The sequence below is a fragment of the Drosophila nasuta genome, chromosome 2R, assembly GCF_023558535.2.
Source record: "Drosophila nasuta strain 15112-1781.00 chromosome 2R, ASM2355853v1, whole genome shotgun sequence".
Classification (NCBI taxonomy): domain Eukaryota; kingdom Metazoa; phylum Arthropoda; class Insecta; order Diptera; family Drosophilidae; genus Drosophila; species Drosophila nasuta.
The window spans coordinates 30,176,320-30,452,947 of record NC_083456.1 but is presented as its reverse complement, the minus strand read 5'-3'; the positions used below and the strand labels follow the sequence as shown (position 1 = coordinate 30,452,947).

Below are 276,628 nucleotides of genomic sequence, written 5' to 3'. Positions count from 1 at the left end.
AACTGCGCCCCTTGCCTCGCCCCCCACCCACACCACAAGCCAGATAATTCTAGGACCCACTTGCTCCCTTCCTCCCCTTCCTCCCTCCTTACGCACACACGCATAGACACATAACATACACATGCATACACAAATAAATCGGATTGCCGTTGCGTTGTTTTTTTTTTCATACTGTGTCTACTGGGAGTATTTAATGCGAGTCCTTATCACTGGCATGAGTGGCGAATCCTTCCAGTTAGTGGACATCAGTTGTAGATGCTTTTAAATTCAATTTAAAAGATGCGAAAGATGTGAACAGTTTGCTACACTCATAACTACTTTCTACACTAGTGCTGTGCAATCGTCGTTCAATTTACTGAATAACTCCATTCGTTTAATTGTGATCAGTGAACTAGATCGTGAAGCTCGTTCGCTTATTTTCGCTTATTCCTAGAACTAATCGAACAGCAAAAGTAAACAACTGAACCACATATATCGAACAAAAAATAGAAATTAACACTGAACCAATAAAAAGGTCATGAAGAGTTTCATGGTGAACCTTGAAAGTGATCTATTTAATTCTTTCACAAATGGTGAACACATTCAATTCGTTCACTTAGCTGAATATGATTATATTTTTGTTCATTCGTTCGTTCGTTCTTGAACAATTTAACATTATACCTCGCTGTCTCGAATAAGCAGTATTCAATGAACAGTTCGGTACCAATTATTTTAAAATATGAAATATAATATGTAACTTGATTTCACAAATGGTGAACTTTATCAATTTGTTCACTATAATAAGACTCTTTTCATTCATTAGTTTTTTCGTTCGTGAACTTCTCAACACTATTCTACACCAGTCGCCAAACATAAGTTGTATTCAATGGACACTTGAGTACCAATTATTTTGAAATGCGAAATATGAAAGTCGCTTTAAATAAAGTACATTCATATTTATTGCTTGCTGAAATCAAGTCTATCTTATTTGCTTCTTCATATCGCAGCTCTTTCAAACTAGAGTATATTTCTATGTAACATAGTGCAAGAGACATATGATATGCTTCTCTAGTCTATGTTGCCACAGCTGTTACTTCCATTCACTGTAGCGCATTGATAAATTCGTGCCCGCTGCATTGTTTTCCCTGCTGGGGGAAAAAAACAAGGAGAAATAATATTTTTCTGTTAGCGCCGAGAGCGGGCCAAAACAACGTTGGCAGACCCCCAAAAAGCTGGATGTGTGTGTGTGTGTCGCTGCTGATGCTGCCGCACAATTCCTTTGTAATTAGATAACGCAACAAAGCAGCAACATGGCAACCACAGCATTTCCGCCTGCCTGCCTCCTGTTCGCCATCCTGCAGCCATCCTGCCTAGCTGCCTAGCTGCCTGCCCTCCAGGCTGTTACCCGGCTCGTCTCGGTCGAGTCGCTTGACCAGAGCGAGACAAGCGCATTCAGCTGCACCCAAATAGGCTCACACAATCCCTCCCAGCCTTCCCTTCTCCTCCCCTCGCTTCCCACTCTCCATCGTTCCTCGTTGCACACGACGTGCGTTGCATTTCCCGTGCTGTTTTCGTTTTACGTAAAATGTTGAGGGCATTTTCTGATTATTTTGCAAAATCGCAACATTTGCCGTTACCATTGGCAGCATAATTAGCCACCTCTCAGCCCCCTCCTACGCCCACCAACTAAGCCCGATCTAACTGCTATTTGTAAGCAAAATTTCTTGTTATTGCGTACAATTTCGCACCGCAAAACGCTTCAATGCGCTTTCAGCCAGCGTAGTCAGTATCTGCCATAATAACAAAAGGAGCTTGTTAGTTGCAAATAGTGTTCCCAACCTGGGCTAGAAGTTTACCAACGACTTTGTTATTTTTGTGGAGTCTATTCTATAGGGACAGCAATAAAATGTGATCAAAATAAATTTTAATACAACTTTTGTGGCATAAAATAGTATTAAACACAGAATAGTATTAACACAAAATTTAAAAAGATATACTTAATGTTCAAATTTAATAACAAATTAAAATGTAGTTATAAGTTTTATTTCAAATGATTATTGACAATAATTAATGCTAGAAGTTTACCAACGACTTTGTTATTTTTGTAGAGTCTATTCTATTGGGATAGCAATAAAATGTGATCAAAATAAATTTTAATACAACATTTGTGGCATAAAATAGTATTAAATAAATTGAAATTCTGAATAAACTTTTCCTGTTCTAACACAGAATATAAAAAGATATACTTAATTTCAAATTTAATAACAAATTAAAATGTAATTATAAGTTTCAATACAATTCATTATTGGCCATAATTAATGCTTGATAACAATGGTAAATAGTAATAAAATATTCCCAGAAATTGAATTTAGCTTATATTAGTTAGAATTAATTGGTTTATTAGTATTCAAACCCGAATTAAGTTTGCTATTAATCTATTATTTGCAATATTTAAAATAATTAATCCTACGAGGGACAAATCTTTATAAAATATAAATTGTTAATCTTTTTAAACTATAAAGATTAGTTGTATTAAACTATAATCTAATATCTTTAATAATAATATATTATTGCTGTACGGAAATAAAAAGATTTTCTATAAAGAGGAATTCAAATGCAATAAAACGTAATTATTATTATTATTTTTATCCAATTAAGTTCGTTTAGTAGAAAATTTACCAGACTTTAAGCGACATGAAAATCTCATATTAAAAACGCTTAAATTTTATATTAATCCATTAAAAATTTTCAAAAATATGCAGCAATCGAGTTTAGCTAAAATCAAATTACATTTTGCATAACTAGTAAACAATATTTAAATGACTAGTCAAGTAATATTAGCTACAAAATGAGGTGATCAAATTAGTTCAAGGACATTAAGTTAAGCCCTTCAGCTAGAAGTTTAAACTGATCAAAAGGTTGCCTTACAAAGAAAGTTTTATTATTCGGCAGTAAATAGGTTGACTGTCTCTTGAGTCACACCAATATTTAGTGCCCAACACATCTGCAGAATGCGCTTTGCAATGTTGCAAATGCGACCAGATAAAATATGTTTGCAGGAGTAGAGGAAGAAGAGAGAGCGAAAAGCTTCCTCAGTAGAAGGTATCTTCTGGGTCTTGGCTTTCAGATTCGGCGAAACCCGAGCTGACCATGATTAGTTGATTAGATGTTGGCGTCTGTGAGATACGGGAAGACACGTATGCGGGCACGCAAATATATCACGCTCGAGTTTGTTGTGCAGTCGACTGGGAGAGCAGCTGAAGCTTTGGTGCATTGCTAGCTACACCTGGCCATAATTAGCTGCTCATCGAGACAGAGAAGAGAATGGAAGAGTGGAGCGAACGAGGGAGAGCGACAAACAAATGACCCACAAGATGAAGATTTACTGTGCTCTCATGCAACTAAACTTAATATTTCACGTGCATTTAACCTCCGGGTTTAAATGTCGTAATTTTCTCATTGGCATCCCAAGCCAAGGCAAACCAAACCAAACGAAGCCAAGTCGAGCTCCTTCCTGAGGCATTGCACGAATGTTTTACTGTCTCAAACTTTGTCTCAATTACGTGCGTGCCAGGGAAGCAGACAGGACTCCACTTTGGCCACGACTAAATATTAAGACTACGAATGCGAGTCAACTGAGTACGAGTATGAGTATGAGAGTCAGTATGAGTACACAACTATGAGTATGAGTATTCTGTTGAAGTTGCTGCCACCCCCTTCTTCTTTCGCCTCCTCTCTGTCCTTCACATTGATGTCGCTCTTCCCGTTCCCGTTTCCCGTTTGTCATTGGTAACTTTTTAATTAAAAGTTTCATCCGAGTAATGGGATATTTGCACTACGAAATGCGATGTCGACCAAGACGATACCAAGCATGATACTTGCGCAATATTTGTGGGTGTCTCTGCCTCGGTTGCTTGTGCCACTTTTGCCTCTATTGGTTGCAAGTATCTAATTGCCAAAAGGATTTGCCTTACAGAATGTTCCGATGACCTTCCCCCCTCCCACTCTCGCTCCCGCTTTACCTCATTTTTTATTGGCCGCCGAAAAACTTTGCCCAGCCATTGCCAAACTATGCCCCACTTCCTGTTCTCCTTCTCCTCCGCTCCTCGGCTCCTCCGCTCCTTACAACGTGAGCCAAGTTAATGAGCGGCTAACGTCACGTGCGCAATTAATGTGAAGGCGTTTTAATTAAGGGGTTGCTAAAGATCGACTGCTAAATGTGCTACAACAACGACAACAGCAACAAAAAAATGGGCACAAGCAAATAATTTAATCGCACCGCTTTGATTTTTAAACGCGAACTTCCAATTGTTGCGTAGGCTTGACCTACATTCTGAAACTGTGTTTAGTTTAAGATTTATGAGCGCGTATATGAAAATAAAGTAAAAAATATAAATCATTTATTTAACTTAAAGTTAGTTAGACCAAAGGCGAAACATTCACGTGTTTCTAAGCTATAAAGTTGAACCAGTTTGTGAACCGCTTTAAAAAACTTTAAAGCAAACACAAATAAAGCAGCTCGCAATTTATATAAACACTTCGAGCCACCATGTCATAAAATTCAATGCGGCACTTCTAAACTGTTCAATGAAACGCGAGACTGAACCGTTCATTAAACCGGTTCAATGCTTTTAAATCTAAGCCAAATATGCATACGTGTAGCTCGAATGAAACACAAACTATATGAAAATAAAGTTAGAGTGCTAAATACGATACTATAAATGCAAAATTTCAACACTATACTTGACTAAAATGCTAAACCATTTGGTGAACCGGTTCAGAAGCTTTAGAACAAAACAACAAACCAAATTATTATGTCATATATACCATATTAATGCCACACTGCTAAATTGTTTAATAAACCGCTTATTAAACTGGTTCACTGCTATGAAATCGAGGCCAAATATGCATATGTGCAACTGGAAGCAAGTGAATCAAAATAAAGTTAAAATACTAAATACGCTTACCTTAATACAATATTTCAACACAATAGTGAACCTTGCACATGAACCGCTTGTTGAACCGGTTCAGAAGCTTTAGACGAAAAGAATTATAGAAGTTATTATGTGATAAATTTGAAATCAACTCTTTGCTTAACCCCAATCTGAACCACTTATTAAACCGGTTCGATGCTCTAAAATTGAGGCTAAATATGCATATGAGTAACTCAAATGAAACAAGATTAATTTAAACTCTAAAATCGTTAGCCTAAATACAAAATTTCAGCATAAAACTCAGCCTTGCTGTTGAACCACTTTTTTAACCGGTTCATAATAAGCTTTAGACCAAAAGAATTAAACACGTTATTATGTCATCAATTTCAATACTCATATTCTCAACTGTTTGCTTAAACGCAAAACCCAATCGCTTATTAAAGTGGTTCGATGCTCTAGAATCGAAGCCAAATATGCAGAACTATGCTTAAACAGAGAAGAGCAAGCATTTTGGCACCACAACACAATTACGAAGAGGCCATATATCGTCGGCATGCGCCTAATAGCCTCCAAGGACAGCAAACAGAAGCAACGAACCGGCGAACCAGAGAATACAGAATAGAGAAGCTGACGAGAGCAGGAAGATGTATTTACGAATGGATCAGTCCATAAAGTGGAAGATTTAACCACTGCGCCTCCTCTTGCTGTGACTATTTTTGGGGTGTTTCGGGGGTTTCGGAGTTTGAGGGTGTTGCCTAATCGCTGGCGGATGTCCGTTCAGAAAATTTGCTTTCATTGTTTTCAGTTTGTGCGAGAAGCGAATCGCTTTTGCTTTTGCCTTTTTGGCATTTCAGAGTCCCTTTCCTTTTCTCTTTATTTTTTTTTTTTTTTTTGTTGATTTCATTTTTTGGGTTTGATTGTTTGTGTGAATGTGTGTGTGAGTGTGTGTTTTTGTCGTGCTGCATTCTTGTCGAGTTTGTTGTCAGCATTCCCTTTCAATTTCCTCATCCACTCGAACTAGCATCCTTCCGCTGACTTGTCGTCAGGACCAATCGAACAATGTCTGCCGTTGGTCAATCGTCAGTGGGTAGTCGACGGTCGACAGTGAATCCAAATGACAAGGACTGCCAGTCCGTTTGTCAATCAATTGTGAATTGTTTATTGAATGTTGTCGTTAGGCTGCACACAACACTACCACCAAGAATCATATTTGTTGTAGCTCTCTAGTTCTCTCGCTGCTCTCATTGTTGTTCTTGTTGTTGGTGCTCCCACAGAGGCTAGCATTTGGTTTTGTTTCAACATTGGACAGTAGACAGTAGTCCACTAGGCCAGTCGCCAGTCGCCAGTCGTTTGTTTACACTGGCAATGGCAACGCTTTGCTTTTTTTCTCGGGCGTTTTAATGGAAAACTGTGCACTGATCGATTTGTTGATGCTTGTAGCAACGCTTTTGTCCCGTGTTCCTTTTTGCTATACCCTAGGCCAGCCAGCCATAGACTAGCCCAAGGATACAGCAGCGCAGTTTGTCAGTAGGCCACTGGCAGTCGAATTTTTAATAGAGAAAATACATTTATCATTGACAACATACACACACACATACACAACATTGATTGAGCCTACAATTGGGCACTTATTCAAACAAATTGAACTATTCGATCAAGCACTCATTGAGTCGAGTGTTCTCAGTGTTATTTAAATAGTCATGCATTTGTTTTCATTTAATTTGAACAAGAGCATTAATAAGTCGCCTTGTTTAACCTCGAAACTTTGCCAATTCATTGAATGCCTTTGCAGCATCACTAATACGCAGTGTGGTCGGTCGCCTTAAATAGATACTCCCAGTGCGCTCATAATCTTGCCCAAATGGCTTTTGTTCGAGTGAAATAGTGTTGACTTTCTACACACACAAACACACACACACACTAGCACACTCGCACACTCATGCAAAATGCGAGGCAGCCTTAACAAATGCACGAAATGGCTTTTAAACGAGCGCGACGCCGTGCAGTCTGCCAGACGAAAAACACTGCTTCCCCGCTCCTCTCTCCTCTCTCTCTCTGCTCTCCTTTAGAGCTGACGTTGGCATGTGATGATTTGTTCGCACATAATGAAACTCATCAGCAGCTAGCGGTTCAGTCTGGTCAAGGGGTTGCCAAGAGCAGCAGCAGCAACAACGGGATCAATGGAATTCGCGATGCGGCGCGTTGAATTGGCTTGGCATAAACTCAACTCAAAAAAGAACAAGTAAGAAAGCTACAGTCGAGTGTACTCGACTGTGAGATACCCGCTACCCATTTTGAATAAAAGAAATATATTTTACGGTATTATTATTAAAATATACCAAATATACTAAAAATATACCAAATTGTATATTTGGTATATCGATATAGTACCGCATTCAAAATATACCATAGACGGCACAATATAACAGATTGTCAGCCAAAGCAACTAAGACCTCTAGTAAGTATGCGTTTTTGCCCATACAAAACTATTTATTTAATAACTTCGACAATTTTTATCTGATCCGACCAAATTTTCAGGAATCATAACTACTATAGTTACTATTGAAAATACCAAAATTCGAAACTCTAGCTTGAAAATTACGCTTGTTATTCGATTTTTATTGATTTGCGGGGGCGTAAGTGGGCGTGGCAAAAATTTTAAACAAACTTGACCTGCGTGCAAGCATAACAAATGCTGTCGAAAAAAATTATAGCTCTATCTCTTATAGTCTCTGAGATCCAGTGTTTCATACGGACGGACGGACAGACACACAGACAGACATGGCTAGATCGTCTCGGCTTTTGACGCTGATCAAGAATATATATACTTGATCGGGTAGGAGATGCCTCCTTCTACCTGTTACATACATTTCCTGCCGGCACAAAGTTATAATACCCTTCTACCCTATGGGTAGCGGGTATAATGAAAAGGAGAAAGAAAAGGACATCCAAATACGTATGCGACAGGCGAACGCGCTTCTGCAGTAGTAAAAGCATTTTCCAGTTTTTCATTTTTCATGGCTCAGTGGCCAGGCTCTTAGTGAGGAGATATACTTAATTTGAAGTGGAGCTGGGGCCATCAAGAAACTGCTTTTAAAATCAATTTGGCGTTTATTTTTCTTGGGGCTTTAGCGCTCTTTCACTTTTTCTCTCTCTCTCTCTGTCTGTCTGTTTGTGGCCTGCTTTTCATTTAATGTGCGCCTTGGACCTTGGTCACTATTTATGCACATATTTTGCTGCGTTCTTATGTCAGCCAGCACTTGCGCACAACAACAACAACAAATGCCGCATAATCAGTTAAAATATTTAAAATGATTATTTAAATGCTAGTAACATAGGTAACTGAATTTAAAGCTGGAGTGCAAACAATTTGAGCAAATTCATTAATGGTACTCAGTAGTAGTTCTTCTTCTTTTTTGTCCTTCCCCCTCTCACATCTCTCTGCTAGTTATGTAGTTGCGCCACAAATACCGCAACAGTTGTGGCTGCCGCGCACTGCAAAATGAGGGCAATGCATTTATCCCGAGGGGCGGCACAAAAAGCAACCACAGCAGCAGCAACAGCAACAGCAGAGCCAACAGCCACCGCCACAGCGAGCTGCCATGACGCTTGGTTTTGATGTGACGCTGATATTTAAAAGTGGAGTTTGAGCATCAAAGTTGCTTCTACGTTGCTGCGTTGTCGGCCTGTCCTCATCAACATCATCATATACACACTTCTCATACCCTGTACTAGGCCATAAAACATCGCTCGGAGGCTCATCGACTTTGCGGAAATCCCTTTCGCTTTTAGCTCCACTTCAATTGCAGCTGAGTAGCTGGCATAAAATGTAAGCCGAGGCTGGACTGCAGGGCATTCAGTAGCTGAGCAGAGTCCAACCAACAAAGCGCAGCACAACTTGTTTTCTATGTGTACTTGTGGTAATTGCGTAGCATTTTAAGCATGCTGGCAACACTCACTGCAGCTGCTGTGGGTGCTGTTGCTGTTGCTGCTGTTACTTGACACATGTCAGTCAGTCACTCAGTCACTTACTCCGTGTGGGTTGGCTTTGGCTTTGGCTTTGGAGCGTGGCCAAGCGTAAGGCTCTGGGCTCCGACTGGCATAAAGTCTGCTCTGCTCTGCTCTGTGTGTGCTACATAAAATGCACTTGCTGCTGTTGCTGCTGACAACAGCAATAACACAACACTTAATGCAAGCACTGATGTGTGTGTGTGTGTGAGTGTGAGTTTATGGAGTGGTCATTGCTGGCAGTTGGCAGTTGAAGGCGCATTACATGCGCATTTCTTTTGCATTTTAGTTGCTGGCATTAAATATTACACATACGCACTGTTGATGAGCTGCCCAAAAATCCCACACCCACAGATTTATGGCAAAAACAAATGACCTAACCTCTCTCTGTCTCTCTCTTCCTCTCCATGTCAATCGCGTTGATGTTGGTGATGTTGCAAGTTGTTGAGCTGACTGGCAAAACGGAAATTGCATTTCGCTTAGTTTCGAGCCGAGTTCAACTGCAGCTGCAATTAAAGTCGCAACGAAGTGGAGCGTTGGTTTAACGCTGCCTGTCATTAAACTTTTTTTTTCCTCTTTTTTCCTGCTTTGCCCATTGCATTAGAAAGTGGAGCTCGGCAGCAGGGCGAGAGAATTCACACACTTTAAAGTTGTATGCGCTGGATGCGAATTAAAGTTTGATCGATATGTGTGTTTGCTCTGTGTGTTCCGTTCGCTCTGGGCTGCGGTTGGTGCTGGCAATTTGCTGCAAGTGGTGCATGCCCAGACCAGCCAGGTCTCTGGCATTAGACGCCATACGCCAGCTGCCGACAGCCGACTGCGGGTCAGAATCATCATAGCGCGGAGTTGAGCTTTTGATTTCCCAGCCATTAATTGATTCGTTTGCTTTGTGGCTGCATTTTTGCTACTCTCAACTCTGTACTCTTGTCTACTCTGCGATGTCCGTATCTGATGCGGCCGCATTGGCCAGCAGTGATGAGGAGGCAATGCCTGTTAGCAGCCATCCGAGCGCACATCGCGACTACAGTGATTCGCGGTTGGAGCGCGTGGCCAACTACACAACGACCACGATGCGCCTCAAACCCGACAAATGGTCCAAAATGATGGCCAACGATGAGTTCCGGGTGAGTCTCTACACACACTCTCTTCCCTCCCCCCACACACACACTCTCTAACATTAGTACACTCATTATTTCTGCAGCACATTGTGCTGGACTGGCTTCATGGACGGAGTCGAGTGTTGGTCATGACTCTCAGCTCGGGCAGCGAGCTGGTGCCACGCAGCTGTGTGAGCGACTTGTATTGCAACTATATGTTGCAAGGCAACAACTCGGCTGCCTCCCGCGCCTCGACGGCTGTCCACGACTCCGGTGCCTCGCCCATTACGGCAACAGCTGCTGTGGTGGCGGCGGCAACATCGACGGGCGGCGCTTTGCTGGTGCCAATGCCTCCAGCCTCCTCGAGCTTTACCACTCTGGATGGGGTCCCGCGTGGCAAGTGTGCGTACTTCATACGCCACAATTTGGCCGTGCCACTGACGGCCGACAACTTTCAGAGCTCGGTGCTGTATGGCGACTTCCCGGTGCACAGTAAAATCGAAACAATGTCGCTGCTCTTCGACGAGGTGCTGCAGCCGCTGTTGGAACAGGCCCAGGGCAATTGGCCAACGCCTGTGCGCAAGGATCTGGCGAGTCGCGTCAAGGAAGTGCGCAACACCCTCACTGAGGTTAGTACTCTTATCTCGCAGCACATTAATCCAATCGACTGCACTGCAGAGTGAGAAAGAGATAGAGAGAGAGCAGCATCGCTTAATTGGGCAAAGTTTTCATGTGTCTATAAGCGCTATTTATACTTTATTGTTATCCCCGCAGATTAAGGGCAAGACCAACAATCGCACAATTTTATCGTTATTAGTTTCGCCAACAATCGTCGAAGCAGTCGCCGCTCAAGTCGACCAGGGGTAAGTCCAAACTCAGACATAACTTTCCTTCATTGTCTCTACATTCCTCCACCGCACTTTCCCTTTCCCATTCCCTTAAACATCCTCCATTAAGTCCATTGTCTCAAGGGCTCTTGCCGTGTCAACGCCGCCAGCGTTGTGTTCGCTTTTGTTTATGTACGGAAATTGTTAGCAAGTTCTTCAAGTTGAACTTAAATTTATTATGTATTTTTCATAACAATTACAAAATATTTGCAGCCCATTCAAATATCTTTCTATCTGTATGGCAAATATTCGATTGCTATTCGACATTTACCATTTAGGTTTAATTAAATGGCAATGAAGACTCTGAACTCTCGACTAATTGGCAAAGCTAAATGCCGCATCAATAACACATCGAAAAGAATTGCATAGAAATAAGCTTAAAATGGCATTGCATCACACAGTTTTGTGGCAACTGCTGCTGCTGCTGTTGCTGTTGCAACTTCAATAAAAATGGCAGAAAATAGAAAAGCAGCAAATGCCCATAATGGAAATAAGTCATTAAATCAAATAAATTGGGGTCAATTTTCTACCCAATATTTTAGACAGCAAGCGCAGAGCAGCAGCTGAAGCTAGGGAAAGTATGTTGTCATTTAGAATTGATTGACTAGAAGATACTCTTTAAATATGCTTCTTAAAACAAAGTTATTAAAGTCTATGAAAATTAACATTAAATTTCAGTATTCGATTTAGTAAATGAACAAACCTCAGATAATATTTGCAATTAAATATAAAAGAATTATTCCGAGTGAAAAGAAAATACTTAGCAAATACTATAAATTTTTTTAGTATACTAAATCTAGTATTAAATACTAAATTTATTTCACAGAAAAGAGAGTATTGGCTGCTATGGCCTTACTCCAAATTTAGCATATATATTAAATACAATTTTATTAGAAAATATTCTCTCTGATTAAGTTTATCAATGCCACCTTTAGTCTATGTTACAAACCCTTGCTTATAGGGTATGAAAAGAAAAAGAAACAGAGTGATAGAAAGAGCGCACTTGTGCAGAAAGGGAGAGAGAGAGAGGGAGAGGGAGAGCGAGAGGGCAAGTGTAGGGTAAGCCAAGTGCAAATGTTTCAAGAATTAGGTCAATAAATGCACATTTTTTGCACTTATTTCAAAAACAAAATTAAAAAATGAATAAAAAAAAGTTGCATTCACTTGCGCAGAAGTTGCGTTAAATGGAATTGAAAGGATTGCAACAAAAAAGAAAGAGAGAGAGAATGAATGAGAAGACGAAGAAAATTTTTAATTATTATTGAATGATGATAGGAATCTAAGGGCAGCATTGGATCCCAAGTTTCGCAATCTGCTCGAGGAGATGTTCATCAATTGGACAACCCAAATGCATGACATTGTCATGGAACATTCCGAATCGGTTGGCCTGAGTGGCAGCTCAGCTGCAGCTGCCACAGTTGCAAGTGGAGCAACAGCAACTGCAACCATGTCGAATACGAAGCATTTGAGTCAAGTGACTCTGCCGCCGCAGGAGATTGCCTTCTGGACGAATCGCAAACTCAATCTGCAGAACATCTACGAGCAGCTGCGGGAGCCAATGCACAAGACACTCGCTCACATTCTGGAGCGGATTGAGTCCGTCTACTATGAGCCATATGCCAAGGCCTTTCGCCAGCTGCTCACCGCATGGCTGGAGGCAAAGGATGTCTCGCTGTGGCTGCAACCGTTGCTGCGTCAAACGGCCGCCTTCAATTCGGTGCAGTTCAGCAACAGCCAGGAGCTGATTGCTCCCATGGTGCATGTGCTGCACTTGATCTGGAGCAATGCGCGCTTCTATCGCAGCAGTCAACGGATGAGCGTGCTGCTGCGTTGCATCTGCAACATGCTCGTGCATCGTGCCGCCGAGGACTTGGAATTCCCGCTGCTCTTTCAGGGCGATGCGGACGAAGGACTGCAACGGATCAATAAAACCGGCGAGGTGCTGGAGTTTTTTAGGTAAGCCCGGGAAAAAAAACCGACTTGCTACTTCCTGACTTTGACTACTTCTTGGCTGGGCTTAGACAGCGCACACTCGACTACAAGGAACGCTATGGCAGCAGCCAAGTTCTGTTGCCCGCTCTGCCCGTTGCCTCCACTTCGGCAGCTGCCTCGCCGCCGCCAATCGATGAACAGCCGCAGCTGTGGCGCTTCTCAAACGAACAGGTGTTTGGCCAAACACTCGACGGCTTCCTGCTGCAGCTCTCCGAACTGCGTCACGTCTTCGAGGCAGCCGTGCAGTTCCAGCAACTGGAGAAGCTCGAAATTGGGGGACTGCGTGGCAAGCTGCTAACCGAACGCATCAGACAGGTAATTCTATGAATAAATTGGTTGCTGAAATACTCTTTAGTTTTAAGTAGCACAAAATGATAAGCAACTGTTAAGTTAGCATACAAAAGAAGTCATTTTATAGCACTTTAATAGTTCGTTCAAGCAAAACGTGTTTGTTGACCTGTCTGACACTAAGTCAATAATATTTATATAAACTTACAACAAGTAAGGAAGCTATAGTCGAGTGTGTTCGACAGTGAGATACCCGATACCCATTTTTATATTTTGAAAATATACCAACTTGATACACCAAAAATACCATATTTTCAAATTATACTAAATTAATATACCAAAAATACCGTCTTTAAAAAATATATCGAGTTGATATACCAAAAATATCATATTTTATCATCATACCAAACTGAATATCAAAAATACTGAAATATACCGAAGGGTTCATTTAGTATATCGATATTCAAACTATATGCAAGCTATATTAAAAATATACCATATAGTACAAAATATACTAAATTTTCAGTCTTAAGACTTTATTTTTTCCATAAAAAGAATTTATTTAATAATCGCAATCGTTTATCGGATCGTAGCCAAATTCTCGGGAATCGTAAATATTGTATTTTTATAATCTTCATATGTACCAAAATATGTGACTCTTGCTTCTAAATAACACTTGTTGGTCTCTTATGATAAAACATTTTAGGTTACTCAAGAAGTAACTTGCAGTGGTAGATCTATTTATTTATTCCTAAATAATTCGAATATTTTGTATATTAGATATTTTAGAACGCATATTTAGTCACCTTCCTCCCCCAGATCTTCAACGAGTTCAAGCTGCTGTTCGAGCAGTGGACCGACGTGGACATTGATCTCACGGCACCAGCGGCGCACAAATGGAAATGCTTTAAGCGGGAGCAAGCCATCTTCTTCGGTCGCATGCAGCTGCTGGAACAAAAGCTGGCCACCGTTCTGCTGCAAGCCTTTGAGCAGTGCCACAGCTGGATGCAGCTGCTTAAGCTGACGCAGATGTTTGGCTGCCTGCTGCAGCGCAGTGTGGTGCAACTGGAGCTGGTGCGTCTTCTTCCCCACATGCTGGGCATCTACGATGCGGAGTTGCAGCAGCTCGAAAGCAGCGTGGCAGATGTTTTACTAAACTATCAGCTACTCGGACTCACTGCGCTTCCCTTGGCCTGGAACTTTCCTCCTGTGGCGGGTGCCATGATGTGGCTGGAGCAGCATTTGCATCGCTGCGATGAGTTGGGCGCAAAGGAACTCACCGAACTCATACAGACACTGTAAGCAGTCTCTATGCTCTATGAGTTTGCTCAAGCACTCTTCCCTTTGTTTTCTTAGTTTGGGGCAGAAATCGGAGCTGATTGCGTTGCCCGTGCAATGGGATGCTTTGTGCAGTCGCCGCAACATTTTGACCACCAAATTGTGCAATCTACAGCTGAAAATCTGGCACAACTGGCAACAGGACATCGAACGGCTGATAGCACAAGGCTTGGCAGAGCCAGTGTTGATCCAACCAGATGCAGCTGCTCAGGAATTGCAACCCAATTTCGCCCAGGCCTTGTTCACTCTCCTCAAGGAGACAAAGTATCTGCTGGCTTTGCAGGCAGCTGGCAGTCTGTCGTCGCAGCTCTTTCAAATGCCCGACGCTCTGCTCTCGCTGTATCTGCAACGCGATGTGTATTGGCAGCGTCGCATTCGTCTCATCAAGATTGATGAGTTCTACAACGGCATCAGAGCGGGGCAGTGCGCTGAGGCGGAGCTGCAGCTAATAGCTGGCGAGCTGGCCACGATTGATGCCCAAGTAGCCAAGGCTTGTGTACAGCTCAGCTGGTCTAGCTATGGTAAGCAAAGAAGGCAGATTTTTCATTTCATGCACTTAGATAAAAGATGTTGTATAATTAAAAATAATAATTTATATAAAAACAAAAAAAAAAACAAGTAGAAGCTACACTCGAGATAGCCACTACCCACTTTCAGTACCATAAAATACTGAAAAATATACTTAAGGCTATATTTGGTATATTGACAATATGGTATATTATGCAATCTGTGGTATATTTTAAATTTTGGTATTATATCAGTATAGAAAATACAGTCTTTGGTATATATTGATATTCAAAATATACCATAATTACAAAATATACCAAATATAGTCTTTGGTATATTTTTAATTTTGCTCTAAATCAGTATAGAAAATACAGTCTTTAGTATATATTGATATTGTACCACATTCAAATTATATTATAATTACAAATTATACCACATATTGTGTTTGGTATATTGCTATAGTACCACATTTAAAATATACCATAACTACAAAACATTCCAGAAAATATACTAAACACAGCCTTAGGTATATTGACATGGTAATACATTTAAAATATACCGGATCTACAAACTATGCCAGAAAATATACCAAATATAGCCTTTAGTATATTGATATAATACCAAAAAAATGTTCACTACTAAAGCAATATTTTAAATCAAGACCGAAATGTTTTAAGTTAGATTTTTTTTTGTTACAGCAAAACTAATATATTGTATATACTGAATTTATGTGCATCACTTTTAGTATTTTATATTACTATATAAATTTCTGTGTCAAGATTGAAAAGACTTCCTATAAAAACTTTTCTTGATTAAGTACAAATTCTTGTCTTAAAAAACTAAGTTTTTCTTACGGTGTAATACAACTAACATACTTTCTCTCTCCCGTTCCCCCTCTTCCTCTATCCTTCTCCCTCTGTTTTCACCACGCTTAGATGAGCCTCTTATTGAGAGCATCTACGAGAAGGCACGCGGTCTGTTTGGGCGCCTGCAGCAGTCGCACAGCAATCTGGATGCCATATTGGCCAGCATGCATCGCTGGAGCCGAGAGCCGCTGCATCAGCGCAGTCTCTACGGCCGCAATCTGCTCGATTTGCGGCATCAGCAGGACCGTGTTCGACTCCGACTGCTGCAATGCGATGAGACGCGAATGCTGTTAAATCGCCTGCTGATTGCCAACTTTTGTTTATTCTTCAACTATGAGACGCAGCAGTTTCAGCTCTATTCCCGTGACCTCAGCGTCCAGGAGGTGAGTTCACTTCTTACTCTTATTGTTATTATTATTATTATGATTGTTGTTGACCAGTGTCTTATTGTGTTGAACATTCACTTGAAAAGTTTGTGCGCGAATTTCCGGATGAGCAGCGGCGGCAGTATAACAAATATTTGGCCAACGTTGATGAGTTGATTTACCGTGAAGTGCGACTGGCAATGAGGATCAGGTTCAGGCCTTAAACATTAGTCAAAAGCACAGTGCACTTTGCCTTCCGCCACCCGCCATCCGCCACCCACTTTGCAACACCAACCACTACCATCATCATCACATAGCAAACAGCAATAACAAGTTCATTACATTTTGGCACGCTGGCAGCGCCTTTCATGTCTCATCAAAACTAATCAAGTAAATGAACACGAATTTATAACTCACCCGCAACCACAAGGCTGACAGACAGACACCATCTACACCTACAATATTATACTATATAGTGTACTATATATATATGCAGTAAAAGCAGCAACCGCAGTAAAGACAGCAATAGCAACAACAACAGCAACAGCAACAACTCGTTGCTGCAGGCAGCGCATTCATGCGTCAATTGCATGTTTCACTTAACGGCACTTCGTGATTGCATGCAGAGTCGTCAGCAGCAGCAGCAGCAGCAACGACAGCAGCAAAGCAACAGCAAAGCAGCAGCAAACGAAATAAGCGCACAAAACAAACTCAGGCACTAAATTTAATTTTCACATTACTCATACGCCGTGTAATTCAGTTTAGAGTATTTGCACAAGGAAATGACAGGCACAACAACAACAACAACAGCAAATGCGACTGCGACTTCAACTACAACTGCGACAGGAACTTCAGGCAAGGTCTTGTTGCTGCTACAACAAATCACGACGCCACAAGCGACAGCGACAATAATACCACCAACAACAACGACAACAGCAACAACAGCAGCGATGGGAACAACAAACGATGCACCGCTATTCGAAGTGAAATTGGAGCTGACGGAAACGGAAATACGTTTTTCGCCTGCCTTTGATGCAAGTGTTGAAAATAATTTTCAACAAATTGTCGAGCAGCTGTTGCTGGATATAAAACAGACATGCGACTGCATGCCAAGAATTGTGTCTGACAATGCGCACTCCGACGACGAAGAAGAAGAAAAAGAAGAGGATGAACAGGAGCAGGAGAAGTTAACGGATGAACAGGGGGATGAGCAGCAGTTCAAGTTGAGCACCATTCAAGCAGCAACCATGGCCAAGACAGAGTCAAAGACAGAGGCAGCAGCTTGTGCCAGTTCCATGCAAGGTGAGCTCGCTGCATTCCTCCTTAACAGACACCTCACAATCTCTCCCTCTTCTTCCTCCTCTGCCTCTTCTTTCTACTCCCTCTTCAGTTGATGAGTTGGAAATGTTACGCGCCGCAATATGCGACGCTTTGGCGCACACGGTGCAGGCGGCGTTGAATTATGCTGCCAAATTCCACGCCTATGAGTTCCTTTGGACCCAGCAGAGTCGTGACGTTCTTGCCAGCTGCATGCAAACGGCCCGCGAACAGACGACCCACATCAGCGGCAGTGGCTATGCCATCATGGAGACCTTCAAAAAGGAGGTAATACACAACACACACAATATGTTAGCAGCAGCTTGTGCTGATGTTCGCCCACGCACACAGACACTCAGACAGACAGACAGAGAGACAGACATTTAGACAGCCAGAAGTGACCGAGTGGCTCGCCGGGTCACTCAATTGGCAACCACACAATTTACGTTGTGTAGCCCCTGAGACCAATAACGCTTGATAAATGTCGACCATTTAGGGTCAAATGTGTGGCCGAATCGGCCAAAAAGAAAGAGAGCGTCGACCAGCATTGAGCCAAAATCTGGCTGCTTAACCACATGGCGTCTCTGACTTATGCCAAGAACTTACTCACAACCAGCTAAGGCTAAGGCTAAGGCAAAGGCAAATTCGCTGGCGTATGCGTAATATTTTCTTTAAACAATTATCAAGCGCCCCGAAAAGTATGCAATAAATAACACAAAGACACAGAACTAGATACGACAACAAATCATGGTCAGGAAATAAAATGAGAGAAAGCTTAACCAAAAACGTCGAGAATTTCCACACAACGACACTTGAATGTTCTGTCCACAATGGAAAATTTGCAATTTGAGTGCAAGACTAAATTTGATATTTAACTGAATGAATTGAAGCCATTTATGAGTTGACTGCAGCCCAAATCTGAAAGCTGAAAGCATATTAATTGCATTCAACAGAGAAACAGACAGACAGACAGTTGGACAGACGGACAGAGATTGATTACCAGCATACAAAGTGCTCAAAGTGCCCATCAGTTTGCAGTCAATTTTTGTTGTCAGTGCATATGCAAAATTAAATTTGCAATCGAAATGATTTTGGGCATTCTAGCTCATGCATATTTAATATGTTTAATTTTGTGGTCCAAGCTTATTAAAGTGTAAATGCAAAAATGCTTGAAATCAAATTAAATATGTTTAGCAGCTGGCATGTGTGTGTGTTATGCTCCTTTGGGCAACAAAAAAAAGGGCAAAGGCCAAATCACTGGACGGCACTTTATTTATGAGCGGCCATTGAGAGACGCCTCTGGCGCAGCTGGTGCGCTTAATAAACGCCTTGCATAGCAGTAAATGCTCAACCACACACACACAAACACACTCGTAAATTAGCAAATAAATTTGTGCAAAAGTCCAAAGGCAAATGAAGTTGTCAACGGCAAACGTATTTCTCTCTCTCTCTCAGATTGAACGCTACAATGAACTGCACGATGCCATCGACCAGTGCGAGAGTCGACACTGCATCCATGGCTGGCTGGCTTTGGATCTGAGACCCCTCAAGCATGGCCTGCTTAATCTGGTGTGCAAATGGTCGCACCTCTACAAGCAATGGCTCTTACGTTATGTGCAACAGACGCTTAAGGTGAGCCAGGCTAAAATGCCACGCAACAAAATGCAACAAAAAAAAAAGTAACAAACTTCAACCTCTCTTTTTTTTTTTTGCCTGGCAGGAGCTGAACACATTCATAGCGAATAGCCAAGAGACGCTGCAGCTGTTTATCGCACGCCAAAACTTTGAGGCGTTGCTGCGCGTGCTCGCTGTCATGTCGGAGATCCGACAGCGCGAACCGTATGCGGACAATGTCTTCAAGCCGCTGAAGGACATTATGGCACTGCTGAAGACCTACAATGTGGAATTTGAGGCGCAGCTGCTGCGCAACATTGAGCAACTGCCGCTGCACTGGCAACAGCTCAAGTTGCAGGCGCTGGCCAAGCAGGAGGCACTTCAGGACACGCGTTACTATCAACAGCAGCGCGTTACTGCGCTCATTGGCCTGCACACGTGCCACGTGCAACACTATGCCAAGCAGTTCCAGCAAATGTCAGTGAGTACCCCCAAAAAAAAAAACACGCATACCACGTGGTGACTTAACTTTAAGGGGGGTATAACCATTTAGTGGGAAGCTTGTATGTACAAGTAAATATAGGAAATATCCATGACTAACATTAAGAATAAGCATCTATATTTTCGCCTATGATTCGCCTATCCGTCTGTCTGTCCATCCGTTTGTATCTACGCGTTTATCTCAAAGACTAAGCCAGCTAGAGCTGTAATACTTGGTGATTTTACTTCTTCAAGTTGTACATAACTTTCAATTCTTCGAGAATTTGTAAAGCTTCCCTGCGCATTCTAAAATCTTTTAAGAATTCAATACAAAGTAAACTACATACAGCCGTGAACATGAAAATAGCAGTGCGCCAAAACTTAATAAGAAACTTAATACTCCATTTTATTAATTAATTGCTTGCATATTGTTTTTGTAAAATAGAACATAGAGATAAGAATCAAATAAAAACACCGTTAGATTTATTCTGTTCTTCTGTTTCCTTCGTATTCTTTTTCATGGCCAGCACAGTCGCCAGATTTAAATCCGATTGGTATCTTATGACTGTTGTCACAAAGTTCTGTTTATAATAGTATTTTTCATTTCTAAACACTTAGGTCGTAGGCAAAGTTGTATGTTGCCTATGAATTCATAAAATGTATTATATATTCTAGAATATTGCATATATTCAGCAACTATACAAACACTTTATTTTAATTTAGATATATTGAAAGCGATTGCAGTGTATAAAAAGAAGACTTATTGATATTAGACAGTTGTAATAGATTGATAGATAGATTGATATTCATTAATATTCTTGACTATTATTATACATTATTCTATTATTTTATCATAAGAAACTTGTTGAGATGTCATTATAAACAAAAGTATATTTGAAGTTGACATTTAATGCTGATTAGTATCTGTTCGAACTCTCGGGCAAAAATTAAGCCTAATTCTAAGCCTAGGAATTTATTTTCAAAAATATAATTTACTTAATAATAACTATAATAAGTAACTAACATAAAATTGTATTATTATTATGCTGTACAATTGAATTTACCGCGTATTCCCTCGGTCTGTCACACTCAACATCAGCATTCTTACCCATTTTTTTGTACCCATTTCTCTACCCCGGCAGTTCTTTCGTGTGCCGTGTCCACAGGTTTACGATATCTGCGACGAGGTGTACGTGCGACTCCATCGCTTTGGCAGCCAGCAGCGCCGCTATGCCCGCTGGGCCCGTCTGCTCGACATTCCCGAGCCCGACACGGCCAAACTGCTGCACTGCCGGACGGAGCTTAGACGTGTTAAGGTGAGTGTGTGTGTGCGAGTGTGTGTGCGTTCATATGTTGAAGCATATGACAGCTTTTGCAGCTGCTTCTCTTACTGCTTCTTCTGCTTTTGCTTTCACATTTCACAACAGCAACTGTGGGACTTTGTGCGCGTCATCGAATCGTGCATTGTCGACTGGCATACGACACCTTGGCTGCGCATCGATACCGATGACATGGAGCACGAGTGCAAGAAGTTCACGCGGGATTTGCGCACGCTAGACAAATGCATCAGGGACTGGGCTCCCTATGTTTACATTGTGGCCGTGCTGCGTGAGCTGGTTGCCTCGCTGCGCGCTGTTACCGAGCTTCAGAATCCGGCAATTACCGAACGACATTGGCTGGAGCTCATGCAGCTGTCAAAGGTAAGCAACACCAACAGCAAAACACGACGAATTGCAGCAAATGATGTGTGCCATACCACAGAGTGGAAAGTGGAAAGAGAGAGGGGGAAGAGGGAAGGATGTGGTATAACAAACAGCCCGCATCCGTATCCACAACATGGCCATCAAACATGGCCATTCCATATCATTGAGCTCGACAGCAGCGTTTAGTAGAATCGCCATTGCCATCGACATCCACATCGACATCAACATCAGCAGGCATCGACATCGACATTGCCCTCAGTCTGTGCACTGATATTGATTGCTTTGTGTGCCTCGCAATCTCGCATGTTTGGCAATCGCATTAACAGCTTCTGCTTACAGTTTGCTGTTGCCCTTTAATCACCTCTTGATAAAGGTATAATAGACTCTTGTGTTTGTACGTGACGCACAACAAGCGACAACAGCGATATGTTATCTATTTTTGTACTCCTCGACCATCTATCTGTCTGCAACAGTTAACTACACTTTCATCTGCATTTTTGGCAGATATTTTATTTAGTTCTTACGTCTTGAATTCGTATATATTCTCTTAATATATCCCTTGATATTTTCAATTGCATTATTGTCAGATATTTTATTGGCACCTTAGACTGTTTAGTAATAAGATTGAATTCGCTTTGGACATTCTCTTGATATACAATATCAATATAGTATACCTTAAACTCTCATTATATTTGGACGATATTTAAAAATTATCTTCAATTTTATCACTTTCTCTTATTATCATTTTATGTATTTACTTCTTATCACAAGCAATATTCTTATATGTAACTTAATGTCCGTCTTTTGACTATCGATTCTGATTGTTTATTTGACATCCCTTTTTTATATACATTTATTGAATTTAACTCTGTAAATTTCAGCAGCACTTACAAATTCCGGTTCTTTAAATCATTAACTAAGGACAAATTTAATGCCTTTAAATACATTTTTATTTAGTTTCAATTACTTCCTGAAGTTGTCAAGCCAAAAGCGTAAACTTTCTTTATTGGCTGCTGCTGACCATGATCTTCCCTGAGTCACTAAGTCATAAATGATATACTTATTAATGCTGCGCTGATTCTATTAAAACTATGTGCAAGTTTCACTAACTGTGGCGGCTATTAACAATTCTCTTTTGGCCAACTTCTGTTGCGCTGCTTTGCTCTCTGCTTTACTTACAGCTAATTGGACAGTATCAAGTGGAAGAACTTGTAAGTTTAAATCACATCACAAAATAGTTGAGAAGCGACCCACAAACTATTGAGAAGACGATGCTTTTAATATGTGCAATAGGAAAGTAGACGGGGGGAAATTCGTTTGCTAAGGCTGCAACATGAATGCATGAATGTGAGAGAAGCCTTAGCAAAGCATTCAAGTAGTTAATTCGATAATTGGGAAGCTGGAGTTGAAATTCTAATTAGTTTTTACACACAGCTAATAATAATCAAAGACAAATGAACTTCAGACTGACTGCATTTGAATTTCATTTTCGAAATATGACATTAATTAGTGAAATTTAATAACGAAACAAACAAAGCAAAAGCAATAGACGTAGACGTAGACAGACAGTTAGACAGGCAATTTTGCATGTCAATTAATTCCATCACAATGGACTTCTCAGCTTTCGTACAAATGCAACACATCCACAACGCTCGCTCAGCTGCTCAAACTGCAGCTGCAGCAACATGAGGAGGACATCAAGAATACTGTGGATCGTGCCATCAAGGAGGCGACTGTGACTAAGGTGCTGGATGACATCAAAGCCACTTGGGCGCATCTCGAATTCGAATTGGAACCCCATCAAAGTCGTCCCACAGTTCGTCTGCTTAAAGTATCCGAAGAGCTGATTGAGACGCTCGACGACAATCAAATGCAACTGCAAAACATCTCCACGTCCAAGCACATCGAGTATCTGCTCGATAAGCTGAGTCACTGGCAGCGTGTGCTCAGCGGCATTGATACCCTGATTGTCAATTGGTTCGAGGTGCAACGCAAGTGGATCTATCTCGAGTGCATCTTCATTGGCTCCACAGACATCAGATCTCAACTGCCACAAGATGCAGCCAATTTCGAGCGCATCGACGAGGATTTCACACAGCTACTCGAGCGAGTTACCCAAGTGAAAGTTGTGATGCAAGTGGTGCTGCAGCACGAGGATGTGCTCAGCCAGCTGCTCGAACTCCAGCAACGTCTGGCAGTCTGTGAGAAGGCTTTAAATGATTATTTGGAAACCAAACGTTTAGCTTTTCCTCGCTTCTACTTTATCTCCGCTGCTGATCTGCTTGATATACTCTCCAATGGCAACAATCCTCAAGTGATTGATCGCCATCTCATCAAGCTATTCGATTCGATACTTAGATTGCAATATGAAACAAATACCACACACGCTGTGGGCATGCACTCCAAGGAGAACGATGAGTACGTTGCCTTTGTGGCCAACTTGGAGCGTGAGCAGCTCGCCTACATCGACTGCAGTGGAAGAGTGGAGCTCTGGCTGCGAGCTGTCATCCAACAGATGCGCAGCACTCTCCACGAACTCTTTCGACGTGCTCTGCGCGCCTTTGGCGAAAAGTCACGAGATCTCTGGCTCTACGATTGGCCAGCTCAGGTGGCGCTCTGCTGCAGTCAAATACACTGGACAACGGATGTGAATCGCACATTTGCTTGCATGGAAGAAGGCTACGAAGGTGCCATGAAGGAGCTGCACAAGCGTCAAATCACTCAACTGAATGCCTTGATCAATCTACTGCTCGGTGAACTCTCGCCTGGTGATCGACAGAAGATTATGACCATCTGTACGATCGATGTGCATTCACGTGATGTCATCGGCAAGATAATCGCCTCGAAAGTGGACAACTCATTGGCGTTTCAGTGGCAGAGTCAGCTGCGTCATCGCTGGGATGATGAACAGTCTGGCAGCGGCTCCAGTGGCTGCGGCACAATCTTGTCCACAACCAGCGGAGGCGAAGGTGGCGAGGAAGATTGCTTTGCTAACATTTGTGATGCTGAGTTTCGCTATGCCTACGAGTATTTGGGGAATACATCCAGGCTAGTCATCACACCACTCACGGATCGCTGCTACATCACGCTAACACAGGTGAGTTTGGAAATGAATAAAATGTAATGTTTTACTCCTTTGTAATAATACTTAAAGATGATTTAAATTTTAAGAAGTTAATGCTTGACTTTATTTGTATTTAGTTATTTTTGTAGTGTATATTTTAAGTAATCGATCAAATTTTTTGCTAATTTATAGTTTCTACCATTATTTGCATATTCTGAAAATCTCATTTCAAGTTCAAGTTCAAAGAGGCAGACAAAACAGGTTTGCTTAATAGGGCTACAATATTATACACTAGCGCCATCTAACGAGCACTCATGGCAACAACTATTTATTCATTACTCAGATGTGCAATAAGTATTGCGTATGCGTAATACGTCATACGCACATCGTATAAAAGAAATATAAACGATTGCAAAAAGGTCTTCCACGAGAAAAATATTAAGTATACGTAATACTCACGTAAATAAGAAATATAACGTATACGCATAGTTTCACCATATAAACGATTGTAGAAAAGTCAAACAGAAGAAAAAGATTAAGTATTCGTAATATACACGTAAATAGGAAATATTACGTATACGCATAGTTTTATCCGTCAAGCGCCTTTAATGAGAACGGATGGAAAAAATCTCTCTTTTTGACTTTGTTAGCTACCCATAATCACAGTAAAAAGCTCTTTGCGTGAACATCCCCGAACAACAACGATGTTTGAACTGATTTTATTTTCATATTTGATGATGGTTTGATTCAGATTTCCATGTTTAATCCCCCAGAACTTATAGATACTTATGCACCACAGAATCAAACAAAAAGTGTGCAAATATTGTGATAAGTTAAATAAATATGAAAAAAATCATCCGAGGGTTGGGAATTACAGGTATATTACGTGGCAATTAGCGGGAAGCTGGTCGAACTTTAATTTGCCCCTCGCTCGTTGCATTTGTTGTTGATTTTATGGCAATTTGGCTTGTACTTAAATTAAACAACTCGTTAGTGTAAAATAAATGGCGTTTGCAATTTGCATACTCACTGCATCTCTCTGCGCACACACAGTCGCTGCATCTGGTGATGGGCGGAGCACCTGCCGGACCGGCGGGAACAGGCAAGACGGAGACAACGAAGGACCTGGGCCGGGCGCTGGGCGTAATGGTTTATGTCTTCAACTGCTCGGAGCAAATGGACTACAAATCTTGCGGCAACATTTACAAAGGGCTGGCCCAGACCGGCGCATGGGGCTGCTTTGACGAGTTCAATCGCATCTGTGTGGAAGTGCTGTCCGTGGTTGCCGTTCAGGTGAAGACCATACAGGAGGCGATAAAGGTGTGTGACCACCAGCGACGACGACGACTACGACGTCGCTTGCAAATTGATTTCACCTTCTTTCCATTTCTTCTTTCTGCTCATGCTGCTGCACATTGATTACTTTTCTGTGGCCTCATGCACCTGTCCTGCTGCTACTGGCGATGCTGCTGTTCACCGTTTGCTGTTTACAGATGCATAAAACCCAATTTATCTTTATGGGCGAGCGCATCTCGCTGGAGCCGTCGGTTGGCATTTTTATCACCATGAATCCGGGCTACGCCGGCCGCACCGAGCTGCCGGAAAACCTGAAAACATTGTTTCGCCCATGCGCCATGATTGTGCCGGACTTTGCTTTGATTTGTGAGATTATGTTAATGGCCGAGGGCTTCCAGGATGCTCGTCTGCTGGCACGCAAATTTATCACACTCTACACGTTGTGCAAGGAGCTCCTGTCCAAGCAGGATCACTACGACTGGGGCCTGCGTGCCATCAAATCCGTCCTCGTTGTCGCCGGCACGCTGAAGCGCGACGACCACAGTCGCCCCGAGGATCAGGTGTTAATGCGCGCTCTGCGTGACTTTAACATACCCAAGATTGTGACCGAAGATGTGCCCATATTTATGGGCCTCATTGGCGACCTCTTTCCCGCCCTCGATGTGCCGCGCAAGCGTGTCTTTGAGTTCGAGAAAACCATTCGTCGTGCCGTCAACGAAATCAAACTCCAACCCGAGGAGGGTTTCCTCATGAAAGTGGTGCAACTTCAAGAGCTGCTCGATGTCCGACACTCGGTGTTTATTGTAGGCGATGCGGGCACTGGGAAGACCAAGATCTGGCAGACGCTGAGGGAAACGTATCGCATACAGAAACTGAAGCCAGTGTGTCATGTGCTCAACCCGAAAGCCTTGTCCAACGACGAGCTCTTTGGCATCGTTAATCCCACCACACGCGAGTGGAAAGATGGTCTATTCTCCTCTATTATGCGGGAGCAGGCAAATATGCCACCTGGGAATCCCAAGTGGATTGTGTTGGACGGTGATATTGATCCCATGTGGATAGAGAGTCTCAACACACTGATGGACGACAACAAGATCTTGACGCTGGCCAGTAATGAGCGCATCTCGTTGAAGCGCGAGATGCGTCTGCTCTTCGAGGTGGGACATCTCAAAGCGGCGACGCCAGCAACAGTCTCCAGAGCGGGCATCTTGTACATTAATCCACAGGATCTGGGCTGGTCACCGTGAGTATAAAACAAACTGCCTTTATACCAAATAAATGTTCTTCCTTTGAATTTTGACCCCATAAATTGTCATTTAATTAAAATTCTCGTTTTCATTTCGAACTCGTTTCTAATTCGACTTTATTTTAAGGCAATTAAATATATTCAATATTCTATGTATTTTTCTCTTAGTTGTTTTTCTTTGTTTACTTTAGTCATCAAGCAAACACAACAATTTACAACTGCTTTAATAACCCTTGTACATCTATTTGTTTATTTATATTTACAAAACATTTTGTTTATGCATTTATTGCTGTGGTTTAGCTTATAAATTTATTTTAATTTATTTAAACTATTTGCCAAATAAATACAACAAATTTGAATAGCAATAATCAACAGAAGGGTTGTCTTTAGAGCAAATAAACAAACTATCTATGGAAATAGCACACATCGCAAACAATTTAAAAGCGCAATAAATTCGATAATTTGTGATAGTCTCTTTTATGTATTGAATAAGAAATGTTTACTATATGTAACAGGTAGAAGGAGGCATCTCCGACCCTATAAAGTATATATATTCTTGATCAGCATCAACAGCCGAGACGATCTAGCCATGTCCGTCTGTCCGTTTGTGTGTCTGTCCGTCTGTCCGTCCGTCCGTATGAAATACTGGATCTCAGAGACTACAAGAGATAGAGCTATAATTTTTTTTCGACAGCATTTGTTATGTTTGCATTCAGATCAAGTTTGTTTCAAATTTTTGCCACGCCCACTTCCGCCCCCACAAATCAATAATAACAAGAATAATATTAAAGCGAGGCGTACGAATTTTTGTATATACAATAATAACAATGGTATTTGTGATTCCTGAAAATCTGGTTATGATCAGATAAAAATTGTCGAAGTTATTAAAGAAATACTTTTGTATGAGCAAAAACGACTACTTACTAGGGATCTTAGTTGCTTTGGCTGACAATCTGGTATATTGAGCCGTCTATGGTATATTTTATTCAAAATGGGTAGCAGGTATCTCACAGTCGAGCACACTCGACTGTAACTTTCTTACTTGTTTAAATTGCACTTCTCTGCTCCTTTACTGCCTATATCTTGGCCTGTCCTTTCATAGCTATGTCTCCTCTTGGTTGGAATCCCGAGTGAACATGATCGAGCGTGGCATATTGACCACGCTATTCGAAAAGTATTTTCCCAGCCTGATGCAACGTCAGCGAGACTTTCGACGCATCACACCCATCACGGACATGGCCATGATACAAATGACCTGTCACCTGCTCGAGTGTCTGCTGGACACCGATCAAAGCACGGACGATGGCACTGGGACACGTGGGGCAGCAGCTGCATCACAACATGGGGCAAGTTCGCATAGCTTGCATCATGTGGATTTGTCGCACGAATCGGCCGAGCTGGCATTGGAGACCATCTTTGTGTATGTGACACTTTGGAGCTTTGGGTCGGCATTGCATCAGGATGCAATCATCGATTGGCATCGCGAGCTGCACAAATGGTGGACGGGGGAGTTCAAGGACGTCAAGTTGCCCAGCCAGGGCACCGTATTTGACTATCAACTTAATGTGCAAACACTAAAGTTCCAGCGCTGGTCCGAGCTGGCAGCCCAAGAGCAGCTGGACTGTCAAATCGATGCTGAGCTGCCATTGCAGGTGCGTGCTTGACCCAGTTCGAAGGAATGGGAATGAACCAAATGGGGAGGGGGTTGTTGGGGGAAGTTGTGTATGAACTAATCATGTGAACAAAGCCTTTGGTTACACAGAACGTGCTCATTTCAACTGCAGAGACCACACGGCTGGCCTACTTCCTCAAGCTGCTTATCGACCGCAATCTTGCCTGCATGCTGGTGGGCAGCTCTGGCTGTGGCAAGGGTGCCATCTTCCGTGAGCTCTTCAACAAATATGCCAGCGCACAGGAGCTCCTTGAAATTGCAGTGACAGCTGTCAGCAGCAACAGTCAGCAACAGCAACAGCAACACCAACAGCAGCAACAGCAACAACTGCAGCAGACAAACGCTGACAACGTGAGCGTTGTGCGTCGGAAGTCATCGTCGTCGACACCATTGCTGACCACGGTGCAGGCGACACACTTTAACTTCTACACCACATCCGAGATATTCCAGAAGATGCTCGACCGCCCGCTGGAGAAGAAGTCGGGACGTTGTTACGCACCCAGCGGACCCAAGCGACGTCTCATCTACTTTGTCAACGACCTGAACATGCCCGAGGTGGATGCCTATGGCACCGTGCAACCGCACACGATTATGCGACAGTTCATGGACTACAGGCAGTGGTAAGTTGTCACTTCACACACCTTTCTTCCTCTTCTACTCACCTCCCCTTCAGGTACGATCGTCAGCGTTTGCAATTAAAGGACATTCGCCATTGTCAGTTCGCCGCCTGCATGAATCCCACGGCTGGTTCCTTCACCATCGATCCGCGGTTGCAGCGACACTTTTGCGTCTTCTCTGTGGCGCCACCTGCCGAAGAGACTCTGCACTACATCTACAGCAGCATTCTGAACAATCATCTGGATCAACCTGCTCAAGGATTCAGCAAGGAAATACGCTCCATTGGCAATCTGCTGGTTCAAGTTGGCATCGCCTTGCATCGACGTGTGGAATACGCTTTTCTGCCCACCGCCATCAAGTTTCACTACATCTTCAATCTGCGCGATCTCACCAATATCTATCAGGGTGTCATGAACAGCGTGGGTGCTCCGGTGGCTGCAGGCGGAGGTGGGGGCAGCTACGGGGGAACTGTTTGCAGCAAACCCGCCGAGTTGATGCGACTTTATGTGCACGAAGCTTACCGAGTTTATCACGATCGTCTGGTCGATCAATATGACATTAAATCATTCAAGTCTTCTATTAGGGATATTTTCAAGAAGGATTTTGAGGACTTTGATGAAGACTTTGTGTTTGCAGAGCCCTTGATCTATAGTCATTTTGCGCAATCGTTGGTGGATCAAAAGTATATGCCCCTCAAGAGCTGGGATTCGTTGTATCAACTGCTGCTTGAAGCGCAGTCAAGCTACAATGACGTAGTGGGCTATATGAATCTGGTGTTGTTTGAGGACGCCATGATACACATTTGTCGGTGGGTGAAGATGACTTCTAATGAATATAGTTTGGTTGAATCTTTTACTTTCCCTTTGCAGCATCAATCGCATTCTGGAGAGTCCTCGTGGCAATGCTTTGCTCATAGGAGTTGGCGGCTCTGGCAAGCAGACCTTGGCACGCCTGGCTGCCTTTATTTCCTCCTTGAGCGTCTCGCAAATCCAAATCAAACGTGGCTTTGGTCTGCTCGATATGCGCGACGAAATTGCCGCACTCTACATGAAAGTGGGACTCAAGAATGTCGCCTCAGTGTTTCTCATTTCCGATGCTCAGCTGCCCGACGAATCCATTCTGATGCTCATCAATGATTTGCTAGCTTCAGGTGAAATACCTGAGCTCTTCAACGATGATCAGCTAGACACCATTATCAACGGCATTCGAAACGAAGTGAAGCAAAGCGGCACTCTAGATACCAAGGAAAACTGTTGGCGTTACTTCGTGGAAAAAGTGCGACGTCTACTCAAAGTTGTGCTCTGTTTCTCGCCTGTGGGACAAACGCTGCGCATAAGAGCACGAAAGTTTCCAGCGATCATCAGTCGCACGGCCATCGACTGGTTCCATGAGTGGCCCAAAAGTGCATTGGAATCGGTGTCGCAAAAATTTCTGAACGAAATCAGCGACATACTGGAGGTAGGGCACTTTATTTATTATGCCCGGCATGCACAATTTACAACTTTAAACTGTCACAATGGGCACTATAAGTGTCACCAAACACACACACATACAGTTGATAGACAAAACTGAAACGTGTTCGTATTCGTTCATTCACAGGCGCCGCTCATACCGCCCATCGGCTGCTTTATGGCCTACGTCCATGGCACCGTGAATCAGATATCGAAAATTTATCTACAGAATGAAAAACGCTACAACTACACGACACCAAAAACATTTCTCGAATACATTTTCCTCTACCGCAAACTGTTGGTCGACAAAAACGGCGAGTTCGCACAGCGCATCTCCCGCTTGCAGAGCGGCATGGCAAAGTTGGCAGAATGCGCCAGCCAGGTGGACACCCTAAAGGTGAGTAAATGATAAAGACAAGCCTATTGTATACTCTGCTCAGAAAAAGAGTCACTTGACTGTGTCGCTTAACAACTAAGGATTGCAGCACAAACACTTTTATAAAGTCAGCATGCCCGCTGCATCTATGTGCAATGTGTGTGTGACAGATAGAAGTACACACACACAGACAGACACCTTTACACTCTCTTTTTTTATATAGACGCTGCGCTATTCGAACCGACGCGCCTGGCATTCAATTAGTGCGCTTAATTGAATTGTTGTTACAGCAAATCTGCTGCCCATTTGCCCAGTCAAAGCTGAATGACACGACGACGCCAAGGGAGAGAGAGAGAGAGAGTGAAGAGTGGAATGTCTCTCGCACTCTTTGCATTGCAAGTGCTGTTTCCGGTTACGACGCGTATACGCAACGCGGAGCAAGCAAAGCGCAAGCAATCGCATTTATTTTGTAGCATACTTTTGTGCGCTAAACAAAAAGTTCTCTTTCTCTCTCGAACAAAGCGAACGCATGCCAAATGTTATTTAAACTAATTGAATTTAATTGAATTCGTTTGTATTATAAAAAAAACGAGCCATAGACAGCGAGGCAGCGACGTCGATTTCATTTGCCAGGACACTCAATATAATAAGGCATCGAAGTGTACTCACGTGTGTTGTGTGCGCCCGCAATTTGTTGAGGAAAAAGTTGCAGCATGTCAATATTGTGGCATCGTGCCAGAGCTTTAATTATTTTCGTACCGAACTCACCCAAAAAGTTTTTAAAGTTCTTGCGAAATTCAGTTTCAGTTTCAATTCCAGCTTGAAGTTGAAGTTTGTGTTTGATGAAAGTTTTTTTTTGTTTCGTTGTTTTTTGTGTTTTCACTCGTTCTTTGTACAGCATCAACTGGCCATCCAGGAGGTACAACTGGCTGCCAAAAATGCGGCCGCCGACAAGCTGATTGGAATTGTTAGCGCCGAGAGTGAAAAGGTGAAACGCGAACGCTTTACAGCCTCCGAGGAGGAGAAACGTGTGCGCATCATAGAGGAGGATGTTTCGATTAAAACCAAACTCTGTGAACAGGATTTGCGACAGGCGGAGCCGGCACTCGTTGCCGCCCAGGCAGCACTCAACACACTCAACAAAAACAATCTCACGGAACTAAAGTCCTTTGGCTCGCCACCAAAGGCTGTGATTAATGTCTGTGCCGCTGTGATGGTATTACTCGCTACGAATGGCAAAATACCACGGGATCGCAGCTGGAAGACTGCCAAATTGATGATGGTGCGTGTGGATCAGTTTCTCAACGATCTGGTCAACTATAACAAGGACAACATACATCCAAACATAATCGAAACGTTGCAGGAATATCTCAAGGTAAGCTTAAACGAATATGATTAAAGATAACTTATCGAAGAGACATTTCAAAATAAATAAATATTTAAATTAAACCTCAAGCTATATATTTTATTTATTTAACAATATTGACAACAATATTTTAAGATACAATTAAGTTTGTTTAATGTTTATTCATTTCTCTTCTAGGATCCCGAGTTCAATCCAGATAAGGTCGTGCAAAAATCCGTGGCAGCAGCTGGCCTCTGCGCCTGGGTCATCAATTTGCATCGTTATCACCAGGTCTTCTTGATAGTTGGCCCTAAACAGCAGGCGCTACAGGACTCGCAGCAGGAGCTGTTCGAAGCGCGAGAGCGTCTGCAATATCTCAAGACGAAAATCAACCATCTGCAGGACAAACTGGCCGAAATACAGGCGGAGTTCGAGCATGCCGTGGCCGAAAAGCAAAAGTGCCAACGCGAGGCGGACAAGACGTCCTTTACCATCGATCTGGCGCATCGCCTGGTCAATGGGCTGGCCAACGAGAATGTACGCTGGCGCGAGTCAGTGCAGAGGTAACTGTGAGTCGATTCGAGTGAGTGTGGAGTGTGGAGTGTAGTCCCATTTATGTGCCATCAATTATTAAATTTAATTTACATTTTGTGTGTGCCCGCAATCGCTTTAATTGCTTTTCTCGCTCTTTTCCCGCTGTTGCTGCTCTCTCAGCCCGCAGTTGAACGAACTGTGACGACGATGGCGATGGTGACTGCGATTTTGCACACTTGCGGGCCACCGCAGCAACAAAAGGCCGTAAATTTTATTTACTTGCTCTCATTTGGTGCGCCCAGCAAGTGACTCCCCTATCTCAACAGTCACCACCGCCAACGCCACCTCATCGCTGCTGCTGTTGCCAATTGTACAAATTGCGCACTGTCGCAGCCAATGAACTGGCCGCCATTTATTGTGACAACAGTAAATAAGCTGCATCGCAGGCAACTTCGTATGAGCTTTGCACTTGCAACACTCGAGAGTTCGAGTAAATTCGATTAAACTTCGCCTGCAGCCATTAAATAGATCCAAATTATTTCCACAGCTGACTGAAGCTTTAATTGGATTTGAGTATGCTGAGTAGTCCGAGCCAGAGGTGTTAGCTTGACCTAAATTACAATTGTGATCTTCAATGCCGTGCAATGCATTGCAACAGACTTTGCTCTAAAGCTTAAATCATTACCAAGTGCAAGTTGATTTTAATCTCTTAAATCAAAGTGGAGAGTCAGTAACAAGAAATTGTTATCCCCTAAGCTGATTTCAATAAAACTTTACGCATTCCACTTTGTGTGCAACTTTAGTATACCCTTTGAAATCAGTTGAGTTTTTATCACCTCCGAAAAGTATGCAACATAATTTATATTTTGCGCTGCTCTTTGTTGCTGTGGACTTTAAAGTTTTTCATAGCATACTTTCAGGCTGTGACGTTAAACGTGCTAAATTGAATTGAGCTTTGAAATTTATGTGACAATGTCATCTGCTCATAATCGACACACATTTATGTATTCGAATGCGTTTACCCAAATCTAATCAAATGCAAATAGAAATAGAACATAAATGTCAATAGCACCTTTCGACCATGGCCGTTGGCCTATGGCCTATGTATGTATGCATGTGGCTTGGGCTTTCCACAGAATTTACAATGGAAATTCAATTGAGTGCGCGTGCAAGGTGAAAGAGTATTGCACTAAAACAGGATAAGCTAGAATGTGAATATGTATGCATGTATGCACCGTATTCAGGTTGCAATTCTTTGGCATCAAAATAACTGCAAAATTCACACATATAGAAAATGTACTCGTATTCAATCGGCCGCACACAATTGGCTGCAATCGCCAGAAGGCAAATGCCAGTTGCTCGTTATGTGTGCATGTGTGTGTGCTGCACCGTATTGAATTATAAAAACTGTCGAAAGGATCTCAGAGACAGCATAGCTTACTTGAGCTGGCTTCGTCCCCAAAGCAGAGTGGATACGTCAAGCAAACTACTCGGAAAGTAATATGCTTACAATGCACTGGTAAAGGAGCAACATGAAGCTCAGTCAAATACGAGGACTTTGCTGTGGCCCAATGTCAAAATTGAAAAACGTTACTCCTACGAGAGCATTTTCAAATATTTATGAAAATATAATTTGCACTCGACAAGCGTATAGTAGAGAGTGAGACAGAGAGAGAAAGAGAGAAGGAGTGATATGGAACAACAATAGAGCAGCTGTAAAAACTGGTAGAAAATATTGTATGGTTGCAGCTCTGTTGTGTTTACATGTGCGTTTGCATTTACGTATGTGTGTGTGTGTGTGTCTGTGCGTGAACCGTTATGACTTGCATATAAATTTCTATTTGACTATGGCTTTATATGTACACACACATACACACACAGAAACACAACCGAATTGGAGCTTGTGTTGTTTTATGGTTTATTATTTTTTTTGGCATTGCGAAGCTGCTTTTGATATATATTTTGTGTGTGTGTGTTTGAATGGGAATGCTCTTGTGTCACTTGACAGGTATTTTACCAACATTTAACTGCATATTTCTTAAAAAACAATTATTTTATACAATACCATACACTGAGACATTTATGGCATGTATTTGCTTAGTTTTATGTTATTCAATTACAAGCATTTAAATTTGTTTAGGCATTAAACATAAATCATTTAAGCCATTCTAAAGGTTAGACTTGTTCTTCTTCTTTTTCCCGTCATCCATCTATCCTCGCCCCTTGTCACGTAGCTTAACTGCAGCTCAATTACGAGCCGCCCTCTTCGTGTCCATCTCAGATATTTCAATAATAGTTGCTGGCATCCAGCAATTTCTAATAATTTATACACCCACTTGTTCAACTAAGTACACGGCTCAATTGCAAAGACAACGGAGATGCCCAAGCTCAAGCAGCAAGATGTTGCTGTTGCTCTTGCTTTTGCTTTTGTTGTTGTCGATAAACTTTCCGGCAAGTTGAAGCAGCAGCTACAGCTGCCGAGGGAGCCTCAAAGAGTTGCCTTGTGCTTTGTCCAATAAATAGTTTTCTTAGCTTTAACAGCTTTGAGCTCTTGTAACTTTTTTGTGTGTGTCGCGGTTTAAATTGACAAAAAATCTGCAGCATACTTTTAGGATGTCTCTAAAAGGATTTCAATGTGCGCTTTAAAGTATGCAATCAATTTTGTTTAAATCAAATGATACTTAACAGGTTGAGCTGCCCTCGTTGTGTATTCTTGTCAGCTTTATTATTTTTTCAATTTCCCGTCTATTCAAATGCAATGGCTGCACGTCGTCAGGCAACCTTCAGTTTCCTGCAGCACTTGTAATTTATACAAGCAAATTTACTAGCGTTAAGCATGGCTAGGGGATTAATACTCGCCCCCTTCCAGCTGGGATCTCGATTTAACCTGCTTCTCTCTTGGTGTTGTCTGCAGTTTACAGGCAAAGATTGGCACTCTGCCCGGTGATATACTGTTAATTTCCTCGTTCCTGTCGTACGTGGGCTGTTTCACGCGTCGCTACCGCGAGGAGCTGCAGCACAAGATGTGGCTGCCGAGTTTTCGCAGAATGGATGTGAGTACACGTCATACGCTTGACCTTAACTTGACACCCTCTTTTACTACTCACTCTCCATTTCACACCTATCCATTCCATTCCACTCCACTCCAATCTACTCTGTCAGCCCCACATACCGCACACGGAGGGCGTCGACCCATTGACGCTGCTGTCGGATGACGCGCAAATTGCCACTTGGAACAATGAGGGTCTGCCCATGGATGGCATGTCCACGGAGAATGCGACAATATTGCAGCACTCAACACGCTGGCCTCTGATGATAGATCCGCAGCTGTAAGTGGACGCAAGGGATGAGGTATGAATATACAGTACTCTCTCTCATTTAACATTTATCTCTTGTGCAGTCAAGGGATTAAGTGGATCAAGAGTCGCTTCGGCGCCTCGTTGGTGGTGCTGCGACTCACTCAACGCGGCTTTCTCGAGGCACTGGAAAAGTCCATTTCGCGCGGCGACACCGTGCTAATTGAACAAATCGAGGAGACGATGGACACGGTGTTGGAGCCGCTACTCAGTCGGGCCCTGATCAAAAAGGGACGCTATCTCCGCATTGGCGAAAAGGAAATGGAGTTCAATGCGAATTTCCGTCTCATATTGCACACGAAACTGGCCAATCCGCATTACAAGCCGGAAATGCAGGCGCAGACAACGCTCATTAACTTTACCGTCACACCGGATGGCCTCGAGGAGCAGCTGCTAGCGGAAGTGGTCAAAATCGAACGTCCGGATCTGGAGCAGATGAAAACCGAAGTCACGCTGCAGCAAAATATGTTTAAAATCTCACTCAAAGCTTTAGAGGATGAACTGCTGGCCAGATTGGCCTCTGCTGGCGAGAACGTGCTCGATGATCATGCTCTCGTCTTGAATCTGGAGAACACCAAACGCACCGTGGACGACATTGAATCCAAGGTGCGAGAGGCGCATCTGACAACGCTGCAAATTGATGAGACTCGCAATATTTATCGTGCGGCTGCCAAACGCGCTGCCATTCTCTACTTTGTGCTCACGGATTTGAACCGCATTAATCCGATTTACAAATTCTCGCTGAAGTCCTTTATGCATGTCTTTCGCCAGGCTATTGCCGTGGCTCCCGACTGCAAGAACTTCGAGAAGCGTGTGCTGCATCTCGTGGACTCCATCACCCTGCAAACCTATCGCTATACTCTTCGTGGTCTTTTCGAGGCGGACAAACTAACCTTCACTTCACACCTAACGCTGCGCATCATGATTGCTGCCGAGCAAGTGGCCAAGGATGAAACGGACTTCCTGCTTCGCTATCCACATGATCCCAACACTCTTTCCCCACTTGACTTTGTGGGTCGCAGTGCCTGGGGCGGCATCAAATCCTTGGCACTCGTTGAACACTTCTACGGCATCGACAAGGATATGGAAAACTACACGAAACGTTGGCGCAAATTCATGTCCAGCGACACGCCAGAACGCGAACAGTTCCCTGGCGAGTGGAAGCATCGCACTCCGCTCCAGAAGCTGTGCATTGTGCGTGCTCTGCGTCCAGATCGCATGACCTATGCCATGGCTCAGTTTGTTGAGCAAACTATGGGCAAAGCCTATGCCGAGGTACAAACACCTCCATTTGTGGCCATCTTCAAGGAGCTAAATGCCGCCACGCCTGCTTTCTTTATACTCTCCCCAGGCGTGGATCCTATTCGCGATGTGGAGCGTTATGGCCAACAGCAAGGTTTCCATGCGGACGTTGGTACGCTGGTCAACATCTCGTTGGGGCAGGGGCAGGAATTGCTCGCGGAGCAAGCCATCGAGCAGGCTCTAATCTCGGGTGAACAGTGGGTCATATTGCAAAACATTCACCTGGTGGTCAACTGGTTGCCCACGCTAGAGAAGCTCATCGAACGCATTGTGCTGCAGTCGGAGACGCAAGGTGATTCGAATTTCCGACTGTTCATCAGCGCAGAACCCGCTCCCGATCCCCAGTACCATGTAATTCCACAGGGAATACTGGAATCCTCTCTAAAAGTAGTCAATGAACCACCGGCAGGCATGGCTGCCAATCTGCACAAAGCCTGGGATAATTTCTCGCAGGAAACGCTAGAGACATGCACTCAGGAGGCCGAATTCAAGTCCATACTCTTTGCCCTCTGCTACTTCCATGCGGTGGCGGGCGAACGTCGCAAGTTCGGACCACAAGGCTGGAATAAAGTTTATCCTTTTAATGTGGGGGATTTGACCATCTCAGCGAATGTGCTGCACAACTATCTGGAGGGCAGCAATCGCATACCCTGGGAGGATTTGCGATATCTCTTTGGTGAGATTATGTACGGCGGCCACATCACCGACGACTGGGATCGTCGTCTCTGTCAAACATTCCTGGAGGAGCTGCTGCAACAGGATCTCATCGATGGCGACTTTGAACTGTGTCCCGGCTTCCCAGCGCCACCTAATCTAGAATTTGAAGGCTATCACAGCTACATCACCGAAATGCTGCCCGAGGAATCACCGCTACTCTATGGTCTCCATCCCAATGCGGAGATTGGTTTCCTCACCAGCGCCTCGGAGCAATTGCTGCGCACCATTTTCGAGCTGCAACCTCGAGAGTCAGAGCTGAGCACACATTGCGGTGCACCACGCGAGGAGCTGGTCAAGATCATGATTGACGACTTTCTAGACAAGCTGCAAGATGAGTTCAACCTACAGGCGCTTTTGAATCGCGTGGAGCGCAAGACGCCTTTTGTGGTCGTTGCTCTACAGGAATGCGAACGCATGAATGCGTTGATACGCGAGATTAAACGATCCCTAAGAGAACTCATGCTCGGATTAAAGGGAGAACTTACGATCACACAGGAAATGGAACGCTTGGACTACGCCATCTTCTATGATCACGTGCCCGCTGCTTGGGCACAGCTCGCTTATCCCAGCATGCTGGGACTTCAGGGCTGGTTTGCTGATCTGCTGCATCGCATCAAGGAGCTCGCGGGTTGGCTGAATGACTTTAAGCTGCCCTGCGCCATCTGGCTGGGGGGTTTATTCAATCCCCAGAGCTTCCTAACGGCCATTATGCAGGAGAGCGCCAGGAAACATGATTTACCTTTAGATCGCATGCTCATCAGCTGTGATGTGACCAAGAAGCAAAAGGATGATGTCACGTGAGTGAAAGACTTTAACCTTTGTGTGTGGCTTTAATAAGCATTTACTTGCAGTCTGCCACCGTTAGAGGGCGCCTTTGTGCACGAACTGTATTTGGATGGCGCCAGCTGGGATTGTCAGCTCAATTCCATTGTGGCGTTGCATCCCAAGGAGCTGCTCTGCGCCATGCCCGTCATCTACATCAAGTCCATTGTGCAGGAGAAACAGGAGCTGCAGCGTGTCTACGAGTGTCCGCTCTACAAGACCAGGTGAATGAACCAAGTCTCTCTCTCTCTCTCTCTCTCTCTTGAACTGACAGTTAATGCCTCCTAATCTGTAATCACCTTTGGCATTGCAGGTCGCGTGGCAACACCTACGTCTGGACACTGAACCTCAAGACGCGTGACCGTCCAGCCAAATGGATATTAGCCGGAGTTGCCCTTTTGTTGCAGCCATAGAGCGACCCCAAGTGAAAGGCATCCTCCCACACGAAAGCCCTTTCTCCATTGTTGGCGTCAGCTTCAGCTATTAAAGTGTTGTGACGCGTTTCCTTGCGGTTCTTTTTATTTATAGCCGTTGAATGGACAGCAATCATCAAAAGCGCATCACGTGAACTTTTGGCTGATTAAAGCGCTAATTACACAGCTCAGCACAAAAGCGCTTAGAACGAAACCACGCAGCTAATAATCGCACAAAAATAGACTCTGCTTGGCACCAAAATAATGCTCAAGGTAAAAGCAATAAACTTTTATATTATACGAATATAAATCAAATACCATACATAGAACTTAGAAAGCACAAAATGATTAAGCTATAAACAAAATACTATTTACAAGAAAAAAATATATAAATTATTTGAAATTGGAACTCTTTCAAAAATTTAATAAAAGGAAATTACTACACATATAAAATTTAAGAATACTACTCAAACAACATGAAATTTTACAAAAGTAATGCTTTATTCTTCAATTTTGTTGAGCAGTGTAATATTTTCAGTGCTACAAACTCTTCTGGTTACTCAATAAAATAAACTTTCCTGAATACGAAATTAATGCATAAAGCTTTAAGCAAGTTTGTGTGGTTAATAAATAATCTGAATGAAATTTAAAAGCAGTCTAATATCGCAAAGTCTTCTACGAATGAGTAAAACTTTTCGTTTGGCAAGAAAAACAAACTAAATCGCAAAATATGCAGAATGATTTTACACATTTGCTTTTGCACCACAATTACCCCCAACATTAAGACTTCTAAGAGCCAAAGGCGAAATATGCAGACAGTCTTTATTCGGTAATTATTATATTGCTGGCAAATAAAATGTAAACTGTCACAAGCGGCATTATCTTGTGATTGCTATCAACATCGACATAGACATCGGCAGATACCCTGCCCTTTACTTTGTTGAAAAATGTCTCACACTGTAATATTTATAGATAAACAATTGGCAGCACGAGCTTATAGTTCGCCTGCGAACGCTAATCAATTATCGCCAATGTGAATAATACGTATACGCCTCGTGAGTTCCAGTTAAGCGCTGTGGGGCCGAGACTTTAACCAGCCGCTGCCCACGTGTGCATTAATGACCGTACATAATTACCATACGTTATACGAGTATTATGCCCCAAACTGACGCAATCTAACAATAAACTCAAATACTTTTGCCGTTTCTTCGCATTTGCCGATCACGTGTATCCGCCCGCCTCTAATCAATGAAAGTTCAGAAACCCAAAAGCGACGTCGACTACCCCGACATAGTCTGCGTCTGCGTCTTGGACTGCGATAAGAGACAAGTTTTTTTTTTGTGTTCTTTCCATTCGTGAGAAGGTGACACACGTCGCGGGGAAAATTACCGGCAAAAGGCAGGCAAAATCGGCATGCAATAAAAAAAAAGGGGGGCTCGCCAGAGACGGTTAAAATGGGAGCACACATCGTGAGCGTGATCTCTGGCTGTGATTAGACCCCCACAATTAATCTGACGTGCTAAGCCCTAATGGGTGGCATCTGTGTGCTGTCTAATTACGCAATTTGCAAAGCTGCCAGCGTCACGAGAGTAGACAAAAATCACACGCCATCGCAAATAACCTTTGTGCCTGCTATTTGCCCCCTTTTCAAAAGGCATCCGACGACTCTGTATCCAAAGCTCAGGTGGTGTTGCTAAGCGGTAAGCAGTTGTACCCTACGATCGGATATGGTTCGATATAGGGTATTCTGTATGATATGAACTCGAAGCAAAGGGTTGCGCACATAGCGAACCAAGTATTGCGACATTTATGTACTTTGTTTATTTGCTTTCATTTATTTGTATTTGCGCGATCATTGAGATTGTGAGTACTGTCGTCACTATAAATTAATGTGCCGCGTGCCAAGCACTTTACTATACACTGAGAAAGTGCATTTCTAGGGGTATATGCCCCTAAATTTTCCACCAGACCGTTTGAAGGCAAATAAACAAATACCCTAAGTTTAATCTAAGAATTTTAATTCCTTCTATCAATAGATGATAAAAGCGTCATGAACAATCTTTGGACTGTTGGAATTCAAATAATCAACAAATTCATTAATTTAAAAATCAAGAATATTAATAATAAATAAATAAATAAATTATAAAATGGAAAAGAAATAATAATTACCTGCATTTATTTTGTAAATTCGATAAATAATAATAAAATAATTACCTGCATTATTTTTGTAAATTTAAAAAAAAATAAATAACCTGTTATTCTTATTTACTATTCTTTCCACTCTCAGAGTTGACTATAATAAATACTATATTTATATTTTAAAAGTATAGATAGGGTATTCCTTAGTCAGTCACTTACATTCCCAAACCTATTTCACCACTTCCCGCACTCTGTTAAATATTATTTACTCTAACAGTTGCTATGTATGTTTTTGTAGGGTATTTCCGAGTCAATAACTCGCTTTTTAAATGCTGTTTCACCACTTGTCGCACTCATTACTTCAAAGTGTGATTCAAATTTATCATAGTAGCTATTTTTAGCCAGTTAGCGGGGTATCCACTTGCTCTTTCGCCACAACTCGCGACTATTAAGTCAGATGGAGTAATAAGTGATTGGTAATGATTACAAGGCAATAATCGAGTTACAGGGTATTTGGCAGTCAGTTGAGCACGCTTTTGCCAAATGTTTGGCCTCATTATGCCAATATGCAAAAGACGTTCGCTTGGCGTATTCCCCGAACACGGAGAAAACACGTGACACAGTCCAAGTGAACGGATGACCAATGCGTTCGCCTCAAGATCAAGGCAGCAAATCTTTTTTTTTTTGCTTTTTTTTTAGCAAATTCAGCACAAAAATTTTTATAGATAAAAATTTCAGTCGTCGCGTCAATGTTTGCCGTCGTAAGTCAGACTAGCCAGATAGCCAGACATTACTAATACGAACCGGACCCCGCGTTCGCCCCTCGTTCGCTTCGTCCCGCAGCAGCAAAAAGTTCGCAGCGTCGTCGTCGTCGTCGTCGACTTTGTCGGCGTCGCTTCGCTTCATGCGAAATGTATTTAAACGGGAAATGATTCGGTATGACAAATCAGAAGCACAATAATTGTGAAACGGCAAACATCGACATTAGAAATTCTTCTACTGTTCGTTGCCAACGGAAATCTTTTGAAGGAACTCATCAAATCTAAAGCAAGAGGTAAGCACAATAGAACAGATTAAGAATACACATACATAGCGTTGAACTGTCTCGTAAATTAGCTGTTGCCTGCAGCTGAACTATTTATATACTTTAGAAATTTCTCAAATATTTACAATTTCCTCTTTGACACTTTTGCAGTTGAAATCTCAAAACAATGGCCACCGCACATCTGCCCATCCAGAAGTCGAAATTCTACGACCATAATGGCGAACCCGGCTGCCAGGGACTGGAGGAAGTGAATCGCATGTTCCGCAACTTCTGGGATCCCACCGCCTATTGGGTGTGTGAAAAGCAAGGAACACGTGCTCGCCTCCAACGTTGTCCGCAATCGCAGCTGTATTCCGAGGAGCTGGGTCGCTGCATTCACTATTCGGACTGGAGCTGGACGGATCCCAAGGAGCCGCCAAGTCGCCCCAAGTGCTAAGGCAAGGGGGGGGAAACTTATTCTCAGTCTGAACCAAACACATACACTCACTATTTATATGTATACTTAATGCTTAATACCTTAATATCATAAGTCGTATTGTTTTTAGAAAACATTTTTACTTTTAAGTGCCAATGCAAAAAAAGAAATGAAAAGAAAAGAATAAGAAAAAAGATATCGTGAATCGAGTACAACAAAATCCAATTGTTTTTTCTTCGTTTTGCAAAAATAGTTGTTATATTAATTGCTTAACAATGTTCGTTTATGTGAGTTGGGGTTGACATTGTTTAAAATGTGTACGAAAAATGCAATTAGTACTAAACATAGTAGCTGGAATGTTTCATTTATAGTGAAAGAGCATTTTTTTGGAATTAATGTTTAAATGACAATTTCAATTTCGATTGGCAATGACAAAGGCAGAACACAATAATTATATGCAAATTGTGCGACATATAAGAAGCTGCCACTGCTGCCACAGTGAATAAGTTAACAGTTAGGTGAGTGTTGGCTAGTTACAATTTAGCTAATTGGTATAGCAAATAACTAAACAATTAACCGAGTCGAGTCTTCAAGCAAAAACATTGCTAAATTAAATGTAAAAGGGAAATTTCTAGCCAAAACTATAACTAAGAACATCTTTTTAACTGATGTTGCTTGTGAATGTTGTTGTTGTTGATGTTGTTGGTGTGTTGATGTTATGTTGCTTAAAGCTCAACGTGTGCTCCTTGCTTGTTGATCACCTTCAGCTTCTCCTTCTGTGGTGGCTGCGTGTCCACGGGAATCTCTTCCTCAACTGGCGCTGGCTTCTTTGGCACTGTGCGCTTGGTTGTTGTTGTCTCAGGCTTCGGTGTGGTTGTTGTTGTTGTCGTTGGCTTAGCTGTTGTTGGCGCCTTGGTTGTTGCTGGCTTTGCCGTTGTGGTTGTTGTTGTCGTGGTTGTTGTTGGCTTCTTGGTTGTCGTGGTTGTTGTTGTCGTTGTAGGCGCCTTTGTTGTCGCTGGCTTTGCCGTAGTTGTTGTGGTCGTAGTTGTTGTCGTGGTTGTTGTTGGCTTCTTGGTAGTAGTGGTTGTTGTTGTTGCCTTTGGCTTGGCTGTGGTTGTTGTTGGCGCTGCTCCCACCGAAGCCTCCAATCCTTCACCCTCCACACGCACATTGCGCACCTTGATTGTTGGCTGCTTGGATGCCTTTGGCGACTTGACGCGTGCCAAATAATGATTGAATGGCGAACCCAAGTACAAATGATCCTGGAACTCGAGCACATGCGAAACTCCCGACACGCTCTTGTCGAAGCCATGCAGCGATCCCACAATGTTGCCATTCCAGTCCACACGGACCACAGTTGTGCGCTTGGGTGAGAGCAGCATGATGCTCTCGCCATGGCCGATGAAGTGCACAAAGCGTTTGGAGAACTTGTTGGGATACACCTGATCCAGGTAGCGGAAAGGCAGCTCGAACAGCGTCAGCATGCGGGCCAGAAACAGACGCACGCTTGGGAAACGTGAGAAGAGCGAGTACGATGATGGATGCTCACTATCAACGGCCACCACCAAAGGCACCCAAAGACCCTCAGCATCAGGCGTCAAATTGTCGGGCATACCGGGGAGACCATCGACAAAGACTTCGCTTTGTCCCGCCTTGGGTCCCTTGAGGTGGTATTTGGTCAGACGTTGGGCGCCAGTTTCGGACACAACAATAAAGTCTTCATTGGGACTGAGGGCCACACCGTTGGCAAAGAACAATTCATCCAGCAGCACTTCGCTCACATTCTTGGCGCGATTGTATTTGAATAGACTGAGAAAACAAAAGAGAGAAAGTCATTAGAAAGAAGTGATTGGAAAACCGGTTTCTCGCAATTAGAAATGAACTCACCGGCCCGATGGATTAGCAAACGAGGTAAAGACCAAATCTTGGATCAAAAAGTCCGACGAGGAGTCCGACCAATAGACGTCACCTTGTTTGCTCACTGTCACCGAATTGAAGATCTTTGCTGGGCGTGAAATATCCTTGCCAGGCAGCTCCTGTGACGGGGAGACCAACAGAGTCTTCTTGTTGGTTGTCAAGTCCACTTGCCACAAGCCATAGTAACCATCGGCGACAATCAGATTGTTGCCCAAGGTATCGAATGCCAAACCCAGAGGACGGCCGCAACGTGACTCCTCAAAGTTCTCAGCTGCAAGAGAAGTTTGGGTTTAAGAAATGTATTTAATTTAAGATAACCTATAAACATAAAGACTTGTTCTCCTGACTAATAATTACTTTTGCACTTAAATATAATACAAAGGTACAAATAAATTTGAACAATACAAGTAAAGCCTTTGGGATTAATGTTAAAAATAAAAACTTTTGAGTAATGCATTCTGTTCTGTGTGGTTTTAATATCTAATACGCATAGTTTAGTTTATAATAACTTTGTGACCTACATTGTAATAGAGCGTGGATTATTCTAGCATACACATGACTAAGAGTAATAAAAAATTTTCAGAAAACTTTCGTTAAGATCGTATAATAAACTTGGATGTTAAAAAGTTAAATGCAGTTGCCCTCAAGACATCTTAACAGATGTTTTTAAGCTACAAAATCTCGCTAAAACTCAGTTAGAATCTATTAACTTTAAATTGTATGTATGCTTAAACTCTCTCTATAAAAATATTTGTTTTTTTTTATATTATATATTAGGTATTTAATTTTATATCTAAGTTAGTAAAGTTCTGTTTGACAAAACAAAAACCCAAATTTCTTGAATATTCTATGCTCTACAAAATGGGTAACAAGTGTCTCAAAGTCGAAAACTCTCAACTAAAGCTTCACAACTTGTTTTATATAAAAACAAAAGTAATCACTATATTAGGGATCCAACAATAGCGAAAGACTTACCACAAGGCTGGCCGAACTTGGCAACATGCGTGACATGGTTGGCAGTGATCTTGATGATCTCACCGCCGTGGAGACCCGTGTAGATCTCGTTGTTGCGCGCAATCAGATGCTCAGGGCCGTAGATGCGACCCTCAAGTAGACGCTCAGCTCCTTCCAGGTGAAAGTTGGACTCCAGGGCTCCTTTCAGTTCTTTGGGCGGGGTCACACTGCAGCGTTAGATAGCATTTAGCATTATCTAGTATTATTTCATTGTACTTAACGCCTACTTACATGAAGTCTTTGTAGGGGAAAGTTGTACGCGGTGGCAAACCCGGCAACAAGATTATAATCAAGAAGAAAATCATGAAATTCATGATTCTCACGCGCAGCGCGTATAGCAGACCCATCTTTGCTGTTTCCCTTGTTGCTCGACGAGTTAATATATAAAGAAGTTACAGCAAGCGAGCCCGGAGAAAACAAGAACTAAAAGAAAAAGCGACACGACGGCAAAGTTCAATACGACGAAAACGTAAAAGTCATCGTGCCGGTGCAGCAACAAAGCAGGGCTGCAAACCAAACAAATATCTAATCCGTGCCTTTGGATAGACTATTGATATGAGCTGTGACTCAGTTGCTTCACCGTGACTTTGGGGCGCGTCTGTTTGAACAAGTTTATCAAATGCAACTATTTGCATTTATCTAACTTAAATATAACAATATTAGCATTCAGAAAACTTACCTTTGCAGCAAGTATTTCACTCTCCCTATCTGTAACAAATGTAGCCAATTAAAATAGCAAATGATGTTATCGTTGCGATAACAAAGATAATTTATCTAGTCGTAAATCACTTTATTTGCAGTCACTTTCAAGGTCACCGTGAAGACGCTTTTGCCGCTGCTACCAAGTGGCAACGCTATTTAGAAGTGTTATCGGCTTGCCGCCATAATTAATAAAGGTATTGTGAATTCGTGACAATAACGTATTTAAATGCAAATTACTTTAAAAAAAAAAAGGTAAGTATACCCTTTTATTGAATTTAGTTATAATCGTCAATTTTGTTACGTTATTATTGTAAGCAACAGCTGGTCGTGCGTTGTGCAGCCCTGGCTAATTTGGTATATTCTGCATGACAGCGCTGCGGCCACACTGTTTATTGTAATTCCTTGTTTTTGTGTGGACAACGCAACGACGCAGTTGAGCATGAACGACAATTTAACTGCAAAGGAGGAAGCCTACAACATGGAGCAAGATCAGGAACTTGGTGGTGGCAAACACTACTCGCGCTGCAGCAGTGCTGGCAGCACACACACGCCCAACTCCTCGGCCCACAACTCGGGTAAGTTCAGGTGTTGTTGTTGGCTGTTTGTTTGTTTTGCTAGGAAGCATGAAGCAAAAGCAGCTGATAATTACGTTGGCATTGAGTTACGCGCTATCAGCGCATGGTGTTTTATTACATTACCCTGTCACTATATCTGTCTATCTCTCTCGCGCAGATGACGACGATGATAGCGGCGATGCACGACACTCGTCGGCAGCGAACTCGAACTCAACGCTTAGCTATAAGGAACGACGACGCTCGGCGCACACGCAGGCGGAGCAGAAGCGACGTGATGCCATCAAGAAGGGCTATGACAGCTTGCAAGAGCTGGTGCCACGTTGCCAGCCCAGCGATTCGTCGGGTTACAAGCTAAGCAAAGCGCTGATCTTGCAGAAATCCATTGAATACATTGGCTATCTGAATCAGCAGAAATTGAAGCAAGAAGATGAGAGTGCTGCACTGCAAAAAGAGGTGACAGCGTTGCGAATCATACAGAATGGCTACGAAACGATGCTGCAACATCAGCAGGCAAATCCAGGACCTGAGGAAGCGCGTCTCACAGACGAGGCTAAATTTCAAGTGGTAAGCAAAGCGTTGAATATCACACTTTAAAGGCATTCTAAGTCCCTTCTCTTGCTTTGCAGTTCCAGGCCATACTCGATGAAATGTTTGACACATTCCAGCACATACCCATGGATAGCTTCAAGCAGCTAACCAGCGGCGTCATTCCCTGGCTGGAGGAGCATTGCAAGCCGCACATTCTGCGCAACATTCTCGGTCGCACGCTGCAGCAAATGGCACAGGAAACGCAAGAGAAACAACAGCAGCAACAGGCCATGGATCAGGAAACTGCCGAAGGCGGCTTTAGTTGAAGATAGAAGTAAAATACGTTTGTTAGTTGTCATTTTGGTAAATTGCTTTCATTGCTAGATTTACTGCGTACAAAATAGTAAATGCGTCGTTTAGTTGTTGTAAAATAATTAGCCTATTGACTTTTCCTGCTGCTCCTCGAGCAGCTGTTGCACCATTGTTGCCTGCTCTGTGGCCTCTAAAAGTCGCAACAACTGCAGCAGCACATTTAGTGTATACGCCTTAAAATGCTTCACATGCTCCGATCTCACTTGCAACGCTTCTAGCAGCCGCAGCTGAAAGTGCTTCAATTGCGCCGCTGTCCACACATGACGTGCCTCATGTTGCAGCTTTAACACACCTGCGTGCAGCGTGTACAGCAATCCCTCATAGAAATTGTCATCCTTCAAGCGTGACGCCAGCTTTGCGCTCTTCAGCAAAGCTCTCGGCAGATCACAGCGAAACTCGTGGGCACGAACAAAGCAACTGGCTGCAAGGAGACGCACTTGCTCACAGTTGTGCCGCAACAGACGCCAGCTGAGGCGTCGAAAACGCAGCAGCAATTGCGTCGATTGCTGCTCTTGGCCCGTGGTGCACAGATGCTCCACTTTGCTGAGGAAGCCGAGGAACAGAATTATCGAGGAGGTGGTGATCTGTGCGCTATCGCAGCATTGCAGCATGTGCTCACACGCCTTGGGCAGCAGACAGGCCAATTCCTCATAGTTCAATTCACTCGGCTCCCAGGCGAGTTTCGTCTCAAACTCGGTGGCCTGCCGTTGACCCACAAGCTTGCCCAGACTGGCGCCAAACAACTGCAGCGCCGCATTGGAAATTGTCCACTCTGCGTTGTCAATGTGCGCCATGGCCACCATCATGATCTCGTTGTAATATTTGCACATGGCAGGACGCAGTTCGGTGTCTCGCACCAGCACACAGAGATAATGCAGGGCGAGCGCCTCCCAGCGATCATGATTGATTGCGGCATCTGGTAAACTGGCGGGCAACTCTTGAAGACGTTGCAGAATGCGTTGCACGGCACGATGCAGCAGCTGACGACGCGTGTTGTCGTTCTTGAGCACATGCAGAAACATGATGGAGAAGCCGGCACCACGTCGCGTGGTGCTCACCTGGCGACAATCCGAGAGCAGCTCGCGTTCCAGGCAATTGTACAAGAGTTCGAGTCCTTCTTGCTCGCTGGCTAAACTGCGCGTCAACTTGCCAATGCTCAAGCCTGCAGCTTCGATGGCTCCCTTATGACGACAGCGCGTCAACACCGCCACATTGATGTCCAAGCAGCGCTGCAGTGCAGCATAATCAGGCTCCTCAGTGGCGAGCAGCAAATTGCAGCCCACACTTGTAGCCAAGTCGCAAATTGCCTGCAAAAAAAATATATATATTGTTAGTTTTGCTATTTTCAAGTTGAAATCAAAAATAATGTAAAAAGTTGCTTTTGGTTTGTGTCTTCGTTAAGTACTGGTTGAAAAACAAGCTATGGGTTGTATCTTAACTAAACAATTAATCAATTTAAATAAAAAAAAGTAATAACTAATCAATAACTATAAAAGAATCAATACAAATTACAGAATTATGAAATTTATGATGATAATAAGGCTTGAAATAATGTAAAAAAAGATACTTTAGGTTTGTGTCTTCGTTAAGCATTGGTTGAAATACAAGCTATGGTTTGTGTCTTAAATTAACGAAGTGAGTTTCATTCTCTGATCAAATTAACTAAATAAACTAAGAACTAATCAAAAATAATTGAAGAAACATAATAAACCATATATTAAGGATAATCGACTTACCTTTAGTGTAAGCCAGAAACTCATGAGCAAATACTTGCGACAGGCTGCCGCTTCCTCCGCTCCTGCCTCGTAGACGCTTTCGCTGACCAGCAGCTCCAAGCTCTCCTCCATGTCCTGAAAGCTGGCAGCTGTAGCAGTTGTAGCAGCTGCTGCCTCCTCTCGCCGTGTATTCGCCACATTGAGAAAGTCGAGCACAATATTTAGAATGCGTTCGAGCAGCGGCAACAGCTCAGTTGTTGCCAGCGTAGCCTCCAGATGGCGACTGCCACCACTCACCAGTTCATCGAGTATGCAAATGTGCCCAAAGAGATGTCCGCCAGCTGCTTTGGCTGTATGCAGCGGATCCTTTTGGAAACTCTCAAGTTTACTGCGCAATTGCTGCAACGAAGCAGCATAAAGATCTCTAGCTGGCTGTTGCTCCTTGAAGCTGCGCACCGCGAGCTGCGCATACTGCGAGACTAGAGAACATTCATCCACATCCGAGCTGGAGCAGAGGGTTTCACAACGATCCAAGCATTTCGAGCTATCCACAAGTTGCAGCTGCAGTAGCAGCGATACCGTCAACTCCAAGGCATCATCGAAACCCTGCGGATCGTTGAGGGAATCAAAGAGTAGCTGGGCCATTTTTTGCGGCTCGAAAACGCTCTGATCCAAAAGGAAAGCTCCGAGCTGTTGATTCTGCTGCGTGCTGCACATTTTGGCATTCTTTGTGACTTGTTCGCTATACAGCGACTTAAGTAAAATCTCCATCAGCTTAAGCGCAAAGATCTTCGGCTGATAGACGTCGCTCCGCATGTCCAGCTCAATCAGTTGCTGTAGCTGGCAAAAGAAGCGTTTAATATCCTGAGCAAGTGCGAGAACTCCATCGGACTTTAACGCTTTGTTAAAATGTTTGGCAGTGTGATTTATGATGTTGGGCATCTTGCCCAGCATTGTGTTGCGAAACTCGGAGCTCTCCACGCCGCGATGTCGTTCCATGAAGTTGTAGAAGAACTCCAGGCAATCTTCCACAGCAAAATTGCTTAGGTTATCCACCAGAAACTTGAAGATCAAGAGCTGTGCATCCGTCTCAAAGCAACTGCAATTGGTCAAGAGTTCAGTGCTGATTTTAAAGAAATGCAGCTTGGACGCCAAATTGATTTCCTTGGCAAACATGCTAAATATCAAGATGAGACGATGCTGGTCGCTAGCGGAGCGCGCCACCTCCGAGCTGACCAGAAATTCCACAATCTCTGGTTTCGCCTGCAGTAGCTGAAAGAGCGCCTCGTGCTGCTGAATCCGCAGAAACCACTGGGAATGAAAGTTTTGGATTTCCGCCACGCTGCCATTGACTAACAGATCCACGGCCAAAGCAAGCAGCTCCGGCGACTGCTGGTTGCTCAGACTCTTCACTGGATATTGGCTGGCTGCCCGCAAACCTTTATAGCTTAGACTCAGACGCAATCCCGCGAAGAACTCCTGTTCGCTGTGTCCACTTGCTCCCAGCAGCTCAGGCAGTGGATGGGAATTGAGTATGCCACTCAGCAAATAGTATTTATTGCGATTTGTCCAGGGCCAGAATTCCACGATGAGATGAAAATAGAAGAATGCCCGTTCACGCTGCTTGCAGCAATGGTTGTAGAGGGTCAACGTCTCCTCCCGTGATCCCGTTTGGCTCTGACGCTGAAGACATTGATAGAAATGCTCCAGTTGCAGAGAATGCAATTGCAGCTTGGGGAACTTCTTCACTAGCAGATTGAGGGCCTTCAATTGTGGTACCAAACAGCTGCTGTTCTGCTGCAGTGCCTCAATTATGGCAGCAATGCACTTGGCTTCAATTAATTCCTGATCGAGACATGTCCAGTGTTCTGTCAGCAGCACTGATTGCAGCTGAAAAAAAGCTGAAGGATGTTCGCCGGTCAACAACTCTGGCAAATCCTTAAAATGTTCATCCTCCAATTCATATTTGTGCACAACGTGATAATAAACACGAAAGGCGACGTTGAGCGCCGCCTGATTGATGCTTGCCGTGTCCGATTTGTGCGATTCTGTTTCGATTTGTGCGGCCAACTTGTCTGCCACCTCTTTGGGCGTGGCGTCACCCAGTGACTAAAAAGGAGTCGGAAGGAGTGAAAAAGGACATTAAACACACATACATACACACGTGTAGTCGGCGTTTTTCGTAATTAAGCTTACTTGCAGATAGGAGAGGCAGTCACTGTGATTCTTTGTCTGTTTCTTGCCGAGAGACTTTGAGGTAGCCATTTGGTAATATTTGGCACGGCTAAAACCGTATTCAAGCGTAAAAAACCTAGTAAATAAATTAATAACAAATTACATCGCTACCAATGTAACCGCAAGTGCAAATTTCAAATATACCAATTGGCTGACAACAAATATACGAAAACATACCATTTCCGCGAAGTGAAGCGTTTGCACAACTATCGATAGACATATAACGGATGCGGTGTTTTGAATGGCCATTTGATTCATTCGAGTAATAAGTGAACAAAGTAAAGAACTTTTTAACTAATTCTTTACAACACTTACTTAAAGCTGAAAAAAACAGCTATTAAAGTTAAGTACAGATGCAACCAAGATACATTTCTTTGTCTCAAATAGATATGCCGAAAAATATACCATTTCCGCAGAACACAGCGCTTGCGAATATATCGATAGGAGCGTAACGGTTGCTGTTTTTTGAAATAGTATGTAATTTGATTAATTTATAAATATAAATGTTAAAATAATTTGTGGTTTTTTAAAAAACTTTCTATAATTCATCTTATTTTTAATTGTTAATAGCAGTTATTAAAAATCAAAGCAATTACAATACAAAACACACAGGGCTGCACAACTGTCTAACAGCTGTTGCGTGTTTATTCAACCAGGGCAGCAATGATATTCCACACCAGCAACAAAAAAGACGAGAGAAAAAACAGTTCAAGATGGCGAACGATGCGAGCAAGCTACTGCTATCTTCACACCAAGAAAAAACCAGTCATTATACGTAAATAAAACACATAAAATAGTTCATTTCATATATATTTCACTAAAGCATATTCTCTGTTTGTCCAGATACCTGAAAGAATTTCGCGTGGAACAATGCCAATCGTTTCTGCAGCACAAATGCAATCAGCATCGTCCATTCGTTTGCTTCAATTGGCATTTTCAAAATCAGCGTCGTCGGCGGCCCGTGCGTAAACGTGATGGAACATTTAATTATAGTGCTGATAATTATTGCACCAAATATGATGAGACCACAGGCATTTGTCCCGAAGGCGATGAGTGAGTAGATATGCATATATAGTTCAAAATTTCAATTTCATTTTTGTGGGGGGGGAACAAGAAATTGCGTCGTCTGGCCTCAGTGTGAACAAAAAGAAGAAGAAGCAGTGCGAGAAGTTAACGACGACGCCAACGACGTAGTATTTTTGTCGTTTCCTCTTTGCGCTTTTATTTCTTTGCAATGTGTGTGTATCTCTCTTTTGCTTCGTGTGTTTACAAACAAAAACTTTGGTGCGGGTCAAAGGGAGGGGCAACAACAACAACGAAACGTTCGTTGTCTAGCTGAAAAGTGAAATTCAATTGCGTCTGTACACAAAGTGCGCGTCTGTGTGAGAGTGTTTATGTGAGTGGGGTGTGTGTAGGCGCACCCTTCGACTGCGAGGTCAACGTCGACGTCGTCGCCCGCCCACTGAACACGCTAATGCAAAAAGTGAAAGTGATTTTAGCGATTGAGCTGCTCGGCAATTCTAATCAGAATGTGCTTGTCTATGATGTGTTTTACTTAGTGGTGGTTGTTGCTCACATACAGGCACTCATACACACGCACGCAGGCATACACACACAAATGCGCAGCAGTAACTGCTACAAGTGTGTGCGTCATTGTTTTTATTGCGTTTCGCTTTTGCGCGTTTTCCTTCGGTTTATTTTGGTTTTCCCCCCGGCATCATCATAGTAATATCGTTTCAAATGTACAGTTATTGAGCAGAGCTTTTCCCACTTAAAGCTTCCCGCAAAGCGGGAAGAAGAAGCGAACCCAAAACAAAAATAATACGCAATTCCCGTTTTTCAGCAATAGCGAAACGCGAAATACCGACAACACTTTTGACCCAGACTTGAATGTTTTGTATACACACACACACACACATACATATGTAGATAAACATGCATGTATGGTGTGTTTGCGCCCCGCTTTTATTACTACTTATTTTTTGGGTTTGAGTGAACGGCTGCTTGGGCTATTTTTAGACACGCGCTGCCGTCTCCATCTCCTTCCTTGTCTGCGTCACTTGAAAAATGTATCACTGACTTCCTCCCTTCCACACAGATGCCCTTTTCTACACCGCACAGCCGGCGACACTGAGCGTCGCTATCATTTACGCTACTACAAAACGTGCATGTGCGTACACGATACGGACAGTCGTGGCTACTGCGTTAAAAATGGTTTACATTGCGCCTTTGCACATGGCATGCAGGATCAACGTCCGCCGGTCTATGACATTAAAGAGCTGGAAACACTGCAGAATTCGGACATAACGCTGGACGGCACCAATGCACAAAATGCTCTGGACAAGGAGCGCAATCTGATGAACGAGGATCCCAAGTGGCAGGATACCAACTATGTGCTGGCCAACTACAAAACGGAGCCGTGCAAGCGTCCTCCACGTCTCTGTCGGCAGGGATACGCTTGTCCACAGTATCACAACAGCAAGGATAAGCGTCGCTCGCCACGAAAGTACAAATACAGGTGAGTAATGAGTGTAGAGTGAAATATAAATAGAAGTGAATTAATATTGAATGCCTTTTACAGGTCCACACCATGCCCCAATGTGAAGCATGGCGAGGAGTGGGGTGAGCCGGGTAACTGTGAGTCCAGCGACAATTGCCAATATTGTCACACACGCACCGAGCAACAGTTCCATCCGGAAATCTACAAGTCCACCAAATGCAACGATGTCCAACAGGCTGGCTACTGTCCACGCAGCGTCTTCTGCGCCTTTGCCCATGTCGAACGTAAGTTTTCAATGTCACAACTTTTCAAATTTGCTCAACTGTCTATAAAAAAGTGTAAACATCAAGACAGCTAAGCAATTTTAATTGTTTATTTTAATTTAAATGGGCTTTAAGCGCTATTTTCCACAACCATAGCTGGGGTGGGAGATCAGTTGAATGAATTTATATGTATATAGTGTAGGCATTGTTAATTATTGTATGTGGATGTGTGATTTGTTTAACTGTGTTTTCGTTTGTCTTTTACTCACATCCCATACATACAACACCTGTTCTTGGTACTCTGAAATAATTGAACAATATGCGAATGCAATTAATAAACCGCAACCGCTTTTGCGCTGCTTTGTCCCCCAAATTTACCTCGCAAAAGCTTATGTGGTCAGCGATCAGAAGAAGCGTGATCACGAAATTGCTTTAAGCGAACTCATTTCCAATGGCTTGTCCGATTTGAAGGTGCAGGATGAGGTCGCTAATGGCAAGCTGCCACCAGGACTGCTGCAGCTGAGCAATAATGTACGTATTATCCCATTAGCTGATTGTGTGTGTGTGTGTTTATGTCCAGATATCAATGCTAACAATCGCTAACAATCACTCACCTCCTAAAAAACCTAAATCAAACAATCAAACACCACCACAAATCCCATCCGAACCGATCACAAGCTAATCCAGCTAACAGCATCTCAATCAAACAATCAATCAAGCAAGTCATGGCGTACTTAGTTCTGCTCTCTCATGTTCTATTCCTCGTTTCTCTTTTGTTTAATCTCTTTCTCGTAGTTATTAAATGATATTGATGGTAATAATACCAACAAAATGTTGGTTGATGCTTTGGAAAATACAACAAATTCCAGCAAAATCCTTAATATCTCATTACCAATGGACAGCATTCGTGAGTAGAGAATACAAATACAATTCTGATTTCAATTGATGTTCATTTTTGATTTTTCATTGTTTTTCAACGATGGTTGTGGACAAATTGACAGCGCTAAAAAAGCAATAACTAATTGTATCTATACACTTAACTATATCAATATAAATAATGCGATTTCTCCCTCTATCTCTCTTGCTTCGTCTGGCAGCATGTACTTTGGATGATCCACGCGAGAACTCACTGTCGGCAAGTCTGGTCAACAATAGTTTATTAACACGTTCCTCGGCGCCAATTAACATTCCTAATACGACACTAAGTAACTCTATAAACGGTGAGTCATTGTCCAAAGTTGACACTTCCGTGAGATGCTAATTTGTTGTTTCAATCTTTTTTTTTTTTTTTTTAGACTTTAACTCTGGTGGATTTGCCGTCAACATTCCCAGCAGCTCGCTCACCTATAGTCCAACAAATCATGCCAATCTTTTCAGTGTTTATGGCGGCTCCAATAAACTGAGCAATTCTCTGTCGGCAGCCACACAGAACGACAGCAATAGCATCTTCTTTCCATCGCGCATCATCTCGCCAGCCTTTGGCGATGGCTTATCAATTAGTCCATCAGTTAGAATATCCGAATTGAACACCATACGTGATGACATTAACAGCAGCTCAGTGGGCAACAGTCTGTTCGAGAACACTCTTAATACGGCCAAGAATGCTTTCAGTCTACAATCGCTACAGTCGCAGAATAACAGCGATCTCGGTCGCATGAACAACGACTTGCTCACAAAGACAGCACAGGTTCAAAAGTTATCGGCTCGCCTCGAGGAGCTAATGTGCAAGCTTAAAATTGCCGAGCTACATCGCGACAAGGCCAAGCAGGAGGCCGTAGAGTGGAAAGAGCGCCACGATTTAGTGCAGATTCAACTTAATTTGCCCGGCGAGTTGCGTGATTTATCTATTCAGAAACTAAAGCAATTGCAGGTAAGTCAATAACATGTATTCATTCAATTTCATTTGTTTACCACTGTTAATTTGCTTTCAGTCGAAGCTGCGCACCGATTTAGAGGAAGTGGACAAAGTATTATATTTGGAGAATGCCAAGAAGTGCATGAAATGCGAGGAGAACAATCGCACAGTTACTCTCGAGCCCTGCAATCACCTATCCATTTGCAATACTTGCGCTGGCTCCGTCACCGAGTGTCCCTACTGTCAGGTACCGGTTATTACAACCCATACATAGGACATGCTTCAATTGCAACAGGATTATCGTTGGGTCATCGGACCCGATTGATTTGGCGCGAGAGAAAAGAAAACAAACCTACACACTTTAATCGTAAGCCAAATGTTGATCGACTAGCAAATATGTCAGGCTGGGCATATCGCGCAGAGCTTACATATATATTTGAATAATATGTATGTGGATAATTCATTCATACTAATATAATTTATATTTATCTATATGCAAATTAATTATCTTGGATATTAGCAATTACTAGGCACAAAATATGTAATTCATTACTTAGCAAGCTGATATGCATTTCTTGAATATTACACCACAGACACATTTTTATTTTGTTTTCGGATACCACAAGAATTATTAACATATTTAATTTTGTGTTAGTCTTAAAATTGTATTCTTTTTTTATTTTACTTTTACATTTTTTTTAAACTATGCTCTCATGACATTTTATTATGTACAAATCGAATTTCACAATGGATTTTCTGTTAAATGTTTCTGTCACTTGCAGTCACTATTCACTAGTATTAATATAAACAATTACCAATTTTTATAACATTATAAACAGATACAGAAGAATATTGTATAATTTTTCTAGCCACTTTTAGTAATTGACTATAAACAATTTTAAAACTACAAACAATACGACTAACAACCACCAGTGATTTTTATATGCCGATATTCAAACTGCAGATACTGATTCATACTGAGATATGTATTAATATGTTTTTTTTTCTTAGATATTTTCAAATGCTAATTAAATGAAATTGAATTGAATTGAATTAAGAGAGATCTCGGAGCAAAGTACGAATTTTATTGACTTTGTCGATGGATCGATCCTTTGAATGACTTAAAAAAATCAAAGCTACATACTTTTTTTGGCCGCACAAAATAATCATAATTCTAAGGACTATAATAAATAGCTATTATACCTATATATTATTTTTTTCATTAAATTCTGCATTCAGCAAACATTTGTAATACAAAACAAACAAACTATACAAATTGGAAAATGTTTCAATCATTTGGTGTATTTTACTTTTATACTCTACTAGTTTATTATGTGATTTTGTTAGTGCTCTAAGTACAATTCATGCTACAAACATATTTTTAAACCTAAATATATATACATTATCTTTTTTTTTTGTATAAAATGAAAAGCTTCCAATTTAAAGCCGGTCATAAAGTAGTTAAACAATGTGAAGTCAAGAGAAATACAAAACGGTATATGAATGGCCAATAAATGCGGTACAAGAATATATATATTTATATATATATACAACAAATGAAAGCGTGTGATGAATAAGTTTAAACAATAATCGTAACACAAGACAGCGAATACAAATAGAAAACAGTCGATGTTAAATGTTAAACGAAGCTAAAGTAAAAACCGTCTTCAACATTTTTTTGCGCAAATTAAAACAAACAAAAAAAAGATAAATAGGAACGGCAAACGTATGGTAGCTTATGAAGAAAACGAAAGTTGAGCATATATATTTAATATAATGAACTCTAAACGTATTAATAGTTATTAAACTAATGGCGGAAACAAGTTGGATCACTTAGGGCATGAAAGTAAACTATTTAAGCAAGAATTTCAGAAGCAGAAACTTAGGCATTTATTGAACATAATTAACAAATTAATAAAAGTGAATAATAAATTGATCAATATATAGGTATACACATACAAAATAAATCTATTTATATACATACATATATATTATTGAAAAACATATGAGAATATATTTTATAGCTAACTAGCTAAGCAGCGCAAAGGCTTTTGTGTGTATGTAGTAGCCAAAAAAAACAAATTAATAAAGAAAAAAATATTCAAAATAATAAATGAAATAAACTAAACAATAATTAAATGTGCATGTTAATGTGTGTTAAAATTAAATGCTTTAATATTATAGCGCTACCGTAAAATGCAACAACAAATTATAAAACTATGAATAATGAAAAATTTAAAGCAATTTGCAATTGATAATGAAAATTCTAAAAAAAAAAACAAACACGCGATTACAAATTGGTTTTATAATGGAGCTGTTGAGTGTCGACTAAAATCTAATGCTTATACTAATAGCTCTCACTCTATCTTTCAAAGTAAAACTAAGCGAAAAACTATAGTATAACCCTATAAACTCTGAATATTTGGGCACAAAGTATATACAAACATATAGCAATAAAAATAAAACACAATCTAAATCTTATCTAGAAGCACAAAAACAATGAAAAAGAAAAACAAAACACTTTCCAAGCAAGAAGAAAAGAATCATTTATTGACAATTCAAATGAACAAAATGAAATACAACTGATAAATCATGAAAACTGACAAACTGAAGACATATATACACACACACAATTGTATGGGAAATGTATGTATTTTGTATACGCTACTGTAAGAGTGATCTTTATGTGATTTTGAAACTACTTGAATATGTGATCCAGAAATATATGAAAAAAAAAAAAAAAAAAGAATCAACAACAAAAATCGAAGAATGAACAAAAATATGAAAATATACATTTATGAAAGCTCTCGCCAGCAGCAACAAGAACAAAAAGAACAACAACAACAACAAAAGCTAACAAATTGCTACCAACTAAACTAAAAAAAAACTTGATGTACAACCACAATGCATATATATAATATACATATAAAAGCTCCAGCTCCATTTAGAAACAACAACTACAAACATACACACATCAACACATACACAAAATGACAAAACAAAAGAAGAGGAAGAAAACTAAATGTCTAAAATATGAAATTTAATCGTAGTTAGCTTTAGAGTTCTATGAAAAAGAAAGAAAGTCGGTCAGGATTCAGAAATAAATGGCAATTACGTAGAATTAGTACAATAAATGAAATGTTTGCTACTAGTTGTTTCAAAACTTAGTTAATACTTTTAACAAATTTATATGTAATATTACATTAATAACAATTAATCATCATAATCAATTATGATACTGTAACTAAACGGTTTAAACTCAGATCAGAACCGAGAAAACACTACACCAAACCAAAACGTTGAACACCGATAAGGAATTTTTATGTGGAAATCCTGTTAACAGATTTAAAGTTAGAGCAGCATATTAAAATTAACAAATAACAACAAATACTTAGAGTGCAAAATGTAGCAGAACAAAAAAAAGCCCACAATACAAAAAAACAGAAACAATACAAACAAAGCAACAAATGGAAACAAGCAAATGATTTTTATAATGTGTCAACTAAACTCTAGAAAAAACAAAATATAAACATTTACTAGCAATTTTTACACAATATGCTGAACTATGAACAAGTTCTTTTACATAGGCTATCATTTATATAAGAAATTTATAGAATACTCTATCTATGAAATCTATCTTCTGCATCAATCAAACAAATCAAATCAATTCCAAAACAAATTTCAAGCCAAGACACGATTGTTATGGTTTGTGTCTTGGCTAATCACTTACCGTGTGTTATTCGCTCTCGTCAATCTTAACTCGTATCTCAATTGGCAACAACTTGAAATGTCCGTTATCAAAAAAAAATGTGGGAATGTGTTTTGTTTTTGGCATTAAATATAGAAATACGATTGCAATTGTTTGCGTTAGAAATTATCAAAAGTGCAGTGAACCTTCATTTCCGATCGAAATCGAAATCAAAAGCGAAAACACAAAAACAGTAAAAAAATACTAGAATTGGATGTGAGTTTTGTAGTTTAGAGTGCCACGCCCCGTCTGGCACATGTTGTAGTTAAGCAGAGTTATTAACTAAATAATATATAAAATAAATTGGTGTGACATTATATATTTATATTTTAACAATAAACAAACAAACAATAGACAAGAATAAATGCATTTCAAAGAAAGTCAACTGGTTATGCAACTGGATTAACAAAGAAAGAAAGAAAAGAATATTCATATTATGAGCAATAGCGATTCTTTTGTGTGTGTAGAGTTAACTATTTGCAAATGTGTAACAAATAACAAATTGAATTGTTCAACAAGACAACAAAACAAACAAATGATATAGACAACAAATGATGATGATGAGTACTACTTATTTATATACATACATAACATAAAAACATGTATGTATGCTATGCAATTAACAAATTGATAAATACAATATACATACAACATATATAGATATATATACATAGATATATAGATATACTTATTAATAAATAAAAATGTGTTTAAAGGCAAAGGTTGCATTTCTTTCTGTCTTCCTTCCTTCCACTGTACAGTGAAACAGCATCGACGACGAGCAGACAAAAGCCAAAGCCAAGGCGCTTGTGGTTCCCATGCGTGATTTCAATCTGCACCAGCAACAACAACAACAACAGCAACAAGAGTAACAGCAACCATAGAGTGAAAAGGGCAATATAAAAAGGCTAAGGCAAAAGGCAACAACGGCAGAAAACTCGTAAGAATTTTAAAATGCACGATAATCGTTCAGTGATAGCTAAGCAAGCCGACAATGCCCCTGAACTGCTTGCTGCTGTCTTCTCCCTCTCCCTCTCTGTCTCTCTCGCTCTGCTGTTGCCGCCAACGCGCTGCTAACTGACAACGGTGCCTGGCTGCCACTTTAACCTGAGCCCTCCTCAGCTTCAGCCTCAGCCACGGTCTCAGAAAGGTCCAGGGAGCCAGTTTGGAAACAAGGTACGATGCGGCTGCCGATGCTGTGACTCTGGCTGTTGCTGTTGTTGTGACTCTGGCTGCTGCGATATCGCCGCGTTCGCGCGTTAAACACAAGCGCAACAATTTTTATTCTGTCAGCGAACGCGTGCCTGTATTTGTGTGGTCCCGGCCTCAAACTGGACTGTGCTCCTTCTCCTTTGCCATCTCCTTCTCCTTGCCCATCTCCATCCTTTGCCTGTCGCTTGCCTGCTGTTTTGCTGCTGCTGCCTGATGATCTTGCGTGGAGATCTCACGCGCATGCGCCCTGTTTGGTGCCCTTCTCTTCGGGGCATATTAGCTGGCAAATGCAATTTGCTTCCTCTGAGAGTATAAATAGTTTTTATGAGCGCAAAAGTGTTGCCATTTTTCATGTTGCGCTAAACGGGCCAAAGTCTTGACCAACTCTATTTATAGACCGGACAAGAGCCACACACACACACACACACACAAAACCCACAAAGCAGAGCAAGAGCATCAGCTTTGGCTTTAGCTTTGGCATCAGGGCTTTCATGTTCATGTTCTTCGGTTGTGTTTCGCACGCTGCACGCTACACGCATTTCCACTCGAAACTTGTTTCGCTCACAGTATCCTCGCCTCCTGCTTCCTCCTCTTTCTCCACCTCCACCAGCCCCGCCGTGATTTGTAACACGATACGTTTTGCCGCCGTCTTGTTGCAAAAGGGTGTGCGAGTATGTATTTTTGCGGGATACAAGACGAACTCTTCTCTGGCCATCTCTTCTAATGCATTTTTCTGCTCTTTTGCATCGCTGACTGTCGGACTCTCGGACTATGGCAGCAACAGCTCATTAGGCATTTTTAATTTGACAATGCGCGCAATTTATGTGGGAATTTCATGGCGCGCATTTTGAGTCATCGAAACGAAAGACTTAGGCAACGAACTTGCTCGAGCCGTGGCGTGCTAACTTTGTCTTAACGTTGCCTGCCTGCCTGCTGTGGCAAGGCGAAATCAATTTTCAATTTGCTCCACGTTGCAGCAGTCACAGCTCCAGGCTCTGCCAGAAGCATCCACAGCAGCCGTAGCAGCAGCAGATCAAAGCGAAAGGCAACAACGAAAGAAACCCAAAAAAAAAACACGAGACGAGAGAGAGAAAAAAATCTATTTAACTGGCACAGGCGTTGACGTTGACGTTGACTTTGGGCTTTGGCTTTGCCATCAACTTAACGAAGTGTTGCCGCCCTGCCCCGCCCCGCCTCGTAGCACAACTCGCAGCTCGCATTCCGTTTGCGGTTTTTGCGGCCAACGCTTCGTTGTGCCACGAGCGGCACATAACTAAAACAACAAAAGCGACACAGAGCATTTTTGTGAAATTGAAAACTTTAGAAAAATGGCAATTTTCTAAGTTCAACTCGAGGTATTGGGAGAGGGGAAGGGAAGTGGGAAAGAGGTGAGGTTGCCGGTCATCAACTTTCCATAATCGGCGCGCAGACAACAAACAACTTGAGAGAGAGAGCAAGAGAGAGAAAGAACTGATCGACCGCCCGCCTGCTGGGCAGACAACAACAAGAACAAGCGCCACTTTGCTGTCAATTCAAAATGATAATGCAAACAAATATTAACCCACTCCAAGTGGACGCATGTGGCTGCCGTCTCATGGCACTTTCTGACAGCCCAAGCGACACTCGACGTCGACGTTCGACGACGTTCGACGATGTCGATGTCCGTCTTGCGACGTCTCCAACTCCAAACTCCCAACATCGCATCGATTCGGTGTTGTGACTGTGGGAATGTGCCACAGACTCCACACACAAGCCAAGAAAGAGACAGAGCGAGAGAAAGAGAGAGAAAGAGCGGCTTAAATGCTGTTCCAGGCCATAATGACTTTTAATTTTTATGGCACTGGCTGCCGAGGATGCCGATGCCGATGCCGTTGTCGTTGTCGATGTCGTTGTCGTTGTGGTCGATGCTGCAACGCGGCGGCGCGAAGCTTAAGTCGCATATAATTCAAGTCCATCAACGCATGCGCTTCACTTGGCCACCGCTCTCGGTTCGCTCTCGGCACGCCATGATACACATTTAAATACTGTGCATGTTTGCCCATCGCCTCGCCATCGACATCGACATCGTCGCCGTCACCACTTGAGTGAGCGCGCATCCCATATGGAGGAGAGCTGTAGATGAATCTCAAGATGCAGAAAGATGCTTAAGAGCCCAACAAAGGCTCAGCGTTGTTTAATATTTTAAGTAAGTGCTGCTGCTGACGACCAACAGACCGTTCAGTCAGCTTCGCTTTACCTGTTGGTCCCCTTTCCCCTTTCCCTTCCTTCCTCACCACACTTCCTCCACCTGCTGTTAATATTTCAGCAAAAATATTTGTTTAACAATTGCGAAAATTAATACAGGAATCTCCACGAAACTTGCTAAAATCGCCAGCTATTAAATTTCTAGAAATTCCCATTTAAAATAGTTGTAAAATATCCATAAATATTAGTATGGAGAATTCCCCAAGATATTCCCAAAATATGCATAAAAATAGTTGTAAGAATTCCCCAATTATTTCGTCAGTGATAACTGCACACAAAATTATAATTAGCATTCATTAATCAAGCTTAAGCTTGTCAACTCGTGTCTGTGACGTTAACAGCGTATTAAATCCATTCCACATCTTAAAGAGCTGTCGCCTTTCGACTCTATTTCAATGTCTTATGTCATAGTCGCAATTTCTTTTCTTTTTTTTATCACTTGGCCGTTTCATTTTTAAGTAATTGAACGATATTTGATTTGCTCTTCGAGAACTACAATGACAAGGCATTAGCAAATGATTTAATGCTCGAAATAGCTCAAATACAATAATCATCAAAAGTGATTCACCGCATAATAAGTACCACATATGTGCTTTATCAATTCACATAATTGCGGATAGTAGCCGAAATTTATTTGATCAAATTTATCAGCGCTTTTTGCCAATTAATGTTACTCATTCACTTGACTGCGAGATAAACTAGTTTCAAGTTTTCTGTATTGTTCTAGAAGACTAAAGTCAAATAAACAGATTAGTAAATTTATTGTTTAGCACTATTTTCGGACACTATCAACATATGTTTATACCCGATATCCATAGGGTAGAAGGGTATTACTGGTAGAAGGAGACATTTGTGACCCCATAAAGTATATAGCCATGTCTGTCTGTCTGTCCGTCCATATGAACACTTAGATCTCAGAGAATATAAAAGATAGAGATGTAATTTTTCGGACAGTATTTGCTATGTTTTCACGTAGATCTAGTTTGTTTATAATTTTTGCCACGCCTACTTCTGCAAATCAATAAAAATCTAGTAACAAGCGTGATTTTAGGTAATATCTATAACCTTTATGACTTTGGTTGCGATCAGACAAATAAATAATTGAAGTTATTTAAGAAATACTTATACGGGGTCTTAGTTGCTTTGACTCACCATGGTATATTTTTAATGTAAGTTCAATATACCAAAAATATCATTTAGTATATTTTTGTAGGCATAGTATTTTGGTATCTTTTGGTTCGAATGAAGTTTTATATCAATATGACAAATATAGAATTTAGTATATTTTTTGTATTTTTGTGGTATAGTATTCTGGTAAATTTTAAAGTTAATACCGCATTGTTCTGGTTTGAATGAAGTACTAAATCAATATGGCACATATAGCCTTTGGTATATTTTTAGTATTTTTGTAGTATAGAAATTTGGTAAATTTAAAAGTTAATACCACACTGTTCTGCTTTGAATGAAGTACTAAATCAATATGGCAAATATAGCTTTTGGTATATTTTTAGTATTTTTGTAGTATAGAAATTTGGTAAATTTTAAAATGAATGTTTTGCTTTTATACACAATGGGTAACGGGTATCTCACAGTCGAGCACATTCAAATATATTTTCCTTACTTCTTCATTAACAATTTTAATACAAAAATGATTAGAATACATATTTAAAACTAATGTCACTCACTGATATAATATTCAACTTCTTTCAGCCTTTTTTTAGAAGACTTAAGAAAATGCACAGTTCATTAAATGATTATTTAGCATAATTTTGCGACTCAATAAAAATTTTACTACTATATTGACTAGAATAAATTTTTCATAAACCAAACTCAAAGCAAATATTTCTCATTAACAATTTTACTACAATAGTGATTAGAATAAAAATGTCTTAAACAAAAATCAAAGCTTCTATATTATGACTAGTTATTAAATTTTATTATAGTTAAAGTTGTATACTAAATTAGACAGGCTTAACTTTTATAGTCGGTAGAATCTTTTGACCATATTTCTTACAAAGTGTTCCGTAAATAGAATTTCATGCTAAACAATAGTAGACAAATTTCTTACATTATAAAAGAGATAAGTGTGTTTTGTACTATCAGCAAAAACTTTCCCAACGTGGGAGTCATTTTATAAATGGCTTCAGTTGGTTGACAACCAAGTCAATCTAATCACAGTGCTGTCTAAACGTATACGTCACTTTTGGTTATTGATACGCCTAGACTTGTGGTATGTGCATTCTCACGCAGAGATAATGTTAAGACGGTGATTTTTTGTTTACACTATATATAATTTGATGACATTGGTGCAATCAAAGCAACAAGGCACTTGAGATTACTATTTACGAAATGCGATTGTAAATTAATGAATCAGTGATCAAAAAGGAGGTAACTGCAGGTCGAATTTTTGAAGGCTGGGCGTTTGCAAAGAGCTGCAAATATTTGTGGTAAGTCATGCGACAACTGTTTGCCAAATACACGCCACATGAGGCCGCAATGTGTGTCTCTCTGTGCTCTATCGATTCCCCTCAGAAAGCAGTAAGTAATGCTTACTCACTGCTCAGCTTCCTTTTGGGTTGATCTTGGTTTCCTTTTTGGCTGCCGTTTAAACCGCATCGATCGCTGCCAGCTGATAGCACAATGGACTCGGTGCAACAATGATAACTATGCCGCTTACGACTTTTTGACTCTTTGTCTCTGTCTCTGTCTCTCCCTCTCTCTCTCTTTTTCTGTGTCTTGTGCCGGCCAGGATCAAAAGGCGCACAGTTGACAAATGTTTATACACGCACCACACAGACTGAGAACTGTGTCTCCGTCTCCTTCTCTGCGTCTGCGACCCTTTTCCTAAATGTTTATGTGTGTGTGCGTTTGTGTTTGCATTACATGCCCACTGCTGCTGCCCCTGACAGCCCCTTTGGACCATCGACCATTGGCCATTCACAGTGGCTGCTGTTGCATTGTTCTCGCCTTGTTGTGGTAGCGAATTCCTTGGAAAGCTGCGGTCGCATCCATTTGCCTAATTTCTAGGCACAATTCCCCAATGGCTGACGTTCACTTTCCGATTTCAGATTTCAGATTTATGTGAATTAAACAGTCTCTCACACTCCTGTTTCTCCTCTCTCTCCCTGTCCCTGGTAGCCGTAAATGTCAACATCCATTAGAGACCTTAAACCGTTATTGGCATTTGTCGCACGCTATGACGCCGCGCGCTGCGGCTTTTGATGGCCCTGCCTCAGTTCTCAGCTCTCAGCTCGACTCTCAACTCAACTCTCAGAGACAGACGGCAACAGTCACAACAATCCCAGGCAGCCACAGCACCAACAACAGCAACAGCAGTCACAGTCGCAGCATGATCGAGTGGATGCTTCTCGGAACTGGTACGAAATCTGTGTATTTGTTATTGCTGCCTTGTTGAACCTGTGCTCAGCTCCGCTGTGTGTGCATTTCATATATTTCTTTTTTTACCCTATCATATATGATATCTGTCTGTGTCTATACGTCTTTTATATCGACGCACGTGCGATCGAATCGATCGGTTAGCACAATAAATATTATTTAGTATTAGTCGTTTATTTCGCATATACACGATTACTAATTATTATTATATAGTATGGCCAATAGCGACGACCTTCACGGCATTTTGGGCGACAAAACCGGTACGCGTTATAGCCATTAGCTGTGAATTATGTGACAGCAGATGAACGCTTTAGCATCAGTTTGAGCTTCAGTTTCAGATTCAATTTCAACTTTCGGTTACGCTGCCAAACGTCAACTCACAACACACAAAGTTTGTGCAGTCAAAACAAAAGACTTTGGCAACAAACTTGCGCCCGCTGTCAAACAGCACAAAAACACAACAACAACAACACAAAGCTATAACCTAATGACGGCAAATCGAATAAACGTCAACCTAAAAGTTGTAACAATTCATAATTAGTAACAACGACAAATCAATGCCCTCATCATACTTACTTCAAATGCTTTTATATATTTGTTGAGTTGTAAAGGAAAAGCTATTAAAAATATATAAATAGAATATTTTCTCAATCCATTATTTGTATAGTTAAAATCACTCATCATCATACTTAGAGTTATAATTTACATGCTTTACTACAATTTGTATTATTTTTAAATGTTAGGTAAACAAAATAATAATAATCATAAAATGTAAATCATATATTTTGTATCATTCTATTTTTATTTTAGTTATTCAAAATTTCTAAATCTAGTGTTAATTTTATTTATATATAATCTTTCGAAATATATCTAAATATAACATTTTCTCAATCTATAATGTGGATAATTAAAATCTGTGCTCTCTTCGTACTTAACTAAGTTTAGAACGGGGAGTAAAAATTCGAAAGCCTTTATTTATTTGTTGAATACAAAATCGTTAAAAATATATATCATTAGAACGTTTTCGCAATCTATTATTGGTATAGTTAAAATGCCCTCATCATACTTAAAGCTATATTTGGAAACGGGGGTAAACTTTTAAAGACCATAAATTGCCATAAATTGTTGTAATCTTAAGTGGCAGCTATAACAATAATTATAAGATTAGACTAGCTTTTATATTTTCAATGTGGTAATTAAATGTTGTATGCCTTTTTAAATAGAATATTTGTGAATTTCAGAACTGTTTTATTGATTTATTTTATTACGTCGAATATTATTTAGTTTCTTTATACTTTCCTAATAACTTACAAGCATTCGTAAGATTTAAAAATATTTTATTAAAATATATATTTCATAGAAAGATAATTAGTTGTTTTTAATTATACCAAAGCATATAAAATATACATTTTGGAAAAATTTGATATATTATAAGAAAAGATTTTAATGCATAGATAATTTGCAGTTTAACATATTTGTAATAAATAGCGTTATACTAAAATATTTTAAAATATTTTACAATACATTTTAAAAATGTAACTATTATTATGCTTTGTTCATTTTATTTATATATTTTACCTTTTAAATAAATAAGTATAATATAAAATTTTTCTTTGATTGACATATTTATTAACTGCTTTATATAATTTATTACATTTTTCTATTTTCTATTTGTATTTAACATTGAATATAAGATTTACTTAAGCCAGTAATAATATTGTATATTTAATCAAATTATTAAAATGTAAGAAATATTTAAATTAGCTTAGATATAAATGAATAATCTAAATTACATGAAAGCTGTAGTCTTTAATATTAAATGTGTTATATGTTTTATTTAAATTGGTTAAAAAAAAAACAATAAATAATCAGAATTACATTAAATATGTAATACTTTCAATGGGGAAATGAAAATGGAGGCGTAAAAGTTAATAAAAAAATACTTTATTAACTAGCCAGCCAGCAGAAAATGTTGAAGCAGTAAAACGAAAAATAAAATAAAAGTAAAATCTATAGCGAGGGCTGGGAAAACCCGTGTGAGTTGTGTTGAGGTGGGAGATGGGAATGTGGCAAATCTATATTTCATTTGGGAGCAAGTCTTGGCTCATAATCATGATGCCCCGACCCGGCCTGGCACATTGAATGGCCAACGAGAGAAATACAAGTTTCATATCGAATTTTTATGATCGAAAACAACAACAACAACAAAACTAAAGAGAGAAAAAAAAGAAAAGAACAAATCAAAAAACGTAGTCAGGCCGGGCCAGAGTAAGGCAGTGAGTAAGCCAATGAATGCCATGGCGTTGGTGGGAATGGGCATGGGAATGCTTATGGGAAGCTGTGCTGAGAAGTAGACGGAGGAGCTAGAGGGGGTAGAGGTGGAGGTGGAGGTAGAGCGAGGCAGCCAGCAGCCATGTTAACAACTTCCATTAAAAGAAATTAAAAGCAGACAACGCCGTTGGATGCGAACGCAGAGCATCAGCTTCAGTCTCAGCCTCAGTCTTAGCCTCAGTTTCAACTTCAACTCGAGTCTTGGGCAGAAAATGGCGTTCCATTGGCGTCTTTAGCTCAGCTCTTGGTCTGGCGCTGTTCCAACCTTTTTTTTTGAGTTAGTGTGTCTTCTTTCTTTTTCCTTTTCCAATCGCAACAATGCAGCGATGTTTTGGCCTAAGCATTTCCGGTTTTCTATTGGAATTTAGAAGCAGCAGCCGAAGAAGTATCTTGAGCTGCAGTCGAAGCTTGGATGTTTGCCGCCAAAGAGTGTATTACACACCAAACATTAAAAGTCAATTTCAGTTTATAACTTACATTAAAACGGCTGCCCATTAATATTAACATAAATCTATGCTCAAATCTAATTATAAACTAATCTCAAGCTTTTTATCTCTCTCGCTTCACTCGTAAAGAGAACCGACTAAAAAACGAAGGCAGCAGCAAAACATTTTTGCTTTTTGTTTTCTGTATTCTGTATTTTCGGGTAACTTGGTAAAATGAACGATCGCAAAAACGCGATCAACATTATTAACTGGAAGAGTCGAGAGACCGAGAGTTGAAGTTGAAGTCGGAGTCGGAGTTCGGGGCTGCCATTTATTCATGCTCATTAAGTTTTTGGCATCGTTCGTTCGCCTTGTCTCCCCGATGGATGATGGTTCACGGCGTGTTCATTCACAAATGAGCGCCTTAAGCAGCTCCGCCCCACACACACACACACACACACACACAGACACAGACACAGGCAATTTATGTGGCAGGCACATACATAGATACAACAGCAGCAGCCAGAGATACAAAGATACATAGCGAGAGAGAGCGCAACTCGCTCCAACTTTGAGGCTGCTTCTGCTTGCTGCTGGCTCAGCTTCTTTAGCTGCCTCTGCTTCTCTCGCTCTTGCTCTCCACTCTTTCTCTCTCTCTCCCTCTCTCTCTGTCTGTCGTTGCTCGGCTTCTTCATCTTAAATTTCGGTTCCGTGTATCTTGTTGATGGCGTTTTGCTTTTGCCTTATATCTTTGCCGCCGACTATTGAATATATATTTCTTTTTTTTTTCTCTTCTCTTCTCTTCTCTTGTTGTAGTCTTCTTTGTATTTGGTTTTTTATTCCTCATTGTGAAATTATGCTATGCTTTGCATTTGCATTATGCGCGCCTGCCACAGTCTCAACTGAGCTGAGCTGAGCTGATTAGAAACCGTTACAATGTAGCTGTAACTGCTGACTTTGCTCTTGCCACATATTGTTGCAGGTGCACTTTGAGACTCTAACTAAAACTAAAGCCAAAGCTTTTAGCGCCAAACACTCTAGACTCATTCTAGTTGAATTTGTTTTTGCAGTTAAAATCGCCCGCTGATCGCATAGTCTCAAGCGCTCTGTCAATTGATTGAGCAAACAACGCAAGCGTGTTCGCGCTTACTAAATATACTCATAAGTGCCAATGTCAACACAACACTGAGAGAATGTGAGTGTGTGGGGGTGAAGTGACTTTGTCTCTTTGAGTCAGTCGAGCGTTGAGCGAGACAATTCTGGTGCCACATTTGTGACCTTTTGTTTGCCAATTTGTTAACAGTATCAAAAGTTGCAAATCTTTTGAGTGCAACTGATCCGCAAACGACATTTCTATATTCTTTTTATACCCGCTAGACATAGTATAGAAGAGTATTATAGCTTTGCGCTGCCAGGAAATGTATGTAACAGGCAGAAAGAGTTATCTTCTGGGATCGAAGATCGAAGATCGAAGAAGTTTATATGTATGTCTGTACGATCGATATAGCCATGTCTGCCTGTTCGTCTGTCCGTATAAACACCTAGAACTGAGAGCCTAGAAGAGATAGAGATATTATTGCTTTTTGATAGCACTTATTACTTTTGCAGTGTAAAATTTGCACACCCATCAAGTATCCTGAATTTGGATGCGATCCGATGTTTGTACAAGTAATTTAAGATGTACTTTTGTATGGCAAAAAAACGCCTACAGAAAGAGGGTCTTAGCTATTGATAATGGCTGATAGTCTGGAATTCCATGTATAGTATTCCACGGTATATTTTGAATGAAGTAGTTTGTCAATATACCAAATATAACAATCGGTACATTTTTGAACTCCTAGATATATTTTAATGTAGTAGTATATTAATATACCGAATATATACTTTGATATATTTTAGTACCCTATGGTATATTTTGAATGTTGTAATATATAAATATACCAAATACTACATTCGGTATATTTTAGTATTTTTGTGGTATATTAATTTGGTATACTTTAATAATAATACCGCACTGTTTCGCTCCTTGGTATATTTTGAATGAAGTAGTATATTAATATACCGAATATATACTTTGATATATTTTAGTACTCTATGGTATATTTTGAATGTTGTACTATATAAATATACCAAATACTATATTCGGTATATTTTAGTATCTTTGTGGTATATTAATTTGGTATACTTTAATAATTATACCGCACTGTTTCGCTCCTTGATATATTTTAATGTAGTAGTATATTAATATACCAAATATAGACATCGGTATATTTTAGTACCCAATGGTATATTTTGAATGTAGTACTATATAAATATACCAAATACTACAGTCGGTATATTTTAGTATTTTTGTGGTATATTAATTTGGTATACTTTAAGAATAATACCGCTCTTGTTTCGCTCTTGTTCCAAATGTGCAGCGGGTATCTCACAGTCGAGCACACTCAAATTCTTCTTAGCCTTTTCTTCTTCTTACTTGTTTTCTTGCGACTTTCTTTTTTTTTGCAGTATTTACTCTTGTGTGCTATCTGGCGATTACTTTTATCGTGTCCAACACACTTTGTTTATGTTATGCTTGATATCAGCTCTGTCGCCAAACGGAACTTCACACTTTTGCGCACTTTCATTCCAGCTAATACTACATATAGTATGTTTATAATGAGGCAGCATTTAGTGGCGTGGAAATTATATTAATCGCCATATCAAACATCCTGCGGCTCAGCGTATCTAATCTGAGCGATATTCTACTACTTCCTGCAGTCGAGTTGCACAATAGCTGAATCAACGTTTGATTTACGACTTGCAAAACAGGCGAATTATTTTATGGCGGGGGAAATAAATAAAGTTCAAGTTCGTTTCATTGTGTTTTCCCCATCCCCCTTGCCACACTCGAAAGATCGATTAATTTATTTGCTCAAATTATAGCAAAGGAATTTACTGTAATAAATCGAACGAACAAAAATAGAAAAATCATCTAATTGAAGCATACTTGACTCATAGTATAAAGTATAAAGCACTTCTTTGAGCAATCAAACTCATTGAGGGGAGAAGATTATTTACATAGCTAGCATAGCTTAGAGTTCCAAGAAAATATCTGGGAAAACAATTTTTGACCCCTTAATGTACTTAAATGTTTGGCAAGTATCAACAACAACATTTTTTCAATCCGTCTGTCTGTCTGACCGCGTGTATCAATGACTAGATCTTAAAGGCAAGAAGAGTTAGAACTGTCAAATTTGGCAGTAATATTCTTATAATGACTAAGCAGCTGATGAATAGATTTTAATTACTACCACGCCCCTTACGCCCTCTTAAATTGCTAAGTAGTGAAATTACTTTGGACTGTGAATATTGTGATCTCTGAAAAAGTATTATTGGCTTTTTAATATTACTTTTTGCATCGAATTTGATTGCTATTAGCTATAATATTAATTTTACAAATTATTTTATATCTAATATTGAACAAAAAATAAATTGGTTGCCAGGTAACTTTAAGTCGTGCACACTCCAGTGTTTACTCAGAGACTAGAGCTGTATTTTGGCTAAGATTGAACTGCTTTGAACTAGGCTTAAAGAGGTTTCCTCTAGTAAATGGCGCTACGAGACGACTACGAGATCATGCCACCTTTTGTTGCCGCTGCCGCTGCCGCCAACGGAAGTTGCTGTTCGTTTGAATGAAGCCAAAAGCGGGAAGCGGGCAGCAAGAAAGAAAATGGTGTAATGACAAAGTGAGCAGCTTTTTGTATAGTATACACAATATACACCACAAGTACTAAGTGTGTGTGTGTGTGTGTGTGTGTGTGTGTGTGTTATACAAGAAGAAGAAGAAGCAGCGGCGGCGGCGCAAAACTGAAGCGCACAATACACAAAAAACCGGAACATTATTAATTTACAAGCAATAAACCGAAGCCAAAAATGAAGAAAGGCAAAAGGTGAACAATGCGCAAAAAAAAAAGAAGAAGGAAAACAACGTGAAGCAGGGGCGGTGGCAGAGGCGGTGGCGGTGGCAGCAAAACAGCAGCAGCAGCAGCAGACGGAGGCAACGGAGGCAGCAGGCGGCAGTTAACAAGCCGCAAGAGTCGATTTCGAGTCAATAGTGCAAGTGTTAAGAGAAATTGCAGCACACGCACACAAGCAATACACACACACAGCAACACACACACACACACACAGTTGCAAGAGCGCAGCCAATTGGCAACACAGACACACAGCCATGGCTATAATGAACCGTCTTCCAACATCTGTTGCCTTTGCCCAGCATAAAGTACGAAGAAATACATAAGAACGCTCTCTCCTTCTCTCGCTGCTGCGCTGTGACTGAGTGTACTCAGAGTGTACACTAGTTGTCTCGCTCACACGCACAGCGTAGCAAGGCAGAGCATAAAAATGAACGCTGAACGCAGCGATCAACGAAGCAGATCCAATGAGCGAACAACGAAATGAACGCACCAGATATGCTCAAGTGAATGTGTGTGCGCAGCGACTGCGCAACGACGGCGACGACAGCGACGGCGACTGCGACTGCGCTGCCACTGCGATGTGTGTTCGTAGGGTTTGCTCTGCAAAAGCACCCTCGGCCGAGTCGAGTCGGTCGGTCGGGCGTTCGCTTCGTGCGCTCGGAAATGTCATTTGTCAATCACAGTGCGAGCGCAACGGTTGTCGTTGATTGTTGTGCTGCTGTTCCTAAAAGAAGTAGTAGAAATTGAAGAAACGCAAACGCAAACGCCGAAAACTGCATTTCGAATTGAGAATAAGAAATTGCAAACAACAACAAGCGTGTGAAACGGTGATAAATTAGTGATTTTGTTTTAGAAACTACAGTTTTTTAAATGCCAGCAACAGCGACGATTGCTGTGAGCTAAACGAATAAAAGAATACGAATAAAAGTGCAGTGCAAACGAAACCAAAAGAAAAAAAGCAACAAACTAAATTATGGATAACCAGCAAGTGAATGTGGCTGCGCTTTGGTCCTGCGCCAGCGTCACCTGCTTATCGCTGGATGCCAAGCGCCACAGCAACAACCACAACAGCAGCAGCAGCAACAGCAACCACAACAACAGTAGCAGCAACAACATCAGCAGCAACACAGCAACAGCAACAGAGTCCAACGAATCCTGCCGAAAGCTGCGCCACATTGCGCATACGCCGCGTGGCAGCTGCTTTATGGCATTGCTGCTGCTGCTGCTGCTCGCCCTCAACTTTCGCCATGCGCACAGCTGCGGCCCAGGCCGAGGACTTGGCCGTCGTCGCGAACGCAATCTTTATCCGCTGGTCCTTAAGCAAACGGTGCCCAATCTCTCAGAGTATCAGAGCGGCGCCTCGGGTCCGCTAGAGGGCGCCATCGAGCGGGATTCGCCAAAGTTCAAGGATCTGGTGCCCAACTACAATAGGGATATACTCTTCAAAGACGAGGAGGGCACCGGCGCCGATCGCGTTATGTCCAAGGTAAGTGTTTATATATTTTTTATGCCAAATCATTTTACTGCCAAAAAATAAAGAACGAACTTATTTTTGTACATATGTTGAGTGTTTGGTCAAGGGGTCTGACTTAGCTATCTGAGTGTGTGTAACGTGTGCCGCGATTAGTGGCCATTGATAAAGTGCTACGTGTGGCTTTTTTTGTGCTTGTTGCACCACTTTACTTATTTCGATTTCGATTTCGATTTTATGATCAATCATTATCACTACTGCTATTATTATGTGCTAATTATGTGCGGCTTATCGGCGATTGCAATTGCCCCGAGTGCAAAACAGGAAGCTTGCAACAAAGATGGCTCAACATATTGATGTTGATGTTGGGGAAGGCGATCAACAACCTTTCGATCGATTTGTGGCAGACAAAGTAACTAAATACTTGAAGTAAACTTGTGTGTTTACAACTTACTTTGGTCATGGTCTATATCTGTGTGTGTGTGTGTGTGTTTGTGGCACGCGAGCATTTTGTAGCTTATCGCATTTCATGGCTGATAAGAAGCGGCGCAATATATGTATCTATATCTTATAATATATGTACTTGTATTTGCAAACATGACACAAATATGTGTGTTAAGCCAGTGCCAATTTATCTTATCAACACGAAGAGTGTGAACAAGAGGGTGGCAGAGAGGGGGGCTAAACAAGTGGCTAATTAAGACGACAGCAGCTCTAATTAACAACAACTAGAAACTAGAAGCTCGCTTGCTATTCAAATCAAAATTCTCGCAAGCTGTTTTGACGGATTTAAAGTGGGCAGCTGATAAAGTAAACGTTACTTCTTTTTTTTTTCGGTCTGACTTGCACTTATTATTATTGAACGTATGTTTGTTTGTTGGGCCAATTAGCGAGTGCGTTGTTTATGACCAGAGACTGGCCACACGGCCAATAATTCAATGATTAACAACAGATTATGGCTCTCAAACGGTGTCGATTATTTATTGTTACAATTCTAAGAACAGCACTCGCCACTTTAATTGTTATTTTTAGATGCACAATTAACACAGCTGAATTGCTAGATAATTTATAATATCATATAGAGAGAGAGAGAATCATATTTCAAGTCTGTTCAGTTAGTTGCAACTGTTTTTTTTCAACTACTGCGACACGCGCCTCAAGGGGCACAGACCTTGAATTTGTTGCACACGGAATTTCAATAACTATTTGTAGTCAAGGACAACGAAGCTTCAAGGTTAAAATCAGTTGAAGGACATGCTGCACATTAAAAACCCGAAGCGCGTTCTTCTTGTTATTGTTTGTCACTGCAATATTTACAACTGTTTAGCTGTTTTGCTTGCTACCGTTATTGTCCTCGCTCTTGCCTCAACTGTGTGGCATTGACTCGTTGCAACAGCAACAGCAGCGCATCGAAATGTATTTTTATGTCGAGCTGCTGTGCGTGAATTTTGCAGTTGGCAATTCACAATTCGTTGTGGGCTATTAAAGCGCCAAAAAGGCAAATTTCTCTAGCCTTTGGCTGTTGTAAACAAATTAATGAATATTGGCGTAAAGTGCTAAAAATAAAACAGAGACAGCTCGTAAAATTCTATAGCTTATGACAGTCATTGTTTGCAATTGCATTCATTGTACTTTTTACTTCTCTCTTTGCTCACCTGCAACCCGCAGAATGCAAGCTAATTGTAATTACATTTTGCTGCCTACAAAGATTAGACAAAGTTGCGCACAGACAACAGAAGAAATAATAATAAAAAAAAGAAGGAGGTTGAAGTCGGAGTTGGAGTCGGAGTTCGATACTCGTAACCGCAGACAAAAGAATGCGTCAAAAAGCCGCAGCATAAGTTCTAAAATTTCATAAATTGTAGCCAACAATGGGGCAAAGCCAAATGGTAATCTGATCTGATTATTGACATGCATGCAGCCAAAGCCACAAACTGAGTCTGATGCTGAGAATGTTCCACACACACACAGAAAGACAACTCTGTAGAGCCTGCATCTCAAATCAAAGATAACCCACTGAATGCTGAAGGCATTCTAATAGAACACATACAATCAATTATGACTCAAAAATTGATCCTATTATGACACAGACAATGATGTCAGAGTTTCGTTTCGATACGTTTTCGGTTTCAGTTTCGTTTTAGTTTTCATTTTTCAACTCAAATCAAATCACGTCAAATGCTGCGATAAGCAAAAAACCAAAAGATTTTTTTTTTGGCACAACTTCGTGGGAATATTTTGGGGCCACACAAAGTAATCAAACATATCAAACAAACATCAGTCAACGGGGTAAAGTGGACAAATCGGGTCGCTTAGACCCAAGATTTTTATAGTTTGTTTGTTTGTCTCTTTTTGCGCTTTTATATAGTATTATTATTAATCAATTTGATACTTTTACGAGCGCACTCAAGCGCAAACCTCAAGGATTTGTGGACCCTCAAAACTCGCAGCTTTATTTGCATAAAAGTTTTATGAACTGCACGCTTGGGGATCGCGATCTTTGTCGATCTCTCTCTCTCTCTATCTCTCTTTCTCTCTCTCTTTCTCTGTATGGATTGGGATCGTTTCGCGTTTTTTCGCTACTATCACATTACGCGGAGAACAGACAGATATACAGAAGACTGAAGACTGAGAAGATTGACTCACATTTCACATGCTGCGATTCTCGGTCAGAATTCCTGCAAGTCATCTTTTGGGGTAGGACAAGGATCGAAAGGGGGTAGGGGAGAGGTAGAGAGGGGCAGATCACTATGTAGGTAACATCTCACATCAGTGCCAATGTGCGGCTCATAACTCATCATCAAAGTTAATCACACATCAGGGATTATGGCGCTTATCATTTAAAGCTGCCTCGCCAAATGACTCTTCGGGAGTTCGAGTGTGCGAGTGTGTGTGTGTGTGTGTGTGTGTTGGAGGCGCACATTAAGTGTGCAAAAGAGACAGCAATGCTTAGATTTAATTTACGATTTCTGCAAATTAATAGCATTTAATTAATAACAATAAAATGACGCCTTTTTATGGACATTTATTTGACAACAGATTTATGAGTGTGTGTGGAGGTTGAGAAATGTAAAGATAGATGAACACGTGATTGACTGACTGAGTGAGGGCTGCAACGAAAACGTTATTAACAATAGGTAAAGCTTCAAGCAGTAAATAATTACGAGAAATGCTAATAAAATACAAGCATAATTAATAATAAAAAGCCATAAGCTGCAGCCCGTGACAAACGCGACAAATGGATCGCAGCCTGGAGACATGCCATAAGCATGCCTCTTTTGTGTGTGTGTGTGTGTGGAGACACGACACGAGATGCAATCTTAAGCAGACAGCAACAGCAACAAGAAACGCAGGCAACAGAAGCGCTGGCATTAATCCAATAAGCCAAAAGGCAAAGCAAAGAATAAAAAGGTTCAGAGAGACAGACAGACATCGAGGCGGTATTTTAATGAGTATCAATTTATATTGAAACAATAACAAAAGCCAAAAGCAGCAAAGAGCATATTGCGTATACGTAACGTAAACATTTGCGCAGCGTTTGCAATAAATAATTGACTCTGGTAGCAAGTCGCATTCGCATTCGCATTCACAGTCGATTCACATTCTGATTGAGTTTGTCATGCGCTTAATTAAAAGAAAAATGAATAAGCAAAGAGAGCAAGATCGCTGCACACACAGCATAAACAAATCAAAAGGCGCAAGCGTATAAACAAGCGTAGAAATTCCTTCTTTTTTCTCATTCGTTTTCTAATGGAAAAATACACAAATGCAGAGTCAGAGTCAGAGCTGTGAATAGATTTGCAACACAAATAAACAATGGCTTTTAGCATTGAAAAAACATAAATGTCGTCATTGAGTCTGGCAATGATCTTGATCATTGCGATCGCGATCGCCTGTGATCGCCTGCGATCACTTGAATCAATCAGAGTAGCTTCTTCATCTTGCCCCCTTCATTTCGCCAATTAAAAACTACGTGAGGAAATGTGTGCCTCTCAAGATGCGGAGACCACCCAAAGAGCAAAGAGCAGGCGTCGAAGGGCGCTGATTGATTTGACAAAGGGGAACAAACCAAAAACCGAGCTAAGTTGCCCCTAAGTGGCACAGCTAAGGCGCACGCTCAAGTGCCTCGCTCACTCGCTGACACATATAGTGCAACAAAAGAGGGAGACACAAGAGAGTGAGAGAGAGATAGAGACTTGGTGGGTGTCATTGTCTCTCTTGCCTTTTTCTATATCCTGTCTGTAGCTGGGGTGCTTCCTCATTTGTAAGTTTTCGCTTCCTCTGGATATTGAATATCTGCTTACACCACGACGCACGTGTTTCGCCAAAAAAAAAAAACAACAGAAAAAGAGTTAAATCAGAAAAGGGGTGACTGTGATTTTTCGTAAGGAATAAAGGTAACTTGATGCCCTCTTGAATTATGTCGTTAAATTGTGTCGTTTCCTAATCGTTTTGCCATTGTAATCCGAAACTGTTGTTCGCTGTTCAGCACAAAACAAACACCGCAGTACATCACAGCACATCACATCACATCACATTATATAGTACTATATTGTAGTAATCGCACTCTCTGAGGGACCCTAATGATGATGATACCAAATGTGGTTGGCGCTTCGCTTCGCTTTTGCTTTTGCAATCTCCACGCCTAAATGGCGCACATTAAGCGCCTCTGCTAAATTGGCAGCTGTGCAGCTCTTGAAAGGCCATTTAAATCAATAATGAAAACTGCAACTGGCCACGGTTTGGGCAATTAAAAGCGCATCAGTGAGGCCTACAGAAAACACACAGGCACTGATCAAAAACATAGTTCTAAAACTAGGATTTTGGAATAAGAATTTGAATCTGAAAAGAGAGTTGAGGAGAAATTCTTGAAGTAAGAAAACGCAGCTTGATTTTGGGAAGGCAAAAATCTTAATGTAAGAAAACTTAACTTGATTTCGAGAGGGGAAAATCCCGATCTCAGAAAGTGTAAATTTATTTTGAACACATTTCATAGAAGACAAAGTTCTTAGTAATAAAAGAAATAAAAAACAAACAAATTTGCACTGATTAAAACATTGTTCTAAAATAAAGATTTTGATGTAAGAATTTGAATCTCCATCGAGTAGGACAAAATCTCGAAGTAAAAAAACGCAGCTTGATTTTGGGAAGGCGAAAATTTTGAATTAAGAAAACGTAACTTGATTTTGAGACAGTGAATATTTCGAAGTCAGAAAATGAAACTGGATTTTGAGAAGTTGAATATTATGAAGGCAGAAAATACATCTTTATTTCGAATATATTTGACGGAAGACAAAGTTCTTATTAATAAGAGAAACAAAAGTTTACAAAATATGCATTCATAAAAAACATTTTTCTATGATTAAGATTCTGGTCTCAGAATTTCAACATGAAAATATTGATGTAAGAAAACGTAACTTGATTTTGAGACGCCAAAAATTGTTAAGACAAAAAATTTATTAATATTTCAAATACATTTTATGGAAAACAAACTTCTTATTAATAAGAGAAACAAATCATGAAAACCACAAATTCCATTGCATGGATCAAGAATATGAAATTATTATATTATATTTTTTTTAACTGAATATGAAAATTATGCAACATAAGACAACATATAAGACGCATTCAATTAATCCGTTTTTAAGTATTCAGTGAACACTCTACTTACTAAATACTTTTCATCATATCAGGCAGCAGTTGAACTCAATATCACATTAAAGAATGGTGTGAAAATAACTAGATAAAAAAAAACTTATAGAACTTTCTATTCAATCAAGAAATTTGTTACCAAAATGTTGTATTTATGTTCTAATTTTAAGAACTTGTCATTTTGTAGACTAATGTTCTTAATTACAATATATATTTATTTATTGACCTACTCTTTCAAATCTAGTATTAAATACTAAATTTAATTTATAGAAAAGAGAGAGAGAGAGTTCTATAAATTTAATTTCATTTTAAAAACACAATTTCTATGTTGATTCTCCTTCATATTAGAAACTGTTCAATATTTTTGTTCAGTGCATAAGGCTAACTTAGTTACCTTAAAAGTAAAAATGCGCTACCCTAAAAAACAAAAGAAAAACAAATGAAAAAAAAGCAAAATGCAAAGTGTAAACAACGAAATTTTGAGGCTTGGGGCGTGGCTGCTTGTTGTAGTTTTTTTTTTCTGTGTGTTTTTCAGTGTTTTTTGTAGCTGGCAAAGTTCACACCTTGTTTAATGTCTAATTAATGCAGCAGCTTTTCATGGGATTTGGCCAACAAGCGAACAGGCAACAAGCAATGCAATGCAATGGATAATATTTACACTGTCTAACGGCCATGCCACTTACAATACAAACACATTATTTAGCCATCTTTTTGGGCCGCCGCCGCCGTCGACGCCGCCGTCGACGCCGCAGTCGATGTCGATGCTGATGTCGATGCAAGTCGAAGAAGATGTTTACTTTACGCACCCGTCGGCATTTTCCAATGCCCACTTGGCACTTGGTACAACGTACTCGATGGAGCCTCTTGTTTAGTGCCTCGACGATCGAGGCGATCTCAGCGATCAGCTCAATGCATTAGCATGTTGGGTAAACATTGTTGTTTAAGACAAAACGAAGCTGCCACCTCAGTCTCTCTCTCTTGCTCTTGCTCTCTCTCTGTCTCTATCTTTATCTTAACGTTACGCTTTTGTGCTCATTAGCAGCAGAGTCGAATGTGGCACGTTGTTTAAGCCTTTTAATAAAGCAAATCTTGCCACTTATGCAAATAGCATTGAACTCTTCCTGGAATGCGCTTTTTGATGGCTTGACTTTGCTTTGCTTTGCAGCTGAAGCAATTCGCCACACACACAAACTGTGCTGTGACAAATTAAAAAGCGATTTGCTTGCCAAACAAATGCCAAACAAACAGCAACAGCAACCACAGCATCAACAACCGCAACAACAATGCGGCGCACCCAAAATCAAAACAAAAGTCCCAAAAATCTTGCTCTCTGTGGAGGCAAAATGCTGATGTTTTGTGGCTTGTTAAAAAGGATCTGGCAAATTGATTTTACGCCAGAGCTAGAGCACAACACAACACAGGATGTTGCATGTATGTGTGTGTGTATTAGTGTGTGTGTGTGTGTTGCCTGCTGTTTCGAGCCGAATTTTGAATTTTTGAGTGCGAGTCGAAAGTCGAAAAATCGCAGCGGTCGATTGCGTTGATAATTGATTTTGTGGCTGGCGATTGCGCTACACACACACACACACATACACTACACTACACACACACACACACACACTCTCGCACACTCAACAATGACAACATTTTTGGCTTGTTGTTTTTATTTGAATTTCAATATTTGCGCAGAATCCTTTCTTCTCTCTTTTCTCTTCTCTTCTTTTTTCTTGCTCTGTTGTTGTTTTTTTGTGTGCAAGCGTTAAAAGCGAGCTCAAACGCTCAAACGCCGCCAACTAAATAAAAATAATGCCTAAATATATGTATGTATGTGACTATATCATATATATGGAAATACTGAATCAGCATCCACCGCATTGGCAAACACAGACGAGACAAGTGCAGAGCCCGAAACAAAAAAAGGGCCCAAAAAAGAAAAAAGGTCAGACAAAGGTCTAATCTTTAATATTTACACACAAGTGTATGTGTGTGTGTGTGTGCATATATCCCACATATATATCTCTGTCTCTTAGTGAGGGTCAAAATCGCTGTTGTGGGTCAGTGTTTGAACTGTGCACTGGGCAAATAACTGAACTAAGCCTTTGGCTGTTGCCTTGGCAAACATCGAACATCGAAAGAAACACAAAAAATGCTGAGACTCATGATGCTCACATATTTGTTGAGGTTGTTGCAACAGGTTCAAAGGATGAGCGCGACACAGACCAAGTTCGTTGCTTCAGTCTTTCGTTTAAGCACACACACCAAAAAAAAAAAACAGAGAAACACAGAGAAATAAACGCAAGTGAGGAAAATGAACGCGCTGCCCTTTTGGGCAGCCCTCGAAATGAATGCCTAAATACCACGCCTCTCCAACGCACACACACACACATACACAGCTGTTCTCTCTCTCTCTCTCTTTCGGTCACTTGCGCTCTTTCGCTCTCGTTGCTGCTGCTTCGGTGTTCATTGTGCGTGTGTTTAAATATGGCGTTTTTATTTTTGGTATTTTTGGGCAGCCACAACAATAAAAGCAAGCAAGAAAAGCTATAATCGAGTGTGATCGACTGTGAGATACCTGTTCTAAAATAAAATAAGGTATTATCATTTAAATATAACAAATTAATATAACGACAAAACACTGGAATATACTGGAAAGTATATTAGGTGTATGTACAATATACCATAAATATACTGAAATAACGAAAATCATAGTTGGTATGTTGATATATATACAGATGACATGCTGTAAATATACCGAACTGTATAATTGGTATATTTAAATATACCGAAAATATACTGAAATATACTAACATGTGTATTTAGTATATGAATGAATAGTTAGTATATTTATAGATGACAAGCAAATACTGAAATATGCCGAACTGTATAATTAGTATATTTAAATATACCAAACTGTATATTTGTACGAATATTAGTATATTTCAGTATATTTTCGGTATATTTAAATATACCAAAACTGTATAATTGATATGCGTATTTAGTATATAATGAATATTTAGTGTATTTATAGATGCCAAACAAATACTTAAATATACCGAACTGTATATGCAATATGCGTATATGGTATATTAAAATAAGACCAACAAATAGTATATGTATATTTGGTATATTGATGGCTAACAAAAAAAAATACTGAAATATACCGAAGTGTATATTTGGTATATTGATATAAAAAATCATAGAAATAACCAGATATGGATATTCGGTATTTTAATATTGGCCGAGCAAAGACTGTAATATACCTAAATGTATATTTTGGTATATTAATAGCTACCGAACAAATACCGAAATATATCGAAGTTTGGTATATTGATATATATCAAAAATCACAGAAATATTCAGATATGGATATTTGGTATATTTATATTGACCAAGCAAAGACTGTAATATACCTAAATGTATATTTTGATACTGATATATACCGAAATGTATATATTGTATATTGATATATCGAGAAAAAAATACTGAAATATATCGAAATATGTATTTGGCATATTGGTATAAAAAATGCTGTCAATAAAAATTAATAGTTATGTCGTTTATAGTCTCTGAGATTTAGCTGTTCATATGGACAAAGCTATCTTCTCTTACTTTATGGTGTCATAGAATGTTTCCTCAATATTCATTTCTCATAAACACAAATTCATTACACCCTTCTTTCTTATGAGTAGCGGGTATAAAAGTAACCACAACAATAAAACTTAAGCAGTTGCCTTATTAACCGCACACAATAATAATAAATATTTAATTGATTTCCTTTTTGTCTTTTGCAGCGCTGCAAAGAGAAACTCAACATGCTCGCTTACTCGGTGATGAACGAATGGCCAGGAGTGCGTCTGCTGGTCACCGAGAGCTGGGACGAGGATCATCAGCATGGCCTGGAGTCGCTGCACTACGAAGGACGCGCTGTGACGATTGCGACATCGGATCGCGATCAATCCAAATATGGAATACTGGCGCGTCTCGCTGTCGAGGCTGGCTTCGATTGGGTCTCCTATGTGAGTCGACGTCACATCTACTGCTCTGTGAAATCAGGTAAGCAAAAGCTATATATATACTATATATATATATACTTAGTGCTCAGGCCAGTTAGCCAGAAGTGACACTAACAAGCGTAATTTCACATGTTGAGCCAACTTACAACGGGGCCGCTTAAAGCTGACAGGCGTTGGCAAATTTTGCACTCCACTCAAATTAGCCAAGCTGCAGTCCGAGTTGAGTGTGTGTGAGTGTGAGTGTGTGTGTGGCAACAGAGGAAAAAAAAGAAAGAAAAGAAACAAAATAAAATGGGAAGCAGCAACATTGTTCAAACCGGACTCAAAGTCGATGTCGAAGTCGAAGTTGGAGTCGAAGTCGAGGTCCGAGTCCCAAGCGCATGTTGTTGTCGTTGTTGTTCTTGTTGTTGTTGCTGTTGTTGTTTTGACATGTTTAGGTTTGCGCCTGTCAAATTAAACGAATTGATGATACGACACCCAAAGCGTTTCTCAGGCTTCGACTTCGACTTCGACTCCGACTGCAAGATGAATTAAATGCCGAGGCTCAAAAACCTGAGCGCGGGCCTAATTGAAAAAACTGAAACGGGCAACAAGTTAGCAGACTGCAGTGAGTGTGTGCGAGTGTGTGTGTGTGTGTGTACTAGGTGTATGTGTGTGTGTTGCTGCCATTATGGCAGCAGGCAACCAGTTTTCCCCGAAACATAACGAAACTGCTCGAAGTGACTGCGGTGAAAATGCAGCCAAAGTTAGCCAACCAAAAAGGCCAAAACAATTAAGTTTTCGCGCATGAGAGAGAGACAGCTAGTAAAGGAGTGAAAGAGAGAGAGAGCAGATGAACTGGCATTTTTTTTGCAAGTGATTTACGTTGACATTTTCTCGACTTGCCTACAAATTTCCCACACAAACAACAAGCGAACCACACACGAGGCGAGGCTGCTTTTTATTTTCTTCTTCTGTCTGAACACAATCACAATATTTTGACTCACGGCTCGAGATCAAAGACAACGACAACAGCATAAAGAGTGTGTCCTTGCAGCAGTTGATGTTGCTCCTTGTCGGGATCTCATTGATTCTAATTGCAGATGAAAGCAAAAGCCGCCGCCGCCAAGAAGGCAACTCGAAACCCAAATGAAAAAGGTCCTGCCAAAAGGTCAGCCAACAACAACAACAACAAGTGGCAGCAACAGTTGCATATGCCACTCGCTGTGTCCGTTAAGAGAGTGTGAGTGAACAAGTCTGTCTGTGTGTGTGGTCCAGTGTCAAATGGCAGGCAACAACAACAACAACAACAACACACACATGTGTGCAGCTATTAATAAATAACCAGGCGATTGATTGGCTGATAGGCCGACGATCATAAACCACACGCTTATGACAGTTTTGGCACAGCGTTTTCAGCGTCCACTCAACTCCGACTCCAACTCTCGACTCTCGACTCCCGACTCCGACTCCACGTCGAGTTCGTTGCCTAAGTCTTTTGTTTTGCTCTCGGCCTAAACAGCAGCAACGAAGAGTAATGGCTGTAAACCTTTTTTGTCGACACTAATTTTTTTTCACTCTTTTTTTTTTTTGTTGTTGTTGTTGCTGTCGTTGTCGTTGTTGTTGTCAATGTTGTTGTTGTTGTCAATGTTGTTGTTGTTGTTGTTGCTGTGTCGCGCGCGCGCATTAAAGTTGTTGTTGTTGCTGTGCATGTTCCATGTTAATGCTGTCCCAAGCGATCAGTCACCACACACAGGCCTAGTCATAGTCGCTGCCTCTCTCTCTCTCTCCTTCTCTCCCTCTCTCTCCCTCTCTCTCTTGCTCTCTTGCTGCGCTTGGCTGTCCTCTGTTTTGTAATAATTTATCAGTTTAGTCTTCCACAACAAAGATAAAATAACGATAATTTTAACCACTTTAATGGTTTATTAATTTATGACCCTTCAAGTTCTTCACTTTCCACTCACCGCCGACAGCGTTGCCCCTGCCCCTTCCCCTCCCCCTCTTCTCACGCACACACTCGCACACACATTTATTTTTATTTTGTATCTCGTTTGGTTTTCTCATCTCGTTGCTCGTTTTCTTCGTTCGTTTTTTTTTCACACCAAAATTTTTGTGCTGCTTGCTGGCTTCTACTTTTAGCCTTGTTACTACTTCCTCTTCAGCTGCTGTCTGAGTTTCTTCTTCTACTGCTTCTTCTTCTTCGCTTTGTTGGCCTGTTTGTCTATGGTTACCGTTTGTGGCGGCTGCTCCCGTCTGAGCATCGCTGAGCATCGATTATGGCCCGCTTTATAGACCGCTCTCTCGCTCGCGTCTTGTCTTCCATTTAATCCGCTTTTTATTGTTTCTACACGCACTTCTCTCTGTCTCCCTCTCTCTCTGTCTCTTTCACTTGCTTGTGTATCAATGGAAATTGTTAGGTGCATTTTCATTGGAATTCTTTCAGTTGTTGTTGTTGGTTGCCGCAACCGCAACAATGCCACTTTTATGGCCACTCATTATAATAAAGCGCACGGTTAGTGGTCGCCTCCCGCTCCCACTTCTCACTCGCTCTCTCACTCTCCTTCTCTCTCTTTCTCACTTTATTATCTGCTGCTTCGAACTCTGGAATTTTTAATTTGAATTTTACAAGCTCAAACAGCGGCGGCGCTTCGGGGTGTGAAATATCTGGCAGCCATAGAAAGTTCTGGCCAAGTTAGTAACACACAAAATGGCCTATTCCCCTTGGTGGCCCTTTTTCCCTCCCCCCACCCCTTCTCCCTTCTCCGCGCTGTAACCTTATAGCTATTAATGTTGATTAATGTTGTTGTTGGTGGGTTGCAACATGTTTTGTAATTGCATTTCGAACACAGATCCTTTTTTTTTTCTCTCTTTTTGTTAGCTACCTGTTCCTTTGGCACTTTGTTGGCTAAGCTGCTTTTGCTTTTGCTTTTGCTTCAGCGTTTGGCTCGAGCTGCCAGCGAGTTGTTGTTGTTGCCGCAGTTAATCTGGGCTGCCAAAAACAAGATCAGCAAACAAGGATCGCCTTCGTCGCCTTTTGTTTTCTTCGTTTGTGTGTTATTGATATGCCTTGGATATCGCATGAAGATCTTCTTTCCTCCTCAGCCTCCTCAGCATCCCTCCTCAGCATTGCTTCCTCCATTGTTTTGGTTCTGTGAAAACCTTTTTGACTTGTTGCGGTTGCCGGTTGCTGTTGCAACCTTTTTGCTGGGCTGCGGCATTATTAACGCCAAATTAGATTAGACGCACTAATGCCATTACCTGGCCGCATTAACTCCTCTCGCTGCCTCCTTTCAACTACAATCGAACTAATTCCCTTTTCCCTCCTTTACAGATTCCTCGCCTGCCATTTCACATGTGCACGGCTGCTTCACGCCGGAGAGCAGCGCACAGCTGGAGAGCGGCAAGCAGAAGCTGCTCTCTGAGTTGGCCATCGGTGATCGTGTGCTGAGCATGAACTCCAATGGTCGACCCGTCTACAGCGAAGTCATACTCTTCATGGATCGCAATCTGGAGCAGATGGAAACCTTCGTTCAACTTCACACCGATGGCGGAGCCGTGCTCACCGTGACTCCGGCTCACTTGATCACCGTCTGGCAGCCAGAGGAGCAAAAGTTGAGCTACATCTTTGCGGATCGCGTCGAGGAGCAGAGCTTTGTGATGGTGCTCGAGTCGAGCAGCGGCGAGTTGCGTCCACAGCGAGTGCATCGCGTGAGCAGCGTAAGGCGAAAAGGAGTTGTGGCACCTTTGACCCGAGAGGGAACAATTGTGGTCAACTCGGTGGCTGCTTCTTGCTATGCAGTGATCAGCAGTCAATCCTTGGCGCATTGGGGTCTGGCTCCCATGCGTTTCCTCCACACTCTCCAGAGTTGGATGCCACAAAAGAATCAACTGCGTTCCACGCCCAAGTCAACGACGTCAACAGCGACGTCGACGTCGACAGCGCAGCAGCAGAATGGTTTGCATTGGTATGCGAGTGCTCTATACAAGGTGAAGGATTATGTGCTGCCTCAAAGCTGGCGTCACGAATAAACTTCGAGAGAGAGATGCGCTTAATTTGTAATATATATTTTTGTGTAGTAGATATGTATGATATATAATAATAACTTAACTTAATCGCATCATTATTGTATTTCAATGTTAATTATGATTAATGCTGATCAATACTATTTATCAACTTATCAATCAAACACACACGATTTAATAACGACACAACAACAACAAAAACAAACATATTTAGCTTTAAGTAGGCAATCCATTGGCAACGTCGTCGACTGTTGTCGTATTTAACAAATTTTTCTAATGCATATTTATTGAAAACAACAAATCTGTCTGAGCGTGTGTGTGTGTTTGTTCACATGTATTTCTTTGTGTATATATAGGAAGCATTATAGTGACTGAATATCTTATTGTAATTGTGTATATAATACTTGATATAGTTAACTGCGTATTTATACTTGTAATATTTAATGAATTATAACAAAATTGTTTCATAAATTACGAGCGTCTTTTTATTTGTCTTTGCATACCCTCTTTATATTCTGATTGAAGGGTATTTGGTAGGTCGCGCTGCTACTCTAATTGGATTTGCACATTCAGTTTGACAACTGTTCGCTAGGTGGCGCGAGGTGAACTGCACTGCAGCCCTGCCAACATTGTGTAGCATTTTCGAAGTCGAAGTCGCGCTAGATGGCGCCAGCTAACGTCTGCAAGCGTTTTCGAAATCAACTCCTGCTTATAGCGCTAGAGGGCGCCAGCTAAGATTTTCGAACTCAACTGCTGCGTATAGCGCTAGATGACGCCAGCCAAAACGCTGTTCGATAGTTGGCGCCAGTCAAATTGAATGCAAATTTTAGTATCTTGGTATTTTCTCTGTGTAGCGTATTTTAGACCATTCAGGGAGTGGTCGCACTGTCTGACGCGTCCTTTCATCATATTGCATGTCTGCGGGCAATTTTTTGTTTAATTATTTGTTTTAGTGTAGTGAATTGTCTTTTTTTTTGTGTGGTAATGTTGAGTGTGTGTCGTCTATGTCTGGCCAAAGATGCCAACTTTGTGGTGTTCAATCGACAAGTAGCACTTCGAATAATGTCTTGCACGGGACTTGACGTCGAGGTCAACGACGGCCTCCCGCAGCTGATATGTCAGGACTGTCGACTGCGTCTCGAGGAGTTCCATTACTTTCGCAAGCGTTGTCATGCAGCCGATCGCAGGCTGCGTTGTGCGAAGCGCGTCGAATGCCGTGGCAACGCCATGGTAACAAGTGAGCTGCTCGTCGGCGACGAGGAGGATGCCATTCACTTGCAGGATGTGTCTCTTTGTACGGCCACCGCGTGCTCCGAGAGCAATGCGCACTGGCGTCAGGAGGCAGCCAAAATGATACGCACTGAAATCGATACGTATAAGAAGGAGCTACTGGGCATGTGCAAGCAGCAAGTGCGCGAGGAGATCGAGCAACAGGTACGAACTGAAGTTGGGGAGCTGATTCTGACGCAGGCGCGCAAGGAATGCCGCCTTAATGTGCTGGACTCGCTCTTCTATGAGATTGAAAGTTTCTTTGTTCGCAAACGCAACGCGGTTGTGTGTGAGCAGGCTTATGGCTCCGAAGGATTCATCTCGGACTCTGAGAACGCGGATCTAGAGAGCATTGCCACTACGTTGTGTGAGGAGAATCCCCTCGAACCTGGGCATGGATGTGTCGACAGTGGACTTGTTATCTGGTAATTAGACTACTACTTAACTTATTAAAGTATTTGATTAAACAATGCTCTTTTTAGATGGCGAGAATGCTGCCCAAGCTGCTACCCCACGCAACGTTGGACTGATCAAGAGGGAGCCGAAGACACCACAGAGGCCAATTGAACCTGTTGCTATGGTGGAAATCAACATGCAAAACCTTCAAGCGAACATGCTGCAAGACCAAGATCCGCAAAGCTCTACTACTGTGGCCAAAAAAAGAGCTGTGGCTTCTAAGCCATCAAAGTCCAAGTTGTCATTTAAATCTCCCGCTACGACGCCAATTAACAAAATCAAACACAAATGCCGCAGACATGTTATAAGGTCTCCGAGTGGTCGCTTTGCAAAATTGGCTAAGGACGATGGCGAATGTTATCGTAGTCGCCTGCGCAGCCCTGCGCGTCTTAATGAAACTACCTAATTGGAATATACATATGTACTTGCATTTAATTATAAGGCATTTTTTTTATAAATAAATAAATTGATTAGCGCCACTTGTGCATTATTTAAAAATATGTGTGTGCTTTACAACCCTGCTACAGACTTGTGTGATGGAGATGTGTGTTGTGCTATAACGATAACGATAACTCACCCTATCGCAAGTGTGGCTATCGACAGTGCTGTACCTGACGTCTGGCAAAGATTCTATTGCTTTGATGTCTTTAATGTCTATGAATAAAACGGAAATTACATAAAAATATTACAAATATTTATTGAAATAGCCATAATATTAGCCAGTTGAGTTTAAATACTTGCGAATTTATGGCACAGCAATTATTTTTAGTATAAATTTATTTGCGTTTTCCGGTCACACTGACACGCAACTCTAATCATTATTTTGTAGAGCTTGTTTTTGGCGTCTGTTGTTGTTTTGTTTCGTTTAGAAAGCAATTTTGCCCAGCAATTGCGAAAGTGATCATGTCGAGCACCACAAAGGAAACATATCCGGATGTCGAAGCGTGGTGTCGGCTCTGCCTCAGTGAACACCGCGATGCGTACACAATCTTTGCCGACGACGATTCGCAGTTGTCGGTGCCGATGCGTTTGATGGCCTGCGTCTCGCTGGAGGCGAAGTCAACCGACGGACTACCGAAGAAGATTTGCGGCGAATGTCGTTACCAGTTGGAGAAATCATTTCTGTTCCGGCAGCGCAGCCAAGCAGCCGACAAGAAGCTGCGCAAACACATTCGTTTGGTGAGCATGGGAAAAAAGAGTCGCGTCTTCAGCAAGTCAGCGGATCAGGAGTCAGACGAGGATGAACTGGAGTTCGAGGAGTCAATTGAGTTCATTGACAAGCTAGAGAATGTGTACGAGAAGCATTCGCAGAAATGGCGCGAAAAGTTCAAAGCGGATCAGGAGAAAGAGTTCTTAACGCGAGTTGATTTGATGCGCGAAGAGCTGCGCGTTGATATACGCAAAGAGTTGATGGACGAGGTGCGCCAAGAAGTGCGACAGCAGCTTCATGAGGAGGTGCAGGAGGAGAGTCGCAAGGAGCAGTTAGCTAAACTGTTGGGTGAGCTCGAAGTATTTCTGGACGAGAAGAAAGCCGGTCTCTGGGAATCTATTGAGGATGAGCCCACGGAAAACAAGCCCACCAACAAATCACCGATTGATGCATCTGTTACGACACCTACAAAACTCACACAAACGGCAGCAGTTGAAACGAGATCAACACGCAAGCGAGTTCGCGCGTCGCCAATCCAGCAGCAGACTAAGCAACGACGTACTAAGTTATCGGAAGCCGAGACGGAGTACGTGCTGGAGAGTACCGCTAAAGTGGAGCCACTTTCCACAGATGACGCCGATCAGGAAGAGGACGCTTCGACGCCCGCTGTTGCGGAGAGTTTCACCGATGTAAAGATTGCTGGAGCCTCTGATGACGTGGTGACCACACAGAACGGCGAGATCTACATCATCAATGCGGGCAAAGCGAACTCCACACCCACCTCATCCATTGAGTATCATCAGCAGGACAAGAATATTACATCCTACAACAGTAAGTGATTGAAATGAAGCATTCCACTTCACTTCTTTTAATCTCTCTTCGATTTCAGTTCGTGACAATGGTGAAATACAGTTTACAGACACCAAATCCGAGGACATGAGCGATGTGGTCGTGTTCAATCTGAACTCGGAAGCCGGGGATGATCAGCAGCTCTACGATTTTAACGATGTCATCATATTGGTAAGCAGAATAATTTGCTTATCTCTTACTGCTCTAATCAACTCGGTTTTCTCTTTTCGCAGTCCGATGGAAAAGCCAACAACGAGCTGTTGCCAGCAGCAAAGAGCCAGAAGAACGACTACGTGGTCAAGCAATCGCCACGCAATGCTCAGCCAACAATTGGACGTGCCAGCGATACGCTGAAATCATTTCAATGCCAACTCTGTCCCATTGCCTTTGGCACAGCCAAATCGCTGTCACGTCACATCAGCACACACATCAAGACGATGAAGAATGGCGTTGGCGGCGCCCTCAAATGTCCTGTCTGCGAGCTGCAATTGTCCTGCGCCAGTTCGCTCAAGCGTCACATGATTATTCACACCGGACTGAAGCCTTACAAATGCGACGAATGTTCGTTGGCGTTCTCGCAGCGAGAAGTACTCAAGCGGCACATGGACACGCACACAGGAGAGAAGCGTCATCAGTGTCCGCATTGCAATGCGTGCTTTGCTCAGAAAACCAATCTGCAGCAGCATATCAATCGCATGCACACAGAGGGCGAGCGTCAGCATAAATGTCATTTGTGTCATCGCAGCTTTAATCACGTCTCTGGACTCAGTCGCCATCTGGTCACGCATGCGGGAGTCACGTTTGCCTGCAAGGAGTGTGGACGCAAGTTTAACGATCGCAGCGCAGTGCAGCGACATGTGCAGAATGTGCACAAGCTCAAGGATCAGGACGATGTGGAGGGCAATGAGAACGAAGTGGACTTTGAGTAATAATCAACGCCTTTTTTACAATTTTAAACATTTGACAACTTTATTCGAAAATATGTTTAAAGTGCTTAACAACGTTTTTATCTTTTGGCACTAAACATTGAAACGGGAAACGGAATTAGGCGCGAGCGAGCAACTTAATTGCTAACAAAAATACAAATTTGCAAACAGTTAATATTGTAGTTATTATAAGAGATAGGTAGCTATAGTTACATATACATATGTTGTAGTTTTATATATTAAGTCATATACAAATATTATACGTATCGTACAATCTTTTAATATCGTTTATTACAAATACACAAAAAACACAACGCATTGTACATTTTTCGCTTTGATTTGTGGCGTGTACATACTTTAATACATATACTACTATAATGTGTATACTTAAACATCTTTCTTTAAACAATAAACATTCATATAAATTACGGATTACGAGCCACACACGCGCACTTCTTGCACACTAAACTGTAGAACCTAAACCTAAACTAAATGTCAACAAAACATTAAATCAATACAAAACTCAAATGCAAATGCTAATTTGTTAATATCAAATGAGATTGCCACCAACTCTGGGCCAGCGAATGTAGCTTTAAATGCCAGCACACATATTTGTATATAGAAATGTATTGTTTAACTAAACATTGGAATATCTTTTATAACGCGTTTGTTGTCCAGCACTTTGCGGCGAGGCCTCCGCCTCAAGTCGCTGCTAGTCGGAGTTTGTCAGCGAGCTGCGCTGCGATTCCAGCGTATTGGAATCGTTGCGTTGACGCAGCATGCGCGGCTGGCTGGCTGCAAAGTTCGAGAAGTCCTTCATCACATCCTTGTAGGTCTCATCCTCGCCATTGTACTCGTCGTTGAGACCAATTTCATCGTTCAGACGCGTGAGTCGCAAACTAAAATGAGGGATAAATAACTAAGCATCTCTTCAAATTAAAAAGTATTCTAACTTACAGCGTCACAATGTCTGCATTCTTTTGCTCCACGGCAATGTCGAGCGCCTTCTTGCCATCACTGGAGGCCAGATCGTAGGCTGCCTTGTGCTTTAGCAGCAAATAAACCTGCGCAATGTGTCCTTTCGCTGTGGATATGTGCAGTGCACTGTAGCCCAACTCATCGACGGCATCAATCGCAGCGCCATTCAACAGCAGATACTCGCAAGCCATCACCGAGCCAGAGATGACAGCCTGATGCAGGAACGAACGCTGACGATCCTGCGCATTCTTCCAATGCTTCTCGGCGCCCAGCGCAAATGCCATGCACATCACCGGCAGATTGTGCACCACGGCGGCGTGGTAGAGCAACATATTCGCATCGAGCTGAGTGAAGGGAACTTCTTCGGGCTGCTCGGCATCCGATTCACCTTCAGTGCTCTCTTGATCACTGCCCAAAATGCCTGGCGTCTCGTAGCTGTCCAGCGCCAGATCTTCGCCAATGACGAGCAAATCATCACGCGATATGCTCAGCGACATTGAGGGAATATTGATCGACTCGTCGTCGTCGTCATCGTCCAGCTCGTCGCCCGTCTTGGCCGTGTTATAAATGCTCGGATCATCGCTTAGGGTTTTGGGCAGCGGTCGCAACTGTCGTCGTCGCCTTCGTAGCTTCTTCACCGTCCACTTGCGAGTCCCACCAAGTGAGAGTGTGGCTCGCTTGCCGGTAAGCAGGCCGCCAACTCCTGAAGCCACACTACTACTGCCTTCGACGGCATCGTCGGCCAAGACACCGCCGCTGTCTATGCTCAACACTTCGGCAGTTTCGCTGGCCAACAGCTCTTGGGGTTTGGGCATGCCGCAGACAAACCGACGCTCCACATACTTGGCCTTAATCCACGCTTCGCGCACACCAATCTCACACTGCTCGGTTGGCTTTCTCAGCTCACAATCGTCAGCGATGCGTGCCTCATAGATGCGATTAACCACCTCGTTGCCAAGCTCCATCATCACCTTGACATTCTCCGTCTCCCAGGCATCCAACGTCAGCGATCGCACCTTGCTGTAGTGGACGCCCAGACTGCGATGCACACCCGAGCACTCGATACACAGCGTGATACCCAGATTGATGGAAGCCCAGCGTGGATCGGAGCCACGACAGTCGCAGCATTGCGCATTTCCTGGTATTTTTAGAAACTCCTCCCAATGACTAAATGACGGAGGAATGAATGAGTCATTAATGGGTTTTGCTTATCAATTGGTTAATCGACACTTACATGCGTCGCTTGGCGGGCAGCGCATTTGGGGCATTTGTGGACTGCGGTCGCGAGTGATGATGCGTGGAATCATGTTGAATAGCAGCGCCAATGCTGTGCTGCAACGCCGATATCCAGAGAGAGAGCATATCCGCCGAGTCCGCTTGCAGAATGTGGGATCTGTTGACGCAATATAGTTTTGACGTTATTGTGGTTTACTTTGATTAAACAAGACTTTACTCACTTGGTGGGCGAGATGACTTCGAAGCAGAAGCGACGATCGCCTTCGTTCACTGGCCGAACGGTGCAGATGCGTAGATCCTCCTCCATAACGGAAAACGAATCCTCGTTGCTGCGTTTTCTGCAATTCGAATCCAAATCACTTCAGCGTACAGCATCAACCAACCAACACACAATTCACACAACACAACACATTACAAACAGAAATAACAAAATGGCAAAATGGATGTCGAGAGATTTAACCGGCAAATCGGAATATGGGAGAACGGAGAACGGAAAAATCAAATCAAATCAAATCAGAAATGAGCTAAGGTAACGAAACAGTAATGATTATATGGCATTCTTTAGCCGCTAACGCACCTGTAGACCAACTGATTATCGCTGAGGTAGAACCAACGTCTACACCACGTCTTGAAGCCTTTCGATTTCTTTTTGAACAGATAACCCTCGACATTATGCGAGGCGCTGTTCGTATTCGAATCGCAATAACGCATCACGCTCATGTGTCGATTCTGCATGGCCTTCTCCAGCTGATGATAATCGCCGCGCAGCGCATTCAAATCCTCGCTAATGTTCTTGAAGAACTCGTCAAAGTCGTTGCACAAATCGAAGCCCTGATGATAATATGTCACGCACGCCTGATAATAGTCCAGCAGCTGCAACAGAAGAGTGTTGAAAGAGATCATCAGTATTGGGGGAGGTGACGAAGACACGTGTTGAAATACATATAATTTATTAACATTTATTTGCTGCCCCACATCACGAACCTGCCACAAGCACACAACAGCAACGACTGACGACGGTCGACGGTCGAAGACTGCTGACTGAGTCAACTTCGATCAAAAGGGGCGCAAGATGCGAATGAAAAAGTACATTAAATACTTATGCATACACACACTACACACTCCACACTCGACACACTCGATTCGCATATCTTTGAAGTGTATATCGCATGCAGAGATGACGTCACGAACAGCAACAATAATTATTCAATTGTTGATTTGTATTTATTTACGTTTACGTTCAAGACAACGACATTTCATTCACACATCGAACGAAAGCAAGATAAGCAATCTAATGGAAATCAAGCCCTACTTATAGTCCCCAAATAGCAATAAAGATATGACATATAAATAAACAAAAGTCTAATGCTATCAAACTTTGCCTAGTGAAGTGAAGCATTTTTGATTCCTATTTATCTAAGAATCTACTTCATTTCACTTTTAATGCTGTCAATAAGTTTTGTTCTCTGTATTATGCTATCTATATTTTCTTTGCTTTTGCGAACTAATCAGATTTATCATACTTTCGCATCAATTTGCTTAATTTATACTCTGTAATTTTCATCTTCACCAGGTGACATGCTCTTATTTTCTTGCTAGAAGCTTACAATTCTCATTATTATCATTAAGCTATCAAATTTCAACATTTCACATTCAGTTTTAATCTAAAATTAGTATCGTTTTAAACTGCAATCTGTCTTTTATATAAGCTGTAATTAGAGATTGTTTAATCTCTTACTTCGTAAGCACGCTTGTCTCAACTTATAGATAATGAATCATTCAAAACTCTGTTATCTAATCTTAGAGAAACCTTTCGCTTTCATGCATCAACTGCCTCAACATGGAATCAAACTCACTGTGGACAGTATGGAAGGTCCTTTGCGAGCCTGCACCAGCGTTATATAGTTGACATAGTCGAGAGCGGTGTGTTGAAAGCAAGACTTCGAGGCAGACAAAATATTCGCAGCTTCTTGAACCTCCTGTGGTCGATTTTTGCTGGCCTGTCATTTGAGAATATTATTATATTTTGTATTGTATAATATTTATTTACTACTCACCTGCGCGTTCTTGATGAGCGCATTGTCGTAGCCCTCGGAGACCTTGAGAAAGTGTCCTTTGTAGTCCTTGACCTGATTGATATCGTCTTTGACAAACTCATTGAGATTCTTAAGCACCGTTCGACTCGCCTGATCCAACAGTGTTGTATGGAATTTGTTCATTTCCTGTTTCCAAAAATAAAAACCAATTAAGTCGTATCAAGGTAATAATAGATTCATTCTATAAGCCCATTTTACCTGGAAGCAGTGAATCAGTTTACCTAGCGCATTGTGCGCATTTTTGTTGTCCAGGAAATGCTGCTGCAGATCCCATAAGGACATGGCAAAGGCGCTGTAGTAAATAAAATACAAAAATAAACATGCATAATTTAAGATAAGCGAGGAATGCGCAATTTACCTCTGATTCTTGACATATTCTTTGCCCGAGTCGACGGCAACGTTGCACAGCTTGATGATTTTCTCTAGACGATGCTCCAAGTGCTCGATGTCCGTCTCCTCCTTGGATACGAATTGTCTGTGGATGGCAAAATCGTCAACGTTAGCAGAATTGTATTGTTTAATAAGTGTAAACAAAGTAATGCCAAGAAAGGGCGACGACGTTGCTGTCGTTGTCGATTAACTGAGCGAGAAGATGCGTCTCTGTGTGTGTGTGTGTTTTTGTGTTTAATGAAGGAGAAGCAAAGGAGGCAGAAGGAGGGATGGAGCATCTTCAGGGCTGCGTCGTAGTTTGTGCTTGCTTGTGCTCTTGTTTATATGTTGACGCTTGTCATTTATGCCACTTTATTAAAGTGCTGTTTGCACTTGCAATTAAAGGCGAACTTCAAACTGACGATGGGATGGGATGATTCTACTATTTTAGTTTTTTTTCTCACTTTGCAGTTAACCTGTTGCTTGTTTTTTGATGTTGTTGCTGCTGCTGGTTGTGAAAGCCATCAAATTAGTTGGGTAATTAAAATATTTCACCAACAGCGAGAAAGCTCTGTTTGGAAGAGTCGAGATCGCCTTTAGTTTTTTTTTGTTTTTTTGGGTGAAATCATATCAAGCAGCTGTGGCAACTGTAAAATTGGCATTGCTCGCCATCGATTGCCGCAGCAATTAGCAAAAAAAAGAAACATGTAACTAATGTTATTTCTTGTTACATTTGTAGCATGATAAATTCCAAAACTCTGACGACGCTCTCAACTCAAGTCAAGTGCAAAGTTTGTTCGATGATGATTAAGCGTCGCTAGCAGCTAAATTTGAGCTCGGGTTGTGGGTGTTAGGAGGAGGTAGGGTGTAAGAGAAGAGGGCACGATATTGCGGAGCCAGTCACGCTATAAATGCTGTGTAGACTCCCCCTCTCAATAATCGCTACGCTATCAAATGCAAATGCCAAATGCGGAAATAGAATGCGCATTATCATTGGCGAGAGAAGGAGAGGGAGAGAGGGCAATAGAGGGAGATATACGCACCTGAATCTTGGCGAATCCTTTAGGCATTCCTCAAAATCAATTGTGGCGCGCATTGTGGCAACACACACATTCACATACAAGCACTAACTAACGCACACGTACACACACACGAAAAGGCTTAATCACTCAGTATTTGCACTGTTGGCGAAGCAAAAATTTTGGCTGCTGATTTTTCAGCTGTTGCTTCTTCTCTGCACCAAAAAATTGATTGGGTTTCCAGAGAGCGAGCGATTAATGTGCGGCGAGGCCCTAAATGTGGGCGACTGCTTTGCAGTCATCAGCAGACTGCAGCCTGAATTACTAAATTAATTAACAAGACAGACGTATTACAACAGATAATTAACAACAATAACAAGAAAAAGAAAAACACAACACTGACACAAAGCGACGCGCACACAAAACACACAACAAAAATAATCGTCGTCGTCTCACTTTCTATTCGCGCTTAATAACGCACTAAATTTGCCTAACAAGCAATATACCGCTAGTCTTACGTTGTGCAACACTGCATTGCGGCTCTGGCACATTATGCAGTACTGGCGCACTGCCTTTGGTTCTTCTGCTTCTTTCGCCGTGGTGCCCGTTTTTATTTTGTGTAATATAAAATTGTTTGTATAAAAACACAGTTATTATCAATGCACAAACGTTCTATGTGCAATGTGAATGTGTCACATCAATCTTACTATGCTAAAACTATGAAAGTAAAGCGCTGAAACGCGTCGCCCAATAAGTCGTCGCCGCAGTCGTCGTCCATTTGTTTACCCTTTGTCTTGTCTTGTGTTCTTCTTGTTCTACGTGCGATTTTTTTTGCGTGTCTTCCGTGTTCAACCTGCATACAAAATATCTCGGCGCTGTGACGTCATAAAATACAACAAACATCACGCCCCGCGCACCAGAATAGGAAACGTTGACCCAAGCGACCGAGTGACTGCGAAATTGGAATGTGGAAGTGCCACAAGTGCGGCAAACCCGTTTACTTTGGTAATTTTTAACACCCACACACACATTCTCACATACAAACACTCACGCGCCCATTTAAATGTGCATGGCGCATTTGTTTAAATAACACTAAATTCCAAATAACACATATTTTGATCTTGTGTGTCTAACACAGCGGAACGTAAACAGTCTCTGGGCTACGACTGGCATCCGGAATGTTTGCGTTGCGAGGAGTGCGGCAAGCGTCTCAATCCCGGCCAGCATGCAGAGGTAATCATCATCATTAGCATATGATATAGTACAGTGAAAACTCGCGTGGAAGGTCAAATGGGAACAATAGGTGATATTACAATATTGCTATATTGTGTCATCAAGTATTATAGAAAGTGTTCCCCCAAGAGCTGTCCCCTGAGGGAGTTTACTACCTGAACAATAGTATCAATTAAGAAGGTTCTAAATTGCTGTGTAAACGTTGTTGGAAATCTGCTTTAGATACGTGACTTCGATAAGGACTGGTTGAAATGCATGCCATAGTTTGTCTTGACTTCATCACACACATTAATTGCCTGATCATATAATGTTGTCGAAGTTTAGTACGAATTGCAGCCTCCAGGGATTTACCATTTACATCACATATAGAAAAAAAGTTCAGGGATGAATCATCTAATAGAGTTGTCCAGCTCAGCGAGATTTCACTGTATTCCATTTAAGATACAATTAATTAACCATTTGCATATTGCATTTCCATTCTGCAGCATAAAGGAGTGCCTTATTGTCATGTGCCCTGCTATGGTGCGCTGTTTGGTCCCCAGCTTTTTGGTCACGGCACGCGTGTTGAGTCACACAAGAGCTATGGCGTTAAAGGCACCCAGAAACCCGTTGCCGCTCAAGTTAATGGACCCGCCTTGCCGCGCGATCACTTGGAGTCCAAGCTAAAGGTGCAGTTGCAATCATATGAATCAGCAGTTTATTAATTAAAACTCCTTTACAGGTCTATAATCAGTTTTACGACAATAAAAGTCTCGAGATACGCAGCAGGGAAGTGAACAATCGCTTGGTGCTCGAAGGACCGCTGCGTGTCTTCTGGGGCGTCCAGGGCGTCATACATCTGAAGGAGGACGACGATCAGCGCACGTTCATAGTGCGCAAACGTAATTCGTGTCGCACCTCCAAGGCAGCGGATGTAAGTTTAAGAATTAATCTTGGTTAGACACTCTTAAAAACCTTCTTCGCTTTGTAGGAAAGCTGCTCGGATAAGGAGAATGAGGCCAGCGACTCGGTGGCACCGCCTACAACAACGGCTAGCGAGGTGGATCCACTCTCCACGGACATTTCACTCTCAGAGAGCATGACCTTTGACTCGTGCAGTTTAAATGAGATTTCCGAGCTGCCGACAACGCCTGAAGATGCCTCCGCCAACACAACAGGCAGTGGACAGTTGCCCAATGGTCAGTCATCGAATGCGGACAATGACGAGGAGGATACTACCACAACGGATTCGTCGAGCACGTTGATTGGCAGCGGCACCGAAGCGGTTACGGCCAGCACAAGTTGTGTGTCCAGCACGTTGCCTTCGAAGCTGGGCAATCTGGAGAAGCTGGACTGGGATGACATTGATGATCTGCTGCAGGTGGAGCGACGTCACACCGAAAAGGATAAAAACTATGAAACAATGCCGGTAAAGTTGCCCTCATCGTCGTCGCAATCTTCCAGCGAGAGTTCGCCCAGCAAAACCTGTACCGAAAGCAGTTCTTCCTCCACGGCCACGCAGAATAATCAAATTAATTCGGCCTCATCGCCAACAACAACGACGACCACAACAAGCAGCTCGGATAACTTTATGACGGCCACCGACTCCTTGACTGCCAATACAAACACGCAAAACACCAGCACAGTGACCACTACAAACACCACATTGGATGAGTACAAGACATCCGATGATGCGACGCTGAAACCGATGGATTTCGAGGACTTTAAACGCAGCGTGCATCAGGATTATGTAAATGGTGCGAATTCATTTCAAGAGCCCAATGAAGATACGCTGAAACGCAATCAACCCATTGATCCATCGCGCATACACGATTCCCTCAAGCTCTACGGCGAGAATTCAGTGATGAGCAAGAGCTTTAACTGCGAGCATGCTCTGCGCTCCATAGATCCCGCCTTGATCAATGATACGATGCATTTGCGAAGCAGCATCGACTCGCCGCGTTCCTCGCAGCGTCAGTATGCGCTGCAGAAGAGCGGTTCAGCCTTTGCTTCCACTGCTCCTAGCAGGGAGCAGCATAAGCCATTTGAACAGGGCCGCCAGCTGTTCGAGAAGGGCATTAATCGCTCGAAGTCGGGACCCAGTTGCTTTGTGTACTCGGACAGCGATGATGATGACGATGCGACGCTGCGTCCACATCGTTTGGCCACCGTGCGACGCAGCGATGTGCCTCAACGTTATATACAAATCCAAATGAATTGCTATCCCAAAGAAGAGACGAGCCGCGGTGACACCTCATCGGTAAGCCATTGAAACTGTTTAAGACTTCCTGTAGTTGTGTTTTGTTGCTTATCATTTGAACGACTTCTTTGAACTTTGTAAACTTATCTAAGTCCATTTTGCTATTGCGTTACTTGTTACGCGTAGCTAGATAATGAGCTTTGTTTTATCAGACAACATTAGTGTTATCTGTATGTCTCCAACTAATTCCCTTTTTGATTTGCGTTTTAGGTGTTGAGTGGCGCTGTGGCTGGTGACGAATTGACGCAGACCGAGGAGCTTTACACGGCCACCGAGGGCAGAGGAGCAGCTGGCGATGGCGTCGATGCTGCTGGCAACGAAGCGGGATTGCATGTGAATGAGGATGGCGTTGTGCTGCGTCGACCACCGCGCACTGGAGCTGCGGCAATTAAACGACGCAGTGGCAATCGACGGTAAATTAAAACTGCATTCTAAACTTGTCAATTTGATAATGAATTTTAATGCATGCAGATCTCGCACGAAGCTGAAGCGTCGCTGTTCTATCAATGGACATTTCTATAATCGAGAAACTTCCTTTTTCACGCCGCCTTACGGCTCGCAGATGTCCGTCTGGGTTACGTCGCTGGTGACCACACAGGAGGTCATTAATCTGGTGCTGGAGAAGTACAAGGTGGATAGCGCAGCGGAGAACTTTTCGTTGTTCATAGTGCGCGACAATGGAGAGCAGAAGCGTCTGAAGGATAATGAATATCCGTTGATAACGCGCATCACGTTGGGACCTCACGAGGATGTGGCGCGTTTATTTTTGGTGGATGCACGCAAAACTGATGAAATCAGGTAACTAAATGATATTTACTTTTGAATAATAATGTTTTAACTACTTTTGTCTCTGCTTAGTAATGAAGTTGCTCAATTTTTGAATCTGTCGCTGCCTGAGTGCCGCGCCATACTCGCTGGTTATGACCAGGAATTGGCGCGTGAAGTAGTTAAAATTAAGGAGAGGTAAGTTTAAACTTAATGACTATTTACAGTCACTAACTTTGCGTTTTATTTGCAGATATTCGGAGCTACGTCGTCGCATTGTGACGCGCATGGAATCTCTAAAGGTGCATCTATAAATGCCAAAACGGAATCTCCCCACAAAAATACTTTTTTATACACTTATAGCCATAATGTTAAAGGCGGCCAAGCAAAAATAGTATTCCTTTATTTTTGATTTACGTATTTGTATTTACTAATTTCATTTAATTATCATCATACTCATCATGATTATTAAAGTAGCATTTAGGCCAAATCTAACAAAATAATTTAGCCCTCGCCCAGTGAAACGAACAAAGCAACTGTTAGCTGCAAATTCTTCTCATTTCTGATTTCCAATTTCCATGTAACACTAACCAAACTCATTTATACAAGGCATTTCCATTTTAGAAAGCGTTTAAGACTTGTAACTAACCAAAAATAATTATTAATCTGCACAACACAAACACAAAAACACACAAATTGCAATACGTTTACATGGATTTGTGTTGAGAATCAATCATAAGCAATGTATACAACAAAATATGTTTATTTAACTCTTTAAGTCAAGCCAATCAACAACAACAACTGCAACACAATTGAATGATTGATGGACGAATTGATGTCACACACAGATGCAATTTTTTGTATACCGCAAACAATAACTAAATGTAACATAAGATGGACTTGTTGATTGAAAATCATTTGAATATCAAATAAAATGTAAAGATTTAACAAAAAATGAAAATAAGAACATTTCTTACGCTCCAGTTGATGTCAGTTATCAGCTGCTTGATGGACGCACAAGTTAAGCCATAATCTCCAAAGGGGACGACTATCAAAGCAGAAGTCAATGATGCCATTAAAAATAGAGGAGCAGCCGCAGCAATAGCAATAGAAGCTGAGCAGCAGCTGAGCATCGCACATGCGGCCTATGTCACTGTGTTTTCAAGTGTGTGTGCTGGGGCTATTAATTTAAAACTGACAGCGTCTTTTGGGGCCAACGTGGCTGGGACTCGATGCTCGATGCTCGAGACTTGACTCGCCGACGACTGCTTTTGGAGGCTGGCTTTGGCAGCGAGGCGCTGACGCGTTAAATGGTTTCGGGGTTTCCCGGCCAGCGCGGCGTCATCGATGCGAGCCAACTGTGCCAAGCGGCAAATACATAAAAATCAAGAGCCAACAACAACAACAACTATTCGGAGGTCCATTTGGGATGTGAGCGCGTATTAGGCTGGTAACTGTAAGCTGTTAGCTGTTAGCTGGTAGCAGGTTCACGACCCGCTGCCAAATTGCCGTGGCGCAGTCAATTATTGCCTAAGAGAGCATCCTTGGGGCCAGGCGACAACGACAGCGAGAGCTTGAGAGAGATTGCGATATAATCGAAAAAAGAATATCGATTTTGATGCTCTTTACGTTTCGCTGAGGGGTTGGCGTCTGGAAGCGCTGGAGCGCAGTTGTTGCTGCTTCTGCTGCTTGTCCCAGTCGCCAGCGAGGCAAACGAGGGTTGCTCATTGCGCATACGCAGAGTGTTACACTGCAAAGAAATTTCAAAGCAAAGAACTTAATTTGTAATTTTATAATTAGTAGTTATAGTAGAAAATACATTTTATTATGCATTTAAAAGTAATTTATATTTGATGTATTTAATTATTTGTCAACTTTTTTGCTGCACAGCTTGACAACCCTGCGCCTTGCTCTCTTCGATGTCCTGCGTGCGCTCTCTTATGTCAATTCATGCGCTTGGCGCAAAATTCCAATGCCGTTTTTGCGGCCGAGCCACATGCAAATCGTTTTGGGCCAAGCTCGCTCTCAGTTTACGTTTTGGTCGCGTCGCCTTCAGTTCGTCCACGTTCCGTGTGTGTTCCCGCTGCTGCAGTGCATCGCATTAAAGCGCCACAGCGATTGAAAAGCTCCCCAGCAAACTAAAACTGTGACTGTGACTGTCGAGTGTTCAGTGTTCAGTGTTGAGTGCGTGCTTTAGTGTGTGTTCCCAGTTCAATACTTCTAACTCAAACTCCGTCTCACATTCGATACGAGCGACAATTCAAAGCAATTAGCATTGCGAGGCGATTCAGTTAGTAAAACAAAAGCCTTGCGGAAATCGTGAACAATTTGCGACGCCTTTAAGCCGCTTCTCCGTTCTCAGTAAATTCGTGTGCGCCTTTTTGTTGTTGTTGTTCGCCATGAAGCGTTCGCGTTTGCCGCTTATTGCCAGCGTTTGTCTGGCGCTGGTGTTGATGTCATCCTGCCTGCTCACAGGCGCTGAGGCCAAGAAGAAGAAATACGTTGGCGAAACTGGCGGTGATTTTGAGTTTATCGATGAGGTAAGTCCCAAATGGCTCTGTCTCTATGTCTCTATGTCTCTTGTCCCTGACTTTCTTCAATTCCAATTCGCAAGTCGCAAGTCTGTCTGCCTGTCTGTCACTTACTTAATACAGACTAAGCTGACTCCCGCGTATCCTATGCGACTTTTCTTTTTGCTTTTTTCGACTGTGGCACACATAACGCATTTGCGCTTTTAGCCAAGTTTTTCTTTCTATTTCTTTGTTTGCTTTATTTCTGTGTCTTCTCTGCTGTCACGCATTCACCTTTGGCAACGCTACTGAGGTTTCACACCAAAACAGAAACAACAAGCAACGACTACGACAAGTTGATGTTGTGCGTAGCCAATACGCTCTTGGCCCAAACGTTTGTCTTGCCAATTACTCACGCAAATCGGATTTGTAGTACGAGTAGTTGTTGCACTTTGTAGTTGTGTAGTTGTGTATTTGCTGTATTTGTTGTTCGTTCGCCAGTAAGCCAGGACAGGTGGGAGTCTTAGCCAAGGCTCACGCAATACAAAGCCAAGATGGAGTGATAGAGAGCACAGATAACCAGAGTGAGACACACTAAGAGAGAGAGAGAGAGAGAGAGAGAGAGCAGGAAAAGCAACTAAAAATCAATAGCTAAAGCATTTGGCAGCCTCGTTGACGTCGTTGGCAGCGCTGCGCGTAAGCGTAAACTATGAAGTAAGCACTAAGCAGCTTTGAATTTGTCTACCAACCACCCACCCGCGCCCCTCCTCTTCTCTTCTCTTCGGTCCGCCCCTGCCATCGATAACTGTTAGTCACAGACGCAGCGTCGTCGTCGTCATTGCTGTTTGCATTGTTTTTGCAGCCATTTGCTTTAGCTCTTCGCCGACATTTTCTAGCAACGTTTCCACTGCTGTTTCCCGCTCCTTGTTGTTGTTCTAGTTGTTGTTGTTCTTGGTTTGTTTGGCATTTCGTTTTTATTTCTTTTCGTTTCCTCTTTGCCACCTCTTTGCGCTTTCAACTTGTTTTATGCGTGGCCATAGCCTGCCTCCTTCTCAATCTCTGATTCCCTTACTCTTTCGCTCTCTCTTTCTCTCTTACTTGTGTGTGCTAATAGGCCTACACACACACACACACACACACACACACGCGTTGCCAACTCTCGAGTGGAGCCTTGAAGTGAATATATTGCAAAGCGCTAAAGTTTTTGGCCAAAAATGAAAGAACGCAAAATATACTCGTATGTGTGTGAGTTTTTGCGAGTTGGCGAATGTACAATCGCTGAATTTTAAGCAGCCTATGCGTGTCTGTGTGTATGAGTGTGAGTGTGTGGGGGTGTGCGTGTGTGGCACACACAAACAACAAAGCCAATTTACAGATTCAGCTTTAATGTTTTATATTCTGCACATAAACACATTAAAATTTAAGTCGCAGGCCTCTAGGATCTCTCTCTTTCTCTATCCCTGAGAGAAGCCTTAGAAGCGCCCCCAAGTTGTAGTTATCCTATTATTAATGCCTTGCCATCGAGGATTTCACTTTAATTGGTTTAAGTAGCGCAACGATTCCTAGAAAAAATGCCAAAGTTCAGTGCTATGAAAACTTTTACTTCGAAATTTGAACTGAATACTTGGCATATTTTTTTTAAAGTATTATATAACACACTTTAGTCGGTCTATCTACAGCAACTCATTATGCATAATTACTCGATGCTTTGTTATATAAAATTGCCTTTATTTGCTGCTCTCCGTCGCTCTTTGTAGGCCATAAACAACCTTTTCCACTTCACTTGCCACAGCCAGATTTTCAAGTCGAGTGCTGCAGCTGCATAAATTTAATGTTTGCTACGTTTTTTCAGGGTTTTTTTTTTTAATTTTTTCTTTTATAGCTAATCGTATCTTTGGCTACGACATTTTTCCAATGAATTTGATTGTTTATTTTCAAACTTTGCGTTTTCCAAAGTATTTAGAAATGGCATAAATTATGTGAAAAGTTTTTGTAACCAAAATTGTTTCAACTTCTTGGGCTTGGGCATTGAATTTAATTGAAAAGTTCGCTATTGTTCCCATATTATTGCTCTGGCAGGAGCAAGTGTCTTTTGTGGCAAGTGTCAAAGATGTTGAACACACACACACACACACACACACACACACACACACACACAGTGGGCAAATGGAAGCTTAAAGTATTTGGATTTGGATTGCTCGCAGTTAGGGGCAAAATAATTGACAGCTTAGTGACGCCGATAAAAGGAGAGATGAAGAAGGCCGGAACTCAAGTGGCCCATTTCTTGACATAGTTAATTGACCATCAATATTTTTCGTATTTTGTTGTTGTTGTTTCCCGGGGAGAGTTGCGCAGAAATCGACTCAATTTATTGCTGGCTTCGTTTGGTTTCGATTCGTTTTGCGATTCATTTTTCGGGGCAGGCCGAAAATGAATAATAGAAATTCATATTTGTGGGTGTATCCAACGGTGATTTGCTTCCTGACAACGGAAATATGTAATCTCGCTGCCTTACAAATAACCATCAACTGTTGCCGTTAATAAAGCACAAGCTGCAGCTACTCGTACGTATACGTAATATAACATACAATATGTACAATTTGGCCTTAGCTAAGCATATTCGGCATTAACTATTTGAGTTACGAGTTAAGATTTCCCTTTCGCATTCAACATTTCTAGCTCATTTTGCACGCCTTGCATTTATTATACATGGCTCTCAATCTCGTTTTCGGTCTCGTTTTCGGTCTCGTCTGTAATATATATTTATGTGTATTGAAATGATAACAAATTAGCTTCTGTCGTTGGGTATTTGCCTGATTTGCTCAATACTCGGAATACTCAACTGATATATATGCTTATTTATTGCTGTTCCTGTTCCTGCTCCTTCTCTCTGCTTCTCTTCAATTCTGTCCATAATCAGACGGGCAAACAAGATGCCAAACGCCAGAGTAGCAATCGCATTCATTCATTCGCATTGCTCTCTCTCTCTCTCTCTCTCTTTCTGGCAGTTTCTCCATCGATTACCAACAAACGAGTCGCTGTTTGTCAGCAAAAAATAAATCTTTGCATTGTGCACTTCACATGCGCCAAGCTCAAAGCATAGAAGACACTTTAAGCTAAAAGTTGAGCGACTGAAAGATGCTCTGTAAAAGGCAAGCATTAACTTCAACTAGATGCAGATACCCAGCATTTTCTATCACTTATTTACAGGGCATTAGGAGACTGACAAGCAGATTGTTCAGACCAATAGTTGTGAGCATTTCTTTGGCTTCAAATCAGTGCGTAAAATATGCAAAACTTTCTATAAATATTCGAGTGTATTTGTGCGGGCAATAAACTTGATATGCATAATTTTTGGATGAGCATCACTTAAACTAGACAACGACGTCTGAAATGTGCTTGCAAATTACGGAGAGAAAGCTGACCACGCATGGCCACCTGAAAAATTGTGTGTGGCCCAGTTTTATGAGCATATATAAAAAACATATTCTCTATAACTTTTGCAATAAACTTTTATGCTGTCAAACTGTTGCATAAATTGCCAACAGGAGGCTGACTGACAGACCTTCAAGTTTGGGTTCCTCCACAAAAAAAAGGGTTTGCCGAAAAGTTAAGCAGTTGACCTGGCTTGTGGCCCGTTAACACCTAACTACGTTTATGTCTGGTGCTTGATTAAAGAGCGACAAGCGAGCAAGACTCAAGTTTTGTGGCAGATTCATTTGCATGCCACTTGCCAAGTTCCCATTTCCCATTTCTCATCTCACTCTCCCTCTATCTCGCCACATGTCAATCTCCAAGTTGATTTGCATATTGCGAATTGGGAATGCGCATGTGAAGTTCCCCCGGAAAACAATAGGGGGGAAGAAGCAAACAAACTAGATATGCAGTCGAAAATTTTGCAATTTCTCTAGAGCCTCTAGAGCAGTGTGCTCTATGTTGTATGCTGTTGCCACTCTCTGATGGAAATATGACTCAAGAAGACACAACAATTTCTTTTCCTGGCACAACAAGAAAACTTATAAAGCCGTCGCAAAGTTTGCTTACTGTTTATACACTTTGCCACGCCCACGTGCCCAGTTGTGCATTTTTATGTTGCATACTTTATGGCCACGGGTCACGGTTCCTTCCTCGTTGCCTTGCCTTATTGTTTCACTCTCTGTTCCCCGCCATCACTCTTCCCGCCAGCAGGAAGCGTTCTGCGACCTTCTCCTGCTCTCTCTTTCCATCTCACATCTCGCTCGCTATATTGCGTTCTCGTTCGTTTAATTTCTTGGTTGCTGGAGTCAAAAGTTGCACGTACACAGTTACATTAGCAAATTGCCCGCTGCTTACTCGCTCTGCAATTGTGTGTGCAAGTGTATGAGTGTGCGACTTTTGTGTGTCGAGATGTTGTGTGCGCATATTATGGCTGGCAAATTGCTCGACTCCTTTTGCCAAAAATGCGGGGCAAACTGTTTATGAAACAGCCAAGAAAATGCACAACAAGGTAACGAGCGAACAAGAAATGCGACTTTTATTGTGACAGGTCGAATGTGAAATACTCTAAAACGTAGCACAAAATGCAGATTGGAGGATGTGAAAGAAGATTAACAATAAATAAACTTAAATTATGGTAGTATGTGAGGAAGATATAGAGGTAGATATATCTGAGAAGCGAACCGAAAATAGTATAAAAGATACTTGAAGCAATACAAAAATGGATTAATATATAATAAGAAAGCTGTTCAGTTTATTTTGAATTATGAATATGGATAGAAAGATATATGTAGATAGATCTAGAGCAAACAAGCAAACAAATTAGTCATATGTAGAGCGTGACCGCTTAAACGAGATGAAGTCACAGATATTACGTATACGTAATAACCTAATTTAGTTAAAAGAAAAGACGCAGCATCAGTTGAGTATATTTTATACATACATATATTACAATGTGCAGCTTATTATGTCACTATAAAGTTCAATTCAAACAATGAGCAAAATAGCTAGCAATAAATTTAAATGACTTAAATCTGCAAATGAGGGAGAAATCAGTTTGCGTTGCATCTCTAAATTGAGATGCAGATACAGCAAAATATGCATAAACAGAGGTTCCATTGTTGGCAAGAACAGCACTGAAATGCAAATATAATTATAGGGAGAGTTTCGTATACGTAATATGCTGAGATGGAGAAACAACTTGGATGTAGCATTGATATAAATAATTAAAGATATGTCTGTATGTAACTGACCTCAGCTAGATTACAATTACAGACGAACAGATAAATATATATTTGTAATCAAAAGATATCTAGACATTTCAATTTGCCAAAGTAAATTCAGTTGCGAACACAATTTCACCGAAGGTCATTGGACTTCGTCGAGACTGCAAAGCGGAAGACCAACTTCTGAAAGTTGCTACATATTTAATGAGAAAATTAAAATACCTTTTGGCAGGGCTTAAAAAGCGAGCAGCGAGACAAGATTGCGGCTCGTTTGCCTCTGGCATTAACAGTTTAACTGCGATTCATGTCATGAGGCGAAAAGTGATTTTGTTTTTTTTTTTCAGAGAGGGGGCTATTGCATGCATTGATGAAATGTGCCACATAAACATGTATGGACATGCGTACACACAAGATGTCTGTGCAATATACTCGTATATTTCTGGGTTTCTGGGTTTCTGGGGTTCATCTGGTCCACTTTGCTGCTGTCAGTTTCATGTCACGCTTTATAAATTCAGCAGAGCTCAATAAGATAAATTAGTTTGCAACGCCAACGCAACTTCGATGTTGGCATCAAAAGCAAAACTAAAACATTTCGTTCGTTTCCCATTTTTATTTGGTTTCTATCCAGGGAGCTAGCACACATCTTAAAACGAGAGCAGAAGAGACGGGAGGGGGTGATAGATACATATGTTTGTTTGGCCACTGAGTGCAAAACTTGGGCAAAACTCATTTTTCACTTTCATATTGTTGTGTGTGGCAGCAACATCAGCAGGAGCCAAGCAACATCCTTTCCTCCCCTCAAGCTGCTGTGTATAGTTGGCTTCATATGTGTGCCACTTAACTGATTATGTAAGACGAGCGTTGTTGTGTGTGTGTGTTCAGCAGTTGTGTTTACTGTCGGGCAAATATTAAATTTCCTTAGCTTGGATGCTTGGCTGTCAAGCTGTCCTTTAGCTACAGCTGTGCAAAGTTTTAATTAATAACTGCGATCGAGTTGAGCCAAAGTGCAACTAATGGGCTTTTAAAGCGTTATCCATCCACAGACAGACAGACAGACAGCCGGACATCATTCTCTTTCCTATCCTATCCCCAAAATCGAAGACAATTCTCTGTCGCCTGGGCCGTCAATTAATTATTCAAGAGACTCGAACGCAAACATCTCTGGCTACAGCATTAGACCTTATGGCAGTTAAGCACATGTCAAACGTGCTCTAGACTCCTAGCTCTCTCTGCTCTCTTCTCTCTTCTTAGAGTCCGTTGGGCTGTCGTTATTTATGGGCCGCACTGAGACCATTTGTTGACAGCAATTTGGCTAAGGCTTTCGGCTTTGATTCAAAGACAGCAATGACAAGCGTAAAAAGCGTTACAGATTATGCATATTAATTGCTTCTGCTTCTGCTGCTGCGACATTTTTCGGCGACTCGCAAAACTCCAAAAGTACATAAATACACATATCGTTCTGCTGTCTGCTCTCTCGGCTGTCAGGGCGTATGCGTAATATGGCTTAGCATTTTCCTGCGTCGTTGTGTGTTTTCGCCGCGGGCTTGCATTGACGTGGCTTACATCAATTTCCACAACGAAATCTTATACGCACACACATCCAGATATTACGTATACGCAGTGTGTGTTTTTGAAATATGCAAACTTATTACGCATCGAGTGATTGCTATTTGCTTAACGTATTATAAACTTAAAGCGAATAAGTTAAATTGGTTTTTACGCTTTGTCAATGACAGTTTTTTTCTTACTTCGTATTTCGCTTTACTTTGTAGCGAAAGTTGAGAGTCGATAGTCATGATTATCGCCGCTCTTTATGCCTTCCTCAATGTGTTCGACATTTCGTGACAACATTTTAATGTGCCGCTGCAAAGACCATAAAAAACAGCAGCCAAGCAGCCAAGCAGCCAAGAATGCAGTCCCAATTAAATGGGGGAAAAATTCAACTATGCTGCAGTAAATAGTGAAGCAAAGCGAGAGCGTGTATGGTTTCCCTTACCAATTTATAAGCCAGAAGTTGTAAAAAGTTCATTAAATATTTTACTGAGAGCGTGACAGGTGGATAGGTGGACAGGTGGACAGCTCGACAGCGGGGAAGGTGTCACGAAAAATTAAAAGCAAGATAAAAGGATTCGGCATGAGCGTTAAACGAAACGACATTGTTGCAGCAGCAGCAACAGCAGCAGCAGCAAAGTAAGGCAATGGCTGCTGTGGCATATAAAACTTTTTACAATCTCCCCTTTTTGCATGCTCGCCCGTCTTTCACCCTTCTTTCTGTGGGTGTACGCATTACCATAAATAAATTATAACGCTCGCTACTCACTCACACAGTAGAGTTTATTGCATGTGTGCGATAACTTACCCACACCCAAGCACACACACACACACACAGAGAGAGAAGGAGAGTGAACACCGTTGCTGTAAACGGACGAACGAGCAGGCGGCAGATAATAACAGTTGCCAACTTGATGCAAGATGCCGCAGGGTTCAGAAGAGAGAGAGAGAAGGCAGAGACAGAGCTGACAAAGCTATAAACTTGCGCCATAGTCAGATAGCTACGGTTGAAGAGTGATGTGGTGGGCGGAGTGGTGTGGCATGCATAGACGGTGAATGATAATAATTTACAACGTAAGAGCTAAACACAATGGCCGCACACACACAACGAAAACTAAGCGAAACCGAAACCCAAAAAGAAAGCCGAAACCAAAACTAAAACCACACAAAAACGAAAACGAAACGAAATGTTGCCTACAAATGCCATATAAAGTTTTTATCCTTTATGCGGGCGTGTGCCACAAAATGCTGCATACAAATTATGCAATTAGTTTTTTGCGCACACGATTATGAACACTATACAGCGAGCTATACAGCTGAGTCCAAGTTTCCGGCGTTGACAGCCAGATTATCTTCTGCTTCAGTCAGCAGCTCGAAGAAGTAGACGAAGAAGAAGAAGAAGTCGAAGTCGAAGTCGAAGCAAACGCTCAAAAATCTCTGACAAATTGTCAGCGAAAGTTTTGTCTGCGTTTTTGGCCAAAAAGTTTTCTGCAACGAAGAAGAAGGGTCGCAAAACTCGTCTGACTGCGACTGCTGACAACTTGAACGGATGGAAAAAAAAAACAAAAATTATTGCGTATACGTAATATAAAAGATACGACTTATAAGTTGGAAAATGCCGACGTTGGGTTAACAATGTAAACAGAGTGCGGACAGTTGAGAAATGATGCCGAGTGAGTTTCAGTTTCGCCTGAAAAACTTTTCCTTTAAAGGTTTCTCAAGTTGCAATTAGTCATAAAAGTTCAATCAAGTTTTTTTTGGCACAAAGCACAAAGCGCTGGCAATTGTTTTTTACTTCTATGTTCCACGTTCAATGCTGCTGCCATTAAATGAATAACTTATGCGCTGAATGTTGAATTCGTTGAATTCGTTGCGATTTGGCAAGTTCATTTGCTTGCAGCACGGTTTCAATTAGACGGCTTAGATGTTTGCCCAGTTGCAACCTCAACAACAAAGCGAAGGGAAATATTCTTATTGCTTGCAGGAGTAAAGAAAATAAAATTGCAGCAGATACAAAATGCAGATATATACATTTCGGTACAGAGATATGTAGAAAAGAAAAGCATAGCGCAAATAAAATGCCAACGAACGGAAATGAAATTGCAATTGCTGGGCCATGCACAGACGACGCCAAGTCGCGAAGCGTTGAGGCAGAACACTAAGACGGTGAAGGGGGGAGGAGGGAGGGTGGGAGGAAGGGCGTGCCACAACGCGACTGCTTATTGAAAGTTTCTCATTTTGCTGGCCCTTCCAGAGTATACATTTTTGTTGTTTTTTTTTGGCTGCAAGCAGCATTTCCATTTCCGCTACACTTTTCTTTTGCGCCGCGGCGTATGCAATAAACTTTTGCCATGTTGCAAGACCGAGAGCAACAGAAACAGCAGCAGCAAGTAAAAAGCGTCGACAATTGCTCCATGCCACGCACTCAACTGGGGCTTAATCAGGCACAGCAGAAGCAGCAGAGTTAGAAGAAATGCCAGCACTTAGCCAAGTCTCCTCTCCAGACACACACACACACACACATAAACACACTCTCACACATTTACGCATGTGTGTACGCTCATTAGTTTAGCAGCAGCCACGTTAAGGGCCAAAGAAATTGTGCACCCCGGTGCTAAACAAGTTAATTAGTTTGCCTTTTTCGCGTTTTCGTGGTTCTAGCTGTGACATTTATGTGGCTCACCATGGGTTAAAGGCACTGAATGCCTGTGTTTTCTATGTGTTCTATGTGTGTGTGGCTTAGAGTTTATCTTAATGACAAAATAAATTATTTACCACACCACTCACACTGCCAAAACATTTACTCCTGCTTCAATTGACTCTATTTACTCCTCGAGTGTATGAATGCATGCATGTGTGTGTGTGTGAGTCTGCTTTAATGCCTCTTTTAAGATGTCTGCTAACGGTTGCTATTACTTGCGTTTAATATCAGCTCACAGTTTTTCGCTGCCACACAATCTGTGGCCTCATCACACACACAACCGAGATTATGGAAGCTGTCGCTGTTGGTTTCTCCCCCCTCATATATAAACTATAATTTAGTGCCAGTGTGGCCAGATTACGCCAAAGAAATATATATGACAGGTGTTAATGAATGTCAGCATAACTGTACACGCAGTATTAAACTTATATTGCCAATTAATCTGTATAGTTGAGGGAAATTCTCTTTTAAGCAGACTTCCAAAGAAGTTGCAAAGTTTCACAAAATGCAGCAAAGTTTTACTTTTTTGATGTTCTGCTTGTGTTGAGAGTATTATTTTAAAATTTAAATGAATGAATTGCAATAAGCTTGCGCTAAACTTTAATGAGCTCATGCAATTGCTAGAGTTGACAAGTTAAAGAGCTATAAAAGAACATTTATAGTTGTTACTACACTTTGGGGTGACTTTTTTAATAAAGAAAGTTAAAGAAAATTAAAAAGATAAGAGCTGCAATAATATAAAGGGGATAGAAATATAAGGGACAAGTAAGAAAGATACAGTTGAAAGCTACACAATTTGAGTAAAAGCGAAGCAAAGCGAAAGCGAACGATAATACCGTGAAAATATACCAAAAAAGTATGTGGATAAGATACGTAAATATACCGAATGTTGTATTTAGTATATCGACACAGTAGTAGTATGAAAAATGTACCAAATAATTCAAAATTTAGAAGAGACTTGAATAACTTTTGAAATCTCATCACTCAATTTGGTTAAAAACAAAACAATGCGAAAGCGATCGAAAATACGTTGAAAATATACCAAAGAAGTATACTGATAAAATGCGTACATATAGCAAATGCTGTATTTAGTATAGCGATACAGTAGTAGTATGAAAAATATACCAAATAATTCAAAATTTAGAAGAGACTTGAATAACTTTTGAAATCTCATCACTCAACTTGGATAAAAACAAAACAATGCGAAAGCGAACAATAATGGCCTACATATATAGTATAAGTATAGTATAGAAGTATATTGATAAAATACTTAAATATACCAAATGCTGTATTTTGTATATCAATATGGTAGTGGTATGAACAAAATACTAAATAAATTGTGAAAGAGTCTTGAATAACTTCTAAAATATCGTTACTCAATTTGTATAAAAATACCAAATATAAATATACCAAATAAGTATATTGATAATATACTTAAGTATATTAAATGCTGTATGTTGTATGTCAAAACAGTATCAGTATGTAAAATATACCAAAAAATATTCAATTTACAAGAATCTAGATTTGAATCTAAATTTTTAGGAATCATCAAGACTAATTATTATTGCATGCACCAAAAATCGTGACTGTACCTTTGAAATTTGTCGTTTCATATATTTTTTCGATTGTGGCTTAATTTCTTATATGGACAGACGAACACTCAAAAAGTCCTTTTACCCTAAGCATAGCTGGTATAAAAACAGAGAAGGAATTACGACAGAAGTGACTATTTGTCTGCTCATTAGGTTGATACTAAAATGGTGTCAAAAATACGTTTTAATTGTTTGCTATGCCAATAAATAATCTAGCTAGACTAGACTATGAACAGTGACGTAAAAATAAAGAGAGAGCAAGCAAGCGAAAGGTCATTCAATCAGTCAAGTGATTGTACAATTAATTATTTTAAGAAGCGTTCGTAACAATGGCAAGTGCGTAATCATTGGGTCTAATAATAATGTTATTTGTGTGCAATTGCCATGATATTTGGTGCCACTGTGCGTGGGCCATAGACCTTAGGTATGTATGTATGTGTAAGTGGTGGGCAGAGATGCGGGGGGTTTCAATTACATAGAAGTCGCCTCGTCTTCAATTGCCCGGGCGTCACATAAAAACACTTTGTTGCCACAGGCGAAAAGGCAAAGGCAAGGCGAAAGTAAAGAGTGTGTTGCAGAAATAGGGGAGTTTAGGGAAGCGAGGGGGCGGGGCAGAGCTCACGCAGCTCAGTTGGTTGTAGACATGGGCTGATGCTCGTTTAATCTTAGATTTTAATTGCACGGCCATAACGTTGGCCCTGAAGACAAGACCAAGAGGCCTGCCTTCATGTTGCGCGTGCTGCGTGGCGCTTTGAGTTTGAGTTTGAGTTTGGCCACAGGAGTTGCAAGTAAATTGAATTTAATTACAACGTGTTCTGCTTTTCATTTTGATTGTTGAATTAACTTTTATATGTCATAAACTTCGAGAAGGCAATAAAAATTTCATGGCTAGCCTGCAAAATGCAAATGTTCCGTTCTTTTCGGAGGGTTCTTCTTTTCTATCGTTTTTTCGTTTTTTGGTTTTTATTAAAGAGTAAAAACTTTCAACTCGCACTAATTAGTGTGAGTGGGCCATTAAATATGTACTCCGCTGTACTTTCCCCTCCCTCGTTTGGAGTGCACTTGTGGCTTAAAGTTTGCGCCAAAAAGTGTGGCACAAAGAAATTAAAATTGAAATGTAAAACTTGCCAAAGTTTCCACACACACACACACATACTCGCATGCACGCACGCCATAGAAAATTTAAAATGCAAAGCGCAGCTCAAAAAAAATAGAAAAGAAAAAGAAATAGTTGAGTAAGAGGAAAAACTGAATTTCAAGTTGGTCCGCGCCAGGTGGGCGAATGCGCCAAAAACTTTGCTGCAAAAAACTTGCAGCATTAAGTGCACTTGGCTGTGACCAGAACCCGTCAAGAGAGAGGCCAGAGAGAGAGAGAGAGGGAGTGAGGGAGTGAGCAGGAGAGAGGGAGAGTGTTGCCGGCTCATTAAAAGTAAAAATGATATGCATTAAGTTGGCAACGGCAACGGCAACGGTAATGGTAACGAGAACGTAACGTAATGTTTAAGGGCTGAAACTGCAGTCATTAGGCCAAACTTACGCTCGACTCTGGTGCTGCTAATGGTCAATGCTAATTGTGTGGAAGTCATTTGCAATGCAAACCTCACCTGAGACCGCCAGCCTGCCTGCCTGCCTGCCTGCTATGCCTGTCACATTTGCCGCATAAATCGTCATAATTGTATGCCACACACACACACACACAACACACTCGCTGATCAGTTCACCTGACCCCACTCAATGTTCGAGTTCGAGTATCAATGCATATTTCATCGGCTGACACATGCATTAACGTGTCTAATCGACAGACGTAAGCACACTTCGAGAGTGAGTCAAAGGGGAGAAGAAGGGGGAGTCACAGCTGGGGCCGCATTCGGGGCATTATTCATTCAGCGGGCCAAGGCATAATTTATGTCCTCTCTGTATTGCCACATGCTCGACATTCCAAACGTTTCAATGTTCGCCTGACAATTTGCTGTCACAGGCATGCAAGCATTTCTCTGAGAGAGTTTAACATTTATTCCTCACTGACTGACTGACTGACAGCGCAGACAAAGTTCCCTTCAAGCTTCTTCTGTACTCTTTTGACCCGCTGTCAAATTCCTGTCAATATTTTACCTTGCACAACATGACAATGCTTCAATTTCAATACAATGTGTATTTCATTTCGAATTGATAATGGCGAGTAATTACCCTATGACTCATCAGATATAAAAAAAAACAGAGACTCATTACAACGTGATTCAAGCATGTTTCACTTGAATGATTGTTTTTATTTACCGACAAATTTATTTATTAATTAGCTAACGCATTAAATAATACCTTGGAAATTTAATGATTAATTATGTCTAAAATGGTGGCGTATACTTAATGTGTGCTCAAACATTCGCAATGGCTGCAATTACCTTCGTGTAGACCTCAATGCCATGCAAATAGCTATCGGCACGAATGTATTCATCATGATCATGCAGCAAAATGGGCGTGTTATTGATGGGCGTGAAACCAAGAGCCGGAATGCCATTCGAGCGCAAGAAGCGACTGTCCGTGTTGCCAGGACAGACATGAGGACGGATTTCAATGTTGCTGTGGAAGAGGATTTACAATCAGATGATGGAAATTTGAAGAGAATGAAGTATACTTACAGTTCTTCAGCTGCCTGCTTGAAGGCTAGCCAGAAGGGATTCGAATCATCGACTTTTGTGGGCGGCACATATTCATCTTTCTGCTCAAACTCCAACTCAATGTCACCTCCAGCCTCGACGCACCAATCGCGTATTTGCTTCTCAAGTGCCTCCAGATCCACATCAATGGCAATGCGCAGATCGAAAACAACTTCCAACTGAGCAGGCACCACATTATTCTGCAAACCTCCGTTGACCATTGTCATGTTAATGGTGGTCACATCGCCAAAGAAAAGCTGAGAGTCCCTCGCCATACGCTGAACTTCTGTTTTGCGGAATTGCATCATTTTCTCTATGATAAATGTGAACTTTTCACCTGCTGTGTTGGGCAGCAGAATGGAGCCATGGCCAGCAGTACCGCTGATCTTGAAACGTAGATCTGTAAGGGAATATTTAATATAATTTCTCTTAGCTTAAGCTTTATAACTCACGCCAGGCAGTGCGCTCTGCATAGTAAACGTAGTAGCCACTATCCAAGCTGGATGAACCCTCATCCATGCTGAATCCCAAGTTCAACTTCTTAAAATCTTCCGTCTTGACAAACTCACGCATGCCCAAATAACCGCCCACTTCTTCATCCGGTACAAAACTCACATAAACCGTGCGCTTTGGCTTGAATCCTTGCGCTTTTAGCACACGAATTGCACCCAAATACTGTGTGCCAATCTCCTTGGTGTCCTGCGTGCCTCGAGCAAAGATGCGTCCCTCGTCATCAATCTCAGCAGCGAAGGGATCGTGAGTCCATTTCTCGCGAAACACGGGCACAACATCCATGTGAGAGTTGAGAATGATGGCGGGCAACTCGGGCTCTGTTCCTACCCATTTGATGAGCACAACCGGATTTTGCTTGTTCACCGGATAAACAATTTCCACAGGCAGTTCTAGACTAGCTGCCTGTCGTTGCAAGAACTCCACACAAGGTGCTGCAAGTAGCGCATTTAAAACCACAAGGAAATACAAAATTTCCATTAACAAACACTCACTGTAATCCACATTTGGATGTACCGAAGGAATGCGCAAATATTCGCGGAATATTTTTATTTCCTCATTGTTTTCCCACTCGGCTTTGCTCATTTTGTTACTTTACTCAGATCTATTGCAGTTCTTAACTGTTCCGACGATCGACAACGACTGTTTGCTTTCTTATCGCGGTCATCGCTTAAATGCGAAATATCGTCATCGATCACAAAAATATTCTTTATCATATTTACACAGTAGTCGGCAGTTTTTATCTTGGTTTTCGTGGTCTTTTTTAATGACCTTTAAACGCAACTTTTTATAATTAAAATTACTAATACTTTTGGGGTAAAATTTATGACAACATTTGACTGTTAAATCAATTCACATTGACAACGTGCGTATCTTTAGAATAGTCATAAAATGCTTATTACTAATGTTGCAATTCACAGAGGAATCTGCTCTTTATCTTATCAAGTTCGCAGTGATTTTTAAACAATTAGAAGCAGCTTATCAGTTAAATAAGCTACACATGTTTGTGGTTAATTTGTTTATTGAGCATAAAAATCACATAAATTATGTTGCCTTAAACACTTGTAACAGCTGGGATAACTTTCTTATAGACCTCGATGCCATATAGATAGACATCTGCTCGTATGTACTCATCGTGATCATGTATACGCACTGTTGTGTTGTTGTTCAGCGGCGAAAAGCCAAGCGCCGAGACTCCTTTGGTGCGCAGATAGCGACTGTCTGTGACGCCAGGACAAACACTTGGTTTGACTTTGATATTGCTGTGAAATTCACAAGGATATTAGAGGAGTTTCTATTTTAATACTTGCTCCTACTCACAGCTCAGCCAAACCCTGTTGAAAGGCTGTCCAGAACGGATTCGTTGCCTCAATATTTGTGGCTGGCGAGAAGTCATCTTTGCGCTCAAAGACAATCTCAATGCCGCCGCCTGCCTCAACGCACCAATCACGGAATTGTTGCTCCAAAGCAGCCGCATCTTGTGTGACAGCAATGCGCAAATCAAAGACTGCTTCCAGCTTTGGAGGAACGACATTATTCTGCACTCCACCGCTAACTTTAGTCAGATTCACTGTGGTTACATCGCCAATCATCAGCTTGGGATTATCTTTTAGTAACTTGACCTGTGAAGTGCGGAATTCGTTCATTTTTGACAATATGTATTGGAACTTTTCGCCAGCTGTATTGGGAAACAGCATCGAGCCATGTCCCGAAGCGCCGCTGATCTCGAAGCGAATGGCTGGAAAGTGAAGAATTTTACACAAATGAAGATCCATTTTGTCTACTCAACTTACGCCACGCAGTGCGCTCTGCATAGTAGAGATTGTACACCTCATTCCTGCTGGGCGATCCTTCATCCAAGCTGAATGCTACGTTCATCTTCTTAAAGTAATCCGTCTTGACAAACTCACGCATGCCCAGATAACCTCCCACCTCCTCATCGGGTACAAAGGTTACATAAACAGTGCGCTTTGGCTGAAAGCCAGTTGCCTTGAGAGCACGAATTGCGCCCAGATATTGAGTGCCAATCTCCTTGGTGTCCTGTGCACCTCGAGCATAAATGCAGCCATCATCATCCAAGTAAGCACTGAAAGGATCGTGCGTCCACTTCTCGGGATAAACGGGCACCACATCCATGTGAGAGTTGAGTATGATTGAAGGCAACTCGGGCTGGCTGCCTTCCCATTTCATAATCAACACGGGATTCTTCTCGTTGCTAGGATAAACCACATCAACAGACAGTCCAAGATCTGCTGCCTGGCGTCTTAGGAATTCCAAGCAAGTAGCTGAAGTATGAGATTGAAATTACTTAAAAATCTTTCAACTCTCATTTATTTTTTTAACTTACTAAAATCGATGTTTGGATGCACGGTGGGAATTCGAAGATATTCTTGGAATATTTGAATTTCCTTATTGTTCTCCCACTCCGCTTTGCTCAATTTGAAATCAATTACCACATTTTCCGCCATAGTTCCTAGTTCTTAGAGTTCTTAACAGCTCCAGCGATCATCCACGACTGTTGGCAGACTTATCGCGATGATCGCTTAAATACAAAAATGTCTGCATTGATTTCAGAACTTTATTACACGTGTTTCTCCACTTTTATCATACGCACTATTTTGTTTATCACTTTATTGTGGTGTGTTGTTGACCTTTCTAGGAGTAATAATAATCATGATTTTAGGGTATTCCTCATTAATGTTTTGCGGTGTGCTTTTATCAGATAAGTGTGTCGACTATTTCTGTCAGTGTGAGACCGCAGGGCGCCTCTCTTTGAGGTTAGCTCATCGGATTTCCTTGTTTGGTATTTTTATTAGCATTAGCACAACTTGAGATAATTCTCTGCGGAATTTCTTTATGGCTTGTCTGCTAGATAAGGTTATAATATTATGATTGACATTTCTAGAGTAAAAGAATATTACACTTTTTACAAACAGACATTATTGTTTTATACATTTTATCTTAGTGGTGTTCAACAATTGTTTGGTGAACTTTTATGTTAATTAGCAAATCAATTATGGGTCTAATATTGACTTCAAAATATCCTTTATATATATAATCTCTACTATTCAGACGTAGAATCTGAACAACGGAGTTTTGTAATCAATCAAAATTGTTGAATATGTTTCAAAAGTTTCTCTTTTATAAATTCTTAGAAATGTCCCATCTTTAATCCCCCAAAATTACACATTGCTTTGTTTTGTTTATTAAATATATTTCGTTGAATTTTTCAATTCATTTGATCTTTGATCTGTAAAACTAGCTTAACAAGTTTTTATCACCATCCAGCCAAGTTTAGATATCGGTAATAGCTGGAATGATCGATTTGTACACTTCGATGCCATGCAGATAGACGTCAGCCTTAATGTGTTCATCGTGATCGTGCAGAAGAATAGGTGTATTGTTGTTCAGTGGAGAGAAGCCCAAAGAAGTGACTCCTTGTTGACGCAGATAGCGACTGTCAGTGCCGCCAGGACAAACTTGAGCACGCACTTTCAAGTTTCTATTAGAAAAAGGAAAACTATTTCAATAAAGTTCATTGCATCACTTGCGAGATTACTCACAGATCATCCAAGGCCTTCTCGAAGGCAGCCCAGAAGGGAACATCAGCGCCAATTTTCGAGGCCGGGACAAATTCATCCTTGCGCTCAAATACAAGCTCAACACCGCCTCCAGCTTCAACGCACCAGTCTCGGAATTGCTTCTCAAGTGCCTCCAGATCCACATCGATGGCAATGCGCAGATCAAAGACCACATCCAGCTGAGCTGGCACAACATTGTTCTGCACACCTCCTTCCAATTGAGTTAGGTTGATGGTGGTCACATCGCCAAAGAAGAGTCCTTCCTCCTTGAGGCGCTTCACTTGGCTGGCGCGATACTCCATCATCTTGTTCACAATGTAGTTGAGCTTCTCGCCCGCTGTGTTGGGCAGCAGAATGGAGCCATGACCAGCTGTACCACTGCACTTGAACCTGAGAGCTGTAATAAATTAAAAGATATTTAATTGAAGTGCGATATTTCCCAATTTCGGTTGAAACTTACGCCAGGCAGTGCGCTCTGCATAGTAGGCGTAGTAGACCTCATCCAAACTGGGTGATCCCTCGTCCAAGCTGAATCCTACGTTCATCTTCTTGAAGTAATCCGTCTTGACAAACTCACGCATGCCCAGATGGCCACCAACCTCCTCATCAGGCACAAAGGTCACATATACAGTACGCTTTGGCTGGAAGCCTTTAGCTTTCAGTGCACGAATAGCGCCCAAGTATTGAGTGCCAACCTGCTTAGTGTCCTGTGTACCGCGAGCGAAGATGCGTCCCTCGTCATCCATCTCAGCAGCGAAGGGATCGTGCGTCCACTTCTCACGCACCACGGGCACCACATCCGTGTGTGAGTTGAGGATGATGGAGGGGAGATCGGGCTCTTTGCCCTCCCATTTCATGACCACAACGGGATTGTCCTCGTTGGCAGGATACAGCACATCGACGGGGAGATCAAGGCTGGCTGCCTGTTGTTTCAAGTACTCCACGCAAGCAGCTGTGTAAAGTGTTAGATTATGTATTTTAATTCTAATCGCAACCGAAATATATATTTTACGATGCTCTCTTAATACACGACCCCGTGTTAGGCTTATCGCAGCAACCATAAAGTTCACAATCTTGTTAACTCACTGTAATCAATGTTCGGGTGAGCGGTGTTGAAGCGCAAGTATTCGCGGAAAATCTTAATTTCCGCATTATTTTCCCACCAGCCTTTGCTCATTTTGCTATATATCCAATTTATGTGTTATGAGTATGTGAAAATTTCGACTCCTTCGAGTGGTTCCTCCGCTGTATTCCTTTATTCCAAGTGAATGCGAGAGAGTCACAGATCCTAGGCACCAAAAATAGCCTCTTAACTGTTCCAGCGATCGCCAACGACTGGTTGGTTCCCTTATCGCTACCATCGTTTAAATATGAGACCTCTAAAACAATTTCCGAGTTTTTGTTGTTGTTTTTTATTTAGTATTTTTGTTTTTTTGCTGTGGTTTCTCTTCTTTTTTTATCGTGTGTGTAATTTGCTATCAGTTATCAGTTTGTTATTTGGTATGCTAGGCACCTTTGACCAAATGATTTTCATAATTAAATTCAATGATAAAATAATAAAAATCAACGCAAGTTTTGCTAATCGATTTATTTTCTGGCCTTTATCAAGTTCGCTGCTGTCAACCGGGTTCGACAACATAATCCCCTCCTTTCCCCTTTTTGTTGGGCTACCCCAAAACAATCTTCCTTGTCTTTCAACTGTCTTGACTTTGTCAAACAGCAAAAGCGATTTCCATGCAGAACTTTTTTTGTATTCTTTAACAATCAATATCTGTTTATCAATGGAATTTATTGTGTTTTGCTTCGATTCAATATTTTTGGCAAAGATATTGGCAGCTTATCTTGCAACAAAAATGAATTGGAAAATGTTATCGACAGTAGCAAATGTTATCAGTATCTATACTAATTACATACATAATTTTTTTATTCAGTCACAAAAAAGTCCATTAACAACATATGAGGTTTTTATTTTGCAAAGATCTTTTGCTTTTTTAATATAAAGTGTGCTGGCAAAAGATTTGTCTAAATTGATATAAATAGCATTTTATTATTACACAAATTTATTTAATTTTCAAGAAAATTTCGAATGAGTTTATAAATAGCAACGACAATCAAATTCATTTGAAATTTGAAGAGAATATTTTCGAAATATATTTTCATTATTCAACACACCTTTTGAATTGAAGAGTCGAAAAACAGTATCTGATTGCAAAAAATTTCTTTTATTTTATTATTAAGTTTACAAGTACAAAAAATTCTTTTTAAATTAAAACCAACAACTGATTACATATATTTTATATTAAAATATAAGTTCATATTAGATAAATTGTATATCATTTTAAAAGTTCACAAAAGGAACTTTTTATTGTAGTAAAATCCATATCAATTTAATACTTTTACTATTAAGTTTACAAGTTGACAAAACAACATCTGATTAGAAACATTTCTACATTATTCTATTATTAAGTTTACACATTCAAAAAGGTATCTTTGGTTATAATACTTGTTCCTAGATAACGTCAGTTTATTAACTGAATACTTAGATTAGAACTGGCTTTCTATGCATTGGCAACTGCTGGAATTATCTTCTTGTAGACCTCGATGCCATGCAGATAGACATCTGCCTTGATGAACTCATCGTGGTCATGAGCCAAGATGGGTGTATTGTTGTTCATAGGCGAGAAACCCAAAGCAGAGACACCTTGCTGACGCAGATAGCGACTGTCTGTGCCGCCAGGGCAAACTTGTGGCTTGAATTTCAAGTTCCTAAACAAAAATATAGTAATTGAATTAACATATTCCTTACCAAAACTCAGAGTTACTCACAGTTCAGTCAGCGATTGCTCAAATGCCACCCAGAAGGGATTCTCAGGACCAATCTTGGTGGGCGCCACAAAGTCGTCTTTCCGTTCAAAGATGATCTCGACATCGCCGCCAGCTTCCTCGCACCAATCGCGAGCCTGTTGCTCAAGTGCCTCCAGATCAACATCGACAGCAATGCGCAGGTCAAAGATCAGCTCGAGCTCAGCAGGGACAACATTGTTCTGCTGTCCGCCAAGAATTTGGGTTAGATTCACGGTGGTCACATCACCAATGAATAGTTCAGGATCATCAGTCAACCGCTTGACCTGCGATGCACGATAGTCCATCATCTTGTTCAGAATGAAGCAAAGCTTCTCGCCTGCAGTGTTGGGCAGCAGCACAGAACCATGGCCAGCGGTGCCCTTGAACTTGTATCTGAAAGCTGTGAGGGAATTAAAAGAGTGACTCTAAAGAATTACATTCCAAGCTTCTACTTACGCCAAGCTGTGCGCTCTGCATAGAAGACATAGTAGGTCTCGTCCAGACTGGGAGATCCCTCGTCCAAGCTGAAGCCCACATTCATGCTCTTGAAATAATCGTCCTTGACAAACTCCCGCATGCCTAGGTGGCCGCCAAGCTCCTCGTCGGGCACAAAGGTCACATACACAGTGCGCTTCGGCTGGAATCCTTCAGCCTTGAGAGCACGTATAGCACCCAAGTATTGGGTGCCCACCTGCTTGGTGTCCTGTGTGCCACGTGCAAAAATGCGTCCTTCGTCATCCATCTCGGCGCCGAAGGGTTCGTGTTTCCACTTCTCAGCGACCACGGGCACCACATCCATGTGGGAATTGAGGATGATGGAGGGCAGCTCCGGTTCGCTGCCTTCCCACTTCAGCACCACGACAGGATTATCTTCATTGGCAGGATAAACCACTTGCACCGAGAGATCCAGACTCTCCGCCTGTCGCTTCAGGAATTCCACACAAGGCGCTGTTAAGGGAATTTTAATTTTAGCCACTTCTGTTAGCGAGCTAAAGTATTTCACTTACTGTAGTCTGGCTTTGGATGCACCGAAGGAATCTTCAAATATTCACGGAAGATTTCGATTTCCTCATTGGTTTCCCACTCGGCTTTGCTCATGTTGCTTGTATTAATTTTTTTTCACTTTTCACTTCCGATTGAACACAATAGTTTGGCGTTTTATTGGCTTCTTAACGCTGTCAGCTTTTATTTATGACTGGCTGTTGGCATTAGCTGACATCTAGAGAAATAGTGCAGTATCAGCTTCGATTTCGCAGTCGACTGCGACGATGACGACGACGACGACGTCGAAGAGTCGTTGATAAAACAAACGGACACTCACATAAACATTAGTCAGTAACACAGTTTTGGTTTTATCAGATTTATGACTACCGGTCTTTAATAGAACATTTTCGGCTGATATGCTTCCCGTTATCTGTGTGATTAATGTGTGCTTTTGCAAATGAGACTTTTATCGGAAAACATTCGACATTGTTTTTTTGACGTAACACCCGCTCAGAGACACCCAAAGTGTTAACCTGTACTTTGCACCTTTACCATACTCGTATGTTTCTGTGTACAGTCATCGGTTCACAATCATCCCAATAATAAGAATACCAACTAATCTTTTGTCATGAGTTTATTCTTGAACAATTCATCGGGGAAGTTTTATAAGATTTCCTAAGCATTGGACACATATTCGATGAGTTTCTTGTAAATTTGTATGCCACGCAAATAAGTTTCGGCACCCAAAAACTCATTGTGATCATGCAGCAAAACAGGAGTATTATTAATGGGTGAAAAACCCAGAGCTTGAATGCCCTTCACACGCAAATAGCGGCTGTCAGTGGCGCCAGGGAAAACACGAGTGCGAATTTTAAGACCGCTAAGAAAAGGAAGTAAAATTAATATAAAAAACTTTAGTATAGCTTTTACTTACAGTTCATCCAAGCCACGTTTGAAGGCCAGCCAATAGCGATTGGAGGCATCGATCTTAGTTGGCGCTGCATAGGGTTCCTTCCACTCAAATTCCAACTCAATGCCGCCGCCTGCCTCCTCGCACCACTTGCGAACTTGTTGCTCAAATTCAACCAAACTCTCAGTAACAGCTAAGCGTATATCAAAGAGAACTTCCAGCAGAGGTGGCACCACATTGCTCTGTATTCCACCATTAATGCGAGTGAGATTCACAGTGGTCACATCGCCAATATCGAAATTGGGATTATCCTCCAGACGTTTCACCTGCGAGTCGCGATACTCCGTAAACTTGTTCACCACATAGCTGAGTTTCTCGCCAGCTGTATTTTTATGCAAAAGTGAACCATGTCCCGAAGTCCCACTGAACTTGAAGCGAATATCTAAGAGAGCTTAATGGTTAGACTGTCATTCAGAGTAGGAACTCGACTCACTCCAGAGTGTGCGCTCTGCGTAGAACACCGTGAAAGTTTCATCCGCACTAGCGATGCCCTCGTCAAAGCTGAATCCCACATTCAATTGCTTGAAGTAATCGGAATCGACCAAGTCGGCCATTCCAGGTCTGCCATCTTCTTCGTCGGGCACAAAAGTCAGATACACTGTGCGCTTGGGCTGATGTCCTTGGGCAAGTAGAGATCGAATGGCCCCCAGATATTGTGTGCCCACGCACTTCATGTCCTGCGAGCCACGTGCAAAGATGCGTCCCTCCTCATCCAGATGTGCATCGAATGGTCCGTGATTCCACTTGTCGGGGAATACAGGTACAACATCCATGTGGGAATTGAGTATGATGGATGGCAGTTCTGGTTGTTTGCCCAACCACTTGATGACGACAACAGGATTCGAATTATTGCCCGGATAGATGACTTCCACGGGCAGTCCCAAGCTAGTCGCTTGACGCTTTAAGAACTCCACGCAAGCAGCTGAGAAAAGTTGTTGGAATAAACTAAAGTTTTTGCAAAGTTTTAATAGTCGCAGGATGACCCACTGTAATCTATATTGGGATGCACCGATGGTATGCGTAGATATTCCCGAAAGATTCGGATTTCCTCATCGTTCTCCCACTTGGCTTTGCTCATCTTGTGCGAATTGTTCGTTTACAAGTAATTGTTGCCAGTGACTAAGCATTGCATTTAAATAGCTGACTTGCAAGCGGGTCATCGTAGTGCTTAATTGGTTTATGGTTGTGTCAGCTTATCAACTTGTCTCTTGCGGTGGCTTATCACTAACCACAATGTCTAGTTATCTCATACAAAGTGTGTCTTACGACTGATTAAAGTGTGGGTAATCGTCACAACAAAGTATGAACAAGTTCAGCGACGAATATCTTTCTTTTTGACGAATTTCTTTATATTTCATAGAATTAGGTGCTAATTTTAGGTTTAACCACAGCGATATCAGCTGTGTGTTTATACCCGTTAAGTAAAATGTAGTAAGGTGTCTAAGTGAAGTGAAGGTCTATATAACAGACCTTTATCTATCTATGTATGTTCATAATTTAAATGGTCATCATAGGTACTAAAAATTGTCCGGGTTTGTCTTAGCATTTGTCCATGAATTTTTCGTCTCATTTAAATGAAAAAAGAATGATGATGGAATAAAGTAACAGCCAAAAATTTTATTTTCTTCCATAAGAACTTTAGTATTTTACTAACTACAATAAAAACTTTTATGTACATGATGCTTAAAAGTTTTTTAACAATCAATTTTATTGACTACACATCAGATTCGTTAAGTTATTTTAATTGCTTTGATAACTATCGCTGTTTTTAACGACGTTTAAATGCAATTCAACATTTAAGTAATATTTCTAATATATTTTTCGTTCTCATATATGTATGTAACTCTTTTAAATTCATTAAAAATATGTAGAAAGTGAATAACTTCAAGTCAAGCGCCTTCAATTGTTGCATTTATTGTTTGTTTTTACCTAAAAAACCAAACGATATCAGCATTTTTTTGAACAGACAATCGCACGCCTCATAGCTAAATCTATACTAACATATATATAGATTAATATTGCCATGCGATAACGAACCATATACGCTATCGCACATATTTCTCTTAATCGTATATAAAATTCTTTATATTTGGCAAACAATTGCGGTAGCTTGAGTGCTACCTGTCGATTAACAAACAATAGAAAACTTTCGCCCAATAAACTTTTTTGTTGAATCGAATTCTTATCTCCCATCTAAACAGTCTTTCGAGCTATTATTAAAACATAATGAAATGCTAATGCAAGGCATTCACATTCGTATTGAAGTGCTCCTCACCTTACTCATTCCAAACACTTTTAGATTGATTGTTTCTATGTGTGTTTCGGTTATTTTGATAGTCGCATAATCTCTGGCATTTATCGCGATTAAAACGGGTCAATAAAGATAGGCATTGAATGTTATCAACACATTAGCATTTGCTTTCATATTTCATACATGGAAATTACATTTTTTATGACATTAATGATCGATGGCAATGATTGCAGCAAATCATATGTAAAAAATATAGACTTTATTAATGTAATCAATCGAATGCATTTCGTTCAGCGAGATTTAGATCAAACATTGGCAACATTTGAAATCAGCTTCTTGTAGACCTCAATGCCATGCAGATAAGTGCTGGCCCGCAGAAACTCATCGTGATCGTGCAGTAATAGAGGCGTGTTGTTGATGGGCGAGAATCCTAAAGCGGGAATTCCTGCATAGCGCACATAACGACTGTCCGTGGCGCCAGGGGAAAACGCGCACTCGAGTCTTCAGACCGCTGCAGGAATGAAAAGAAAATTAGTAGAGATTCAACTGCTGTTGCTCCTCCACTTACAGTTCATCGAGAGATTGCTTGAACGCCACCCAGAACGGGTTTGTGTCATCAATCTTGGTGGGTTCAACGAAGGGATTCTTCATCTCAAAGACCAGCTCAATGCCGCCGCCTGCTTCTTTGCACCAATCGCGAATTTGCTGCTCGAAGGCAACCAAATCCAAAGTGACTGCAACGCGTATGTCAAAGGTAACTTCTAGCAGAGGAGGCACCACATTGTTCTGCACGCCACCGCCAAGTCGGGTCAGATTTACAGTGGTTACATCGCCAATTTCCAGATTGGGATCTTCTTCCAGGCGCTTCACTTGCGAGTCACGGAACTCCATCATCTTGTGCACAATGTAGTTGAGCTTCTGTCCGGCGGTGTTGGGCAACAGCAGCGAACCATGTCCCGCAGTGCCGCTGAACTGGAACTTGAGATCTGGCAAAGAATGAGACTATTAGTTTAAGTCTTTGATTAGTCTAGTTCAAGCTTAACTTACGCCACAGTGTGCGCTCAGCATAGTACAGAGCATAAGTCTCATCTTCGCTTGAGATGCCTTCGTCGAAGCTGAAGCCCACATTGAGTTTCTTGAAGTAATCTCCCTTGACCAGCTCACGCATGCCCAAATATCCACCAACCTCTTCATCCGGCACAAAAGTCAGGTACACAGTGCGCTTGGGCTGGAAGCCACTTGCCTTGAGAGCACGCACTGCAGCCAGATACTGAGTGCCCACGCACTTCATGTCCTGCGATCCACGGGCAAAGATGCGTCCCTCATCATCGAGATCAGCACTAAACGGTCCATGTGTCCACTTATCCTCAAACACCGGCACCACATCTGTGTGCGAGTTGAGTATGATCGAAGGCAGCTCTGGTTGTTTGCCCAGCCATTTCATGACCACCACGGGATTGGCTTCATTCACAGGATAAACCACTTCCACGGGCAGATCGAGGCTGGCGGCCTGACGCTTCAAGAATTCCGTGCATGCGGCTGTAAATCGCAGACGTTTAATCTTTATGAGATTTGTGTTTGTCAAATATAGTTTAATGATTGCTTATCACACTCTAAGATATAAACACTGATAAGCAAAACGATCTTAATCACTTACTGTAGTCCACATTTGGATGCACTGTTGGAATGCGTAGATATTCGCGGAAAATTTTGATTTCCTCGTTGTTCTCCCACTCGGCTTTGCTCATCGTGGCACTTTGATTTGATGTCTATGTATAGAAATCAAAATAAATTCAAATACGCTCGTTTGTGTGTAAAATTAGTCCGCTTTTATGTGAACAGCTGTTTGAACGCACAGCTGATCGCAGCCTCCGTTTACTTTTATTTTTTCTTACCTTTCTCAACACTGGCAGCGATCGACGTCGACTGAAGCCGTTGAGCTGCGATCGCTGTTTAAATATGCTCAAGCGAGAACGTCGCGATATTATCGCGGTTTTTGAGGTTTCTTCAACATCTTATCAACGCAGCGTGATTGTGGTCTGCAATATACACATATAGTTGCCATATAGTTTTATTGTTTATTTGGATTATATTGCGTTTCACTTTTTATCAACATTCTTTGTTTACATTTTGCACTACTTGCCAGTCAGTCAGCCAGTGTTTATGATGACCTCTTTAATCCAAACGTAAGATAATATTGGCAGTCTGGCAGCTACTCACTATTATTTGATTACCCGATATCGCTATTCAAATTTTAAGAGATGTTTTTGCATGTGCATATAAATACTTCATTCATGAGATATACGAAACTATATACAAACCAATAGAACAATGAAGTAGAGTTATAAATTATAACTTATAATCCAATGAAAGTGATCATCGAAAGTTTTTGGTCGAAATAAGTTGTAGAATATTATTTAATATTTTTTCTATTTTGTAAAGTTAATTGAAAACAAAAGCAGAAAACTAAATTGAATGATATATTTTAAGATGAAACATTTAACTAAAATCTTGTGTTTAAAAGAATTCAAAACCTCTCTTAGCTTGACCATTTATGAGATATGTATATGACATAGGCAAAATATCAATAGAGTAGAGTTGTATTTCTATAAAACTGGTCATCCCATGTTCAATGTTGTAAAAGTTATAGAAAACAAGAAGTAAAAAACTAAATTAAATGTTATATTTTATGTTGAAATATAATCTAAAATCTTGCGTTTAATAGAATTCAAAACCTCTCTTAGTTTGACCATTTGTGAGATATAGGCAATGTATCAATAGAGTAGAGTTGTATGGTGTTTCTATAATAATGGTCACCGGTAGTCATAGCTGCATTAAGTATATTTTCAAATTTGTATAAGTTATAGAAAACAAGAAGTAAAAAACCAAATTAAGTGTGACATTTTATGTTAAAGCATTAAACTAAAATCCAGTGTTTAAACGAATTCAAAATCTTTCTTAGTTTGCCGAGTAAAATAATTTGAAATTGTCGTTTGCTGTTGCTTGAAATAAACTCTGTGATCTACTGTAAATACTTCAAAGTTATTCAACTTGTCCACTGCTTCATTTGCTTGCCAAATTATCTTTTAGCTACAGTACATTAGAACAAACTGTTTGAATTAAGCTTCTCTTTGGCATTGAAAAGTTTTGCCCATTTAATTTAAACACAGATTGATGCAAGTCATGAATTGACACAAAATAGAAGAGTAGTCAAAACTTCAGAACCGTTTAAGTTCTCAATTAAAATCCTTTTGAATTCTCACTTATGCATAGCAAACGCATTCCAGTAAATACATCTGTAACATCTTTACTCGAAATACTTTTGGCATAATCAAAAACAGAGCTTCAGCAAAAACTGTTTCTTCATGCTGCTGTTGTTGTTGGCTGCATTTGTGTTTCACTTCACAATTTGCTGGCAGTTTGCTGTTGCTGCTGTTGTTGCTGTTGTTGATGCTGTTTTTGGCTTAATGTTCTATATACCTCTTTGGCAATATATATAGTATATTTGTGTGTGTGAGCATATGTACATTCCAGTTGAATTCCCTAATCAGCAAGCGTAGCATCTATGCCAAACGTGTGGCGTGTAAACAAGTTGTTGTTGCCCGATGTTGTTGTTGTTTGTTATTGCTGCTGTTGCTGCCGTTGCTGTTGCTGCTGTTGTTGATGTTGATGCTGCTGATGCAGATGCTGATACCAGGCACTGCTGTTGTTCTCGCTGCTCAGCTTACCACGCGCCTCCCCCCACTCGAAAGTGGGCGTGTTTGTTTGTCTGTGTGTCAGATTTCACGCTGCCTTCAATGGGCGGCAAAGTGTTGTGAGCGAGCTTGAAAATAAAAGTTGCAAGTAAAAAAAACAAAAAACCAACAAAAAATAAACTGAAATGTTGAGATTTGTGTGCTGGCTTTGGCTCTTGAGTTTGAGGATTGTTTGCATTAGGTGTGAGTGTGTGTGTGTGTATATTTCGTACAATATATTTTCGTGCCATCACAAAAAAGTCATTAAAAGTTCATTAACAATGTTGCAAGGATTTTAATGGCAACAGCAACAGAACGAGAACGACAGCAACTATGGCAACTGTGTCAGCAACACATGTCTACATTTCAAATGACAAACAAATACGCACACACAGATAAGTCAAACAAGTCATATACACCCGGACATATCTACATCTATATATAGTATGTACATATGCTTTGCCTCGCTGTATTGACGCTCGTTTCTCGTGTGTACATAGTTGCTGTTGGGTGTGTTTGCCATCGTTGTCGTCGTGGTGTGTTGTCAGTGCACAAATAAACTAAATGAAAATTTTGTATATTGTTACAATTATCCAGTCAGTCAGGCGACACGCCTTCATCCATCCCCCATTCCCCACTCCGCCACTTGTCAAATGCAATTAAATTTTGGTTTCCCCTACGATCAAAGCCATCGAACTAAAGTACACTCTGCATACAAAGCGATGAGGAGTACCTCGCAAAATAGTGCAGGGTATGCGAACACTGAACACTGAACACTTGTCGAACAATTCGTGCGGAATGTTGCTGCTGCCAGTCGATAATAGTCGAGCATGCTCAAGCCGAGCACAACTCAACTATTCACAGTGCCATCTGACGATTTTCTATGGCATCCTTTTAGCAAAAGTTGAAGATAAATTTATGCATGAAGCGAATGCCTCAAGGACACGCTTAAGGACATGGCACATGGCACATCAAGAGCTGCAAATCGTTGTGCAACTTCATGCGTATTTCAATTTGTGCGTACACAGTGCGTATGCGTAATGCGTGAGTTGCGTGTATGTGGAAGGGAGGGAGAGAAAGAAGAGTGCCCTTAAATGAATATGCATACATTGCGCTAATTGCATCATTCAGCTGAGTTAAAAGCGATAATAATTGGTTTTCATTTGTCACATTAAATTGATGAAAATATGAATTTTTGATTAATTAGCGTAGCCTTGTTGAATTAATTTACTCAAAACGGATTGATTACCTACACACAGGCACACACACATGCACACCCAAATCGGATCAAGTGAACTCTCCGCATTTATTTGCACATGTACTTAATATCATTTATTTTATTCCATTTCATTTCAATTGATTTTGTTGTTTAAATTGGCGCTGTTGAATTATGCAGCTGCCAATAAAGTGATGCAATTAAGCTACTTAAATATTTAAATACGTTTATGCTGGATAACATACAACACGTAATTGTGGCAAATTGCCAGGCAACAACAACAACAACAACAACAACGAAATAAATATATATTTAAATACGACACGTTACAGTAAACATTTTTGATTGATAAGCAAAAGTTGCAGCTAAAAACTATAGCATACTTTGGGGCATCACAAAACAATGCGCAATTACAGCAGCAACAAGCTCAGGCTATAATCCTCAGGTGGGCGGGGCAAAGGAGGCGGAGGTCTGAGCCATTTATAAATGCGAAACCAAAGCAACGCTATGCAAAAAAGCGAAAGGTCTTGCTAACGAAGCCAGCGAGCAATAGTCCAACACGAGCAAACACAGCAATAGCAACAGGAAAACGACAACAACAGCAACAACAACAGTAACAACAACAACGAGCAGGGGACAGCCTGAGGCAAAGCGCTGCTATCAAGGCAAATAAAAGACGAAAGTTATGATAAATGCAGATGGAGCAGAGCCGGCAGCATTATTGCCTGTCATTTCTCATCAGCAGAGCTTCGACAACACACAGACAGACAGACAGACAGACGGAGAGACAGGCTGTCAGGCAAAGGGCGGTCAGAGGGAGGGGGGCGGGGCAGCACCCGACAACCGACAAGCAACTTCCGGGTGCTGCCGCCATATTTGCGGGCCTGTCATGGCTGCTTTTGCTTTTGCCTCTGCTCTGAATGGCTTCTAATAAAAAAGCAAGCATGATTTTTGCTTCGCTTTTATTTTCTATTACAAGCCTGGCACTTTGCCACTCTCTGTCACCCGCCCCTCTTCTGCTCGTCCCCTGTTCGGTTCGTAAGAACGATGAGCTGCAATTTGCAAAGTTTTTGCACACTCAATGGAAACCCCAACGTGGCCCTTCGCTCCCTCCCCTTCCCCCTCAATGTGTCTGTGTGTAGAGTCTCGGAAAAACTTCATTTTTCCGCTGCTTCATTTGAGTTTTGTGTTTGGCGCGACAAATTTTTGTTTGTCTGTTTTCACTTCAGCTGCTTCCCTCTATCGCGCTCTTTCACTCTCTTTATCCCTGTCTTTGTCACTCTTCGTTAAGTGTGAAGCTTTTGCCCGAAAACGTTAAAGCAAGAGTTTTTAATTGTGCCACGTACTTGGCTGTCGCTCACTCTTTCTCTCTCTCTCTCTGTCTCTGTCTCTGTTGGGAGTTGAAAGACTTAAAAGTTAGACCAGTGCCATTAACAGTTACTTGGCTTGACCACGTCTCGTCTCTCAGCCCATTATGGTCTGGCCCTCCACATCCACATCCGGACGTATCCTGTTAGCCTGCTAATTGCTGATTGCTGCTAAGTGCCTCGATTTGTGCTCCGAAAAGACGTTTGACCAGGCATTGCAATTAACTAATTGATTGAACTATTCAATCGCCCCAAAATGCACCTTTCTCGCTCTCTTTGCTTGTGGGCGTGGCTCGGAAATTATTTAAAGCCTGCGTTCACCATTTAACGTGTGTGTGTGTGCTGGTCAAAACGGGGCGTGGCATCGCTGGAGTTCGCCGTTGTCAGTGGCCCGCATAGTGGCGGCCCTTTGTCCATGGCTGATTGCATGTGGTGCTGCAGCTAAAAGCTTTTAATGCAACCCATTCAGCCATTCTATGAGCCAGGGTGCGCCCTTCTACCCCCCTCTCTCCCTCTCTCTTCTCCTCTTCTTCGTGCCATGCTAAATACCTGACTATGCTTAATGGCCAATTGTGAGTTTGCTCAAATCATTGGCGTTAATTTATGTGGGCGAAGCTCAGACTGGGATTGGTTTCACTAAAGGTAAAGAAGGTCTCGCCTAATGCCGCTGCTCTGCGTGAGTGTGCTTAATTGCCACATACCCATTATATGGCTACGTAATCTTTTATGCATTCTGCATGTATTTCCATGATTAAACTAGACTTTTGTTAAAGAGTTGCTTTTCTTAATAGTTTTCTGCAGAGTATTGAAAGTTGTGCTGTGCTTAGTTTAATTTTGTTGCTTCAATGGCAATTCAATTCTTTTCATACTTAACTTCATTGATCTACAGCAATGTGGATTCTTGAAGTGTATTTAATTTAATCATTTTGCAAAGTTTTTATAGCTAATTTCGCTTGACTTGTACCCTTTTAAAATCAGTTAACAGATGTTCGACAAATATATTTATTTTACTCATGGCCAAGTTTACTTATAGACAACAAACAAAGGCGATACATTAAAGAAAGGAATCGCAATTATATAGTATTGTTGGATAGCTTTTGATTTTTTCCTTTTTTATTTTTCCCCATTTCATGAAATTAGTACACCATATTTTGGTTTGGATGGTAGCATTGACAACGTGTCGAATACTTGATATTATTATAATTTTTTCTTGATATTTTTTTTTAAATTTTTAAAATAAACACCCACTGCTTTATACATAATATCGGGTATGTCACAATCGAGATTAGTCTTCTTAGTTTTTTTATGTCTATCCTATCAGTCAAGTGATTTTTTTGTTTGGATTGCTTCATTGACAAAATGGCGTATACTTAATATTTTTAAATGTTTGAAACGAGCTCAATAATTTTGTTTTAATTCACTGTAATTGAATTAAAGCTGTCATAAATTCTTAGGTTATTTAATGAGTTATTGAAATCGTTATTCTTCTAATATTTGTATTATTTGATATTCACTTTAATTCAACTAAAAATAAGTTTAACTCCTATTAAAATAAAAGAAGATTGATGTTGAGGCTGTTCATCAAAGTTTTACTTTTTTCGTTCATTCTCTAAAGTGCAGTTTTTAAATCAGTCTGTTGGATTACTACTTTAGTAAATTGCTGCAGCCATAAATTGGATTTAATCTATGCACAGATACGACAGCACAATGGATTCGGAAGTACACTTATTTTCTAGAGTATTCCCGAATTCCATGCACTTTGCCTACCGCCATAAACTTCTTCGAAATCTGTAGCGGCTTTGCAAAACCTGCTGCAAAACCTTATGTTTTTATGTGAGTGTTAAAGGGTGAGGGGAGTGGTGGGGATAGTGGGGAGTGCTCGACTGGGGGATACCCATTTGCTTGGATTTTCCCCTATAATAAACTTGTTCTAATCTGTGCAGAGATTCGACCCAAAAACCGCAGTGCATGGCATAAAACAACGCAATCAGATGCCAAGAGCAGCAAAAGCTGAAACTGAAGCTCAACACACAAAACTCCCTTTTTATAACAATCCTCCCTTCCTCACTCCCCCTGAAAAGCCATTGGGCATTGCGGCTTTTGGGCCATGTGTGTGTGTGTGTGTGGCATGTGTTGTGTTTGTTGCATGTTGCATGCAGCATGCTGCATATATTTCTCTCTATTTTTTTACATGTTTATAAATACAGCATTTCAACTAGGAGTAATCGTATTTGCTGCACTGAGGTAAACACATACGCCAGAGTCAGAGTCAGAGCCGGGTTTTTAGTGCTCTGCAATTTGTTGCAATTTGTTGTCTCTGTTTTGCGGTTGTTGCTTCAAATGTTTTATGGCCATGCTACGCGATTGCGCCTGCCAGCTGCCACCTGCAACCAGCAACCAACAACCTGGTGGAGGTTTCGCTTCGCATTCCATTTTATATGTTGGGGCCAAATGCATTTATGATGCATAAACATAACGCCCAAGTGGCACGCCCCCATGTGGCATAAATGTATGTACTTCGGCCTAGGCCTGTTGCCGTTGCCGTTGCTGTTGCTGCACGTGGCATGTGGCATGTTTATTTCATTACAGGACACGTCATGTTTTTTTATGCTTCACGAAGTAAATGCACTTACTGCGGGTTGTGCTCTCTCTCTCTGTCGCACACTCTAGCTATCTCTCTCAATCTATCTTTACATCTCTATATTTATATCTACCTCATCTTCTCTCTCACTCACTCTAGCTATCTCTTTTGTGCCCGCTGTCAGAATTGATGTTTTTGCGCATTGCACTAATGAAATTAACAATTAAATTGAGATTATTGTGTAATTTATGCATGCGACACTGACATCGACAGCTTCACTTAAACAGCGTCATAACAGTTCTCCCCCCTCTCCCCTCTTGCCCCTCTCTGACTTCCGCTGTCGCCCACACTTCCGGCTGTGGAGTGACAGTGTTAATTAGGCGCCGTGAAGTATGCTACGCTTTTCGTGTCAGTCTGTCTGTCCGTCTGTGCGGTGGCATCTGCTGACTGAGCTTAGATGCTATCAAACTGGCCAACAAAAACCCTTTTTGCATCCTGTGTGACATCCGGCGACATTTGGCATTACTTCCCCCAATCGCAAGCTGCTCTAAGCCGCTGCAATCTCCAATCCATTCAATCGCATCCATCGCATTGCCGAGAGAAGAATGCAATTTCCTGCTAGCCAAAAATGTTCACTTCACTTGCAAAACTTTCAGACAACGACGACGACGACGACGTTAAGTTATATTGATGGATTTGCACGTTGGCCACAAACCAGGACGATGCCGAGACTCTCAGTGCGAGCTTCCTGCCAGGAAATGTGGTAGCCAGGACATCCCGAGCAGCAGCAGCAGTCTGGCTTCGCTTGTGTAATAGAAATTGATTTAGCATTTGTGTGCACGAAAATTGTGCAATTTATGTGGTCCAAGCCCCCAACAGGCCAACATGCGAAGCGAGCCTGCGGCATCGAGCCTGGCTGATAACCGCATTGCATTTCGGGGCCAACATTTTTGGTTTGAACTGAAATGCACTGAACTCTCTCTCTTGGCTAATGCATTTTTAAAGCCCGTCTGCATAATTTATGGGCCACGGCTCGAGTTTAGTCAGTCACTCAGTCAGTCAGTTAGTCAGTTAGTCAGTCTGGCCAAAGCCATAATTCTCCCTCTCGCTTCCTCTCTCTTCTCTTCTCTCCTCCTCGGTTCGCTCTAATTGCCACAACTAATGCATCGCTGTCGCTTTGCCACAATAGCCGCAATATTTTCACATTTTTATACACACAGCATTTTGCGGCTATTTATGCGCCATATACACAATCCCTATCCTTCTTCTCCCTTCTGACTTCTGCCTCTGTCCATACATTTTATTGATTGCATCCGTGCACCCGCCCATCATTGGCATTCATTCGATGCCCGCTGCATAATTTACAACAATTTGAGTTGCATGCGGCATGAATTTGTTATACCCTAACTGCACAGTGCTCAATAATTATGCCAACCAACGTGATGCATATTTTGGGGTAGGCACTGAAAATATTTCGAATTTGGTTATACATTCAGATTTCTAAATGCGAATAAAGTAAGTTTTATTTTAGTATAGAAATTGCGTAGATGTTGTGTACTACATTTGAAAAGAATTGTATCTATGCTAAATTAAATTGATTAAACTAAAAGCTTTTTACTTAGCTTGCTTAGCAGCTGCCATTTAACTAGTAGTTAATAGAGGTGGAGAACTATCGATAGTCTGCGCCATCGATAGTGATTGATAGTTTCCATAAACTTTCGACTATCGACGATAGCAAGGAAAATCTATCTATCTATCGAGAGTGCGCGCCGCTATCAAGAGCGTGTCGATAGTGGCCAACCATCGATAGTCCCGATAGTGCTATCGATAGTTATCCACCTCTATTAACTACATTCCTACACACAAATAAAGAACCTGCTAAAGTCAAGAATAAAATCTTGAATCAATATTATATGATGTCAAAATTGAACCAAGAAGATTTACTTGTAAATCAAGATCAAAATTCTGATTCAGAAAATCTTGATTCTAGATCTTTAAATCAAAGATTCTTATCTTGTTTTCAAGAATGGAAAAAACTCAAAAATTGAACCAAAAAACAAAATCTTACAATCAATAAGAAACAATCTTCAATTTACATTGCTTACATTAAAACAGTTAGCCTTTTCTAGAGTTTGAACCGAAGGCACAATAATTTGCGACATCTCCACTTATTTAAGCTAAACAAACACTAGAAATTAGGTTCTAATTTTAAAGGAAGAACATTTTAACATTTTAAGGAACGAGAACAAAATTCTATTTTCATTCTTAAACCACGATTTCCAATATTCGTTTCAATCTAGATTTTTCTCGCTCTGCATAGAGTATTTAATCTCCCGCTAACAATTGTTTTTCCTGCTCGTTTTTTCGTTTTGAATTATGCATTGTGCAATGTTTTTATTGGGCTAACATCGCATCGCATCGAATCGCATAACGAGTTTTTGGCTGATTGTCAATTTAATGCGATCATTTTTAGCGCATTTTGCAGCTAGAAAATTGTGTGTGATGTCAGGCGATGACATCATTCATAATGTATGCATTAGCATTCAATGAATCGAAATGCCAAATTCAATTCCTCAATTACGATTTTAGATGCAAAACTCTCTCAGGGACAAATTTCTATATTATTTGCTGTTGCTTTTTTGGGTTTGCGAATGTCGAAAGATGTTAAGTAAAAATTACATTTACATAATGCAGGCAAATTGACAGGCCAAATGGCAGACTGAATGCACGCCCACAGCCCATTTTCTTTGTTATTCTTGGCTAGTGAATAAGAAAAACAATGCAGAGGCGGAAAGTGAAGGGACAAAAAACAAAAAAAAGACGAAACGAAAGCGCCACGAAAACAAAGTCGTAAATTCAATTTAAAGCTTGACAGATTGCCACACAGCGGCTGCAGCTGTGGGCGCTTGGCTTGAGGGGGCGTGGCAGCTACACAGCTGCAACAAAATGACGTGTATAAAAGTTCGCCATCTTTTTATTTTGTTCGCCAGCATTTTATTTGTTTAACAAAACGTGCAAAATATTTGCCAGCTGGCGAAAGGAAATGCTGCAAAAAGCAGCGCAGCGAATTAAGGTCAAGTTGCGGAAGTGCACAGCGAAGAGAGAGAGAGGGGGGACAGAGAGGGAAGAGAAAGCGAGGGGCACTTGGCAGGCACCTTGCGAGAGTTTCGGGTCGGTCAATTAAATGGGCTTTAATAAGCCAAGCCACTTAAACAGTCAAAAATCCGGCAAAGAGGTTAAACTGCAGTCGTTGCAGTTGCGGTTGCTTGGTTGGTGCAAGGACTTGCCGCAGGCACTGTTATCTGCCTCAGTTCAGTGTCGGTGTCGGTGTGAATTGGAGTGTCGGGGTATCTCTATGTGTGTGTGCAAACTGGATTTGCTTGCATAACGCGCTAGTGCAATTTGAGCCCCTAAGCAGCAGAGTTTGGCTCCAAAAGTGAGGCAGCTGTTAATGGCAAGAGCGCATTTGTGACCCAGTTAATATACGGGGGATTCCCGTGGCATATTTAAGCAGCAGCTGATGGGAGTTTATTACGCTTTGACGCCACGTTTTTAAACCACAATAAGGCCAATCGCTTGCGCTGTAAGCCGCAAACGCGCAGCGCAATTAAAGCCAACAAACGAATGGCCACAAAAGTGTGTGTGTGTGCAAGAGAGAGAAACTCGGAACCTGGCCATCAAATCAAACCTGGGTCGGGGTCCAATCAACAGCACGCAGAACCACAGAACCGAGCACTGACCTTCGGCCATTGAAGCCAGGCCAGGCAAACATGCAGCGAACAATGAAACAGAGAAAGAGATGGACAGTTGGTCAGAGAGTCATTCAGTCAGGCAGTCAGGCAGTCATCCAGCCAGTCAGTCATTCACTCGCTGTAAAGTAAGAAGAGCAGAGGCAGCAATCTCAATGGGAAAGCGGAAACCGCGAACGGGAAACGCGCACAAATTGCATTTTAACGCATGCAAATTGCCAGCGTCCACAGGACGACGACGACGACGATGACTTTATTGCATTACAGTTGCCAACTGAGGCGCGTTGCAACTATGGTAACATTGTGTGTGTATGTGTGTGTGTGTGTGTGTGTGCACCGCAATTGCCACTTGCTGCAAGTGCGTGAGCGGGGAGCGGGGGCGGAGGTAAGCGCTGCATAAGTGGCAGTGTGTGTATTGAGTGGACGCCGAAAAACGGGGTCAACGGCTGACCTGTTTGGCATTCTCATTCTCGTTGTTCACGTTATTATTGTTTCTGTTGCATTTCCCCAGTTTGCCAATTTAGCAAACTGTCCGCTTAAAGCTTTAGGGCTGCGGCAGCTGCAGTTCCCAGTTAAGCGAGGAGCGCCAAGTGACAGCAGCAACAACAGCAACAGCAACAACAACAGTGAATGTCGGGATGACAGCATAAAAACTGCTTCTGCTGTCACATAGTAAATTTTGCATTGCAGCCTTTCAGGCGCCGCCATCGCAAAAACTGTCAAGCGTAGGAGAAAAGAGGGGGAGTGGGGAGGGGAGCTGGCTTTTGGCATTTTAGCCAGCCGACGGCATGACAGCACTTTATTATTACTATTATTATTACTAGTATATAGAGAAGAGCTGGCTGCTGATGTTTTATGTGAGACAAGTTAAATATTACACATACGCACCATTGCACTTAATAACGTTTTGGGGGCGTGTTTGAAGCGCCCACCCACACACACACACACACAATTGAATTGAATTAAATTAAAATAAATCTCTTTTGCATTTTGAGCACACAAATTGAACGAAGTTTTATGAAGCAACTCTCTGTATACTGCATTTAACTATATGATACACAGTCCATCTCTCTCTCTCCCTCTCTCTCCTCTCTCTCTCTCTCTCTCAACCGAGAATTGTAATTCCTGCTGGAGTTTTGTGATGATGAACTTGCTTGTGGCAAGTTGCCTCGGTTCGTGTACCGACAAATGGCATAACAGCTGCCTTTTTCTCATTTATGTATAACACATACGACACGTGTTAGCATTACGTATACGTCAGTGCACTTGAATATATCCGAGAAGTGTGTGTGTTTGAGTGCTTGATATACATGTCATATGCTCTCTGCATTTTTGCATTTAAATAACCAAATTAAAAGATAAAATATTTCACTTACAATGTAAATTAATCAACTTCTCTTTCGCTCTCGTTTCTCGCTCTCTTTGCAGATTAATAAAAATACGCAGCAGAATAACAAAAATGTGGGCGAACACAAACGCTGGATACACGATCCCTCAAGTGAGTAGAGCTCCCTCCATCTCCTTCCCCTTTCCCCACCTCTTTTCCCTTACTGTTTTTCAAGGGCAACTGCGCGTAATGAGTTTAATTATTCACAAGCAAATGCAGCATGTTTGCAAATCATAAATTAAATCTTTCTCTTTTTGATTCTCTCCCTCTGTGTGTGTGTGTGTGTGTGTGCCACGCCCCTTAGGTGACCTCTGCCGGCCTCTGAACTGTAAGAAGCGTGAAATCTGCCTGCTCGAGGACGAGTTCAGCGCCGTGTGCGTGTCGAAAAAGGAGTTGCACAAGAATCGGTAAGCAAAAGCAGAAGCTGTCTTCGAAAAATCTCTTCTGATTCTGATTGCTGTTTAGAAGAAAGGAGGAGAAAGTTAATAAACTAATTAAATGAAAACTTGTTTTGTTCTGCCTTTGGCATTCGACCTGCCACGTTTAACCCTCTGCAGTGATGAGATAATCACCAAGGCCAAATATTTGGAGGAGGAAGCCAAACGGCGCGTCAATCAGCAGGATAACAACGATAGCCAGGATGTTGAGGACATCAACAACGATGACGAGGACAATAGCAGCGATGGCAGCCTCAGCAGCAGCAACAGCAACATCAACAGCAACAACAACAACAACAACAACGCTAACAATAATGCCCAGGCTAATGTCCAGGGCAACGAGGAGAACAACGACGATGAGGATAAAAGCCTCAGTTTGGGCGACGATGATGAGTCCAAAGAGGACGACGTCTTCTATGAGAACAACATTGCTGCCAGCGATAAGCAACAACAGCAGCAGCAGCAGCAGCAGCAGTTGCAGAAACCCGCAGCTGCCCAGCAGCAAGATGATGATGAGGAACTGGAGTAAGTATTTGCCAGCCGCAATCATTATTCTCTCTTTTTTGTCGGGGAGACCCTTTTGCATATCAATGGCATTTTTACAATTCATTTAACAAATTCTCATTTATATTTCGGATGGAAAATGTTAAGGGTTAAGGCCTTGCTGATTTGCATGACCGGCACGCTAATAACAAATTGTTTTATCGTGTATACAAATTCCGCAATAAAGTTGCAGCTCCGCAATTTTTAGCACGCATTTCACTTTTTTCTGTTCTGTTGTTGTGCTGCGTCATCGTGAGTCCTTTGGCTAGAAAAGGACGTGTCGTCGCCATAGCATCCATAGTTGTATCCTTTGACTTCTTGTTCAACATTATCGCTTTGACCCTAACCCAAATTGTGAATATGCACGCGACCCAACGAACACGACTATCCAACTAGAATGAAGGCAATGGAGTTGCTTTGTTGTCGAGTTGTCGAGTTGTGTGTGTTGCTTGTGGAGTGGGCCACAGGTGCGACTCTCAACTCTCGAACTCTCAACTCAACTGTCGACTGCCGACTGCCGACTGTCGACTGTTTTGGAATGAAGTCAAAGTCAACGTCGGGCCAAGGTTCAATTGGTTGCGATTTTCCGCCCTCGACGTTGACGTGCTTCCAACTGTAACGGAAAGTTGTAGCCAACTTTCAAAATATCAATATCCGTTTCTCTTTTTTTTTGTTGTATATGAATCGGCGCAGCCATGATTCAATTGAATCCTAATGTAACACATGTTTAAATCCTTTGTCGATGCTCAGCCATCTTGTCATGGCCAAAAATTCAATATTGACTAAGACCCTTCCTCTTCTTCTTCTTTCGACTAACGCAGTGTGCAAGCCTCTGTAAAGATTATCAGCAAGCGTATTTTTGGTTGCCCAGGTTATTCAAAAAAGTGGGCAAAGCCTGTTTTCTTTTTTTCTTTATTGCCAAATCCACATCGACCGAAAAAGTCTTATAACATTTCGGTTGTTTGCTCTTCAGCTTCGTTTTGTTTATCAGCTTGTTATTCGTTTTTGTGTTTTTTTCGTTTTTTTTTGTTTTAAGTTTAATTTCATGCTAGCTGCTTGACACGTTTGTTCTGCTCTCCAGGGAGTGGCAAAAACAAAAGGGGGAAGGGGGAAGGGGAAGGGAGACGAACCTATCAGGTGGACCTTTGTCGCATGGCGGCAACTTTTCTTTATCCCTTGGCTGGCAGTTTGTTGAGTGGAAAATTAATTTTCATGAAATGTTTGGACTTTGGTAAATTTTGCTGGCCAGCAAGGCGTATACTTGATATATAGCCGGGTATTTGCTGATATGGATACGGTATACGGGATACGGGTTACGAACTCAACTCAGTCGATCGATATTAAATTTGAATTTTAATTAATGAATTTTCAGTGCAGATTAGAAATTTTGTTATTTAAATATTCTTATGTGTTTTCGTTTATCTGCGAAACAGATTTGAAATTGAATTCTTAAATTCAAACTGCATTGAAAGCCTGTCAAATGATTCGAAATTGATTATTGGCATCATTATCATTATCGTGTTCCTCTTTTTATTATTATTGGCATCATTATTATTAAAGATATTTCGCCATTTTGGCCTCTATTGTTGTCTGCTGTGTTGAGTAGTAGCATCATCAATCTATCTATTGGCAAATCAAGAGTCATGCCGCGCCCTCTAATATTCAAAAAATGGCTTTTGACATATTTTTCGCATTTTCTTTTCAATTTGCGTCGCTCTCACAAGAAAGTCTCTCCATCGCCATTGTGCATGGGAAGTGAACGAGTGTTCGTGTGAGTATCTATGTCAATGGCATAGACTCTGAGGGGCTAAGGGGGAGGGTAAGTGTGCTGCTATTGTGCCAGAGGTGGGAGGGGGAGGGGGAGGGAGGCTCACAAAATCAATAGTTTGCGCGCACAATTTATCTGGCATTCCGTTGGCTCAGTTCTCCATTTGGCCACAAGTCAAACAAAAGATTTGCTTTGTGAATGGGCCACTTGCTGAGCGAGTGTGAGATAGAGGAACGACAAAGAGAGAGAATGAGAGAGGGGGTTGGGGAGGGGGAGGGGCACTTGTAATAGACCAAAAAGCAGCACACACACAGACACAGACACTTAGAACTCATAACTCATGTAGTCAGCCATTGTTTTAGTAACAATATGGCCCCCGCTTGTGGTTTTCTGGGAGGTAGCTAGCAAGAAGGGGGCGTGGCACGCACACCGACTTACACAAACGCATAGTTGGCCCTTTACCTCGACTCTGCAACCTCAGCTGAGCTCAGAGTTGAGGTTCTTTCTGTTGTTGGCAGTTATTTGAAACCACTGAGCTGCTTTTTGCTTTCTATGCACATGAAGCTGTCAGCTTCAGCGTGACTCAAAGGCAGCTCGAAAATTCTATAACCCACCTCCTCCGGTCGCATTCCCTCCCTCTCCTTTGATACCTGCCCCACTTTTGCTGGGCGCAAAATTGAAAGCAAATATTTGAGCAAAATTTTCACAAATTTCACGGCATCGACATCGGCATTTTGGGGGGCTGCCGCTATTTGATCTACAAATTTATAGCAACAAAATAACCACCGAAAAAAACACAAAAAAACAAAATCGTTTGTTGCAGTCATTGACCTAAAGAACAAACGGAAAAGAATTTGACTTCAATTTGCCTACTTTGGCGTTTGCCATTTGTAAATTTCATTTTCGTTTTCATTTCAAATGAAACAAATGAAACACAAAGCCAACGAAAGACTTTCGACAATTGCATTTTTAATTAAAAGCGACTTTTCATTTGATCCAATGAGACAACATACACACACACACACACACACTCGTAAAGTGGCAGCTGCTCTCTGGTGTTTTTGGCTTGTTTGCTTTGGCTTAGCTACGAAATTGGCCAGCTTAAATAACCATGTAAATGTTTGGCTGAAATAAGTTTCGCCGCTTTCCTCGTTGCTTTGACAACTTCAAGTACAATTCCATTTCAATTGGTTTAATTTGATTTTATTTTATTTCATTTTCGTTTACGTTTACGTTTTCATTTAATTTCATTTCGTTTTACTTTATTTGCTTGGAATTTGATCCCTAGTTACGCAATGTATATAAAATGCATTTTTAACTAACTGCCACAGAATGCAAACAAAGCGTGAGTATGCGAACACATACATAGATACATATGTATGTTTGTGTATATCGATGTGTGCGTGAAACATTTTTGAAATTTGCAAAAATTAAATTCACTTATGGAAGAGCTTCCAAGAGGATTTAATTGATCAAAGTTGCCACTGAAGCGCAGCTTAAGTGCCTAATTCAAAAAGAAATTCAATGGCAATCAAAGTTCGCAATTTTGTTTCAGCTTTTCTAAGTTCACTGTGGTTAGAATAGGAATTGCAAAGCGGTTGTGATAGAGTTTAGATTGAGAATAAACTGAAGTAGACTAAATACTATTTATTTGGGAATATACTAAGATTTTTTTCGAATAGAGAATATACTGCAATATACTAAATACTATTTGTTCGGAATATACCAACATATGTCCATATAGAGAATAAACTGGTATATTCAAAATATACTATAATATACTAAATAATATTTATTTGTCCAAATGGAGTAGTAACCATAATATACTAATTACTATTTATTTCGAAATATACTAAGATTTTTTCGAATATAGAATAAACTGCAATAGTACTTATTTCAAAATATATGTCCATATAGAGAATTAACTGGTATATTTTAAATACTATTTACTTCAAAATATACTAACTTTTGTCAATATACAGAATAAGTTGCAATGTTACATTTATATGTCCACATAGAGTAGAAGCCATAATATACTAAATACTATTTGTTGGGAAATATACTAAAATTTGTCCATATAGAGAATAAACTAAAACATACTAAATACTATTTATTTCAAAATATACTAACATTTGTCAATATACAGAATATACTTTAATATACCAAATAATATTTATTTGTCCACATGGAGTTGAAGCCATAATATGCTAAATACTATTTGTTTCGAAATATACTAAAATTTGTCCGTATAGAGAATAAATTGAAACATACTAAATACTATTCATTTCAAAATATACTAACATTTGTCTGAAAAATAAAATGGAATAAATTTAGTGTAATAGTCTATATCTTTAAGACTATTACACTAAATTTATTCCATTTTATTTTTCAGACAAATGTTAGTATATTTTGAAATGAATAGTATTATATTTAGTATGTTCTTATTTATGCACATAAAATCATATTTTTCTTTTTATATTTTTCTTTATTAATATCAAAAACATTCTTTTCATTTAAAATGCACTTCAATAACAATTCGAATTATGCTTAGTTTCCAAGATATTCCCCAGTCGAGCATCGTTTGCCACAAAGCTTACTTTAGATTTAATCTTATTTGCTTAGACTAATATTAAAACGTGGGCAACAGAAAACGGCAGCAATTAAAGCTGGTAAATCCGACAATTAGCAAATTGCGAGCAGTTTGAGCAAAAAGTACGCTGTAAATTGTCGACGACTGATAACTGAAAGCTGAAAACTGAAAGCTGGGAAACAGAAAACCAATTTACTGAGTAAACACGCTCAATTTGCACGGCCTAGGGAATATTTTGAATAATATTATGCCGACACAACACACACATACATACATACATGAGGGGAGAAATGAAATGCTTTCACTGTCAATTGGCTGCTTGTTCGCAGTTGGCCAATAAAAATCATTAAACCTTGCGTACACAACAACGAACAAAAAAATAAGAGAACAAGTTACAAATTTATCTGCTAATGAAAGCGAGTGAACAACTGAGAGTTACCCTGTAGTTATATGCATGAACAAGCAAAGAGAGCGACTGCTATGTATATCCTTATCAATTCACTTGCTGGGTATTCTTAAACAAAAAAAAATCCTGCTACCCAAAAGCCTTTTTAATAAATGGCCATACGACAGAGCGGAGCGAGAGCGAGGCAGCGGGTGGTGCAATTAATTGAATTAATTATTTATTCGTTGTTTTTTGTTTATGCATAAAAGGAATGCATATGAGTTTCCGGGGCGCCATACATTTTTTATTAAATGTGCCAAAGAGATAAATCGATAGCAGAACACAGTTTGTATACACATTTGAATGTGTACATTGGGAGGTGTTAAAATAACGAATGTTGTAAAGGGCAAATTACAATTTATTATTCGCTTTGAGATAGAGTATTTTACGTGTACGCTGTATTTGGATTTGCTTTACTTACTTTTTTTTTGTTCTGTTTTGTGAGCGACGTCAACTCAAATATTTGCACAAATTATTAAATAAATATACAAGCTGACGTTCCCTCCTCGCTTCCCCCTCTGCGCTCAGCGCCTTCATTTGTTTCTGATCTCTGAGCTGAGAGTGCGTGCTTGGCATATTAAATAAATATTTAAATAAAAGATGCCATAGCCGGGGAACTGAAACTGCTCTCACCTGTGCAACAAATGCCAGACTTCATTTGCATAAAAATTAATTTTGCATGTCGTCTATTTGTTGTTTGCTCTGCTCTGTTTTTTTTTTCTTCTTGTACTTTATCTTACTTCATTTCCCTCCACTGAGTTGGCTTTACTGATTTTTGCGACTTTTCTTTTGCAACAGCAACTGCAAGCCGTGTCCCGTGGCTAAGCCAACGTTCCTCTGCGGCGCCGACAACAGAACCTACTCATCACTATGCAGATTGGATTATCACAATTGCATACATTCGACAACCATAAGGATTGCCTGCAAAGGATTCTGTCCCTGCAAGGGTAAGTTCCAAATACATATATACAATACATATATATATATATATCGTATAGAAAGTTCTATAACTCGAGCGAGTTGACAGCCCGAAACCGAGGAGCAAACCGCATAATGAGCTTGAGGCTGGCAAATGGCCAGCTAGTTCTGCCTTCGAAATAAATTCTCATGCATAAGACAGAGCAGTGCTCCCACCAGTGTTGTAAAGCGTCGCAAGGTGAATGAACGAATGCCAACCCCCAAAAGTATGCAATAAAAATATTATTGGACTGCAACTGCAATTGGTCAGCGGATTAAAGTGTGTTGATTTCGAGTTTAAATTTGAAGTCGAGCATATTAATGGTTTAATTTTTAATAATCCGTTTGTACAAGAAGCGCCATTGTTCTAAAGCAACACAATGCAGCTAGCTGCAGGAGACGCGACTTGGGGGCATGAGTAGGCACTCAGCGATTCAGCGAAGCAGCAGCAATAACAACAGCAACGACAACAATGTTAAGCACATTAATTTTAAATTTACACAGATGAAAGCGCATTGCAAGCACCGGCAACTCCTGATGCTGTTGTTGTTGCTATTGTTGTTGTTGTTGCTTCTGCTTTGGCAACATAAAACGAACACCAAACGAAACGAAAACGAAAAAACAAAAAAAAAAACACACACAAGAAGCATGCATAAAATAGAAATGACGCCTCAGTGGCCAGCGCCAGGATACGAAAAGTTTTGCCTTTGCCAAGCGATTTTATGGCGGCCATTTCAGCCTTCATTCCCCTCATCCCCCTCCCCCCGCAGCACTGTTCACCCCTTTTCAACGGTTTGGCATTTCCCATTTTGCACGTTTCGCAGAAAATACCGATGGCAAGCGGCTGCAACGACTTGGAGAGCGTGGTGGCTACAACAGCAAGTACAACAGCAAGAAGCTCAACATCGACCAGCAGCAGCAACAGCAGCAACAGCAGCAGCTGCAGCAACAGCAGGCCTACAAGGACAGCAGCAACAACAACATCATGATGAACAGTGGCAATGTGATGGGCAACAACAACAACGACTTCAACACCATCATGAACGTAAGTGTAGACACACTGACCACACACATACACACACTCTCTCATACACACGCAATTTTGAACTCTGTTCTCTGTTTGGAACAGGACAAGGAGGACAACAATCGTCACTTCAATCACATCAATGCCCAGTACACGTTCACGCCCGAGGAGATCAAATATGACAACAAGCACTACAAGTACCTCAAGTACACGGCTTACAAGAAGGTACGAACGAACTAAAAAGAAAAAACAACATGTTTCTAAGTAGCCACAGTGCACTGAGGAGAACAGAAATCAAAATAAATGAGAAATTTTGTGGCACATTCTGCAAACACGAATTGCAATCTGGCAAGCAAGAAAATAATAAAAAATACTACTTTATAAAAATGTTATTTATTTTGTATTGAACATTAAACAAAAACACTTTTAAATTGTGTCTTAAGTTTATTTCTTAGAACCCTTTTTTAATTTTTTAATTGTGCCTAACAATTCTACAAATTCACAATTTATTTTGTAACATTTTTTTAGTGTTTATAAATTTGCAATTTTTATTTACATACACACATATATATTAAACGTATTGTTTTTCAAATAAGCCCTAGGCAATCATAAATTGACAAATTAAAAACAATATTTCAATACTTTTGTTTAGTTTTACTTTTCATATGCAAATTGTCTACAATTAATGTTATTTGCAGGATGCCAAATACCAGGAGGAGAAGCACAAGATGCGCAACTACAATGAGAACGAAGTTGTTGAGAAGCAGCCACAGAAGTACAGCAAGAACAATAATGTAAATGGTGAGTTCAAGAAATATATATAATAATATAAGTTAGGCAAGGTGTTTTTAAAGCAAATAAGTGGGAAAGCTACAGCTGCTACCCATATTCAATAAAATCATATTCTTAAAATATACCAAATAAATATACAAAAAATACTGAAGGCTATATTTGGTATGTTACCTATTCTGAAATTGTACCAAATGAATATACCAAAAATACTTGAATTTACTGAAGACTATATTTGGTATATTACATATTCTAAATATATACCAAATTAATATACTTAAAATACTTAAATTTACCGAAGGCTATGCTTAGTATATATTCGGTATTCTACAAGTACATTAATATACCGAAAAACACTTAAATATATTGAAGGCTTTATTTGGTATGCTAGATATTCTAAAAATATACCAAAAATACTTGAATTTACCGAGGACTATATCTGGTATTTTACATATTTTGAACATACTATATCACTATATACCGAAAAATATTTAAATATACCAAAGGTTGCACTTACTATACTCCATATTCTAAAAATATACTAAATTATTATACCGAAAAATACTTAAATATATCGAAGGATATATTTAGTATAATTTCCATATTCAGAACATATACCACATGAATATACCGAAAAATACTAGAATATACTGAAGAGTTTATTTAGTATATACAGATATATTTAATATTCTAAAAATATACCAAATTAATATACCAAAAATACATATTCTAAATTAATATACTAAAAATACTTAAATCTACTGAAGACTATGTTTAGTATATATTCCGTATTCTAAAAGTATAGTACATTAATATACCGAAAAACACTTACACTTTATTTGGTATGCTATATATTCTAAAAATATACCAAATTAATATACTTGAATTTACCGAGAACTATATTTGGTATTTTACATATTCTGAACATACTATATCACTTAAATATACCGAAAAATATTTAAATATACCAAAGGTTGCACTTAGTATACTCCATATTCTAAAATATACTAAATTATTATACCAAAAAATACTTAAATCTACCGAAGGCTATGTTTAGTATACATTCCAATTTTATTCTAAAAATATACCAAATAAATATACCGAAAAATACTTAAATATATCGAAGGCTATATTTGGTACATCGATATCGTATTACATTAAAGAGTTAAAAATAATAAATAATCGAATTTGAGCTTTAATATTAAAGAATTGTATTTATATTTATTTATTTGCTATAAGAATTTTACTACAATGAGTATCAATTTATATCATAATTTCATACAAAATCATATTTATTCATAACTTCACTCAATTTGCCAGGCTATCCATCAAAGTCAGCTGAGTGCAAGCCACAGCAATTGACCGCCATTGGCAATCGTCTGCTTGATTGGTTCTCCGTGATCATGGCCGACAGCAAGAAGCGTCGCCAGCACAGCCAAAAAATCGAAGGCTCACTTCCCGCCCGCCTGCAAGACCGAAGCGAAGTGGATGTTTGGCCATTTGGACTTGAACAACGATGGCATGTTGTCGCTGCAGGAGATGTACGATCTGGAGCACGATCAGAACGAGCGTTGCATTAAGCCATTCATCGATACGTGCGATCTGGATCAGGATAGCTCGATCAATACACGGGAATGGTGTCGCTGCTTTGAGAAGACCGATCGTCCGTGTGCCGCGGTGCGCCGAAGAATCGCCGGCGACTTTGCAGGTGAGATAGGTACAGGTGGACATTTCTCTAGCTAACATAACACTAATATCTATATATATATAGAAATATCTCGTATGTTCTCTCAACATATTCCCATATATGTACTCGTATGTATATTCTATTGCGCTGTGTTGTTGTTGTTATGTATTCGGTTTTTGATTCTACACGACAACAACAACACCGGAAAAAAGAAACAACAAGAAAAACAACTTTTGCTGAATAGCTTGCAGAGTAAATCTGCTTTTACTTTTCTGCTTTCGCAATTTCTGGCCCTCTCTCTCTCTTTCTCTTTTTATCTCTCACTTTTTGTCTCGCTGTCTGCGCTTTTCATTTTTTTTTAACTTTTCCGCTGCTTTTTTACTTATGTACACACTCTTTACACTACCTTTAACCCAATTCAAACTATAATTAAGCGCCTGCTCACGCACACACACACACCCCTACACACACACACACACAGTTAAGTAGCCACAGCAACTGTTAAAAGGGACACCTACTTTTTTTCTCGCTTCCTTTCTGTCTCTTCTCTCGTTTACCTTTTAGCCAAACGCAACTTTTTAAGCCAGCAAATTAAACACTTTTAACAACAACACACAACTTTTTCCCTGCTTCCATTTTTTTTTTTTGTTGTTTGTTGGCCTATTATCAACTTTAACTATATAATTTACTTTTTTGCATTTTATTCGTTTTGTCTCTTGGGTTCCTCTCTTTCTATCTCTCGCTCTCTCTTAACACGACCCAAAAAGTACAAACAACAAAAGAAAAAAAAACAGAGCAAAACAATAGAAAAAACCAAAACAGAAAGAATTCGCTTTTGCCGCTTTCTCTTCACACGTTGCTGGGTTGCAAGTTATGCAGAGACTTACTAAAATTGCGCATTGTTATTGTTCTTCTTCCACTTCTACTTCGTCCACATAAACTAATTAGGCGCCTACGCACCCGACTGCGATGTACAAGGATTCTACAAGCCAACACAATGCCACAACTCGGTGGGTGTCTGTTGGTGTGTGGACAAGCATGGAGTTGAATTCGCCAACACACGCACACGTGGCAAGCCCAACTGCGGTGAGTACTCAGAATATACAACATACAGTTGTTACGAACAATTCTCCCAACACTTGACACAAATCTATCCAACTGCGGTCTGTTTGTGTATTGCCAATGGCCAACAATGCGTATACGTAATGGCTTTTGCTTACCTGAAGCGGACGCTGAGCAAAAGAGCCGCATTTTGTGTGCAGTTATTTAACTTATGCTAAGCTGATGACCATAATTAAGTTTTGGTATTAATATCACGCATACGCCATGCATAACTCAAGACCCAAAAGCAAACTCAATTTAAGATTTATGCTTATGTTTATGTTGATTACGATTACGATTACGATTACGAACGAAACGAACAAACACATATTTGAGGCGGGCACGCAAAATTTAATTTTATATTCCATTTGCCATTCTCTCCGCACAGAGTCCGTGGTGAACAATGCCGCCTCGCTGACATCCGACGACGAGGACGAGGGTGCCGACGATGAGGATAGTGCGGAGGGCAGCGCCGATCAAATGTTGGTCTTTTAAAAGCCCCCCTCTCACACACACACACACACACCCGCAGGCCGCAGCACGCAGGATTCTAGGAGGTCCGAAGGATGCCAGGACGTGCATAAGTATTGATTGCCTTGGCAACAAATCCAATCAGCGAGCATTACGGCGTAACAGAAAAAAAACCAAAAACCAAAAATGAAACAAAAACAACATTAATATTATTATTATTATTATTATGATAACTACGAAAACAAACTAAAAATGAAAATGAAAAAAAAAGGAAAATCCCAAAAAAAAACAAACAAGAACATAAATGTGCAGTAGTTATGTAAGAGTTTTCGCATAGAAAGAACAACTACAACTAAACCATATACTTAGCAGCAGCAAAAAGCAAAAAGCAAAGCAAAGCAAAGAAAAACAAACAAAACACTCGCAAATTGATAGCAAACAAAATGAATAATAAAAGTGAAAATCATCGTTTGATAGGCGTTGCATAGTTCAAGGCGTATTGCACGCAACATTGGTATTAAACAAATGCTAAAATTAGCTTATATAAGGTTGAACTCCCCCGTCCCCCAACACACACACATACACATAAAGCGAATAAATACCCTTTAAGTTTAGTTTTTGAGAGTTATGTGTTTGTTGTGGCTGTGTCTGAGTATTTTGCGGTAATTGAAATTAGCCGCAGCTTTTGTTAATGCACGCGAATCCGTCTTTTAGCTTTTAAAGAGATTATTGTACACACATTCGAAATGTTTATAGCCAACTTTCCTTTTCTTTTCTGTCTTCTATCTCTGTCCCCTACTGTATCTTTATCTGCTCGAAACCGAAACCGAAACAAAGCCAAACACACACACGCTAAGAATTCCGCCCAAAAAAATACATATAAATTTATGTGATAGGTTTTGAAAAATAACGAAATGAAAACGATGATAATGAAAATTGAAGGCAGACACTAGATGATGATGATGTTGATGGGGAAACACACACACACACTCACACAAACAAAAACCAAAAGAAAGCTAGCTAAATTTTTGTGTTCGCTTCGAGTAAATAAATGAAAAATGATGAAAGAGATGAAACGACAAACACTCATAATTATGTTAGTTGCACTTCCATTTAGAGTTACTTAGCGTACTGCATAATACCAGATAAATAGTGAGAGCGAACTACATACATACATATATCTATAAATATATATATATGTCAGCATTCTTTAGAGATTCCTAGTGTTAGAGGGGAACATAATACCACATAATTATGAGTAGGCACTGCTTTCATTTAATAGAAAATGTTCCGACTTCCATTTAGCACCTGCCACATGATGATAGCCAAGCGATTGCTTCAAACTATCCAATAACCTCACTCACACACACACACACATTTGCATTTGGGCATTTGGAAATTGCCAATTAAGAGAAATCAGAGAAGAAAGTAAAACACAAACAGAATTTGCTAAAATATACATTCAACTTGCAACCAGGCACACCGCAAAAGAGATCTACAAATTTCCACATAAAATCATATTAAATAATAATAATATACGATATAAACGTAAGAGGAAAATGCTTATGCATACGTACGAGTATATACACAATATACATCTATAGTATATATATATATACGTATATATAAAAGTAAATAAATATAAAAAATATATATATATAATATGTTTAAACTGTATGTAAGTATATAAGTGGCATAATTAAGTGGCAGCCGAAATGGAAAATCAACTTCATACGATCTAGAGTGCATTCAAAATCATTTCGCTTATTTATCCCGTAACACAATTTGTTTTCCCCTAAACAACAATAATTGCTTGCAATCATTATTAACTAGAAAATTCGCAGTAATTAGTAGCAAAAATGCAAAAATTCAAACAAATTTGGTTTGGATAACTTTTTAATTACTAAAGCGCAATAATAAAGTCGAAGCTGTGCGCAATTCGCATTAAAAAATTTTGTATAGCATACTTTCGGGTGCAATTTGAAATTCTCAGTTAATCCTAAAAGTATGCTGCAGATTTTTGTGCGTGAAATGAGAAAACGACGACGACGGGAGAAATGCATCATAATAATTATAATTATAGAAATTGTGTTTTTTGGCTGCATTTAAAAAGAAAATTGCAGCGTGGTGTACACTCTATAAACTGACTATATATACTATGATCACGATTGTATTTATGTATGTATTTATGTATACTTGTGTATTAAGCGAATTGCATTAATTCTAGTGAGCCAAAAACCTCCTCCCCCCTCCCTCATGTGTATCCATCAATCAATCCACTTTTGGCACTCAAATTTCAAACAATAAATGCAGACCGCAATCGAAATGCAAATTTTCGTCAAAGCTTTGGCATAGTTGGAAAATTAGACGAAAGTTTTTGCATTTGGAAAAGAGCTCTCTGTTAATTCCATACTCACTACTTTGATTTCATTTTTTGCATTCTACGGCTCAAAAATAAAAACCAAAAAAGGAAAAATGAAAAACAAAAATAAAAAAACAACATATTCAATAGTACGAAACGGTTTTTTAACAATTTTATTCAATTAACAACAAAAATAAATACGTATAAATGCATTTTAATAAATTTCTTAAGAAATTTTATTGACTTTTTCATTTGTTTATGTATTTTTTTTTTGTCGAATAATAATGCAAGCGTAAATCGTTTAAGAATACAGTTAAAACGCTTTAGATTTTGTTTAAATTACGTATATATTATAATATATGTCTGTTTTATTTATATATATACAAAAACGATGAAATCAATAAATATAATTTAATGCAATTTAAAGACGTGCCGTGTTTTTATTTAAGCAGAAGAAGGCACATAACTTCTGTGAAACAAAAGTGAATTAAGTATTTAGTTAAACTTTGAGCAATCTTCTTCTACGATAAATAAATGGTGTTGACTTGTGACATTTAAACGGAGTCTCAAACTAGCAAAGACCAAGCCAAGAATGTGCAGAGTTGATAATAAATTTGCAGTGCTAATTTTATGCGAAAAAAAAGAGAGACAGTCAACAAAGAAGCAACAGGCGCACAAAACAATTATGGCAGAGATTTAAATAAATTTTAGTTGGCGCGCAGGCAGCCGATAAAGTCGCCTCGTTTCATACACAGTTCACACGCTAGTTGGAGCAGAAGTTGGGCATGGAATGGAGGAGGGGAGGTAGTAATAAGGGGGGCAGTTAGAGGCGCCAAGGGTGCAACTGGCGGCGGCAACTTTTGGCAAGCTTGACAAAACGGAAGTTGTGCCAGCAGCAACAAAACGATAGACAATTAAGCATATGTCAAACACACACACACATATGGACGTGTGTATTGCACATAAACAATCACACACACACACACACTAACACACACAAGGCTTGGACATGTGCAACTTTTAGTTAGTCATTTAGTCACTCAAACAGAGTGTTGTCTCTGTCGGTGGTGTTAAGTAGCAACTTGTTATTGTTGCTAATAGAAACTGCAACAGAGAAGGAAAGAGAGCGAATGTGAGAGAGAGAGAGAGAGAGAGAGAGAGAGAGAGAGAGCGAGACTTGCCATCGTAATATGTGCGTAGCTATTTGCATAATTCAGTGATTTAAACAATGTGACAAGTTGCATGCAACGCCTGGCTGAGACAGCTGCTGTGGTTGTTGCTGTTGCTACTGTTGTTGCTGCTGCTGTTGCCATTGTTGTTGCTGCTGTTGTGGGTGCTGCTGCTGCTGCCGTCGTTGAAGCATTGAAGCGCAACTTTAGCCGTTGCTTTATGCTGCTGTTTGCCTTTACCCCGCTCTGCCCGCCTGCTTCTTCCTTCCTTCCTGTGCCAAACTGACTGGCTGTCGACCCGTCTGACATGTCACCCAGCTGTGCTTGTGTGTGTGTGAGTGTCAGTGTCTCATTGTTGCTGCTGTCTGACCCCACTTAAGTCGCCAGTCGCCCCCCGTTTGCCTGACTTTTTGGCATTTTTAATTAGGCAGACTTTTGTCATGTGTATGCGGCGCAGGTTAATTTTATATACATACACAGACGCAGCTTACACTCATACATACATAATTATTTAGCTGTTGTTCTGTGTATGTGTGTGTGTGTGTGTGTTTGCAAGTTTGCAACTTTTTTGTTTTTCATGCGTCATTCAGGCGTCACTCGGCGAGGCGCTGACGCTCTCGCTGTTTCTACTGTGTACATGTGTGTGTGTTTGAAACTGACAAACACACACACAGTCACACACACACATACACAACGACAGTCACATCCACGCAATAGCTTTTATAGTTCAAGGTGAAATGCAAAACTCTGTGGATCGGGCATGTGCTGAAAATAAACTTGCAACTGGCCGCGGCCTTTTGTTTATTGCTGCCACGCTGCCACCACACACACCACCACACACAACACAACACTACACAAATTTTAAAGTCACATTCTTGACGCCAACTTTGTTATTGTTGCACATTTTTATACCCGCTACCCATAGGGTAGAAGGGTATTATAACTTTGTGCTTGCAGGAAATGTATCTAACAGGCTAAAGGAGGCATCTCCGACCCTATAAAGTATATATATTCTTAATCAGCGTCAACAGCCGAGACGATCTAGTCATGTCCGTCTGTCCGTCTGTGTGTCTGTCCGTCTGTCCGTCCGTCCGTATGAACACCTAGATCTCAGAGACTATAAGGAATAGAGATATAATTGTTTTTTATATCACTTTTTATATTTGCACGCAGATAAAGTCTGTTTCAAATTTTTGTCACGCCCACTTCAGCACCCGCAAATCGATAAAAATCGAATAACAATTTTTGGTACTTACAAAAATAAATACAGTATTTATGATTCCTGAAAATTTACATGCGATCAGATAAATATTGTGGAAGGTTTTTAAGAAATACTTTTTTATGGAGAACAACATCTATTTACTTCGGGTCTTAGTTGCATTGGCTGACAATTTGGTATATTTCAGTACTATATGGTATATTTTAAATGTGGTATGATATCAATATACCAAATAAAGCATTTGGTGTTTTTGGTATTTTTGCGCTATATTATTTTTTGCACTATATGGTATATTTTGAAATTATTATATCAATAAACCAACTTAGGTATATTTTTAGTATTTTGTGGTATATTAATTTGGTATATTTTAAAACAAGTACCACACTGTTTGTATGGTATATTTTGAACTCTTTGATATATAGTACTATATCAACGGTATATATGGTATGTAGTACTATATTAATATAATAAATATGGTCTTTGGTATATTTTCTAGCACTTTTGTAGCATAAAATAGACCACACCGTTTTGGTATCTCACAGTCGAGCACACTCGACTGTAAATTTCTTACTTGTTTAATGTAGTAATATATCAATATACCTACCACATATAGCCGTTTGTATATTTTGAGTATTTTTGCAGTATGTTAATAAGTATGTTTTAAAATCAATACCGCACTGAGTGTATGCTAAATTATTCACTCGTTTGTAATGTAATACTATATCAATATACCAAATATTGTGTTTTGTGTATTTTCTGGTATATTAATTCGGTATATTTAAAAAATAATACCGCACTGTTGAGGTATATCACAGTCGAATTAACTTGAATGTAACTTTCTTACTTGTTTTTTATAAAGTTTATAGTTTATACAGTATTTACGCCCCGTTCGCAAATGTGTTTGGCTTGACCCTTTTTGAGCCCAGGGGTTCACTCTGTGTATGTGTGTGTGTGCGTGTGCTTGTGATTGTATTTGTTATGTCGACCTGCATATTGTTTTATTTGGCGCGGCAACATGCAATTATTATAGTGCCCTTGCATGCGGAGCACATGCCAGGCTTATGAATTATTACGTATACGCAACGCGACAATCAGAACACGCCGAGCAACAGCAACAAAAGCGAAAGGTAAACTCTTCTGCCGGAGAGAGAGAAAATTTAATGAAAATTGCTCATTAAATGAGGTCAACAACAACTACAACAAAACTGTGCAACTTTCTGTCTACTTGGCCGTAAAATATTAAGTATACGACGTTTGCATTCTCCACAAATGGTATCTATTTAAACATTGAGCAAATTGTTGGCAGTTTATTAGATTATTGCAAATTTATTTAAATTGAGCCATTCAAATGTTTGGCAAACCAAGGTTCTAGACAAGCAAAAACGCAATTTGTAAAATATTCTTGCATAAATTCAGTGGCTGGAAAAGTTAGTTAGCAATGCTTTAATAATATGCATAAATGAATAATAAAAGCAATTAAAATACAAATCTCTTCTAAATCGAAAATAGACATTTGTTTGTTTAATTAACATTTAGTCGCATATTTGCATGTTATTGCTCTCAAAAGAATTAAAGGTTCGAAGCTAATTTTACCAATTTAGAAACCAATAATAATAATTCATAAAACGGATTAAATATATTTATGTGCAATTATTATTTTCATTTGGGGAAAAATGCCTCGACATTTATTTGCAATTCGTGCTAATTACCTATCCGAGTGAAATAAATCAAGTTTATATTTTGTGTACAAATAGATAAAACGAATTCAGCGAAACATGTTTAATGATAACAATTATTTATTGACTTACTGATAGCTTGGATTATTTCGTTAATTCGAAGACATTCCAAGTTGACACGGCAACACACACAAAATGTTGAGCAGCGACTAATGGCCAAACTAATTAATTGATAATTCAATTTAATATACTTCAGTCCATATAATTGCATACTTCACATTGTCCACATTGTCCAACGTAAATTGAGCAATTGCATGTCTGTGTTCCTGTGTGTTCGTAAATTACGTATACGACTTGTAGCTCACAATCTCTATATATAAAATGTCAACTAAAGCGCTGGGCCTACAACATCGCTCAAGCAAGACAGATGGGCGTCTCTATGATGACGACCTTGACCAACTTGCCAATAAGTAAATAAATAAAATTCCAAAATGTGTAACCGCCAAAGGTCACGCACAAGTTGGCGCATTACAACATAATTATGTGATGTCAAAGGGTGGAGAGAACCTAAACTGTCTCTCTCTCTCTCTCGCACTCTCTCTCTCGCTCTCTCTTTCGACTGTTGCTCTTTTTACCGCACTGCTAATTAATTGTTGCCACTGTGGCTAATTAGAAATCAACAGCAAATTAAGCATGTACAAAATTGCGCATACGCCCTGTAATGCCCAGTGCTACTGTGCGTGTGCGTTTGTGTGTGTGTGTGTGTGTGTGTGTGTGTGTGTGTGTGTGTGTGTGTAAAAGAATCAATTGTTGAGCACACACAAACACACAAACACACGCATATATTTATGTTGCAACTGTAACAATGCTGAGGCAACAATTGTGAATTAAGCATTTATCATGGGGCAAACAACAAACAAACAAAAGTTGTCAACGGCGAAAAAACCACTGAACTGTTAAAAGTGCCATTGAATACAACAACAATAGAAGTAGCAACAACAACTAGAAGTACAACAACAACAACGAACTGAACTAATACAATAACATCAGATGCAACAACTGCGCAAACAGTCGAAAGACACACGGAAAGTGCGCTTAATGCTTCGCTAGATGCTGCCACCGATAGTTCGGAGCTATATGTTCGTTATAGATACAGCTGGAAGTCTGAGCCAGCACACTTCCCCTTCTCTCCCTCTCTCTCCCACGCTTTGTGCATGTGCGTTAAATAGTTTTGTTTATTGCACATTGTAAGCGAACCAGCGAGCACAATTCGGTGGCATCTTCCCTCCCACTCTCCCTCTCACTCTCTACCTGTACTCCCTCTCTCTTTCACTCCCATTGCAGTTACACCCCAGCTGCGATCTAATCATCTAGTGAGCCGGCGACGTTGACATGAAATTTCTCATACGCTCGGTTAGCCGCGACGTCGACGCTCGATCAGCTTCGACTGCATATCAGCTCAGGTAGCTTAGCTTCTATGTGTGTGTGTGTATTGGTGTGTGTGTGTGTGTCTACCTGGCGCGACCTCAGCGTTAGTCTCAGCCTCAGCGGCAGTTGAAGCCGAAGCCTCAGCTATTTGCAAGTCGAAAGCGACGCTCGTCGGACGTGCGCGATCAAAAAAAAACAAAAAAAAAAGCCGCGTGTAAAGTGCATTTCGCATTTAATTGAAAGTGTTATTTAAAAGTATAACTAGTGTAATAAATAAAAATGATAAAAGGTGTTTTGTCATCGCGCAGTTGTCGAGGCATTAAATTTAATTGGGCTAATTGACAAGTCAACTAAAGCCAGCTGACTGAAGTTCGACCTGCGGCCTCTATTAAACATTTGCAGGCAATTCGAATTCCCATTACAAAACTCAAATTCAAATTCAAATCTAAATTGAAATTGAAAGTGCCAGAGTGTTAAAGTGGGCCAAAAATAGGGAAACACATCCCAACGGAGCTGCATATCAATTCGGTCCGAAAATCAATTACAATAACAATTTGCAATGCAATAACAATAATAACAACTTTTGCTTAAAACAAAAGCATATCGAACAACATCAACAACAAATACAAAGCGAGGAGAGGAAAGGCGTGGAGAGAGGGGAAAAAACAATGCCGAAATCAGAATCAACAACGCAATGCCTGTGGAATTTAATATTCACAATAATATTATTGTTGCTGCAACAAAATGCAAATGGTAAGCAACGGTATTGGCCATTGGCTATTGGCCAACTTCTGCCCATCATTTGATATGTTTGCCAGCTGAACTTCTGACTGCATTTCACTTGCTTTGTGTGCTTAACTAATTAGCTCTAATATTGCATGAACACACACACAGGGTATATTTGCATACCCTGTAGAGTAAGGACAAGGCTAGCTCTGAGGTGTGGGAGCAAATGTTTAAAGTTTGTTTCCCATGTTGAAACAGTCAAAACATAGACGCATTTAATTACAATGATCTGTAATGAGTAACTTGAGGTCAGGCAAAGGCAATTGCTTTAGATGATGCGCTGCAGCCATTAAATCATTTTGTATACCTTGTAAAACAAACATTTTTAAAGTGTAGTCCAGCTTGGCTTTATTTAATGTAGTTTTTATGCTAAAATATAAATATGAAAAGCAATTAATAAACAGAACTGTGCCTACTGATGTTGACTTTTAATTTAAATTTAATTTGTTCTTTATTTATATGTCCAAAAATGAATAAATACAATAACTCTGCAATAGTAAACTTTCTTCCCTTATGGAGAGCATTAAGTGAAGAGCTGGCGCCATCTAGCGCTCGTTGCTTTATACACAGTTTCTTCCTTTTAAAAGCTTCAAAGATACTTTAAACACTTTGAAGTGAATTTAAGTTGAAAAACAAGTTAAATTTTCTGTATTTAGTTTACAGGGTATTTCTCCGTCCATCACTCTAGTCTCGCACATTTAATAAATCATTTTTGCACTTGTAATTTGCATTGTATAGCAATGTTTTTGCGAGTCAAAGCCAAAACGACACAGATCAATTTACAACAGAGTGCTAGACACAAAGAGAAGTGTGTATAGAAGAGAGATACTAGAATATAGATAGAGAGTGCGATCTTTAAGTCGCTATGAGAGCATGTCTAAGCACTCCAGCTGATAACTATTGTTTAGAAAATTACATAACTGTCGTGAGAGACGGAAGTACTCGCACTTGATTTAATTGTTCAATTACAGAAATATATTTACGCTTTGGGGAATATTAAGATTAGCATCAGATAATAGAATACGTAAATCCCTTAAAAATATTGTATAAATTCAAGTATTTATACATTTTAATAGATAATTATATAGATAGATGTAGTAAATATAAAATATATTGAGTCATATTTCCTCTAATGCAATGACTTTCTAATAGTTACAAAAATCTCCCTTTGCTACAATCATTGTTCTAAGAATGAATTTCTTGAAATTAATAAATACTTTGCTCTGCTTGATATACTATATTTGATCGCATAAGATCATCGTTATATCTTTCTATTAGTAATTGTAAATCTATCAATGAATTCCTCTATTTCCATGAATACTTTTGCCATAGTTTCAAGAATTTCCCGCAACTTTTTATAATATAAACGATCGATCGCGATGATATCTTAATATACTAAATTTGATCATCGTTTTATCTTTCTTAAAATATCTGTCAATCTATCACGAATTCTTTTGCCATAGTTTCAAGAATTTCCCGCAACTTTTTATAATATATACGATCGCATATGATCTCGCTGCTTGATATATATTATATTTGATCATCGTTCTATCTTTCTTAAAATATCTGTCAATCTGTCATGAATACTTTTCCCGCACTTGGATATACTACGATCAACGATCGCATATGATCATCTTTCTAAATAGCTGCCTAATTGCTTAGCTATGCATAGAAGTCGCGCATTATTCGCTTGGCTAATCAATATTATTTTTATTTGCAACCTGCACAATTTGTGTACTTTTTCGCCGTGTTGTTCTCGCATTGAAATCAATATGCGCAAATCGAGGTATTGCTCAGATCATACTATGAATACTATATAGACTTGCTCATTGGTTCCCAGCAATTCATGGAATTTGTTTGTGTGTGTTTCTCAGTCATGCGTCAATCATTCTCAATCCCGCAGATGCTTTGCTGCTCAAGTGTCCGCTGCATCAGATGCAGCTACAGAAGATCGTGGGCTTCCGACCGCCACTGGAATACCTCAGCGAACGCAATCTGATCTATGCCACGCCCACTGCCAGCAACTTTAAGGATCGCGATCGACGCAGTGGCGACTATGGAAAGTCAACAGCTGATCCACCTGCAAGTTTGATTTGTTGGCGCAGCTGCAACGAGGATCCGGATTGCATTGCGTATGTGCATCTGCTGGACACGGATGAATGCTATGGCTACTCGTACTTTGAGCGCAACTCACGCTATCTGCCCATTGCGGATGAGTTGCCATTGATTGCCGATGGCGAGGCCATGTTCTACGAAAAGACTTGTCTGCATGGTGAGTCGATGAAGTTTCCCCCGAATGCGGGATGTGGGCGTGGTGCTAAAACCTTGAAATCTTTTGCAGTTCCCGAAGCGTGCAAAGGTCGCCTCTGGGCGCTGACCAAAATTCCGGGCAACAGTCTGGTGTTTCATGGCAGAAAGACAATTTCAACGTTGGTCACGCGTCGTGAGTGCGCCGAGAGATGTTTCTTTGAAACGCAATTCAGATGTCTCTCCGCCTCGTTTGCGCCCTCGTATCGCAACAATCGTGAGCGGTAATTTCTGATTTCTAGCGAATATTAATTGCCATTCGGTTATGTATCACTAACATTTCATTTGCAGGTTTCGCAATGAGGAACCCAGCGCGTCACCACATGCCACATACGGGCGTTGCACGCTGAGCGACAAGGACAAGTCCATACAGCCGGACGCATTCCGGGCGGCGCCCTACGATGAGGAATACATGGAGAACCAGTGCCATGAGCGACCCGCCGAGAACGACAATTGCTCGTATGAATTGTATGCCAACAGCAGTTTCATCTACGCGGAAGCCAAATATTTGGGCCTAACCCAGAAAGAGGTGTGTTCCACAACAGCAACATCAGCAGCTTGTTGTTGCCTCTTGTTGTTGCGGTTGAGCAGTCAGACGATGCTAATCGATGATACATGATTGATGACCCTTTTTGGTTTTGGTTTACAGTGTCAGTCGCTTTGCACACACGAGTCCAAATTCTATTGCCAGGGCATCTCCTTTTACTATGTGGATCAATTGACGCATTCCGAGTGTCTGCTGCACTCCGAGGACATCATTTCGCTGGGTCCACGCAGCTTGAAGTTGCGGGAGAATTCCGTTTACATGCGACGCGTTAAATGTTTGGATGGTGAGTTAGCTGAGACCATCCGGAATATCTCTTTCTCTAATCCTTTTCACAGTGCAGGTCTTTTGCACACGCGATGAGATGAGCATACGCTACAAGCCAAAGGAGTCCTTCACAGGCAAAATGTACGCAAGCATGCACTCAAAGGATTGTCAAGTTACCGGCTCGGGTAATGAGAGTGTGCTGCTCTCGCTTGAGATTGGCAGCGAGACTAGGGAGAATCGCTGTGGCGTGCTGCGTGCCTACGAAATGACGCAGACTTATCATAGGTGAGCAACGCTTCCTTTTAAGTGCTCTAAAATTAATCCAATTGCTATGCAGAACCTTCATCTCTGCCTTGGTGGTCATACAGCACAATGCCAATGTGCAAACGCAGGGCGATCGTCTCATCAAAGTGGGCTGCATCTTGAACAATGCCACAAGCCAAATGACTCGCGACAACAGCGCTGATGCCTCGGAGCAGGTGCCTAGCGCCATCGCTCTTGAATCCTCGCTAGAATACGCTGAGCAGTAAGACAACTACACATTGCTATAAATCCTCCACTAATTGAAGTCCTTCTCTTCAGCATGCTACCTCAAGAAGGCATGGTGCACTATAACAGCAGTCAAGGCCCGCAGCCGCATCCACACATCTCGCTTCAAATCGTTGATCTCTCGCATCAGCATGAAACCAACGATGTGCGCATTGGCCAAAATCTGGAGCTGCAAATTACGGCCGCCTACAGCATGGATCAATTGGAACTGCAGCTGGCACCATTGCCAGACTTTAGAGCCACTTCGTTGGTGGCCAAATCACAGGATAATCAAAACTATGTGCTGCTCATCGATGAACGCGGCTGTCCAACCGATGCGAGTGTTTTCCCTGAACTGGAACGCGTGCGCAGCAAGTCAAAGTCGATGCTGCGAGCACGCTTTCATGCCTTCAAGTTTTCGGGCACTGCCAATGTGAATTTCGATGTAAAGATACGCTTTTGTGTGGAACGTTGTCCGCCTTCAAATTGCATGCATCTCACACCCAAGCATTGGCAACGTCGCAAGCGGCAGCTGGACGAACTTCGAGTGCAGAATCCAGTTTATATATCAACAGTGATGGATGTGCCGAGGAATACAACGAACAATGCAGATGTTGTGCTGCCCTTGAACTACAATCTGCGTGTCCATGGTCCCGATCAGGCGAACAGCAATAGCTACTTGTATGGAGAGCGTGGCGTGTTGCTCATTGCTGGCATCGATGATCAGCTGCATCTGGATAACATCTGCATCAATCAAAGTCTGCTCATTGCGCTCTTCATACTTTGGTTGATCTGTCAGGTGGCGTTGCTCTTCGGCTGTGGCATGGTGTTGCAGCGTTATCGTCGCCTGGCCAAGCTGGAGGAGGAGCGACGACGATTGCACGAAGAGTATTTGGAGGCTAGACGCGTTCACTGGGCGGATCAAGGCGGTTACACGCTCTAGGATAGAATAACGTACTTACGAAGCGTTAAAAAATACATTTTAATTGAATAAAAATTAAGCGAATCTTACAAACAAGCGAGGAGAGATTTAGTTAAGAGCTCTTCTTGGGATCGTAGTGCTCCCACTTGCGATGATTGAGCTGATTAAAGTCTTTGCAGTAGAGTGCAATCTGGCGCAGATACTTGGACAACTTGAGCAGCTCCTTGTCACTGTTGCGATTCAAGTGCGCCTGGCGAAATGGACGAATTTTGAGACCAGACTTGGGATTCATCATGAAATTGCGACGTATATCATCGAACATAATCGTATTCTTGGAACTATACTGTTTGTACAGTCCCCAGATGACGCCCAATGGCTTCACATCCACCACACCACGATCTGGCACATGCACTGAGATCATTGCATTCGAGTCGAGGTAGAACATGATCTTGTAGTTTTCATTCGTAGTCACACCGAGCAAACGCATCTTCTCTTCAATCCAACGCATGCTGGTTGCGGACCAGATGACAATATCATAGTGCTCATAAGCGGAAGCAAGGAACTCGTGTAAGTACGGACGCATCAGTTCTGTGCCTTGCTCTGCCGGCGAGCGATGATCAAAGAGCGTGTAATCGATGTCCAGCACTAGCAAATGTTTTCCTTCGCGTGCCGGCGACAACTCAGCGATTTTGTAGTCTCGAACACGTCGCTGCACCTTTGCAAGATACACGGCTGAGTTCTCCACGCTTTCCTCCCGCTCCTCGGCATCGTCAAAGTCATCGATGACCTCGCCAATGTCCTCGGGCAGACTGCAGGCATCCTCGATGTCCGCCTCCGTTGAGCCCACCATCATCAGCTTGAAATTGGGCTTGAGCTCCAGATTGCATAGCTTAATATTGTCAGCAGCGGGTTTGCCTATAAGGTCCTCAATTATGTTAATGTTCCACAATCAACTTACAACTTACCTTTGTGCTTCAGATTCAACAGCTTTTGGCGTTCCGGACGCACTTGTGTTTTTCGAAAGATTTCGTGGCGCAGCACCTCAACGGTGTCCTGGTCGGTGAGGTCAGTCAGCGGGTACTCCTTGCCACTCCATTTTACAATAACTACCATTTCCTTTATTTCAGTCATTTTTTTTTTAGAACTGCAGCAGGAAAAACAGTTTAAAAACAATGAACAATTAAACAGTTAAACAAAGTCTGGTTTGCCTACTTGATTTCAGTTGCAGGTAACCGGTTTATTGCTTTTTTATTTATTAAGTGCCGCAGTTGTATTAATCATAGTTTTTGTACAAAATTGTTGCGCGTCAGCAAAAATTCGTTTCGAATTGGTTTTGTATAAAATTTCTTTCGTCTCTGGCACCGGATGTGGCCGCAAGTTGAATTTTAAAATATACCGAAAGCTATATGTAAATTTCAAAACGGTCACACAACGTTTTAGCACAGTTGTTCATTGCGCTGAATCAGTAGTTCATTTAGTTCCCTTAACAACACTGCAGCAGTGGCAATCGTTTTCAATGAATTGTTGAATGCGTTTGGAATGGTTTTAATAACAAATATTTGCAAACTATTATTAATCCTTCTATTTAACATTGGTTTAGCAATATTTTTAGTTGCGATTGCTAGTATTTTTTATATTCGTTGTTGGGTGTTCATTTAGTATTTTCCTGCTACAAAATCTTGGTCACTTCGTATTAATCAAATGCAACGATCGCTTCGCGCTGAAACTGATTTACCGTTTGTTCTCTGCGCTTTTTCGTTCGTTCTCCGACGCGCCGGCAAAAGTGAAAATTAAAAAAGTTTAAAGTATTTCAAAGAGTGTTTGGTTATTGTTGAGTAATTATTATTACTATACGTTAATAAGAAATCACTTATCTTACATCTAAAGCGCGGTTTCTTATTCATTTGTTCATTTCGTCGGCTCTCTCACCTGCGAGCCCCAGCAGCAACAACAATAAGTGCACGAAGCCACTTCTGCAGCTTGGATCGTTCATTCGTGTCTCGAAGCAGCGGCCGCGGCGCAGTCACGAAGATCGTCGTCGTCGCCGTCTTCGTCGTTTGAGCTTCCATTCAGTTGCGAGTGAAACGAGAAGAAGTGCAAACGTCTCAAGCGGAAAATCAAGTTGTATTTAACTTAGTTGCGAACTTCAAAGAAGTGAAAGAGATAGATAATCAAAGAAGAAAAAAAAAACGCAACGCATGATTACAAAGTTGAATGAAGTTGATATTTGCAAGAAATCGAAATAAATCACAGATCTTAACAAGCACCATACATGCGTGTTCCATGTATGTTTCTATGTATTGTATGTGAATATCAAATGCGAGAAATAATTTGCATAAAGCGTAGCTAAGAAGACGCGCTGTTTAATTTAACCCACTTTCTAAACGACAACAAAAACACAAAACAAACAAAATCGACAAGAAAAGAAAGAGAATCAACTCACTACGAAATCAATTAACAAGTAAATAATAATAGTAAAAAAAAGAATGTGCAAGTGATACTGATGAATTTGTTTACTACGTTTTTTTTCCTACTCATAACGAATTCTAACTAAACGAAAACCGGCCCCTGCAATAACAACAACAACAACAACAATAGTTTTTAGCAAGAAAAAAGTTGACTTAAAACGCATTGTAAACGATACCGAACAACGATATACCGGAACTCCCCCGCCCGTCCCCTCTCGATCTATTTGTGTGTCGCTGTCTCTGTCAGTCACCCAAAACCGCAGCAGCAGCGCAGCAACCGCGTCGTGTAAACTACACCAACAGCGGAGGCAGCAACAACAACAAAAGCAGCGCAGCCGCCGCAGCAGCAGAGGAATAGAGCAAACGCCTTTTGGATTCATTTCTGCAGCTTCGAAACGAGTTAACGAGCTCCTAAACGCAATCTGAGAGCGTGTTCAATACAATTGGCCCCAGCAACAGCAGCAGCAACAACAACAACAACAAGTTGTTTGGCCAACTTTTGTGCAAAGTTCATGGAAGCCAGTGAAAAGTTCTAAAAGCTTTTCAACTGCAATTTCATAAGCACAACTCGCATTCTTTTAACGTGCTTCGCCAGCCGGATTCGCATTACACCCAAACACACACTTACACATACATACTATTGCAAAACGTCTAGAATTTCTTGGATAATTATTACCCTCCTCCTCCTTCTCTTGCCTGTCACATTTCTGTGTCACTTGCTGACGCTGTGAAATTCTTTTTTTTCAACAACATTTTCGTCTGCCGGTTTGCATAAACACCCAGCAGGTAAGTTATGGTATTTTTTTCAAATTTAATTAAACACGAATTGTGCTTAAGAAATTCGCATATAAAAAACTTTCTCAAATGCTTTGTAAGTGACGTGCACAGCAAAAAAAAAAAACAACCAGATAAAAAACAACTTAAAAATTGAGAACCTGTCAACGGAAATGAGCGAAACTGTTTATGTCATTTAATATTTTTGGCCAAAACAAAAATGCGAAATGTGAAATGAACATAAACATAAGTTTGCTTATTTCTTGTGCGTTGAATAATTTAAATAAACCAAAGTAAGAATGGGGCCAAGATTGAAAACAACCTAGAGATAAAAAATTGCTTTCGAAGGTATTTATTTTTATTTATTATGAAGTCGAAGACAAGGCAGAAAGTTGAGAATTGCACTTTAGGTTTATAATTCATAATAGCAATCAAGTAATTCAGAAATCAAAATTCAATAAATATATTTTGTTTGTTTCAATAATGAAATAAACGAAAGTAATATTGGGGACTACACAATTGCTTTAATGATTATGTTAATTTATTTTAATAAAATAAATGACAATGAAGTCAGATGCAGTCAAAAATACATTTGAAATGTAGTTTAATGAATCTTTCCCATAATCGAAGTCAACTTGAACTGTTTATGTCTTAATATTTTTGACCAAACCAAAATGCAAACTTAATATGCAATGAATAATTAAAAGAAACAATAAAGATATATTGAGGCTGCAACCTGAAGACAAGACAATAAATTGCTTCAAAGATTATCATAATTTATTTTAATAAAATCAAACACAGCCCAAAGAGCTGAAGATTGCAATGTAGTAAAAAAAAAAAAACATTTATAAAGTTAGTTTAATGAACCTTTGCTGTAATCGCAGTCAAGTTTTCTTGGCTGCAAAGTTAAGGTCGTGTGCAGTTAGTTTGACCTCTTGAGGCCTTCAGCCCAACCCAACGTAACCATAGTAATCCACGAAGCTCGTGCTCGTAATTGATTATGAATGAAGCGTTGCAGCAGCAACAACAGCAACAACAACAGATTTGGGAGCAACAACTGCAGACACAATGAGGAAAATTCCATTGAAAAGACGGCGCGGCGATCGCTGGAAAAGGCGTGTGCTTTTCCAAAAGAAATTGTCAATAAGCCGCATAGTGGAAAAAGTGCAAAAAAAAAAAAGCAATAAAAAAAAACTTGTTTGCTGCCTACAAAAGCAAAAGGAGTTCGATTCAATCGATGCATCCATCGATGGGCAAATGATAGTTTGATGGTAGTTACATATATTAACTATTTGCTGGCGAGTTAACAACAAATAAATACATGCTCATATATAGATAGACGTGTAGAGACGCTTTCACAAAACTTGTTCACTGGCGAAAAAAACACACACAAAGATTTGCATTTGGATTTCTTTTTCGATATAGCGAATGTTTTTGTTTTTCTGAATTGTTAAACATTTGTTTTTTTCTTTAGACAAACAAGGCATATATTTAAAACTGCATTTTGACACGAACTTTGTGAAATAAAGCCGCAATTGAAGTCGGTTAGGAGACCGACCAACAAAAAAAGTTACGCAGTAAAATAATTATGCACATTAAAGCACAGTCAAAACTTTTCACTTTTAAGCTGTTTTTTTCTTTTTCAAATCACGCACTTATTGTTGTGGTTGCTTTGCATTGTTTAAGTACTAAAATTGACTTAGTAAAATTTACTTTGTTGTGTGTTTACATAACAACAACAACAACAATTGCTGCTGTCTGTCTGTGGTCAGGAATTGACTGGAAAAGTCGCGCCCAGAAAACGCGCGCGTTTTTTTAATTTTCTTTTTTATTCTACTGCGGTCAAGTTACATGCTGAGCGCTGAGTTGATAAGAAGAATATGAGAAACGTGATTGATTGGCACTTAAACTAGAGCGTGTCTCTCGCTTGGATCTTATCTGTCCGGTCAGCGGACTGACATACATAAACAAGTAGTGAGTACTTTAGTACTCACAAGATGAACACACTCGGTTTATTTGTGCTTGTAAGTCGAGCAATTATTTCGTGCGGTTTTCTAACAAAGTTCAATTTCCTGTCTCGACACTTGTTGCTAATGTTGTTGTTGTTGTTGTTGTTGTGGCTTTGCAAATAACTCAAAACCAACAATGACCATTTCATTATTTATGCTGTAAATCATCTGCTTGTTGTACATTTCTTTTTTTATATACATATATATCTTTTTTCACTTTTTTTTTTCTTTCATTTTGCTGTTGCTTTTTGTGCGTCAAGTTTGCACGACAAGCCGCGGAGAAAGTTTTCTTTTTTTTCGTTGTGTGTTTGTTTTTTCGCGAAAAGCAACAAAAATAAAATTAACGTTAAAATAAAAACCAAAAACCAAAAAATGCTAACAAAAGGCAAAATTCCAAAACGCAGCAAAACTGTTAAGTGCACAATGCAAACATGTGATTAATTTTTATATATATAAACCAATTTCAATATCTCCAAACAATAAATACATATGAAGAGGGGTTTATGTAAGCAAACATCTTTGCTCATTTTTATTATTATAACAAAGCGGCATTAAAATCGCATAACAATTAATAGTCCCGAAAAGACAATCAACACAACAAAAGGTGACTGCAAATTAATCAAAATATTTTAAGCCCAGCAAATACTCATAAGTAGATAAATGGATAGTACATGCCATATAAAGTTGTAAACAAACTTGAAGAGAGAAAGAGAGAGACATTTGGCAGCCCACATAATCGTATGCTTAAAATTACTTAATTTATGCCACAAATGTGTCGCGTGAATCGTCAAAACAAGCGACACTTTCTATCGAACCCAACCGCACCTTGCTTGACTGTCTCGCGACTCTTACGCAAGCGTTTTTAAACGCATGCAAAACGCGTGCGGGCATTTTTAACAAAAAAACACCCGCTGATGCGTTGGTCTGTTACATCAACTTCGACTACGGCTCCAACCCTCAGCTCAATGCTGAGACGAGGTCAAAGCGGGGGCCTGCACTCAATTATGCAGCGACTGATAATTGAAGTAAACTCCCCAGCCACACCCAAAAATAGCCGAAATTGAAATGAAAAGCGAGGCGCTGACTACAAATCAATATGAAATTGTAAATAATTGAGGCAGCCTGCTGTTGACCCTCATTATTATTGGGGCTTCTCTTATCAGTCGAAGAGAAATTTATGCGACTACTGCAACTACTTTTTTTTACCCGGTACCGATAGAGGAGAAGGGTATTATAACTTTGTAGAAAATGTATGTGACAGGCAAGTATTTTGGTATTTCAAAAGTAGTAATATACCTAAATACCAAATATATGTTTTAGTATATTTATTTGGTATATTTTGCTCGATAGTTCACTTTTGCAAAGGATTGTGGGATTCATTCATGGCATATTTTAAAGCTAGTAATATACCTATATACCAAATATATGTTTTGGTATTTTTATTTGGTATATTTTGTTCGATAAAACACTTTCGCAAAGGATTGTGGGATTCATTCATGGCTATTCATGTAAAGCTAGTAATATACCTATTTACCAAATATATGATTTAGTATTTTTATTTGGTATATTTTGTTCGATAATTCACTTTTGCAAAGGATTGCGGGTTTCATTCTTGATCAACGTCCACAGCCGACACTGTATTGGCTGACAATCTGGCATATTTTGTACTCTATGGTATATTTGATGAAGTACTATAATACCAAATATAGTTGTCGGTATATTTCAGTATTTTGTTTGTCTGTTGCTGTTAGTTGCATTCCTTGACAATCTGTACTCTCTGGTATATTTTTTATGTAGTACTATGGTACCAAATATAGCTTTCAGTATATTTTTTTCGGTATATTAAGTTAGTATATTTTAAGACTTCTACCGCACTTTACTCAAAGTGGATAGCGGGTATCTCACAGTCGAGCATACTCAACTGTAACTTTCTTACTTCTTCCAATTGGGGAAAACTCTCAAGTGCATCGAATCCCTCTCACATAAAAATACTCAAAAATACTCAAATTCTATGTATATCGAGGCGACCCCAAAAAAAAATATTTCAGTTTCGTTGCTATTTTTGGACATAGCTCGCACACTTGAAAGATTTTCGAGTAGCAGAACAAATAATTTGAGGGGCAGAAGAAGAATTGCTTGTCTCTTTAATTAGTTGAACAATTTCTCAAAGTTAATGTGCTGGCAGATTGGGGCACAAACTATTTTAATGAAAACTGTAAAAATGATCAGTGAAAATTGATTTAGATCTGCGTGCATAAATGCATGTATGAATGTATGTATCTTTAGCTCGATTGGATATGTATCTGCATCTTTAGTTGGGTGTATCGCATCGTGTGTTAATGTTAATTCAATTATATTCAGTAAAAGTTTATTTTTTATTTATATTTTTACGTTTTTCGGCTTGAATGAGAAAATGCACAGGCAACAAGGCATCGGAAGAAAAGTGAAAAATGAAAGCGTTCTTAATTGCAAGCGTCGGCGACGACGGCATTGTAAAATAATTTCTGTTGTTTTCTTCACGTTTTTCCATTTATTTACAATACGACGGAATGTGTGTGCATGAAATTTAATATTAAACAACAGACAGACAGTCAGACAGACAAAAAAGTATCTCACAATCAAATCGAATTTGGAGTCATACTTACTTACGACTTTTGCGCAGGCGCAGCGCCAAACACGCCAGTCAGAGTTACAGATACATTTACAGATACAGATACAATTGTAGCTGAATCTGTGATTGCATCTTTCACTGTTGGCAACACTTTCGAGAGAGCGAGCCGTCAGACAATTTCTAATGTGCATTGAATATAATTGAAAAGCAAAGTGTGGCAAACAAAAGCAGTCGGCAGTCGACTGACTTGATGGAGGCAACATAAATTGAATTATAATTTCAATTATGAACCGTTAAAAGCGGAAGAAAAGCCGCTGCCGTTGCCATATTGCCACAAACGTCGAGTCTGTGGCAGAGTCAGGCACTACAATGAGCCTATTGAGAAAGGCCAAGCTGCGTCACACACACACATTCAACTGTAAATGAGGTTAGAGCAATGCAGATAGATACATGTATGCACACAGCCTAAAGATACAGATACAATCTAGCATGTCAATCAACAGAAGAACAGTAAATGGCTTCTAACGCTGCCTCAAGACAACTTGAAAATGCCTGACGATCAACAGCAAAATTGTAGTCAAGCTATCAGAGAATCAAACGCCTTTGGGTCAAAAAAATCTTCTCGATCTTGGCTCGCTTTAATGACTGCCTAATGGCCCTCTGACGCCACAACATTTGGGTCAACGAATCGATGTCGATGTGGATCGATGTACCAATAAATGTCATAAATACACAAACACATATATTTATGTGAAATATCGTTGTTTTGTTCCATAGTGAAGCAACAACAATAACAACAGAAAACACTTTCATGCGAGTCTTGGCCACTTACGTAAAGTTTATTGCCTGCACTTTGGTGCATAAAGCACCCAAACCCAAATGCTTTACTGCTGCATGTGTTGTGCTGCTTATTGTCTTGCTTCGTTAACCCTATGAAATCACTTTCAATTTTGATACCCTGTAATGTGCCGTCAGCTCAGCTTAGTGAGTCAATAAAAGTGAATCATAAGCCCCAAGTAAGAGAAACTTTTCCTTTACGGAAAATTATCAATTTAGCATACTCTCTTTTTCTCTGTTAATTCAATTAAGTTGATATCACTTCGCTACAGGGTATTTCATTGTTGTGTAAGCTGCTTTGGCGTACTTTGTTTCATATTTAGATACTAAGTGATAAATGTATTTTGATACCGTCTATTCATTGGGTAGAAGGGTATTGTATAGATTTAGTATATTGTTCACTTTATGGTATATTTCAAGTATATTAGTATATCGATATACCAATCATCGATAATATCGCTTTTGCAATGATTACTTTTTATTGAAAATGTATAGCAGTATAATTTGTACTTCATGGTATATGTCACATGTAGTAGTATATTGATATACCAAATATAATTTGTAGTATTTTGATCGATAATATCGCTTGTGCAATAATTACCTTTTATTGAAAATAGATAGCGGTATATGGTACATTTTGTACTTCATGGTATTTTACTTGTATTAGTATATTGATATACCAAATATTATTTTCGTATACTTTATCGATAATACCGCTTTTGCAATGCTTACCTCTCATTGATAATGGATAGCGGGTATCTTACAGTCAAGCACACTCAACTGTAGCCCTCTTATTGTTGCTAGCGTTGGCTAATTGCTCAATCACTTTGAGCCTGGCTGACAAATGACAACTCAGCGGGGCCAAACTCTGTGCGCATTTGGTCTGGTATTTACGAAAAGTATATACTATATACTCATACAATATTATATAGCGCGTAACCTTGAATTGTGGTCTTGGGGTCTGCATGATTTCATCGCTTGTTTCACACGTCGAACGATTTAAAACTTGTCCCCAACTTGCTCATTATAATTTTCGCCACAATCTCGATGACTCCTCAACTGGTTTCTATCGCACTCTCTACCTGTCTATGGTATAATTCTATCTCTCTCTCTCTCTGTTTGTCAATTGATTTTTCCCTAGAATTTCAATCAATCAGGCTAATAAACAATGACAACCCGCAAGGTATAGGTAAATTGACTTGCAAACCAATTCGATTGGAGTCGGAGAGTCGTGTGGCGATTTTCTAATTGAATTCATTTTTGCACTTGTTGCAATTTTATTCGCATTATTGGCAAAACAATGAGCCGCATTGATTATTAACTCATTGAAGCGTGAACCAACAACAACAACGATGTTGCCCAGTTGCCAGTTTCCTAGACGTTGGTTGGCCAAGTTGGTCAGATGATACAGTTCCGGCTGTGTTGTGTGCGGTGAACGGCTTGTGCGCTTTTAGACCCAATAATAATGGCCAATAATTACAAGCCACGATTTTGCAAAGCCGACAAAAGAGCGCAACAAAACAACGCTAGAAAGATAGAGGGACAAACCGATGGACGGACGGACAACATAAATAAATTCGCTCAATCAAAAAGAAAAACAACGCTGATTGCCAGCATTGGCTTTTGTTTGCCTCTATTGTTGCTGTTGCTGTTGTGGTTGCCGCCAACGCTGCACGCTGTTTACTGTTGCTTGTTGCTTGCCCCTTGCTTGCCGCAATGCAATTTATAGACATGTGTAAATCCTTCATAGTCACGTTCCTTTCGCCTCTAAGCATAATTTTACAACGATGCATGATTTAGTCGCTCCTTTCGAATCGATCGAGTGCCATGATTCATGTGCAGCACGTGCAGCAAATGCGACTTGCAACTCAATGGCGCCGCTTTCTAAAATTAACCAACATCATTCTAAACAAATTCGCTTTAGGCCCGGCTTGTTGCAGCAAGTGAAAACCATTTGAAAGTGGCCCAAGTGTGTGTGTGTGGGCAGCAAGAGATTGTGTAATCTCAGTCGGCGCAACGTGATTTGCCACGCCCCCCTCTGCCTTGCAGGCTTATATTCGTCAGATACAAATGTCACTTTGCCGCAGCACTGTGAAAAATCTCATCGAATGCAATTGGAAACGAGCTCGAGCTACTTGAGCCCTTTTCCGCTGAGTCAGCCGGCAGCTGAAGTCAGCCGGTTCCGTATTTCGATTGCATGACATGACCAATGCCCACATCGGATTGGAACTCAGACTATTGGTTTTTCTCACAAGCTGCCAAAGTCAATTATGAAAGAAGCAAAAACAAAACAAGACAAGTAAGAAAGCTACAGGCGAGTGTGCTCGACTGAGAGATACCTGTAATTTTGAGTATGAGCAAAGCAATGTAATATTCTTAAAATATACCGAATTAATATACCACAAAAATACTAAAAATATAACAAAGTTTATATTTAGTATATTAATATATCAATATACAATATACAATAGAGCCATTGGTATATTTTAGTATTTTTGTGTTGTATCAATTTGGTATTTTTGCAGAGTATTAATTTGGCAAATTTCAAATGTAAAGAATCAAATATACTGTTTTGTTATTTGTATATTGTATTTGGTATAATACTATAATATATAAATATACGAAATTTATGGTATATTTTGGCATTTTTTGTAGAGGTTTAATTAGGTATATTTTAAATGTGAAGAATCAAATATACTGTTTTACTCTATTGTATTTGGTATAATACTATAATATATCAATATACAAAATAAATGGCATATTTTAGTATTTTTTCAGAGTATTAATTCGGTATATTTTAAATGTAAATGACAAAATATACCAGATTGTCAGCTATATCACAGGGACTTGGATGATCAAGAATATATATACCTTATGTGGTCGGAGATGTCTCCTTTTTCCTGTTACATATATTTCCTTTATGCACAAACTTATAATACCCTTCTATCTTATGAGTAGCGGGTATAACAACAAAAATAGCAAAGGCAAATCTCTGTGTGTGGATTGTCGATTGTAGATTGAGTCAGTCTGAGGCCGGTTTGCGCAACAATTAAGCACAATTACAATTTTGTGCAATTAAATATTGGAAACTGGTTTGTTTGGCCAACGCACAGACTTCCGCAACGAATATATTTGAATAGGCGAATAGATGGGAACACAAGGCGCAAATGTTTCTTATAAACTCAACATGCATATGATTATGAAAAATGTTGGCTTCCGTTTGTGCCACACAACGTGTAGCATGGCAAATTCGATTAGTGTGTTGCAAGAGCTTGAAAAATCGTTGATTAACTATGTAATTTAATTAAGTTACCAAATTGAATTTAACGGCAAATGCAATCGCAAGCGGATTTGTTGCAATTAGTGTAAAATGTAATTGATACACTTATATGCCAAATGCAGACAAATTATTATGCAATTGTCGCTCACTCCCAACTTATATGTATCTAAACTATGCATTGCGACCATTAAAAGTACTTTGTAACAGTTTCGCTTTTAATTATCGCCAAAGCATCTCGTCGATGTCTGTCTTGATGTCTCGCATTTTCGTCGTAACACTGAATGTCGCTTAATGCCATAAGCCGATTTTGGTGTATTTTTCTTTTTTCGACTCGAAACTTCCTGCTCATTATTATGAAAATATTATGAGTACACGAGACAGAGACAGACTGGCTGGCTGTCCATTATGCCAAGCACCAATCTGTTGCTGTTGCTGTTGAATGCCAAATTTTGTGTGCAGCTAAAATGTATCTCGCAGATACATTTTGCGTGCTGCGTGCTACGTGCTACGCGCTTTCCGCATTACAGGCGCTCAGTCATCAAATCGCTTCCACGCTCCCAGGCAACGATGAACAACGACCCCTCAACAACAACAACAACGGTCGACGTTCTTGCCTCTTGTGTTGTGTTGTGTTGCATCTGCAACATGGCTGCGTATCTATTACGTGGCGTTCACTTATGCAGATCAGCCTAGCACTTGAATGTTTTCAATTGCTGAGATGCGTGAGGCAGCAGCAACAGCAACATGTGCATCATCTCACGGATGCTTCGCAGCATACTTATTATAATAATTTTCGTAATGCCTGCGCCTTCCGCGTTTATTACACTTTAATGCGCTTGCCCTCTAATGGGCCATAGCTCTGCTCTTATCAGCTAGCCAGCCAGCAGGCTATCGAATGTAATTATGCACTTAAAGAACGAACTAGCCACCAACTTGGTTGGCGCCGCAAGGGGGCAGCGATCATGTTAATGACTTTTGGCTGCGACTCGCATCGCTTGATTGATTTGTTTTGCTGTTGTTGTTTATGCAGAGAGTGTTGCATGTGTGCCTTGAGTTCCCACTGCCAAAAGGCCAAGCTAGCGATATTATTTGTGCTGTGGCAGACATGCAAGCAAATAAACAATGCATATATTCAAGGGGAAGGCTGCTTCAACAAAAGGTCATCTCTGCACATATGTGGAATTTCACAAGCCCATTATAAACATCGCACATGCATCATCATAACGATCTCTCTCGATGCTCAAATTCAAATGCTTTTTCGCAACGGTGTTTTCTTTTTTTTTTTTTAATGTTTTATGCCGCGCTCTTGACCGGTTTGTACAGCTAAAGCTAATGTTCAAGACGAGCTCAGATCACATTTTGCTGTGTTACCGGCTACAACAACGGGGCATTTTGCAATGGGAGACGAGGTCAAGGGGCGCCCACAAATCTATAAACAAAAATGCTTGTATCTCGCTCAACAAAAATGGAAAATATAGACAACAAGAGATCACAGTCTTTGCCTCTGGCTAATAATATTATCATAATGCGGCTGTTTGCATGTGAGTTTGTTTTTTTTTTTCTTTCTTGGTTTTCTGTTTTTGCGTTTGCCAAGGCTAAGGTCGGACTCATAGACGAATGACGTGGGCGCTGTTAATTCAATGTTAAACGCATGTTAAGCCAATGTTAAGCACGCACTTGTGGTGAAAGCCAAGGCAATGAACGCGATCGCGATTCACGATGATGTACCATAATTGTGTAACAACACACAAAGCCCATCTAAAGGGAGTTCGATGTGCGCTGTGTTTAATGATGAAAATTGTGGAAAATCATTGTGCATTGAATAAGTAACAATAGTACAAGCTTAAAGAGAAATTATTAAAGGTAATAACATAGCTAAACATTTCCGCAGTTTAGCGCACAAAGATTTGCCATCTTAATTCAAATGCCAATTCAAATTCTTCTGGTTTGCAAATTGTCTTGCAGGATGCTGTCAATCACAATTAAGGGCGCACTTTTCCGGCTAGTTTTGCACACAAGGTGACATCACTTTCCCATTACCCATTATGCAATTGTCTCCTAGCTGAAATTCTAACTGTTGCCGCTGCAAACGGAACTGATCACTTAAGTGGAGACGCAAGGGGAACTAATAATAAACACAAGGGGTGCATGAGCACACGCGCAGATGCAGCCATAGATACAGATATAGATACAGATACAAATACAAATGCATAATGATATAGGTCTAATTATATATATAAGTAAAATGGTTTCATTCACGGCTCGAGCTGCTGTTTTGGGAAGTGCATAAATGAGGAAGTCGCTGTGGCATGCCAGAGGGAAGGCAGCTCTTCCCCCTCCCCTTCCCTCTAGCACTCTCTCTCTCTCTCTCTGTCTTTGCATTCTTCGTCGCTTAGAAAATGAAAATGCATTTCCATGCTGGCGGCAATGAACATTTTCACTCAACAAAAGCGCTTTGATTAGGCGGGCGTGTTAAAAATGGGGGGAATGCTGCTGCTGCAGTTGCTTGCCACATGTTTAACGGTACGTCTCTGGGTTGATTTGATTTATGTGGCAGCCACAACAACACAAGCAACAACAACAACTCAATTTGGCAGTGTCATAAAGCACAGAAAATTCCACAACACACAGAGAGAAGTAAACTTAACCTTTTATCTGGCCAAAGCATTAATTTAATTTCAACAAAAATATTATATGGCATATCTTTATTTTCTCGAGTTTCTTGAGTGCCCTCTCCCTCTCCCTCTGTCTCTCTCCCACCGCCCCCTCAACGCTCGTCATGCTTGGCTGCCAATGAAACTGAAACATAACGCTACTTTTGCTTTTTTTTTTATGTGCAGGCGCGTAATTAAGTTGCGAGCTGCCAAGCTGCGAGCTGCGTGCTGCGTTTGCGCTGAGTCTCAGATGAGGTGACCAGCTTCAGCTTCAGCTACAGCTTCAGGTAGTACTTGTATCTGCCCCTTGCAATCTACATAGCTATGTTAACTATGCCATTGCCACGCACAGTGAGCGTAACAAGTATACGTACAGCTGTTGTCGCCGTTAGACAAACATTATACCATCTTCCAGTAATTTATAATAATCGCAACGAGTGCTGCAATGCTTTGTTGCTGTGTCATCTGTCAAAATGTATCTTTATCTTCGGGGGAATATTTGCTAATTCTCTTTAATATAGTTCGGGTATCTTAGCTCTTGAAAAATGCATCTAATTTATTTAAAATGTTGCTGAAAACTTGACAGCAAATTAGCTCTTCATAAACTAAGTTTTGTGCAACTTCTTAATCAACCAAAGCGTCTGTCAATTTTCCTCTTTCTCCGATCAATCTTTTGTTTAAGCTCTCTCACGAAATTTCCCTGCTTATCGCCACATCTACATACATCGTAAAGTTTCCCAAAAATATATTACTGTCAGCTTTGCAGTGTTTTATAATAATCGCAACACTTGGATACTTTGTCATCTGTCAAAATGTATCGGGAAATATTTGCTAATTCTCTTTATATAGTTCGGGTATCTTAGGTCTTGAAAGTTCTTTAAAAGTGCATCGAATTTATTTAAAATATTGTTGAAAACTTGACAGCAAATTAGCTGTTCATAAACTAAACGTGATCTTAGTTTTGTGCAACTTCTTGATCAAGCAAAGCAGCTGTCATTTTTCCTCTTTCTCCGATCAATCTTTTGCTTAAGCTCTCACGAAATTTCCCTGCTTATCGCCACATCTATATTGTAAAGTTGCCCAAAAATATATTGCTAACAAGACAGCTCATGTGGTGAATGCCTTTCTAGCTGTCAAATTTTATTATTTATAGATCGCAGAATGCTGCTGAAATTTAATTAATTAGTTATGGACTTGAGAGCTGCCTCTCATTCTCTCAATCGTTCTCCATCTTCTGTGTAATTCTATTCTATTTACGTAGCTGAAAAGCATTTGCCATGCTGGGCTACCACATTTGATAATCACGACGATCGCAGCTCAGCTCAGTTCGTTCAACTTTCGATCAATAATGGTTCTATGAGCATTTGATATTTGGTCATGGCTTTTCATGCTTTGCTGAGAGAGAGAAGCTTTCGTCTTTGATTGTTTATATTGTGCTCATGGATTGCTGCTAATTAAGTACAACAAAACTCTTTCAATTTGCCGAGCTTTGAAATGCAAATAAGCAGCTTGAATTTGGCTCGCATTTCGTCGTGAAGGGAAGTTCTTTGTTTAGGCTCAACAAACAGAGATGAGACGTCATCCGTTGGTAGATTTGTTGTTTGTTGTTGGCCTACACCGCTGGCCATTGCAATAAGGCCAGAGTCTTGGCGAGTATTTTGCAACCGGTCAAGGTGAAAGTTGCAACACCTGCCCGAAGCATGCAACTGCAACACAGCAAAAAGCAAAGCTGTCCATTTGGTTTTTGACAAATTAATTGTGCAGCTAAATAGCAATTTGTAGCCTCGACTACAAGCAGTTTGTGTGTGCGCGCAATTAAGTTGCGTTTTAGCCGTAACTTTGTGAGTTATCAACAGAAATTAATGCATAAATTAAGAAGCGTTGCGCTCAAGTGGAAATGCAAATGGAAATGCCCTGTTGTTGTTGTTGCTGATGCGAAGGCGAGGCAATGTCAATGCTTGAGCAAATTAACTTGAGCTTCATTTGCAGTGACATTTGCTGCAAATCAACGGCGGGTTGACATACCCCATGCACCATGCGCCATACATGTTGCAAGTGGCAGCATCAAGCGATCGTAGCTACCAAGCGTTTTCTGCTCCATTGAAGCATTCAATTGAGGAGCGACTGCGTCTCCAACTTCAACTTCAACTCGGACGCGGACTCGACTCTTGGGCGTAGACATGCTACAAAAAGCAAATGATGCCACTCAACTCGTTTTTTTCCTTTTTGTTATTGTAGAAAGTTGCAGTCTCTCTCTCTCTCTCTGTGTGTGTGTGCAACGTGGCTGATCGAGTGTCTGCATTTCGAATGCTGCTGCTGCTTGCATTGGCCAGCTTCAGTTCAGTTAACGGTTAGAAAAGAACGGCATTAGCCATGGCATAAGCATAAGCAACAAAGTCATTTGGGCTTTTGGGGGATTGTGTCATTGACTGCGCATAAATAACCAATCATAAAAGCCTCTCTTCATAATGTACGCATTAGAAGTGCTTAACCGGTTTCTCACTAGCCCATTGATGTCAACTACAGTTACAGCTCAAATAACCAGAAGAAGCTGCGAGTTGCGAGTGTAAAGAATTTCTTAAGCTATTGGCTATGAAAATTATGTCAAATTTATAAGCTTAAAGACAGCCATAGAATTTGATGCATACCAAAGCGGAGGCTGATGATAACAGCGAGTGTTAACAGTATTTTAATTTATAGTGAATTTTAAATCAAGAATGTGATAATGATGAACGAGTAAATAAGCTGATAGGAATGCTAAGCTTAACTAGCAAAATGTCAAGGCCTTTGACAGTGATAAGAAAGTTTTCTCAAGCATAAGTAAATAGTTGACAACATTTCTTCGAAGATAACAATAGAGTAACAATAGTTTCCCCTTTAATTAGCAGTCAAATTTCAGTTTATTGAACTCGATTGCAGTTATAAGTTTTAGATTATGTCAGCTTTATTAGCTAAAGTCTGCAAATTGAACTATTTATTAACATTTGTGACAACAGACTGTTAAGTAACAGCTGTTAATTTTGTATCTTTAATTTAACTTAATCTTGACTTCAACTTAACTTTAATTTGACACATTTTTCTGCAATTATTTGGAAATTTATCAGCTTAAAGACAAAGATGCATAGCTTATAGCAATTACTACTTTTCACAGATTACTGTTAGTCATTTCTGTTTGCAACTCTGTTAAGTTGTTGAAGCGCTAATAGGACAGTCGGAAAAGTTCTTGGCACATAATCTAATCAATTTTGCAGCCACTTGTTGTTGCCAGCAGCAACAAGACGAGGCGTTGGCCTGCTGCTTGGCAATGCATCTGCAACCCAATCATCATCTTCATCAACACAGCAACTACATCAACAACTGGCAACGTTGTTGTCGTCGTCTGTTGTCTTTGCCCATGCCAAACGAATGACAACTTGCAAAATGACTCGAGGTCTGGCTGCATAATTTATGCAGATGGAGATGCAGTTGCTGCTGCTGCTGTGGCAGTTGTTGCATGTAGTGGCAGCCAGTTTTGAGTGAAGCGACGCATCGACCACTTGCCAGACAAGCTGGAAAACTGGCAACTGGCGGCATTTAGAGTTGGCTATTAAGGCGAACGCCCATGCATATTCAGTGCCATAATCCCAACGGTATTTTAATGCCAAATGCTTACTCACTTCAATGCTGTAGTAGACAAGACACAAAACCCGTTTTTCCGGTAATGACCTTCAGTGTTTGCTTTATTATCATCACTTCTCCCCACACACACACACTTCTTTTTAGCACAGCGGATGCTCTGGGGTTCACTTACTCCCATTTACCCATTTCGAGGTGTTTGAATTTCTGCTGAGCAGACTTCCTGAACATGCAATGCCAGCAATAACGATTTAAATTGTTACTTCTTGTAGATTCAAATCAAGCTCCCATTTGCACAGTTCTCTAACCGAAAAAAGAAAACAACAAACGCACAAAGGCAATTTCAATAGCAGCCAACAACGATGAATTACAAAGCACCCCCTTCAGGGCCATTAACTGTACACGATAGCCATAGAAAATGGCCAAAACAATTAATTACATATGACTGATTCCGATACCACATCCAAATCCAGTTCTTAGCAAGTTCTCTTCTCTTCTCTTCTCTGCTCTCCGCTTGAAAGCAGCCCACACTCGACTGCTGTCACTCTTGATGCTAATGATCAAATCCAACAGCCGACCAAATGGAATTTCTGTTAATTAAACAGTTGTCAGCAAGAGTAACAACAACTTCACAACCCGACCTCTTGGCTAACCTGTTAACTGATCTGATTTATCTGCGATTTCTGACTGCGCTTTCAATGCTCTTGCAGCTGGCTTACACTTTTAAATTACGAAAGGAGTGCGAAACTGCAATTGATTCGTTGAAATGGAAAATATATTAAATTCGATTTTATAGCTTCGATTTTAAGAAAGGATAGATACAAGTTGGGACAGCTTTAATAAAAGTTCCTTTAATGTATAAACGATGGCAAATTGCTTTAAAAGTTATTTAAATTTATATACCAAGGAATTTATAGTTTAAGAATCCTACAAATTTGGTTGAAATCAAATTAAAAACATAAAATTATTCTAAAAATAATCGCTTTACTTTGGTTAATATATATTTTAGTATATTTTCAATATGAAAAGCAGCTTTTGGTATATTTTAATACCTCTATGTATATTTCAATGATAATACTGATTTCTTCTGTTTCGTTGCTATTGAAAATAAAAATTAATAAAAATGTTGTTGAGATCACATTAAAAACTTAAAAAATTTTCTAAAAATAATCGCTTTCGGGTGTCCATTACTTTGGTTGATAATCTAGTATATTTTCTGTATGCGGTACATCATGAATGTAATAATATCGTTATACTAAATTTAGCTTTTGGTATATTTGAGTACTGTTAGATATATTTCAATGATAATACTGATTTTTTCTTGGTTTCGTTGTTATTGAAAATTAAAATGAATGAAAAATTGGTTGAGATCAACTAAAAAACTTATCAATTTTTGAAGAAATAATGGTTATTGGGATCTTGTTTGCTTTAACTGACAATGTGGTATGGTTTGTATCTATGATATATCTTAATTGTAAGAATATCGCTTTACCTTCTGGTAAATTCTAGTATTTTTTGGTATATTTGAAAGATTATAATGATTTTTTCATTGTTTCGCTGTTATTCAAAATGTGTAGAGATTATCTTATTTCTTACTTGTTTCTTTTATTGATCCATCAAAATGGGTTTCAAGATACATAAATTATTACTCGCTTTGCAATTAGTTCATATTGTTGTTCAACCTCTTGATGTAAACTTAATTAAACTCTTGTGGTTACAGACCAACTTAGACTGGTAACTGTGTAATTATTCCCGTTGCAAATCGAAGCTAAACCCTGTAGTTTGTAACTGCATAAACATGTCACGCAAATTGCAATTTGTGCTTTTTCTTAAAGTGCAAATTATGCAAATATTTCTAATTGCCTTTGATTTATACTGGTTGTGACCATAAAGCGTCTGTGTAGAGTGCAATTCCAATCAAAATGCCATTTGATTTAAAGCAAATTGGCAATTGGCGGCCGGTTCGTTCGGGTCAGAAGAACAAGTGTAAGCCATGGTCGAAGCTGCTTCATAATGGTAAAAGCAACCAGCAAACAGCAGTAAAAAAAAAAAACCTCTTACCAACTTGTGGCATGTTAACCTTGATAAAACGCTTCTATGTGTGTTTTTTTTGCACTGCGCATTGAAAGGCATAAAAAGCAAAGTGTTCAAGTGCATAAAACTCGATGCAAGTTGGTCAACAGCTTGGTGAGAGAGTGACACTACACAATACAAGCTTGGCTCTCGATTACAGACTTTGGTGTCGATTATAAATGCCTTGCAAATGCCAACACCTTAGTCTGGGTCTGGCCAAGAGAGAGGGGATAAAGAAGAGATGGAGGGGGCAAGAAATACGAGCGTAACGTGCATCGAATTCGGGTCATTGCTTGAGTCTTGGCGCCGCGCAATGTTGCGGGCGGGCAAAGAGACTTGGCACGGATTTAACATTTGGTAATTCGATTTGCAAAACTTGAAAATAAAGTAAAACAATACAAAATAATGAAATTGCATGCAGCCCTCAGGGCATTGAACTGAACAGAATGCACGAATATTCACAGTCGAATGTCTCGTAGTTTTTGTAGTTGTTATTGCAATTGTTTTTGACAACAATCGAAATAAATGTTGCTTCATATTTTTCTGTGCAGGCAAACAAACTGGAAAACAATCAAGCTAAACGAGCAGCAAAACGTGCCAAAGCAACACACAAAGTTTAAACGGGTAAGCGAAATTTACCTTTTTTATTTTCTGGCTCTTTCTTTCTTTGGCCATAATTTTCCAACGAAATTCACACAGAATGCAAAAATGCGTAACCGCGAAACGTCGCCACCGCATTTCAATTGCTTGGCATGCAACATGGCCATTTGGCCTGTGAGCCACGCCCACTTCTTCAGCAAAGCGCCCACTTCTTCAACTGGTGTTTGAGTGTGTAATTTGCAAGTGCAACTGCAGCTGCGAATGCAATTGAAGACCTGTCAGACTCTGGCATGTAAAACACTTGTAATTCGACGCGACTGCCACTAACAATGTTTGTGCCTTTGGAGAGAGTGGAGAGAGGTGGAGGGGGACAACTCTCACGGGCTGTCCCGTGTTGCAACACCGGGAAACATTGCAATCGCAATGGCAACTGGCAACCGTTGAAGTGTGTGGCTTCAACTCACCAACTTGCAGTTCGTTAGCAGCATTTTCAATTGAATACCTTAATTTGCCACCATATTAAACAATGTGTGTACGTGTGTGTGTGTGTGTGCAGTGCTTCCAGATGACAATCAATGAACTCGAAAGAGAAAGAAAGAGAGAGGAGAGTGGGAAATTGGAGAAGGGAGCGTAAGAAGCTTCAAAAGTGAAACCAAACAGCAAATTAGATGTGACGATTGCTTGCCAGCACTTTAATTGAATAATCACTTTAATGTGCAGGGCGTTAGATTAATTGCAATTGATAAGCCATAAAATTGTGCACAGAATAACCTAAAGGGAAAATATTATCATGTCAAGCTTTCATTCATTCTAAAAGCACATTAGGTTTGACTAATTAACAAACATATTATTAGTTGTAGTTATTCAAATTTATAGTTGATGCATTCTTAACTTCAAAACAGTATTATTGTCAAAATATACCAAATAATAAACCGCAAAAACAGTAAAATATACCGAAGATCATATTTGGTATATATCATAAAGGCCAAAATATACCAGACTATCAGCCAAAGCAAAAGTATTTCTTAAATAGAGAAATTTCATTAAAGAATTTCAAGTTATTCTTAAAATATACCAAATGATAAACCGCAAAAAATACTAAAATATACCAAATATCATATTTGGTATATATCATACAGGTCAAAATATACTATATTATCAGCCAAAGCAAATGTATTTCTTAAATAGATTATCAGCCAAAACAAAAGTATTTCTTAAATAGAGAAATTTTATTATAGAATTTCAAGTAGGGAGTTAGATTTATGGCAATTGATAAGCCATAAAATTGTGCACAGAATAACCTAAAGAGAAAAAATTATCATGACCAGCTATCATTTATTCTAAAAACACATCAAGTTTGACTAATGAAGCAACATATTTATTGATGTAGTTGAAATTAATAGGTGACGCATTCTTGACTTCAAAACAGTATTATTCTTAAAATATACCAAATAATAAAAAAGCAGGAATACTAAAATATGCTGAGGTCAAAAGTATTTCTTAAATAGAGAAATTTCATTACAGAATAGAAGTAGATAATGAATTTGCAATAGCATTTCTTTTAACCAGCTCAAAGAGAAAACTATTAAATACTCGTATACTTTACTCTACAACTATAATTAGATGCCCCCAGCTCGTCAAGCATTTTCAAGAATAATTTATGCTTTACAAGTTCAAAAAGTCGACTGCTTTAATGACTTTCGTGTCAGAATGATAATAATCTCTGCCATCTCTGCTATGCCATGTAAATAATAAAACATGCGAGATCACTCGACTTGAGTTGGCAAGCATTTAAAATAAACAAGTAAATACAATTATAATTAGTTTAATAGGTGGCAAATGCTACTCCCGCTAAACGCTGAGCAGAAGACAATTGCGGAGAATTTCAGATTTAGAAAAATGTAAAGAAATGAAGACAAAACAAATGGCAGCTGCTTCAGCGTTTAGTCTGAGAGATTTGTTGTTTTGTTGTTGCTTGTTTTGGAATGAGCAGCGACAACAATAAAACTTTCCATTTCTAACAAAATTACACTCGACTCGAAACGAGTCAGAAACAAAAGCAAGACAAATTTATCTCGATTTCTTTTGAAAAGTATTTTAAGCTTTTCCAAAAATACTTCGTGCGAATGTTGACACAGAACCAATTTGTGTGGCAGCGTTTATGAGGCAGAACGACCTATTAATTAGGGCAGCAAATGATGAGGTGCTAAAGTGTTGTGATACGAGTTGCATGTTATACTACACACACACATGCAACAGCATGGCTGCCACACACACACTCGCACACACAGACGCTTGATTGACAAACTGAAAAATTGCATTGTGCTGGGTTGACTGGAAAGGGAAGAAGAGCCGAAGTGAGGGAGGGAATGCCGCTAAACAAAAGCTGTTGACAATGTGTTGAATTTAATGAAGAAAAATGTCACTCACATTTAATGCCATAAACTGACAGCAGCAGCGGCATCTTCTCCTCTTCAGACTGTTGTTGCTGTTGTCTGCATTAAAAGTGCATTAAAGCAAATTGCACAAAAAATGCTATTACGAAAAAAAATGAAATAAAAACACAAACAGCAAAACGGTGCGTGAGAAAGACGGCGCGACAAAAACCGCTAGAAAAACGCGCTCAACAATTGGCGCGATTGCAACAGCGTGCTGTCAAAATGTTAATGGGTTTTTTTTTGCAAGAGGGCGGAGGATACTTCGATGGTTGCCGTTAGATAAAGCGATAAGCGTCAAGCAAACGCTTCAATATTGCCAGCTACCTCAATTGACAATTTCAATTGAGTTTTTCCTCGCTCCCCTCCAATTTCTTTCTTTAACTCTTCGAGCCATTTTTGGCGTAGGCGACAGTGAAAGTTGTTGGCTGTCAGTTGAAGCGATTTGGCCGCAAAGTACACACAGGTAATTAATGCCAATTAAATGTCAAGTCGAAGCCCAAACACGCGCTGACAGTCAGAGACGCTGTCTCTCTGCTGCGGGTCGTGTTAACAAACGGCAACTCAATTGTTGTGTTGTGTTCGTTGACCGCCCCGAAAAAACGAAAAAAACAGAAAAAACTTTGACTTTCAAATGTGTTGCAATGCTGCGAAATGCTGCAACGTTGCACTGATTAATTAAGCCCAGACAAATGCCTTGCGAGCAAACTCTTTGCTCTGCCAGCACTCAATTGATTTCATTTCTCACGACCGACGACGCGACGTCAGGCTGTCAGGCTCGTGAGTTGCCCAGCGTTGCAAGCTGTGCTTCAATTAAATACACAGCTGCAACTGTTATCGTTGCTGCTTCAACTGCTTTGGCTGCTGGCACCCACAACTCTCTAGCTGAAGCCATGCGTCATGCGGCACTTTCTACGAGAAAGACAAAAGAAAAGCGCAAGTTGCCCGCGGGTCGATGGGCAAGCTGCAAGCTGCAGTTGCCACTTGTGTTGTCTGTGCTGTAACTGCAACAAAGTTATTTATGATTATTTAATGCCATCGTGTTGCTGCCTGCAGGTTCATTGCCCAAAAAGTTGCAAGCAATCGCTGCCATCGTCTATCACATTGTTGCAGCTTTTCTCTCTCTGTTTGAACTTTGAACTTGGCCAGCCAAACGACTCGACAGCGCTTTCATCGTCGTCGTCATCGTCTCTAATTGCCTTGTGTCCTTGTGCACACACACGGCGTATACGTAATGCCCAGCATTGAATAATAATAATACGACCAGTTGCACAACTGTATTTGGCCAACAAACAAATTGGCAACTTGACTAACTCAGCCTGGCTGGCCTTTTGGCATATTTAACGAGTCGCATACGAAGTATCAAGTAATTGTAAGTGCACGTCTAGATAGAAATTTAAACACGTTGACCAATATTTTGCAACATATTATTAACATGCGCTCAAATGTCAATTTCAAACCCAAATTACGAGCATTATCTCTGCTGTTGTTGTTTCTAGTCTGTCTGCTGTGTTTGCAACTGCAACTGCAATGCAAATAGTTGTTGACCTTTGGTATACAATTACATAGCTCGACTGTAGACTGTAGACTGCATATAGACATCGATGTTTGTTGGCCTGCCCAAAATGTGTGCCACTCAGTCAGTCCAACCTTTTCTTGGTATTGGCAAATTGTTCTTGTCTTGATTTACTATAATTGTTGTTTGCAGTTCTCGCTGTTTTTTTGTTTGCTTGCTGTATTTATTTTATTGTGCCATAAAAGTCAGACACAGCTGACGCCTCGCAAAAAGGCAATCAGCAGTCGCAAATAAGCGGAAAACTTAGTCAAAATATGGTCTAATAATTGCAACACGACTCGCAGCTACCTTGTATGTTCTAGACAGATCTAACAAGAAAGCTACAGTTGAGTGTGCTCGACTGTGAGATACCCGTTACCTGAACCAGAACTGTGCAGTATTATCATATATCAAATTAATATTTAGAACAAATAGTGATTTATACCGAAATGTATATTTTGTATATTAAGTATACTTTATGCTCGTAAGAAAGCTTCAGTTGAGAGCGCTCGACTGTAAGATACCGGTTACCCGCTTTCCGATAAAGCACAACAGAGCAGTATTATCATTTACTCCGAAATGTATATTTGGTATATTAAATATACTTTATACAAGTACATAAGAAAGCTACCACAAAATACTGTTTTATACCAAAAAATATACTTTTACAAATATTCTTACTTACATTATTCTTACAATCGAGTGTTCTCCACTATGAAATACCCGCTCCCCATACTCAATAGATGCTGAACATTGTAGTATTATCATTTAAATATACCAAATGAATATTCATATTTTTGATATTCGAAAAAAATACTGATTTATAACGAAATGTATATTCGGTATATTGGAAATGTTTTATAGAATTAAGAAACTTACCACAAAAATGCTGATTTATTCCGAAATGTATATTTAGTATATTTAATATACTTTACACTAGTAGGAAAGCTACATCGAGTGTGCTCGACTATGAGATACCCGCTACCCGTACACAATAGAGGATGAACATTGCAGTATTATCATTTAAATATACCAAAAAATACTGAATTGTAACGAAATGTATATTGGGTATATTGAATATACTTTATGGGATCGAAGTTGCCTCATTCGGCACAAAGTTATATTACCTGATAGGTACCGGATATAAAAATGACTATAAACTTAAAAGTTATTGATGAAAACATTCAAAGCCGCTCGTTGTGCATTTTGCTGGGTATATAACTCTAGCAGATTTATAGCTATTTGTAAGCAGGTAGTACTTTAACTTTGTACGAATCGCTTTGATGCTATTGTTTTCGCATTGTGTTTGTGTTTGCTGAAGTTTTATGGGTTCTACTCTCGCCGCATTTGAATGCGAACCGGTTGCCCGCCGGCTGAGTAGAGTAAACAATTGTCAAACTGCCACGATGACTTAATGCCCAGAGTTATATAGAAACCCACAAAAGCCGCCATTTGGTCCAGACGCTTGTCAAAATATCTGCAGCTGACTGCTGACCGGGCCGCAAAACGATGTTGCATGAGTCATGCAGCATGCGGCAACCGCAAAGCTGCAACTGCAACAGCGCAACTGGAACTGTCTTGACCAGGTTTTGCCAGCAGCGAGCCTGACAGGCAACAAATGGTGCTTGCTAAATTGTTGCATGCCACAAAACGGCGACAAAAGTTTTCGAATACACACGCAATCCCACGCAACAGGTTTTTCTTTCTTCCTTTTTATTTTACATACTATAGTATATATATTTTTTATAGGCTGCGCTTGGCACAGCTGGCGGAGCAGAACTTTAAGTTTTATCACAGTTTCTACGCATCATAAAGTGTTTTTTTACTGTGCATAATTAAAAATTAAACAAAATTACAGAGTTGAGAACCGGACTCTGTGTTTATTAGTCAGTGTGGTCATAAAAAATGAAAAGATGAGGAGCTCGTTTGGTGTCTTGAAATGCGATGCGAGTAAGTGACACATTTGTGTTCTGCTTTTGGGACTCCTCATTTATTTAATGAAGCAACAACATGTTGCAGCAACACATGTGCGTCGCGACGCCAACGACAACTGAAAGTCGAACCTGTTCTTCTTGTGGCACCACAGAGACGCCAGTCCAGACCACGCCACACCACGTTGTTGCATGAATGAATGCGTTTCCATTTATTTAATTTGCAGTCTTTTGTTGCAGCTGCACCCCAAAAAAACAAAATTGAAAACGATGCTGCTGTGGCTGTTGGCGTCGTCTCGTCTTTCGCCCTTGCCGCACGCACGCAAAAAATGAAAACAAAGTTGAAGTCGACGCCAATCTCTGGGAACTTAACCTTGAATCATTTGGCTTAAGAAGAACGAGAGTGCATGCCACACATGATTACATATGTACATTCCGATGTAAACATGTACATACATACATTCCGTTCTTTGCTTATGTACATTCTTGATCAAAGCCAAACAAGCCGCTGCGAATCTGCGGCAAATTCACACATCCATCAAATGGAAGCCAAATGGTAGCATATTAAATAAGAGTTCTCTCTCACTCTTTTATTCGGTGGCAGATCTGGTTGATTGATAGCACAATTTTGCAGGAAAAAAGCAACCTAAAGTCGGTCATAAGTAGTGTGAAACCATAAAGCTCGCGAATCAAGATCAACGTGTGTGCTTTGACGGCACTTAGCATTCATTGTTTGGGTTTTCTTGACAACTCAATCTGCGGCATCTTTCCACTTAATCGCAATAGATGCGCCTTTGTAAGCAAGCTCATTAAATCAAGTTAGTTGACTTTCCTTAAGATTGCTCCCCTCCGAAAACTTCTTCATAATTTAATTGCTGCAGCTGTTATAATTGTTGTTCTTCATTTTGTTGTTGTTGTTGTGGTCTCGCAAGTTTGTTGTTATACCTGTTGACAGGCCTCCAGCTTTAGTCCCCAACATCCGGCCAGTTCGAGTTCTCTCTTTAGGCCGCCTAAAGCAAACGCGCAACGAGTGCCATTTGGCTAATGACATCTTTGGATTGGCTTTAATTGTATAAACCTGACTTATGAGCTGAGCGCAGAGTCTAGGAAATCCAATGCCTTGGCTTAATTAGTTCTCGCGACGCAGTTTGCCAACTTCGGAGTTTGTTTATTAATGAAGTTTGACATTGAAATCAGCGCTCGCAAAATGCTTTTGAACTTGTCAAATGGCGGATATCCTATGACTGCACAGCAGCTGTGAATGTGTCAAGTGTCTAAAGTTGTTGTTAAACAAAAATCATTTCCGAAAATGCCATAAAAGTGAACACATGCATGAGTAATAAGAGATGTTTAGTTAAAGTAAATTGTTGAAATATAAGTAAAGAAAACTTCGGTAAATAAAACGAAAGTTGTATTGAGTGAAAACACATTTTTATGAATCATTAGAAGTAGAAATTAAATTAAATAAGGAAATGTTGTCAACGAAGTGGAAATGTGAATATGAGCATTTTTAACATAGCTAAGGTATACATATACATATATGTATAGTATTCTTTAAATAGTTTTCATTGGTACTATTATAAGCTGAAGCTTATAGAAGAATAATAGAAGAAGTTTAGTTAAAGTAAATTCTTGAAATAGAAGTAAAGAAAACGTTAGAAAATAAAACGAAAGTTGTTGTACGTTAAAAATTCATTTGTGTTGTATGATTCATCAATAGAATAACTTAAATTATTTCAAGAATAAGTTGATGACAAAATTGACAATAGATTATGAGCATTCCTGATATTCTAGAATGTTTAGTTTGTTATAGAATTTTTGTTCATCACTTATAAATTATGATGCTACATAATGATATATTAATAATCTATAACAGCAACCTCTCGTTGTATGTAGGAGTCTCTAAATTCGGCCTTCAACTTTCCACTTTGACAACGCCAAATTAACGGCATTTATGGCTCTCAATATATAGTGACTAACATGCATATATTAATTGAGACTTTTGTTCTAATCAGAACAATCGCGTCACAGAGCAGCTCAATTTCCAAAAGTCTAACAACATTTTTGCTTTGTTGTCTAATAGCCCAGCTGCCATTTATGGCCATCAACGCGATGTTGACATTTAAAAGCGGCGCCCACAACATCCGTCGACAATCTGAGCCCAACCCGAAATAGGCATTTAAAGCTCAGGAATTTGTTGTGCATAATTCTCATATTCATACATTTAATAATTTTTTGGGTAAATATTGGATCAGTTTAAGTACTGCATTGAGTTGAATTGTTTCACGCATAATGAGATGGGAATAAATATAAAAATAGTGTTTTGCATAATCCAAAAGAACGCAACGGAACGAAGGCATCCATATCGCAGGTGTATATATGTATGTGTATAGTAAAGTATATATCTATGGCATTTACATAACGTTCAGCGTGTATAAATAAACATGGAACGACGCAGAAGCCGAGAAGAAGCTGTCGACGCAGCCACGCATAAATCTCCCATGTAAATGTGGCACAAAACTGAAGAGATCTCACAGCTCACAGCAACGGGCCAAACTCTAATTTAAATATCTTCTCAGATCATTTCTCGTCTCGTTATGTATTCGAAATGTGGCATCTTTTTTGTGGTGGTGATTTGTAGAGCCAAGAAGTTGTGAATTGGGTGAGGTTGCAACTTGCAACGCTTCATCGCTTGATCTCTGACTCAATTTGGAGCAGGCTGGAATTCAGTTCTGCTAATGGACCATTTGATTTGCCTCAGCTGTTTTCATTCAATCATCATCATCGCTTCTCTGTTTCTTCTTTTTTATGTGCTGTTCCTCAGCGAGTTACAAATGTATACCAAATTCCAGAGACATTCTCCTGAGTGGGCAATTTACGCCTTGCAGCAAACCGACAAAAAGCAAACATTCGACGGCAGTTAGAAGTAAAAAAAAAATAAAATAAAAACTGCAATTGCCGCGGGAAAAGAAAGAGAGAACTTTCCTGTGTGTGTGTTGGTTAAACCTGTTGGCCCCATTCGGTCTCGAGACGGCGGTCAGTTAACTGTTTTTGGCTTTTGTGGCCTGCAAGCGGCACAATTTTTCGTATGCCAATCGCTGGATTCGTTTAAGACAAATGCAAAATTATTGAAATGGGTTGACGGGCCTCGAAACGGGTTTTCCATTTTGGGCCAAAAATACCAACACTTACAGCATTCTGCTGCATCAATTAAATGCCACAACTCTGGAGCCCAGCTGACCGAGTTTAAACGAGTACGAGTAGCAATTTGACTTTATCGGGGGGGAGCTAACGAGCTAACACCCAGATCCGTCTTTGACTTGCTTCATGCATGAAATTTATGCAGATTTATTTGTGTTACATATCTGCGACAGCAACAGTTGCTTTGATCTCTCTCTTTCTCTTGGGGAACTGCATTCCTTGTGGCGAGAGTTCCAAGCAGCAAGCTAAACAAGATGTTGATCGGATGTTGCCATTTTTGGTCAAATAACCACAACTATTTGCAGCAAATGTGTTTCACTTTTCCACAACAAAAATGTCGCTGAGGGGGAGGACAAAAACACAGTTGATCCCTTGTGTGCACAGCTTGGCCTCATTGCAGTTAGCAAATTGTTTGAGAATGCAGGCCATAAACAAATTGGCAATCGATGCCGCAACTGCAAAATATGCAAATCGAGTGAAAGAAAAAAATGGCAAACAATTAACGAAACAAAAAGCAAACAAGCAAACAGCAACCTGAGCAAATTTATGTGTAACACGGCTGTAAAACAAACGCGATATGCAAAAAGATGGAAAACAACAGCAGCAACATCGCAGAGGCAGAGGCAGCAACATCGAAGCAGATTTGCATGCCACAGTTTGGTTATGCAATTGCGAACGATGCGAATTGTTTTTTGCGGTCGGATTGCATTAAGCAAAGAGCAAAGATTTATGTTTATTAACGTTTAGCTGACCCAAAAACGCAAAAAACGTTGAGCTACTGCAAAAATCAAGCGTAGCATCCACAAGAAGTTGTACATTTAACAATGGGTCAACTTTCGTTTGGCTTTGATAAATGAGTGGCCAAAAACTTTGGCTGTTGTCATCTCTCATCTCTCATTGTTTTCTGGTATTTTCCCTGTGGGTGTTGTCGCCGTTGGTGTTGCTGTTGTCAGACAGCCAGCCAGCCAGCAACAACACTTTACCAATTAGTGCTGGGTGCTAAAGAGGGCTAATGACTTAAAGACATAACGCTGCATTGTTCACAGCAGCTCTCTTTGTTCTGATTGCTGTGAGTAATCTTCAAATTGTTGCAGCAGCAACAGCGACGTGAGAACGCGTAATTATTGCATTATTTCTTTGTTTCAACCAAAAAGAAACGAATAAAAGAGAACTGCTTAAGGAACTCAACGATATAATTACAAGTAATTCTATTTAGAAACCAGTTTGGCATTAGATTATTGCAGTCATTGCAGATGTTGTTGCAGTTGCCGATGACAACACATTGGACAGTCACAGTGTTGCTTGAGCAAAATTTTAGAAAGTCATTTACAATTTACACATGCGACAAGTTAAAGCGCAAACATCAACAAACTACAAATACCAAAAACTAACTAACCAACAGCAGCAACACCAACCACAGCAACAGCAACAAAGACATGCAACTGATTACCCAACAGCAATCAGAGTCAAAGAGCAGTCAGACCTCGAGTCAAGCTTTGAGCATTTGTCGATTTGGCCATGTGACAAACTCTGTGTGAAGGCCCAAGCTTGCAACCAGCCAACAGCAACAGCAAATTTCAATAATTTTCATTATCAAGATGAAGATTGATGGATGCTTTGGCCAAGCACATGGCCAACCAACAATTGCTAATGCAAATTGCCATCGCTACTGACTACTGCGAATTTTGTGGCCGCTCTTTATTTGCATTCAATACTGTTTGTGGCATGCTGCAGAAGCTGCACTTACTTTGCGACTCTCTGCCAAATAACAGTGAAAGTTAATTGCTGACTTGGCCAATGCAGCAGCAGCAACAGGGCTTGCGCAACGGCAACGGCTGCAAAGAAAGTTTTTTCTTTATTTTATCTTTAGTTGTTTATGTTGATGCGCTAATCGCAGCTGTAATATACATAACTCATTACTCATTGCTCATTTCGCTTTAAATCTTTTGCAGAATATGGCCTAAGGTGGCAACGTAACACAGCAAGAGCGACAACAGCAACCAGCCACAGCAATCGTCAGCAGCCAGAGCAAACAGACTTCAAGCAACATGTCATCCTCGATTTGTTCACACTTTACGCAGAATGCGTGGAAGAAGGATCTCTGCTCGAACTGTTTCAAGTCAAAGGATGAGCACAAAGCAGCAGCAGCTGCTGCCGCTGCAGCAGCCGCACAGCACAGCGGCGGCAAGCTGAGCAGTGCCCTGAAATCCTCAGACAGCAGCCACACAAAGACTGATTACCCCAACAAGCACAAGACGCCGGCGAAGAGCATCATCAAGAAGGCCTTCGGCGTGCGTCTAACAACCACATCGAGCAGCAGCAGCAGCACATTTAGTAAACTCAGCAGCAGCAGCAAATCGGGTAAGGTTTGCTTTCCCAAGCAGCTGCATGAGATCATTGGCTATGGCGGCGAGTGGTCAGAGGATGATGACGATGATGATGATGATCATGACTTTATGAATCTGGGCAATGAGCACGATGACATGGCCATCACGGAAACCGACGACGAAGAAGCCGTCGAGCTGAAGCGCATCACGCGCGCCAACACTGACTTCAATATGAACAATGGCAATCTGCTGGGCGATGCCCAGGACAACATTAAGAAGTCATTTGCGGCACTTAAGCTGGGCGCACCACAAGTGGACAAGGAGGGCAAAAAGCAAACGCTAACGATCAATGTGATGCCCTTTGGCCAGCCGACAAAGTCAGCGACGCCAGCGAAGACGGCGCCAGCAGCAGCCAAGACAGAGACTGCAAAAGCAACAACAGCAGCAGCAACGACAGCTGCAACAACAACGGTGACAGCGAAGCCTGTTGCCATCAAGAGCAGCATCACGACCAAGAAGGTGACCACCACATTGACCCCAACGTTGGTCAAATCGACAACGACAACAACAACAGTGGCCGCCACAAGCACAACAACAGCAGCAGCAACAGTCTCGTCTCGTGATGGCAAGGACAGTCCGCCCATTGAGCGTGCCATGGAAAAGTCGCTGCTCGATGAAATCTCCGAGACGCTGCAGCAGAAGCAAAAGCAAAGCGAGAGCAACTCTAGCACAGCCAACACAACAACAACTGTTGCTAGCAGCAACAACCACAGCAGCGGCAGCAAAATCAAATTCGAACTGAGCGCACTCAGCGATTCGCCGAAGCCATTTCTCGACCTTAAGAAGCCAATCGCGCGTAACGCGCCCATAACCAAGGATCAAACGAAGCCCAAGGTGAACGTGTGCCACAAATATTCCGACACGGACAGCAACTGTTCCGACACGGAGAACGGCGTCTCCGCCTACTACGATGTCGTCGAAACGCAGCTCAGCTACGAGAATCTGCCCGATGGCAAGTTCAGCGAACAGGTGGGCGTGGCCAGCGCCTCTACAGAGACCACAACCTCTCACTACTCGAGTTCGCAGTATATCACAGACATGTTGCTCAGCTCGAAGACACGCGCTGCCAGCTACAATCTGCACGAGGGCAACTTTATGACCAGCAAAATCACCTCGGATGGTCTCATTGTGACAAAGTGCAGCTCCGACGATGCTCTGGACTCCACAGGCAGCAGCTTCGATGGCAGCTCCGATGAGGAGAATGCCTACAACATGATACGCAGCGAGTCAGACTCGGGCATTGGCATCAGCATTGGCAGCGAGTACAAGAATCTGCCAAATGGCGGAGTGAAAGGTGGCATTGAACAGCGTTCGCTGGTGGAGAAGAAGCTGAGTGCGAGCACCAACAACTCGGACTACGAGGACATACAGATTGGCGACCAATCGAGCAACCAGGCGGCGGTCAAGAGCCGTGAGCTGCATGGCGAACCCGACGGAAGTGCAGATCCCGACAACAAACTGGAGCAACAGCAACAGCAATCGAAGCAACAGGAGTCTACGACAATAGAGCAACAGTTGCCCGCTTTGCCAAAGTCACCTCCGCCGCCCATGAAATGCGATGCACGTCCCTCTTTCCTACATGGCCTTAAGAAACCAGAGTTGCCTGCAAAGCCATTGGTCAGCAGCAGCAACAACAGCAGCAGCAGCAATAATGGCGTCAGTCCGCTGCCCATGAAGAGCTTTATGAGCAAGCGTCAGCCGAGCTGCGCTGAGCAACAATTCATCAGCCAACTGCAGACAGCAATCTCCAAATCGAGTGAGAATCTGCTGGCAGCAGCAGCAGCAGCTGCGGCCGCTGAGTCAGCCAAGAATGATGATGCCAAGCTAAAGAAGGGCAAAGCGCCGAATCCGCCGCCGGAGCCAAAGCTGAGCGCACCGCCTACGCCGGAGCGTGACTACAGCTTGGTAGTTGAGTTCGAGCAGGCCTCGAAGGTGGAGGCAGCAGCTGCCGCTGAGCCATCCACAACAGCAGCAGCCACAGCAACAAGCACAACAACAGAGACAAGCACAACAGCAACCACATCAGCAACTTCCAGCAACCTCTACACCAAGAAGCCGCCAGTGGCAGCTGCAGCCCCTGTTATACGTGAGAAGGATAAACGCGAACGTGCCGTCATCAATCCCAAGTTCCGTAGTCTCAACACCTTTGTGATGCAGCGCGCCAATGCAGCCAAGCAACTGCAGCTGCAATCCGCCAGCTCAGTGCTGAATTTGAAGCAACCTTTGACTCCAGAGCCAACGCCACGCAATCAGCGACATCTCTCGATGTCCGAGGAGTGTTTGGCTGCTGCTGGCCTCACGGAGCCACACGGCAGCAGCAAGAAGTCACCCACAGCATCGCCGCCGCAGAAGCAAAAGTCCAAGTTCTCCATCAAAAAGTTTCTGCGCATGGGCAGCAATGGCAACAAGGCCAACGAGCCGCTCTCCAAAAAGGACAACAGCGTCTACACTGAGATTTGCACCGGAGACGATGGCAGCGTGGTAGGAAAACCTCGCTTGGTTATCATTCACCCCATTGACATTAATCCCACGGCCGTTGAAGTGGTCAAGGATATCACCAAGACCAGCGACACGGTCTCAGCACAAACAGTTGCTGTGGTCACCGCCAAGCCGCCAGCGCCTCCGTTGCGTGCCAGCGAGGGACAACGCGCCCATGAGGTCAACAAGCCGGCACGCCCACCGCCGCCCAAAAGCGCCGAACTGCGACGCAAGCAGAAAACAGAGTTGACAGCAACGTTGAGTTCAAGCAGCGTGGATTCCGTCAAGATTAGCGGCAATCCCAATGCTGGAGGTTCCATCAAATCCAAGGCGGACAATGTTTATGCCAATTTGGGTAAGTGACAAGTGTGTCAATGGGACACTGGTTAATCAAATGCCAAGCACATCTTCACGTTGTGGGTGTCGCCCAGGTCGTCGTGATCCAGTTCCACTCGAGGAGAATAGAAAGCGCAAACAGATCACGTTCACTGCGACCTTCAGAATGTGGGTCTGAAGGGTCTCTCGAAGTCTCTCGAGTGGAGCAGCGTGCTGCCAAGTGTTGGTGGCACCTTCTTCTTCTTCTTCTTATCGACAAGAATGTTGAAAGTAGAACCGAAGCGAGGCAAAACAAGTTACGCATTTCAATCAATATAACGGGCACACAACGATCTCGCGTGCTTATGGCCAGTGTTAGAGCCAAAGTCGTCGTCTCATCGCCAGGTAGCCAGATTAAAGTAGGTTAAGTGAGCCAGCCAAAGTATGCGGTCGGTTTTACAGATGAACAGCAACAACAGCAACAACAACGACGCAAAATCGAAATGAAAACAAACCAAAGCCCAAAGCCAGATACAGAGACAGAGCCAATGAGGTAACCACAGGTGAATGCTTAGCCATAGAACATCCAACAAGAAGAAAACTGGCGAAACGAGAATCGCTTGGCGGTGAAAGAGTTTGGAATCGTTGAGACCCATTTCTTAGCTGACATTTTGTGGTCAGGCCAATGTGGCGAGAACTTGTTACACCTGCTGCTGCTCCAGCTGCTGAAGTGGCAAAGTGAGAAGAGACGAGGGGAGGGCAGCTCATCAGTGGCTGTAGCTAAGACTGAGACTCTGGCCGTGGTAAAGCCAAAGCAATTTGTTAGACATCTTGGGGCACAGCTGCGGTCGCAGTCTGACTTCGTCTGTCCACCATTACGCGAATTGTAATTTGCCGTTGAATTTGGGTCAAAATCATAATTAGTGTCGCAGATTATGCAGCCAACTGTTAGCCCTGATAACCGAATAACTTATGGCTAAATCATGAGCTGCAAAAAAGAGTCAGTTAGATGTGATCAAATCTACAAAAAGATGCTAAAATGCAGAAGCCTCAATTATCTATAGAAATCAGCTAATTAATGAGGTGTTTTGAATTCAGATTTTAAAGATCATCAATGGGACAAAAAGTTAAAGATATTTAAAAGATTTCTGTTAAACAAAAACAAAATTATGCTATACAGTAAAAGAATTCTATAGGAATGAAATAGGGTTACAATAAACTCAATTTTAAAGAGCAAATATTCTTCAGTGAACTAACAATATTTTATAGTTGCCAACTAAGGGATTCAACATAATATAAAAGACATTAAGATCTCCATTCCAATATTGTCTGACAATTCCTTTTACAATCTCTGTCATATCTTTTCCTAATCAATGACTTTTTCCCTGCCTTTAATTACAGGTGAAATCCGCTCCTCGATAGCGCCCCGCAAGCCGGAGCGCACGGCGAGCATGCGGGAGCGTGAAGCGCAGTTGGAACTGGTCCGTAAGCGCGGCATACTTACCGATACTATCTCCATTTGCTCGTCAAACGGTGAGAATGTAACGGCCGATCAGTCCAAGGCGGCCACCAACAGTGTCCTCTACGAGAAGCCCCCAACAGGTGCACTCAATTCCACAACCACGACAGCCACATCGACCATCAACAGTCGCACCAGCACGTTCGAGCGGCAGCCCAAGAAGGCTGAGACCAAGATGTCGATATCGAGCAAGCTGGAGATCTTTGAGCAGCGTGCTCACGATGCCACGGACACGGCACAGCGCAGCAGCTTGAAAGATTCAGTGCGCAAGATCAACAGCACCATCGACAGTTATTTGAAGGACAAACGCGACTATGAGAACATGTACGAACTGGTCAAAATGGGCAACGACAACAGCAGCGGCAACAAAACAACACCAAGCACAACAACTGCTGCCACAGCGACGCCTCCGATGCCGCCAACACGCAGCAGCAATCTCGATCTGAGCAATGTGGCAGGACAACGACTCAACCAGACGAGCAGACGCAACACCAGCAACAACATCTACTCGGACACCGCTTCGATAGCCAGCTACACGCGCAGCGAGTACGGCCCAGTGCGTAACTATGGCCTAAACAACAGCTTGGGTGAGTCTTGAATTAATTTCAATTTCTATTCCTTTACTAACTTGAGTTTAATTCCCATTCACAGCCAACATTCCACGCGTCATCTCCGCCTCGTATGCGGGCAGCGAGGTGGGCGAGTTCGACATCTATGCGCCGTACAGCTACTATGGCAGCGAGGCTGGCGGCGATGTTGCCACGGACATCAACGACAGCGTCTGGGGCATGCCAATGGTAAGTGGAACTTATCTCCATTCACTCCACAAAATCTTACTAACATTTAAACCCTTCTTTCAGGGCAACAAGAACCGCAGCAAGGCCACGAATCGTTTGCGCATGCGCAAAGGACGCAGTGTCGTGCACAAGACCATCGAGGATAACTACACAGCTGTGGTGGTGGCCAACCACGAGGCACTTGCCCAGGTCCTCGATCAGGTGAGTACTCTTTAAAATACACCCACTTAAACAAGCTCAACTAATCCTTAACTTCCTCTACGAACAGCTACAACAAACGCCAGTTGTGCCCGCCGCTTTGCGACCGCTGGCCAATGCCATTAATTTGCGTTTCGAGGACTTTAGCATACTGGACGGCGCCCAGGCCTTTGTGGTGGGCAAGAAGGCCTTCCATGCTGCACTCTGGACCACATCGCCAGTTACCTTGGCCCTCTCGGCCGATTGCAATCAGCTGGCCGGCGTCGGTGGCGAACTGAGCCAATTGACGGGCGGCGTTAGCGATGTGCTCAATCCGATTACCGAGTTTTGCGATCTGGTGCCCAGCTACCAGCTGCCATTGATGCCTACCACAGAGGTGACACTGCTGCAGGCAACCATCTCAGTGCTGCCCAGGCTACAGCTGGAGACATTGCAATCGATTGGCGCCATACTCAAGGGCAAGTCTCAAGTGCTGGACAAGAGCAACTTCAATTTCCGCGGCTCAATACCAAATCTGAGTGGCCTGAAGGAGGCGGGCGCTAGCAATGCATTGCGCAATGTGGTCTCAGTGCAAAATCTGAGCACATTGAACGAAGAGTCGACGTCGTCCATCAATGCAGCTGTCAATGGTGGCGAGGAGAGCACAAACAACACACCCAGTCCCATGCCTGCCTTTGATGATGTGATGACGCGAGAGGTGGCATTCATAATGCTGCAGCTGGTCAATGGCATGAAGAATCTACAGGCCAAGGCCATCGAGGAGACGCCGCTGAGTCTGTCCAATGTGGTGCTGTCCAAGGACATGGACAACAAGGATGCACAGGCGCGTCTCTGCGTGCTGCAAGGGTAAGTCTAGCATTAAATAACTACGGCTGTCAGTTAACTAACCTTTATACTTATTGCAGCAACAACAACGATGACGATGAGCCCATGGGCACGCTCTGCAAGTGCGCTCACGGTGCGCTGACCGACATGCTGCCCGCCACCAAGATCACTCCTATACTGGCCGACATACTGCAACAGGAGCGTGCCGAGTCGCTGTCCAAGGCCAAGTCCGTGCTGGAGTTTGTGCTCTGGGGTCCCTCGGATGTGGCGCTCACCGGCGTCACCAAGGAACGTGAGCTGGCACTGCAACGTTGGCTGGATCTGGAGCGAGCCACAGTTCTCCATGGACTGGTGCGCACCCGAGTCGAATTAACAGTCTACGACGAATGTCATCTGATGTTCCTGGTACGCTCCACGGCCAAGATGATGAACGATGCGGCCAAGATAGTGTGCAGCTATCAACAGCAGCAGCAGCAACAACAACAGCAACATGAATAATCTATAACTTAATTACGAGCAAAGCTAAATAATATTTATTATACAAGTTTATCATATGCTTTTAGTCCTTTGATTAGTTTAGTTGATATACGCCCGAACTTGCAAGAGTTCCATATCTAGATACATATATTATACTATACGTCGAAAGATCAAATCTATTTGCAATTACGATAAAAACTACGAAGACGATCCGACAATGCCTTTAGCCCTTACTTTGTACACTTCTTTGCCCCAGCGTGCCAAACTCGAACAACGCGCGGAAATTGTCTTGTAAAAAAAATATGAAAAATATGCAGCAATAATTCTGTCAGCAGTGAAACTTTAATTAATTCTAGTTTATTCTTAAATGTTAGTTACTCTATATGCAGCTATTTATACATTACTTATTACTTATTACACAACAACCGTTGAGAACTACAAATAATTTGAAAGTCAACTTCGGTTTGTAAAGAATAAAAAACATTGGTGTTTGTTTGAATATCCATACATAAGCTTACAATGTACTGTACATCTATCAATATGCAAATAAATAAAATGGAAAATTCTTAACTATTCTGTTTGATATGTCGATTGAACTTGGATTCAATTAATTGGAAATGTTTAAATCAACTACTATGATCAAATCAAAATGAATTACTCTCACTGAAGATAGCCAAGAAAGAGAGAAGAGCATAAGTGCCAGAGATGAACTAATCAAAAATATATAAACACATATATTATATGTATACATTTATTGAAACTAAACAGAGTTTATTAGCTTGTCAATACAGTTTGCCGCGCAGCAGAAATATCAGAATAACAAATCGCCTGTTTTGGTTTGATAAGGTTTTTCGCTATAATGTTTACTATCTTTACTACGTACTATGTGAATCACAAAAGTTATACTCTACCATACAAAGTAGTTTAAGCAATATAGTAACAATTACTGTGTGTGCAAATATTATCTATATAAAGTTCAAATTGAAAACTTTGCTTATTTTTTTATAATTTCTTTACAACCATTTCATTTTCAAAGAGTATTCAATATTTGAATTGTAAACAAAATATAAAGAGTATTAATGAAAAGCTCTAATAATCACACAGTTAATATCGCAAAGCTTTTACTCGCTGAGCGTCCACACAAACATTGTTATCATTTGGCGTGTCATGCTGACAGCAATTAACCATCGATCTCATCCGCTCTCTGGCTCGCTCTCCCTATCTCTCACAGTCGTATCAATAGTAAACACTCAAATTAAAAAAGCTTGTTCGTTGACCATATAAACTGCGAAGTTCGCCAGCTCTGCGCTCAGTCTCCCAGCGAGTACGCAATCAAAATGTTTGTTCAACACGCCAAATTTCGACCTCTGATACGAGTCACAGCAATACAACAGGTTTGTTTCAATATCTACTTGATATACATACAATTATTGGACTACGCATTTATATTGAACAGCGGCAACAAACGAGTGCTGCCAGTGTCAATGTTGCAGAAACAGAGGCAACCGAATCGAAGCGAGTGGAGTGGGATGAGGCACGCCCCTATAAAGCTATACCCAAAGTGAGCCTGGCGTACTTTGTGGGCAACATGCTGCCCGGTGGGAAATACTACAAAAAGGAATTTGACAGCATCATGGGTGATCTGAATCAGCGTAAAGGCAATCTCTATAGACTGCCGGGCATCATGGGAAAGGACGAGATGCTTGTATCGAATGATGCGAGTCATTTTGAGCGCGTTTTTCGCGTTGAAGGACCTTGGCCAGAGCGACAGGGCAGCGCGATCGTGGATTACCACCGCAATAAGTATCAAAAGGATTTCTACCAGGGCGTTGAAGGCCTCATAGCCACGTAAGTAACTATAAAATCTTCCACTTAAGGGAATTTTTAAATGAATATTTTACAGTCAAGCAGAAGTATGGTCGAAGTTCCGTTCCGCAGTCAATCCTGTCATGATGCAGCCGAAAACAGTGCGTCTATATTACCAAAAGATGTCGAATGTGAACAAGGAATTCATTCAGCGGTAACTAAAAACATTGAGATAGTTAAAAAATGTGTATTACATTTGTTGATATCCCTTTAAAAGCATTCGAGATATACGCGACAGCACAACCTTCGAGGTGCCCGATACCTTTGAGGAGGAAATCAATCGCTGGACGCTGGAATCAGTTTCTGTGATTGCTCTGGATAAGCAATTGGGTTTGATCAACACAAATCGCGATAATCCACGCGCCAAGCTGCTCTTCGAGAATCTGACCGATTTCTTTGCTCTTGCTGCCGACATTGAAATAAAGCCTTCACTTTGGCGTTATATTCCCACACCCGGTTTCAAGAAAATGATGAGAATCCTTGACAATATCCAGGAAGTCACTGTGAGCTACGTTAACGAGGCTCTGGATCGCTTAGAACGCGAGCCATCCAACAAACCAGAGCACGAACAAAGTGTACTGGAAAAGCTTCTGAAGATTGACAAAAAGGTTGCCACTGTCATGGCCATGGACATGCTGATGGCTGGCGTCGATACAACAACAACGACCTTCACTGGTGTCCTGCTGTGTCTAGCCCAGAATCCTGAAAAGCAGGCAAAGCTGCGCGAAGAAGTTCTGCGCATTTTACCCAATAAGGATTCCGATTTCACAGAAGCCTCCATGAAGAATGTGCCCTACTTGCGAGCTTGCATCAAGGAAGCGCTTCGTTTTTATCCCTTGACTTCGGGAAATATACGAGTGACCAAGTCAGATGTGATTATAGATGGTTATCAGATTCCAAAGGAAACGGCTGTGATAATGTCCTTCCTTGGCTTCAATAAAGATGACAGTCTATATCCCAGGAGCAAGGAATATCTGCCCGAACGTTGGCTACGTCAGTCCAAGACAGAAGCTACCGAAGGCAAATGTCCTGTTGACCTTAAAACCACAAATCCTTTCTCCTACTTGCCCTTTGGTTTTGGTCCTCGCATGTGCGTTGGCAAAAGGATTGTCGAAATGGAATTGGAGTTGGGCATCGCTCGACTTATTCGCAACTATAATGTCGAGTACAATTACTCCATGGAAAAGCCGTTCAAGAATCTGCTTATTAATGTGCCTTGCATTCCCCTGAAATTCAAATTCACCGATGTAGAAAACTGAGCAGACCCAACTTTTTGCGTTTTGACAATAAAATATAGATTAGATACTCACTAGTGTAAAAAGATAATACATGTTTTTATTATATGTTTGACCGTTACGGCTATATCTCTCTGATAAGCTATCGCTGATATGCCTTTGTTGATAAATAAAAGTTTTACTAATCATTTTAATATCACTTTTGAAATGTTTTTAATGATAAGATACGAGTGAAATGGCTATACAAGTAATTTCTTAAAAAAATCATTTATATTTTATTGATATGATTTGAAAAATGTATAAAATATAGTAACAATATAAAATAAAAAGAAAAATTAGATATGAAATATCAGCATCAATATATCAAGATCACCCAAAAATGTATCTTAAGATTTTGTCCTTGCTGTGTAGTGTAAGTTCAAATCTTTTACTATATCATATCAATATTTATAAGCAATTAAACGTATGAATGCAACAAGCTTATAAACTCTGAGGTTGATTAGCTTTATACGCAGTTCAAAGTTAAGCACGACAGCAGAATGTTAGGACCCCACACAAAGCTCCGACAATTGTTAAGAACAACAAGAATACAGCAGGTGTGTAAAGATTTTTACTATATCGAAATATATAGTTAAAAATATCTTCGATTAGCGGCGACAAATATGTGTTTCAACGGAACTAAGGACTAAATATACGAAGTGGGAGCAGGCTCGACCATTCGAACAAATTCCAAAAGTGGGACTATTGAACTTTGTATTCTATATGCTCCCCGGTGGCAGATATGCGAAAATGGAGTTTCCAGACATGATGTTGGATTTACATCGCCGACATGGACCACTCTACAGATTGCCAGGCATTATGGGCAAGGCGGAGTATCTTGTGTGCAGTGATCCAGCTCATTTCGAGCGAGTTTATCGGTCTGAGGGATCCTCTCCGGAAAGACAGGCCAAGTCAATATTAGACTATCACCGAAACAAGCACCAATCGGATTTTTATCAAGGCGTCGAAGGACTTGTTTCCACGTAGGTTATTCAAATTAATAACATACAGTAGTACTAAGTAGTTTACTAATTTCAGCACGGGACAAACTTGGTCAAAATTTCGCTACACTGTCAATCCCATTCTGATGCAGCCCAAAACTATTAGATTATATTATCGAGAGATGGCAAATGTGCATAAGGAATTTATTGAGCGGTAAACTTATTAATCTTAAATTTCTTAAAAATAGCAATACTCTTTTATATGTTAAAGCATTCGTGAGATACGCGATAGCAACACCTTTGAAGTGCCTCATGATTTTGAAGACGAAATCAACCGCTTGACTCTGGAGTGTGTTTCAGTGATTGCCTTGGATAAACAGTTGGGACTTTTTAAAGACAATCGCAATGATCCGCGAGCAAAGAAACTCTTGGATAGTCTCGTTGAAGTGTTCGCTCTTGGTTCTGAGATTGAACTTAAGCCTTCCCCTTGGCGTTATATATCCACGCCATTATTCAAGAGAGCTATGCGGGTTTTGGACACTATTCAGGAACTAACTGTTGGCTATGTAAATGAAGCTGTGGAGCGCTTAGAACGCGAATCATCCAATAAACCTGAACATAAGATGAGTGTACTGGAAAAGCTACTAAAGATTGATAGGAAGATTGCTACTGTCATGGCCATGGACATGATGTTGGTGGGAGTGGATACGGTAAGACGAAATTAATATAAATATTTGAGCTTAGAGATTACCTAATCAACATTTGCTTCCTAGACTGCTAGCACATTTGCAGCTTGTTTGTTGTGCCTTGCACAAAATCCGGAACAGCAAGCAAAACTAAGAGAGGAAGTGCTTCGTTTACTACCTGAAAAGCAATCTAATTTCACAGAAGACTCCATGAAGAATATGCCATATTTGCGAGCCTGCATCAAGGAAGCACTTCGTCATTATCCTTTATTATCAGCCAACAGTCGTATTATCAAATCGAACATTGTACTTAATGGTTATCAAATACCCAAAGATACTGCAATTATAATGCTATCCCATGGACTTACGATGAGTGACGAAAACTATCCCAGAAGCAAGGAATTTCTTCCGGAGCGTTGGTTACGATCGAACAATCAAAAAGTTGCGGGTGGCAAATGTCCAAATTCGATGAGAGCAAGTAATCCATTTATCTATCTTCCATTTGGGTATGGACCTCGCATGTGTATCGGTAGACGGATTGTCGAGATGGAACTGGAGTTGGGCATTGCTCGGCTTGTTCGTAATTTTTATATCGAGTTTAATCACCCAGCGGAGAAACCATTTAAAAGTTTGATTATAAATGTACCAAACATTCCGTTGAAATTTAAGTTTGCAGATGTGGAATACTGAAAGATAATAGTATTATAAAATAGAGTTAAAATAAATCTTTTTATTACTTTGAAAATCTAAATCACAAAAAAAAAGAGTATTTTATCTTCGACGTGTTATCTTCTTTTTTCATATTTACATTTAGAACAAGTTTGGAACTCTCTCATAATCACAAAAAAAAACTTTACATTTCTCTCGCTCTCTTTCAATGAATCTCTGACAAGACCATAACAACTTTACAGTTGAATAACTCAGCGCTCAGTTCCAAATTAGACACAACAGCACTATGTTTGGTCGGCAAGCTAAACTTCGACAATTGTTACAAATTTTACCACTGCAACAGGTTTGAAATTTGTTTATTGCACTTCAGATTACAGTCATTTATTTGTTTATTGTTATTGTTTAGTGTCAACAAATATGTGTTGCAAGTACAGCGAGTGCAGGGAAAATTGAAGCGGCATCGGAATGTCAACGACCAAGACCATATAATACGATACCCAAAGTGAGTAAGGCGCAGTTCCTGCTTTATATGCTGCCAGGTGGAAGATACTATAAGAAGGAGTTCCCCTACGTCATGTTGGATCTGCACAAGCGTCTTGGTACGCTCTACAGAGTGCCGGGCATTTTAGGCAAAGAAGAGTATCTCCTTACAAATGATCCGGCTCATTTCGAGCAAATCGTACGAGTTGAAGGACCTTGGCCACAGCGACAGGGTAAATCTATAATGGACTTTCATCGCAGCCAATATCGCAAGGACTTTTATCAGGGCATTGAGGGCATCTTATCCACGTGAGTAGAAAGAGAAGAATTATTGATGTCAAACTATTAAGTATTGTCTTACAGAGATGGTGAAATGTGGGCCAAATTTCGCTTCACAGTCAATCCCGTCATGCTGCAACCGAAAATTGTGCGACTTTATTACCAAAAGTTGTCGAACGTCAACAAGGAATTCATTCAGCGGTAAGTTAAATACTTTATTTACATGATTATAAATAAATGATTAACTATAATCAAATTGCAAATGTAATTTTATACCTTTAAAAGAATTCGTGAAATCAGAGATCGCCACACCTTAGAGGTACCCGAGAATTTTGAGGAGGAAATCAATCGATGGACCTTGGAATCTGTTTCAGTAGTGGCTCTGGATAAACAGTTGGGACTGATAAATAAGAATCGCAATGATCCTCAACTAAGGAAACTGTTTGATAGCATCAATCAATATTTTGCCTTGGCAGCTAAAATTGAACTAAGACCATCTTTCTGGCGATTCTTACCATCGCCGCAATTTAAGCGGGCTATGCAAGCCTTGGACAACATCCAGGAAGTGAGTGGGAACTTTGTCAACGAAGCTCTCGAGCGTTTGAAGCACGAACCTACAGAAAAGCCAGAGCACGAAAAGAGTGTGTTGGAGAAACTGTTGAAAATCGACAAGAAGATTGCCACTGTGATGGCCATGGACATGATCATGGCTGGCGTGGATACGGTAAGATTCACAATGTTTATATCATAATAATGAAGTCAAAACTGATGTTCTTTTACTCTAGACAACAAGCGCTGTTACCGGCTGTCTCTTATCCATAGCCAAAAATCCCGAAAAGCAGGCAAAACTACGCGAAGAAGTGCTCCGCATTCTGCCCAATAAGGACTCGGATTTCACAGAAGCCTCCTTAAATAATATGCCATATTTGCGGGCCTGCATCAAGGAGTCACTGCGTTTTTTTCCCTTGATTCCCGGCAACAGCCGTGTCATCAAATCAGATATAGTGTTAAATGGTTATCAGATACCAAAAGAAACAGCTGTTATAATGACGTCCCAAGGCCTACATATGGATGACCAGTACTTTCCCAGGAGCAAAGAGTTTCTTCCAGAGCGTTGGCTTCGCCAGACAAAAGAGCAAAGCACTGAGAGCAAGTGTCCAAATGCTCTTAAACCAAGCAATCCTTTTATCTATTTGCCCTTTGGCTTTGGGCCACGCATGTGCATTGGCAAAAGAATTGTCGAAATGGAATTGGAGCTGGGTATTGCGCGACTTATTCGAAATTTTTATATTGAGTTTAATCACTCGACGGAGAAAGCTTTCAAAAGTCAGCTTATAAGTGTGCCAAACATTCCCCTTCAATTCAAATTTATGGATGTGGAATACTAAAAACTTTAAAGCTATTTTTGTCAGAATTATATTATGATTAGTAGCATAGTTTTATTACCTTCACTGACCTTATGATTAGGTTATAATTAAAACGAATCGAACAAAATTATGTTGCATAGTAGACCTAAAAGATTAGGTTTGATTTTATAATTTTATAATGCAGCACTACTTAAGAGTAAAATGTGGATATTGTTTGTGATGCTCCAAGAAATTACTATGCGATCATATTTTGCTGGGACAATCGAAACTTAACATCCTCCACCGCAAGCAGCTCCACTTCTTGCTCTTCGCGTTCGTATTTAAGTGTTTCGGCCAGCATCACCGCATTCTGATGACATTTGGTCTCCTCGTGCTGTCGCATATGATGTAACAATCGGAAATCCTTTTGGCAATAATCGCAGCGATACAGCTTGATGTCCGAGTGTATCAGCTCGTGTTTGGTCAGTGAATGAGCGTAGGCAAATGCCTTGTCACAGACCTTGCACACATAAGGTTTGATGCCACGATGCACACTGAAGCAGAAATGAACAGAATTGATAGGAGAGAAAGAATACAAAATCAGTTAACCATACTTACTTTTCGTGCGACTTCAGTACGCTCTCGTAAAAGAACTGGCGACTGCAGTAGCTGCACTTAAAGGGTTTACTGCCCGTATGCGAATACATGTGTTTGCGCAACTGTTCTCGCACTTGGAACTTGGCATCACAGAGTCTGCAATGAATAGGTGAAGAATTTGTATGTTCTTGTATCTCATAATTTTAATAATAATTAGTCAGCAAAAACTTACTCGCACTGGTATTGATAAACTGCATCGTGGCGTCGACGATGCTCCATCATTCGTCCACGCTTCTCATAGAAATTGCCACAAACATCACAGACGTAGCCACCCTTCTCTGTGCCATCCGAAGTGCGCAACGAATTCAGACCAGCACGTACTCGCCTTCGTCGTGGTTTCATATCTGCGTTTGCCGTAGATATCTCATAAGTCTGCTGGACCTCATGATCTGCTTTCAGCACATTTAAGCCCAAACGTGTGCGCCCACGACGCAGTTTAATATCCGATGTTGTGGCAGTGTCATCGTATTTGGCTTCAAGCACAACATCCTCGTGTTCCGGATTCATTTCAATGGTATAGTTATCCTCCAAGTACTCGATGTCATCGGTGATGACTTCCTGCTGCTCATGCGTGCCATCTACTTCCAGATACTCATCATTTTGTGCACCATCATCGGCCTCAGCTTCACCACAGGGTGTTTCGTTAATCACAAATTCATTCATTTCTTCGTCCTCGGCTTGCTGATGATGATGCTGTTCTTCCTTAACCAGGTAATCGTCGCCATCGTCCAATAGTCCGAGTTCGCGGCAATATTCTTCGATTTCTGCTTGCTTGCGTAGCGCCTTCTCACGAAACTGAAATGCCATGTTGAGCTCCACTTTGCATTGCTTGCAAATTCCATCGGGAATTTGTTCTTTGCCATTTAACTACAGTAAGCAATTGTGATAATAATGATATAATTTTTGAAACTTTACTACAATTTACATTGCATTATTAAAACTTACCTTGCTGAATGAAATGCCCAGCAGCTGTATAAGCATTTCATTAGGTGTCTCCTCGCCTTCCTCACGTGATTCATCAATCCTTTGTAAGCGCTGGTTGGGTTCCAGGCACACTCGGCAAATATTTGTTCCAAGTTCGCCGCGCATTTTTTGTTTAATTTTCTGTCTAGAACAGTATTTTAGTGTTAAAATTGCTGTCTGTGTTGTGTAAAGGTAAAGCGTCTGTCGTCTTAATAAATCGCCATTTTTCCTGAGTAGCGATAACGACTACTACTTTGTTATCGATAACACATATTGATAACATTTATTTAATGATTAATGATTAGAACGAGTTGGATAGTTTAAATAATTGCCGCACTGTATTAACGTTAATCAATTTTAAATGTTTACTTTATTACCACTTATCCGATGTATTTTAACAGTCATTTTGTATATACAAATAAAATACACAATTTAAAAAAGGAGTCTTCTTTCGTAGTAAACTACCAACTGCAAGAATACAATACAATATTACAACTTCAATGATAATATTTTGCTCTAGAAATTATAAATTGATTGCTATTTTTATCAAAATCTAAGGTGCGAGCCGCATGTCTTATGTGAACAGCGTACCAAGCCTCAACAAAATTATCGAAGTGCAACACAGTGTTTACAATTGTGTGCTCTTAGTACATTTAGCACATTACATAGCTTCGGAATTTGGTCACACAACGTGTGTATTTTTCGAGACGCAGAAGGAACGGAGACTCTTATCTCCGCGAAAAAATGGATTATTCCAATATATTTTGTAATTATCTTATTAGAAAATAGGGTGCGCGTATTGGAATTACAACAAAAGCAAACGGGAATTTTCATCGTGGCGTTGACGGCGTGTGCGTGCTTTACACTCGCTTAGCAGCGCAGCGAAAATGGTTTATTATCTTGCGTTGTCGTTGTCGTCGTCGTCGTTCACATCCGTCGTATCTTCCGTCGTCGCCAAAATGTCCGTCGCGCCAGTTATCGACTTCGCAATCTTCATCTCCTAAAGCACACGCGTCGCGTCGTCAGCGTATAATTTCGTATTTAGTGCGTAAGCTTTGAACTTGCAAGCGAATCGAGAGCAATAATAACAAGTGGAAAGAATAACAAGACACAAAACAAAACGAAAATCACAAGTGACGTGCAAATTAGAAAGTCTTATAAGAGTGCTGTGCTGTGCTGTGGTGGAGGAGCAACACAGCTGTGGTTGCTGGTGGCCTTAGCCTAGCCTGCTAACATGTCCGAAAAGCATGGCCAGCTTAGTGGTGCGCAGTGGACGACGAAATCAGCAGCAGCGGCGGGGGCAGCAGGAAGCCCAACAAAACATCAGCAACCCAATCCAAATCCCAATTCAAGTAGCAATTCCATATATGAGGCAACTGCAACTAGTCCATATGGCATTCCCATTGCGGTGCCACCGCCACCCACGGGACCAATTCACACGGACATTCCCACATACACCTCTGGACGCTTTCAGGCGCCACCGCTTCACATGCATCCGCATACGCTACCCGCAAAATCATCACCTTTAACCATAGTGGCATCATCGCCACTGCATCAGCCACACCTGCAAGCGGCGCAGGTGTCGCCCTCCTCCACAACCACAAATGTACCTGCTCCTAGTGGTGGTTTTGTGCCGCCCGTGTTTCCAAATATGACGCCAACGCCTTCGCCTGGCTCAGCTGCTGCCGCAGGCGCCACTTCAGTTCTTACACCGAATCCCTTTGTGGCGGCTTCAGCTGCTGGTAATCTGGCGTTTGTCAATGCCTTCAATTTGAGCAATGCCAATTTGGATCTGGGCAAAATCATGCACGCAATGAATGCAAATGCTGCTGCAAATGCAGCAGTGTCACCAGCAGCTGCAACAGCAACAACAGTGGCAAGGCATCCTCCACCAGCACATCCGCATCCCAGTGAAGCTGGAGCTGCAGCGGCACCAGCTGTAGCGCCCAGTGGCGCAATCAATGCCACCATTGCGGAGAATGTGATGAGCGCTTTGTCTAGTGACGATGAGAAGATGCGACGAGTGCAGCAGGTCATCGAAGCCAGTCTCGAGTGAGTAACCTGTCCACTAACAACCTAAAAAGATATTTAAACAATCTTCATTTGTTGCAGTGACGCTGCTAAGCTGCAAATTGCCCAAATCTTAGAGAGCGTGTCGGGCTTAAAACCCATCGAGAAACTCTTTCTCTATTTGCGTTTGCCTGGAGAAAGCGCAGACACAGATCCTTTGAGACAACCACAGAATCCGCTGGGCACGCGCTCTGAGATTAATCATACCATCAACTGGGTGCGTTCCCATCTGGAGCACGATGCTCAGGTGTCCATACCAAAGCAGGACGTTTACAATGATTACATGTAAGCATCGAGCTAATAAGCATTTAAGATGAGTTGCATTTCATTGTTCTTTATCTAATTGCAGCGCCTACTGCGAACGCCTGAGCATCAAACCGCTGTCCACGGCGGACTTTGGCAAGGTTATGAAGCAAGTGTTTCCCGGCGTGCGTCCTCGTCGCTTGGGCACGCGTGGCAATTCTCGCTACTGCTATGCGGCCATGCGGAAGACCACCAAACTGACGCCACCACAGCTGCCGCAGTTGTGCAAGGATGAGCCGCTGGATGAGGCTGAGTTCAATGAAGCCAGCGCAGCGCAGCAGTTAAACAGATCGCCCAGCGCAGCAGGCAGCTTGGGAGCTGGTACAGAGAACGATGGCTCCTGGGATGTGGTGCGCAATTGGGCCGAAAAACTGCTCAACACGAAGCTGGACAGCGTTGCTGAATTGGCCACTCGCATCAAGACCAACAATGCAGCGATTATGGGCGGCTTGGCACCCAAGAAATACACGCCTCGTGAGCCCAAAGAGAAGCGTCTGCTGGCGGTAAACTGTTGATGTATTTAACTGTTAAACTTTACTTATGCTTTGTGTTTTTCGCAGGATATGGGACCGTTGAAGAAGCGACGCAAAAAGAAGCGCAAAGGCTCAACATCTTCGGAATCGAGTTGCAATCAACCAAATGCCGCACAGGATGCGGGCAGCAGTCAGGAGGCAGCCAGCGATGAACACAAAACGGAACAGTTATTAAAGATCAAGCAGGAGATTATAGACTCGCCCGGTGGCTATACATCAATCAAGCAGCTGCAACCACAGCAACAACAGCCACCACCGCAGCAGCAACAACAACAGCAAGTGCTGCCTATGAATCTGGCCACCGATCAGCGCAGCAATGCTGTGCGCAATCTGACGCCCAAGCTAATGGAACTGCAAACGGAGCAGGCGGCGCAACAGTCGCCATTATCGCCCAGTGGAATGATCATCAAGGATGAGGCCGATACCGAGGAGTACAACACCAGCAACATCTTCTGCAAAAAAGTGCTAAAGGCCCAACAAACGAAAGGCTTCTGGGCCAATTCACCGAGCAGCGGCAGCACCAGCAACACCATGCTTGTGCCTCCAGTGATTACCACAACGGCAGCAACGCCACCGCCGCCTGCCCAGCCGCCGCCTGAGAATGCTGCAGCAACTGTGGCGCCGTTGTCGATGGGTCCACCCGCACAGTTGAATCATCAGAGCTCAGTGAGCCCGTCAAGCAGCCTGGACACGAACAGCAGTACACCGAAGGTCGCCTCGCGCAACATGATGTTGCTGCGTGCCAAGCGCATAATGGCAGAGAATGCAGCCGCATTGGCGGCAGCAGCAGAGGACTCCGATTTGCCGGAGAATCTGGGATTGCCACGGGAACGTGTCATCAGCATTTGCAATATGGACAAACATGAGCTGGATGATTATTTTCTGCCCGGCGATGATGAGGAGGAGAATTCCGAGGGGCCAGATACCGAGCTGCTTCAATATTTTCCGATAGGAGACGCTGAGGAAAAACAACTGAATTCCTTAGATGCTCAAGCAGAACAACACAGAAATCCACAAGCTGGAACTGCTGCGGCCACTGCATTAAGCAATGCAATGGCCATGGCAGCGACAGCGGCCAATGCACGATCCGCCACAGCGGCGGCAACGGCAACAACGATGCAACATCATCTGCAGCCACAGCAGCAGCAGCAACACCAACAGCTGCAGCAGCAACAACAACAGCAACAGTTGCAGCAGATGCGTCGTTCGATGCCATTGTCAACAACAGCAACTGTGGCGACAGCGGCGGCAAATGTTGTGGGTTCTGCCTCAGCGTCTCTGGCACTAATGTCACGAAAGCATCAACAACAACAACAGCAACAACATCAGCAGCTGCGCGGCAGCAGCAGCAACAACAACAACACACCAAACACAAACACAAACAACAGCAACAAACGCAAAATCAGTCTAACAAATGCCTCGAGCAATGGCAACAACAAAAACTGCATTTTTCTGCCCATTTCCCCCAACACAAACAGCAGCAATCCGACCGCAGGAGCAGCAGCAACATCAGCAACCACAACTGGACAACAAAACTGTTTTGCAAGTCCGGGATTAACCCGTATGCGACATCGCTCCAATCTGCTAACCAAACAACAGTCGCTGGACTTTGACAACAACGGCAACGGAGATCCAATGATTGGCGCTGGACATCGACGCAGACGCAACTATGTCTACAGTTATCCCAGCAGCAGTTCGGCCTCGGCACCACCGAGTCCATCGCTGTTGCAGCAGTGCATGGGCGCCAATTGGTCATTCAATGGCAACAACCAGTTTGGCGACGGCAGCAGCGGCAACAACAACAACAGCAGCAGCATCAATAACAACGTCGATCTGTTGGTCAATCAAAACTCGATGGATTTGGAAACAAGTCTGGCCTTGAGTGGCGCAAACATCGAGCTAAATGAAACGCAACGCTCGCAATCGGTGCCGTTGTCGCAACTGCAACGCAGCAGCAGCAACCAATCACCCGCAACCAGCTACAATTCACAGATGAGTCATGTGGTGGTGACCAGCATTGTGAAAGATGTGCTCTTCTCGGAGAACAGCAACAGTCAGCAGTCGAAGCTGGGCGGTGGCGATGTCGATGTCTCCGCGAGTCTGCTTTACGACGATGTGGATGTGAGCGCACTTATCTCACCGAACTTTAACAGCAAGTTCACTGGCATCCAAACGACCACAACGTGCAGCTCATCGGCTGGCTCCTCCAGCGGCTACAGCAGCGCAGGCAGTGCAGCGGGAGGAATAGTGTCCCGCTCGGTGCCCTCGACGCCGTTGCCACATCAGCAATCGCAGCAACAGGGCTGCAACAGCAACAGCCTCAACACCACCAACGGCAGCTGCAATGCGGCCAGCGGGTTCTTCAACATCTCGCCCGCCTTCAATTGGACCTCCAGCGCCGTGGGTGGCTATGGCGGGCAATCGTATAGCTCGCGTACAGCGATGGACATATCGAAATCGATGCCAACAACGCCCATAACGACACCCTGCTTTCGTTACAGTCCCGTCGAGCTGCATCGCGATTTCCTGATCAATGGCAACACCATCGATAGTCTGCCTTCGCCAGCTGTCGCCGCTTTTGGAGCGGATGCTGTCCTCGCTCTCAGCACGGATACGCTGATCGATGATGCGCCGCCGCATAGCAGCGATGTGGAGGCCATGATTGGAGCGGTCGATATGCTCGATAATTTGTAGAATTTGCACGAAGAGAAAGCTCAAACGCAGGCGGAGAAAACAGAAGATGCAGCAGCCACATCACAGCCAGAAACAGAGGAGCAGGTCGTTGAATGTCTGCTGCAGCATGTGGACAAGCTATAAGTTTATCTATCTGCCTGTCTGTAGATTAGAATCTGTGTCTACCTAACAATAATAATTGTTGTGTTCAATTACGAGTACCTTTAAACGTTGTCTCCTGCAATGAGCTCTCTCTTCGCAATTATCAGCACACGCCTAACTTCCTCTCTAATAATAATATTTAAAGTAAGCTCCAATTGGTTTCAAAAATGTCCAAAAAACATTAGAAAACAAAACAAATGTAGGCAGTTGAATGTCGCGTGTTTTTGCATGTCCTTGAGACCTTCCTCAACCAATCATCAAGCATCCCTCAGGCCCTTGTTATATATGTATGTATCGATGTAGTATTTGTAATGATGTCTGGCGAGATACAGTGTATACTGCATATTGTTATTAAGCATGATGAATGAAGAAAGCAGAAAATTGGCAAATGTTGTTTGCCATTTTTTTTGTCTAGTTGCATAGTTTTTACTGTTGACCCTCGATTTGAGAACGAAAACAAACAAACAAACAAACAAAAAAGATATAGTAAAAGAACCTTACAAATGAAACGAACTTAAAGTCTGAATGAATTCAACGTGCAGCGGTTTTAAAAACAATTATACATATACACACATAACTATATATAAAATATAATGGAATGTAAATGTAACATTTTAAATGGTCCCCCATTTGGGGCACAACATTGTTTTACAACCCCCCTTTAAAAAAGAAAAGCTATACATAATAGTTCTAAGGTACAAAGTCAAGGAGAAGAAAAAGAAATTGTTAAGAGGGCCTGAACAAACATGCAACTTGTTCTGTAACAATTATCAAACAAAAAACAACAAGTGTGTCGTAATTGTGTGTAGAATTCTGTTATCAAATCTTATTGTCAACACGTATCTTTCGATTTTATTAACTAATCTATCTATACTATCTATATCTATAATGTATTTCTCCTAACTTTCCTCCTTCTATTCAATTGTTATATTTTTCTACCCAATGTCTATCACTAAGCCATAGTCTTGATGGTCGGTCTTTAATTAGAATTAAGTGTTTGTTTGTTATTGAAAGTGTTTTGTTTAATGATAATGGAAACGCACGATAAGAGCTATCAGTCGCTCTTTTATTGTGTCTAGTTCTCTAAGTTTAATTATTAATGTACTACAATAATTCACCGTTCTATTATTCGATAACTCTTACTTTTACTTTTACTTTTATATTGATATGCCTACCAACAATGTCCCCCCCACAATCAACCTCTTCAGTTTATATATTCAAGTATGTTATAGGTTTCTACGACTTTGAACAAAGTTAGACTTCAGCATTTCATTTAAGTAAATCACGAATTGAACACAGACCGAGATACAAATTTAATTGTTAATTTGTTTGTAAAACAAAGTAAAATTCAAACACAGAACAAAACATAAAAAAATATTCAAACAACAAAAAAAAAAAACAATTGTAAAACAAATGAATACATAAATCGTAAATGTGCCTCAGGCTTTATTGTAAAACAATTATATACATATACCATATACCATAAAATTATACACATACAAAGGCATTAATACGATGATGATGACGATGAGTTAGCTATATAAATAATTATATACAAATTATACACTCATTTACAATACACAAAGCTACAACTAGGGAAACAATTGAATTTGTTACGAGTATCGACCTCAGATTCAAACGATTATTCGCATATTAAGTAGTCAGAAGAACTCAAGCATAAACACAATAACCATCAAAACCACAATAGCTAAATCCACAACAGTCAACTAAATATTATCCATATGTATCTGTATCTAGGATTATGTGTATCTGTAACTATAGTAAGTCGATATGCACGTCCCTTACATCCAACTGTTACCGCTTTAACAATACAAAATAAAACAAAAACAAATAGATTGATAGCATAGACTTCCTCCCCATCTAGAAGTACGAGTACATACGATATTTTCACCGGGAACACTTTGATAAACAAATGGAAAACAACAATATACACACAATAGTTACATACTTACATGAGTAATGATAAAGATAAACGAACCAAACTGTACTTTTTATAAGATATTTGAATGAAATACAGAAAACAATTAAAGTCAATAAAAAACCTATAAAAAAGAAACAGCTCATGTGTATTCAATTAATAAGCAACGCCAAACTTGGCGATGATCGACTATGGAATACTCTTTATTTAGTTGTTGTTATAGTCTTGATGAAGACGAATTGTTTGTCTCGCAATTCGCCAGGATACTCAAGGATACAACCGAATAAGAACGTTTATTCTATACAAAAAGTGGAAACGCCTATTTAAGGTCCTGTAAGGACTTTCGTCCTTTGGGTTGCTTATTCTGTTTAGGAATCATAAATACTATCTGCATGCCAAAGGACATCAATCTCGTCCTTCAAACGTCTGAGTTATAGCCTAATATGTAATTCAAGGACGAATTTTGTAATGCTTATAGCTAGGCCATATCCTTGCAGATTTTAAAAGGACTTGTTTTCCGATACTCACAACAATAAGCTCTATCGATTGGCATCAAAAAACTATGGGGTCATCTAAGGATCATGGACTTGAAATTTTTCAGTGTGAGAGCTTGAAAAAATGGTCGAAAAACATAAAGTCCTGCATATCTCGAAATCTACAAGGACGATTTGAATGTCCTTTGGCCAGTTGATAGTCTATGTGAATAGAAGTTGTTTGACATATGGCCGGTCAGGATACGCAAGGATACGGCTGAGTTATAGCTAATTTTCTCTATAGGAAAAAGTCCTTTTATCTCGGCTCCTGTAAGGACTTTCGTCCTTTTGACTTCACATTTCGAAGTTTGAGGATAAGTACTATCTGCGTGCCAAAGGACAATGCTCTAGTCCTTCAAATGGCGGAGTTACAGCCGATTTTTGGAGTTTTGAACAATTTTTCTATGCCTCCCCCTTGTAAAATTTTCAAAAAAAAATTTTGTCGAATTTTTTAAATTTTTGAATGCCAATCGATAGAAATGTTGCTTATGAGTACAAAAACACAAATGTTTCTCAAATTTGAAAGGATATAGAAGAAGAAGAACTAACTAAAGAATATCCTTTAGCTAATATTACTCATAACTTTAATATATATTTATTAATTTGAACAAAACTTGGCTTGTTGTGTGTATTAAATGGATCGAAATAAACAAACATTGTAGGATTTAAGGATCAAGGATATCCTTTTGAGGCCTCACAAGAAATTGAGAATACAATAAGAAAAACAGTTTTAATTTTTTGTGTTTTTTATTAAACTTTTAAGTTTAAAATAATAATATTAATATGCAATAAATATTTTTTAAATATACATAATAATACCGTTAATTGTAATATGCGTGTGCTTGTTGTTTAATGTCATTATTAATTAGTTGCCTTTACTTATATTTCATTTAAATACTTTTATGTTTTTTTTTTGCGTTTGCATTTTTCTTCATTTTCATTTTCATTTATATTTATAATTATATTCTTTATGTAAATTTAACTATTTTGTTTTATATGCATTTTACATTAGATTTAAATAGCGCCAAATAATATTCCATTTGCTACAACTGATTCGTGGTTGTTTTTTTTTTTATTTCGGGGCTATTCTAATTATAGTTTATACAATGTTTTTCCATTTGTTGTTGTTGTTGTTGTGGTTGTGATTTTCCTCAAGCCCTTCGACTCTGTATAATATTGTTAAATATAGTATAATACATTTGTATACGTATAAAAATCATTTATGCGCCTTTCATTTTATTTATTTATTTATTATTGTTAAACTACGCTAATAGCACATTTGAAAATCCAATTAAATTGCTATGTGTCTTATTGTGTTTTCATTGAATTATTATTTATTTATTTTCTCTTGCTGCTTCATATATGGTATGTATATACTACATATATATATATATTATTTATGTTTGTGTTAAATATGGTTTACGTATATTTTTATATATGTATGTTTGCTAAATATTTTTTTTATTATTTATTATTATGTTTGTTGTTAAATGCTTGTAAATCATTTTTATTTGTTTGTTTACTGTTTAATTGGTTTCCTGATATTTCACTTCTTCTTCTTCGTCATTTTAACGCCCCCAAATTCCGCCAAACGCTTTCGCCACAAAATCTCCCTTCCAATTTCCATTCTGTAGCTTTTTTTTTGCCGAACTCTCCGGGCACACATATTTATATATAGTAGATGTATGTATATATATCTATTTATATATATGTCGTATATGCTGCTACTGCTATATTCTTTATGTATATAATATATATAAAATTGTTGTTATTTCGCTGAGGTGGAAAATTCATTAATTAATAAGGTTATTTGTTGTTGTTCTGCTGCCTGCTGCTTCGGTTGCTTTCTGCATTTTTGTTTAGATTATGGTTAAAGTAACATTTTTCGTCATTTTCGGTAATTGTTTTTTATGTTAAAGCACAGCTTTATAAGTACCATATACATATATAAGTATTTGTTTATAGACCCTCGATGTCATAATAAATATAGCATACTTTTTGGCTTGATTGCGCTTAAAAGTATGCTACACTTTTATGAAGCCTTAACATCATGCAAAGTTATGTTTATTTAACCTTTTTATGAATAAGTTTGTATTATTGCCAAGCTTGTTGAATACTTTTTGTTGTTATTTGTTAGTTTTTACAATTTTCAATTTGGTTTTTTCGGTTTTTCTTTTTATTGGAAGCGACTTTGACAATTTTACGAACAGGAACGGATCAATTTAGTCTGCTGCTTGGTTGGTCCCAATAAGTCACGAGAAACTGTAGCTAAGCTGGCAAACAAATCAAACAAATAGAAACCATAAAATAAAATAAGAAATCAGTAGTTGTATTTTGCAATTAGTTTAAAATTTATTTAAAAATCATAATAAAAAACAGAACTTTAGGCGAAGTGACAAAACATACAACTTAAAACGAAAGCAAATCAATTAAACAGTACAAAATTAAATACACATTTTAGTACTAATGTTTTCATCTTTTATCATAATAGTAAACTTGCTAATATTCATTTGTAATAATAATAATAATAATAATAATAATAATAATAATAATAGTCATAAAGTCAGTAACATTGTTGTTCATCAAAAGGGGATGGTTGCTGTTGTTGTGGTTGCTGTTGTAGTTGGATTTTTGACTTAAATTCTAATACACAAGGTCAGTAGTAAAAATATGCTAAACTAACGCTAATTACACTTTTCTGAAATCAAACAAACACAGACGATAGAATACAAAAAAAAACTAAACAAGGCAAAAGTCGCTGCTATCCAATAAGTTAACTATATATGGTATAAATAAACACAATTTCTTTAGTTACACATTACAAAATACAATTCAACCCGATTCGAATTGTTCTCAAAAAATTAGTTGTTTCACTGTTCGGAAATTTAACTAAATCAATTTACATTAATTACTCGTTGTGGTGGCGCCACCTGGTGCCGAGTCGCCAGCATTACTTCTGCTGTCCAGCGACCAATCCCAATCCTTGCCCTTTGGCCGAAACTTCGACGACTTGTGATGATGATGATAGCTCGCATTTGCATTCGCATTCGCATTTACGCTATGATGTGGCGATGACTTTTCTTTCGGGGATTTTCCCGACTTGCTGCTGAGCACCACAGGCGGTGTCGAGGACACGCCTCCGCCTGGTGTATCCATGGCAGGCGGTCCATTCCCGGCGGCATCGGCTGCCGTAGGCGGAGCACTGGAGTTGGAGTAAGCCAACAGCTCATCGCAATCGTATTCCCAGTTGCGTTCACAGAACTTCTTCTTGTAGTGCTTCTCGCTGCCGCTCTTTGACTTGCGCTGATACTTCAGCGGTATGCGTCCGTCGTTGACCAGCGAGGGCGCCAACGCTAGTGGAGGCGTGGCCACGCTTGTGGCACTGGGACTGGGAGTGCGTGGAAGTCCAACATCGGACAGAGGTGGCGATTCAATGGCGCTGGGATCCACCGGAGAGATGGTCTTCAGCGAGTTGCTCGCATGCAGCGATGAGGAAGCTGTTGACTTCATGCTGCTGTCACTTAAATGATCGGACATATGATGTTGTTGCTGCTGCTGTTGATGTTGCTGGTGCAGCGATTGTGGCTGCTGCAACGATTGTGGCTGCTGCTGCTGCTGATGATTGTGCAGATGACTGTTGTGCTGATACGAAGCATGATGGCTGAGATTGTGCACCTGGCTGGCATACAAACTGTTGCTGTTGCCGTTGCCTCCGCCTGCTCCGCCGCTGCTGCTGTTGTTGCTGCTGCTGCCGCTGCTGGTGTTGTTGATGGGCAGCTCAAGTTGCGAAGAGCTCGACGAGGTGGACAAGAAGGTGCGCACCGCATCCGAGTTGCTGCTGCTGTGCGTAATGCCCGAGTCCGGTGAAGTGTTGCAGCTAATCGAGGCCGGCACAGTGTCGCCATCTATCGAGCGACGCGTCTTGTCCAGTTCGGTGCTGGCAAAAGCCACAAGTCGATCAAAGCCGGAGCTAACGCGATGCTGCCAATGGGATTCATCGTCGGCGGCTATGACATCGTCTGTCATAAAAATAGATTAAGCAATCGATTAGACATTTGCTACAGATAACGAATATTTATTATATATTATATGTGTGTAATCAATCAATCGAGTATAGTTAAGGCAGCAGCACAATTGCAACTGATGCTGTTGCTGCTGTGATGGTGTGGGTGCGTGTGTGTGTGAATGGTCGCGATAACGGTGCCGATGGCGAATGGCAAATGACGATAACGATTACGATTACGATAACGGTTTGGGTTCGTGTAAGCAAGCCCTAGACTTTTGGTACAGTTCACTCAAAACGAAATGCTTTCTGTGTGTATGTGTGTGTATGAATGAGCGAAGTGTGCATGTGTGTGTGTGTGTTGGTGAAGATTAAACTTAGAAGGTGTTACAAGAAATCATAAATGGAAATAAAAATTTGTTAAATTTAAAAAGAGTCAAATCATAAATAAATGAAAAAGGAAAAAAGTAAACCAATTAGGCGCAACAGAACTTACCTCATGCTCGTTTAAATTTGATATATATAAGTATATAATATACTAGATAAATTGTTTTAATTTCGGTTAGATTAAATTATTGAACGCAAAATAAATTATGTTTCATGTCTTTTTTCGTTTTGTTTTGTTTTGCTTTGCTTTCTTTTGTACTCTGCTTCTCAACAACAACTTTTTTTCGTTTTGGCATTTCTTTCATTCTTGTTTTTTGTTGGTTTCGGTTATTTTTTTTAATTTTTTGTTTATTAATTTATGTATTTCATTTTTTTTTTGGGTTTTGGTGTTTGAGAATTTTGAGGTTGAGGTAATCAATGGTTGTTATTGGTACTACTACTATCGGCCACAACAAATCCATTGTTATGAGTATTACAATTGGTAGCTGTTTGTTTCGTGGCGCCAGACAAAGTCGAAGTCGTTGTGCGAAGTCGACGTCTGGGATCGTAATTAGTTATAGTACGTTGCGTTGCCAAATCGGTAACTGTATGGGAGTAGAGCATAATAGAAGGGATATAATGTCGAGTTTTGGATAAGTGATGGGGTCGCTTTTTTAAGTTTATTTTATTCTTAATTTGTCCATTGTTCGATCTTATATTTTTTAGTAGTAGTTTTTTTTGGAAAATTAATAATGCAAATTAAAACATTCCATAGAACATTGTTAATATCCATGTTGGAAAAAAGTATATATTTTTATGTATGTACTTTACAGAGAGCGTTTTGATTAGGTGTAAAATTTGAGTGTGTCGTTTGATGTAATGAATGTTACTTTGATAAGATGATGTAGATAAGAGCTTGCAAAAATGTTGCTTATTATTTATAGTTTCTTTTTTTTTTTTAATTGTTGAAATGCGAATTTATACACTGCGTTGTTGCGTTGAATTTATCACAATTATATTTGGTATTTAAAGGAATGTAATAAATTAAAAATTAAAGCAAATTAAAAGGAATTTGGAGGTCTCACTTTATTTTAGAAAAGATTTAAGGAATATTCAGAGTTCACACAAAATATAAAAAGGTTTTTTTAGTTTCATATTTTTACACAGTTTATGTTGATAGTTCTTGATTTTATAGACGAAGTTTCGCGTTAACAGCCGCTGTTATTCTTCGCTGTAAATTGTATGTTAAAAAATTATGCGCTGTTACTTAACAGTTGCGCACTGTAAATTGAATGTTAAACAACATAGAAAACAGAAAAGCCGTAAATACCGTTAAAAGACAAAATTAAAAAGGGGAAATAAAATAAAACAAAAAGTGCAAACTACAAATAGAACTACGAAAACAACAACACATGGCAAACTAAGGACAACACACAAGATAAACAACGGTACGTATACGTAATGACAATTTTTGGTTGTGCAATAAATGTATTTACAATTGTAATTAAAAAAAAAATCAAAATATAATGTTGTATAATCAAAAATCAAGTGTGCGTGTGTATAAAAGTGTTGGTGTTGGGTTTCAAGCAGAGCTGGAACTGGAACTGGAGCCAGAAGAGCTCGAGGATGAGTCACTGTCATTATCATTATCTCGATCATTATGATCAGAGTCCTCATCCGACGAAGCAGTCTCAGCAATCGATTGTGATTGCCTATTCTTGGTGGTCAAATCTTGAGCCACCATTTGTGTGGTGGCGAGTCGAGTTGCATATTTGTGTAATTGTTGTGTTTGGTGTTTGGTTTCGTGTTGATGTTGATATGCTACATGTGCTGGTGGAGCGTGTGTTGGTGTTGGTGTTTGTGATGGTGCTAGTGATGATTGTAGTGCTAGATCTGGGCATACGTATGGCTTACCGTCATCCGCTGCGGCATTGGACCGCTGACCGCCCACCATAGTGGGCGTAATGCTGTGGCTGCTGCCCTGATGCGAGGCACGTTGCAAGTGCTGCGACTGTTGCTGTTGCTGCTGCTGGGCATGTGGATGCGACGACGTTGCCTGATGGAGATGATGCGCCGCATGATGATGCATCGATTGGTGGCTTGTGGACAGCTGCAACGGCCGTTCGTCACCCATCAGCGAATTGATCTCGGGACTCATCAGCAGCGGTGGCTCCACGAGCAACTTGCTGCGTCTGCCGCACGACGAAGACGACGACGATGGCGTCGGCGATGGTGTGGTGGCATCGTGAGCTGGCGGCGGCAAAGATTGCCCCCCATTGCTGTTCACATACAGATGCTGATGCGCATGTGGCAGCGGTTGCGGCTCAAAGTGCGGCAACTTCGCGGGTCGCGATGGTTGTTGATGTGGCGCTAGAGGCGAACTGCGCTTGACACCAACTGCAAGAGAGTTGAAGAGTGAGTATCTACATTTATATTAAGCTAGTTTAAGGTTAACTTACGCTCCACTTTGTGCGGCGTGCCGTTGATGTTGCTGGTTGCTGCGTGCGGCGGTTGTTGTTGTTGCTGATGGTAGCTGTGAGCGGGCGGCGCTTGATGCGCAAAATGTGGCGCCATATCTATAGAGGAAGCCGCAGCTGCTGCTCTTCGCTGACGTTCCTCGTTCTCCTCCTTGTACTTGCGAGCACGCACATGATCCTGCAGCGAGGCGGCGAGACCTGTAAAAAGGAATACGAAATTGAGTTAGTTAGGAGTAAGCAACATTTTATCTAGAAGATACTTTTAATACTCGATTAGAATTTACTATAATTTGAATACTATTTAAGAGTGTAACAAATTGTAACTCCTTACTGAGTTAGAAGCATTGTATCTGGAAGATACTTTTAATACTGTATTAGAATTTATTATAATTTGAATACTATTTGATACATTCGACATTCTCGATACAGTAATAACAAGAGTCCATATGAATTCTGAGAATTTGGTTGCGTTCATATAAAAATCTTAAAGATTGCTGACTGTATGGTTGAGAATATGGTATATTTCGTACTCTATGGTATATTTTGCAAGTAATAGTATAGTATACTATATACCGTAGTTTGTAGTTTTTTTTTCGGTATATTCTTTTTTGGTCTCTCTCACTCTCTCTTCTTTTATTTACAATCTGTGTATATAAACAATAAGTAAATTGTATAATTAATATTAAAATTCACAGAAAAAGCAGATCTAATGAGTTCTGCTATTATGTATATGTATGTTACATCTTTTCTGATGCTTGAATTTATCTCTCGGGGAGATCTAGTATGTGGAATCTTTTCAGTCTTCTTTGTATTAAATTGTTGTCTACTAGACTTATGCCTAAATTATTTTCGTGGTATATTCTTAATTGATGATACTGCACTGTTTTGAGTTTATTAAAAATAGATATCAATTGAATGTCTTCTCCTTCAGCATATGTAAATTTTGTAGTTTATATTGAGTGTAATATTTCTGAGATGAAGGTTTTACTCTTATTTTTTGCAATTTATAACGGCTGTATCTATTCCTCTCCATTATATAAACATTTTCATGCTTATATTGTGTGCTATATTTCTGAGATGTAGGTTTTACTCTTATTTATTGCAATTCCTGATATTTAATGTACTTTTATATACTTTTATCTTCCTCCCCATCAAGTATTCTATTACTATATCTCCCCCACTTACCTTCCAGTGGCGGATTAGCGCCATTCAATCGTGGAGCACGCAGCGCATTCGCTCCGCTAGCTGAGCTCTTGGACTTCTGATGCTGCTGCTGTTGTTGTTGCTGCTGTTGCTCCTCGTGGAAGTAGGCTTCAATGCAGCCTTTCATCTCAGCGCGTGGCAATGCAACCGGTTGATATTCGCGTGAAGAACGCGCTGAGGAAGGCGCTCGCGAGCTCGCTGGCGACTTTTGGTTGTAGGCTACATGAGCCAAGGTGGCCAGATTGTTGCCCGTGCTGGACGTGGCCTGGCTGTAGTTGGTGGGCTGCGGCTCGTTGCCTTCCTCGGCCAGGGGACGCACATGCACCCGTTCGGGTCGCGTGGCATGCAGATTGATGAGCAGACGATCGTGCGAACGATCGAGGAAAGCGCGTTCCATAAAGTGAGCGCCACCGTTTCCCCCACTGCCAGAGCCTGTGCTCATGTTGACCGCTGCATTGATGATGCTCTGATGCGAGATTTCCAGCGTACGCTCGATTTCCCCGTTCACCAGATCGCCAATTGTCTTGCCCGCTGTGACGGGCGGTGCCAGAGGCATTGGCGGAGGCGTTGGCATCGGTTGCGGTGGCTGATTGAGCTTCTCCTGCGACAGATGACGACGCAATGCCATCTTGGCCGGCGACACTTGCGTGTAGTCGGGCTGCGACGAGTTGGAACTGGGGCGACTTGGCGGTCGCACTGTCAGACGCTCCACTCGATAACCAGCGTAGTCCGAGTTGGCTGAACTAGCGCGTGGCAGCAACTCCATGCTGTGCTGCTGTTGATGCTGCTGCAGCTGATGTTGCTGCTGCTGCTGTTGTTGCTGCTGCTGTTGCTGCTCGGCGAGTTGCTCGCGACTGCCGGAACGCTGCAGCAGATTCTCAGCGGGTGCCTTGAACTCTGCCGCCGCATGATGATGAGCCAAATGAGCCAACTGCGCATGATGCGCATGTTGCTGCTGCTGTTGTTGTTGCTGCTGCTGCTGCTGTTGTTGCAGACGTTGCTGCGCCACGTGTGCCAACATCATGGCATGTTGCTGCTGCTGCTGTTGCTGCACCATAAAGTGCTCGTAACTATTCGCGCTCACCGAAGCGCGTCTGCGATGGAAGCCCAGATCTGCCGCTGTGGGCGTGGCTGCTGCTGTTGCTGCCGCATGGCCCGCATACAACGTGGCCATGTGCGAACTGCTTGCTGCAGCTGCTGCTGCTGCAGAGGGGGGAGGTGGCGGCGGCGGTGGAGGCGCAGCTGTTGAGCCACGCCCCTGAGCCACAGGCGCATACTTGGACTCCTTGACCAACGCTGTTTGGCTGTATTTTCCCGCCAGTTGCTGATGATGTTGCTGCTGCTGCTGTTGATGGTGTTGCTGCTGCAGTTGTTGCTGATGTTGTTGCTGTTGCTGCTGCAGTTGTTGCTGCTGCTGCTTGCTGCTGATGTAAGCGCTGCCATAAGGCAGATTGGCGGGTGGCGGAGGCGCCGTTGAAGCTGCAGCCCCAGCTCGCGGTCCTGGCAACGGCGGCGTTATCGGCGATATGGTTGTGTTGGCATTCAGATGCATCAGCCCTTGTGTTGACACCGTGATGATGTTGTGCAAATTGTTGGGCGTGGTTGTTGTTGCCATTTGCTGTTGCTGCTGCTGCTTGCTGCGCTTGGAGACAGGCGATTGCAGCGTGGGTGTTGCTGGTGTCTCGATGATGGGCAACGCTTTGCTGCGCTGCTCTTGATCTTCGTTGAGTGCCGAGGTGATGATGCTCTTCAGTCGATCCTCAAAGTTGGCCACCTTCGGCGATTCCTGTTTGCCTCGACTCAGTCCCGGCAACTCGCACTTGGGCAGCAGCAATGCTGTTGGTTGCTGTGCTGCTTGTGGCTGTTGCAACTGTTGCTGTTGCTGCTGCTGTGATTGCTGCTTGGGCGCCGGCATCAGCGTGCTGTCCTTGTACAGCGCTGGCGACGTCTTTGGCTCCGTCTTCGGCTTGCCATTCACATAGTTCACAGCAGCATTGTTCAGAGTCTGAGGCGCTGTTGGCGTTGGCAATGCTTGGAACTTGCCCGCCTCGACTTGGCGACACGTTTCCAGTATCTTCTGGGCCAACACCTCGGGATTGCTCTCCTGTATCTTGCCCACTTCGGGTACTTCGGGCCACTCTTGCGATCTGGCACGATGTTCACGACTGCGTCGCGATGATTTGCCTGAGCTGAGCTTGTTGCTGCAGTTGGCTGGTTGCTGTTGCTGTGGAGGAGTTGCTGTCACAGCAGCTGCAGCTGATGCGGTTGCAATGGGAGCCGCTGTGTTGCTGCTGGAGCTGGCCAGACTGATGTTGGTGCCTTGGGCAAGGAGAGCAGCCGCTGTGCTGCGTTCCTCGGCAGACTTTTGCAGCGTGGTCGTCTCCTGTTCGATTGTGGAGACTTGAGCGTACAATTTCTTGCGCTGACTCAACGTGTTGGCAATCTCCTTCAGCACCAGCTCCTGGGCTGCAGTTTCCGACAACTCTTGCGGCAACTCGAGCTTCACTTTGCCATTGGCGCCGCCATTGTTGGCTGAGCAGAGTTTCTGATACTCAGGCAAATGTTTCAACTGTTTGCTGAGCAGCAGCTTCTGTTCGCTCTCGTAGACGGTGACCTCGCTGCGCATCTTGCTGACCGCATGCTGCAGATCCTTGTGCCGTCCAACAATCTCCTTGGCCTGAGCTATCAGATCGTTGGGCGAATTCACATTGATGCCCAGCTCATTCATGCGCACCTTGAGCAACGTCACGCTGTCATCGATCAGCACCTTGATCTGTTTGTCCAGCTGACTGGCGCGATTCTTCAGCCTCGCCATGCGCTCCTGCTCCTGGGCAATCTGCTTCTGCACCTGCGGCAAATACGCACTCGAACGCATGTTCTCAATCATTGTCATGTACTGCGACCGGAACACATCGAGCAGTATCTGCAATGCATACGGCGTATCCTGCGGTGCCGTGGGAATGTCCAATTCACGATGCGACATATCCCCGGTGAGCAGCGACGTCAGCTGCTGATCCACAGTGCCTGGCGCGGCGGGCAACTTCTTGGTCATCGCATCCAACGAGGTGCTGAGCACCGTCTGCTTGTGCAGCACATCGAGACCCGCAATCTTCAGGCACTTGCGTCCCCGTTGACCCTTCTTCAAGCGTCCCTTGCGTCCGGGTCCCGCATTAGCACCCGCTCCTCTCGGCTGATCCTCCTTGCTGCTAGAGTCTTTACTGGCCGAAGCCGAGGATGCAGCCACAGCAGCCACGGCTGCAGCTTCTTCGGCTTCACGTTGCGCTGCTGCTGCCGATTTGCTGGCGATTGCCGCTTTTCGTGTCAGCTTCTTGCGCTTCTTCAACGTGGTCACAGCTCGGGGCACGCGACCCGAGTGGCTGTTGCTATTGTTGCTATTGCTGTTGTTGTTCTCCTCATCGTCGGACTGCGAACTCTTGCCCTTCGAGCTGCACCAATCGGACCACACTTTGCGCGTCATCGGTCCATTTGATGCCGAAGTGGCGTTGGTTGCTGTCGTCGTGTTGCCGCCATTTCCATTGGCTGCTTCCGCCTCGCCTTCGCTCTCTGTGCTGCTGTCCATGTCGAGGCTGCGTTGCTGCAACTGTTGCTGCTGCTGCTGTTGTTGTTGCTGCTGCTGCTGCTGAGCTGTTGCCAGCTGTTGGCGCGTCTTTGATGCAGCTACACTGCTCACTCCGCTCACATTCGCTGGCGATTGCGATTGATGTCGCTGCGGATGATGTGGTTGCTGCTGCGATTGTTGCTGCTGCTGCTGTTGCTGATGATGCACGGGTCCGTTGCTGTTCACCAGCTCTCTGTCCTTCTCTCGCTGCAACTCACGCGTGTGCTGCTGATGGTTGTTGTTGTGGCTGTGATTATTGTTGTGATTGTTGTTGTGCTGTCCAACGTTGGCCTCACGCTTGGCACGATCGCGCGTGGTGCGCACAGTGCCTGCAAAAAATGATGGGAAAAGCGTTCGATTAGTAAAGTTGTTTCAAAATTCAACCGATTTGCTTATAAGACAAACATTGAATATATCTGAAATGCTTTTGACTAGATTAATTTGTAGATAAGATCATTTTTTGAACATCAATTTGATTCGCCTCCTAATTCTCTTTTTAAACTGGATTACCTATTACAATATTAAACTAAATTGTGTCTGCAATTGGCAGAAAGGAAACTGAGTTTCAATTTTAATATATCTAAGTCTAATAGTCCCTGACATTTCAAGTTTCAAGCTGACACACAAAGAGTCAGAAGGACTCAGAAAGAATCAGCAACTAAGCTTTTAATGATGTTTCCTACAGGAAAGTTTCCTTTTAGGGTTTAACTATAAAACCTCAACTTCTACACTTCCTATGAATAAAATTCCTTACTCTACAAACTCTTTAAAAACCATTTTCATTAAAGTAAATACTTTCAATATTTGCATTAAACATAATTGATGATAAAACAAAAAAAAAAATTAAAGTGGAAAAGTGATCTGAATTGATCGCATGATTGAAAGTGAATGATTGTGAATGATCTTATGGCTGATTGAACATGATTGATATTGGCAATTGTGGTTGATTGATTGATAGCGTGTCGATTTCGATTGTGGCTCGTGTGTGTGCTTTGCAGCCCCACCCAACCCCATTCCTTCACTCCTTCACTTGGTTGTCCAGTTACTTACCCACATGCTCGTGATCATTGCCGCCCTTGGTTTTCAGTCGCTGAAAATAGCGCTCTAAAATGGTGCGATCAATCACATGCAGATAATATGAAACCGGTTTGCAGGTCCACGAAACAGAACCCTTAAGGGGCGGTATTTCGCTGACATACATGATGGTGCCAATGTCGCTGAGGTTGCTGTGAAGAAAAGGGAAATCAAGTCATTAGAAACACATTTTTAATAGCAAATTCATGTACATTACTTACCGATCTGTTATCCTAAAGTTGAGCGGACAAAAGGACTTGGAGGAGACGACTCGGGCGCCATCACGCAGATCAGCAAAACGCTCCTTCAGCTGATGATCGACCGTCGGACCAAAGGCAAAGTTGTTGACAAACACCAGCGTCGACGACGTGATCTTCTCCCGATGCTCATCGACCAGAAAATCCCCCTTGATCAGCTTGTACTCGCAGTACCGTTTGCCAAACCAACCCATGTACTGGCGAAAGAACACATCCATGCGTTCCGCATAGCGGGCTGGAGTGTCGGCCTTCTCGATGCCAATGCACGTCTTGAGGGGGAACGATCCAGCCATTTGCAGTACCACCTGTCCCACACCGGAACCGAGATCAATGAACGTGTCCTCCTTGCTAACGGTGACATGCTTGAGCATTTGCTGCACCAGCTCGTACGATGTCTCGCCGTACACCTCAGGCGAGAAGGGCTCGTATTGATTGAGCTTATCCGGATCGAGCACGGCAGCATTGTAAACTAATTGCAGTATGTGTCTTAAAAGGCTAGGGTGAGCGAACTTATTCAAACGCTCGGCGGGCAGTGAAGTTCCTTTTTCCTGCAAAGCGGGGAAAGTTCGAATTTAAGAAACGTCCAAATAAGATTTTAAGTAGAAAGGAAATAAAAGATTGATTTGACTAAGTAGTATCTGATTTTGTAGATTTTCTAAAGATCTTCTTTGAAGGAATAATTAATTTTAATACTTCTTGGGGAATTTTGAGAATGGAACATAGGGGAAAGGGAGAAAGTTCGAATTTAAGAAACGTCGAAGTAAGATTTTAAGTAGATAGGAAATAAAACTTTGATTTGATTACTGATGTTGTAGATCTTCTAAAGCAAGAAAGTTGTTTTTGAGGAATAATTAATGTGAAGTCCTCTTGGGGAATTTTGAGAATGGAGCATTTATTCTCTTAGAGAACCTATTGTAAAAGAATACTGTGTTGTTTTAGGAATATTATATATATATATTTGTTTTAGGAATCACATTTGGAATAGATCATAAAATAAAGAAGATCTTATTCCCCAATTCTTAAACCTCAGACATAAGGCAAATTTAAAATAATGGAATAGAACATTTTTTTGATTTTTAGCTTGTTCTACGTTAATCTAGATCATCATCATAATCAGTATATAAGATATTTAACTCTTTACTTACCAATGCAACAATACTGTCGACAGCTTTATTGAAGCGATCGACAAGATTTGTCATAGTCTTATAGCAGGCAGTGTCAATGTGATTGAGGTTGATCTCCTCGAATGCGGATGATATCGATGGCAGCTCATCGCATACGAATTTGATTGTATCGATGATGTCGATGCCATTGTCATGCTTATCCTGGCCGTGTCCAACTTGCAATGGCCACGCGAATGTGATCGTATCGGAGGAGCCAGCTGGCGAACGCAACACCAAGTCTTTGACTTGCGGTGTTGCCATATTTTTGTGACCTTGCCACAGTTGAGCGGCAAAGTGTCAAATTGATACACGAAAGCACTGAAAACAACTGTCGTCGATGGTTGTGTTGTCGACAGTTGTTTTTATTTGTATGCTTCGCAATTGTTGATGTTTGCTGTGTTTGTTTAAAAACTTTGTTTAACTGTTTGTTAATTGCAGTGTCAGTTGTTGTTCTTCTTGAATATTGAGGTGAGCATGAGCGAGTGTTCGAATACGTTCATATGAATAAGTATGAATGCGTTAATCGAATGATGATCGAAAGGAAAAGAAAATTGTTCTTGTTTTCGTTTTCGTTGGCAGAGGAGCTGTGTAGGTGGCGCTTTACGTTGCGTTCCGTTACGTTACGTTAGGGCTACGATTACGTTATAATTACGATTACGATGATAGGTTTTTGTTGTTGTCTTAGGAACACTGGCAGCGTTGGGTTAAATTATGTGTATGTGTGTATTGGGCTAAGAGATGATTGTGAAAAAATAATGCAAAATAACTAATAACTTTTTTCAACTACTTCAAACAGTGGGTGTGTGTGCGTCACGTTACGTTGCGTTGCGTTACGATCGTTACGTTATTGTTGCTACTGCTGCTGCGCTTCTTTTACTGCTTTTACTGTTCTTGCTGCTTCTGCTGCTGCTGCCGCTTCTCCCGCCCTCAATGAATTCTCGTCGTTCGCCGTCTTCTCTGCTCACTCCTTCGTCGTCTCTGCTACGTCGTCGTCGCTGCTGTTGTTGTTGTCTTCCTCCAGCAGCAGTGGCAGCCAATGGAACAGCAACAAAATACAAAAGTAACTGATGATAGTTGCGTAATTTAATATTTTGCTGGATGTTAAGAAAACGATGCATTTTCCTCAATGTGCGACAACATTTTTGCCCAACTGAGACTCTGTTGTTGTTGTTGTTGTTCGTTTTGCTCTTGCTGTTTCATTTCATCGTTGCGCATTCCAGCAGTTACGTTTCACTTCACTGTGTTCCATGGCACGCCAACAATTAACGTTACGCATGTTGGACGCGCGTCGAACAGTGTTGTAAAACGTCGTGTGTTTAAAGTATTTCTTTATTTACTTTATGAACTGTAATTTTTCTAGTTTGTTTTTTGTTTTTGTTTTTTTTTTTGGGGGTCTGCAAGAAGAGAAAGAACAGAGAAATGGTAGAACATAAATAAACAAGGCTTGATTGAGGAATGCATTAAGTAAAGTAAAGTAAAATAAACTAATATTAAAAATAAACAAATACGAATTCGATATTGAAAAATGCTGTTTAATGGAGCGTGCTTCAATCGAAATGTGCCAAGCGAACATATGAATGTGAGAAATGTCGAAATACAATCTCTAAACATGAATGAGAAACAGTAACGCACTAAACTATTTAAATTTCGATTGAATTCGTAACAATATTATAAGTAAACTAAGTATTTAAATAAGTTGTTTGATCTCTAGCAGTAGCGGTAGATTAGCGGTTTAATATCTTGCATTGCCTAGGCATTAAAGTTTATAATGATAAATAATCCATTCTATAAATATTAATCAAATTAAGTGAACAGCAAAGTAATTTATGTAAGTTCAGCTTTATATTACAAACATTTCAAATTCAAAAAAGTGTTGCAAATTTATGCAACAAACCAGCAACGTATTATCTTAATAAGCAAATCAATTATTAATTGAAGCATGAACGTAAAGTTCACATTAATCTCTCAAGAACTGATTCATTCATTCAGACAGAGGCTTTAGTTATAAATTTCCCTCACATAAAGCTCGTTTTTTTCCTCATTATTTATGTTTATTATGCTAATTTGTAATGCGAGGCACGCTTCAAGTTCTTATTTTATTTTTGTGTGCTTTTTGCTTTTTGTGTGTGTGAAAAGTAATTCAATTCCCTGGCGCGTATATCTTTAATGATGCTCGTGCTGCCGCCTTGTGGGCGTGTCCCAGAGAACGACAATGCGACAATGGGACTTCATTAGCATAGGCAACAAAACAGAGCAAAAGAAAAAAAAGAACAAAATCATTGCAGAGGAATGGACGCAGAAAATCGATAACAACCCCTAGGATTTTCAGTGTATATACCCAGATATATATATGTAGTATACAACATTTCTCTGTTCGTTGTTGTTCGGGTTTAATTAAAGCTTTACGCTTTAAAGCGCTGCTCGGACATTGAAATATTTTGGCTAGACAAGCGCCACATTAAATTGAATGGCCTTTCGGCTGCAGTAACAACTGCCTCTCGTTGTGTGTGTGTGTGTGTGTGTGTTTGCGCCCAGCCCAATCCTGTCTGGCAACTACTCTGCCACACATTGTACACAATATATATATACAGATATGCTATATATACCGTTATATATGGCCCTGTTTGATATTTGTTATGCATGCACGTGTGCGAATGCGAATATCCGCCCGTCTCGTATCTGCATATATACTATAATATATATGTATGTGTATCCTGTGCGCATATATCTCTGTCTCACTGTGTTGCCATGACAGCAGCCCATGGACTACAGACAACACCACAGCTCTGGCTCCACCATCTGTTGCCCCCCTCACCAGTTTTTCATATAAACTACTCTCTCGTTTGGCCTACCGTCATCCTGTTCGGGCGGTTAACCAACACTCTCCCCCCCTTTAGACGTCTATTCCCTGTCTGGCCAGTGTGTGTGTATGTGTGTATGTATGCAGCAGGCAACCAATCAAGCATACGCCTGGTCAGCCACATTAGCTGTTTAACAATTTTGCGTTAATCAATAGAATAATGCAATAAACGCATTTAAAGGACACCACAGTTATTTGCCTTTAAATTGACTCACTTTACAATCGTTGAAAAATCGTTTGATATCAATATTGAGTAACTTGTTGACTTTAGAAAACAATAATTTATACGTTATTGCCATTTTAAGCAAATACGCTTTCATTGAGCTCGCGCTATAACTTAATAAAAATCAGCAATGCAAATGTGTATTGACAACAATGTTTATAAATAGCAAAGGTGAGCGAATTAACAATGAAACAGACTTCGAAAATCGATTCAATCTTTTAATCTACTTCAACATTTTCAAATTCTTCCGTCTATTGAACTACTTTTTAGTTGTTTTTCTAAATTTTATTACCCATAGGGTAGAAGGGTATTATAACTTTGTGAACGAGGCATCTCCGAGCCTATAAAGTATATATATTCTTGATCAGTGTCAACAGCCGAGATGATCTAGCCATGTCCATCTGTCCGTCCGTCCGTATGAAACACTGGATCTCAAAGACTATAAGAGATAGAGCTATAATTTTTTTTCGACAGTATTTGTTATGTTTGCACGCAGACCAAATTTGTTTCAAATTTTTGCCACGCCCCCTTCCGCCCCTGCAAATCAAAATAAGTCGAATAACAAGCGTAATTTAAAAGCTAGAGTTGCGAATTTTGGTATATACAATAATTACTATAGTAGTTATGATTCCTGAAAATTTGGTTGCGATCAGATATTGTGGAAGGTATTAAAGAAATACTTTTGTATGGGCAAAAACACCTACCTATTAGGGGTCTTAGTTGCTTTGGCTGACAATCTGGTATATTGTGCCGCCTATGGTATATTTTGAATGCGGCACTATATCGATATACCAAATATACAATTTGATATATTTTTAGTATTTTTTTTTAGCATTTTTGGTATATTTTGATAATAATACCGCAAAATATATTGCTTTTATTCAAAATGGGTAGCGAGTATCGCACAGTCAAGTACACTCGACTGTAGCTTTCATTTGTTTTTAGTATTAATTTATGTTTTCATTTGCAACATTTATAGGTAAGTGAATTAATAATGAAACACACTTCGAAATTCGATTCACGCTTTTAGAATTTTGTTCTAAATAATCTACTTCAACATTTGCAAATTCTTCCTACTAATGAACTACTTCTTAGTTGTTTTTCTAAATTTAATTCAATCTACTTTTATACTTGCAACTCTTACTCCATTTACACATCTTAATTTGATGGCATTCATTAGCTTAATTTATGTTTTCATTTGCAATATTAATAGAGGTCTACACCCTGTATACTGAATGCTCAATGTTCTGTTTCCCCACACAATCGGCATCTAAATCAAAATCGGAAAGTCATTCACAACAGACTGTCGCTTGTCTCTGCCAGACAGTCGCCGCCGGTTGCATTCTCCCCCTCTCCCTCCTATTTTTTGTTGTGCTCGGCTAATATACAAACAGACAGTCCAGTTCAGTTCAGTCACTCAGTTGGGGGTGAGAGGTCAAGCTATGGCGCCGTTTTTGTTCAGCTTTTGTTTGGCCTGTACTTTGATGTGAGGCAAGCATGTTGCACATACGCCACGTTGAACGGAACCCATTAGAATCGACCAAAATCGACAACAAAATGTTTTTAATGGATTCTTACGAAATTTGAAATATTTATTATTATATTTTCCGAATAAATTGCTTATCAATTCACCCTCATACTCGAAAGCCCTTATAAATTAATCATGCTCTAAAAAGTTTTCAATATGTAAATGCCACTTAAAATGTGTTTGCTTTGAAACTGATTTCCCTAATTAGACCTACCTTAAAATCTATCTCTGCATTAATTACACTCTGTTGACATCTCTATATATATATTTATCTAGTTGTTGCTCTTTTCTTACGCTTAGCTTAGCTTATTTATCGCATCATTGAAAACAGAAAACGCTGGCAAACACATTGCTAATTAGACACACATTCCCACACACACACAGAGATACTCGTAGCAAATACAACCATTATAAACATTAGTTTAGTGTTTTTTTGTGCCTTTTATACCCAGCAGCTTAAAGGCATTGCTTAAACGGTATACTGAAAGCTAATATTGATATATTCTATGGAAAATATACTGTTGAATAATGGCTTAATATGAATCATACACAAATCTTGGTATATTTTATGTAAAATACTGTTAAGTATTAGCTCAATTTTAGTTATGTGGTTTACTGAAAGCAAATCTTGGTATATTCTGAGTAAAATATACTGTTAAATATTAGCTGTGGTGTATTGAAACCAAATCTATGTAAAATATACTATTTGAGTCATGTTGTAAATTGAAAAAAACTTTTAGTATATTTTATGTAAGACATACTGTTAAATCTTGGTATATTCTGTGTTAAATATTAGCTAAATTTTAGTTATGCGGTATACTGAAAGCTAATCTTGGTATATTCTAAGTAAAATATACTGTTAAATATTAGCACAATTTTAGCGACGTGATTTATTTAAAGTAAATCTTGATATATTGTAGCTAAAATATACTGCTAAATATATAAATGGTATTAAAAGCATACCTTGGTATATACTAAGTAAAATATACTGTTAAGTATTAGCATAATATTAGCTATGTGGTATATTGAAACCAAATCTATGTAAAAAATATACTCTTCGAGTCATCTTGTAAATAGATAACAACTGTTAGTATATTTTTTGCAAGATATACTATTAAATCTTGGTATATTGTGTGTAGAATACTGTTAAATATTACCCCAATTTTAGTCATATGGTATATTGGAAGTAAATCTTGGCATATTTTGTGTACAATATATTGTTAACTATTAAAACAATTTAATTCGTATGCAAATCAATAAACTAATATATATTCCATGTAAAATATACTATTAAAAAGAAGCACAATAATTTATGTGATAATCAATTATTTACAACTGTAAGTTTAATAACAACGGATGTGTATCAGACTATTATAAAATTCCAATGACAATTATTTTGTAATAGTTTTTATTACACAAACAAATTAAATAATTTTCCAGCTAACAACTAGTTCCGTAACTTTCCAGCGGGTTTGTAAATTATAGTATTTAACACATGTGATGAAATAGAGTAGAAAACAAGCATATTAGAATTTCACTGAGTAATTATTGCTTTAGAATTTATTAAAAATAAAATTACATTTATATTTAGGGTATTTGCTGGGCGAGTTTCTGAGTATCTAATTCTTAAAAACATGTTCAATTGTTTTGCAGGCCTGTGGAGGCGTGACACACATTTCCAAAGCAAGCCCACTCATTCACACACACACACTCGCACACACACATTCGCACGTTCACACACAACAGTTGACACAATTACAGAGCGCAGCGCAAAACTGAACGCGCTTTTAATCAACTTAAAAAGCTCACACTATTCCCGTTCGTTCCGTTTCACTTCATCTCCCTTCGCCTTCTCCTTCTCTCTCACACACCACTCCACATGCCGTTGTCGTCACACACGCGACGACAACAGCAACAACAACAATAACAACAACGCCCACGCCCAAAGCGCGCGGCAACTTTTATTTCTTTTAGTTATTTGCAATATATTTTTCGCTTGTTTTGTTGTTGTTGATTTTGTTTTACGACTTGCGCCTGCCACGCAGTCTGTGTGTTCTCTGTGTGCTCTGGTCTCTCTTTTGTTATTGTTGTGGATATCGCCACTAAAACTACAAGAACCAGAAAACTAATGACCCGACTGTGGAACACCCGCTTCTCATTTTTACATAACACAATCATATAAAAATATTTATGATATGAAGTTTTAGATATGCCACTAGCTAAATAAATAAATTTATACGTTTTATACATTTAAAGCACAAATTATAATACCCCAACTTCCTGATAGTTGCCGGGTATCAACCGCATATAAAAATCACACCAATCAATGTGTAGAGATTTTTCTTTGTTTTGCCTTTTTGCTGGTTTGCCATTTATTTTTGCGCGCTTTTCTAATTTTATAAGCAAACGCGTCCACTTTTATTATTATGCTTTATTATTATTAGGCCTTATTTATTATTGTGTGTATTCCGATTGTTTTGCCTTTGTCCCGTTATTCTTCGTCATTCAGTGTGTGGGTCAAGGTCGCGACGAGACACAATTAAAATAAGACGCAACAGCGGCTGTCGGTTGCTTGCCTTGATTAACATTTCTGTTAAGTAACATAGCAAGATCGACAGCCATAACAGAGCGCTCTCTGTTAGTGTGCTGTTCTGTCAACAGTTAATAGGTTAACAGTATTTTTACAGTATTTTTTTCTGCTGTACTGGTTCGATACTTAAATAAAGAAGCTAATTAAAAAGTATTTTCCAAAGAAAATATTTGAACTTAATTTGAATTCATAAATCCAACTCATTACAAGGTATTGTCAAGTCTATAAATATTGCTACAACTTGTGTTAGTTAAACGTTTGCTGTCAATTTCATAATTTGCTCGTGTCGTGTGCTAAAAATATGTTCTTACAATAAAATACACACACACAACTACAACAACAGCTGTAACAATAATAAAAAAACAAATTTTAGTATTATTCATGGTCACGTGTTTGCTGTGATTGCATGACTGAAGGTTAAATTAGTTTACGCTTTGATTTCACGTTAATTTCTATGACTTTTATTGCTGTTTTGTTTCTTGTCGGTTCTAATTTGTTGTTCTGGTATAAATTTTACACACAATCTGTTGGTGCAAGGTTTATACTCTACAATTTTGGTTTTTTTGGGGTCAAACAATGCGTAGTAGTCAGTGTGTAGTTAGTAATAATTAGTTAATCATTTCCCATTTGACACTGTAAACATTTAGCAGGCGTCTGTTAATTGAATGCCAAACCAACAGTTTTACATGTTACACAGTTTGAGCAGCACAGCAGTGGCTCTGCAACTGTTAACCATCCTACTCAGTTGTGCTGCGAATACAATAATTATGCAGTTAACACAATAATTAAAAAGAGCAGCTGGTAACATGTTGCGCAATTTACAGTTGTTGTTGTTGCAGTTGTATAAATATTTATATCGGTATGCGAACGAATATATATGTATATATAGTTGATGCGTTTCCAAACGCATGGAAATCTCCCGTCTCTTTTCTTTGTCATTGTCTGCGTTGCATTGCACTGCATTGAGCTGTTGTTGCACCCCGGGTTCAAATTGAGGTCATGCGCTCAATATTGATAATCAATAATAATACATACACACAGTATATGATTGCTTATGTACGTGTTCTTTTGAGCATAGAACGCAATTTGAAAAAATAAATACATAAAAAAAGACACTGATCTATTTCCTTTCACTGATAAGAGACGTATTTATAGAAATTTGTAATGATTGAAATAAATTTATATAAGACAAAGCTTTCTTTTCATTTGTATTAAATTTAATTAATTATTTAAACGAGACGAATAATTTATTTTTCTTTTACGTCTAATCAAATATTTTATTTCCTTTTTTAATCTTCAAACAATCTAGTAATTTAAGCTTCCAAACATTTCACCCTTCAAAAATGTGAAAATTTTCTTAAAAGCAAGTAATTCGATAATAGCTGCTTTTAGTTTTAATTAAGAGGCTTGTCAACGTTGAACGCTTAAATTGTTTACGACATCCGAGTCTTCCCCATAAAGTGTGCGCTACGTAATGGGGAATGACGTTATCGAAAGCGCCACCTGTTGGAATTTTAAGGCCATCAAATGCTGGCGGCTGACCTAATCATAATCACACACACACAAACAAACAACACAACAAACGCTGATAAGATAAAGTGTTTGACCTAGTTACGTTAACAGACACACACACGAACATGCACACACACAATCAAACGCACATATTTATGCATATACTTATGTGCATTGACAAACGGACAATAGCAAAAGGCAGAATTTAACATGTGACAGCAAACCGCAAGTGGAAATTGCATTTTTATTGAAAACGTTCGTTTCTTGAACAGCTTGCAGCAAGTCAAACACCTGCGCAGCGCACAGTTCACAAGGGGCAAGTTTAACGGAGAGTCTGAGAAAGAGAGAGGAAGGGGGAGAGAAAGAGACAGACACAAGTTGCACAGTGGCAACGGATATTTTGGTACGTGCCAAAAGAGGGAAGCATCTTCCTGAATACCCTGTATATGATAAAAAGGAATCAATGATAGGGGTAGGTGAAAACAAGTTTGAGGAAGATGCAGAGCAGATTTTTTGAGATAACTTGCAGAGAACTGAAGTTGAACACATTATGGAAGTTTTAAAAAAGCGTCTCAACTAAATAGGTGTAACGATTAAGTAAATATTTCCTATTTTAATTATCAAGAATTATTATGAAATAGAGTAAAAAATGGTATAGATTAAATAACTAAAAGAGAAAATATTATAAAGAATATTATTATAATTAAAATAGGAAATATCAATTTAATTAGAATATTATATACTGTGAAAATATATAAAAAAAAAAATATTATTATTACTAAAAGAAGAAAGATTATAAAGAATATTATAGGAATATTAAAATAGAAAATATTCATTTAATTTGCATATTATATTCTATAACAATAAAGAGTATAATAGAAATAAATTTCTTCTTTATCGGTTGCTCTTAATTGTATATATATAATATATTATATATATATAATATAATTCTTTATAATCCTTCCATTTTATTTATAATATTCTTTTTAGAAGAGAAATAAATTTCTTCTTTATCAATTGAAGAATATTATTATAACCAAAATGGAAAAGATTATAAAGAATAATATTATAATTAAAATAGGAAATATTCATTTAATTAGTATTATATTCTTTGAAAATCGAGAGCAACCGATAAAGAAGAAAATTATTTCTCTTATAAAGATTATTATTATAACTAAAATAGGAAAGATTATAAAGAATGATATTATATTTAAAATATTCATTTAATTTGCATATTATATTCTATGAAAAACAAGAGCAACCGATAAATAAGAAATTTATTTAGCTTATAAAGAATATTATTACAATTAAAATAGGAAATATTCTTTAAATAAGTATTCTATGTTCTTTGAAAATCAACAGCAACCGATAAAGAAGAAATTGATTTCTATTATAAGGAATATAATTATAACTAAAAGACGAAAGATTGTAAAGAATGATATTACATATAATTAAAATAAGAAATGTTCATTTCATTATTATATTATATTCTATGAAATTTACGAGCAACCGATAAAGAAATTAATTTCTATTATTTCCAAGAAATATAACATTTTTGGAAAAGAAACTATGACGAATGTTTTCACGATAAAGTCTTTAAGCTGAGTTCTTCGACTTTCGGTGAGATTAGACTGAAAATATTTTCAAACTTAACCCTACAGCTGATGTTCAAGTCTGACCAGCATCAGCTGCTTTTATTGGAGCACCCTTCAACAAGGTTTTTGAATGCACATTAACCGGGATATGTACACACACTTATAATTCCTTGTTGTGCGGCACGAACTTCACTTCAAGGATGATTCCAGTTGTTGCGGATGCTTTTTTGCTTTTTGGTTTTTTTGTTTTTGTCTGCGGTCTGCCCCAAAACAGCTGCCGCGTCGTCGTTGCATGTTGTTGCATTGACTGACAAAGTGCAACGGACAGTCATCAAGTGACCACACTGGCTTGCAACAGGTATGCTGAAGGGGAAAGGGGAAACGAGGCACGTGGGGAGCAGACACCGCAAAACAGAAAAATAAAAAACATGCTTCTCTTTTTTTTGACATGAAAATTTAATGCCAACATGTGCAAGAAGTGACAGAGGAACTTGGCTGCATAGTAATTTAGTTGAAGTTATATTTATCCAGAAGAAGATACATATATTAAATTATGTGTTTAGTTCTTGATTATTTGCATTGACGATTAAATTGAATTTAGGGACGAGTTCAACAAATATAAAACACTTTAGTTAATGCTTTTCGAGCTGATTACATTAAAACGGAAAGATAAGTAAAGACTACTTGAATTAACACTTGAACATAAATAAGAATTTAAATTCGATATGAAATCGTTCATTTGACAGCTACGAAACTATTAAAAATACATTTTAATTATGTATGAAATGAGAATATCTTTCATCATATTATTTAGAAATCTACTTTAATGAATACTAATGGCTCTCTGGCTAATAGAAAGTATAATAAAATAAATCTTATGTAGTCCACAAATTCCAGAAAAAAAAAAGCAAAGTTTTCTTAAATTTATATTTGCTGACCGAATTCATTCACAATCTATGCATTTCACCATTAAAAAGCACTTAAATTCAGCTGTGCAAATTAAAGTGCTCCAAGCAAAACAACAACAACAACAGCTGAAAATTCAAATACCATAAAAGTTGCGTGCTTAAAAATAGGTTAGCAAAAGCTCAAAGAAGAAGAAAATGTCGAATTGGGGGGAGCAGGAAGGAAAAACGTTTGAAATGAAAACTTTGGAGCTTAAAATATTGTTTAAAGAACTGAGCTCGAAATGTGAAATGTGGATACGAATGCGAGAGCGACATTAAAGCGAATGTCAGAGGATTGAAAACACCTGGGATCGGCAGTGAAACGTGCGGAATGAAACATTAACGGGCACATCCCTCACGTTAGGTTGGCTTTTGCTCAAGGAAAGTCACTTTTTGCTCGTTTCATTGCTGTTATTTACTTTGGGGGTGAGTTTCAGTCACATCTCCAATAAACCCCCCGACCCCAATCCCTTACCCACACCGTTCTCTCTCTTTCGCTCTCAACCCATCATCATGCGAACGTGGGAAAAATGTAGAGAATGCGAACAAAGACGATGATGGCAAAAGCAAAGTCAAAGCAGAATGGTAAAATGTTGAGGCTGCGGATGATGATGATGACAATGCTGGCGACGCTGCTGTTGTTGTTGACGATAATGATGATGATGCTGCTGCTGATGATGATGAGAAATAACTAAACTAAAGCCAGAGAGAACCGGGGCTCTGTAATAGATCCGAGGCTGGGCCCAAAACTTATAAAATATGTATACAGTAATGTGGGTGGCTCGTTGGGTGGTTTTCCCTGGGCCTGAAATATGCAAAAAGTTGTTGAAAGTTGCACAGGCAGAAGGCATAAAAAGTTGACGACGTTCTCTGTATGTGTGTTTGTGTGTAGGACTGGGCGGACTTGGGGTTGGGCCAAGTCTGACAGACTGGCATAAAATACAAACATATTTATACATACTTGTATGAAAGTACCTGCATGAATACACACCAAGAACCTCAGCATAGCGATACAGTGAGCACTCGTTAATTAGAACGCTGCATGAATTCAAAGGTTTATGGCTTGAAGTTTCTTTTGAAAAGTTGTCTACTTTTAAGATGAAAATGTATTTGTAACTTTAAAATACTTTTCAAATTTTAATCTAAAAAATATTTATATCTTTAATGTAAATCAATATAAATTTTTAATGTATTCTACTTATAACATAAATTTCTTTCAAAAAAATTTTATAGTGAGTAAAGTTCCATCTTTAAAATAATTTTAAACTGCGTCCTATAAATGTTAACGGAGTTTTAACTGTACTCGTCCGTTACTCACATAGTTGCATAGTTTCTTGTTGGCCATTACTTTGGGCATATTGCCAAAAAATGGCCCGGCCAATATTGTTTATGGCGTTGCGGCCTTAAGGAGTCCGCCCTACACACACACACACACACTCTCATATGGCCAACAAAAAAAGTTTTTTCATATTAGGTTTTATGTCAGGGTATGGCAAGTTTTACTTGTCATTTGCAGTAATAGCTGGAGAAACGACAACAACAACAGCAGCAACAACAATAGCAACAAGAGGCGCCTCTGGGTTTTATATCTACTTTGAGTTTGAACAGCTCTGACAGCTTGAAGGAATATGGGCATGGATTTTGTTGTTAAAACGCGGCAAAAAGTTAATCAATATTGTTGGAAGACAGCAACTAAAGCCAAAAGCTAACCGTAAATCCCCAGCCCGAAAAAAACACCCGACAAAGAAAAACAGGCAAAGGGATTAGTTTAGCGAAATTGCATGAAATTCTTGAGCTAGCTAAAGTTGATTATTATTTCTGCTAGGGAACTTGATGTATACATTTTTGCTTAAATATTGCACGGAAAAGAATAATAGAATATACTAACAAGCTAAAAAAAATACTATATACATGGTATTTTAAATTTCCTTAAATATACTCTTCCTTATTATGTAGGATAAACGCATTTACAAATTCAGTTCTGCTAAAAAGACATTTATAAAGATGAATAGCACAGCACTCAGCAGATACCGTTAGTTGATATCAGCAATAAGACAGTAATTTCATCTTTCTATTTTCCCCCATGAAAATTCAAGACCTCCATCACCTCGGCAGTCAAGTAAAAGCTGAATTAAAATGTATTAAAGTCATCGCACACACACACAAACACACTCACACACACACGCCACTAATGTTCATTAAAGTTAAGCGCGCGCTTTAGTGTTTCCCACTCTATTCGCACTCGCTAACTCTCTCTCTCTCGCTTGCGGGCGCTGTTTCCCACCCAACGAAAATATAGCCCGCATGGCAACGCCGCCACTGACGAGGGTTGCAGCAACAAAAACAACAAGAGGAGCACAGCGCACGAAGAAGAAGAAAAAGTAATAAACACACTGTGCAAGACAGAAATAAAAGCAATAGAGGAAGAGAACGACAGCAGAAAAAAAACAACAACAAAGAAGAGAAAAGGAAAAAAAATAAAACTGTATAAAGCGCGCACGCTTCTGAGGAGATTGGGTTGGGTTTTGGGATCCGGATTGTGTGAGAGGGGGTTGGGGGTGGCTGTTTATTTTTGTACGCAGGGTTGCTGTGGCGGCTCTCGCTGTGTGTTGGTGGGAGGGAGAGGGTGGATTGGTTGGTTTGCCAGCCACTTTTTGCATTAATTGCTTTATCGATTTTTGCAGCAGTGGGTATTCAACCTCTTTCTGCCTACTCGTCATTGTTGTTGTTTTTAGCACAAGGACGACGTGGCAGAAAAATATGAAAAGCAACATGCAACGGACAAATGGAAAAAATCTTCTGTTTGTTATTGTGAATGAAATGCGACAACAACAACAACAACAACTATCAACGACTGTAGAAGAAGAGCAGAGCAAGCAGTGGAAAGTGCATTCCCTGAATGACGCTTTTTTAAAAGCAAATGCGCCACCTGCCGCCTGCATTTCGCAAAAGGCTCAAAAGCAAAACAAAGCCCCCCAAATGTAGGACAACGCCTCTTCCTCTGCAGCACAACAGCAACGTCAGCAAAAAACAGCGACAGAGTTGCCAAATGCATGCATACAAAATGAGCGCAGCTCAATAGATGAGAGAGAGAGCACGGGAGACGGGAGACAGGGCGAAGGTGCAAGGTGGGGCCACACTGCCATAGCAGTAGCGAAATAACAAAAACGCCCGCCAGGCGGCGCCTCAGTGAATGCGAGGAAAAAAGAGAGAGAAAAAAGTTGCAGTAAAATTGTGCACAATCCTAAAAAATGAGGTCAACTATTTGTGGTGTGTGCAAGCGAGATAGCCTGCCAGCTAGACACCAAACACTAACGAGTGAGCGAGATGCCGGCATTAGCAAGCGGGGAGCTCATGTACTGTTAAACCGGGGCTGCATTTGTTTCAATAGCGTGCTTAGTTAGTAGGTTATGTTTATGTAAATTTACATAATTGCATGTACATAAAGCATATTTACTTTCCACTGCACACACACACACTCACAGACCTGTATATAACGAAAGTACGGTAAACTCTTTAAAGCCATTTGGCGCTTAAAATGTTCGCCCTGAGAAGTGCGGCAACAACGCCGCCGGGCAATGTAATGAATGAATGTGTAAGAATACGTTGGAAATGGGTCAGTAATTAAAATGCAACGCTCGCGGGCTTAAATACTCAAAAATACGTAGAACGAAATGCATAACTAATGTCGAGGCCCTTGGCAGTTAGAAGTGAGGTAAGTAAGGTATTGTTTGAAATTAAATTTATGGGTAAATAACTTCCTGTCAAGCTCTGTATGAAATGAGATAATTTCTATTTGTAGGAGTAAATTTAACAAAATTTAAAAGTATTATACTTAAACTCGTCATTAGCAGAGCTTTCAATACAAAAATTCATTAATTTTCCTACAAAATTGCTTTGCTACTGTATTAAATTTCGTTTTGACCAAGTAATTCAGCAAAATAAATTTAATTAGTTGTGGCTGAAAAAGTTCGTGGTAAACTTATTGAGAACTTAATGTGAAATAGAATTGGGTACGTGAGAATGGTCACGTAATCAACCCGCACAAGAACTCAATCAACTCACCAAAGAACCAATAACAACTCCATTACAATGAAAAGTAAACAAAGCTGGTTCTCTTCCTATCTTGTTCTTTTTCTGCAGCAACAATTTGGGAACTTGGGAGCTACAAAAGGGGATTAAATAAATAAAAGGCCCTGCTAAATTATAGAGCAGCTAGAAAAATTCAACAGCGAGAAATCAAAAGACCAGTAGCCAACGAACGATAACAAAAGCAATGCTCAGAACCAAGAATAAAAGCGACGATGCCAATTTTCACAGACCTCAATGTTTTCTAAGCAAAAAGTCCGAGCGAACAGAGAATGGGAACTTAGGGAGGTTTATGTCATTTGCACACACACACACACACACACACACACAAATACGCTCGCAAACGACCGATAAAAACAGGAAGAGAAGTGTAAAACAAAATAGAAATTGAAACATCCTTCCTGGCAACGGATTCCACTTTGGTTTTTCGGGGGTTGCCCAAACTATTGTCACGTTAGTTGTGCTTGTGGCAATTTATATGGGAAAAACTACAATATGCGGTGGTGTGGGTGAGTTGCGTTGAGTTGACGTGCAACAATGTAGATAAACCTGCCACTCAGGGGTTGCCAGACGGTCTAAAAACCTGAATAATAATAACAAAACACAAGCAGAAATCCTTCAGAGTGAGCAACCAAGGGAGAAAGCTGTTGAGCTACTGGAGTAGGGTTGTGTTTATGTATGTGTGTGTGTGTGCGTTTATTTGTTTATTGTGTGGAAAGGGTGCGACAAGCATTTCCGGGTAAGTAGCAATGGTAGCTGGTAATAAAATCTGTCTGCCAGTGGGTGGTTTAGGAGTATGGAGACTTTTGGGTGCTGACTTGGCGAAGCGCACTTGAAACTGGCAACAAAAATGGTCCTTCCATGTTGCCGGGCAGCACAAAAAAGGGCGTCGAAGGTGCGGATGAAATATGGTAAAAAATGTAAATTGAAAAAAATTTGTTGCAAGAAGCCAAAATAAAAAAGAACAACAGAAATTTATGTGAAACGTGGGGAGACCTGTGATGTATATAAAGTACGAGTAGTCAGAGAGGCAGCCAGTGGAAAAAGCTGCAAGGAATATGCGGAGAAAAGCGATTAAATTGCATAAATTATGGCTAGCACATAGTTGGAAGCTGTAAAGCCAAGATGAGTTATGATAAAAGCAAGAAAAGAATGAGCTGAAACAAGATAAAGAAAGTTCTTAAGTTGGGGCTAAGCAAAACACCATGGAATGCCCATTAAAGTGAAATGCGACAACACTGCTCTTAGCAATGTGGCAAAAGCATAAGAAAATGCTTTACTCCCACACGAAAATAATCAATATTAAGCAAAGTGCAAGAAAATGCTCAAGTGAAGTGTGGCAACGCGTCAAATAAATCAAACTAACAAAAGCAGGCAACTAACAACGAAATGGCTTGTAATTAAAAGAGATTTATGCAGCGGACGAATCAGTTAAGCAGAAAAGTTTGGCAACGTAGCTTGCAATTATGTTATAAACAAGATTTACGAAGAGCGATGAATCAGCTGAATGAATAATTAAATTAAATTTGGCAACATCGCATATTGCACCTACAGTCGAAAATGTAGCGAAATTCACGTCGCGTCAGCATAAAACAAATATTATTTTGCGCACTTTTGATATTAAGCTAAAAATAAAAACACACACACACAAAGAACTTGAAATTTACGCGTTTCTTTTACGGTAAATATAAAATACACACAAACACATAAAACAACAACACGCGCGCGTATGCGTTAAACAAAAGGAAACATTAAAAATGGAAACACACGAAAACCAAAAAAAAAAGTCAACGACGAGTCGTTGACAGTTTCAGTTCATTGAACTGAACTTAATTAAAAATCAAGTTGAAGGTCATTCGCGTGAGTATTGCCTACTGGGCCTCCCCAGCCAATCTCTCCTCCCGCCCCGTTGTCTCCTACGTTGCGACGCGTCGCAGCTGTGCGCGTAGTGAAAACAAATATGGCAACAACAGATGAAGAAATATGCCAATAAATATTTGAACATATTGTAACGTGCGATTTCGAGAAAAAGAGAAGCACAAACCAAAAAAACCAAAAACTGGAAATTCGGCAAAGGTCAGTGAACATATTTAACAAAAAGAATGCCAGCCAGGAGGCATAACAAGTGAAATACAATGAAAGGCACAACACAGACAACAAAACAGATATCATGACAATCATGGATCATGATCGCGCTTTGCTCTCGCTCGCTCTTTCACAACACTCTCTTGAAACCTGTTTTAATTGAAGCTAAAGCTGAAGCTACAAACTGCGTGAGTAAGCCCGTGAAATATGGCAACGACGCACAGACCATGCCAGACCCATAATTGTAAACAGTTGGCAACGCTGCCAGCGACACACACACACAGCACACACATTCCAATTAGAATTTCAAACATTTTTATAAGAATAACGTGACGCAGCAACATTAGAAGAAGCTTCTCTACTACATGTATGTATGCAAGCGAAACAATATGGAAATGGAACACTAGCAGCTGCTGCTTCCTCCTACTCTTTCTCCTCTCTCAACAACATGCAAGGCATTAGAGCGGGTTTTGTTGCTGTCTCTGTATGCGTTTGACAGGTGTTCGCCAGTGCGTGTCTATTAGAGTGAGTGAGCGTCTAAGTATATGTGTGTGTGTGTGTATGAGAGAGCATAGACGAACGACGTAATAGCTGCAATGGGGCTGCAGTCGACTGAGTAAAGTGCTCAGGCACGTACGCCACACAACAACAACAACGACAACAACAACAACAATGCGCAGGTGTTCATTTTCACTTACGCGAGCAGCGAGCGCCAAAAAGAGAGAGGCAAAGTGCATAAGAGCGAGATAGTTAGAGCGCAATCAGCAGCGGTGTCTTCTCAATTTCAATGCAATTTTAACAAGTGTCACGTTAAATAAGGAAATGACAACAAAGAAAAAAGCGTAATACAAATACAAATACATCAACCAATACAAACACAAACAAATACTTGTTCTAGGCTATATAAGTTGCAGCTATTAGATTAGTTTCAAACTGGAAGGTTGCTCGTCTATTATCAATTTATTATTATTAAAACATTTTTTGCATTTCAACGAAATGTTCAAAGCTATTAATATTTCAGCTTTAAACCTGTAAAGGCTGTATCTCGTCGTTCATTCATTTTGTACAGAGAGTAATTAACTAAATTGTATTTCAGTCAAGTCTTTTTGAAGTTGCGCTATGAGGTCATCATAAGGTTGTCTCCATCATGTTGACCCTGAACAGTTGTTACCAACCAGTTTCATTAGCCAAAACTTACTAAGAATAGAAACACTATAAATCAACTTCATCAAGTGATGAGCATAAATAGATAACAATAAACAAAAGATAATACTGACATATCAAAATTGGAAGTATTAATAAATACTGAATTCAGGTGAAAAGAATCCATTTACAATACGCTCTGAAGGTGATCAGTGATTGTTGATTTTGTCAGTAAAAACTATGTTTTGATTACATAATTCCTCAAGTCTCTTTAGATAACAACAAACGTAATAAATTTCTAAGGAAATTATGTTCCATACAAATATTTTGCTTTATTTCGTAGAGTTCCTACAATGTATCTTGAAGATACGCATTAAAAATAGGTTTCTTTTTACAGTTACTTTCGGCGAATTTGACTTGTTAACTACCAACATAAGCATTTCACTAGATATTACAATAAATTTTAATTATACTTAAGTTCGTACATCTTCAAGATGATTTTTCTATTTATAAGTATCTCTAAGATACAATATATTTTCTGCCTTATAAGTATCTCCTTAATAATTACATCTTGAATATGATTTTTCTACTTATAAGTATCTTTAAGATACAATATCTTTAAACACTTTCAAGTCTTAAAGATCGTTTTTCCATTTGAGTATCTCACAGATACAATATCTTTAAGAATCGGGTTGAAGCATCTTAAATGCTTTCGACTATTTGCTTGTCAGCGCAACAACTCGTGGGTGTTACTGAACTCGTTGTCCCTTTTAAATTTTAAAGCCCACTAAACTTGTCGCATTGACTGACTGACTGAGGACTGAGGGCGACTGCAGGCGGCAAAACTCGGCACACGATAACGGCCTTAAAGGCAATACGACAACACATTTACACGTCTATACATGTGTAAAAGTATGTATGTTTATATACATATATATATCGATATATACACGCCCACATTGGCTGTCGAGTTGTGGCTCGATTTTGTCTATTTGTGTGTGCACAAAACGTGTTTTCTGCTTCTTCTTCGTTTGTTGCTGTTGTTGTTGTTGTTGAATTTTTAAATGCAACTAAAAACTGATGAAGCCTCCTGTAGATACTACAGACATAGGTATAGATACATATACATAGAACAGACACAGACAGACCTGCAACACATTTTATGCCCTTAGGCTAAATACGTTGCCAGCCAGCCAGCCATGCTTATTCTCTCTGCCAACGTGTGTTGTGTTGTTGCTTTTGTTTCTGTTTCTGTTTTTTTCTGGCGTAAAGTCGTGCGACTTCAACGTCGCCGCATGGCCAACGACCTTTATCACAAACACACGCAAAGAGAGAGTCACACACTTACACATACCATCACATGCATACGCTCACGTTTTGTTGTTGTTGTTGTTGTTGTTGTATGGCGCTCTTCTTCTTTTTGCTCTTCTCTGCAGTAACTCCACTTCAACTCGTTCGTTCGCTTGCTTGCTCGCTCGCTCGCTCAAAACTCAGTCACAGACGATTTTAGCTTTTGTCTGTCGACGAGCGTCGCTCGTTCTGTTGTCGCGGTGTGCGTGACGTGACTCTCTCTCTCACTCTCTGCTCCTCACTTACACCCGCCGTCTAACATGAGCAGACACGCACACACACACACATTCACGTATATGCGCGCGTCTGCAATTTAATAATTTCGAGTTGGAGCTGGAGTTTGAAGTTTCATTTGCCGCTGTCTCTCTTTTGCACTTTCAAAATAACGCAACCTGTCTGCCTGCCAGACACACACACACACGCATGCAGACTTAAGCTCGCCTCTATTTTATTGCTTTTGCATGCTTTTCGTTTTTTTTTTTTTTTTGTGTGTTTGTCTTTCGCTGACCAAAGCGTTTCAATTAAAGTGCAAGCAAAAAAATTTGCGCTTCCTCTATAGCCGTCCCGCTTGCGCAGCTGTAATATCCAATTGCTGTCTATTTTTAAGTGCTCGTCAGCAACGATGCCTGTGTGTGTGTGTGTCTGTGTTGTAATCGTCGCTTACAGTTTACCGTTAAAAGCCGGTGTAATAATAAACCAACAGCAGCAGAAACAACAGCAACTAGTAAAATCAACAAAAACAACCGTTGGCCATCAAGCTTTTGCTGCTTGCTGAGTGTTCCATTTGCCACTCATTTCACATTTCATTTCTCAGAAGCGCATTTATCGCACTTGGCACGCACAGTGGTGCGCACACATGCAAACACGCCACATAAATATATATATGTACGTAATATGCATTTTATTGCAATTTTATTTGCACATTTCTTTGTTTTTTTTGCTGTTTTTTTTTTGCGTTGTTTGTTTTGTTTGCCTGAACTTGGTACCGCTTTATGATTCATGCGGAGGTCCGTTAAAAGCGGGTCAATCGCCGCCTCATGCAGCAAAATGAGGCATAAAACGCCGCAACAATAACAACAACGAACAACAAAACAGCGAATTGCGAAAATGTCAACACTGAAATTCGCCATAAACATGCAAGGTTTATTTGACACAGATTTTTATTTATATACTCACAAACCTCCTATATATGAGAGTATATATAGAAATTGTGCCACCATATAAATAAATATGCCGATTGTTGTGGGAGTTTTGTTTCCATATCGTTGCTTATGTTTATTTTTTCATTCCAAGTGTTAAATACACAACAATTAATTGTTTTTTCCTGCGTGCAATCGATTTTATTATTATAGTATTATCGCAAAGGCGGCTCTTTTGAAGTATCTTGGCATTTCGATTGTTTAAACGCCGATAAGAATTGATTGAATTCTACACTTCGGGCATTTGTGTTATTTTTATCTTTTGCGGAAGTCTTTTTCAAATATACTGCCCCCTAAATAACATATTTTGTCTTTTATTAATCAGCTTAAATTGTTTGTCTATGGGGAAATCCTCTGTTGAATTTTTCCAATGGGTTTTCACCTACCCTCTGTGTTCCGTGTTCTGTGTACTTTTCTCATGAATACAACAACTTGTTTTTCTCATTCATAGACCCAACTATAGAGATGTTTACTTTCATCTGTGTACGTTCGCCGCTATTGTGATTTCATTCAGCCATAACAAATTCCTACCTTGCAAATGCAAAATGGCAACAACAATACCTACAATAACAACGACAACAACCGGCAGGGAATTCCTAGAAATCTAACAAAATTCCAGATAGTTTGCTACGTCGTCAACCTCTGCTCAATTACAATAATTTGCGGTTTACATTGTGTGGTTTCAGACGCCACAGTAAAGTTAGGGTAAAAAGAAACCCTAACAATCCGAAATGCTAGACTAAGAAATACCTTCGATTAAGTTTACAAAACTAGTACTCATATTCAATATTTATAAATCAGTTCACAAAAATTTCTAATAAAATAATAAGAATATTTTGAATATCATTTACAGGGTATTACGATTGAAGCTCATTCAACCCAATGAGTATATGAAAATAATTTCACTTCATTGTATTGGTACAACTGAGAAAGTAACCAATTATGAGTTTGTTGGTTAATTATAGAGTCGAGTCTATAGTTCGTTTCGCCTGAGTAACTTTCAAAGGGGTTTTTTAAGTAACAAATAATAATAGTTTAATGCAAAAACTTGTATAGTAATTAACAAATACTTTGCGTTACTAAACATAATATTAAATTATGTAGCTTAATTGCGAAATGAGAAATTCAGTAGTTAAAGAAATATTTATTAATGAAATTTATAAGGCAATCATATTAATTGCAATTTATTTATAGGTTTCATTTTATAGGTTTCCATATGTAATTCTTTTGCATTCAAACCTCTTACCACTGTTTCAGTGCAGTGCATTTTGTCTAGGCTTCAGCTTACGGAACTGACCTACAACAATTACACATGAGCTGATTTACTACTCCCTCTCATTGAAGCGTTTTCTCTCTTTGTCTCTCACTCACGCTTCACGAGTTGTTTTTACAGTTTAGCAGCGGAAATTACGCAACACATGCAAAATGGAAATGAAGCAAACACAGAAAACATTTAACGTCGTCGTCGCTGTTTCTGTCTCTGTCGCCTCGCCCACTGCTAATACATAAATAATGCAAATGCAGCAGCAGTGTGAACGTTGGAAAGAGCGAGGCAAGGTAAGTTTGCGAATGTGTGTGTGTGTGTGTGTAGTCGATGTCGAGGCCGGGGCAAGGCAATTGAACTTTTGCTGCAACTTTCTTAAGCCAACGCTAAACAGCTGTTGCTGAGAGTAAAGCAAAAGAGATAGAGAGAGAGAGAAGAGTGAGCAGGCAAACGATGTGACGAGAGTGCAATAATCTTGGCGCTTATTTATTATCGCTTTATTTTTATCGCATAAATAAAAGTCATAGCGTAAAAAAAGGGCTTGTCAGAGCAACAAGAAAACCAAAAGTTGCCATTCTTGTTGTTGCTATTATCAATGCAAAACTGACTGCTAAAAGTTTAAGGACAAAGGTAGCCAAAGAGAGAGAGGGAGAGTGATTGCTGTGTGCACTTAAAGATATTTTTATGCTCGACTGCCTGTGGCATACAAGAAAGGGGCAAGCGGGGGGGTTTATGGGCATGTCTCCGACTGTCAAGCGACGACGGTTGTTAAATTCATGACATCTAAACACGCGACCCTCACTGTTTATGGCTTTTCATTTTGTTTTTTCGCACTACCGACATGCCACACCCCAACCAACAAAAAAAAAAGAAATACAAAATTAAGTAAAAAGAATAACAAACATACAAAGTTAAACCCACGGATTCCCCCAAAAAACAACAGCTAACCGTTTAACGGTGTTAACAGTCTGCCGGCAGTGTTGGGCGTGTTTCTCTTCTCTTGTAGCAGTCAGTTGTTTGTCAGCCAGACCATGTAGAAGAAGAAGAAGCAGAAGAAGCGCCTGCTGCTGATCGTAAGCAGCTGATTGGCACGCAGTTTTTACCCGAATTAAGGGAGTAAAGGAAAGGAAAGGGGAAGTTACAAAAGTTGAAACCTGAGCACATGTTGAAGATTTACAACACGAGATACATACGGAAACAGTTGAAAGTTTCCCAATGAAAGGTCTGACTAATAATCCAGCTGGCGTTTGTAATTCATTCTCAATAATAAATACTCCAGAATTATGGAGGTTTTTCGAATACTTTTCCTGTCAATATTAAGTTTCCTTGAATTTCAGAAAATGCAAGAATATATCATAAGGTAATACATATATTTAGAATATTCTAATAAATAAATATATACATTGCCAGATTTATTTTCGGCAATCCTAATTTCAGCTGTACTTTAAATCGAATGTGATAATAATAAATATTTCAGAATGTTTTTCGAATTCTTTTCCTGCCAATATTAAGTTTTCTCAAAATTCAGGAAATCCAAGAAAATATTATAAGCCCTATTACTAAATGGTATTATATTATCGATATTAAAAGAAATAAAAATACCAATTTTCAGATTTATTTTCTGCAATCCTAATTTCAGCCGCACTTTAAATCGAATTTGATTTAAATTAAATTTTTTGTAACCCCACGAAATGCGAAATTTGCGGAATTATTGCGATCAAGCAGCCCTTTATTCGTACACCCCTTTTATTTAGCATTCTTACAAAAGTTGAAACCTGAGCACATGTTGAAGATTTACAACACGAGATACATACGGAAACAGTTGAAAGTTTCCCAATGAAAGGTCTGACTAATAATCCAGCTGGCGTTTGTAATTCATTCTCAATAATAAATACTCCAGAATTATGGAGGTTTTTCGAATACTTTTCCTGTCAATATTAAGTTTCCTTGAATTTCAGAAAATGCAAGAATATATCATAAGGTAATACATATATTTAGAATATTCAAATAAATAAATATATACATTGCCAGATTTATTTTCGGCAATCCTAATTTCAGCTGTACTTTAAATCGAATGTGATAATAATAAATATTTCAGAATGTTTTTCGAATTCTTTTCCTGCCAATATTAAGTTTTCTCAAAATTCAGGAAATCCAAGAAAATATTATAAGCCCTATTACTAAATGGTATTATATTATCGATATTAAAAGAAATAAAAATACCAATTTTCAGATTTATTTCCTGCGATCCTAATTTCATCCGCACTTTAAATCGAATTCGATTTAATTTACATTTTTTGTAACCCCACGAAATGCGAAATTTGTGAAATTATTGCGATCAAGCAGCCCTTTATTCGTACACCCCTTTTATTTAGCATTCTTACCAAATTCTTAGCGCTTTTAGCAAATCATATCGAATTACCCACTTAAAATCGCTCACACAATTCCCTTTCAATTTCTGTCATCATTCAAATTTGCTACACTCCATGTGGTAGTAACGCCCTTCATATTTGAATCATACATACAATATCATTGCAGCCCCTTTCGCTCTGTATAAATAAATTATTGAAGGAACCGCAGAAAACACAAACCAACATCACCAAAAATAAACAAGTCGATAGGCACTTTTTTGTTGCGTTCCCACAAATTATGATTTATAGGGAGTTTTGTAAAAAAAAGTTATGCGTAGAAAAAAATCCATTATACCATTTAAAAAAAGAAATATGATATTACTAATGTATGACAGCTCATATGTCATGAATTTTAAGCGTGGGTGTTTTGAGTTTTGATTCAATTCTTCCAAAGGGTTTGGAATGCAATTTTATATATTAATATTGAAAATATATCCATCAAAGTTCGATTTTATTGCATGCTCACTTTAATATTCAAGTTGGTCACACTTTAATTACGGTACAGTTTTTAGATAATTCAAAGCAAATAGCAAATTACTGTTGCTGGTAAATGACCTCGCCCAACACAGCGCTTTGAATTGAAAATTGAAAGCTTAAATGCAACAAAAACTGACACAAGGGACCTTAAATAAGAGAGTCTCGTGTAGCATGCATAACGGGCAAATTTAAATGGTGCAAAATTGGTTGGCGAAAGATTAAAGCACGCCACAGCCATACACAAATACTTATACACACCACAGACACACACAGATACATTTATCTCTGTATACAACACGAGCAATTTGAGTGAGTGGTGGGTGGGCTTTGGGGTTAAATACCATAAATAACAACGCAGCAGCAGCAGCAGCGAAGAGAGGAGGAGATGGAGGTGAAGTAACGCAGCCAGCATATAAAAGTCAAAAGCACATTATGTGCAAATGGCAGCAGCAGCAGCATCGCCGGCCGGAATACATACACACAGTTACATAGCTTCATGTATATGTATGTATACATCAAGTAAAAACGACAACAACAATGGTTGCCCACACAAATAGTAAAGCTTAGCATAAAACAGAAGCTCGCGCGCGCTTTTGTGAGTATCGTTTTTGTTGTTTTCTTTTTTGTTCTCTTCAATTTTGGGTGTGAGAGAGAGCACAGCAGCAAGGCAGCATGCTGAGAGCAAACACAAAACATATACACAGGCAAACGTCGACAGCGACAGCGACGTCAACGTCCAAAAAGGCCAAAGAGCGTCGCATGCGGCGAGAGCGAAAATCGATAAAATCAAGGGCAGACAATGTGTTGGGCAGCAGTCTTTGGGCTGGGCTGTGCTATGCGCTTGTTTGTGTGTGTGTGTATGTGTATGTGTGTGGGGGGTGGTGTTGAAGTGAATGTAAGCGTGCGAGTGAGCAGCAATAACAACAACAACAACGACGACAAAGTCGCTGCCAACGACGACGCGACGTCAACTTTAGGCGCACGTGAGGCGGCTACTGCTGCTGCTTCTTCTTCAACTTTGTGCTGTTCGAGGACGCTGACGTCGCTGTCGGCAGCAACCCCCATAGGCAGCCGCATTGTGAAAGTTTCACTGTGTGTGTGTGTGTGTGAGGCAGTAAAACGAAATGAGAAAGCATGAAAAATAATCATGCACCTACCTCTCCCCCCCTTTTGGGACTGCTCTCACCCACCATAGACATTCTACGACTGGCAGAAACTTTTGGGGCGGTGCCTGGCAAATATTCTAACTGGAGAGAAATCGTCTTTAATATATGTATGTATACACACACACACTCACAGGCATTTGGGAATGTATATACAACCCTAGGGGGGGTTGGGGGCGGTTTATGTGGCCGCGCCTTGCTTAGGTTTTTGGGCACAGCAAAGGAGCAGCTCCGCTCCTGTTCCTCGCTTGCTTTTTGTATTTATATTTTGCGACTTGGCTGCCATTTAATTTTCGACAGTGACTGGCAGAGAGGGGGTGGGGGTGGCTATATTGGCAGGATATCGTTTGGCAACAGCGCGTGGTATAATTTAATGTGTGGAGTAATAGAAATGGCGTCTGCATTTAAATTTCACAGCAAGGACGAAACTCACTCAACTGACTTCCAAGGGGTGTTGTTGTTGTTATCGCAGTTAGGGGTGGGATACTTTTTTTTTTTGTTTTATTGACTTTTTGTTGTTGGCGCTTCAAGTTTTCTTTTGCTTTTGCTTGGGCGCATTAAATTAATGTGAATTGTCAAATGTTTGCTATCAGCTCAGCGAGAGAAAGGGAGAAAAATAGAGAGAGAAAGAAGGATGGGGTCTGTTTCTGTAATACGAATCAGGGCGTGGCATGTCGCTTTGAAGACCTTCAATAAGTTTAATGCAAGTGAAAAGCTTTAAGCTTCCACACAATGCTTAAAGCAGTGTAATGACTTGAGCTGATTTTCAAGAGTTTGCTAATTGAATAAAATTGTATTCCTCATAATTGATACTGATAGGGGATGTAAGTTTAAAGAGAGAGATTATAAGAAAAAAGGAAATAATTCATTGACGAAGAAAGAATGTCGAGTAGGAAAATGGAGAATTTCTGGAATTTTTATATGATTACATAAAAATCGTTAATGTGATTTATTACTTAACAATAGAATAGAATGATTTATTCTTAATTATGTTATACAAAAAGTAGAAACTAGTTAACTTTTAAAGCAAACCCATAAAATGTAATTTATATTTTCCGTTCTCTAAAATAAACGAAATAACTTATTCAAAAATATAATAGTTGTTATTTACAAGTTGTCAACATTATGACAAACCTAAACATTCCCCACTTTAATATACGTAATCAGTTTTAAACTAAACGATAAACTCAAAACTCGTGCAATCAGTTTAAATACAGTTATTAGGCCTTTGGCCTGGTTTGGTTTATCCCCAATTGGCCTATTTCAGCTGATGATAATCATCGCAAAACTGACAGATTTCCACAGTGTGCACAAAATAACTTTACCAGCTTCGGGCTTTAAGTGAAATGTCAAAAAGTGCTTATCAGTAATTAGCCTAAAATTCCAAACATCATTCCACTATCAGGTGGGAAAACTGTAATCCAAATTTGGCAAATGTTTAATTAGCCGAAAACTTTTCGCTTGACACACACATCAAGAGGGCGAAACAACAACAACAACAAGTCCAATTAGATAAACAGATCAAGTGAAACAATAGCACACAACAAAACAAATCTGTGAAAATTAAAGCAACGAAACTTAAATTAAGGCAAAAAGCTTTTTGTGCTGTGCTGGGTGGTTGTTTGAGTTGAGCGAGAGGCGCCAGTTTATCTTCATTCACAATGAATGAAATTATTGACGTTGCGAGCAAAAGTGTGCGAGAGCGAGACAGCAATAGCTTGTGCCTAGCTTTCAGCTCTGCTGAGCTCTGAAGTTTGGCAACGTTGCAGGAGCCAAAGCAAAGAATATGAAAAGCAAAGTAAAAACGGGCGCAAAAAAAAAACTAGTTACACACACACACACATATACACTGAGCTTCTGAGCTGACTTCTTCTGTCTGTGCCATGCCACCCACTGACCTGGCACGTTCGTTGTCTCTCCCCTCTCTCGCTCCCTTGGTTACTGTTTGGTGCGTTGTTGCCACATTATTTTATCAGAAATGTTATCAAAATGTGCGTTGCCAGCTGCGGCCCCAAGTGACAAGCAGGGTGGCCCAAGAGGAGAGGTGAGTGTTAGAGAGGAGTCAAAGAAGCGCCGCCATGCACAACGGCAAATGAGGTCGCCAATGGAGGCAGCTGCTGGCGGCAAACAAGAAGAAGAAGCAGCAACTTGAGAAAAAGGAACCAACAGTCGAGTGTGCTCGGTTGTGGGATACTTGCAAAGAAATACTAGAAGTAAAGAATACTAAAAGTGTGACAAAAAATAGTATTAAGAAAGTAAATGCTTTTCTAAATATCTTTCAAGTTTTATATTTGATAGTAATGAAATTTTCAGAAACCATTTAAAATGCATTTATTATTTTATGTATAACTATTTTAGTTAATAGCTCAAAGAAATAAATAAATAAATTAAATTATTTAATTATTTCTTCTAAGACATCAGATAATAATCTGAAACAAATGAAGTTTTCAGAATTCACTTGGAACGCATTTAATATTATAAGCATCAAAATTGTGGTTTACATCTTTAAACTAAATTAAAGTGTGACCAAATTCTTAATCAAGCGTGCCTAATAATACCCTTCCCAATACTTTTTTTTGTAGGGTATTGCAAGTTGAAAATGAAAATAATGCAGCGACGATGGAGCGCAGAGCAAAAGCGCGGGCAGAGAGCGAGAGTGTTGTGTGGGCGCCAAAGCGAGTGAGAGAGAGGGAGACAGACAGCAAAAGAGAGTGAGTGAGAGAAAAACAGAGCGATGAGTGAGAGCGTTCACAATCCAAAGCGTAGGCAGCAAACGCGACGCCTTGTGGGCGGCTTTCGGTTAAGCTACGCTTCTTTCCTTGCCTTGCCTTCCTCCTCCTCTTTGCTCCTCTTCTCCGTTTGCCTTCTTCGTGTTTTTATCGCTTGGCTTTTTATTTTGTTTTGTCTACAAAAAAGTTGCACACTCTGCTGCTTCTTCTTCTTTTACTTCTACTTCTCTCGGTTTGGGGATGTGGGAATTTTGCGCATGTACATCAAATACATAATAAATGAAGTATGTATGTATGTATGTGTGTGTATCACACTCACACTCACACACATGCAAAAGTGACAGACGCACGGTAAATTACCATCGATTTTCTGTTCTGTTGCCATGTAAAAACCATTTAAATTGTTCGAGTGCTGAAGAGACGAAAGGGGGGAAGGGGAGAGAGGGAGGTAGGAAGGTGACGTTTGGGGAAATTGTTAGCACGTTGCCGGTTCACATGGTGTTTATGTTTATGGCCTTAGCTGCATGCAGATATCTAAAAAAAGTATCTCAAAGATACACACACACACATACATCTATTTACCGTTAGTTAGCCAAGCTTAAGCCTGGCTAAGTAGCTCTGGCAACTTTTCTTCTGCATCCTTGTTTCTTTTGCCATATTCATCAGATACATTTTCCTTTGACTTTTCTACAAAGTTTTTATATGCGGGCTGAAGTCTGTTTTTCTCTTTCTCCTTCTCCCTTCCTCTCTCTCTCTTTCTCTCTGTTCAATTAGTGTATAATTTGTTGTTTTAGTTTTTGCGTTTGTGGTTTGAAAGTCGAATGAAATATGAGCCAGCCTAAAGGTTAATATGTTACAGATAATTTTCTTCTTCTGGGTCAGGGTAGGTCAAAAGTGAACAAATGTGGAGCGCAATGCGAGTCATTTATCAAGTGAGTGCGGGTCGAAAAGAAATCTGAGAAATGGTTAAAAAAAACAACCGATTGTAAGTGAAAAATGAAAAAATTTTCTGAATATATTTAAGCCAAGTAAATTTCCTGAGCATTTAATGTACTAAATTCTTCATTCTTAGTGTTATTTGAACAACTTTTAGGTATATAAATAAAATACCATTATATCTTAACTAGTATTAAATATTATGCAATCTCACATTAATTTCTTTCTATACTTTTCTATTAAATTCCAATATTATGCAATCTCATGTATTTCCTAATATTCTTTTGAATTGAATTTCAATATATTTCTCACATTAAATAGCTCAGCTTATATTTTTCTAAATTGCCTGAAAAGGTTTACCAGTCAAATTTAATAAAGCGTGACAGCAGATGCGATAATAAGGTTAGAAGCTCTCTCTCTCTCTCTCTTTCACACAAAGTAACAGCCTGCTATCGAGTTTGTCATCCGAGAAAGGAGCAAGAAAATTCCTTGCCATTTTATCAGCAATTTTGATAAATACGAAATATATATAATCCTTCGGTTCATTTTTTATATGCTTTTCAATGAAGCGTTCTGCTGACTGAGCGCCAAAGAAAATTGGCCAACACCCAAGAAAAGGAAGTGAAGTTGAGTGGGTTCGACTTTAAAATACCCTGTGGAGAAGTCTTAAAGGGTTTTAGATGCCGAAATAAGGTTTGATTTCAGGTAGTTAAACTTAACAAATGCTTGCCAACTAATATTCCCCTTTCCGAGCTTCAATTTGATAAGTTTCATTAGGGTTTTTCTCCTTTTTTCGCTTTTTGGTAGTTTTGGGTTGCCCCAAACAACAACAACAACACATAAAAGATCCCGTTCACGTCTCGTTGACTGACAGCGACGCCAGATTGTCTTGGCTCTGCTTTCAAGCACATGTCTACATTTCTATTTTAGAGCTTTAGCTTCCTTTTCTTTTCAACTTGTTTCTCTTCCCTTTTGGCAGCTGTTGCCAGAGAAAAAGTAATTTTCAGCAAAAGAAAAACTGGAACGCAGCATTTGCAAAAAGTTTCAAATTGTGGCAGGTGTGATATATCAGATCTCATAACATAGCAGAGAGCTTCGTGAGAAAGAAATGAAGAAAATGTCGATCGATTTATATGTCAAGCCTTAAAGCTGCCAACGGAAAATGAGAGAGAGAGAGGGAGGAGAGCGGGGAGAGAACAAGCACCCAACTTGACCCCCATTGGAACGAGTGGAAATGGAATGAGAGACGTCATTGGTTGAGCAACTGTGCCTGATTCGATTTTAAACGAAGCCCATTAAATGACGAATCAACATGAAAAATACACAAAGCACAAGCAGAAAAGAGAGAAAAAACACAAAAATTGGAGAAGGGGGGGTTGGGGTGAATAAGAAAATGTGCTGAGCTTGCCAAAGCACAATTTGTAAGCAAAGTGAATGGCATTGATTGAAGCTGATTGAATGAATGAGTGACTGGCAATATAACTGAACTGAACCGAACTGAACTGAAATAGCTGCAAGAATGGAATTGCAAGCATAAATCTAATGAAATTGAAAGAACTTGACTTCAATTCACAGTTCACAGTGCTGATATAACAGTTCTTTAATTTACCATAGCGTGTTGAATTTGTTGATTTATGGCTATAAATAAGAACAATGACATATTTATTTTGCGGAAAAAATGCTATTTTATTTATGAAATAACACAATTATCTAGTTTGTAAATAATAGAAGTGTTAAATTAAAGTAAATTACATTTGAAATAAATGCATATTCAAATTTGGTACTACAGAATTGTTTAGTTTCTAAATAACCACTGGGTTGTGTGAAAATTGGCAACATAGCTTGAAGGGAATTTTAAATGTAGGAAATTAAGAGTATTCTTCATAACAAAAATGCTATATTAAATTGAACACACCGTAATTGATCGATTATTAAATAAAAAAACCTTCTATTGAGTCAACATTCTCAATAGCAACTCGAAAAGAGTAAAAAATCACTACAGTTCTGTGTGAAAATTGTTAACGTAGCTTGAAGGGAGTTTTAAAAGTATAAAATTAGAGTATACTTCAATATAAAAATGCTTTTTAAAATTAAACACATCGTAATTGACCGATTACTAAATAATAAACCTTCTTTTGATTCAACATTTGCAATTGCTACTCGAAAAGAGTACAAAATCACCACAGTTCTGTGTGAAAATTGGCAACGTCGCATTCTTAGACAGGCGCTTCCTTCAACCATGGGCTGATAAAGAAAACAGAAGACACACAACAAAGGCCATAGACAAAACTGTAGCTGCAGCTGTATGCGTGTGCGTTTGTTTGTTCCTCTGCTAAAAAAAAAAAGAGTTATATATGTGTGGACACACATCTTTTATGTGTGTGTGTGTTTGTTGTATTCATGCCACAGCAAAGATACACACAACAAACGAGTGTGTGTGTGTGGCGTGTTCTATGAGTTCTTTGTTATGGACCTCTCGTTGTGTCTTGTGCCCCAATGCCCACAATGTTGCAGCAACTTTACGTAAACCTCATTTGCCGTCTAGTCGCTGTTGCTATCTCTCTGTATAGCTAGCTTTTTTCCCCCTATCTCTATCTCTTTTTCTCTGCACGCAGTTTGTACTTTTTTGTTGCTTTCTTTCTTTAGTTTACCGACAACACAAAATTACTTTTTGTGGCTTTGCCGATGCTCTTTCCACGTCTCTTTCCCTTCCCTTCCTCTCGCTCTTTATCAGTCTCTCTCTCTCTCTCGCTCTGCACATGTCTTCAGTCCATTGGCGTTTATCTTTGTTTGTGTTGAACGTCGTTTAGCTTTTGCTTATTGCTTTTATTTATTTATTACTTCTCTCTATAAAATAACACTAACTGTTGGACGCGCTTCCTCTTCTTGTCACGAGTTCATTCAACTGTCAAAATACTCAACACACACACACACACACGAATACACATAAAAAAGTATCTCACGCTGCGCATAGAAATTGAAATAAAATTAAAAGTATCTATGTCTTTGTGTGTGTATTTTTTATTAGCTTTGCCTTTGCCTTGCTTTGATTTTTTTTCGTTTTTTTGATTTCATCTCGTGTTCCCCGAAGTTTTTGCCCTTTTGCTTTTGTCTCTATTTTCGTCATCGTTTGCAGCTGCGTTTTTCAGCTTTTCGAAAACCGAAAAAAAAAGTAAAATGCTGTTCTTCCATTCATCGCGTCTAAATTTAACTTTAAATTCTAAACAGACAACACGATTTTGCAGGCAACAGATTTGTTCATCTTCTCGATATCCGCATCTGCTGCACCTCACACTTCACCGCCCCCCCCCCCCCCCTCGCGTCAAGCTTTTGTGTGTAACGAATGCATTTCTGTAAAAGTTTTTCGTTGTTGATTTTTCTATTTTTGTATGTGTGAATTCACGCCAGACCTCCAAAATGCACTCAACATGCAGAGCGCAACTATTTTTGTATCTTACAGATACAATATACTCCAATATACTAAGCAAATAGATACTGCATTTTTCGTTTCTTCTGCGCGCATATGGCGCACTTTATTTTTGGGGCGTGTCAACATTGAGAATTGAGATATGCATATTTCTTCTACAATTTCGTGTCTAATGAAATGCGCTGTATTTTTGAGATTTTGAGAGGTGAACGAATTCTTTCGAGACTTTCAAAGTTAAGGCTACGTGTGGCAAGAAAAAGTGTAGCTAGGGAACTAGAATATCTATTTCTAGTGTGACAATATGTCAATAAATATATGATAAATAGTAGTATTAGTATTTAGAATTTTCTTTATGTAATCTTAATAACTTTTACCAAAAATCGACAATCCTTAAATCGTTAAATTTGTATTTCATTTTAGTCTCTTCCAAAAATCAACAATATCTATCCATCAGTATATAGATTTCTTTTTCCATATATAACTAGGTTTATTAAATTTTAGTCTCTTAATGTAAATATAACATTGGAAAGAGAATAATAATAAAACAAAGAAATATTTATATACATTAGATTGGAATAACTTCCTAACAATTTATCTTTATTTCACTTTCAGCATTAACTGCATATATTATTAATGTTTTTTTAAATTTTAATAGTTTTTAACTATGGATTAGTTCAGAAAAACTTTTTCCCCATAATCAAAACTTTTTCTGACAATAACTAAGACTTTTAAATTGAAAAATAAAGAAGTAGCTTTACTTTTAATAATACTAAATAAAGAATTAAATGTTTTCCAACTGTCAATGCCATTTTAAAAAAGTGTAAAGTACAATCTCAAATATATCTAGCCTATGTTTTAATCTATTTTAGCCTTGTCAGTTGTCATGAACATAAAAGTATAAAGCCAACTTGTAATCCAATGTTGTAAATCTGTTTGACACTTGACAGGTTTTAGAACAAACTGTGAATTGAATGTGGCTCGCTGTGGAAATGGCCAAACTTTGATTAACTAAAATCCAGTTAAATAAATTCAATTATAACGCTTTAAAAACAACAACAGCAACAACAGTGAAATGAATTGTGCAAAAGTTTGCAAACGAAAGAGAAGAAGCAGCTGTAACAGCAATGACAACGGTATTTTACATATAGATATATGTACGTGTGTGTGTGTGTGAAGTCTGAAGTTTACTTGTGATTGTTGTTGTTGCTGATGAGTCGCAGCAAATGCAGCGAAGCGAACAGCGACCGCAGCAGCACAAAAACAAAGCAACTAAACAGACAACAAACAACACACACACACACATAGCGACTGCCGCAAGCAGAAACACAAACACACCCACAAACCCACACACACACACACATACATGCACATTCACAGATAAGTAAACATAAAGGAGACAGAATGGAGGCAGCGAGCAAGCAGCGACGTCGCTGCCGACGCCAACTGAGGCCGTTGTCTGTTTTTCGTGTGTATCCAACGCTGCATCTCAGCAACAACAGCAACAAAACAGAGCAACTTATTTTTGTTTAGCTGCTGCCACGTTTTTCTGCTCTCTCTCTTTTGTTGTTTTTCGTTTTTAGTTTTTTTTTTTTGCTGTTTCTGTTGCTGCTGCGTCTTTGGAGTTTGTGCTTTGTGCGCTTTTTATGGATTTCTCTTTCGGCTTGGAATTTTGCAGCCGCAGCAACAAAGCAAAAGCAAAGCAAAGCGTCGAAACGGAAAGAGAAATGAATTGAATTCGAGGCTTTCAGAAAGAGAGAGAGAGAGAAAAAGACGCAAGGTGAAGAAAACATAGAAACAACAAAAGCAGCAGCAGAAAATTTGCAAGCGCTTTTTTTAATTGACAGGCGAATGCAGACGGCGGTCAAGCCGCCTAAATCCCAATTGCCACGCATGTGTGTGTGTGAGTTGTAAGCGAGTCGAACTAGTTGCCTTAATTGGCTGTCTGTCTAAGCATTCTTTTTTTTTTTAGTTTGCCTTTTAATTGGAACTTTAGCGATCAAAACATGTTGCCAAGCATGTTTACCTTTACAGCAACAATGTTGTTGCAACATTGTTGAGCAATCAATTGAAACATATGGTCACATTGCAAGAATGTTGAGCAATTAGTTGCCCCCTCCCTCTCACACACACACTACACCATATGATCATCAAGGTCTCTTTTGCCAACCCGCTTCCGCCCATTATTATTATGCTGCTCTTTCTAACCACAAAATAAATATGAA

The 276,628-nt window shown here is 40.4% G+C and overlaps 25 protein-coding genes across 29 annotated transcripts; 14 read left to right on the top strand and 11 right to left on the bottom strand.

The window, feature by feature from the left end:
- Positions 1–9,859: 9,859 nt before the first annotated feature.
- On the top strand, positions 9,860–39,855 carry LOC132785202 (dynein beta chain, ciliary). Its single transcript, XM_060791195.1, has 30 exons — positions 9,860–10,045; positions 10,123–10,647; positions 10,793–10,881; positions 12,181–12,861; positions 12,927–13,212; positions 14,005–14,483; positions 14,542–15,044; positions 15,966–16,279; positions 16,369–16,472; positions 17,022–17,563; positions 17,652–17,866; positions 19,034–19,210; positions 19,299–19,673; positions 20,815–20,988; positions 21,100–21,372; positions 22,997–24,472; positions 25,493–25,759; positions 25,933–26,978; positions 28,084–28,633; positions 28,744–29,273; positions 29,327–30,079; positions 30,141–30,729; positions 30,871–31,119; positions 31,997–32,473; positions 32,642–33,006; positions 35,892–36,030; positions 36,140–36,306; positions 36,378–39,149; positions 39,204–39,398; positions 39,488–39,855. Exons 1-30 carry the CDS (start codon positions 9,860–9,862, stop codon positions 39,585–39,587), a joined length of 14,598 nt encoding a protein of 4,865 aa, XP_060647178.1. The 3' UTR covers positions 39,588–39,855.
- Positions 39,856–42,634: 2,779 nt separating this feature from the next.
- Positions 42,635–43,406, top strand: LOC132784115 (uncharacterized). Its single transcript, XM_060789520.1, has 2 exons — positions 42,635–42,780; positions 42,922–43,406. Exon 2 carries the CDS (start codon positions 42,938–42,940, stop codon positions 43,205–43,207), a length of 270 nt encoding a protein of 89 aa, XP_060645503.1. The 5' UTR covers positions 42,635–42,780; positions 42,922–42,937; the 3' UTR covers positions 43,208–43,406.
- On the bottom strand, positions 43,392–46,614 carry LOC132784114 (adipocyte plasma membrane-associated protein Hemomucin). Its single transcript, XM_060789519.1, has 4 exons — positions 46,349–46,614; positions 46,079–46,284; positions 45,074–45,374; positions 43,392–44,995 (listed from the first exon to the last, which is right to left on the bottom strand). Exons 1-4 carry the CDS (start codon positions 46,462–46,464, stop codon positions 43,912–43,914), a joined length of 1,707 nt encoding a protein of 568 aa, XP_060645502.1. The 5' UTR covers positions 46,465–46,614; the 3' UTR covers positions 43,392–43,911.
- A 58-nt stretch (positions 46,615–46,672) lies between these two features.
- Positions 46,673–48,357, top strand: LOC132785201 (max-like protein X). Its single transcript, XM_060791194.1, has 4 exons — positions 46,673–46,698; positions 47,099–47,394; positions 47,552–47,958; positions 48,021–48,357. Exons 1-4 carry the CDS (start codon positions 46,673–46,675, stop codon positions 48,246–48,248), a joined length of 957 nt encoding a protein of 318 aa, XP_060647177.1. The 3' UTR covers positions 48,249–48,357.
- On the bottom strand, positions 48,357–52,377 carry LOC132784113 (uncharacterized). Its single transcript, XM_060789518.1, has 3 exons — positions 52,206–52,377; positions 50,031–52,118; positions 48,357–49,601 (listed from the first exon to the last, which is right to left on the bottom strand). The coding sequence occupies exons 1-3, from the start codon at positions 52,272–52,274 to the stop codon at positions 48,357–48,359; spliced, it is 3,402 nt and encodes a 1,133-aa protein (XP_060645501.1). The 5' UTR covers positions 52,275–52,377.
- A 557-nt stretch (positions 52,378–52,934) lies between these two features.
- LOC132784892 (RING finger protein unkempt) lies at positions 52,935–60,347 on the top strand. Of its 2 annotated transcripts, XM_060790786.1 has the most exons (9): positions 52,935–53,019; positions 53,088–53,297; positions 54,343–54,762; positions 54,826–55,028; positions 55,396–55,538; positions 55,803–55,914; positions 56,105–56,227; positions 56,303–56,877; positions 56,939–60,347. In XM_060790786.1, exons 1-9 carry the CDS (start codon positions 52,958–52,960, stop codon positions 57,134–57,136), a joined length of 2,046 nt encoding a protein of 681 aa, XP_060646769.1. In that variant the 5' UTR covers positions 52,935–52,957; the 3' UTR covers positions 57,137–60,347. The 2 variants fall into 2 exon arrangements, with proteins under 2 accessions (XP_060646769.1, XP_060646770.1); XM_060790787.1 differs by lacking the exons at positions 55,396–55,538; positions 55,803–55,914.
- A 14,474-nt stretch (positions 60,348–74,821) lies between these two features.
- LOC132786599 (protein hedgehog) lies at positions 74,822–89,519 on the top strand. Its single transcript, XM_060793160.1, has 3 exons — positions 74,822–75,663; positions 85,092–85,353; positions 88,624–89,519. Exons 1-3 carry the CDS (start codon positions 75,151–75,153, stop codon positions 89,319–89,321), a joined length of 1,473 nt encoding a protein of 490 aa, XP_060649143.1. The 5' UTR covers positions 74,822–75,150; the 3' UTR covers positions 89,322–89,519.
- A 671-nt stretch (positions 89,520–90,190) lies between these two features.
- On the top strand, positions 90,191–91,318 carry LOC132787770 (uncharacterized). Its single transcript, XM_060795057.1, has 2 exons — positions 90,191–91,009; positions 91,067–91,318. Coding segments are annotated over exons 1-2 (711 nt in total). The 5' UTR covers positions 90,191–90,299; the 3' UTR covers positions 91,068–91,318.
- A 457-nt stretch (positions 91,319–91,775) lies between these two features.
- Positions 91,776–93,968, top strand: LOC132787769 (myoneurin). Its single transcript, XM_060795056.1, has 3 exons — positions 91,776–93,021; positions 93,080–93,210; positions 93,273–93,968. The coding sequence occupies exons 1-3, from the start codon at positions 91,944–91,946 to the stop codon at positions 93,966–93,968; spliced, it is 1,905 nt and encodes a 634-aa protein (XP_060651039.1). The 5' UTR covers positions 91,776–91,943.
- A 96-nt stretch (positions 93,969–94,064) lies between these two features.
- LOC132787767 (arf-GAP with coiled-coil, ANK repeat and PH domain-containing protein 2) lies at positions 94,065–100,124 on the bottom strand. 2 transcript variants are annotated; one of them, XM_060795053.1, is made up of 10 exons: positions 99,688–100,124; positions 98,634–98,750; positions 98,474–98,567; positions 98,237–98,401; positions 98,036–98,179; positions 96,757–97,052; positions 96,401–96,538; positions 96,178–96,336; positions 94,923–96,110; positions 94,065–94,864 (listed from the first exon to the last, which is right to left on the bottom strand). In XM_060795053.1, the coding sequence occupies exons 1-10, from the start codon at positions 99,738–99,740 to the stop codon at positions 94,678–94,680; spliced, it is 2,541 nt and encodes an 846-aa protein (XP_060651036.1). In that variant the 5' UTR covers positions 99,741–100,124; the 3' UTR covers positions 94,065–94,677. The 2 variants fall into 2 exon arrangements, with proteins under 2 accessions (XP_060651036.1, XP_060651037.1); XM_060795054.1 differs by having other exon boundaries at positions 96,401–96,517; positions 99,688–100,123.
- Positions 100,125–100,220: 96 nt separating this feature from the next.
- On the top strand, positions 100,221–104,841 carry LOC132787768 (serine-rich adhesin for platelets). Its single transcript, XM_060795055.1, has 9 exons — positions 100,221–100,668; positions 100,802–100,896; positions 101,382–101,564; positions 101,618–101,809; positions 101,867–103,135; positions 103,346–103,548; positions 103,607–103,933; positions 103,994–104,098; positions 104,154–104,841. Exons 1-9 carry the CDS (start codon positions 100,629–100,631, stop codon positions 104,212–104,214), a joined length of 2,475 nt encoding a protein of 824 aa, XP_060651038.1. The 5' UTR covers positions 100,221–100,628; the 3' UTR covers positions 104,215–104,841.
- Positions 104,842–105,925: 1,084 nt separating this feature from the next.
- LOC132787363 (proteoglycan Cow) lies at positions 105,926–157,421 on the top strand. The gene is given in 12 exon segments (XM_060794364.1): positions 105,926–106,440; positions 145,325–145,394; positions 145,588–145,690; positions 145,841–146,245; positions 151,865–152,013; positions 152,848–153,068; positions 153,153–153,272; positions 153,746–153,848; positions 155,157–155,275; positions 155,277–155,544; positions 156,472–156,609; positions 157,013–157,421. Coding segments are annotated over 12 exon segments (1,944 nt in total). The 5' UTR covers positions 105,926–106,299; the 3' UTR covers positions 157,120–157,421.
- Positions 119,681–123,102, bottom strand: LOC132787694 (uncharacterized). Its single transcript, XM_060794947.1, has 9 exons — positions 122,967–123,102; positions 122,413–122,904; positions 121,940–122,357; positions 121,689–121,881; positions 121,476–121,492; positions 121,114–121,211; positions 120,562–121,053; positions 120,092–120,509; positions 119,681–120,032 (listed from the first exon to the last, which is right to left on the bottom strand). Exons 1-9 carry the CDS (start codon positions 123,085–123,087, stop codon positions 119,828–119,830), a joined length of 2,454 nt encoding a protein of 817 aa, XP_060650930.1. The 5' UTR covers positions 123,088–123,102; the 3' UTR covers positions 119,681–119,827.
- On the bottom strand, positions 123,830–125,531 carry LOC132785026 (aminoacylase-1-like). The gene is made up of 4 exons (XM_060790983.1): positions 125,287–125,531; positions 124,661–125,152; positions 124,183–124,597; positions 123,830–124,121 (listed from the first exon to the last, which is right to left on the bottom strand). The coding sequence occupies exons 1-4, from the start codon at positions 125,375–125,377 to the stop codon at positions 123,914–123,916; spliced, it is 1,206 nt and encodes a 401-aa protein (XP_060646966.1). The 5' UTR covers positions 125,378–125,531; the 3' UTR covers positions 123,830–123,913.
- LOC132785325 (aminoacylase-1-like) lies at positions 126,639–128,245 on the bottom strand. Its single transcript, XM_060791369.1, has 4 exons — positions 128,052–128,245; positions 127,501–127,992; positions 127,027–127,444; positions 126,639–126,966 (listed from the first exon to the last, which is right to left on the bottom strand). Exons 1-4 carry the CDS (start codon positions 128,140–128,142, stop codon positions 126,759–126,761), a joined length of 1,209 nt encoding a protein of 402 aa, XP_060647352.1. The 5' UTR covers positions 128,143–128,245; the 3' UTR covers positions 126,639–126,758.
- Positions 128,664–130,131, bottom strand: LOC132785573 (aminoacylase-1-like). Its single transcript, XM_060791726.1, has 4 exons — positions 129,986–130,131; positions 129,432–129,920; positions 128,963–129,380; positions 128,664–128,908 (listed from the first exon to the last, which is right to left on the bottom strand). Exons 1-4 carry the CDS (start codon positions 130,074–130,076, stop codon positions 128,704–128,706), a joined length of 1,203 nt encoding a protein of 400 aa, XP_060647709.1. The 5' UTR covers positions 130,077–130,131; the 3' UTR covers positions 128,664–128,703.
- Positions 131,492–133,249, bottom strand: LOC132786495 (aminoacylase-1B-like). The gene is given in 6 exon segments (XM_060793034.1): positions 131,492–131,731; positions 131,733–131,760; positions 131,818–132,235; positions 132,297–132,788; positions 132,907–133,018; positions 133,145–133,249. Coding segments are annotated over 5 exon segments (1,206 nt in total). The 5' UTR covers positions 132,998–133,018; positions 133,145–133,249; the 3' UTR covers positions 131,492–131,554.
- A 7,677-nt stretch (positions 157,422–165,098) lies between the features above and the next one.
- On the top strand, positions 165,099–170,324 carry LOC132787362 (uncharacterized). The gene is made up of 8 exons (XM_060794363.1): positions 165,099–165,702; positions 167,639–168,007; positions 168,077–168,266; positions 168,334–168,571; positions 168,692–168,872; positions 168,925–169,138; positions 169,191–169,379; positions 169,436–170,324. Exons 1-8 carry the CDS (start codon positions 165,618–165,620, stop codon positions 170,322–170,324), a joined length of 2,355 nt encoding a protein of 784 aa, XP_060650346.1. The 5' UTR covers positions 165,099–165,617.
- Positions 170,325–170,339: 15 nt separating this feature from the next.
- Positions 170,340–171,447, bottom strand: LOC132787364 (ubiquitin-like domain-containing CTD phosphatase 1). The gene is made up of 2 exons (XM_060794365.1): positions 171,269–171,447; positions 170,340–171,218 (listed from the first exon to the last, which is right to left on the bottom strand). The coding sequence occupies exons 1-2, from the start codon at positions 171,432–171,434 to the stop codon at positions 170,416–170,418; spliced, it is 969 nt and encodes a 322-aa protein (XP_060650348.1). The 5' UTR covers positions 171,435–171,447; the 3' UTR covers positions 170,340–170,415.
- Positions 171,448–172,325: 878 nt separating this feature from the next.
- Positions 172,326–209,916, top strand: LOC132787361 (serine-rich adhesin for platelets). The gene is made up of 8 exons (XM_060794362.1): positions 172,326–173,557; positions 191,176–191,248; positions 202,299–205,566; positions 206,928–207,632; positions 207,697–207,842; positions 207,906–208,043; positions 208,111–208,886; positions 208,946–209,916. Exons 3-8 carry the CDS (start codon positions 202,395–202,397, stop codon positions 209,361–209,363), a joined length of 5,355 nt encoding a protein of 1,784 aa, XP_060650345.1. The 5' UTR covers positions 172,326–173,557; positions 191,176–191,248; positions 202,299–202,394; the 3' UTR covers positions 209,364–209,916.
- Positions 209,917–210,649: 733 nt separating this feature from the next.
- On the top strand, positions 210,650–212,637 carry LOC132785036 (probable cytochrome P450 12a5, mitochondrial). Its single transcript, XM_060790995.1, has 4 exons — positions 210,650–210,736; positions 210,799–211,190; positions 211,246–211,362; positions 211,426–212,637. Exons 1-4 carry the CDS (start codon positions 210,680–210,682, stop codon positions 212,465–212,467), a joined length of 1,608 nt encoding a protein of 535 aa, XP_060646978.1. The 5' UTR covers positions 210,650–210,679; the 3' UTR covers positions 212,468–212,637.
- A 155-nt stretch (positions 212,638–212,792) lies between these two features.
- On the top strand, positions 212,793–216,925 carry LOC132785200 (uncharacterized). Its single transcript, XM_060791193.1, has 10 exons — positions 212,793–213,039; positions 213,095–213,465; positions 213,521–213,637; positions 213,695–214,133; positions 214,197–214,795; positions 215,034–215,121; positions 215,185–215,567; positions 215,622–215,738; positions 215,823–216,261; positions 216,323–216,925. The coding sequence occupies exons 1-10, from the start codon at positions 212,983–212,985 to the stop codon at positions 216,923–216,925; spliced, it is 3,213 nt and encodes a 1,070-aa protein (XP_060647176.1). The 5' UTR covers positions 212,793–212,982.
- Positions 216,926–217,139: 214 nt separating this feature from the next.
- Positions 217,140–218,731, bottom strand: LOC132785037 (zinc finger protein 14 homolog). The gene is made up of 4 exons (XM_060790996.1): positions 218,486–218,731; positions 217,713–218,407; positions 217,502–217,636; positions 217,140–217,437 (listed from the first exon to the last, which is right to left on the bottom strand). Exons 1-4 carry the CDS (start codon positions 218,627–218,629, stop codon positions 217,140–217,142), a joined length of 1,272 nt encoding a protein of 423 aa, XP_060646979.1. The 5' UTR covers positions 218,630–218,731.
- Positions 218,732–219,189: 458 nt separating this feature from the next.
- On the top strand, positions 219,190–226,218 carry LOC132784650 (uncharacterized). Its single transcript, XM_060790408.1, has 4 exons — positions 219,190–220,555; positions 220,616–220,858; positions 220,923–221,379; positions 221,437–226,218. Exons 1-4 carry the CDS (start codon positions 219,738–219,740, stop codon positions 224,101–224,103), a joined length of 4,185 nt encoding a protein of 1,394 aa, XP_060646391.1. The 5' UTR covers positions 219,190–219,737; the 3' UTR covers positions 224,104–226,218.
- A 1,537-nt stretch (positions 226,219–227,755) lies between these two features.
- Positions 227,756–242,272, bottom strand: LOC132787884 (histone-lysine N-methyltransferase, H3 lysine-79 specific). 3 transcript variants are annotated; one of them, XM_060795223.1, is made up of 7 exons: positions 240,861–242,272; positions 239,680–240,263; positions 239,435–239,610; positions 234,748–238,713; positions 233,545–233,760; positions 233,000–233,482; positions 227,756–230,735 (listed from the first exon to the last, which is right to left on the bottom strand). In XM_060795223.1, the coding sequence occupies exons 1-7, from the start codon at positions 241,137–241,139 to the stop codon at positions 229,621–229,623; spliced, it is 6,819 nt and encodes a 2,272-aa protein (XP_060651206.1). In that variant the 5' UTR covers positions 241,140–242,272; the 3' UTR covers positions 227,756–229,620. The 3 variants fall into 3 exon arrangements, with proteins under 3 accessions (XP_060651206.1, XP_060651207.1, XP_060651208.1); XM_060795224.1 differs by lacking the exon at positions 227,756–230,735 and adding an exon at positions 231,414–231,690; XM_060795225.1 differs by lacking the exon at positions 227,756–230,735 and adding an exon at positions 232,249–232,316.
- Positions 242,273–276,628: the final 34,356 nt, after the last annotated feature.

Coding starts and splice junctions, on each gene's coding strand:
- LOC132785202 (XM_060791195.1), top strand. CDS start 9,860: ATGTCCGTATCTGATGCGGCCGCATTGGCCAGCAGTGATGAGGAGGCA. Junction 25,760..25,932: donor CCATACAGGAGGCGATAAAG/GTGTGTGACCAC, acceptor TGCTGTTTACAG/ATGCATAAAACCCAATTTAT. Junction 28,634..28,743: donor ATGCTGAGCTGCCATTGCAG/GTGCGTGCTTGA, acceptor TTGGTTACACAG/AACGTGCTCATTTCAACTGC.
- LOC132784115 (XM_060789520.1), top strand. CDS start 42,938: ATGGCCACCGCACATCTGCCCATCCAGAAGTCGAAATTCTACGACCAT.
- LOC132784114 (XM_060789519.1), bottom strand. CDS start 46,464: ATGGGTCTGCTATACGCGCTGCGCGTGAGAATCATGAATTTCATGATT. Junction 45,375..46,078: donor CAAGTTCGGCCAGCCTTGTG/GTAAGTCTTTCG, acceptor CTTCTCTTGCAG/CTGAGAACTTTGAGGAGTCA. Junction 44,996..45,073: donor TTTGCTAATCCATCGGGCCG/GTGAGTTCATTT, acceptor TTGTTTTCTCAG/TCTATTCAAATACAATCGCG.
- LOC132785201 (XM_060791194.1), top strand. CDS start 46,673: ATGAGCTGTGACTCAGTTGCTTCACC. Junction 47,395..47,551: donor CTCCTCGGCCCACAACTCGG/GTAAGTTCAGGT, acceptor TCTCTCGCGCAG/ATGACGACGATGATAGCGGC. Junction 47,959..48,020: donor ACGAGGCTAAATTTCAAGTG/GTAAGCAAAGCG, acceptor CTTGCTTTGCAG/TTCCAGGCCATACTCGATGA.
- LOC132784113 (XM_060789518.1), bottom strand. CDS start 52,274: ATGGCTACCTCAAAGTCTCTCGGCAAGAAACAGACAAAGAATCACAGT. Junction 52,119..52,205: donor ACTGCCTCTCCTATCTGCAA/GTAAGCTTAATT, acceptor ACTCCTTTTTAG/TCACTGGGTGACGCCACGCC. Junction 49,602..50,030: donor GTTTCTGGCTTACACTAAAG/GTAAGTCGATTA, acceptor TTTTTTTTGCAG/GCAATTTGCGACTTGGCTAC.
- LOC132784892 (XM_060790786.1), top strand. CDS start 52,958: ATGGCGAACGATGCGAGCAAGCTACTGCTATCTTCACACCAAGAAAAA. Junction 56,228..56,302: donor ACTAAGTAACTCTATAAACG/GTGAGTCATTGT, acceptor TTTTTTTTTTAG/ACTTTAACTCTGGTGGATTT. Junction 56,878..56,938: donor AGAAACTAAAGCAATTGCAG/GTAAGTCAATAA, acceptor ATTTGCTTTCAG/TCGAAGCTGCGCACCGATTT.
- LOC132786599 (XM_060793160.1), top strand. CDS start 75,151: ATGGATAACCAGCAAGTGAATGTGGCTGCGCTTTGGTCCTGCGCCAGC. Junction 75,664..85,091: donor CCGATCGCGTTATGTCCAAG/GTAAGTGTTTAT, acceptor TGTCTTTTGCAG/CGCTGCAAAGAGAAACTCAA. Junction 85,354..88,623: donor CTACTGCTCTGTGAAATCAG/GTAAGCAAAAGC, acceptor CCTCCTTTACAG/ATTCCTCGCCTGCCATTTCA.
- LOC132787770 (XM_060795057.1), top strand. CDS start 90,300: ATGTTGAGTGTGTGTCGTCTATGTCTGGCCAAAGATGCCAACTTTGTG.
- LOC132787769 (XM_060795056.1), top strand. CDS start 91,944: ATGTCGAGCACCACAAAGGAAACATATCCGGATGTCGAAGCGTGGTGT. Junction 93,022..93,079: donor GAATATTACATCCTACAACA/GTAAGTGATTGA, acceptor CTTCGATTTCAG/TTCGTGACAATGGTGAAATA. Junction 93,211..93,272: donor TTAACGATGTCATCATATTG/GTAAGCAGAATA, acceptor CTCTTTTCGCAG/TCCGATGGAAAAGCCAACAA.
- LOC132787767 (XM_060795053.1), bottom strand. CDS start 99,740: ATGCGCGCCACAATTGATTTTGAGGAATGCCTAAAGGATTCGCCAAGA. Junction 97,053..98,035: donor GACCTTCCATACTGTCCACA/GTGAGTTTGATT, acceptor CTTCTGTTGCAG/CTGCTGGACTATTATCAGGC. Junction 94,865..94,922: donor AATGCAGACATTGTGACGCT/GTAAGTTAGAAT, acceptor CCCTCATTTTAG/TTTGCGACTCACGCGTCTGA.
- LOC132787768 (XM_060795055.1), top strand. CDS start 100,629: ATGTGGAAGTGCCACAAGTGCGGCAAACCCGTTTACTTTG. Junction 103,136..103,345: donor GCCGCGGTGACACCTCATCG/GTAAGCCATTGA, acceptor TTTGCGTTTTAG/GTGTTGAGTGGCGCTGTGGC. Junction 103,934..103,993: donor CGCAAAACTGATGAAATCAG/GTAACTAAATGA, acceptor GTCTCTGCTTAG/TAATGAAGTTGCTCAATTTT.
- LOC132787694 (XM_060794947.1), bottom strand. CDS start 123,087: ATGGCGGAAAATGTGGTAATTGATTTCAAATTGAGCAAAGCGGAGTGG. Junction 121,054..121,113: donor ACATCCAAATGTGGATTACA/GTGAGTGTTTGT, acceptor CGCTACTTGCAG/CACCTTGTGTGGAGTTCTTG. Junction 120,510..120,561: donor TGCAGAGCGCACTGCCTGGC/GTGAGTTATAAA, acceptor ATTCCCTTACAG/ATCTACGTTTCAAGATCAGC.
- LOC132785026 (XM_060790983.1), bottom strand. CDS start 125,377: ATGAGCAAAGGCTGGTGGGAAAATAATGCGGAAATTAAGATTTTCCGC. Junction 124,598..124,660: donor TGCAGAGCGCACTGCCTGGC/GTAAGTTTCAAC, acceptor AATTTATTACAG/CTCTCAGGTTCAAGTGCAGT. Junction 124,122..124,182: donor GAGAAGGCCTTGGATGATCT/GTGAGTAATCTC, acceptor TTTTTCTAATAG/AAACTTGAAAGTGCGTGCTC.
- LOC132785325 (XM_060791369.1), bottom strand. CDS start 128,142: ATGAGCAAAGCCGAGTGGGAAACCAATGAGGAAATCGAAATCTTCCGT. Junction 127,445..127,500: donor TGCAGAGCGCACAGCTTGGC/GTAAGTAGAAGC, acceptor ATTCCCTCACAG/CTTTCAGATACAAGTTCAAG. Junction 126,967..127,026: donor GAGCAATCGCTGACTGAACT/GTGAGTAACTCT, acceptor ATTTTTGTTTAG/GAACTTGAAATTCAAGCCAC.
- LOC132785573 (XM_060791726.1), bottom strand. CDS start 130,076: ATGAGCAAAGCCAAGTGGGAGAACGATGAGGAAATCCGAATCTTTCGG. Junction 129,921..129,985: donor GCATCCCAATATAGATTACA/GTGGGTCATCCT, acceptor AACTTTTCTCAG/CTGCTTGCGTGGAGTTCTTA. Junction 129,381..129,431: donor CGCAGAGCGCACACTCTGGA/GTGAGTCGAGTT, acceptor AAGCTCTCTTAG/ATATTCGCTTCAAGTTCAGT.
- LOC132787362 (XM_060794363.1), top strand. CDS start 165,618: ATGCCGAAATCAGAATCAACAACGCAATGCCTGTGGAATTTAATATTC. Junction 168,873..168,924: donor ACGCGTTAAATGTTTGGATG/GTGAGTTAGCTG, acceptor TCCTTTTCACAG/TGCAGGTCTTTTGCACACGC. Junction 169,139..169,190: donor ATGACGCAGACTTATCATAG/GTGAGCAACGCT, acceptor ATTGCTATGCAG/AACCTTCATCTCTGCCTTGG.
- LOC132787364 (XM_060794365.1), bottom strand. CDS start 171,434: ATGACTGAAATAAAGGAAATGGTAGTTATTGTAAAATGGAGTGGCAAG. Junction 171,219..171,268: donor GTTGAATCTGAAGCACAAAG/GTAAGTTGTAAG, acceptor AGGACCTTATAG/GCAAACCCGCTGCTGACAAT.
- LOC132787361 (XM_060794362.1), top strand. CDS start 202,395: ATGTCATCCTCGATTTGTTCACACTTTACGCAGAATGCGTGGAAGAAG. Junction 207,843..207,905: donor GCGTCTGGGGCATGCCAATG/GTAAGTGGAACT, acceptor CCCTTCTTTCAG/GGCAACAAGAACCGCAGCAA. Junction 208,044..208,110: donor TTGCCCAGGTCCTCGATCAG/GTGAGTACTCTT, acceptor CTCTACGAACAG/CTACAACAAACGCCAGTTGT.
- LOC132785036 (XM_060790995.1), top strand. CDS start 210,680: ATGTTTGTTCAACACGCCAAATTTCGACCTCTGATACGAGTCACAGCA. Junction 210,737..210,798: donor GAGTCACAGCAATACAACAG/GTTTGTTTCAAT, acceptor TATATTGAACAG/CGGCAACAAACGAGTGCTGC. Junction 211,191..211,245: donor GTTGAAGGCCTCATAGCCAC/GTAAGTAACTAT, acceptor AATATTTTACAG/TCAAGCAGAAGTATGGTCGA.
- LOC132785200 (XM_060791193.1), top strand. CDS start 212,983: ATGTTAGGACCCCACACAAAGCTCCGACAATTGTTAAGAACAACAAGA. Junction 215,122..215,184: donor AAATTTTACCACTGCAACAG/GTTTGAAATTTG, acceptor GTTATTGTTTAG/TGTCAACAAATATGTGTTGC. Junction 216,262..216,322: donor TCATGGCTGGCGTGGATACG/GTAAGATTCACA, acceptor CTTTTACTCTAG/ACAACAAGCGCTGTTACCGG.
- LOC132785037 (XM_060790996.1), bottom strand. CDS start 218,629: ATGCGCGGCGAACTTGGAACAAATATTTGCCGAGTGTGCCTGGAACCC. Junction 218,408..218,485: donor TGGGCATTTCATTCAGCAAG/GTAAGTTTTAAT, acceptor TGCTTACTGTAG/TTAAATGGCAAAGAACAAAT. Junction 217,438..217,501: donor GTACTGAAGTCGCACGAAAA/GTAAGTATGGTT, acceptor TTTCTGCTTCAG/TGTGCATCGTGGCATCAAAC.
- LOC132784650 (XM_060790408.1), top strand. CDS start 219,738: ATGTCCGAAAAGCATGGCCAGCTTAGTGGTGCGCAGTGGACGACGAAA. Junction 220,556..220,615: donor GTCATCGAAGCCAGTCTCGA/GTGAGTAACCTG, acceptor CATTTGTTGCAG/TGACGCTGCTAAGCTGCAAA. Junction 220,859..220,922: donor GACGTTTACAATGATTACAT/GTAAGCATCGAG, acceptor ATCTAATTGCAG/CGCCTACTGCGAACGCCTGA.
- LOC132787884 (XM_060795223.1), bottom strand. CDS start 241,139: ATGGCAACACCGCAAGTCAAAGACTTGGTGTTGCGTTCGCCAGCTGGC. Junction 238,714..239,434: donor CAATGATCACGAGCATGTGG/GTAAGTAACTGG, acceptor CATTTTTTGCAG/GCACTGTGCGCACCACGCGC. Junction 233,483..233,544: donor CACGCCGCACAAAGTGGAGC/GTAAGTTAACCT, acceptor ACTCTCTTGCAG/TTGGTGTCAAGCGCAGTTCG.